General features: G+C 39.6%; 1 protein-coding gene across 4 annotated transcripts; it reads left to right on the top strand.

Moving 5' to 3' along the window:
* The first annotated feature begins 4,806 nt into the window (after positions 1–4,806).
* STAU2 (staufen double-stranded RNA binding protein 2) lies at positions 4,807–181,503 on the top strand. Of its 4 annotated transcripts, XM_052787584.1 has the most exons (15): positions 4,807–4,922; positions 24,552–24,759; positions 25,853–25,983; positions 31,012–31,171; positions 33,508–33,643; positions 61,744–61,903; positions 66,943–67,050; positions 73,029–73,241; positions 77,973–78,110; positions 81,363–81,494; positions 85,092–85,152; positions 99,283–99,590; positions 119,324–119,437; positions 179,458–179,546; positions 180,395–181,503. In XM_052787584.1, the coding sequence occupies exons 2-15, from the start codon at positions 24,561–24,563 to the stop codon at positions 180,486–180,488; spliced, it is 2,043 nt and encodes a 680-aa protein (XP_052643544.1). In that variant the 5' UTR covers positions 4,807–4,922; positions 24,552–24,560; the 3' UTR covers positions 180,489–181,503. The 4 variants fall into 4 exon arrangements, with proteins under 4 accessions (XP_052643544.1, XP_052643546.1, XP_052643548.1 ...); XM_052787586.1 differs by lacking the exon at positions 119,324–119,437; XM_052787588.1 differs by lacking the exons at positions 179,458–179,546; positions 180,395–181,503 and adding an exon at positions 166,652–166,726.
* The last annotated feature ends 39,205 nt before the right edge of the window (positions 181,504–220,708 follow it).

The following is a 220,708-nucleotide window of genomic DNA, read 5'->3' as shown; positions in this document are numbered from 1 at the left end:
CTATGATCTATGTTTTACAGGTATAATCCAAACCTAGTTTTTTCTGTATATGGAAAACACAGGAAATACAAGAAGTTTCTTGCATTCAACATAGATGATGAATTTGCGTGTATTAACTAACTATGCATATACGCGCACACACAAGTTTATACAGTTGCTATGCATACTAATTAGGCATAAATAAGCATAATCACATTTTCTGTAGTTGTGAGAAGGCGGGATGACTGTATAGAAAGGTCTTGCAGTTCCTTGTGTTGAAAATAAATGGAAAATAATGGAAATAGCTGACACAAAGCCAGTCATGTCATTATAACCCTAAACAAATTAAATGTGCAAATTAAAACTAGAGACTTAGGGCTAGCTTTTGTGCAGTTTTGGATACATGAACTAGGATAATGAATAATGTGGAGTTTTCTGAATGTGTAATACAACTGCTAATACTTACTATAAAATAATTTACCAGTATAATTTTTAAATTTCACTACCATTATTAAAAGGGTAAAGCTTTTATTTAGACAAGGCTTTACTATTTCCAGCACTGATGTATGAGAGCAATGGGAGCAAATAATTACAGGGAGATGCAATTCTACCTGCAAAGTGATCTGAATTTGGGTCAGTGGGCCAACAAATGAAGAAATGGCTTTGATACCTTGATCATAAGAGACCTAGATGTAAGCTGGTAGTTGAAAAATCAGCACATCGTTTTGGTTGGATTCACTTTGGTGTGTTCTGAAAAAATGATACTTGCTAAAGGAGATGAGGGCCTAAGGTTGCACAATGTCCTTACACTAACAGTAATTTGAAGTGGTGGAAAAAGTTGAAAATACATTGACAAGTGCAAGTTCTAGTTCATTTAGATTCTTGAAGTGATTGTGTGATTCATCTGATTTAGGGAACTCACATTTTAGACGTGAATCGTGGAAGATGATGTGTTACATGAGTTGTTAAAGTTTGGTGCTTGTGAGTCTTCACTGGAGCATAAAGAATAAATGGTTTCCATTACCTGAGAAAACTCTGTATAGTATTTACTCATAAGTTTGTTGTATCTTGGTTTGTTCATGTCTCTCATTCTATGTACTACAGAAGGTGATAAATTGTTTTAGTCACTTGTATGACATGCATTGTAGTCAACAACCTACTTTCATAGTCACAGTTCTGCACCTGTAACTGTAGAGAGCAGTGGTCTGATTAGACAGGTCTATTAATAATACTGGGGTTTAATCAAATATAATCCCAAAGTCCTGGCTTTTGCTTTTGTAATAGTTTTTAGTTAATTTTTTAATAATATTTTTCCAATAAGTGACCCATTCTTCTTGTATTAAGCTATTAGAGGCTTTCATTCAGTTGAATGACTATGACTAATATAAATAATGAATTATCCACTTCCTATTGGTATATTATGAGCACTCTGTATTAGTTTAATTACTCTTTCAACTTTAGTATCCAAATATCATCTAAGTTCTTTAATATACGTTTTAAAAGTACAGCTAAAAAGAAACTTTACCAAACCCTGGAATGGATTGCTGGAAGAGGTTGTAAAATCTCCATTGTTGGAGACTTTCAAAAGTAAACTGAGCAACCTGCTAACTCCAAAGTCAGATCTAGCATTAAAGTTGGTCATACTTTGAGGGGGTGGGGAGGGTGGTGGAGCAGATGACCTTCAGAGGTCTTTTCCAACCATTTTTTCTGTTTCTAATGTATTGATTTAAAAGCAGGCTTCAGCTTCTGTGGTTGTCAGTCTCCTTGTTAAATACATCCCTGTGCATTTTCTTTGGCGATTTTTGTTTGTTTGTTTGTTTGTTTGTTTTCTGTTGCACCAGTGTGTATTGAGGGGTGGAAACTCATTTCTTGATGACTTTTTAGAACAAAATTACAATTCTAATAATAAAATTTATCAGTAAAAATTAAAGTATTTTGATTTTTGCAAGTCAGCTTGAAAGTGCTTGAAAGTTTGTTTGTTTGTTTTTCCTGAATCTGAGGTTAAAAATGACAAGGCCAAGTGTCTTCAAGTGTCCTGCATTCATTTATACAGACCAAATGGAATTACTCTGTGTCCTTTTCCCCAGTTAGGCATTTGTGCAGGCCTTTAGGCATTAATGTGGCTTTTTTTTTTCCTTCCTCTTGTTTTCAAACTGCATACTGAATTAATCACTCCTATTAATAACTTACCTACTGAAACTAGATTGTTGGGCAAGTCATGACACTCCCATTGTGTACTAATGGAGTAGAGTGGATGAGTATATACAAACTCTGTGTCTCTTATTTTCAAAAGTCAAGAAGTTTTTAGGTTCTATTAAGCTGCTCTTATTGGAGGTACTGACTAGCCTTTATCCCATATCTCAACAGTGGGAGGAAAAAAAACACCTGAAGGTACAGTAAATCTAAAGAGTTGCTAGTAATGCAACTTACTTGTTCATGTATGTAAAGCTCCAGCCATATAGGAAACCTATTAAAAAGCAAAACACTATCATGGACTTAAAATGATAATAAAATATTTGATCCTTTGTTTTATGCCTGGACAAGATTAGATTCAGAAGTCATCAGTGTGTTTAAAATATATATGTATATGGTAAGTTTTTGGATAAAACTTGCTTTTTTTGTATTCAGTTTTCTTTCAGCTATATGCCATTTGCAGTACAGAATGTATATTAAGATATCAGACTCTTCTGAGTTGATACATCTATTTCAAGATATGTTTTTAAACCAAGCTTTTAGCTGTATAGTAATAGCAATATTATAAAAATGTTAGGTATTGAAATAATAGCACAGACTGGAGATTTTAGAGGCTGGTTGGGATTATATCTATCTATTGCAGAAAGTTCAGAAAACCCCCCTTGTAACCTGATACTGACGTTCATTGAATGCCTTTTTCTGCTGGGTATGCCGATACTAAGTATATGCTATACTATAGGGTTGTTCTTCAAACTACTAACAGTAAGTAAAGTAAAAAGTAAAATTTGATGTAAATAAAACCAAAACAACTAACAAAAAAAAAAAACCTCACAAACTTTTATAGATGACATCATCATGATTCAGCATCTGAGTGAACTTCACTTATGTAAAAACTTGTAGTAGCCTTATGAAAAGTACTTGCGTTATTTTCCATCGCTAAATTATATCAGAAGAATACATAAGATATTGTATTATACTGTGTACTTCTGAGCTCAGTTCTTGAATGAAGTGAAATAAGGGGTAAGGAATCTCAGAAAACTACACAACGGAGGAATGAGAAGGGGAGGATGACAAGCTACCACGGCTGCATACAGGGTATGTATAAAACTGTCTTAGCAAATGCTGAGTTCCCAAGGTGTGTTTAAACAAGTTGTAAATGTCATATTAGTGTTGTGTTAGTATGAATAAAACCTTGCTATCACTTAGATACTCATAATACAGCCCTGCCACTAAGCGTCATCACAAGTATTTGGTGTGTAAATTATTGTCTACAACATACAAGCTTACTACCAAAATCCATCTGGGCTGTGTGCTATTAGAGTGTGTCTATACCATGAGTACTTGGGAATCCTGTCAGGCTACATCTTTTTCTTTTTTACTCAGTTTTCATACTGATCCACCACTGGTTTCAAGTCATGATTTAAAACAAACAAAAAAATAATCTCATGAAATAACAGATACTGGAGGAAATATGAACTCTGGATTCATTCTGATCCTGACTTAAATATCTGTTGTTTTTTAAATTACATTTGCTATATCTATTGCTCTAACTCTCATAGCTGTCATTAAAATCTAATTGCCTAGTAAAGAGATATAGGCATCTTCCCCCCCCCCCCCCCCCCAAATCAATCTGGTGGTGTTTCTAAGCCTGAAGAGTTCTGTTACTGCAGTAAATCAGGTAGGAAATTGATTGCTTCCAGTTCCGATGCTTCTACTTGACTTTGTCATGGATTTAAAAATTCCTGGTTTGTTCTGGCAAATAATTACTTGAGCCAATCAAGAAAGCAGATTTTTACAAACTAACCTAGGTGGATTGTGGATTAAATTTGGAAGCCTTCTTTTTTTTTTTTTAACGAACAATAAAATTTGAATGTTATCTTTTTTGTGCTAATGAGAGTCAGAAATTAATTTCTTTGATTCCCCCCACCCCTCTTTTTATTCTTCTATAAATGTCTAATTTAAAGGAAGACTGCAACAAACTATTTGGCCTTTCATCTCAACTTTGCGCATCCCCAAATCCGACTGCTCTGTGCTTCGCTTTTAATTTTTTTTTTTATTTCTTATTTTTTCTGTCCAGCTCTGCCTTCTGTAGGGGACATGCAAAAAAAAAAAACCCCACAAACAAAAAAACCCCCAAAAAACCCTAATCTGAAAGATGGCAGGCAACGAGGTAATTTTTTTACGATGGGCAGTGCCCGGCGACTCCATCGCTTATCCTCCCCTTCCTCATCCTGCTAAAAAACCGTGCTTTGACCATCATTTCGCACGGGAGAAAATGGTGGGTTGTTTTGGGTTTTTTTTGGCTAGGGGAGCGGGGCCGGGTGGGGAAGCCGCGACCCCGGCCCCGCGGGGGAAGAGGAACGGCGGGCCCCGCCGGGGCTGAGCGGGAGCGGGGCCCCGCGTCGCCCCTAGGGGCGCTGCGCGCCGCCTCGCCGGGCCTGGAAAGGGAGGCGGACGGGGCCATTCGTCCGGGGGGGCGGGGGGGGGGGGGGGGGAAGCGAGGCCCGGGCTCGGCGCCGGGAATACTCCGTGGGCGGAGAAGGCCGGCGGTGGGAGGGAGGGTGGGGGAGGTGGCGGGCGGCGCTGAGGCGGGGCGGCGGCGGCGGGAGGGCGAAGGGAAGGGAAGGGGAGGGAAGGGGGGGGGGGGGGCGGAGTGGTTGGGGCCGGCGGCGGCCGCCGCGGCGGCGGGGTCAGTTCTCTTTAGTGTTTGCCGATGTTGGAGGCGCCTCCAAAGTGTCCCCGGGAAACAGGTAACCGGGCCCGCGGGGGGCGGCCCCGCGCACCCCCCCGCCGCCGGGCGGGGAGGCCGTGGGACGGGACGGGACGGGGTGGCGGCGCGGGGGGGGGGGGGGATCCGCGCCGGGCCAGGCCAGAGGGGAGGGAGCTGCTTCAGCCGCGATGTCCGAGTTCCCGTCCCGTCTCTTCCCCCCTCCTCCCCCCGGGGCGAGGGTTCCGCCGGCCCCTCGGCGCCCCCCGCCTCCCCGGGGCCGGGCTGGCGCTTCTGCGCCACGGCGCTGCCGGCCCGCTTCCCTCCGCTCCCCTCCGGCGGGGGAGGAAGCACCGACCCCACCATCCGGCCCGGGGCCCCCGCCCGCCCCCAGCCACCCGCGGAGGAGGCGGGCGGGGGCACAGGTGGGCCGCCCCAGCGCCGCCGTCTCCGGGGGCGGCGGAGGAGCCCCCCTCCGCAGCTCTCCCCCCGCCTTACCACCACCGCCCGAGTCCGGCCGCGGCCGTTGCGCCAAGGCCGGGCCGCGGCCGGCCGGGCCGGGCCGGGCCGTGCGGTGGGGCCGGGCTCGGCGGGGACCGCGCCGGGCCTGCCCCGCCTCAGACCTCGGGAAGTAGTTGGGTGCGACCTGAACTTGCCCCTCGTCCTTTGGCCCGCTCCGGCCCGGCGTGCCCTGGCGGGCCTGGCGGCGCCGGGTTGAGGTGCGCGGCCTCGGGGGGCGCCGGGTGGCAGCTGGCCGCCGGCGGGGCGAGGGGCGTCGGGCGTTCGTCGGCCGGTCAGCGGCGCCGGCCTCGCAGCCCTGTCGTTTTTTTTTTGTTTTTTTTTTTTTTCCTGCGCCGTGTTCGTCACCCTCGCTTTGCGCATCGCGCGCTGCCCCCAAACTTCGGACACGGCCCGAAACTTTGCCAGCAGGACCGGGCTCTCCCGCTCCCAAAATGGATGTCGGCGTCTCTTCCACGAAGCGACGGGCAGTGGAGCGGTTTGCCGGCCTTCGCCCGGGCCGAGGGCTGCGGGGCTGCTGTGGAGGTGGGGGTGGGACCCGGGGAGACGCTGCTGTTCAACGGCCTAGCTCAGGCGGTGGGCAACGTTTTCCCGCTGTTCAGGTCTCTCTAGTCGGCGAAAGTTCATCTCGATCGCAGCCAGGCCTGGAAGTCACAACCATGCTCTCCTGGGAAAACGTGGGCTGCTTGAGGTGCGCTGGGAGGGCGAATCCCACAGCGAAGCTGTTTGCCTTGTAGTGCTCGGGGTCCCACCCGCCAAGCCAGTGATACCCAAGCGAAAAATTTCCCCACAGTGCATCTGCCTGGTATTGCCTTACGGCCAGCAAGCTGTTTCTGTGGATACCAAGACGTAAGCTTCTCGGGCCGTGCATGGAATGCTCCCTGTGCAAGTACCATGGTACTAAAAAAAAAAGTTTGTGTTATACAGAAGAGTAGATGAAGTGTTGCTGTTGTAGCCTCTCTCTTTGCCTGAAATACCGTCTTGAACAGTACTGAGGAACATGCATGAATAACTACGGCATTGCAAGGCACAAGTAAGACTATTTGCTCCACTGTAACTGGGTGTAGTTGCATTGCACTGCTGTAAGCAAGCATACGTTGCTGTATCTCGCTTACGTTACTAGTGGCATCAAGCTGCGCAGGAATAAGGTCTTCCTGAGCGGTGTGGTAATTCCAGGTTAGCAGTGTACACCAGTGTAGTAATATTAATATATTTAAGCCATTTACTAAATACAGGGAGGTTCTGTAGAGGCTTTGTTGTGACCTGGCTGCCTATATAAACAGTGCTAGGCTGACAGATTTCTGAATGAAATCTTTTTTCTAGAAAGCCAGCAGCAGTGTAAGATTTCCAGTACTGATTTCCAGCCACTGAACCTTAGCTTTGCCCTAGAAAACTCCTGGAGAGAGAGATTTCTGCTCATGCCTGTGTTTGCAAAGATTCCTGTTGCTGACAACAAGGAACAGGATTGAGAATGCCTGCTTGTTCACAGTTTTTGAGGGGAAGGGACAGTTCAGGTTTTCTTTGCTTTGCAGAAGAATTTCAGCAAAGTTGCTCAGCTTTAGCAGAAGTCATTCAGCTTTGGTTCAGTTCAGGCTGTAGTCTGGAGGCCAAAGTCTTTATATATCTTGTTGCCAGCTTAAGCTACCTTGTCCCACAAGAATTATGTCAAAATAATAAATTTGAATAAACTTACATCCTGAACTATGAAAGTAAATTGTAAAGGAACTTCCTAATTTTACTTTCAGGAAAACCTGATCAGAGGTGTTTTAATGGCTTGACCGAGTTTAAATAAGCACTTAACTCGATCAGCCCCTTCCTTGGGGGCGAATATCAGGCTTGATTTTCCTACACAGGCTTATAAACATAACTCCACCGTAACCCTGGTTTACATTGGTGTGAATGTGGGAAGTGAATCAAATACTATGTGTTTTATTTGTAAAGTGTCATGAAAAATGACCTTGGGAAGGTTAGGCAACAGGCCGTAGTGAAGCAGATCCTCTGATTCCAAGACTGCTTCTCCAACTATTAGGAAAGCTGCACCTGTCATGCTCTATCTAGACAGTTTGTTTTGACCTGCCTGAAATACGTGTCTATTGATTTGTCAGTCTTCGAAAAGGCTGAAAAAATTCTCATCAGTTATGTCCAGTCCTTCAGCCCAAAATACATCTTCTTATACTATCATACCATTGGAGGGCAGGCCTTACAAAGTGTGCAGTTTTTAGTGCCAGGTTTTTTGGTGTATACTTCATACATACATGTATGCACATGCACAGATTTCTCCCATTGGAGAGTCAGGTGTCTGCTTCCTCACATGGGTCGAACTGATGTGGTGGGGAAGGACCTAGCTCTGCATCTTTTCAGGGTAACTGTAACAACATAACTTCTGTTAATAAGCCACCAAAGCTTCGCTTTTCCTTCCCCTGCTTACATTGATTTCCTATCAGCAACAGCAAAATCTGTAAGATAAGAGTTAGGCCTATCTTTTGCCAGAACCAATTATTTTGCATTTCTAATCTTCGGGTCATGCACAGCCTGTGTTTTTCACAATAGTTCTTGAATTTTCTCTCTCTTCCAAAAAGAGGAAGAGAAACAAAGGCAGAGAATGGCTCTCTTAAAGCTGCTGTGGATACTGATGTCAAAATCTGCGTGGGAAACCAGGAATCCCTGCTACCCCTTTCTGCCTTCACAGTTCTTGGCCATTCCTGTTGCTGGTTTCACTGTGTTAACACTTGCGATGCACCCATGTAAGGGTCTGAGCTGCTGGAGGCCCTGCCTAGGTCTCTCACCCTGCCACCCCTCTTTCGTCAGCTTGCTCTTTGCTGATGGGTACGCTATACGCGGTCTCTGAAACCAGCAGGTCAGAAGTATAAGGCAGGGGTTTCCATTTGGTGGAGGGGCATTTAAAGCACAAGGCTGGGGTCCTGCAAAGGCCGGTCAGGGAATGGGGCTGGCAGTTTTGCTCAGGGAGAGAGGCTATATGGTGCAAGGGGGGGAACAGAGTTGGTGGGAGCACATGACAAACTCTGGGAAGAGAGGAAATGGAACCTGTGTATAACATCGTTAATATATATACATTAAAAGTCAAGGGCTCTGTGTTTAGGGGGTCTGCTCATTGTCAGCAAACAGTCATGATCAGCGTTATCCAAAGTATGTTTGCACTAAAAGATCAGGAGTTCAGTAAAAATCTGAGAGATGTCTTGTCAGGCGTTGTTCTGGAAACTATTTAGAATAAAAAAATTGCTTGTCACAACTCCTAATCTAAAAATGAATTTTGAAAAACCATCTGTGGTAGTGTAATACTAAAGTCACATGCGTGTCTGTAGCTGCTAAAGTTTGTTCATACTTCATCTCAACAGCAACTGGTTTGTAGGTTGGTTTTGTGTTGGGTTTTTTTTTGTTTGGTTGGTTGTTTTTTTAAGCTGGTAGTATTTGGAAAGTTTCCCAGTAGTGAAATCTGTACTCCAGGGTCACAGTGTGCTCACCTGTGTCATACCGCATCTTTTCTTTTGCTTTAGTCAAGTACACTTCTGTATAGTACATTATTAGTATGTTACAAATTTATTGATACTTAACCAAATAAAATCAAACTGTGATATTTAAATTTTTTTCCTGGTAAATAACACTTTTTGCATATTAAATTATTTAATTTTGTGACTCCAGTATATTTCTGTATCCCCATTATATTCTAATTTAGTCACCATTAAAATGATGGGGGGTATGTGTCCTTTTAGACTAATTAGAAATCAGTATTTAAGCCCAGACTTCCACTGGTGTTTGGGGAGGACCCCGGTGATAGCCAGCGGCTAAGTATTATGGTAAGTATGGGTTAACGTGCTATCCTTAGTTTCTGAGAAAAGACAGCTTGCTAAGATGTTTACCATAGTATCACAGGCTGGAAGGATATGTTTACAGTCTCCTCCTGAAAACTTCCACAGGATCATACTGGCAGTGGTCACGCTTCCAGTTTTGCCGCTTGCCAGCTTTGAAGAGGCAAGCCTCCAGGCTGAAGCAAACATTTTTGAGCATAGGAGACCAGATTTTCTGGGGAATTTTCTTGCAGTAGAAATAGTTACCTGTTGGAACAAGAAGAGTTCTTTAAGAGACGAGGAACCTAATTTTTATTGCTATTGCTATTTTTCATTTCTTATTTTTGACAGCTGTTAATGTATTTGTAGCTTCCAGTTTCTCATACAATAACCCCAGTTAAAAAAAGTAGTGTTATACAAATATAAGGAAATTTCAATATAGTAAATGTGCAGATTGATGTCAGTAACTGCAGTTGTGCGGTTAAGTAACTGGCTGTAAGTGACAGAGAACTTCTTCGGTGTCACCCAGAGGACACATCCCTACAACCGATACATTTTGAAGGGAAGAAATCAGGATACACTGTTCCCAAGGTGAAAGTGCAGAGCAATGTTGGGTCAATTTGTAGCATATCCAGTTGTGCTGATACAAATAATGAAATAACAAAGTCTGTAGGAGCTTTGGCTTGTTAGACAAGATGTGAATAAGACATAATCTAAAATTTCTTGTTAAAAAGTCATGTGTTCTTTTTTTATTTATTTATTTTTTTCCCCCCTTCTGGTCCTTCTTCAGTCCTGGATAGTAGGTTGCAGGGCTTTTTCCTTTCCAGACTGTGGAAAATGTTTGCTCTGCTTTTTGTTCCAAAAAAGTAGATACACAGTCTTGTGTATCTGAGAGTACTTAAACCTGCCTGCTTTGAACTGTGTTCCATCTGTGGTGGCAATGTGCCTCAGGTGGACATTGCCAGTGGGTGTTTTGCTTAAGAGTATACACCCAAGAGACATTCCTTTTGTACCTGTTTAAGGCCTGGGAATCTTAATGGATGACTCCAGAGGGGTTTTCTTGAAAACCCTTCTGACCCTCTTATAATTCAGTGCAACACACTTACTGGTCTTGTATGAAATAGGTGTCATCTGCATGGCAACTAAGGCTGTCTGTCCTTCATGAAAGGGGATGAGAAGCTTGTCCCGGATCAGGAGGCAGGTAAAGCTCACCCTGGTTTCTCAGAGACCTCTCTCAACATTCTCTCTTAGCTGAATCGACAGGGTTAGATATGGGATTTGACCTCTTCAGAAGGGAGAATGATCTGCATCATCTTTTCTTCACCCTTCAACTGGCCAGTCTTTATCACTTAAAGCCTTAAACAAGTGAAAAGTCATTGAAGATGCCAGGACTGGATCCCATTTCCATGGACTTGATGGAGTTGTCATTCATGAGGACATTCTGGATGTGGACTTGCAGGGAACCATAGGTATTTGCCAGGTCCCAGGAGAAGAATTAATAAAGCACTTTTCTTCAGCTGTTATATTGCGAGGCTGTTCTGAAACTGGCCATTCCACAAATTACTGTCAGTGGCAACTCACCAGAGGAGGTGGCTTTGGAGGCCCTTTTTCATGTGACCGTTAAACTATAAATAAAACTTTGACTCTCTTTTTTCTGGTTCTCTTCAAATCTCACCGCAGTCAGAGCCTCTTGATACTTTGTAACGTTCACCTTCATTACAGGTAGGCATGAGAGCAAACTGCTGCTGCAGCTGGTGAAACGTGTCTTCAATACCGTAGCTTTAATACCAGACTTCAAGTATTTTAAAAGAGATGCAAGCAGCAACTTACCCATTCTGGCTTTGAATTTTTTTTTTGGTCACAGTAGTACTTTGAACCTTTTCAAGGCTTTTAAGCCAGCTCTGTACTCACTAGGAATTTTGACATCTAGCACCAAAAAAAAAGCAGGTTTTTTTGCTATCATTGTGAATACTGCCTGGTACTGTTTACCTTTGCTCAGGCACCTCATAGCTGACAGGAGCAAGGAAGACATAGTTACTATCAAGCTAATATACCTAATATATCCTCAAGATAGGGCAGGACAGAGTACTGCAGGTGAACAGGGTTAGCTGAGGCAGTTCTAGTTCCAGGGCCTACTCTGCTTTTCAAATGTGGGTGTCTTTGCTATAGTGTTGGATTGCAGACCTCTGCTCCACAGCTCTGGGGTCTGCACTTCTACTAAACTTCTGCCGCATGTCATCGCAACCTAGACGTTGGATGGTCTTTGGGCTAAGAGCATTCCTTCCCTTTGTTAACAAGGAACATCCTTTTTTTGCAGGAGGTGAGACTGTATTATGCATATGTATGTAGCCAAATAACATGTGTTCTGTTGGAGATCCTAGAAAATGGGGTCCTTCTTCCCTTTTGAAATGCTTTTTTTTTTTTTTTTAATTTTGGTTTTGAAGGTAAGGAACAGGAGTCTTAGCTCAGTAGTGAACAGAAGCAATACCTCCCTGCAAGTTCAAAAGCAAGTTTGTTCTTTCACTCTGGTTTAGGGTGGTTCCAGAGTCACAAAAGCTAACTTTACTCTGCTGAAGCTACTGGCCGTGGAGTCCTGAAAGTACAGTAAGTGGTGAGAAAGACAGTCCTTTAAAGGGCAGGTCAGAGCATCATCCATCCATCCATCCATCCATTCTGTCTCCAGTTAGTCATGAGCCTATGCTGTTGCGAACAGTGTTGTCATTCCTCATATATGCAAATTTCTTTTTCACTTTCACTCATTTCTAGGTGCTGTTTCCTTTTATTTTTAATCATTTCGTGCTACCACTGAATCAGGTTGCACTTTTAGCGAGAGCTGTCCTTTGTTTTATTTCTAAGTCTGTGTATTTCTGTATTTCTGACTCTGTATTTATCTGTATAAAAATACTTGAAAGAATTCCAAATTTTAATTCACAGTTTGTTTACATTTTTTCCAGTAGTAGTTATGCTTATAACTTCCTTTGGTCTGGGGAAACAAGTTATTCTGAATTGTCAACTATATGGATAAAGATCTCTTATTTCTATCTTATGATATAGCCTACTTGGTACTCCTAAACCACTAGTACATAAGGAATTGGAGGAAAAAGTCTGGTTTTGTCATGCTGGTTCTGTGCTCTCACAGTGTGCTCAGTTTGAACCAAATCTCTGTTTACCAGCACTCTTCCTTTCTGTTGTTGGTTGTTAGTTTAGTATCAGCCTCTCCGATTCAACTCCAGAAATTAACCTCTTGCCATCCTGCCAGATGTGCGTAGTCTCCGTGCTGCAGCAGAATGTGTGCTCAATGTGCAGCAAGTTTATAATGTTTAGATAATGTTTAGCACTGATCGTATATCCAACAGTTTTTCTTCAGTGTTTTCTGCCTTTGTGAACTCTGAAAGGATCTGTAAGTATGCCACTAGAATTTTTTCCCCTTCCTGGATTGTCAAAATCTTCTATAATCTGTAGTTTCTTCCAAAGATAAATAATTTATTTGACTATGTTTCATCGCACAACTTCATAATTTCTGTCCAAAGCATGGGTTTGCTACAAGGAATCAATAGATGATTACTGTCCTTGTGTGCTTTGCTGAGTTGTTGATGATTCTTTTCATTCTCAGGATGCTTGAGGAGTCTGCATTGATAGCTGCTTGCTGCATGTGGCTGGATCGGTTAGCTCTCTTCCCTTTGGCTTTCTCTTAAACTCTTCGAGGCGCCTGTCTCTTCCCATCTTGTTTGTTGGAGTCCAATGTTAGTGGCCCCAGGTCACCACTGGCTACATATGATCTGTCCACTTCCTTAATTTTTGGACTCTTGTTTTCATTGTTGTAGAGCTGGGCTTGTGTCATCAATTTTGCAACAGTTTGTGACCTTGCCCCCAAACATAGCATCTCTAAACTGTTAATTTTCTCCAGTTGAAAACTTAGATTTTGTGCTTTTCTTCAGTCAGAGGACTTGGTACGCCCAATCCAGTATTCAGTAATTATTTTACCTTTATTCATCGACTGAGGAGAGCTGCACTTAAAATAGGGAGGAGGCTCTTTGAACTCATTGCAGCACTCCTGATCTGACAAGGTGCTCTATGCCTATGAGCAGAGGTCCTGTTCTGTGCTCCAGTGAGCAGGGAGCTAGTGTCATGAGCTGTATGTCAAAATTATCTTACATCCAAGGATCACAAAATGTGTCTTTGGGAGAGCTGAGAGAAGGGGGAACTCCAGGAGTGATTCATGAACAGGAGATGGCAATTTGACCCCAGCTGTGTCTGGGAGCTGCAACTTCTTGGAAGCTGTATGAGACTTCAAGGAGGGCATTCATCAGTCTAGCTGTGAAATACTGTTTTTGTTTAAATACACTCGTGGGGAACAAAAAAAGGCACACAAACCAGAATTTTATCTACTTCTAACAATAGAGCGCAACACCTGCCTCTTTGTCCACTGAAACCACCTTCTCTGACGATCTTGTAGCTGTTCATGATAGGGGAGTGATTATACTGTGAGGAGGGCTGGGAGCAGGAGCTGTAACTTTTTGCAAAGAAAAAGGCATGTTTCTGCTACTTCACCAAGCTTTGTTACTTGAAATTATATGGGTAGTAGTTTGTCACAGGCAGTCAAGGAAAACCGAGATGATTTTCTGAATTCCATTAACAATATGCAATTTCTAGTTAGGGAATAAACTTTTAGTCAAGAAGTAATTTTTGCCTGCTTCAGAACAAAATAACAGTTGAGGGGTTGTTTTACTTAGAATAAGTATTTTGTAATTTAAAATCAGTCAAGACTTACTTGAAATCTTAGTAATATAACTACTAGTTGCTAGCACAAATTGAAAAAAAATACAGCTTTTAGGAATATATATGAGTGAAATTTAAAAATACTAATTAAATAAGAAGCTGGACTCTTGGAAAGAGTTCTGATTAGACTTCACGATCACAAATAAGGAACCAGTTACAGCTTTGATGCAAAGGAGTCTGTAGCAGCAGCATGTCAAGTCTGAGTCATGATTTTTCATTTACTTACTTAATCCCCTTCTGCACTTTTAAGCTGATGATTGATTGTTAAAACTAGTGACTTAAGCTTCCCTTCTTTTCAGCTATTTTTCGTCACGAAAAAGCTTAGTAACTCATTTTTGTTTAACCTAAGGCGAATGTGGTTTACCTGCCCATCATCTGCACTAAGAGGTATGATGACCACTGTATACAATGGCAACCAATAACCATTTCAGTATAACACTTTGAGTCTCAGTGGAATATTTAAATGGTTGCACTTGAATGACTTATCCCAGAAAGTAAAAAAAAAAAAAAAAATTCCAATAATGTGTTCCACATTTTTCTAATCTCAACTTCTGTGTTCACAATTTCTGGAGTCACTAAATTAATTAGTTGTCTCCTTGAAACTTTTCTGATATGTTTTGTGTGGGCAAATTTTGAGGTAGCCCTGAAAATTCAGCTTACTTTGTGTCGGTGTTGCCTAGAGTCTCTCTTGATTGTCCTACTCGCCCTTCTCCAAGGAATGTAGGACCAGGTGAGGTAATCTTTTCAAAAACGTTACAGGTATGACTGTATCACAGAGTGTCTGGGGAGATACATGTTTTCAGTTTTCAAGAAGTCATAAGTAGTTTACAGTCACAGTAAGGAAGAGATCTAAAGAGTTACAATACTGGACAGCCAGCTTTTGTCCTTTGGATTAGTGGTTGCTCCCAGTTGCAGTAGACAAATAGAAAGAAGGATATTACCCTCTAGTGTTGGGGAGTGTGTGTGATGTCCTGCCTATGATCTGTAAGACTGTATAGGCATCTATAAGCTAGTTTTTTAGATATACCTCAAACAATGATGGGTTTTGGATGTAGAAGGCCTTCCACAAAGAAGGCTCTGATGATCACCTTGCTGTTTCGTGGAGGAGTTTCACATTTTCTTCTCTGTAATAATTCAGGGTATCCTGGCTGGGTCAAACTGATGGCTGTGTCTGAACCAATGTTCTGGCTTGATGGGTCGGAATCTTTTCTAGGCATAAAATTTGTGGCAGCAAGAGAACTGGGTTAGCTCTTATTGGCTGTTGGAGATTTCCATGGCTTTTTTACCATCTCTGTTTTCTGGACAGCAACAATAAATTGAGACAAACTTTCTGATGGGTTTATCTTGTAAACATTTGTATAAACTAGCCTAATTTTTCCCCGTTGGGCTTTGGGTTATAAACAGCTTGAAAAGCATTGAGATGCACAACTGGCTCAGCTTCTGATGCAACAGATTAGCTTTCCTTATCTTTTAGTTTTCTTCTGGCATTGAAATCTTCGAGTTGATAATCTGATTGATCTCCCTTGTCATTTCAAATGGGAGTTTTGTAATTAAGCTTCCTGAACTGTCCTGGTGCCAAGCAGCTGTCCCCATAAAATGTTTGCTCTCGTTGCAGACTGTCTTCTCTAAGGGATTTCCAGATGTTTGGGTTTTTTGTTGTGTTTCAGTCTTTGCTTCAGTGATCTTTGGTATTGGTGAGGTTGTTCTGTGAGAATAGCAGTCCTTTTTTCTATCATGGTTCAAGATGAATATTAATAAAGTTTCTCTACTTATGAGCTCTGTTTCATGTCTGCCTGTGAAGTCTCCACTTGAGACTTCAAGTGGCTGTCCAGTATACACAGGACCTGACTATAATTTCTCTGTTAGAAGAGAAAATTAGCCATGTGTACAGGCTGGGGTTGTTCAGTTTTGCTGTACACAGTAAGATATACCGTGCCCCCAGTTGCTCCTTTCTCAGCTTTTTCATGTCAGCCTTGCTGTTGCCAGGGAAGCAAGGGAACAGTTGCATTCCTGCCTGTCAATATGCTCCGCTTTCTGTTAAGTTTCTCTTGTTACAAGTTTTTAGGCTCTTGCACATGCAAATGTGCACAATTACAGTCAGTGCCCTAACCCCTGTGTTTTCCATCATTCCTTATAAAAAGATCCGTCTTAGGCAAATATGTTAGGTGGGGAACCTCTCTGCGAGGGAGTTTATTTGCTTCTGTAATTGTGTCTGTTAGTTTTAATAAGATCCATGATCGCTTATTTGTCAAAGACAGGTTTGTCAGTAGACTTTGGGTAGGCTTCAGTTGCCTGTATTTTGGCATCTGGTGCAGTTTGAGACACTAAGTTATCCTGTCTAGTCTTCAGCTGCCACTCAGCTGCCTGGTTTAGCTAACCCTAAATTAGAAGCCTACTTGTTGATCACCTCAATAACTCCCTGGGTCTGCTGGCTGTATTGAATAGTGGTGTAACATTTGTTTCAACACATACATTATTGCCGTTTCATTGCCTTTTCATGCCAGGGTTTATCTGAACCATCTGCCACATGCAGTCAGATGTGGCATGGGTCTTCTGAGAGAGGACTTCTGCTCGTTGAAGCAGCAGCTGATGGAATATGCAGGTATCCAGATGTGATATCTTAGGACATCTCAAATGGCACTGGTAAACCATGGGTAGACTACTGAGTTCCATACTGTATTTCCTTTGTCTCCAGTGGGAGTTTAGACACCTTGCTTATATTTGGAGACCTAAATTATAGATGTCTTTAATCCTTGCCTGAATCATCATATCTCACTCTACAGCAGTGCCATATACGGCATGGGTAACTGTTCTGGTGTGAGATACACTGTGCATGTAGATGGCCTTGTAGATCACACTTTTTCATATTAGTTACTTGTCTTTTGCTGTAGTGGCTTAAGCAATTTACTCCATCCAAAATGTTTGCTTATTAGAATCATAGAATAGAATCATAGAATGGTTTGGGTTGGAAGGGACGTTAAAGATCATCTAGTTCCAACACCCCTACCATGGGCAAGGATACCTTCCACTAGATCAGGTTGTATTTGCTCTGTGACATATCCTATGTATTTCAAGTTGTATGAACCTTATCTTGATTGCAGGGTAAGCCTTTTCTGTTCTAGCCCCCTTGCTAACACATCATAATTAAATGGCAACAAAAATCCCCACCTTTGGCCATTTTGTTGATTGAGAAAATCTTAGGTTTCTGTCTTTGATTCCATAATTAGTTACCTTATTTGTCTGGTTTGGTTTTGTTTGGAAATATTCCGTTCTTTTCAAAATTACACAAAGCTATTGTAGAGTTGTTAGAGAAGGATTGAATCGGTGACAGATGTAAATAATAGGTATTCCCAAGTAACAGTAATCTGGTCATTGATTTAGAGACTCATATGCTTCATGTAGCATCTTGGATCAACATAGTATTGGAAATTAGGGAACCGATACAGTTTCATGATGAAAGAAGTCTGTGAGATGAAGCAGTTTCTAGCTCAGTCTTCTAAGTCCTTTTTTTTGTTTTAATGTGCTTGTCCTGTGTAATAATTCAAAAGGGAAGTTGAGCTGACTGCTGTTTGAAGAAGTGGCCGAAAAGTATTATGAGTGCAGATTTTTAATCTGTCCAATTTCCTACTTGATTTTTTTTTTTTTTTTCCCCAAAATACCTTCCTGCTTCTCCTCAGAAAGCTTCTTACTGATTGGATATAGGATTTTGCAAAGGATATTCCTCCGTGGGTGATAATATCCTTGCAAAAACAACTTCTGTGTTTCCTGAAAGTGTGATGGGATTTAATGTTCTGACCGGGCATTCACTGCAGCCGCCTGGCCCTGCTTTGCCTTCCTGGGGTTTATCTGCAACTCTGCTGCTCCAGTCCAAGAGCGGAGGGAGCCGCCTGTAAGGAACTGTAGTGTTTGGTCAGTCCTCAGGGGCTGGGTTTAGCGCTGAGCAAGTAGGGGAACTTTTTTGTAAGCCTTGCAGCTCCTTGGGTTTGAGTATTAGTCCCTAATATTCTGTGTCAATTCACCTTCCTTTTTGTGTGTGTTTTGTGTTTGGTTGTAAATTATTTTATCAAAATAAGCAAAATAAGAGTTAGTGATTTCCCCTCCTCCCCCTGTACTTCAGGAAAGTAAAATGCTTTTAAGGCCTAACTTCACTTGCTGTCATGTATTACTCTAGTTGTTAATTAGCTGGTAGCTATGTCCAGATTTCCACTGAAATTAAGATTCTCTAGTGTAAGACACTGCAAAAACAACAACAACAACAAATAGGGCACAGGTTTCTGAAGATGAAATCGTCGGGGATGAGATCGTGGGTTTTGTGTGGAACAGTGTGAAGGAGCTGAACTTCAGTGTATGGTTTGACAGCAAAGCTAAGCTGATTAGCGGGAGCTGAAAGGGCTAATTCCTTGCATCCAGTCCGGGTCAGGAGTTTATGGCCCTCCCTTTACAGACACAGGCACTCCTGATCTTCCTCGTCACCTGCATGTGAACTGGTTCCATGAGGTAAATGGACAGAAAAGTATTAGCTTTTTGCTGCAGGGGAGAGAGGACACGGGATTGTCCCCTGCTATGGCAGCAAGCCATTAGATCAGTTTGGCTGTTGGCAAACCACCCCTACTAAGGCAAAAAGCAACAAATTGGTGGAGGGGCAAATGGGGATGACAGTGGGGACCAGCAGTAATATAGGATATATATAGAGAGAGACCATGTGCCATTTCATGTGTTGTTTGTCAATTTTGCCTATTTAAAATGTAGAAATAAGATAAGTTTTGTTAGTAATTCTAGATAACCATCTGCTGACTGTTACTTTAAGTCATGCTCTTGCTAAACTGCTACTGTGTGGCTATCTTGTTATTTGATTTTATAGAACAGAAAAGATTGAATTAATAGCTGCTCTGAAGGTAATGCAGAGCTGTGTGTTTTCTGTCATCTCCAGATAAGCTCCTAGATATAACACAGTAAAAAGAAATTACATAAAGCTTAGGACTTCTCTAGTACTTTTTATATTAAGTACATATATGTATAAATATTTACCGTAAATGTGAGAAACAGCACACAGGAAATATATTTTACCTTTTGGCAGTTTTGTATGCTTTTGTGTAACTGAGTGAAGTAGTATCAGGAGAATAGAAGGAGAATGGAGAGTTTAATGGAATTTTAAGGCTAAAACTAAAACCAAACCCTCCTTAGTTAGGAAGCTGTTAACTCTAACAGGGTTCTGTGACTCGAGACTTTTACAGAAGGATCACATTAACAAGCTGCTAATCAAAGCAGGGGTTGGTCTGGAAAAAAACCTTGAGATGCTGCCTGCTTAGACACTGCCCCTAGTCTATTGTAATGCTGTTCCTGTACCTTTCAATATTTCCATTAATGATATGGATGAAACAGTACACTTATTAAATTTGTAGATGCTATAAAGCAGGCTTAGAGGAGACTGCAAACATTTTAGAACTAGAATTAGAATTCAATGTGATCTTCAAAAATTGAAACTGTTTTCTTTTTGCTTGCTTTTTTTTTTAAAGGGAATTCAAGGAAGACAAGAACAAAGTCTCATTAGCTGCAGAATAATGAGATTCACAGAGCACAGGCTAGAACTTACTGGGTAGCAGTTCTGCAGGAAAGGACCTGGGATCATTAATGTGATACTGTTGTGAAAAGTAGGCACCAATTAGAATGTATAAGCAGAAGTATTGGGTATATGAGAGACAAGATATATCAAGTAATTTTTCTTACTCAGCAGTGGCTGGACCTCAGTTGTTACCTTTCTAAAGCACTTCACAAATACGTAGCACGTGCCATGTGTTACGTACTTGTACACAGATTAGATTTGGTACATTGGGTTGTATGACGCAGCAGTGCGAAAGTGTAGCAACACCCTACTGCATATATGCATTTTCACTTTTGGCACAGATGGAAGTCCAGTCTTCCATTTTGGCTGTTCAGGTCATTAGTTTATTCAACTGTCGGTTTTTCATACAACAACTTGTGTTTCAAGTAAAGTATTGCTTTTTCAATTTTTCCATGTTGTGAAAGTGTGTTTAACTTGAAAACTCATTGTTCATGTTTTCCACCTTCTCTGCTGTCGTACCTACTTTATCTGTCTTTATTTATTCAATTAGTATGACATATTCTAAGAATCATTTCATCTGAGCATTTAATTCATATCTTATGTCATAAGATCTAAGGATATAAAATGATTTGTGTTCCAGAAAAGTACAAGAAATTATAATAATCAGAAAAAATATAAGTAATTTTTTATGTTGTGTGGTGCTTTTTAGCATGACACAAGTGTATTCACAGTTGTTAAAAATAGTCTGCATCTGTGAATATAACTAAATTAATGTTGTGTTTCCTAACTTACAAGAAAAATGAACAGAATATTTGACAGTAATATTTTAACTTTAAAATGTGAGGCGGTTTTGTTTTGTTGTTTTAATGCAAGTTTGTTTTGTTTTGGTTATTTTTAGTGTGAGAGGTGTTGTGATTTAACCCCAGCCAGCAACTAAACACCATGCAGCTGCTCACTCACTTCGCCTCACCCAGTGGGATGGGGGAGAGAATTGGGGAAAAAAAAGTAAAACTTGTGGCTTGAGATAAGAACAGTTTAATAGAACAGAAGTGAAGAAACTAATAATGATAATAATAACAATAATAAAATGACAATAATAATAATAATAATAATAAAAGAATTGGAATATACAAAACAAGTGATGCACAATGCAATTGCTCGCCACTCACCAACTGATGCCCAGTTAGTTCCTGAGCAGAGATCCCGCCTCCAGGCCAACTCCCCCCAGTTTATATACTGGGCATGGCATCACATGGTGTGGAATATTCCTTTGGCCATTTTGGGTCAGCTGCCCTGGCTGTGTCCCCTCCCAACTCCTTGTGCCCCTCCAGCCTTCTTGCTGGCTGGACATGAGAAGCTGAAAAATCCTTGACTTAGTCTAAACACTACTCAGCAACAACTGAAAACATCAGTGTGTTATCAGCATTCTTCTCATACTGAATCCAAAACTATACCAGCTAGCAGAAAGAAAATTAACTCTATCCCAGCTGAAACCAGGACAGAGGAAAATTCACAGTTTATGCATAGTTTAACAAGAAAGTTAATACCAACTGTTTAATGAAACCTGTGTAACTGCCTATGTAAAAAGTGCTTTCAAAAGCAGAAGTGAAATAAAATGCAATCATAGTATGTTTACATCCCTTTAAATGCCTGCTATAGCATTTCTAATACAGCCGTGCAGGTTAGAGTGAGAGAGGAAAAAACACTGCAGAGTTTCAGAAGGCACCATAAGCTCTGGAATACAACTTACAAAAATAGCAGCACTGCGACTTGTGGACTTCAAGTGGGTAGACTTTTATGTGATTAAGACTGCAAGAAATATCATTGCTGTGGTGTCTCAGCATGGCAGCTGGTGGCTCAAAAAAGACACAGAGCTGGCAGTCACAGCTGCGCAGTCCAGCTTTCTCAGAGAGATACAAGCATCTGTAACCACTGCCTAACATCAAGGGAAACTCCTCTGGAGACATTTGGGTGTAGCGGTTTTCTAGATGTGAGTTGTGTTAGCCACCTAAAATGAGGTGTGGGGGCTTTTCTACTTGTATTCATAATATCCTAAATAAACTATCCTTTTTGTATATGACAGATTTTTCAAAAGTGTCCATGTAGAAGATTTAAAAATATTTTAATTATGTAACTGCATTTCATCTCTGGCGAGTTTAGTGAAATCTCTGTCTCCCAAGTCCTACCTTTTGTTGTGTAATAGCAAACTGGTCTGTGCTCGTGGCTGGAAGGCCCCAAAATGTTTTTACTTCACTGTTTATAAAATAGTACAGCAGTGGTGTATATGTAAAAAATGTAAAGAAAAGATGGAGCATATAGATTTTGTCCCCTTTTTGTCACGACATCAAAAGTTATTTGCGTGGTAGTGTGAAAATGACATGACAGCACTATATTAACTATATTCTCTCTGTTGTCTCTCTCTACTAGTGGATTTGTAGAACTGATTGCAAACTTACTATCTCCATAACTCATGTATATAAGTTAGTCCCTACAATTATATTTACCTCCTGGGCATGTTTGTTTATACAGATTAATTTACAAAATAGTTAGTTTCTTGTATGAGTTCTGCAGCTTTAGATACATAAGAAAACTCCAGCACCTAATGTGTTATGATTTTATTCTGATTTCACAGTTTAACTTCCTACATACTTTACTGTAGGGCAAAGAGTGTCTTTTTTCTCCTAAACTTTATCTGTTCACTTTTACAGTTCCTTGATACTATTGTCAAACTGACATTTTTATCCTTAATAGAAAGGGATCAATCCTACAATTTCTCCCTTTAGAACAGCAGTACTATAGAACACATTATTTTATTTGGTTATTATTAAGTTCTACTTTCTTGAAAAGAAAAAAAGACTTTCAAAATACTGGAAGCTGAAAGGATAATTCACAACTGGCAGGGCCGAAGAATAGGTGTTCAGTAGCATCTCATACAGTACTATATGAGTGACAGCTTTCTTGTGCTCATGTTTATAAACTAAAATGTTGTAAGTACTCGAAGGAGTTTCTTAAACTTTAATTATTGTGATGATATTTCATATTATGTTGGTTTCATTTTAAAGCTGTTTAATAAATATGGCCTGATTCTGCCATCATTGACTTTGATACTTTTACAATTACGATACAATTAAGAAACTTTTTGAATTCATTCATTCATTCTGATCTATACTAATATATTTAAAATCATAATTAAAAATGTAGTATACTAAAGAATTCTATAGTTATACACATTGTCAGTCTTTAAGTTAGGCCCTTGTAACAATGCTGCTGTATTGTATGACATTTGCTGTTAAGTGACAGTAGGATTTTTACAGTCTGAATTTAGTCCATATTTTTGAACACGTGAAGTATTTGAATATATCTCAGCTGACTGCATATGTATTTTTCAATCTGTCACTATTAGCATTTTACTTACAATATTTATGAAATGGGAAGTGATTGCATCTCAGCTTCATTTTTAATTTTTTTACTTTTGCCTTTCCAGAGATTTAAAGTAGTCGTCTGTCTTTCCTCAGTAATAAAAGTGGCATTCCAGTCTGAACCTCTTCTCCAAAGCACAAAGTCACAGTAATAGGATTTATTATTTTCATTATGCTAGTGCAACTGTGCTAAAGCAGTTGCACGCTATGGTGCATAGAGTGATTTGGGATCTTAATCCAACAATACTGTCCCCCTGAGTAGAGATACTTGGATATTTTTTAGCAGATTTAGGGGGGCGCAAAATAGTGATGTAATAAAAATTTTTTAATACAGTTGTACTTGTTTCAGTAAGACCTTAGTGAGAAAGTTTTTCAGGTGTTAGATGGGATTTTTGCTTAGGAAGAGACAATTACCCCAACAGAAGTAGCAAAGAGCTTAGTGGTAAGCGTGCTGCCCGTGACAGAGGAGAGCTGGGCTCCTGTCCTCCTCTGCCTTAGCCAGAGGGACCAGAGCTGCTGCCCAGGCTGTTTGTTGGCTGTTACGGGTTTCATCTCTCTATCAGCTCTGTCCAGATCCTATCATGTGTATGGACCCTAAAAAATACAGTCTTATGTCCATGCTACTGAATAAAATAAATCATCCTGTTTGCTTCTGATGCCAAAAGGAGAACCCCAGGACTTTTCCCTGGAGGACTGAGGGGCCTCCTCGCTTATTTGAGTGGATTGCCTGGGGTGCCTGCTGGCCTCTGAACTGCTCCTATGTGGTTTGTGCAAGAGTTTTTTGTCAGTAGCCAAAATTTTGCCAAGGAACATACTCTCAGTGAATAGTATGAAGGAGCTGTGCCCTGACCCTGGTTTGTTTACAAGTGTAGACTTAGTGAGAGAACAGGTATTGGTAATAAACTCATTTGGGCAGATGGAGAGGGATAATTAGTACCTGGCATATTCTAGGTAAATGCTTTAGGCCCTGGATTAAAGACTAGTTTAGGAAATCCTAGTACCTGTGCTAGTAATGTAGACAAGGATTGAAGTGCTCCACCTGTTGACTGGATAAGCAGTGATTTTTTCAGAACTTGCTTCTTTGGTGGTTTTTTTTGGTTGGTTGGTTGTTTTCTCTTCTTATTTTTTCTCTTTTCTAGTTTGGTAACAGGCAAAAAATAGGGATTTTTCTCTTGTGTCCTTATTTGGTATATTGTGTGCACTTTACTGGAAAAACTATGGCAAAAGATTGCTATGGCAGTTTGTTGCAAAGACATCCTCTCTTGAAGAAATTGGCAGGTGCTAATCTCATCCACAGAATAATTATATGGAATTTTATTCTAGAATAATCATTCTTCCTGCTGTCTTTCAGGAACGATCACCCCATAGTTGAGCAACAGAACCTGGAGTCAGGGCGTGTGGTGATTTTCTTTGGCTGTGAGCTCTGTTTCTCTGTGCATCAGTTTGGAAGTAAAACGTGTACAGAGGCATGGCTTTTGTGGATGTTTTTGTGACCCAGATCCAGGAGCAAAAAAGAAGTGTTGTTAATATCACTACCATCATTTGACATGCAAAGTGCCCTGCTCATAATAATTTGTTTATTGCAGTGATAGGCAATGGCACAAGTTAAGATGCAGACTACAGCAAACCTGTCCGGACCTACTATGTCCCCTATGGTGCTACCCCTACCAGTTACAACTACAAATACATTGGGTCTGCCGTCCTCAATGAACGGATCCATTTCAGAATCTGCTGCCAGCTGTAGCAGTCCTACTGCCGGCCTTGTGGATCCTGCGCCTTCTAGCAACTCACCAGGTAAGTTGGTCCAGGTATATTTTCTTTGGTGTTCAAATGAATCTTTCTGATGAATTGTTAATTCAAAAAAAAAAAAAAAAGGTAGGTCTTAAAGAGGATTAAAATAAAGAAAAAAAACCCCAAACCCTAGAACAATATTTTGGCTAAATAGACTGTTTACTAAGTTAAGTTTCTTTAACTGAGCTCAGACCTGCAGTGAAGTGTTGATCAATGATATAAAAGCTCAGAAAAGAACATGTCTATTTTGTCAAATTCTGAGTGTATCTTTTACAGAGAAGTTTTAGTGGTGCAGGAAGGTCTCCAAGTGTATTTCTCTTCCCTAGAACAGAATGTCTTCAGACTGCTTGGCAGTATTCGGTGTTTCCTTTGTAGCCTAATAAATGCTGTAGTTCCTATGCTGAACTGGGTATAAAATACAGAAATGTTATCCTAAAAAATAAAGCAAGAAATGACAGTGTATGCTAGGGATAAATACAAATAAGTTGAAAAAGAAATAGCAGAAAGTTAAAAAATAGTAAGGCGGTATACATGAAGTAAGTAGTCTAAGAAAAGCAGAACAAAATCCTTAAAGGGGGAGGAAAGGTGTTCTTTGGGAGTACTCTGAGGTTGACTTCATTATTGTGAGAAAATTCTAAAACACTGGGAAGAAGCAGGGAGAAGCAAGTGAGGACCACAGGGTTTCATCTGCTATATTTATCTGGCAACTCTCATGCTATCCACTTCTACTTCAAAGTGTCAAGAAACCTTTCTGAAAGAGTAGTCAATTCCTGGAACCAGTATACTCCTGACAGTAAACTTTGGTGACGTGGAAAATGTAGCATATGTATATGTCCTCCTACACTGTCATCTATTTTGGAAAGAAGTAGTTGTATTTTTTTTACATTGCATGTAATCAAAATGGTTATTGTAAAATGCGTATTCTCATATGATTAATATATAAATGGTATTTAAACATTGTATTTAGCATATGTGCAAGAATTATTTTTTAGCCAAAGTATTTTCTTTTCTAAGCATGCTGCTGCTTTTGCAAAGCTTTGCGAAGTTGTGAAGAATACATTTCTCCACAAAAACTTTACAGACTCTTTATTTACAGCTCCTCTCCAAGATAACATGGCAAACCCCAAAGAGAAAACTCCAATGTGTCTGGTAAATGAGTTAGCCCGTTTCAATAGAATTCAACCCCAGTATAAGCTTCTGAATGAAAGAGGGCCTGCTCATGCCAAGGTAAGGTCACAGTTCCAGGTGATGAGCCGTACCTTAAATGCTGAACAGATAATGTCATGGTCTGGACGAGTGTGCTTGTCAAACACAGCCACATTTCTAGTGTAAGGGGTTTCTTACTGTTCTGTATTTTGTTTTTTTTTTTTTTTACACTTTCAGAAAGTGTGTCTGTATTTCTGTTGAAGCCCTGTAGATCATTTTGTACCTTACTTTGACTTCCACCTTTGAGTTTATATTTGTTGGTCTCTATAAAGACCTTGTGAAGGTCTTTCCAGGGTATCACCACCCTTTCTTAATCATTATGGAGCGTTTGCTTTTTAAGCTGCATGAATCCTGCTCCCCAGTCGGCGTGTCCCTGATAACTACCTCTGCATTTGTTTCATGGTAGTGCCGATGACGACAAAGCTATTTTGTGTCATTTTTTGAAGTTCTTATTGATACGATTCTATGTCCATAAAGTTGATTGCATTGATACCCTATCTTTGGACCTTGCATTATAGGGCACATATTACTGTTCTTTCCTTTAAATGCTGTGCGACTTTAAGATTTATGGTGATACTAAGACTCCTAGTATGATTATAGCATTAAAGTTTCTAATGAACTGACAGTTAATTCTGGTCAGTTCTCATTAATTTGGATATCCAACTCCATTTCATAAGCACAAATTAGGATGCTTTCTTATGATGGGGAACACAGAGGGATATTCTCATGATAATAATTTTCAGGTGTAATTTTGAATTTCCTCTCTAGTTAGGAGCAATCTGGGGGAAGAGAAAAAAGCCTGAAAAACTGAGAGAGACAATGTCATAATTAATAGCTGCTTTGTACTCAGTATTTCTAGAGTGGCAAAACTGTGTAAGACAGTGGGATCACAGTGCAGATTAGTAACAGTTTCAGCTAGTCATGGGCTGTCTCTATGCCATTGCCCCTTGTTTCTCAGTTGTGTGTTTTGTTGTCAGCTAGCGCAGAGTTGATGCAAATCACTGACCTTCTGGTTTGGCTGGTGTTCATGCATCCTTTATGCTGGTGGAAATGTCAGCAGGTGCAGGGCTGCTGAGAATCAGCAAGCTTTTAGAATCCCTTATTGCAAATGGAAATGGAAGTGCCCTTCCCCTTCCTGGCGACATTTGGCACCACAGGATACACTGGTTGGTTGGTTTTAGGTTGCAGCACGTTAAATCTGTTGCGCTTTCTGTAACTTTTCACTGTTGTATTGTATATTTATTTTGTTATCTTTTTTCCATTAATGTGAAATAGGAAGTGCTTTGGTTGTACCGAAAGGTGCGGTTTTGGCAGTTTGTATTCCTCAGTGGTAAAGAGATTTGGTTTACATTACGTTCATACTATACTTTAAATTTTAGCAGGATAAGAAATAGTTCACATATATTTGTTATTACTTTTAAAGGAACTAATATAATTGAAAGTACTTGAGCCTGCGTTAGCTGCACTTTTGAAAGCCAGATTTTCAATGGATTTCTTAATTTTTCAGTTTTTCAATTTACCTCTTATTATTTTTAATTACACTCATAGTCGTCAAAAAAAAAAAAAAAAAGATATGTGCTCTGTAGACTCAAAAGAATATTAAGTCTGATTTTGACCTGTGCAGCAAATGAGAAAAACAAGGGAGGGAAGGGGATGAAGAACAAGGATGATACTAATAAGTTTATGCAGACTTGTGTACCTTTGACCTACAAAAAGCAGAGACATAGAAATTATTATGACTGTGTTAGCAGTTTAGTATAGTGTCTGGCTAGTAATATGATGATATACCTGATAGAATATGTGAAACAGAGCTGAGTTTGTCCTAGAAAGCATGACCTGAAGGATGTAATACTGCTGATGCCGTTTGCCATTTAAGGAGCGTCTCACATTGCCTTCCTCCTACACATACTCTGTTCCTGTCCACTAGTGGTTTTCATGATTTTCAGAGACATGCTCTACAAGACAGCTGTCTGCATTGAGATCACAAATGCTAGCAAATTCTTATATACTTTTTTTCTAGTTGTCTCTGGAGAGTAAGTTTTGACAATTGGGGTGAAATGGGAAACTAGAACCAGGGGAGCTGGGAGAGGAGTGACGCTTCTTGACAGTGCAGTTAGGGTTTCTAGGAGTCTGCCCTCCATGTGGATTCTTCATCATAAGAAAAATCAGAAAGTCTTTGTTAGCATAAACAATGCTTTCGAATCCATTAGTCAGATTGATCATTTCTTTTGTGCTTCTATGTCAATGGTGTTTTCAGGAGACAAAAGGTACAGTGGCAAAAGAAAGTGAATGGTGGTACAGAGAAGAGGGAAAGAGGTAAGGGACACTGGGCTTCAAAAGGCTGGGAAGAAGGAGAGAAGGTTCTACATTCAGAAAAAGTGAGGAGGAAAGGATTACTAGAGCTAAGGGAGACTGACCTTACGGACACGGCGGAGTGAAAGGCACAAAGCGCGGTGGCCTTTGCATTTCTGCTCCCTAGCCATCAGGTAAATTAGGTTGGATGTAAGTAATACAAACTTCCTCAGAAAATTGGTGAGAAATGCCTCTCAATCTGTAGCAGAACTGTCAACTCCAGTCTTGCAGAACTTGACTACTTCATTGGCTGCTCCAGATTTTGGTTTTAGGCAGTTTTATTCCTTTAATTAAATTCCCACTTAGTACTGTGTGTGGTTTTTTGCAGGAGTTTTTTTGTCAGATGGACTAAGTGAGAAGGTTAGAGCTCTGGCTATAGAAATTTACTGAGCAAACCCTTTATTATCTTGAATTCCTGTTTATTGCTCTAAGCACTAAGACAACAGCTATAGGTAGATAAGTAGCCATTATTCATCATATTTTAATTGAAATTCAAGTTTATTCTCCTCCAATAAAAATACTACACTGATACTTTCTTGCAAAATATATAAACTCCAGATCCAGAAATCAAATTTCAGTTCTTTTAGTAATAAGATGCATGTTTATAGATAATTTATATAATTATGGTTATTTAGCTCTTAATACCCAGCTTAGCTTTCAGGAGGGGGTAGGGTTTGACAGACTGCAAAATTAAGAGACTATTTCTCTCTTCAACCTTGTCTGTAAGGAAATTGCCATGACTGCTGTGGAAAAAACAACATGGTGATAGGAAGTGTGATATAGGGACTAGCACTGTGCTTGTGAAAATTACAGTAGGCCAAAACTCGAGGCTGTAATTAAGACACAAGTATTTATTTATAGCATTCAGTTCATATCACTGCGCATGTGTATAGGGCTGAGTTGGGAGGCACATATATACCTGCGTTCAAATGTTTGTTTGCAAGTACATGCTAAATGAAAATATATGTTAAGGCAAATTTAAAGGTTGCTCATCATGCCCATCTCTAGATATCTGGTCCTGGATCTAGCAAGTTTACATAATTTTAAAAATCATAGAGCAAATAACTATTGAAATGAAAATTTTACTTTATAGACTGCTCACAGTAATATGTAGATTTCTTTATGTTGCCTTAAGTAGTTAACCTGTTTTCTGAGGTAGGTATATCTTAGTTTACTGTGTGTATCTGACTATTAAATCCTGCCTTATCTGTATGGAATTGATATGGAAAAGACATTGAGTTCTTACCCTTTCTCCTCTCGTTCTTAGATGCTCAAATTTAAACAGAACATGTATGTATCATACAGAAGATAGACTCTATCTAATATCTTAAATATATATTGAGTTTTATTTTCACAACTTGCACAGCATAGATACTGCTTGAAATAATCCTTTATTGCAGGTTTTGAAATATACGTGGTTTTTATCAGTAGTCCGTTTCTGAATTCTGAATTTTTACAGTTCCTGTCTTCACTATAGAGTCCACATTAAAGAACTGCAGTTTCATTCAAAAAGATAGTTCTTCTTTTCTTTCTTACTTTATTTTTGAACATACTTGAGTTGTGGCTCTGCCCTAACAATACACATTATTTTCAGAAATCAGGTCGTGTGAGAAATTCTTTCACTGGGTAGAACTCTTTGGGCCAAATTCTCAGGTGCCTTGAAGAGTGTGCAGTCATTTATATCCATTCAGAATTATTACAAAATTACTTTTTTTTTAAGTAGCATTCTTTACCTTTTTTCTACAGGTAAAGTCACTAAACGCATTCAAATGTGTGAAGAAATGTGGTCTTAACTGACCTGTATATAGTCTTCCAAAAGCAGAGGATAAGTTTGCAGTTTTTACTTGGTTTAAATATTATTCTGTTCTTTGATAGTTGACATTAACATTACTGTTGTGGTTTAACCCCAGCCAGCAACTAAGCACCACGTAGCTGCTCAGTCACTTCCCCCCCACCCCAGGGGGATGGGGGACAGAATCAAAAAAAAAAGGTAAAACTTGTGGATTGAGATAAGAACATTTTAACAGAACAGAAATGAAGAAATTAATAATGATAATAATAACAATAATAAAATGACAATAATAATAATAATAAAAGAATTGGAATATACAAAACAAGTGATGCACAATGCAATTGCTCGCCACTCACCAACTGATGCCCAGTTAGTTCCTGAGCAGAGATCCCGCCTCCAGGCCAACTCCCCCCAGTTTATATACTGGGCATGGCATCACATGGTGTGGAATATTCCTTTGGCCATTTTGGGTCAGCTGCCCTGGCTGTGTCCCCTCCCAACTCCTTGTGCCCCTCCAGCCTTCTTGCTGGCTGGACATGAGAAGCTGAAAAATCCTTGACTTAGTCTAAACACTACTCAGCAACAACTGAAAACATCAGTGTGTTATCAACATTCTTCTCATACTAAATCCAAAACATAACACTATACCAGCTAGCAGAAAGAAAATTAACTCTATCCCAGCTGACACCAGGACAATTAGGCTATTTTACTTTGTGATTTGAAAGGCCAAATGTTGCCCACTGATAAGGACTCACTTATCTCTGTAAGAATCAGATGTGTTATCTGGGAGTTGAATATAATGAAAAGAGAGCACTGTTTCTCTTGAGCCCTGGAAGTTTTTATACAGATTGGTCTAATCCACAGTGATACTCTTGCCAGTGTTTACCTGTTCTTTGTCTTTGAAGATGTTCACAGTGCAGCTGACTCTCGGAGAGCAGACATGGGAAGCTGAAGGAAGCAGTATTAAAAAGGCCCAACATGCTGCTGCTAGCAAAGCATTGAATGAAACTACCCTTCCCAAACCAACGCCTAGACCACCCAAAAATAATGTTAATAATAATCCAGGTATGACATTTTCCTCTGTGTGTTAAATCTTGTTGAAGTGTTAGAATATTATACCACTAATAAATAAATTTAACAAGATATAAGTTAAGTTGGAGGATGAGAATCAACATAGCCGTCTTATACGTATGATAGTATAATGAAGAACCTCTAGTGAGTTTGCACAGGAGAATTTTTAATGCGCATACCTGAAATGGTTGAACTGTAAGCGAATATATTATTTAGATAAGGCTTGGTTGTATACAAAGTGATTGTATGTGATCAACAGTAGTCAGGACAAAACCAGACTGAACTGACCATTATTACCATAGTAAAACATTTTTCCCAAAGAGTTATTTTAGCTGATTTTCCAATGAAATTGGAAATTTTATCCAGTCCAATCCTGTGAAATTGCATATGTAGTGTAAATAAAAGGTCAGGATTTGGCATGAGAACTATGACAGGTAATTTTCCTGCATTGTGAGTTTTCCTTCATAGCAACCTGTGCTTTTATATGTCTTTAGAAACTGTTGTTTGAATAATAGAAAGACTGTATATTGGTGTCTGGCATCCTTCATTTTGAGGTGTTACCTGTGAGTTACCTTCTATGCGTGCAACACCTTTTGAGGTACACATCTCAGCCATGTGCTCAGTGATCTGTTCTGTCTTGTTCGATAAAATAAATAAGAAATATATTCCTAACTTTATTTCGAACTAATATAAAAAAAAGCAAACTGCAAGGAAAAAAAGTAATCTTTTCTTTTTTTTTTTCTTTTTTACACTCCCTTTTTTTCACCTCTTGCCCTTTTCCCTTCTTCACTTTTTATTTCCCTCTGCCCCTCTCTCCCTTTAAAAAAAGTTGTCTTCAGCCATTTTTTTTAAATGGAGTAATTTTGCAGTTAATCTCTGTGTTGGAAAAAAAGCAGGAGTAAGTTTCCTTTAGAGCTTGTGAGTATTATCCTGAGCATTAGCTGTTAAGGACTTTTTTGAGAGCAGTGCGATAGTATTCTCTTGCTCCTTTGGAGATCAATACATTGCTTCTCCAGACCCAGGACAGTGGTTTTGCCCTGTGTCCTTCACAGTCACTGTGACTTTGGCTGTTTAGAAAGCAGGAGGCTCAGACCCCTATAAAAAGGGACCCTGAGTTCAATCTTGACATTGCAGAGTATTACTCAGCTTCTATTTTTTTTTTGCTTTAAGCATATTCTTAAAGGAAAAAGCTGATAACAAAAGAAATAGGCTTTAAGAGAATTCATTAAAAAATTGTATCACTTAACACTGTAATTTTGCTCTTAAGAAGGATGTATTGTATATGCACAGGTATCTTCTCATCAAAATGACGTTTTGCATTTTTATTATTTAGTTGAATTCATAGTCATTCCTTGCTCTGGAAAATATAAAAATTGTTGTTGGTAGAAGTTTTTTAATAAGTATTGCATAAAAATTTTCATAATTTGGCATATACAGCCTCAATGGCAGACTGGCAAGTTCATCATAGCTGTTTTAAGGCTAGATTCATTTGAACCTCTTCTGAAAATATTTTGAGAAAATGTTAACACCTTTTTATTGGAATGTACGTTTAGCTCACTTAGGATTTTCTTACAACAGTGCAAGTGGGGAATACTGTAGCTGAACATTTTATTTAAAAAAAAAAAAAAAAAGAGAAGTCACAGTGTAGCTTTTTATTTGGCATTTTGGAGACCATGCAAGTGGGCAAGTGCTGGCTGCTTTCTGGTTTTGTATTATGTCACCAGTAGATGGCTGTAGTGACACTGATTTCCAGTAGCTGTATTATCAATTTGTTAGATCATTCCTGTTAGATCATTAGTTTTTAGTCCTAGTCTTAGGTTTTCAAGTCTTGCAAATAAAACACTTTTTTCTGACATTGTAAGATTACCAAATGACTGCAGTAATGGCTATTACTGCTTGCTTGTTTCAATGCCTCTTTGCTCTATTTGTGGTTTTTTTCATGGTATTCAGTGGGAAGAGACAATATTCTTTTACCATTGTAGTTTCAGAAAGTGTCATAATGTATTATAAACACGTTGGAAAGATGAATAACCAGCTTGATGTTAGCACTGACTTTCTCATTCATATGTGAAGATTAACCTACTGAAACTGCTTAGAGAATGCACTGAGATAAATGTTTAAGTGTTCTTTTTCATTGCTTGTGATTAAGTGGGCATCTATATTCCTGTCTTTTAGAGAAACTGAAATGTCATTGTAGTTGCTGCTTTTTTAATTTAAGGGAAAAAAAAATATCATGCAGCTCTCTCTTTTCTGCTCATCTCAGTCCTGCTTTTGTGTTTTGCAGTATTTGTGGTTTAAGTGCCTTACATGTATTCTTTGGTTTTTTGCAGGCAGTATAACTCCAACAGTGGAGCTGAATGGTCTGGCTATGAAAAGAGGAGAGCCTGCCATCTACAGGCCATTAGATCCAAAACCGATTCCCAATTACAGAGCAAATTATAATTTCCGGGGCATGTACAATCAGAGGTTTGTACTTTTTCTATTATTTGGTGGGTTTTGTCCTTTCCTTATCCATGTGTTCTAAATCTTTATGAACTTCCTAGGTTATTTTCAGAGTAAAATAAAACTAAGATTTTTACTAAGGAGAGTCTCTGCAGCCTTATTTAGAAACACACATAATCTCCTTCTAAAAGAAAACAGGTGCCCTAAGCATGTCACAAGGAATAAAGACATGTAAACCAACTGTTTCTATTTTTTTAATGTGCATACTGGAGTTACAGTCTACAGCCATGGCAGTGAGGAGGCAGAGCATTAACTTCAGAGAGAGGTTTTGCTTTTCTTTGCTGTTGTGTCATGTGGTTAGAATCTGTACCATTAAAAATGAAGCACTCTTTTTTTAGAAATTGGATATAAAATTAGGAGGGCTGCATTTTGAAAATTGGCTTGAAACCATTCTCAGGTTTCCATTTCTTTTAACCATTCTGCCTGGTCAACTATCTCAGTTCCTTAATCCTCAGTGTTTGGTTAGGAAAAATCCTTTATTTCACAGTTTAGAAACCTATATTCAGAGCCCTTCATCAATGCTGTCATCACTGTAGTAAGTTGGTCTAATTATTGAGAAGGCAGTGCTCAAAATTTTGTCTTTAACTATGAAATTCTTAAAGATTAAAAAGTTTAAAAATTTATGTGGGTGGATCAGTTTTCTTAACTGACCATCCAGATATTTCATTCTTCAATGTGTTCTAAATTTTTGAAACATCTTCATCTTTGGTATTTGTACATTTTTAGTACACATAGAAAAACTGTTCTAGCTCATCCTGAACTAAATGTAGTTTGTATCTAATTCAACAGTCTGAGACAACCTTAAGGTACTACATGTATTAATTTTCAATCCCAAGAACGTCTTTCTCTGAGATAGGTTGTTTTTTTGGTTTTTTTTTCCCCTCATTTTTCTGCAGAAGGACTATATTAGATCAGGTCTTTTGGAGCTCCAAAAGTGATGCCAGGTGTAATCTGTAAAATAAGAAAAAAACCAAAACAAAACAGGTCAGGAATTTCTAATAGCATGTTTTATCAGTGAAAAATGTTGCCTTTCTTATAAAGGATTGCTTAATGGATTTCCTATTAATTTTTATGCATCTCATAACTATCAAAAAGAATGAGTTTATGAACTCTGAAGAAGTGTTTTAGTTAAAAATTACTCTTTTATTAGAAATTGAATTTACAGCAATGTTTAAAAATTAAGGAGTTTGAAATGAAAATGCAGCATTTAAGGAAAGTATTTCAGTTGATTTAATCTTATTTTACTTTCCCCCTGATTTTTAAATCGTGACAACTTCAGGGCTTTAACATTTCATTCTGATTTTTTTTTTAATAGCAACAATACCTTGAACTGTAAAAGACAAACAAACAAAAATAACCTGAAAGAAAACTCTTTCATTACTCTACAGAACAGTGCCTGATTGTTGTATTACTTGTGTTACATTTCTAGTTGCTGCTGACCTGAGTCTCTGCTTACATATGTCACGGTTTGAAAAGCTAACTATGGTGCCTGAAATGAGTTTTGTTAATATTTAGAAATCCTACATTTATTTGAATTGCTTTTATAATGAGATTAGTTTGACGAACAGATATAAAGGCTAGGCTGGGAAAAATGCAAACTAGTAAAAAACATAAGATGGGAATTCTGGAATCTGAACTTAGTTACTGAAACATATTTGTGGAGGCAGAACCCCAAAACACTTAGCAGTTGGTAACTTTTAAGATTTTATTTCTTTTCATAGAAAATGATTAGTACGTCTAGTGGAATCTTTAAGTTTGCTTCTTTGGGAACTTTCTTTCATGGGAACCGTGTTCCCATGGTAGGGTAAAATGGTACCTGAACTTTATTTCTCTGGTTGCATTAGGTAGCCAAGGGCATTTGATTTTTCTGATCACGAAACAAACATGCAGGGTGGGACAGAAGGCCAGAATCTGTGCTTGCCTGCTTCGTTGTGCTTATTTGAGTACAGTTGCCCATGCAGGATGGCTAATAATACTGTGGCTAGTAAATTGATAAATAACTAAAACTAAGTAGTAATTAGCTAGATATGCCTGCCTGTCTGCATAAACACATACCCCCTGTGCATACACCGGCTCACACATGAATACCAGAGTAAAGAGGAAACAGAAGAGTGATGCCATATAGTACTGTTTTGGGACTACTCCTGTGTTGGAAATAATAGTCCATCACCTCGTTTTGCATTGGGAGGTGCTGGTCCGTTATGATCCCAGTAATAAAGGCACTTAGACTCTGTAAAGTATCATTTAAAATGCTATTTATTAGAGCTATGGTATAAGAAGAGAATAGCGTGGATAATCTTCCACCTCTTCAGATGCTGGGAGCCCTGAGCGGTGTAGCATCGAACAGGACTGCAACTCATGTGCAGCCTGCCATGCAGACCTTGGCCGCAGCAGACATTCTCCCCTTCTCGGTCATTCACACTCTTACAGGATTTTCTTACAAGGAGACAACTCTGTCATTGCTATAGTCAAAACAGGAACAATGTTCACGTGAGAACTTCTTGCTGCACTGTTAGATAAAGGCAAGGCCATGCGGGTGGTACCAAGGGGGTGCTGACCACAGGCCCTTCTTGCAGCAAGTCTGTCCTGCGGCTGAGCGATTTGTCCAGCACAGCCCCGTCCTGTGAGCCATGCTGGGCACCGGCCCCGCAGCACAGCACAGCCCATGCCGGCTCAGGCTGGCTGCAGCGTGGGTTGCTGGCTCCTCGATGCGCAGGATCCTGCTCCTCTGCCAGTCAGGATCGCTGTGCATCTCCTACCCACCCTCACCAGAGGGAAGTCTGGAGACAGATTCTGGATCCGTTATAATGAGCAAAGTCCCAAATATGAAGCATATGCTGTAGTACTGTATTATGTTCCCATGATGTGGTATGATATGTTACATTTATTATCTTGTACTGCCATGTTGTATGTAGCATTTGTTTGCTGATTTTTAGCAGTTGGGTAGTAGAATATGTGTTGTTGGATTTCCCAGGTAAATGCAGACCATGTAAACTATTTAAAAATAAGATTTGAAAAATAACACAGGTAATATGCTGTAATCAGTATTTTTCATTTTCATCAGTTTCTGACTGTAGATTATTACCTGTTATTAAAATATACAAAATATGTTAAATAATTTGGAAGCTGGTTTTGACTGTTATACTGTGACTAAATTCCCTTTACTGATGTCTGTTTAAAAAAATGTGCTTTTCAAATAGGTGAAGATACAGATTAAGATTAGGAGATTGTGTTAGGGAACTTTGATTCTGGCAAGATGAATAGCTTGAGGAAAAAATAAAGCATTAAGTTCATCCCAGGGCATATCTTTAGACCAGTTAAATCTAGTGTTTCAAGTGACACAAAAGATCCTTTTCAGTAACTCATGGAAATATGGTCTAAGAGCTGCTATTTGTATGCAAAGTTGAGGGCTAGCTTCCATGTCAGGCTAAGATGATTTATGTTGAGGTGGCAGTGATTCCTCCTCTGTCCTTTGTCCCGAGCTTTGTGTCCTTGCAAGTTTCCTGGCTCCAGCACTGGGAGTTGAGCTGCTCGGAAATGAATCAATCTGGGGGGAGAAAGGAAGGGAGAAGTTAATCCTAGACTTACAACTATACTTAAACACCTCCTCACCTAGTCACACAAGAGCTTGTGCCCTCACCAGAGAGGGGACAGGAATGTATGTTTGGAAGTTAAGGGCAGCTCAGGTTGATTTAAGCATGTGAAAAACTACACTCTCACATGCAGTAGAACATATTTTTATGGGCAGTGTGTTGCACAGAAGATGTTGAAACAGGTTTACATGCAAGGTGCAAAGATCCATTTGCAAGGTCTGTAGCTGATGGTGTAAATTGATACTGAAGGTGAAAGTTACTTTCATGGAACAAAGGAAAACAAACAAGTGAGAGGAAAAAATAGGGAAAGGGGAAAGTTTTCACAGTGGCCAGCTTGGAAGGGAAGTGGTGGGATCTCCCAGATAAGCATCGTCCTCTGTGTGTCGTTTCCCATGCAGCAAGTCTTCCCCATAACACTTTCCCATAGTAATTCTGTGGTTTTCATCAGGACCTGCTCAAGCTCCCTGTTCCTTGTTCCTGCTTATGATGCTGGTAGTGCTGCATCAGGGCAAGTGTTGAGTGCTGCTTACTGAGCTTTGTACATGCGTGTTATTGGGCTCTGTAATGTATACCAAAAGCTACTGCCAAGAGATAGGAAAAGGGCAGAGGAGAGAAGGGCTACGGTACAGTATAGATACAACACTGTCAACATATTGGTATTTGAAGGTGAAGGACCTTGAGAATAAAAGCACAGGGAGAACAGCAAGGGAAAAATACAGCTAGAGAAACTCTGGAAGACACTGGCCAGGTGGCTTATCTGAAGGGTTACAGACCTGCAAGTGGAAGGCAGGCTACAGAATTGCAAATGCAAAACTCTTAGCATGGTAGAAAGTAGGGCATTTAAGGCCGTGTGTAACACCAGCGTAAGGTGTTAGCCTTGAAAGTCTCTTCCTGTGCTAAGTTAGGAAGTGCAGGGCAAGTCTGCTCCCCTCTTAAGGGGTAGTTAAGTAGATAAAATACAGTCCAGCTTGGGAGTGGATGAGGTATGGAGGTATTAGCACGGCTCTTCACTCAAGCTAGTGAATGCAATATGTGCTACATTGTTAACAGCATTGGGTCATTGCCATTACACTGCATCTCAACCCAAGCTGATAAAGTCTGTGATGTTGAGCTGAATCATGTGAATTTATCGGCTTAGGTCTCTGGTAGTTTCAGTATCTGTATACTGCAGTTCATTTCACAGTATAGATAGGAACTTGAAACTTTTTTCATCTCACACTGATTAGACAGCTTGGGAGTCCTCTCTGGATTTTCTTTATTCAAGTAAAATCCGTGCAAGTTTGGTACTAGGAAGCTTGATGGCCTCTGATAAGGCAGAGCTTTTAAAAAAGCTGTGAACCCTGAATCCAGGCATGTTGGACGACTTTTTATTTAACAAAGATTTCTATATTACTAACAGAGATTATGATAAAGGAAAAAACCATTTTTGGCGCTCAAAATTTACCAGTTGTATACTACCTATTTAAAGCCTCACAAGTAGGAGTTTTGAGCAATTTTGCAACAAAGGCACGTGAGGACCTTTCAGCTCAAACAATATACATTACAGAAAAGCTAAAAATGGTGAACATTGCATTTTGTATGGCTTCTTTTACCTAAGAGCTTTACAAACTGACTCTGGGGAAGGAGGTGCTGATGCTTTCAAGGACTGTTTGCTAACGGATTTAGGTTGCGCATTTGTCAGCACACCATTTGGCACAGTTCAGAAGAACTGGCACGCTACTCGGAAGGGGCCAAGCCTTGAAACGGTGGGTCAGGTTTGAGAAATACTGGCAGAGCTGAGGATGAAACATGTGCATACTACTCATATCTGTAGCCAATGCTAGAACCCATACTCCCTTGCATCCCTGAGTAAGCAGGAGGCTTAAACCATGTAGAGCAGTTAAACAATAAAATATCAATTCTGACTACAGGGTCATCCAGCTTGCCTTGTCGCCATTGAATGCTGGTTTGTTTTATTATAAGTTATTTTTTCTTCAACTAGAATTGAAGAGAGTCATTCCTGAAGTTTAATTGTCCTGCAGTATTTTCAATTATAGAATGTCTGTAAGTGACAAAACAGAAATGATGTCTTACAGACTTAACTAAACTAAGTGTTTTCAGCCAAGAAATAAAACCACTGGAGACTGAACAGCACCTTTTGATGTTTTAGTATGGAAAGTAGTGTTAAACAGATCACAAAACTCAACCCTTGTTTTTGGGGAGATATCAGAAGTTATTTGCTTGTTATATAAAATTCCTTAAAATGTGTCTCACCACATTCTAGAAAGCTTGAAAAACCTTTTTTAAAAAAAAAAAAAAGCAGCTTTCAAAATTAAAAACACTTGTGAAGTATAGGAGCAAAGAAAAAACAATGACAAGTTAAGGAATGGAAATAAAGTCATAAAAGCAGTTTCTTGCTTGGTTTTGAGGAATTTGGATGGTGTGATAGTTCTATAAGCATGTCATGCAAAGTGGTAGTATCCCTGGGATAAACTACAGCTTCTGTGCACTTTGACAGTTTCTGCTGCACTGAGCCTTCATGTTAATTTTGTATATGGTTGCTTCTTCCTGCATATATATATTGTATATTACAGACTAAGGAGAAGACTATCACCTTTCTCCCTAGTGCATGGGGGAGAGTGCACAGACCATTCCTCCTTTTCTTTTTCTTCACAGCCATGTCATTCTGAGCACATATTTCTTTGATGTCAGTGAATGCTTCTTTACAGTGCTGTTTGCAAGACCAAACTCAGAGAAATAGACAAGCAGCATATTCTTGCCTCTTCTGGAGCCAGCCAAGCTGCCTGGCCACAAAGCGCAGGGCATCACCTGTGGGCATGTAATTCCTACCTACCGGGTAGGTAGCTCCCCTGCTGGGTACTGAGTTGCTGCATGGGACTGTTTGCTTTTGGGCTTAATTGCTCCTGAAATTATGTATATCAGCCCCGTGGACCAGTGCCCTAAATACTGAATCAGCACTTCAAAAATGAGGTATAGTAAAAGGAAGTTTGAGGACCAGTCTTAGGCCAACTACATCTGCAACTGCTAGCTTCATAGTGGACTAACATGTTCTTGAATCTAATGATTGAAAAGGGAGTAGGCTGTGTGATTATTGGATAAATTACTAAAATCGTCACATCAGATTAATAAAAGATTGTATGGTGAAAGAATGGAATAAAATTAAAAGTTTGTTTATTCTACAAATGCTGAGTTAAAGATTAAATACATACATCAAAGGGAACAGATTTGAGGCTAGTGTTACTTGACATGAGTGCTTAGCAATGCAATCTACATCCTGACCCAACTTCATCAGTTTCACAAAATTTACATAGTCCTATGGGGGAAAAAAACCCAAAAATCTAGCCAAAAGAACAGCTGTGGCAGCCAAATTTTGATGTGAGTGGGTTGCACTGCAGGAGACAACGTAAAATCTGTTGAGACTATGTCCAGAAGTACACCTACAATTATACAACCCAGTTATCTAATTTACAGAAAGAGAATGAAGTCTGAAATTCTCCTGGCCTTTAGAAGTCCTTCTGTGCTGTCTGAGCACCCTGTTTACCTTCTAGCAGGAGACCCCTCTCTGCGTGGAAAGCCTCATCCATTTAAGGCACAAATAGTCCAGTGCATAATGTAAAGGGTTGTTGGATCTGAAAGACTTTGATCTAGTATTGATTAGATCAGCCAGTAGCCTGGAAAAGGTAAAGTTCAGATTATTCCGTGGAATCTTTTCATGACTCTAGACACATAGTTAGCCTATTATCTGTTGCTGCATTCCAGTTACTGAGGCTTTCTGTTGAGGCTTTCTGCAACAGAGGAGGATTTTAGGCACAGCTGTGTACAAAGCAGATTTTTTTTTTCCCAAGCATATGTACTGTGGCAGATGTGAGGACACTATGTTGCCTAAACATAGGCCTCTAGTGCCACTTGAGACATTGTAGGGTGTTTGAGACATCCACATGGGGCCAGTGGCTTTGGCAGAAGACCTAGAGGAGACCTTTACTAGAGTGGCAGCTGAAGGCCAAGCAAGATACCCTAGAGCATTTCAAATGGCCCTGTGTAGCTAAGTTTAGGCAATTGAAGGAATCCCTAAAAGGGGGTTCAGTCATCAAACCATTTCATATAATCCACCAGGACTCCAGCTATTCATGGGAAACTTGTGCTTTTCATGGGTCAGTCCTGTGTCACGTCATGCGGATGTCTTAGGTACACAACTGCATCTCAAATGGTACTGTGTGCTTGTGTTTAGGCAGCTAGATGCTATTCTTTACAGTGCTGGTGGGATTGAGATCTAAGCTCAGTTGCCTCTCTAATAGTCTCTGCCTGTGCACTAGAAACCCAGTCTCCCATTATAACCAGTGGAAGGTCTAGTCAGAGCAGTCACTGGTCTAGAATGCTGTTTGTCATGCCATAAACTAGGATGTCTAAATTTCATAGGGATCTCTCCAGACCTTCACTGTAATAGCAACTTAGGTATTTAGTTAATGTGTAGAAACTAAATGTAGGCATCTGAATCCAGAGCTGAAACCTACTCTGAGAAATAATCCTAAGAATGTTGATTTGTAATAATTTTATGAGTGCTATAGTGGGAGTCATCTGACTCTCAGTGAAAAGACTGGAAGATCTCTCCCCAGAGAGAAGAGGGAGAGAAAAGTATAAGAAGAACAAACTCTTTAGGGACATATCTCGGTAATAACAGTTCTAAGGAGAGGCAGGCATGCAAGTACTGAAATGCTTTTGATTGAACAAAGTAGTATTTTGCTGCAAAAAGCTGTTAGGCTGTGGACACCAGTGCCCTCGCTCCCCAGGTGAAGTGAACCCTTGGTTCTGAAGCCTGTTGTGTTAAGCTGAGTTAGTCACAGGAGAATAAACCCCTTGGTCAGGAGCAGTGTGAGTTGGCACTGGGATTTTTACCTTGTTACAGTCGTGGGCTTCAGACTTCAGCCATAGGGTACAACATCCCTCCCCTAAAAAGGCCAGAAAGAGTCAGAGGTGCTTTGCCTGAATTTCCAGTCAGTGTTGCAAAGTTTTGTCCTTAGAATTCGCATTTTATGGATTAAGAGGTGTAATGATAAAGATGTTTACTGACTGACTTTGCGAAAACTCCTTTCTGCATTCCTTGCCCTCCTCCAAACCTTTTGGACAAATGGGCAAAAACCCTTGTGGAAGAAATACTAAAAACTACTTGGAAATAGGAATTAAGAGTTTGATTAGAATAGGTTATATCTCCTTAAATACACTGTAATTTCATTCTGAACAACAGATACGGATTTCAGAGAGTTAAAATTTAGGGAAAGAAAGAATAGTCCTAAAAGTAATGCAAGTGATTGTTCAGATTAGCAATTTAATTGTTCAGCTGGAAATGGCTGATTTAGACCATTAGATGGCAGCATGAATTTGTGTTTTGATGCAAGAATTTCACAGCAGAAGCACTCTTTCAAAAGTTGCCTTTTTCTATTCTGAAGCTTTTCATGACTTTAAAATGTTGTAATTCCAGCATAAATCAATTAAACCCAGGTTGGCTGCAATGTTTTGTTTCATCATTTTCTTCAAGTTTTCTTCTCCTATAATGACTAAAGCTGTAATGCAATAACTTCAATGGCATTTTCCCTTTTTTATATAAATCTAGTGTGAGTAAAAGGTACCAGTTTGTCAGCAGTGAAAATTGAAATATTTGGTGTATCCATACAAAGACAGCAAGAATTCTGCATTTCATGATACTATCTTATTTCTCAGGCTTGACCCGAAGACATTTCCTTAAAGATCAGGCTGCACCTTGGCCACCAAACCTGCACTCTGTTCATACTGATAAAGCTTTCTGATGATTTGAACATCTATTCACTTGGAAGGGATTGAGATTGCCAACTGATAATTGATTCAGTTTTGTACATTACCAGTTGAGATAGGATTCAGATCATATCTTAAAGCAAAGTCTTGTACATCACACTGTTATTACCCTGTTAGTGTATCAACATTATGGTGTAATAATCCACTCACAGACTTTTAAATGAATTCTTTGTGTTCATCTTCTGCATGCTACATTTCACTTCCCCTGGCCTGTTTGTTCCCACTCATTGCCTGCCTCCCACACAGACATATTGTTATAAGGAAAGTGTTGAGTACAGCTGTGCTAGGATTTTTCTTTGCTAGTATTTGTTTCTAAGAAAGGAAAAGGGAGAAAGTCAGTCCATTTCCTGTTAGTCTAAAACAGCAGAAACATCTGTTTGTCTTAAGATAGTTTTCCCAAAAGAACAGTGGCGAGGGAGCTTGCAGGTGATGAGCTTTGCCATTGCCAGTAGCTATCAGTTTAGACAATAGTGATTAGTATGGTTGGCTTAAAAAAATATAAAAATTCCTGAAATGACAGAGGATATTTATTCCTGCAATAAAATTTTTGACAGCTAATGTTTAATTTCTACAGTGTTCTAAATCATAAAAATACATAGAGTATCTGGGATCAGAAAACCCAGATTCTGCTGTGGAATCCATAGATGCCATTAAATTCTGTCCAAAAGCGATTTTTCTGCAGTCTCCTCACCCTGTTATGGTGAATTTCCACAGTGCTCACAAAATGGTGCGAGGTGACATGTCCTGGCACAGCATGCATGTAATCTTTCTGTCAAATGCATCCTATCGCTACCATCCACTGCATTAATGGGTGCATTTAACCTATCAGGGATCAATAAAATATACACTCTTAAGTGTATTTACAATATTACATTGACAGCTGTTAAAATAATGTTACGTAGACTAAAAATCAAGCTGACAAAATAGAGAGCAAGCTTTGTGGGTAGTATTCCCAGTACAGCGTCTCTTTATTCAAGTCAATGCCCTTATCTGGTACCATTAAAATCTTTTTAACCTTAGCTTTAGAGCATCTAGATGCTTTATCACTCTTCATGCCTAAAATGTGATACATAAGGCATGACATTTTACACTATTGTGGTATTCTAAACTGTCTTCACTCAAGATTAAGTAGTTTTGTCAATGACCTCTTGGCCCTATTTACAGAGGAGCTCCTAAACCCTAATACTTTATTCTTCTCTTAATTAATGTTTTTCTTCATTGTCTTTCAGTATATAACGACCTCCCCAGACCACTTGCTTTCTTGCTCTATCTGTTAAGAGGACTGCCCTTTCCTTTTGTGGTCCTTGGCGCACATTTTGGCTTTCTCCTGAAGCTTCCTTCAGTGGACAGGGTTCTTTTCTTTGGGTTTTCAACTTCCTCACATCTTTATCTGCTCTGGAGAAGGTACATTTGACTCCAGATCTGTGTCTCCAAGTGTCAGCCATGACTTGTCTCGTTCTCACTTAGGCTGAAAGCATAAAGAGGTGAAATACAGATCCTCCTCATCTTTCGTTTCTTAATGTCTGTCTTTCAACACTGTTTTTCCACTTGGGAGAGTTTCTGTAAACCTTCTGATAGAAAGATTTTCAGAGCCAATGGCCTGCGCCAGCACCTTGTGAATCTCTTCAGTCTGTTGGCTTTGAACTCACTGGGTGCCCTTTCTCTAGACCTGATTGTTTTAAGGCAGCTTTACTTTCAGGATACGGACAGAAGACTAGCGTTGTTGGTGTGCATAAAAATAAGCACTGATTCAGAATGCTCATCCAGAAGCAGGAACATTTTTGGTGTGTTTCTTTCTTTCCACAGTTAGCTTTTTATTCACCCTTATCTTTTTCCTGTACCTCTGCTAAACTGTGGATATTTCAGTTGAGAGACCTGTGAGATAGTGGGTTCAATGGAAGCAAGCCTAGGTGGCCTCCTTTCTTGTTACGGCCTTTCAGCTGTGTCCGGAACCTGAACATTCGTTACCAGTAAATATGTTCTTCCAGAACCTGAACATTAGTTACCAGTAAATACATTCTCTTTCCTTTGCATGCTTTTTTGGTAATGACACAGATGAACTCCTGTTAGAGCTCAAATGTTAGTTTGAGAGGCTGTCATAATTTTCCTGAGGGAAGCAAGCAGAAAGGTTAGTGGCTGATTTTTGACAGATTATAACTCAGTAAGGTCTGACTGGAATTGTACTCTCTCCTAGTCCAAGGTCTTTGTCCCTTTTGAACTGAAAGTTCTGCCACAGATTGAGGAAGTATTAAATTTTCTCAAGAAAGGTTTTCAAGATTCTTTCATGACAGAATATATGGAGTCTGAACACAGAATTTCTCACCAGCAACCACTGTGTTATAGCTTCTCTTCAGGTCTTCTCTACAGTAGTGATTTTCATGGCAGCTTGTGTTCTGTGAAAGAAAGTACAGTTACCACCTCTTTCGAAATGCTAATTCCCAGGTTCTTCTGAAGATGCTTGTCTTTTTAGGATATTTTAAAGAGGAATGCCAGTTTAAGTTGGTTATCGTCACAGAAAGGATAGCTGCGTTCACAGCATCATGTATTTTGGCACCATGATTTGTTTGGATGATTTGTTTCACTGAAATGGGGCTGAATCCCCCAGTGTTGTGATCAAAAGGGAAATCATCTTTAGAAAAAAAACAGCTCAAAACTCTCTTAGCTTTGAGGCTCTTTTCCATGACAAAAGAGGAGAAAGTGGAGTCTAATCATCTTACTGATTTAGATTCAAGTCTGACATTAGTGTCAGTGAAACAGAAATGGGAATTCTTAAGGAGGTGGACATCAGCAGCTGAGCCTTAGTTCCATTCAGTAAAGGTAATCTCTATACTGACCTTGTTTACTAAGTCAAAGGTCATCATAACCATTTCGGATACACATATGATCAACAGAAGGAGATTAAACTCTTCAGAAGGGATAGGCAAGGAAGGAGAGGCGGTGGGGTAGCCCTGTATGTTAGGGAGTGTTTGACTGTCTAGAGCTTGATGATGGTGACGGTAGTGTTGAGTGTTTATGGGTAGGAATCAAGGAAAGCCAACAAGGCAGATATCATGGTGGGAGTCTGTTACAGACCACCCAACCAGGATGAAGATGCAGATGAAATATTCTATAAGCAGCTGGGAGAAGTCTCACAATCACTAGCCCTTGTTCTCATGGGGGATTTCAACTTACCAGATGTCTGCTGGAAATACAATACAGTGGAGAGGAAACAGTCTCGGAGTTCCTGGAGCATGTGGAAGATAACTTCCTGACACAGTTGATGAGAGAGCCAACTAGAGAAGGCACCCCACTGGACCTGTTGTTTGCAAACAGAAGGACTTGTGGGTGATGGTTGGAGGCTGTCTTGGGCATAGTGATCATGAAATGATAGGGTTTTCGGTTCTTGGAGAAGTAAGGCAGGGGAGTCAGCAGAACTGCCACCTTGGACTTCTGGAGGGTAGACTTTGGCCTGTTTAGGAGACTGGTTGACAGAGTCCGTTGGGAGGCAGTCCTGAAGGGCAAAGGAGTCCAGGAAGGCTGGACATTCTTCAAGAAGGAAATTTTAAAGGCTCAGGAGCAGGCTGTCCCCATGTGCCGAAACACAAGCTGGTGGGGAAGACCTGTGTGGCTGAACAGAGAGCTTTGGCTGGAACTCAGGAAAAAAAAAAGGATAATTTATGACCTTTGGAAAAAGGGGCAGGCAACTCAGGAGGACTACAAGGATGTTGTGAGGTTATCTGGGGAGAAAATTAGAATGGCCAAAGCCCAACCAAAACTTAATCTGGCTACTGCCATAAAAGACAATAAAAAATGTTTCTGTAGATACATAAGCAACAAAAGGAGGGCTAAGGAGAATCTCCATCTTTTATTGGATGTGGGTGGAAACATAGTGATAAAAGATGAGGAAAAGGCTGAGGTACTTAATGCCCTCTTTGCCTCAGTCTTTAATAGTAAGACCAGTTGTTCTTGGGGTACCCAGACCCCTGAGCTGGAAAACAGGGAGCAGAATGAAGCCCCCATAATCCGAGGGGAAATGGTTAGCGACCTGCTACACCACTTAGACGCACACAAGTCTATGGAGCCAGATGAGATCCACCCTAGGGTACTGAGGGAGCTGGCAGAAGTGCTCACTGAACCACTTTCCATCATTTATCAGCAGTCCTGGCTAACTGGGGAGGTCGCAGTTGACTGGAAGTTAGCAAAAGTGATGCCCATTGACAAGAAGGGCTGGAGGGAGGATCAGGGCAACTACAGGCCTCTCAGTCTGACCTCGGTGCCAGGGAAGGTTATGGAGCAGATCATCTTGAGTGCCATTACACAGCACGTACAGGAGAACCAGGTGATCAGGCCCAGTCAGCGTGAGTTTATGAAAGGCAGATCCTGCTTGACCAACCTGATCTCCTTCTATGACAAGGTGACCCACTGAGTGGATGAGGGAAAGGCTGTGGATGTTGTCTACCTAGACTTTACTAAAGTCTTTGACACCGTTTCCCACAGCATTCTTCTGGAGAAACTGGCTGCTCATGGCTTAGATGTGCATACTGTTCACTGGGTAAAAAAACTGGCTGGATGGCCAGGCCCAAAGAGTAGTGGTGAGTGGAGTTAAATCCAGTTGGCGGCCGGTCACAAGCGGTGTTCCCCAGGGGTCAGTATTGGGGCCAGTTCTGCTTAATATCTTTATCAATGATCTGGACAAGGGCATTGAGTGCACCCTCAGTAAGTTTGTAGATGATACCAAGTTGGGTGGGAGTGTTGATCTGCTTGAGGGTAGGAAGGCTCTACAGAGGGATCTGGACAGGCTGGATCGATGGGCTGAGGCCACTTGTATGAGGTTCAACAAGGCCAAGTGCCGGGTCCTGCACTTCAGTCACAGCAACCCCATGCAGCACTACAGGCTTGGGGAAGAGTGGCTGGAAAGCTGCCTGGCAGAGAAAGACCTGGGCATGCTGGTTGACAGCCGGCTGAATATGAGCCAGCAGTGTGCCCAGGTGGCCAAGAAGGCCAACGGCATCCTGGCTTGTATCAGAAACAGTGTGGCCAGCAGGAGCAGGGAGGTGATCATCCCTCTGTACTGGGCACTGGTGAGGCCGCACCTCGAGTACTGTGTTCAGTTTTGGGCCCCTCACTACAAGAAAGACATTGAGGTGCTGGAGCGTGTCCAGAGAAGGGCAACGAAGCTGGTGAGGGGCCTGGAGCACAAGTCTTATGAGGAGCGGCTGAGGGAACTGGGGTTGTTTAGCCTGGAGAAAAGGAGGCTGAGGGGAGACCTTATCGCTCTCTACAACTACCTGAAAGGGGGTTGTAGTGAGGTGGGTGTTGGTCTCTTCTCCCAAGTAGCAAGTGATAGGATGAGAGCAAATGGCCTCAAGTTGCACCAGGGGAGGTTTAGATTGGGTATTAGGAAAAATTTCTCTGCTGAAAGGTTTGTCAGGTATTGGAACAGGCTGCCCAGGGAAGTGGTGGAGTCACCATCCCTGGAGGTATTTAAAAGATGTGTAGATGTGGTGCTTAGGGACATGATTTAGTGGTGGACTTGGCAGTGAGGTTTATGATTGGACCTGATGATCTTAAAGGTCTTTTCCAACCTAAATGATTCTATGATTGTATTCTAACAGTGCTTGGTATCTCTATCCTCCAAGTCTTTTTGGAGTCCCTGCTTTCTAGAGTACAATTCCACACCATCTTATAAACATTTCCTACATTTCCTACCTTTTAGCAAGTCTGCAACCTTATATTTTAGTATATTGATCTAACATCATCTAACTTTTTTTCTGTATTAATATTTGGTACTAAATTGTATTCAGTGGACCAAATGAGGCAAGGCACTGTGCATTGATGACTGCTACTATTGCACTCTCATTGCATCAATTATACATTTTTATTAGAAATTAATTTATATTTATTTGTAAGTCATTGGTGTAAATCCATTATGCCCATTAAAGTTTGAAAATTGAAGGGGTATTATGTCTGCTATTCATGAATAAGCTTCCCTAGCAAATCTGCTCTTTTTATGCTTTTAAGTAGAAAGGAATCAAAGCACTGAAAGGCTTCACCACTCATCTTTTTGCTTTCCGACCTTTTTGCCTCTTCCAAACTTCACTATGATTAACAGACCCCTTCCCCTCTCAAGTGTAGATAAAGCTTCCTTCGTAAGGCCATTCACGTTTTTTTTCAGCACCCTGATAGGATCAGTGCAGGGCAACACAAAATGCCCTCCCTTTCCAGTTGACCAAGATCTCTATGTCACATTTCATTTCTTTGCAAGTCTGATGGAACAGATGAAAGATTTCTGGACAGAAGTTGTAGCTGGCCATGATAGTACATTTTCAGAGGATGCGGAGATGATAACTAGCGAGGCAGGAGAGCGTGCATCATCAGTTAACTGCACTCAGCTGCTGAGAGGTGGCTGGTTAAGACAGGATTAAGTGTGGTTTTTTGGTTTGTTCTTACTTTCAATCCTTTAATTGCCAAGTTTAAAATGATAGGTTAATTTTTTTACTCAGGATAATGCAATTTAATGTCCATATGTTTACATTCCTCCAAGTGGGAACAGAATATAGCCCAATAGACACTAGTTATTTCAATGTACATTAATTTGGATGCTGCAAATCACTCTGTGAACTTTCTTGGGCCTTCTTCCTCTGTTGACTTTTAGATTAATTAATTTCTATGAAGCCCTAGGCCTGAGATGATTTTGTTAGTAACATTTTTATTAGCATTATATTACCAGTATAAATATATAATAAAATTAAATGAGTGAGGTACTTCATTCTCTCATTTGCTTAGTCTCTAGGCTGGCAAGTGACATGATTTTTTTTGACATGAGTTTCTTATGTAGAAAGAAAATGATATTGGAGTCAGATATGCAACATTGTTTATGTTCTTTTACTGTAACGAGTATTTGGACAGCATTCTTAGTAACCACTCTGCATGCTTGTAAGGATTAGTGAGTAATACAGTTCATGGGAAATTTTATGAGCTGAAGTAGATAAGAGCTTGAGATGTTTGTCTTCTGGATGTCTGCTTTAACCTCTAAGTATACAGTGTACATCACAGCTTCATTATGTTTTCCCTTTTATTCTTATTGTACTTGTTTTTATGTCACGGAAAAGAACATTTTCTTTTTACTTGTATTTCTTTTCCTCCCCCCAGTCCCCATCTCCATGTCAGCGTTGTCCACTTGACATTTTCCAATGCCTTAAACTCTGGAGGCAGTATTCTTGTTATGTTCTTATATTATTTATGCTATTTTTGTAGTCAAGATTAAGTTGAAGTTGTGTTGACCATTTTCATTACTTAGTTATCCAGTTGATAGATAAAAATACTTCTTCAGAGGCACATAACATTTTGTTCTGTGCTCCCTTCTTGATTTTGATTGTTGTTTTTCACTTGTATTTTCTATCTTAGTTTCCAATGTACAGTACTTTGGAAGGTTCATCTCATGATCCCTTTTTCCCTAGGTTTTTTCTTTTTACTTCTTCTTAGCCTTTTTCTTTTTTTTCCTCTCATATCTCTTGCACTAGTTTTTTGTTGTTGTTTCAGAAAAAAATGTATTCAGGCTGGTTTTGAGACCTTTCTGGCACTTTGAAAAGTGCTTCTTCTAGACTTTTAGGCTTTGGACTGAGGGAGAGAGAGCAATAAGAGTGGAAGCAGAGATCTGAACTTACTGTGCTTGGAAGCATCTCTGTAACTAGTGCTACATAGGTGGCTCAATGTTTGCTGTATTTCTTGTTAGCTTAATCCGTGATGGTTAAAGTACTTATAATGTCTGTAGCTTTCTGTTGGTTTCTTCTAATTACTTTTGATGAGCAACTGTTTTTTACTTGTTGATATATCTATTTACTGCAAATGGTAAACAAAGTAGTGGTACATGAAGAGAGTAAGTATTGCAATATTTATTTCAGTCAAATGTCTGTATTGAGCAACTTGGAATTCAGTGATAGAGTGATGTGGCAATGTTACCGTCTCGTCATCACAAATTCTTCTGGGAAGATTCCACATTAGATAATGTTATGTTACACTGAATCTGCTTCCCTTTTGTTTTTTACTCAGGAATGTTTTGATACTGTGATCGTGAAAACATGAGTCAATTTTTTGTATTAAGTTAGTCATACTGCTTGAAGGAACTGCATAGTGTCTAGCCTAGGAAAAGAATTAAAAAAAAAAAAGAAAGGGCAATCATCATGAACTTCACGAAATATTCACAGACTTAGCACAAAGTTTAAAAGAAAGTATAAATAAAGACATGGAAGTAAAAAAGGATAAAACTCAACACGAAGTTTCTGTGTACTAAAGGTACATTGTGTCTGACTAATGTGTTAACCTTGCATGTTATGTGTTAACTCGTTTTTTAGGTAAAGAGAGTAAAGCAAGTTTTATACTTGTGGGATTCAGTTAAGCATTTTATAGCATTAGATAAGGATAATTTTTTCATTAAACTGAAGTAGATGGGGATTTGTGTAAGAAAATGCAAGGTGGGAAAGGAAAAGAAAAATAATCAGCAGTATTAAAAATCAAACTTTGAGGAAGATTATTAAGTGCAGTTCTTCCAGTTTTAGAATCAACCTTTTAAATTATTTTTGTAATGGTGTTTGCACAAAAAGTAGGAAAACATTCATGGGGTGTAGAAGGCATCATCATTACACAGGAAGATCAGGATATGCAGGAAGAGTTGGATATCGTGAGGACTGACACATTAGAAATGGGATGAGACTAGACTTTCCAGTATAAAATGTAAGATTAAGACCATAGGCACAAGCAGTACTAACTCTGTTGTCACTTGAGGGTTATTCAGTTGGAAATCACAGAACAGGAGTGTTATCTGATATTATTAATTATTTGCAAGATAAACTAAGAATAACTGATGAGATTGAACCAGAGGAGAGGCAAATGTGATTTTTAAGATGTGTTGAGCAAGATATTTCTGGTAAAGATACACAAATATTGCTGTTACACAGAACACTGTTAGCCTTTGATATGATATATTGTCTACCATTCTTGACTCTTACATTTAAGAACAGGAGCAAGTATAGGGAAGGGCTGTGAAGGATTATCAGGATAGTGGGTAGCCTTTTATACAGAAGACTTCTAAAATACCTTGACTTGTTCCCTTGCAAAACAAAGGCTGAGAGGGAATGGGAAAGCTTGCCTTGGAGGGTAAACATAACAAAAAAGTAAATAAGCTATAGAAGTTAAGGGATAGTATTGAGAGAAAACAAAATGTAAAAGTATAGCCAAGCTGAACATTAGGAAATTCCTAAGTATCAACTCAGCTTCTAGATCATCCTCCCAACAGAAGCACTGGAAGCAAGTAATCTAATTTTTTTTCTAATAGACCTTAACAGCTAAAGAGGACTACATTATGCAGTTGCCTGCAACTCATAGATCTTGACTGTTTATGGATTTGCTTACATTCTTACGTTTGAAGTAGAGAAGGTTTGGAGTTTCTATGTCTTAAAATGGGAAGCATCTTTGTCATGTTTTCTCATTATTTTAAAAAAAATTCAACAGATGCTTTTGAATCTCTTTCTGTTAATATGTTTCCATCACATGGTTATTCTTTACAATTCTTACATAGTCAATTAAACATTCTATTGCTTAGGGGTTTTCTACAACTAGGTCAAAATTGGTTTCATAAACTGATCATAGCAAATATTATATAGAGAAAAAATATTGAATCATTCAGAATTGATTAAATTAATTTTGAAGTTTTAAAGATTTGGATTATAGTTTAAAACCATCTTTCGAATGAAGGATTATCTGGGACAAGTATACATGATTTTTCTTTTTTTAAATCTTCTCTATGTAGCTGAGGGGAGGTCAACATTAGAAAGGTGAAAACAGTAATAGGCTGTATAAATAAATCAGCTGAATAGAAATTTCAGAAAATTACCTTTCCATCTAATAAGGGATGTCTGTGGCTAAAAGTGATACATAGTGCCTTGTCATGCTCGCTTTACATTAAGAACGTTTTTGGAGGATGTGGAGGTAATCTAGAAGAGGACAGCCAGACTGATTCAGGGATAGTGGACTGTCGTTCTCAAAAGGAGTACTTGGAAAAGAGAGCCTCTTTGTTCCCAGGTGTTGTTGTGGACCTGCTGAAAGAACCAGGAGGTGGACTGTATGAAGACAAAAGTGGCTGTACTGGATGTTTCCTTCTTCAAAACATAGAACTCACATCTGTAAGAAATGCACATGGTTAATGGACTGCTTAGAAAAATAGGGCATGGCCAGGGAACAGCTGCACTAAGCAACTTGCTCCCCTAGAGAATTTCAAATGTTGCAGAGAAAAAGTTGTTCACAGCAAATGCTGTTTCCTACTCCCCTGCACGGTCTGTGGCTCTCTATCCCTCCACTCGCAAAGCTCACAGCATTTTCCTGGTTAAGCAGTGTCAGCAGGGCTGCCAGCTTGATTGAGTTGGTATGGAAAAGGAGCCAGAGAGAAAAAGTGCAGAGAATGTCCCTTTCAGCATGGAGCTGGCATCTGAAGAATGATTTTCCCATACCATGTCATCTCATATTTTAGTGGCCCTCATCTTGGCCAAAATAGTCCCTGTTCCTCTTCACTTTGCATTATGAAATGGGAATAGTGTAATACTTCCTACAACGCTTGTGTGGTGGGGAAGTAACTGGGTTTATCTGTTCTTTTTTACATAGGTGAAGAATACATTGGCCATTAGAATCTAGACAAAACCTCACTGGAGTTTTTAACAGTGAAAAGGAGGCTAAATCTAAATAAACTTCCTGTTTTCCGTGAGCTGCAGCTTGCACTTGGTTTGGTTTTTTTTTCCCATCTAAGAATAAAGTAACAATATTTATCAGAAACATTTATGCCATTGAGGAATTCAGAGAAATGCAGGAAATGCAGTATGAACACATAACGTATGTACTAATACTTTATTTGTCTTTGTGTGTGTGGATTTGATGGCCAAAAAGGAAGAGGCCCCAAGGGCTCCTTAGTATGCAATTAATATTTTGGCTAGAAAAGCAGCAGATTGTTTCAGTATGCTTACATGTTATGACATCATATTCCAGTAAAATTATAATGAACAGAATTTTTGTTTGTCTCTGTGGCAAACCAAAATGAGTTTTCTAATTGTCAACAGACCTTGGTGATTTATTTAATTATAGTGGCGCCCGCTCACACCAACTTAGTTAAGGTCTGTCAGCATTTCTGTTATGAACCCCTATTTTTAGGGGTTTATAACTAGTTGTAAATATTTATTCATTGCTGAAACTTGGCATTCAAGGTCACAGTCATAGAGCAAATAACCCTTTTTCAGGTTGACTATTCTAAAGTGATACCAATGGCATTAGCTAAAAAGTAGATTTCTGATGCTATGAAACTTGGAATAAAGAGAACCTGCTTTCAGTCCTCTTATTTGAGGGATCTTAAGAATCTCAAATGTCCAGAAGAGCCACATAAAAATTAACTTGTTTTAATAGGTTATATGTGACTGGTTGTTAAAGTATTAACCTTTATCACTTTTTTTTTTCCTTCCAATTGAATGTATCATTTCACATGTCCTTTTGTTGTCTTCTAGTCTTGTAATCTTCTGTCATTTGGCTGTGTCTGTCAGCTTACATTCTGGAGGAGTATGTTCTGAGGAGTGTGCCAGTATCACCTGAGAATCTTTTTTACATAAGAATTTTCTCCAAAGGAAAATCCTAACCTTTGTAGCTGCCATATAGAATGCAGGGAGACGCATATTCTTTAAATGTAGGTAGTTTTAAAATTTTCAGAAACCTAATGAGTCCGTACATGAAGCGTTGCTGTTGGAAATCCTGACTGTTTCAGTTCTGTGGCTGAACAGAGCGACAGAGGGCTAAGGAGTGTAGGACTGATGTGTAGGTGTTCTTGTGATGGAAAATATTGTGCTGATATGTTATTGCATAATAATCCACAAACTCTATATAAATATTCCCAAGATTGTTAATGTTTTCAGTCATTTTTAGTAACTCAAATGTAACATATTGAGAAGGTTTATTAATGACCAGTGGCAGATATCTTAACTTTGCATGGGGTTGTTCCTTACATGAGTGTGCATCTTCAGGATGCAGAATCACTCTGTATTAAAACTCAGTTTAATCATTGCACTGTACTTTCAGACTGTAATATTATGATTACTTTTAAGGTTTTTGTTAATACAGTCTCTGTCCTCACCACTGAAAAGAGGAGGATGTTTTGTTTCTATTTGACATGCTCCATGTTGTAGAGAAGCCAATATCCTCCCAGATTTAGTCCAATTTCTGATGATTTCAGGTGCTCCTTTGCACTTTCCTGGCAATGTTCATATTATCAGTGCTCTGTTAACTCTGCCTGAGGCCAAGCAGAGCAAGAAAAGTTTAATCAAAACCATGTAAAAGCCTAATCATTCTGCCAATGCCAAAGAGCTGCATGAGGCTCTAGAGCCACAGGCTGAATATCATTTTTCCATATTATCACATAAATAGCTCCCTAACCACTCTTTAAAAGAAAAGGTGGGGAGGGAGGAGGAGAAAGAGAGGGCCTGTTGTGGGATCTGAGTTTATGAAGTGGATTAAGGTTCATGTGCTTTCTTCCTTTGCATGTAATGGAGAGAAAGGTAGGTCTAGTAACTCAACAAGAAACAGGACCTTATGATGAATGTTGTATTTTCCTTAAATCTAGGTAGTTGCTAACAGCACTACCACATTTCTTTTTATTTAAAGAGGATTGTGAAGTAATGAGGAAGGATGTGCTATCAAGGTGCCTACTGCTTTTGTGTGACAGAGCTTGTCCTATGCTAAGCTGCAGCTAGCAGAGGCAGCCAACAGATGCAGCAGTTTCCAGGCTCTAGTTCTAGATCTTCTGAGAACAACTTCTGGGACGGTGGGAGGATTCCTGGGAACTCTTTGAGGAACTTGAGCATGCCTATCGCTGCAGGGAAAGGATAGCTACAGGAGGCTGTGGCTTCTAGCAAGCTCTAGCAGCTGCCCCTGATCAAAAGGTGCATCGAGGTTTTCTTCCAGCTGTGTCCTGATTAGAGAGGGTCCAGCACCCTTTCAGCCGGTACTAGGGAGAAGCACCTAAAAGTGCAGGCCCTAGATCACCATTCCCAGAGACAGGCAGCAGATGCATCACAGTAATTCACACAAAAGGGAGCCAGAAACTCTGCCGAGGACAGTGTGTGTGCGCTCAGCGATGGTGGTGATGTGCCACATGGCACCATTCCTAGCACCACCTGGAGCAGCTATTGTGGTACATCAGAGACTTTAAGTCAGATCTAGCTCCAGAGCTCTAGCTGGGATGGGGAGACAGTGGCCTTGTCTGCAGGAGGTGTGCACTGTCAGGGGATCTGTATTACCAAGTAAAAGAGTTGCAGGAAGATGTCAGCAAACTGTGCTGACATCATTAGAGCTGATGAGCAAGAGATCAATTGGATCTTCTCTGAGACCCTGCAGGTGCAAGAGCCTGAATCCCCAACCGTACCAAAGGAGGAGCAGAGAGAGTCAGTGCTTATTGGGCTGGGAAATGGGGAGTCCTGTGGTGGCAAAGGCTGGAAGCTTGTAATTTTTGGCACTGGGAGGAAGGCTTCTGCTCCATCTGCAGGTCTGCAACTACAATTTCAGTGCCGTGGCATCAGATGAGGGCCTAGGAGCTCTCAAAGCATCCAATCCAGTCAAGTCTGAGCCCTCCAGCAGCACCAGAAGGAAGCAGCAAGTGATAATAGTGGGCAACTTTCTACTGCAGGGGATGGACACCACCATCTGTGAACCTGCCCTGCTGTGCAGGGAGGTTTGCTTTTCACCGAGGGCTTTGATTGGGACATTGGGGATAGGCTGCCAAGGGTTGTCTGTTCCTTAGGCTATTACCTACCTCTGCTTTTCATAGTGGTCACCAGTGATACTTTAAGCAGACGCATGGACCATAACAAGCATGACTACAGAGATTTGATTTTTTCAACTGTGGCACCCTCTTTGAGGATCAATGCTTGGAAGAGATGGGATCCACCTGACCAAGTGGAGCAAGCATCTTTATCAACAGATCAGCCAATCTGGTCAAGAGAACTTTAAAGTGACGGAGAGTGGAGTTGACCTATAACCAAGTGAGGAAGTGATGGACCAAGTTAGTAGGCAAAAACTTAAGGGTGATGTTGACGAGAGACCCTAAAACCAACAAAACAGGGCTGAAGGGGTCCCACTCCAAGTGTATGCACACAAGTAAGGAAGAGCCTACAGGACAGCATGATGGGGGAAGTCCTTATACCCTTTCTGGGAAATCAGTACACTTGGGTTGCTATCTGAAGTGCCAGTGCATAAACACACTTAGCATGGAGAGTGGACAGGAGGAATGAGTGGTCTGTGTGCAGCTACTGCAGAGCCACAACCACACTGGAATCATAGAGGCATGGTGGTATAGCTCAGATAAATGGAGTGCTGCAGTCGATGCATACAGGTTCTTTAGGAAGGACAGGCCAGGATGGCAAGGACGGAGTGTTGTCCTTTATGTGAGAGAGCAGTGGGAATGCATGGAGCTCTGTCTGGGGATGAGTGATGAGACAGCTGATAGTTTATGGGTCAGGACAGGAGGGCATACCAATGTGAGTGATATTGTGGTGGGTGTCTCTTACAGACTGAATGATCAAGAAGTAGATGAGGTCTTTTTCAGGTAACTGGAAGAATGTTCATGGCCACAGTCCTGGTCCTCATGGGGGACTTTAACCACCCCAGTATGTGCTGGAGGGACATCACAGCAGGGCACAAGCAATCCAGGAGGTTTCTGGAGTGCATCAATGACAATTTTCTGACATAGGCAAATGAGGAATTGGTGAGGATGGGCACTCCTGCCGGAGCTCACACATTCAAACAAAGAAGAACTGGTCAGAGATGTGAAGGTTGGAGTCAGTGCAGTGACCATGAGATAGTGGCAGGATCTTGAGAGGAGAGAACAAGGTAGGTATCACAGATCACAAACTGGCCTTCAGGCTAGCAGACTTGGGTCTCTTCAGAGATGTGCTTGGAAGAATCCCAGGGGATATAGTCCTGAAGAGAGAAGTCCAGGAGAGCTTGTCAAGGTTCACCTCCTCCGAGCTTAAGAATGGTTTAACCGTCCATCTCAACATGCAGGTGGTCAAGCAAAGGCAGCAGGAAGCCTGCATGGATGAACAAGGAACTTTGGACTAAACTCAAACAGGGTTTGTGACCCAGGTGAGGTGACCCAGGATGAATGTAGAGACACTGTACGAGTGTGCAGGTATGGGGTTAGAAAAAACTGAAGTCCATCTGGAGTTGAATCTGGAAAGGGATGTGAAGGGCAACAAGATGGGTTTCTGCAGCGGCAAAAGGAAGACTAGGGACCCACTGTTGAGTGGGGCAGGGAACCTGATGGTCCTGGAAAAGATAGAGGTACTCAAAATGCCTTCATCTCAGTCTACTGATAAGACTGGCCTTCAGGAGTCCCAGGTCCCTGAGATCAGCAGGAAAGTCTGGAGCAGGTAGGACTTACCCTCGATGGAGGAGGATCAGGTTGAGGAACATTTAAACAGACAGGACAGGTCTATGAGGCCTGATGGAATGCACCCATGAGTGCTGAGGGAGCTAAATGATGAGCATCTCTCATCTGATGAAAGAGTGAGAGAGCTGGGACTGGTTAGCTAGGAGAAGAGAAGGCTCGGGGTGATCTTATCAATGTGTATAAAATACATGAAGGGGATGAGTAAAAAAGGGGAGCCAGGGTCTTTTAGTGGTATCCAGTGAAGAAGAGGCACAAACTGAAATACAAGTAATTCCATTTAATCATAAGAAAAGAAAAGCCTTTTTTACTCAAACACCAGAGCAGATTGCCAGACAGGTTGTTGAATCAACCACCCTTGGAGATACTCAAAACCCAAAGGAAAGCGGCCCTGAGCAGTCTGCTCTAACTGACCTGCTTTGAGGAGGGGGCCTGGACTAGGGGATCTCCAGAGGTTACTTCCCATCTCAACTATTCTGTGTTTCTGTGATAAACTAAGGAAAGACTTTCAGAGGAATCACATTAGTGGTGTATAGGAGCCAGGGACAGACAGCTCTAAGCCAGCTGTGGAAGAAGTGGAGTTGATGCTGATTATACTGATGAAGCTTTTGATTATTTTTCCCTTGATTTTAAATAAATGTAGTATTTTTCACTCTGGAAGTATAGTTTGACCTGTGTTTGGTGTCAAAGGCCTGTTCCTGATTCTTAGATTTAAATTCTTGCAAGGTATTATTTACATCTATTGCCTGCATATTCCCTAAATTTATTTTTAAAATTCCCTAAAACAATATTGCAAACCAAATAAAACTAATAAATCAAAGGAAAATGTTGATATAGGAAGCATTTTATGTAAGCTCATTAAGTGAAGGGAAGGGGTGAAATTCTGCCTTTCACTTGAAAAACTACCATTCTTTTTGAGGTAAATCTCAGCCTGAAACCACTACTTTTTTATTGTAGATTTTGTCACATTGCTAGCGTCTTGGTATTGTGTTTGTACCTTTTAGAAGCAGAGGGAGGCAGAAGGTGAATGCTGTATGTCTGAAGCAATGAAAGACACAGTGGAGTGGGATAGAAATTAACATTCTTGGAACTATCCGTTTCTTTGGTTTGACAGCTGCTTTGTGAACGAATGGCACCGTGGTGTTTGAATTCCATTACGCGTGTAGGAGCTTTGTAGTGTTCTTCCAGAAGGAGTGGTCAAACACTGGAATGGGGTGCCCAGAGATGTTGTGGAATCTTCATCCTTGGAGATATCCACAATACCCTGGACAATGCCTGAACAAGACAGTGTAACTTCAGAGCTTGACCCTGCTTTGGGTGCTGCATTGGACCAGATAACCTCCAGGAGTCTTTCCAACCTGACTTATTCTATAATTTTATGAAAATGCTACATAAGCAAATGCATTTCCAGGCCTTAATAATTCCCTATAACTGTATTAAACTGTAAACAGGAAAGCAAAGTAAATACCCGCTTTTTGCATGTCGTAAAGGCAACTTTGCTCACCCCTCCAAGGCCCTATAGCCAGAGGCATGTTGGAGCCAGTGTTATGGTTTTGCTCTTTCCATATAAACGTATTTTTAGAATTAGGCACAAAGTTCAGGGACACTGAGACTGGAGTGCTTATTTGCACTTGTTTGGGTTTGAAGTGTACTGCTATCTGAAAAACTTTGTTTTATAGTTGAAACGAATTGGTTACAATTATTAATGAAAAGTCAGAAAGTCTTCATACAAAAAAATCAACATCCATGTCAACAGATGAAAATGGAGAGAGCATGCTTTAATAAGGATTCTGTAAGAGGAAGAAGGAAAACATAGTACTTTGTTGTGTTTTTGAGTGATTCTAGTTTTGTTACAATGGACCTAGCTTTTGGCCACACTTTTGGAATCCTGGGCTTTTTTACATTGCCGTAAAATATGTACAAGTTATTTGTCATAAATGAGAAACCGTTTCTGGTAGGTATATATTTTTCCAAGGACTAAATCTCCAGTGTGTTAGAAAAGCCTTTGAGGAAGGAGCACAGGCTGACTAGACACAGAGTGAAGAGTATGAAGTGAATTCCCTCACCTGTGTAGAATATAATTAGAGAAATTTTCGGAAATGTTCTCTTAAGAGATTATAATTTTAACAGTGATTAGAACTAATTATCTGTGCTGAATTGCTTTTTCTGAGTCTGAGGTGGTGGTGGAATACTTATTTTCTGTAGAAATTGCTTATGTGGACAAGCTCTTATGTTTGTAGTTGTCACAGTGCTGTGACAGGACCTCCCAAACCCAAGAATGGCATTACCTCTCTTTCTTCATTCACTGCTAGTGAGAGACAGGTTTCAGGGTAGGGAGTATGGGTTGGGTTAGCTATTTTTATTACTGAAAGTAGACACGTGGAGTTGATGATATGAATAAAGATACTGCTTTCTTTGAGGAATAATAGCTGTGCCTGTTCATAGGAAAACGTGCAATTTCTTGCTTTATCTTTCTTTCGGTGCCTTTCAGACATACTCAGAAAAACAAACCCTGCCATTATATTTAGAAATTTTCTGTGGGAAGGAAAAAAAAGGAAAACAATGTGGTGGTGACTGCTGCTTTTCTTTCCATGCCCGGAAAATGTTTGGCTGTTACAGTGTTGGAGGAGACATTCTCCCTACCCTCTGTTACGCTTTTGGAAGAGAACTCCTTATTCTCTACAACAATTTCAATACTTGAGCTTTAAAAAGAGGCTAGAAGTACATTGTCCAGGTCCCTCACTCTTCTGCCATCTGACTTCTTGTTGTCCCCAAGAGCTGAGCTATGCCAGCAGGTTTCAGATGAGAGACCTCTCAATCCTTCTTCCTCTGTGCTGCTTTCCTGTGGGACAGGAGTTGTATCCCAGGCATGGCTTCCACTGGAGCTTTTGGTTCTCCTTAGGTTTAATCTTCTCAAGGCTCAAACCAAGAAGAAACAGAGCTGGGCTGTTGGGCTGAAGTATAGTAAAGCTTGTTGCAGACCCGTGCAAATGTGGGTGAAGAGCTGGTTTGCATGTAGGAGCTGCTGTCACAGTTACTGACGGCCTTGCTGAGCAGCAGTCCATGTATTTAAGTGTTAGGTCTTACTCTGTGAGAAAAGATATGTTTTATCCCTAACTACTGCTCTATATTATGTAAAATTGATGGTTAAAATTCATAAATTTTATTGTTTTCTTTTCATGACTTATTTCCAGGTATCACTGCCCAGTGCCTAAAATTTTCTATGTCCAGTTAACTGTTGGCAACAGTGAGTTTTTTGGTGAAGGAAAGACTCGTCAAGCTGCTAGACATAATGCTGCAATGAAGGCCCTTCAAGCTCTCCAGAATGAGCCTATTCCAGAAAAATTACCTCAGGTTTGTGTTTCAGAAAACTAATCTTCACGTTAAGATACCAAATCAAACAATTTAATTGCCAGTTTTTCAATGTTCAATTTTTAGTGTTCTTTTCATGTTAGCCTCCATAATTAGAGAAGTAATACTAACAAATTGTTAGTGTTATTTCTTTATAATAGCACACCTAAAATGGAACTAGACTTAAATAACAAAAATAAGTAGGCATTTTAAAGATGGGATTGTCAACAGTCATTAAGTTAAAAATAAAGTAAAAATAAAATATTTGAGATTATACCAAAAGTGGAGAAAATGTCCATTTAATCAGTGGCTTCATGGAGAACAAATTATTAATCTTAAATATGTGTTGTGCCATGAATGCAATCTTTACAGCTGACATGACTTGTCCCCAATGTACCTAAGAACCTGACAGAGGTCACTGACAGCTGATGATCACTTGTCTGATGGTTCTAGGCTTTTAGCCACTTAGTAGCTTTTTAAATAGCTAGCTTTCTCACTGCTATGTTTGTAAGTGGTATATATTGCTACTTGAAAATGTTGTGTTATATTTTAAGAAATATTTAACAGAAAAATTATTCTCAGAATAATCTTTGCAAATTGAAAGGACGAATATAATAAAATTGCCCCGTCAAGCCAAAATAAATGCATGAGGAGACAATCCTTTTATTTTGTACACTCTTTCTGATGATGCCTGTTGAACTCCTGTGCACAGTACAAAACATTACTAATATTACCTTCAGTGTCTTGTGTGGTAGTTTTGACCTGCTTTTTAAGAATGGAAATAATTTTCTGTATTAAAAAAGTCTTTGTTCTTTCTGCCTCACCCTGTGTCTACGTCCTCCTCTTGATCCAAAGAGAGTTTGACTCACCCTTCTGTTTTGCTATGTTATTTTTCTGGATCAGGAAATCTCTTCAAAATCACTTACTATAGTTAATATTGATTTTTTTTTAAAACAGTAAAACTATTAAAAAAGAATATGTAAAGTCAGGAGGAATCCCTGTTTCCTTTCTTATTATTAATTCCCTTCCTTTCTCTGGCTTCCAGTCAAATGTATTAGTTGATAATGAATCCTTAGCACAAACCTTATATTACTAAAACATATTTTTAGCTCAGCATATTCTTAGTTTTTGAAAATTATATGTTTAATATTATCAAAAGAATCTTTGAATTCAAGATATCCTTTAATCAGAATGGAAATTAAACCACTAAGTGCATAGGATAATAAGTAGTAGACAAAAGTAAATAATAGATATAAGTAACATCAATATGTACCTGGTTTATATACTGAGTTTTCATAGCCCATGTACATATGTAATTTACCTAGCAAAAGTAATAAAATCTTTATAAGCATTCTTGCCTAAATGGGTCTATTTAGTGTCTATTTACATCAGTGTTTGTTAGGATGTGCAGGCTTTTGGAAGATGTGGTCATGGCAAATTGAGTTTCCTAAATTCTTGTAGCATGCTGTAGCCTTGCCTCTCTCATGAGCTAATGAAATAATTTCATTTTTCTCTTCACCACCATAAGTTACATATGTAAACTGAATCAAATCCACAGTTAGCTATGAGAAAAATGGGAAGACTTGTCAGGAGACAATACCGTAGAGTAACTGAGACATTTACATAGTACTTGCAAGATCTGTGGGAGCACTGTGAGTTTCTGGTGCAGCAGTTGAAGACCACTTGGGATACTGTAGGATCTCAATAGCAGGTGTCTGTGGGTAGGAGGCTAGATCGAGTCCTTAGTCAGGAAAACATCTGTGGCTTGGTTATGCTGAGGGTAAAGGGAGCTTGTTGTAAGGTAGTCATGAAGAAACATCTCTGTCACTTCATGGGTTAGAGTTGTAGGTCACTGGAGAAGGCTGGAGATAACACTATGCCTAGGTCATGATGGAGTACCAAGAACTGCATAGTGTGGAGCTGAGCGTAGCTCTCCAGAGAACTGGAGGTTGGTTGAAGTAGAGTTTAAGGGCTTCATAGTGCTAAGGTTGAGGCTCCTCCCTGCTGCTGGTCATGTGAAGTGCACGCAGGGCTGCTACGCAGTGGTGGGATATGCCCTCACCATGGGACATTGTCCAGCTCAGTAAAACTCTCCTTCCTTCAGCAGAACTGAGCTGCTTGGGTCAGCCATGGAACATGATTGATTCACCGTTCCTCAAACATCATGCGTGGATCAGAGCCAGGACACATTAGAGTCTGGCTGGCCTCAATTACATGACTAGATTGAGCTTCTTTCTTCCCCAATCACTGCCACTGTGCTTCCAAGAAGAGGAGAGAGGGGAGCAAGGACAGACCTGCTGGTACCGATCTAGCCCTGCATCCCATTAGTAACTCAGTGAATTTCACTGGAATGGGATCCATGGAATATAGCACAGTAAATACATGGGCTTACCTTTTCACCTTCATAACCATGTTTGCTTAATGCAGCCTTCTATATATTCTTCTTTCATTTCAAGATACCCTTTTTTTCCTTTTTTTAAAAAACTTAGTTAAGGATAAAATCTTTTTTCCATATTAAACCACTGAGGAGTATTGCCATCTTAATACTTCATTGTGCAAATGTGTAGAAGAGCGTAAGGTGGGCAGAAACAAGAAGCAATCAGCAAACAGGGCAGAGTTACAGGTGAATATGAGCCTGCTTTCATAAAAGAGCTATTGTGTGTCTGCCAAAGCACCTCTGCTGTCTCATAGATGTGAGGCTAAGAAAGGCCTTACAATTAAAGTGTCAGTTGTGGAATGAGGATCAAATTTAAATCCAAAGTACTTGAGACACTCCTGAACATATTTTATTTTCTTTAGGGAAGTCATATGACTAAGGCTTGAAACTTTATTGCTCAGTACTAAGGTCTAAGCCTTAAAGTCTATGATCCTCCCTATTCTCCACTCATGGTTAGGCTCTCTACTGTGTTTGATGGAAAAATATGCAAGGAGTTAAATTGTAAGGGCAGAAGGGACAATCAGGGGTTTTCTGGACCAATGTGTTTTTATTAATCATGAAATTTTAAACAGTAATTTCTACATTAGACTCTACATATCTGGTTAAGCTAGAGTATAGCTAGAAAACCTAAACATTCTTGACTTAAAGGCTTGGTGACAGTCCAATGGGCTTTATGTTTCATGTAAATTATGCCAGTGATTGATTATTCCCCATTTCAAAGATAATTTGCAAGATATTTCTTCTAAATTCACTTAGCTTCATTTTCTATCTAATTGGTATTTTCTTATATTTGCTAATCAAAAATCTCTATCCCATATATATTTACAGATTCTGCTTAGGTAATTTTGAATCTTTTTATAGAACTGGTTGTTTCCATAGTGTCTCTGTAAAGTTGTTTTTTTTCTAATCACTAGTTCATCTTTGTGGCTTTTGTTGTCAGCTTTTCAGATTATCAGTGTCCTTTATAAAACACAAACTTAGTTCAATACAGTACTGAGTAAGATTCTCACTAAGGTTTTTTAGAGAATAGTAGTACCGCACTCTTTGTTTGATACTCTTTATATCCCAACAATATATTTTTATTTTTAAGTATTGTCCTTTTAACTCTGTTCAGTTGATCTTTCTCAGTGAACCTAATCAATGCTTTGCCTGTCCTATAATGACCTACATTCTTGATTTCAGTGGTGCTTTACATTTCATTATATGAAATGAGCTAGAGGTCCTACATAATTTCATTCTAACTACCCTTGCTACTGCTTTGCTCTGCATGCTTTTTTTTCAGCAGGTTCTATAAACTTTATAAATTTTTGTTTTGTATTTAGCACTAGATAAATGTCAGGGATGTAAATTGCTTTTTCAGACTCAAAATTTTACAAGCTTTTAATGAGACAAAAAGTGCTCCAAGTCTGCATGCTATAGCTGACTGCTGGATTTTTGGTCCTGTGTTATCTTAAACATTAATATATTACGAGTTAACAAATTGTAGATAAAAGATTGGTAAATTTCATTGTGAATGTGAAGAACCTAATGCTTTTTCAATGTTATTTTATAACTTCTATATCTGCATTTTGTAGCTATGTTAATGGCTGAAGATTTAGATCAGACTTTGTTATGTAAGATGGGAACTCTGCAGGAATCCACCTAATTCAGCCCAAGTTTCTTTGCTGTTTACCTCCACTAATAAAAAATTAGGAGCCTGACCAAGGTTACATGGTTGTTGAGAGATCCCAGTTTGAAACATTCAGAGCTTTGCAGTTTGAAAGTACCTGAAAGTGAAACCTCCGAGAACTAAGGAAGATGTGGCCTGGGGGACAAACACCAAAAGGTAGCGGTTGTAAAAGGTGATAACTCTTTGACTGATCCCCATGCTGGTGGTCGTCTGAGAAAAATAAGACTTACCTAAAGTATAAAGCAAAGCTGAATGTTAGGCAGGATAACGTTTGCATGTGCCTTTTGTTGTTTTATCTCTTAGCCTCTCTGTTTGCTATGTTCCTATGGATAAGTAAATACTGTTCTGTGTTGAGCAAGCTGTTCTCTGTCACTACCTTTTCATACTGGTCATAACTCCCAGAGGGAAGTCGATGGAGGGGCCATTAACCAGCTGGACCTGCTGAGGACACCTGTAACCTGTGACCCAGTCAAAGTGTGGGGGTGATTCACTGAATTTCTTCTGAGAGAAGTACAGTCTTCTGTACTTTCCAAGAAGTACAGAAAACTTCTTCCTACCCCTTGGAAGGGGTACCCACAGAGAGACTGAGAAACAGGTCAAAGGATCTGTTTGATCCTCATGTTCTACACAAGAAGTGTGTATTCAGATGATTATTATCCATGTCATTAATAAGACTAAAATGCATCGAAGTTATTTTGCCATCCATCATTAATTTATAAATTAATGTGTATGTATTCCTTTATTATGAAGCATAAGTGCATTATATATGGCTTCACGATCAGTGGGTGTCTGATAATGGGGTGCTGAGACGGATGTGCAAATGCTGATTTACAGCGTGACAGGAGAACTCAAAAGTCTTTGAGAAATCGAGGGAGAAGTATATTATTTTTTTATCTTCTAAAAATTGTAATATGATTATGCATTCTTCATTTTCAGAATGGAGAAACAGGAAAAGAATCAGAAGAAGATAAAGATGCAAACAAGTCTGAGATCAGTGTAGTGTTTGAAATTGCTTTGAAGCGCAATATACCTGTCAGTTTTGAGGTATGTGTTACATATTTGTTTGCTAAGGAAGTATTAAAAACCCCTGCCACTAAAACTCAATGCAGTTAAAAATATTAATACATTATGAATATGACATTCAAATTCATGGAAATTATAACAAAAAATATTGGTAGTATATCAGAGTCTAAGACACTGAGTTTTTACTATTAAACTAGATGCTCTTTCAGAAGTATTAGAGACCTAATATTCGGTTGCAAACAAGTGGATGGCAGAAAGACAGTTCAAGAATCTTCTGTATGGTGCTGTTGTATTAGAATAAGTAGCAACACTCAATCTGATCTGAAATAATCTTCAAAACAGTCAGCCAAAGTCTTTGCTTTAACTGTAGGCATTCATACACTACAAAAGTTCCCATTGAGACATTTTGCATCCGATGTGCTGTTTTCAGAAAGTCATGAGTATCTTTTTATCTTCCACACTGTTTGACTCCTTATCTATGTCTACTTAAGCCTTCATGACTTTTTTTCCTCATTTCATACGATTTTATCTATGAACCTGCTTCTGCCACCTTTGTTTACCTTAAGTAATAAAGAATATTTGGAATAGCTCCAATGCTATCAATGAACTAACTACGGGAGAATGACTGATAGTAACAGGAAAATTTTTCCGATGAGAAAGTTCTTATACAAACTGGTTGTAAAAATCTAATGTTGTTGTGGTAGGAACCACCAGACTTTCAAGCTGGTGGGTTTTTTTTTCTTTTTTTTTTTTTTTAAATGGAGAAAATGCTAGTGTAAGTGGCTCTTTAAAGTTTTATTTTTCTGCTTTTGTTTTGCATTTAAGGTGAGTATATATGAAGGAGGTGGGTAGTGCCTATACTGGTGATGATTATTTTCTCCGGTGCTTTTTCCTTTTGAAGTATAGGCACATGTTTGCATGCAGAAAAAGAAAATTATGCTGTGGCACGCCTTGCAGTGTGCTGTATGCAGGTTTACCGACATGTTCGGCCCATATCTGTGAATTGGCCAATGTCAAATGGGCTATTTGGACCTCCTTAGAAATCTGAGAAATCTCTCAGAAGGCAGGTAAGAGGGCCAAAGGCAAAGAATACTGGTTTTGACTAAGGAATTCCTCAGTATAACAAACGTGTATGTACTTCATACATATGATCTGTGTAATATAGACTAATTAGAAAGTTAAGAGAATGTGAAATCTCAAGGTTAAAACTGGGGTGTCCGGGGGTGTTGATGTATCAATTTGCAACTACATGGAAAGAACATAACTCTTATATAAGATCAGACATAATGGAAACACATGCCTGTGTTTCAAAAAGGAAGCTCATAATTAACGTTTCAGTTTTCACCCATCATTTTTCTACCTTAAGTATTTAAAACTATTTGGAATAGTTCCATACAAATCAATACACTAAAATACAAGGAGATAAATGGTCACAGGTCACAGAATAGCTTGGAGGTTGGAAAGAAAAGAGGGAGGGATAGTGCTTTGAATGTCGTCTTAACTTCATTCCTGTATTTCAGCTTATTTAAGGGAGAGCATTTGGTAAGGAGAGAATGAAGGCAGAGATACTTAGTACAGGAAAAGTCTGATGTGTCACTTGCCAAAGAATGTTAACAACATTGAAAAAAGACAGTTTCTTGCCCTCCTGACAGGTTTTGTGTTATTTCCTGCCTTTAAATCTAAGTATAGGTGACATTCTTAAATAGAGCTTTGATTGAACTTGGTACTGGCTTATATTTCAATAAAACTGCTAAGCAATTATGGGTGATCCCCAGGATCTGATGTTTCTAATAGGATTTTATTTGCAAATGGTTTTGTGTTATTCCAGGCAGGCATCAAAGCTTTCTCTAGCTATTTTTGTGTGCGAGAGCTATAAAATGATCTGCCTTTTCTTCACTGACGAAGCTTCAGCCAATGTTCCAACAGTGCTATGTTATGCAACAAAGTAATGGTCATAAAGATATGTAAAGTTCTATGTAAATGTGTCCTTAGAAGTGCACAAGGGGTGGCAAATAGGAAGAGCACGCAGAACCCTGTGGGTTTCTTCCGTCTATCCTGTTTTTGAGTAATATGGCTAGTTTTAATTGCCTAGGAACTTTAGGACAAGTTTTAAGGAATTTCTATCTATTAAATTGTTAACTAAAATAAAAGCATTCTGTTCTAACAAAGAACAAGCTTTATTCCATACTTATCACTGGTGCATCCTTAGCTAACCTTTATTCATCGACTTTTAAGTCAAAATTCAACTCCTCTAGGGCGTTTGTGGGACTCTCAATGAACAATTTTTAAGGAGGGATACAAACGGATTGCTGTAGGAATTGTTAGAATAGCTGTAAAATGGTCATTTTGCTGTTTATTCCCTCCTTGACAGTAGGCTAAAATCTTGCTTTTTTTGGTTCTTTTGCAACATACATGTTTTTTATTTCCAACTCGTCAGTAAGGAGTTGGGTGAGCCTAGAAGATGTAACTGAGGTCGACAGCTTCAGGTTGTAGAACATGCTGGGGTATTTCAGATTGTCATTCTATCAGTATTTTTCTTTGGATTGGAGTGTTCTTTCTTTAGAATAGCAAATACAATAATATTTTTTTTTCATTCTCAGTATCAGGAGTGAGGGAATAGAGTGCCTGAACACGCAAATTTTCTGCCTCTCCATCCCTTTCCAGTGTTCTGCTGGGAAAAAGAGTGCAGTTTCTAAGTCCCAGTCTTATCTCAGTAAGACAGAGATTCTGTATTTGACTAGGAACAGACCAAATTGCTGACTCTGGGAGACTGAGCAAGTTCTCAGCAGGAAGTTTCACACCCGTCTGGCTCCTGCTCTCCTGGGGATTGAGGCTTTCAGATTGGATGATTGACATACTGACTAGCTCTCGTTCGGGTTTGGCATGATGCTCACCCTTCCTCGCTCCAGTTTTAATAAAACATCCAGACTTTTTTTTCTTTTTTTAAACTGGAAAAATCTGGTATGTGTGCCCACACAAGCACATGGAAATATATTGGTATTTTAAAACTTCTAAATAATCATGGATGTAGGTGACATGTTTTTGTTGACCTGCTTTTTGTCTCCTCTTTTTTTTTTTTTTTTTAATATCCATTTAATCTTGTCATAATATTTTGGATTTTTTTACCTGGAGCCTCATTAATAATTGAAGCAGCGTTGCTCTTTCATTGTAATCATACTGCTGTTTTTCATTTGTCAGCATGATTCATTAAGTTGAGCCAAATTCACTCTTGATGTAACTTGACCTTAGATGTGTTTTGGCCCCATGTGTTTTCTCTTGCTGGAGTTATTCTTTAAATCAGTGAAACAGAAAAAGAAAAGTGTATTGAACTGTCACCTTTAATCAAATTCTCAGCTTTAAATTAGGCATGATTTGGTCCACGGGTCGTATCTTTCAACTGAGGAAACAGTTTAATGTACTAATGCATATAGTGTTCTTGGATAGCAAAGGCTGAATTTCTTTTTAGTGTTTTCTGTCCCTAGGCTTATAGCACAACTGTTTGAAATCATGTGGAGTAAAAAAGATCTAAAATCTGGGGTTAACCAAAAACGTTGTTAGGTAAATATTCTTTTTGCTAAATTACCAAATTTGGATGTTTAGCTTGATCCAGATCCCATCTGAATCCTATGGGGTTCATTCCATTGACAACACAGACTTTTTTTCATTTACACACTAACAAAGAAACAGTTTTGAACATTTTCCAGGCAATTATTTACTTTGTGTCACATACTTAAAAGTTTAAAAGATGAAAAACACACCGGAATACATTAGTTTTATATTAAGAAATATATTATCTTGTATATGAAAATATAATCTGGTTTTGTATTAACATTCTTTTTCATATATATATATAAATTTGTGTGCATTTATATATGTATGAGAGAACTTATATAAAACTAATATTTTAGGAACTCAGCAATTATATTTCTTAAGCAAGTTATTTTCTCCTTTTTCATCTGGTCAGTATAGTTATTCTTGTATATTTTATTAATACATTATATTGCATGTAAGTAGAAACACCTATATAATGGTATTAGTAAGACCACAAAAAGATTAAGGACCTTAGTGAGGTTAATTTAGCCATGTTTTACAGCCAACGTGTTGTAATACTTGGATAGCAATGTACAGGGATGGATTAAGATATGACTTTAAAGCAGAGTGGGAAACACTGCAGTGCGATGAAGGTGTTCAGCATTGATACGAAGCCCAACTGTACCTGAGAGCAGGAGATCCCAGCGCTGGGCTTGTTCCAGCTCTGGCGCAGGCTGTGCAGCTTCCCATAGCTCAGCATGGGTCAGTGCCTCGAAAGCATCACTGCCTTCTCACGTGGTGAAGCGCTAGTGGGCAACTTTCAAGTGAGGCAATCTTGAAAACACTTCTGAAATTATTACCTGGAATCTTAGAGTGGGAACACTCCTGGACTACAACAGAAAAATTCCATGCTGGCACAGATGTCGTCTTATTCTGGGAAAATGCGGACAAAGTTGTCTGTTAATTTTCATTTTGTGTCTTTTTATTGATATATGCTGTGATAATTGCATTTACTGGGTGAAGTTGCCACAAAAGAGAGCTTAAAAAAGAAATACAAGCCTAAGGAGACCTCATTACAGTGTAACAGCAAAACTAAATAATGCAAGGGACATGACCTTGATAAAAAGAACTTTAATACAAAACATGTTGTAATAATATTAAGGTTGAAGGTTTCAGCCCATTAAAAATATAGTTATTACACCAAGAAGGCCCTAGCACCTTTACCTCAGTTCCCTTGCATTCAGGCATTATACTTCTTCAACAAATGGTTTGATGTAATTGCACCTACTGAAAAAATATGTATTTGTATTGATTTTGAAGATAATACAAAGAGATGCCTGTCAGATGCTCTAATGTCTCCTTATACAAATTACGTGTAACAAAGATTAAATTAGGTAGCTGCTTCCGCCCATCAAACAAAATAACTGAACCTTTTCCCAAATGAGGTCTCTAATCCCTGATAGACATTGTCCAGACCAGTAAATGGTGCATACATGAAGAGATGGCTATCTTAGCACTTGCAGTGCTGTGATTTGTTGGTGAATGCATCCTAACAGTATAGCCTCCTAAAAGTAGATGTGTGTGTGTAAAAATGAAGACAGAAAAAGAGCTAAAGGAAGGTACGGTGCTCAGAACTTCATTTTTCTTCATTTTTTTCCATATTATTGTAACTTTTAATAGTGGAGAAGTACTTCAAATGGGTTTTCTTATTGTCATACTGAATATATTTGGAAGGGAATGAATAAATGAAACTTTTCAGAACTTACTGGCTTTTGTGTGAGTTATGGTGGCTCTTCTGATAATTCCTTTTGGTACTGTTGGGAGGGACAGCTGAAAGTCATGGAGGCAAGGCTATGGCAGCCTTTCAAATGTACAGGATATCACTCTGAGTTGTGTACGCTGGCAAGGTAAGAGTTGAGAGCAGGTATGCTGCCTGCAGCTAGGACAGTGTAAAAATACGGATTTAAGACTGAAGTTTGGGACCATGCGCGAACATCCTATGTTTTAATGATAATAGAAAAAAATTACGAACGGGTTGAAGTGATGCCATATAAATAGAGTTTTGAATATGTTTTATGTGAAGAAATAGCCAAAGCCTGGTGGACCTTCATGAATTGAATTTCTTTAGTACGTGAAGCACCTTGCAAGAATAGAAACAGCAGCCTTGGTTTAAATATGCATTATTGGTGTGTATTGTGTTATTGTATAAATCTTTTTGAAAATATAGGCCTACTGTATTTTATGTGAAACACTGAATATGGTGGTTAGATTTGCTTTATCTAATTAACCTTAATTTTCTGTCCTCAAACCTGGTACTGGCATTAATACTTGTCAAGATTTTATGAAATCCCATCTAATGCCTTTGATTAGCAGGAAAACTGCATTAGTAGTAAATACATTGCAGAGATACAAATATTAAGTTATATTCTTGTAGGGTGATTTGACTCAATGTTACTTTCACTTAAAAGGTGATTAAAGAAAGTGGACCTCCTCACATGAAGAGCTTTGTTACACGCGTTACAGTAGGAGAATTCACTGCAGAAGGAGAAGGCAACAGTAAGAAACTCTCAAAGAAACGTGCTGCAATGGCTGTCCTACAAGAACTTAAGAAACTTCCTCCTCTTCCTGTGATTGAAAAGCCAAAACTTTACTTTAAAAAACGTCCAAAAACAATACTGAAGGTATGTGTCCTTTGACAGAATTAAGGATGTTTGTTCAGAAAGTAACAGTTACTCAGATTTAAAATCAGTAAAGGCTTATTTGTAATTTTCTGTCAATATTGTTACTTGTTTGACTGTGCTAATATGCCTGTGCTTTTTTAAATTCTGAGAATGCTGTGAAATTCAAAACATAATGGCTTGTAAGGTGCTCAGCTTAAGAACCGAGCTCACATCACTGAAGTCTTCAGGGGTTTGGTTCAAGTCTAGTGGAGGATCAAACCCTCCAAGCAGCTCTGTACAGCCATGTGAATTTTTAGCATCATCTCTGGGAGGCCCTCCTAGCATATGTGGTGGTTCTCTCCCTGGTCTTTCCCCCCTCCCCAGTTTGAAGAGGGAGAGATACATGAAAGAGTAGACATATGGGGAAATGGTGCACAGTCCAGCTTCCTCCCTTTATGGAGCTAGATTTGGGAGTTTTGTGGCTTCAGCTTCAATTTTTTTGAAAGATTTGAAAGAAGGCCAAGAGTATGTTGACATCTCAACCTAGTGTGTCACTTGTCAAGTGCCAAAGGACAATACTTCTTTTATTTCATGTGCCTGTGTTAACGTTAGCATGTGTTTGGTAATGCTCTTTAGCTCTCAAAAAGAGATACAAAATTGACTGGAGACCAGCCCATGGACGACTTGCAGACTTTGAACCATCCCTCCATTAAAACATGCCCTGTCTCAGAGGATATTAATATGCTTCTTGCTGCACTGATGAGGCTTCCTTTAGAGGCTCTGGATTCTTGTGCGCTCCAGCTTCTTAAATGGTGCTTTTATTCTTGGTGGCAGTAGATTCGTTGCTACTTCTATAATTCAGTCGGTCTACAGTGATTAGCCCTAGTTTGTCTACTCATCCTAAATACATACAAAACCAGAGAGTCATCTGGAGTAATTAGTCTTCGAAATGATCTAACAAAAGCAGTGACATAGTGTCCATATATTTATGAAGCATCACTACCTAGTCTCAGCACTGAACAATTAATCACATTAACTTGTGTCGTGGTTTAACCCCAGCCGGCAACTAAGCACTGCACAACGGCTCACTCACTCCCCCCACATCAGGATGGGGGAGAGAACCAGAAGGGTAAAAGTGAGAAAACTCATGGGCTGAGATAAAGACAGTTTAATAGGTAAAGCAAAAGCTGCGCACGCAAGTAAAGCAAAACAAGGAATTGATTCACCACTTCTCATCAGCAGGCAGGTGTTCAGCCATCTCCAGGAAAGCAGGGCTCCGTCACGCGTAACGGTGACTTGGGAAGAAAAATGCCATCACTCCGATCGTCCCCCCCTTCCTCCTTTGTCCTGGTTTCAGCTGGGATAGAGTTAACTGTCTTCCTAGTAGCTGGTACAGTGCTATGTTTTGAGTTCAGTATGCGAAGAATGTTGATAACACCGATGTTTTCAGTTGTTGCTCAGTAGTGTTTAGACTAAAGTCAAGGATTTTTCAGCTTCTCATGCCCAGCCAGCGAGAAAGCTGGAGGGGCACAAGAAGTTGGCACAGGACACAGCCAGGGCAGCTGACCCAAAATGGCCAACGGGGTATTCCATACCATGTGACGTCCCATCTAGTATAGGAACTGGGAAGTGGGGGTGGGGAATCGCTGCTCGGGGGACTGGCTGGGTGTCGGTCGGCGGGTGGTGAGCAATTGCACTGCGCATCATTTGTACATTCCAATCCTTTCATTATTACTGTTGTCATTTTATTAGTGTTATCATTATCATTATTAGTTTCTTCTTTCCTGTTCTATTAAACCGTTCTTATCTCAACCCACGGGTTTTGCTTCTTTTCCCGATTTTCTCCCCCATCCCACTGGGTGGGGGGGAGTGAGTGAGCGGCTGCGTGGTGTTTAGTTGCTGGCTGGGGTTAAACCACGACATCCTTCTTCCCCCAGCTTTATATGCTGAGCATGACGTCATATGGTCTGGCATATCCCTGTGGTCAGTTGGGGTCAGCTGTCCCAGCTGTGTCCCCTCCCAACTTCTTGTGCCCCCCCAGCCTCCTCGCTGGTGAGGTGGGGTGAGGAGCAGAAAAGGCCTTGCTGCTGTGTAAGCACAGCTCAGCAGTAATGAAAACAACCCTGTGTTATCAACACTCTTTTCAGCACAAATACAAAACACAGTCCCATACTAGCTACTATGAAGAAAATTAACTTTAGCCCAGCCAAAACCAGCACAACTTGTCATCTGTTCAGTGCAGAAGGCGAGGCTTTGGAAGTAGCCAAAATCATTTTATTTTAGGAAGTATTATTTTGTGAGGAAGTAGTTAAACTCTTTGTACATGATCTTCTATGGTCTGGCATGTTGGATAGTCATTTAGGTATATGTAAGGGCACATTAATAGCCTTTCATACTCATTTTAGGTTGGTGTAAATAATGGTGGAGAGTTGCTCACTTTCTGGTGTTACAGAGTCACTTTTGCCCCATGCTCTGCAGATCAGGAACCTCGAGACTAGAATTGCAGGAAAAAACAGGAAACCTTCATGTCTAAAACCTGTGCTTCAGAATATAGTTTTAGGACCTGAATTTCATCTCCTTTTCTGTATTTGCCTCTTGTTAGTTTAAAAAAAAAAAATCTTCAGTTTTTCTGAATTATGTTATGTCCACAGCGTGCATTGTGTTAGGCTGGGCAGCATTATACCAGTATGGCTTGAACTTAGTCCACATTGAGTGTTACATTGATAGACTGTAAAAATAAGTAAAGCAGTACTTACTTTACTAAAAGTATGACGATTAGAAATCTGTATATTCAGTACACTGAGTGCAGAGTTCTGTAGGATCAGCCAACAGAAAATCCATTTAAAATGAGCAAATAATTTGGAGAGTGCAAATCTGGGTTTGGAAAATGTACAAAGGACTTACTTCATCATCTTTCTCTTTTCATTTGCCTTCAACACAGAATGAGTGATTTTAAAAAAAACCCTAGTTTAATTAGATACCTGTCTCCTACTGAAATTCTGGGGATCTAATTCTCAAAAACTTGTAGGAAAAAATGAGCATAAGAAGTTATTTAAAGGAAATCCATCAGCATTAATGCAGCTTTAAAGCTGCAAGATCTGAAAAGGCTATTGGCTCTGGCTGTCTCATTTTGGAAAGTTTTTCTCAAGAAAGATGCTAAGGGTATAATAATGTAAATATCTCTTATATTACCATATACCATTTACCATTACAATCTTAAATTGAATTATCCAAAGTTGGCCATGTTAGAAAGAGATGTTAATAGTGAAATAACCTGGATGTGTAGAAGGTTTTTACTTTTTGAATATCCAAACTTCTGAAATGCTTTCTTTTAATTTAACCTGCACATGTTTTGAGCACCAAAAAAAGTGACAACAATAACTTATTTTTATTTGTATATATGTTTATGAGGCTATATCTTATGGCCTGTACTTTATTTAGCCTGCTCTACATTTTGTCTCTGCCTGGCTTCTTGCCCACAAAACTGCTCTTGTGCATGACATTGTCTTAATTCTTTCACCTACATCTTCTCTAACAACTTCAGAAGTTACACTATGTAGGATTCACTGCACAGCTTTCTTAATACAATATCCCCTTCTGGTCTTTGCCTTCAGTTGCTGATCATCTCTTTAGCTTCTGGACCACTTGTTTGTTGTTTGAGGAGCTCAAACAAGCATGAATGCTGATCTTCTCTTATCCTGCAAATGGCTTCATGAAAAAGAAATAGCTCAATAACATAAAAACAAGTCTACATTCAAATGCCATTTACATTTGCAAGTTCATTCTTTGTGTTATGGTATATCAATCAGTTAATATGACTTCAGATGAATTTTGGGGGGTCTTAATTTCTTCTCCTTAAGACCTACAAACAAGTATTTTCATAGCTATTCGCTTTGAGAGAGCATTTGCCATGTGAGTAATAACATATTAAAAGGATACCAGAACTAGATAGTTTGTAAGGACTGTAGTTTTTCACCTGTCTGTGTAATCTTGGACAGATCAGTCTTTCAGTCCTTTTGTTTTCCCCCCATCAGATCAATTCCCCCACCAACCGTACATTTTGACATGTTATTGTGAGGATTATTGTATGTTAAGCATTTTCAATACTTTGTGGGTGGCTCACAATATGCAACATTTCTAGCCATTGGAGATACTCCTCTCTAGCTTCTCTACATAAAAGTATTTTGATGGTGAATTCCTATCACATGCAGAGTAAACCTTCTACACCTTTATTTGCATTGCAGGATGGAAGGCAGGAGTGCTGAGAGGGAAGGCAGGAAGGCTGAGAGAGGCAGCTTCCTTGTTATGTGGCAAATCTTTTTTGTTCCCATGTAAATCCCACCTCTTAATGTACTGCATGTTCCAGCATTGTAGCAACCTCTTTTAAGGGGTTAGGGGGAAGGGTCATAGAAATAGGGCAATGAGATATAATTGACTGATGAATCTGCTAATTTTCATCCATCCCCATAGGACCTCCATAGATAGATGAGGGTATTAGTAGCTTACAGATGCTAGGTATGTACGCTACCTGCAACAGTGGCAGACAATAGGTGTATATTTTTTGTCACAGTTTTGAGCTTGAGGATTCTTATCTTCTATCTCATGATCAGAAGATGGGAAGAAATTTACTTCTTATTCTCTCAAAAGGAGTATTAAAGAAGAGGTAACCCTAGTAAATGATTTATTGAAGCAGCATAATAGTTGTATGGATATATGCTGAAATAATGGTTTTTTTTTTTTAAACCTGTTTAGACTGGACCAGAATATGGTCAAGGAATGAATCCCATCAGTCGTCTGGCTCAGATCCAACAGGCCAAAAAGGAGAAGGAGCCAGAGTATGTTCTTCTTTCGGAGAGAGGAATGCCTCGCCGTCGAGAGTTTGTTATGCAGGTATCATCTTCTGTCACATTCGAGATAATGCCCTTGCTATGTTATGTTCAAACTCAAGCAAAATGGTGGCATAATATGAAGCGGATCCCTCTGTGTTTAGCTCTTTGCTTTACGGTCAGTTATACAAGAAGAGTATGAAATACACTATCAGAAAGCCTGTTTGAACTTCCTTCTTTCTCTTGGTGAAACAAATGGCAATTAGGTTATGTGCCTTCTAGATGCTTTTCTTGTAGTGGTTTTGCGTTTTTGATACTCTTCTTATTTTTATTTCACCTGATGGTTTCTGTCCTTATCCTTGATGGTTCTTGACTGACTTATTTTTACTTGTCTTTCAAAAAGACTTTTTTTTTGCTATTGTTGATTGGAGGATTGCAATACAAACAAGTGTTCTGAAATATGGATATGAGTATCTCCATATTACCAAGCATTTTGGTTTAAAAAAATAGTGTTGTAAATCTTTTCAGATTTTGAGTTTCTTTGTGGCTTCGCTCATATCTGAAATACCACAAAAAAAGCCTTCCATCATGTGTTTTAGCCTGTCCAGTTAAAGGCTCTGGACCTAATACAGAAACAGTAGATCATTAATGTTTCTTTAATTTTTAAATTAAGAACATTTACAAAGATTTGATATAACCATGGTATTTTGTTAGATAGCACAACAGCAGATTGAGAAAGATAGGAACAGGGAAGAATTCTTTTCTCTTGTGTTTTCACTCGGGGTAATTTTGTGCTGGAACAATTCAGAACAGCATACCTCAACATGTTTTGACTTGTTATCTATAAACCACACCAAAATGTCACTTCTGATCACAAGCAGAATTTATGACATTCCAGCACCTCCTTCTCCAGAAAATCAGTTATGTTTTCACTTAAATCTTTAAGTGCCTCCTTCATGTCTATCAAGATAGGCTAGCACTCTTAATTTCCTTGGACCTCAGTGGTCTTTCTTGATGATTTATTATTTTTCTCTCTGAAGCAAAAGAACATACTGGGTTCCTTTTGTTGCAGAATCTGATTTATGAATATAAAATTGGATTTCCAACTTTTTATGCTACCTAAAAGTATTTGAAGAAGAGTGATCCTATCACAGACAATCCCTTTTCCCATGCTCGGACCCCCGTGGGAGTGTCCACAGTTGGAGATGGTTGTGTGCGGCATCAGAAGGGGACTGTGTAACGCAATGCAGTATTAGAAAGATGGGCTGAGAATTTGGTTTTCCTTTGGAGGACTCTCAATAATGGCAAAATCTTTGGTTTGAATAAAAAAAGAACCTTAAAAACAGTGAATACGTAGAAAATTCCCTTATCTAAGAAGACTTGTGAAAGAGTCAAAGAAATTCCATAGAACAGTTGCTTTGTTACGAATACTTTTAAACACTGTAGCTCCATTTTTCTCCTTTTTTAATATTTTCATGCTGAAATCATACTGCTGTTTCTCCCGCCTTCAGGAAGTCTGAGTGGATTCATTATGACATGCAAAAAGTCTTATCAGAATAAAAAGCCTTTGTATAAACTACTTAAACAATGTTTTCATTTAATTTAATTGAATGTGGAAGTAAAATATCCAGAGATAATATGTTCATTTTTATCTGTCACACAAAAAGCAAGTTTAGATGTGATGAAATGGATCCAATTACTTGTCCTGACTACTAGATAAACAGAAGAAAACCTCTGATGACATTAGCTGGTGTTCTGTTCCCAAAGTTAATTTCAGAAAGCTCTTTCTCTTTGTAGTCAGACCTTTAATCCTTGATAGAGGTTATAATAATAGCTAAACCAGTTTTACAGGTCTGAGAAATAGCAGTGCATTGATTTATTGTGAGCTATGTTATAAATTATCATTTTGTCTTGTCCCAGTAAAGTCCCTCAATTTTATTGCATATAAACTTGTAGCAGATTGGCTATTTACTAATTGTGATTGTGGAACTGCATAGAAGATAAGGTTTCTATTTCAAGATTATTAATATTTCTGGTTTAGGTAGCTGAATCTTTTTGTTTAATTATATATATACTTTGAAGGGATATTCACGATCATTATTATTTATTTACATCCTCTTCTTTGTATTTAGAATTAATAGGTATTTGAGTAAAGAAAAATTAAAACTTTTAGGAAAATATATATGTGATAATTTTAGGAGAGTGAATAATTATTGAATAACATAAATTACTAAATGACATTTATTATTTATTTAACAATTGTATGCCTGTTTTTACAATTTTTTTAAAGCTCCTTCCAGACTGTTTCAGGTCTTTGACCTCTAAGGTTTTTTTTATTCAGATCACCTTGGCTATTTTGTTATTTTCATTTTAATTTGGTTTCCTTTTTTTAAGACACTTTTGAAATTATACACTCTTTTAAGAGAAAATTTGGCAAATAAAATGGCTTAATGGACAGAGTGAAAGATACCTACCAAAGAGCTATGAGTATTGCATAGGTGATAGCAATGACAGTACTAATATCACAAACCAGACACATACAGCTTCAGAAAGAAGCTTTAAGAAAGGTACCAAAGCCGAGGAATAAGTTAGAGCCTCACTCTTTGTGGATAACCATTGTCCATAATTTGTCTTTATTTTAGGTTTTAATTTCTCCTAGTTTTATGAAAGGCATCTTGCTTGTCAGAAACCCTTTGTGCAGTACAGACCATAGGTCTAACAAGGAGCCTTCTTTCCAAAGGCTGTTTTGATAAAAGCTTGCCAGGTATAAGTGCAGAAGAAGAAAGCAGCCCCAGCCCCCATGTTCCTTGCAGTGCGACAAAGTGGGAGGAATGCAAACATGGTTTTCATCTTTCTTTAGAAACCAGTCTCATTTAAATCTCTGGATCATTGTTTGTCTCCGTTGTTCTGGATACTGTCCCGATGATGCTGGGGAGCTGCTGCAGGCAATGCTCCTACAAGAAAGAGGAAGTACAGATCCTGTAGCACTTCCCGCATTGAGAAAGAGTGGGGGAGATGTTCAGCAGAGAGAATGGGGTTGACACAGATGCTGGTGGAAGAGGGAGACAGCTGTGTGTGCATTGAGATACAGAAAAATTTAGCTCTTTGGTACAAGTTTGGGGACCTTCCGAAAAATCCAAACAAGCTCCTATGTGTGAAGCAGTATTGTAGTCCCCTTTTGCACTATTCTTACTTTTTCAGGACTGCATCTTCATCAAAAGAGCTGACAGTTGTTGGTAGGTCAGCAAGATTATTACATGGTGATATTAAGCAGTCTTGCATTTATCGTGATTGCGATCAATGTTTTGTTTTTAAGGTAAAAGTAGGCAATGAGATTACTACTGGAACAGGCCCAAACAAGAAAATAGCTAAAAGAAATGCAGCAGAAGCAATGTTGCTACAGCTGGGTTACAAAGCCTCTACTCCTCTTCAAGACCAGCCAGAAAAGGTGAGAACCAATTGTTATGATGGCCACATTTTACTCTTCTCTAGATTTTTAGCTGTATCAGCTAATCGCTTAGTAAGAATGGAAGCTTAAACTTGTGCATCCCATGTTTTAGGGGGTTGCATGTCAGAGATCAGCCTTCGTTTAGCCACAGCTCTAGAGCTGCACTTAGTAGTAGTTGCAGCCTCTCCTCCTGCAAGAGTAATTAAGAAAAGAAATGTAGTTCCATATGATAGCATGTGTGCAAAAGTGTACATATGATGTGTGCGCCTATTTCTACTTAAAAATCAGGGTGAACGTGCCTCTTGCTTTTATTCCATTTTGGGCATCCATGAGAGCACTGAGAAGAATGATGTTAGTAATTTTCATACATGAAGTAGCCATGGTAGTCAATGTTTGTCTTCCCATTGCATGTGCACTAAAAGCATTCCAGAAAAATAATGGCCTTTTCAGGTTTGATGACTGAGAAAGAAAATGTGTGGTTTTTTTTTTTATTTTGTGGAGAAGGAATTACATTTTAAATTCATACGTGTTGCAGGTATGTATTTCCATGTTAGTGATGTGCAACTTAGCACTCCTCTCCTGTCTTGAGTTTATTGATGGGAGGTTTTGTAACCAAAATTGGGTGTTAAGGTTTTTACTTTTGTATCCTGAAAGGACGTTTGGTAAGGTATTTGGCTAAGCTGTGGACTCTGAACAGCTTCTTTCATATGCAGAGTCACTGCATGTATATATTTTGGTCATGGCTTAAATGTTTGCTTTGGCTGCACCAGCTAGCTCAGGTCAACAGAATGTTCTGCTGGGCTTTTCTAGGGACCACATGATAAATCTGAATATAGTATATGTCTCTCTCTATGTCTTCTGAAACACCCTTTCTTTTCTGTTAAAAAAAAAAGAATTACATATATAGGAAGATACTCTGTTCTATACATTCTGTATTTCTAGCCAGGAAAAGATAAATGCCATACTGGTTACTTGGCTCCATCTCCTTCTGTTTCCCTCTCCTTTGAGTGGAGCAGCTCTGTGTATGCTGTTCACACTGACCTTCACTACGTTCTCCACTATGTATCTTAGTCATATACAAGTGTGCAATACTCTAAACAGAGTACTTGGAAGCTAGATGGTGTTCCTAGTGAGAACACACTGTGCAGTCATAGCCATTTTTAAAAAGGCTTATGAGAGAGTCAAATGATAATTCTTTTTCACCAGGATGCTGAGACTTTTCTGCTGTAGAACATACTTTCTACCAATTTCAACTTTTTCTTCACTGCCAATTTGGCCAAAGGGCTTTTTGATAAACAAAGCAAAACAGAGAAGTCAACTTTTTTTTTCTAAGGGGAAAACATAGGTTTTCATTCTTGAATTTCAAATTGGCTGAACTATTTTTACTCAGTAATTTTCAGAGATAAAGCCTAAAAAAATTCAACCCACAACATAGTTGCTTTGGAGAGCTCTACACAGTGGAAACTTGTGGTTACATTGAAATCCTTAAAAAAAACTGAGTGGCTAAAAAGGGGCACTGCTGCTTTGTTTCCCTACATTTATTAAATTATTGCTTATAAGTGTATTGTCTTTAAAAAACCAGGTTTAATTACATACTTGCAGATGTAGGTATCTTTGAATTGATAGAATAGCATACAATGGCCTAATATTATTCTGAACACAATGAGCAAACATGATACTGCATGCAAAAAATGTGAACTACTCCAATTTTATGTAGCGGCAGTATTCAAGATCATAGAACAAATTTTTATAGCTTTGTTGGGGTTAAGGACATAAAATATCTAGAACATCTGGCTTTATCTTCTGTATATAGCAGACTGAACATATTTGCAGATACACAAGTTAGTTTGTGTAGATGAAAGCATTTGAAATCTCAAACTAAACTGTGCTGGAGAAGAGGGAAAATAGCCCTTAGATCTCTACCAATTTGAGCATTGTGAAATGCCTTCCATATAAATTGCATAGTAAAGATGTACCATGAGAAGACACTTGTTTCTCTCTTTGAATCCAAAATGGGCCCCAATATAGATTAGCTGATGTATCAGGTTGGCATCTAAATGTACAATTTTCACTTGTGTTGTTTTTGATGCTTTTAAAAAAGGCAACTTCTCTTTCCCCTGACCCCCTTCCCCGAGTCCTTTCATCCCCTTCCTCCTCCCTTAAAAAAAGTGCAAAACCAAATTCAGTGTTTTTTCCTTAACCCCGGTGCATAAAATGTGCCTGTATTCATTGTTTTAATGAAGACCTAAGAGTGTTACAAGAGCCATGCATGGTGTTGATGGCAGCACAGGTAAACAGGTAATCCAGGTAATGTAAAAAAGTAAAGGCTGTGCTCTTTTCTGAGGTAATCCTGTTCCTGGAAGAAATCAGTCATGGTTGTGCAGAGCCCTGAGGAGAGCAATTTGAAAGTGCCCTGGGAGACTTTTTGCAGCTATCAGAATTTTAGCTCTATGGATGAGAAAGGAGAGTTGTAATGTCTTCATTTTTTCATGTTTTCATCTTTTCGTTTCTTCTTGCCACTTTCATTCTCTTAGAGAGAAGAAAACCAGAGTAGATGGCATTCACGTGAGACAGCAGCACTAGGGATAACTTACTGATAGATGAGTTCTTGTTAAATTCTCCATCATGATCAAGTTAATAAACAGTAAAAAAAGAGGAACGAGAGTTGGAAATGTTCTTCTCATACTCTAGCAGCATGCTTGTGCTGATTTTCCTATCATGTTATGTATCTGCAGTATGGATTCATGGCAAAACCATGCTGTTGTAACAGACAGTAGTAAATTGTAATGGCATATAGACTGCTTTGCTGTGAGGTTTTCTGTTTGTGCACAAAATCCCAGTGAAATCTGAAAAGGATCATTTGTTTCACATTCATAGAGCTGGTTGTCGATGGCTCCTAGTTCATGAGGAAGCTTGGCCATGTTTATCCACATTTACATGTAAATCTAGAACACTGCCATCTTATTTACTGTGTAGACTTCAGTAATGGCCTCATTTTGAACTTCTGTGTTAATTGCTCCCCTTTTCTGTGTCAGAATAATACCCAGTGTTAAACATAATAAAATTAATTTGAGGACAATTAGCTTCCTTGAAAAAGTCGATATATTAAAATAATGGAAAATTGCAGTCTTTTTTTGCTTCCATTTCAGTAACTAAATGGATTCCTAGCAAGTAAATATTTTAAAATTACACCCAAAGTACTTTGCAGTGTTTACGCATTCTTTCATAGGCAGATATTAGGATCTTCTTGGTTTAGAATGTAATTTCTCTGGTGTCTGTGTATGTTTTCAGTGGAGAGCTGCTTAAAACATTTGATTTTAAGTCTGATTTGGTAACATATTGAGTTGAGCCTAATCCTTGGGGAAACATTTATATTTCAGTGTTAGGCAATAGTTGTTAATGTTTATTCATGAAGGGTACATTCCTCGAATAACCTATTTTAGACAAAAATTAGGATGTGTTAGCAAAGTTTTGTGAGCAGATGTGGCAATCCCAAGTCATCCTCTTTAGAATCTTTCATCTAAATTTATAAACATGAATGTTCTGTTTAAGGAGTAGTTTGCTCTTTACTTATTTGTCTTTTTCTACCTGTTTCAGCTTGGAGAAAACAAGAGTTGGAACGGCCAGAATGTTGGGTTTCCTGAGCCAACAAGTAACAGTAAGTATTGCTTTCTAATTTTATATTTATACTAACTTCTCTTTGTCTCGGTAGAATTTGGATTTTTTGAGACAATTGAAATGCTGTTTGTAAATATTTTAGGGTTTTTATTGCAATTAGATGAGTTAACTCTTGAGTGTCCTCTGTGTGAGTGTAGGTATGAATGAATGCAGGAACAAGGAGATTTTAATTTACTCATTGAATTATTGAATCCTTCAGGTTGTAAGGGATTTTAGGAGGTCATCTAAACTGCCTGCTCAAAGCAGGGTCAGGACAGAGTTCAGACAAGGTTGCTTATGTCTTTTTTCCAGTTCTCCAAGGATGGAGATTCCATAGCTTCTCTGGGCAGTCTGTTCCAATGCTTAATTATCCTCACATTGAATTTTTTTCCTTTTATTGAAGTCAGAACATCTCCTGTTTGTTTATGAATATCATCTCCTGTTCTTCTGCCACATTCCTCAGTAATGTGCCTGGCTCCATCTTTTTGGCAACCTCTTCTTAGGTATTGGAAGTCTGCTATTGGGTCCCCCAAAGCATACCACTGTCCTCTAAGCCTGATCATCCAAACAGATTTTCATCATATAGTAATTCATCTACCTAGACTCTTAACATCACAGCTTGGATACAAGGATACTGTGGGAGACATGATGTCAAAAGCCTTGCTAAAGCCAAGGTAAATGACATCCACTGCTCTCCCATCATTCATAAATTCAGTCATTTTATCAAAAAAGGCAATCAGGTTGTTGAAGCTGTTTTTTGTCCTTGGTAAATTCATGCTTATTGTTCCAAATGGCTTTTTTCTGCTTTGTGTGTTTCTCCTTTATGTGCCCACAAATGGCTTTAAGAGGACTTACTGCATGATTTTCCCAGGGACTAAAGTGAGGCTGACCGGTGTGCCTTTTTTGATGATGATGATGATGATGATGATGCCTTTCTCCAGGCATTGAAGACCTCTCCTGATCTCTGACTTTTTGAAGATAGTAGGGAATGGCCTCACAATGACATAAGCCGGTTGACTTGGCATTCTAAGATATATCCCATTTGGTCCAATGGACTTGTAGGGGCTGAAAATTTCACAAGAGATCCCCAACTGTGATCAGGTTCCATTACTGGTAGTTTGTCTCTTCCTTGAGCTGTGTCTATAGACACAAAGGCCTGAGAGACCTTGTTGGTGAAGACCAACTTCAGTTTCACTGCAACAGGTAATGAATAGGACAGACATTTGTGACTTTACAACTACATTTTTGCAGTTTAGAGTGGTAAAGATAATATACATAGTACTTCCTTCACATTTCCATGAGCTTTGGATTCTTCTCTAGAACTGTGTTGAGTTTTGAACTTAAGAGTCCCAAACATTATCTCCCTCAACTAAGGATTGTACTAGAGACGGACATGCACATGAGCTGCCTTCTATTTTTTGCCTATATACGTCTGAAGGACATGGTCTTAAAAGCAGTTTTTAAGAGGGTTCAGTAGTGTTCCAGTATATATGTGGTCTTCCCAGCCACTAGACCTGGGGAATAATTTGTGCTTCAACTTACACAGAAGTCTGCTAGCATTTAAAGTGATCTTGGATTCAGCATGTGCCATTGTGTTTCCCTGAAAGGAGGGATACTACAGGATCTAAGACTTATTAATTGCTTCCTTCCAGCCCTATCATCAGTCCTCATCAATACTCCTAGATGATTTCTGTTTGCATTGTCAAAATCTCTAAGGACATGGCCTGTGAAATATCTTCAAATGTTAACATATTGGAGTTTGGGACAGCAGATAAGACCTCTAGCTTTTCTCTCCTATCTTTGCAGTGTCTTGTAGCAAAGATATTTATAGATGACATCACAACTGTCTACTACACCAATAAGAAAAACAATCTCTTTCCCAGTCTTCATCTGGCAAGAAAACTTTAGCAGTTATACATGTAAATCCAAATCTAGAAGGAGAACACAAAGGCAAACTCACTTAACAGGAGACAAGATCAATAAAAGTTATAGTTTAAACCTGTGCTGACCAAAGAACTTATTTTTCACAGATTGACCTGCTCACAGACCTTTTTGCAGCCACCACAGGCCATGATACAGAAACAGGTTTTCATTCTGGAATGCTTTTCTAATGCACAAAAGATATTGCTAGATGCCTTCATTTCCATTCTTCTGATCTCCAAGTAAATTGGAAATCAAAGGAGATGTAGATATCATGTCAATAGACATAGAGCATTTATTTCTGACAGTGCTGTTCAGAGACCACTGTGCTTAATCCCTTAACTCCTTTTTTGAGGCTTCCAATCTAGAGGCAACATTAATAATAATCAGCTCATTAAAGTGTATCATTTTTTATTTCAGAGGGACTGTGCTATCCTTTTGCAAAATGGGAAGGGTTTGAACCCAAAATGTTATCAACAGGCATATATATTTTACTGATTTTTTTAACCCTTCACCTCATAAAGGCCTTTCTCTTCTACGGTATTTTCTTTAAAATTTACAGCTTAACTGTGATTTCCATATAAAGGCATAAAAGGAGAATGAATATGTTAACAGTTATGTAGAGGACAGACCAGTCTTTCTTCACCTTACAGTCTCATCCAGGATTCATGAAAGACGTAGAAATGCATTTTTCTTCTCTAAATATGTTAATTTGATATCACCCATGGCTGAATGAATTGCTAATAGGTCTTCTTTTTGAGTTTCTCATTGAAACTTCTCTTGGTATTTGTAAACTAAAGTGGCCTTTCTGATAGAATTATGAATCTGCTGTATCGATTGGCACTCTATTAAAGTATATTTTTATATAGAAATCCACTGTAGTAGTTTCTATACTGTAGACCTTTCAACATATAAATATCACACCATTTATTTGTAATGTATAGGAAGGAACCACAGATTCCTGGATAGAAAAGTAAGTAAGTAAGTTCAGTTACTAAGATAGTAAGCAAGTAAAATAGTAATTAAGTAAGATAGTAAGTTCATTTGATAACTTCCTACTGAATGGCTCTATGAAAAGGCCTGTTTTTCAGGACATGACTGGGGTCAGGGGATTGCCACATCTGGAGATCTACGCAGTATCACTTGGTATTTCTCACCAGTTTTTCATAGACATGATTACTTGTTGAAATGCTGTGCTAATATTTAGTAGGGGGATGGTCTGCCAGTACATGTTTACCTATGAGCACTTTGCCTGCTCTGCTTCTGGTAGAATATTATGTGTTAGTTTCCCACACAGGGAATGCATAAAAAATCCTGAAGAAGAACTAGTATTATTAAGAGTTTTCCCTGCGCACACCCATTGATCTTCCCCTAAGCCCCAGAGTCCCAGGTAACTTCAGAGCTTTGTAGTCAAGGAGAACTGAGGAAATTTGAAGTGTCTTCTCCTTTTGAATAAGAGAAATCACATGCATGCATGATCTCTCATGCCCCTGTGAAGTCTAGGGTTTTTTTTAAAGCAGTTCTGAACAAGTTCCACTGTTTGCGATCAAAAATGTCACATCCTTTCAGGTACGAATATGCTAGTTTATATTTAAGAACAACAGTTGTTGGTAGGTGAATCTACTCTTGCAGTGTCATCATTATTGTTGGAAGTTTTAAAGAGGGCAAATGGAGCAGCTTCCTCCCTTCTATATCCTTGCTTATAAAAGAAATGTACAGTTTGCATTTGTTGTTACCCTAAAACCTAACTTTCAGTGGTCTTGAAAATCTGAGGCTCTGGGATTGCTACATCTACAATTTGGCAGCTCTTATTCAGAATTCCAATAATTTTATTCCAGGAAAAAAATTGGCCCCTGCTAGGACAACATATTGTGCATCAGTTTCCTTCTGCAGGCAGATACTCTTTTTTGTATGCATAATGCACTGTTTCCATCTGAAACTGTAAAATAAAACTGGAATAGTAAAGTAAAGTTGTATACTTTAGTACAACAAAAACAAAAATTGTAACAGTTATATATTTTAGTACAGTTGAAGAACAGATTTCGTTGTACTCTTATTATGTAGTTTGTTTTGCTGAGAAATACCCTACAGTCCATCTCCTCCTACATACTCGCTCAATGCATTTTTAGTATTCCCTATTAAATAACCTTGAAAATTAACTTCTCCTGTTCCCCTCTATCAAGTTATTTTGCAGCTATCCTTGCGGCAAACTTCACTTCTGTTCCTCCTACTCGCTGGCAAAGCTTCCTCCCGCAGGTTTACTTCTTTACCTTTCCTCTTCATTTCACAATCTTAAAGATGAAACAAGAAACTATTTGTTTCTTGTTTTGGGATATCTTAGACATTTTTCACATGTGAAATAACAAGAATGTTGAGTGCGTTTTTCTCCCCGATGCTTCTGGAAGAGACTTTGAGACATTGTGGGCAGACCACTAGCATTTGCAGCCCATACAGGAGATGTTTACTGTCAACAGAATGCTCATTTATCTCTCTGGATTTGACTTAAGCAGTTATCAACAAAACCAAAACATTAAACAAATAAACAATCCTAATGCAAAGTGCATTTTCTTGGGAACATATTTTGATTTTATATTTCTGGATGGCGTAATCACAAACATCATACAGTATGCGTTCTAGGAGAAGCTGTAGATGAGCTATGAAGAATAAAAATATATAAAGATAAAAGGAAAAAGTTACAGTGTTTTTATGTATTATAATTCTAACAAGGAAAAAATGACCCTAACTGTTTTTATATGTTCCCCACCCTCAATTTTCCATAGTATAGTTTTCCTTTATCTATTTCCAGCAATTTAGGGAGTCACAAAGTAAGTATTGAAAAACTAATAATAATGATAATGATAATGAAAATAATAATAATAATAATAATACACTCAGAGCAATCCTACCTCTCTGTAAAGGACAGGCTCTTTGTTTTTCTTGCCTAACATTTTATTACTAGGGATTCATGCATGACTTTACAGTCTTTGTTCTTCAGAGTACATCTGCTCCCGCTGTTTGTTCACCACCTGAAATCATAATCATTTGTTTGTGACATCACAATTAGTTACTGTGAAGATGATTAGATTGTCACCAACAGATGATTATGATTTCAGATGGTAAATGAGCAGCAGGAGCAGATGAACTCCCAAGGAACAAAGATACTTGATCTCATGCAATTTTCTCAGTAAAAAAAAAAAAGCAGTGAGAAAAGAGCAAATAGATATTCAGAAGTTTCTTAAATCTGTGATGAGAAAATTTGAACATTTTTCCATAAATAACATGTATTTTAGTATTTTTAAAAATTACCTAAATAATAAGAGATTAAGAATATAAGAAATATACAAAATAGGAAAATATATGCGTGTTATTGTAAGCCCTAACTGAATGGTTATGTCAAATTCTTACTTAGATGTTTCTTTACTGGTTTTGGGGGAGAAAATAAGTGCAAAATAAATCACGTATTTATGAAATTTTGCACAGTAATACAATTTCACTTTGGAAGAAACAAAATTTATGTGAACTTTATAGTTCTGGCCCTCACTAGTTTTATAAAGACTTCTTTTTATAGTCCTCTACATGTTTATTTTTCAACTGGGGATTTTGGTGAAGACTTGCAGTAGATAATTTAATACCCCTGTATTTCCATGAACAGTAACTGAAGTCTACAGTTTGCGAATAAAGTTTTTGTTTTGTATTTCAGACATTTTTAATTGGAGTTTATAAGTGTTACATTTTGCTGAAATATGTAATTCTTTTGGGTGTATTTCAAAGGTGATTTGCAGTGGATTGTATGCATTTTTGCTCACTAAGTACTGCTGTTTCCTTGGACATCACTTTTGAATTGCTTCCAAACTTACTAAACTTCGTCAATTATAATACACTCTTGCTAAGAGTTAGATTGATACATTGCTAAACATTTGTTGAATTATTTGTCATTCTGAATAGAAACCACAGTAAGAGGGGTTGACAACACCACTTATTTGATGAAGCACAGGCCACAGAACAGTAGTTTTCCATCTGTTTGGTCTGGGGTTTTTTGTTTTGTTTTGTGGGGTTTTTTAGCAAACATACTGTCAGGTGAACATTATACCATTACTGTGTGTTTCAGGGAGCAGTTCCATCAGCTAAGCCACTTGTCTATACTCTCTGTATGTCTCACGACTTTGGCTAGAGTCTCTTACAGCAGTTGGTTGTGTTTAAATAACACCTTGCCTCTGTAGCTGCTGAGTTGATGTGCTAATTTTTTTTTTGTTAAAAAAAAAGGATTCATCCCATCTTCTAGCAAGGGTCTTTCTTAGATAACTATATTTTCTTTCTAACTGAAGACATAGGAAAATTAAATTTAGAAGCAGAGGAGATTTGTTCAATTTTGTTTTTCCCTGAGTTATTGAAGCTAGGAAGCCTATGCTGTATTTTCCATTATTAATGTGTCATTTAACGTGTTCTTTTTCAGTTTAATCTAGCAATGAGAATGAGATAATGTATCCAGAATAATAGTAATTAAATACTTCTTGCATATATTTTTTGAAACAGTTGAAAAAAACTTCTGAAACACCTAACATTAAAAAACACCTTGTATTAACAAAACAGGGAAGGGAGTGTGGTTATTTTTTCCTTGCTGTTTTGAGAACTAGTGGCAAGATCCAAATCAGCATTTTTGTGTGTAAGTGGGATTTGGGCACAACTCAGGTGTGTAAGATGACACCTGCAATTGGTCCTCCTCCTTTTCCTATGTTTCCCCTTTTGAGATGCTCAGTTAGGTGCTTAAAGTACTGCAAGTTTTGCATCTTCAGATGTAATGCTTTCTTTGCTGAGTTTAGAGTACAGGGTGTATTTCTAAAGTACCTAGTGTTTTAAACACATGCCCAGAAAGTTGGGAGACTTAGATTTAGTTTTCCTTCTTCACCAGAAGGAGAGTACTCATGGGGTGCAGAGTAATCTAGATAATAGCAGCTGCCTTTTGGAGATGTGTATCTAATATCATTATGACTTGCAGACAGAAAATAAAAAATCAGATGCTGTCAAAATGCAAGAAAACCACAGAGAAGGAGTGATCTAAAGGAATCATGACTTTGTAGTCTGTCTGTTGATTAAAGCACTTGTGAGTGAAGGTGCAGATATGTATTCTGGTGTTCCCTGGCTGGCTTACAGATATTATATTCTACATATTTTAGACACAGGTTAAAAAAAAAAAAGTGTTGCAAGCAACCTGCTGCCTGGTTCTTGAGTAGCATGGATTGTGCATATGCAAGAAACATACACTTGGGCTGTGAGGCTTGTGGTTTGGATGCCCTCAGGCTGAGAAGGAACTCCAGTCAGCTTTCTAGGAGACTGCTTAACCGTTACACTCTTGATGTAGAAAATGTATAAAGAGGGAACAGCCACCATGACAGTAGATAGCCAGCTCTGTGGGTAGAGATAATTTCAGAGAAATTATCCTTTTGCTTTTCCTGGTCCCCTAAAATTCCTATATGAATTAAATTTGTTCAAGGTTGCTAATCTATTCTTTTGGAAAAAACTGCATGTGAAATAGCAACGCAGAGCTCTTTTTTGATGTTAGCTCTCAAATTCAGATTTAATAATGTAATTCTGCAAACTATCTGCATTTGGATTTCTGTCTTCAGCCAAGCAAATGGAGCAGTATCACACAATTAACCTCAATACTGTGTTTCTCCAAATGCTTTCACTTTTCTGAAGTCTTTTTGCCTTTTCCTACTCCCTTCCTCCCAACCTGGAACCCACCATGTACCTCACCCTTAGTCTAGGATAATAAAGTTCTTGAAGAATTGAATCACTTGAACTGAGGCTTTACTGCTGTCAGAACCAAGACTTAATTCTCCACTGTCTCCTCCATCCCCTTTCGTTTACATCAAACATCTTATCCATATGACTTCCACTCCCCCACCGCTTTCTCCTCCTCAGATTTGATCTTCACTCGTACCTATGCTGTGCTTGTTGATGTCCCCCTTGACCTTCTTAGCTTCAGCAACCTCTCTATCCTTGTCCAGTAGACTCACTCATTCTTTCTTCTCTTCTGCATGTGGGTCATGCCTTTGTTTTCATCATCACAATTCTTATTCCCCTCTTAATCTGTTAATGAATAGTCTTGCCTGCATAGGTCACCTCCAGTTGCACTTACACACTCTCCTAATTGCTTTACCCCTTCAAAAATCACTTTCTTCTAGCTTTTACAAGCAGCTTCATGTGCCAGCTCACTAGCTTGATTTGCTCCTGCTCCAAATTTGCTGATCATCTTTACTGATAAGAATACTGTCCTTTCTTCTGCATTTAGATTGGTTGTTTTCAGAACCTGCTTTATCTTAATCTTAGGTTATCTGGTACACTGATATATTGTTGGAAACTTACAATGCAGAAATTATAATGTAAAAATAATGCTGTAGGTGTTTTGTCTGTCTATTTCATAGAATATCTTGTAGAAATTTCCCACTGCCAACACTAAGTCTTTTTTTTACCAAAATCTTATGTTCCCAAGCAGGAGTAAAGCTGTGGGGAGGTTTCAAAGGACTTCCTCACGAGTTAAGCACCAAATGTTACAGAAATTTATACAATTTAAGTATTCTGCGATACTGCAATTTCCTTTTTGGCTGTACAGAAAATGTTCCATAGAAATTAAGGATATCAAGAAAAGACTTCGTGAAGCACTAAATAGTATTTACTTCAGTGTCATGGTTATTTTAAGGTTAAATAAACTAGTATTTTAATGAGTGGCTTTATATAACATCAGTTTGTTTAAGGTCATGTAGATGAGATCTTTTGATTGAAGGACATCGTGTAATGACAAAACATTTTTTCATGTCTGAATATTGCAGTAGCTGGTGACTTAGAAATACCACAGATAGCTGTATTAAGTAGGTAATGATTGCATCTTGGTATTTCAAGCCAAGATTGTGTGTAGAGGATTACTGAGAACGCAGTGGCCATACTATTTGCCTATTCAATTGTTTGACTGACGTTTTCTGAGTTCCTACTGAGGTAATAAAACAAAATTTGAAAATATTCTAGTATATAAATAGGCTTTTACAGTGAGTGGAGTATAAAATGATAATTTCTTTTTATGATAATATCTACATTTTTCAGTCTTGTTATTGAAATAGTTATTTGGTTTTGTAAATTCTCTTTTTTGCTCTCAGTGGATTTCTAATGGGCCATATTCTAGGGCATGTTGAGAACCTGCCAGTTCTATGGAGGAATTATTGCTTGTGAAAGTCCTCCATGTCTCTTAAGGTTTTGTCATTTTAACTTAGATAATAGTGAAGTCAGGATTAGACCTGGGTCTAACTTTTCCTGCTTAACGCCTTACTACAAGATTTTGCCACGTACTTTAAGCAGCATAATATAAGGTGGCTTTACTCAATGTGAATACAGGTAGCATAATCTGAAAGAAAGCTTTTTGTTGATTATCTATCAAGTATTTCATTCAGTTCCAAAAATAGTGATTCTCTCTTTGTGATAGGTCATTTCAAATATCAGGGTGTTAAACTTTATGAGCATGTCATATACAGAATTATATCATGGTTAACCTTGCATCATTACACAAGCCATGAAAGCACTCCTTCATGCTGGTGCCCCATATCACTGGTTGTAGTGCAGGGAAGAGCATGTGCTCTTCAGGGGTGTCAGGGGAAGTCATACACCAGCTGACACTGCTTCTGACACACCAAGTATAGCTTTCCTGTAGGACAGGTGAGAGCCTAGGGAGAAAATTGTAGTTCTCTGAGAAAGAATAAAGTTGTGGTTTAGACCAAGTATATTGAGTCCATAAACACGAAAAGTCAATGAGTGACCTCGAACTAGGAGAAGTCATTGAGTGAAGGCAGAGGAAGAGTATCACTACAGTGTTGATCAAGTAGAAAAGAGAGAAAATTAGCACTGATATATATATCTATATGCAGATTGACAATACAAGCCTGATTCTGTAGGTCATCTTTTGGAGTTGAATGATAAAATAAAAATTTCAGCTTTTCGTGTTTTCTGATATTCCTGACAGAAACGGAAAACTGAAAATGGGAAACCAGTGGTACCAGTGTAGACACTAATACCTGTGAGTGTGTAGGCAACACTGTCATCACTCTGAACTTTTCTTAACTTAGTAGCCCGCTGCTGTGGGGTAACTTGTCACTGTCCTGTATCAGCAAATTCAATTTTTGCAGAGTCTTATTACATTGAGGCTCATTTGGTGATATTGTCAGTCGTTCTCCTTCCTCATCCCATTCTCCATGCAGAAAGTGCCTCCGATGGTTAGTTTTGTTTTCCATGAACTCCAGAAGGAATGAAGGTCCAGACAGTGGAGGACCCTTTTGTAGAAAGGTCCCCTTGCCTTCCCAGCCAAGGGCACCCTGTCTTCCCAGCCAAGGGGACCCTAAAGAGAAAGGGTTAGGGATAAAAATAACACCACTCCAACAGATCTTTTGGAGACTGCCTCTGTTACTGCTGCTATGAAAAGAAGTGGAATCAAAGCACCAAGATTAGACTTCAAGGGGAAGACTTGTGAAGGATAGTTGGGCCATTTTGTATCTTAATTGTACACTTGCCATGGAGTCTAAACTGTTTTGCAGTTGTCTGGTATGTGACAGCAAAAGTAGACAATGGAAGATCAAGAAATTTACTCTTAGGTAAGAGAGTTCTTTGGTGTGGAGTTTTCGGAGACTTCAGAAGATTATGAGAGACTGCTAACAATTACCGCCAAGGATGAATAAGACATGTTTTTCAAATGTTAGTGATTACGTTGCATAGCTAGCCTGCATGTTTTCGTAGCACATTTGCCCACAGGTTTAAATAATATAAATGGAAATCATTTTAACATGTTTCATGAATGTACCTCTAAGTTAATGTCCAGCAGAAGGTGCAATGGTCTAAATGGTAGTATTATAGATCCTGTGACTCCAAATAATTACAGTGCTACCTTTGGAGTATGGTAAAGTTAGTATGGGATAAATATTTAGTAGACATAAAAATCCAAATTTTTTTTTAGCTGAAAAACTAACAAAAATATGAAAATATTCACCTAGAGGTGTTCTCCTGCAATGCATAAAGGTGTTAGAGCACAGTATTTTTCTCCCATGTTTTTTTATTGAAGTGCTTGTTTCAAGACTAATTACAATAATTTCTGAAGAGTTCTTTTGTTCTTACACTTATTCCTCTGTTGATGTCACACTCCTTGTGTTGTGATAACAGCTTTACTACTGTAACTAAACTATTATATATATACACACTCTTCTACAATTCAACAGAGTTGAAGTAAGCAGACAAGAGTGAGGAATGATATTAAAAAAATCCTCATTAATATATTAAAAATGGATAATGAATTACACTTAATATATGCTTGCTAGAAGTTTTCAGAGAGACTGAGTTTTTATTGGCTTTTTAAAACAAGTTTGTAAGAAGCTTCATGAAACATAGGCCCTGAATATAAAAAGTTAATAGCTTGCAACTATATTAATGCAATGTCTGGAATATTACATTACTTTGTTTCCAGAGATAATCAATGATGGTAATATAATATCTGCCTCTCAGAGCCAATGTATGATTTAAATTAATTATTGCTTATAAAGCACTTTGAAGTCTTTAGCAGAAAGGTGTTGCATAAGTGTAAAAGTACTATTATTAATTTAACATCACCATTAGAGTAAAGTTAGTACTTTAGGAGCATTTGCTATACTCTGCTCAATATCTTTATATTCATCATATGCTGCATATTAGTTATTTTAACATTTAGAAAGCTTAGTAATCTGGAAGTATTCCAAACCATTGTTCCAGACAGCAGTTAGATATTTGGGTGGATCATGTAAAAACAGTGAAATGGCTGAGAAAGCATGTCAAATGTTTGTTTTAAGTAATATTACATCAATGGAACAGACATCTGCAGCACTGGACTTGATTTTAAACTTCTTTAAACTTTTTTTAAGTTAATGTTGTACTATGTTTTTCTAAAATTGAGCTGGGGGGCTAATATATTATTTCTAAACAAGTATACTGTTTTACCTTTTGTTCAGTTTTCATTTCTGTTTCTCAAATATTTATAGGAAATCAGCTTTACAGTGGGCAGATCTTAGGAGGTGGTGAGCACCTGCCACTCAATATTATTGTTGCTGTTCGGTTTTGTAACCTAATGTCAACTATCAATATCTGTATTATCTATTTTAATTTTCATTCATGTTTTCTCTTGTATAAGACTATTTAAAAATATGAGCAGTGATAGGCCTTGGAAGTTATAGCCTCAGAAAAAGGGTGTAAAATCACTCTTATCATATAGTCATTATGTGCTATAAAATAATGCTGCTTGTTTACACAGTTGTTGTTATCTATAAGGTTATATTCTAAATTGTCCCAAATGGAGAAAGAGAAATTTTAGGGACCCTGTCCTCCATCTTTCCCGGTAGCATTGTCTTGAATTTGTGCTTAGCTCTAGAGTTCAGCGCGGGGTCCACTGGCTTTGGAGCCAGTTGTAAGACTGGTTAAAACGCCTTTAGAGTCCAACCAGGCTCCCCAGCCCCACGAAGGTAGGTGGGGAGAGCAATCAGGTGAATAACAGATATTTCTTTGTGAATGGTATATGCTGATGTTCCAGTTTTCTGAAAGCAATATTAATTTAAAAGCCAAATGTGTGAGTAAATCAATTAAAAGATTCACCTGTAAGCACTTTGCTGAGTCAGCAGTGAGGAAGTTCGATTTTCACCATGTAGTTGAAAATGAGGATATTAATTACTGGTAATATTTTTTGAGTGTTCTCCTTGTGGTAGACATTTTATTTAAAAATACTATTAGGATTAGAGGAATCCTTTCTAGGTAACTGGAAATTAATTTTCTTCTCTTCTTCGAATTTATTCTATATTTTGAGATGAATTTAATGTGTACTGTGAATGAATTAAGCATTGAACCCTTTGATTTCTCTTGGGATTACTAAATCAGTTAACAAATAGGGTTATCAATCCTAGAATGAAATGCCGTATGGCTCATGTTATTTTCAGATATATGCTAGAAGATTAAAATATGCTATTAATATGAAATTACATATTTCAACCTCATTTTTCAATTTATTAATAATAAGAAAGAGCTTTTCCTCTTATATCAGCAAACTGGGTACTCATGTTTCCAACAAATGCTTCATTGTATATGAAAACTAGCAAACTTCAGCCTTAATTCTGCACATTTCCACGCACAGGAATATCAGCAAAACTGATCAAGTATGTACTCCTGGTTTTAAGCAGGTTTAGGGCTGAGATGTTTTCTAAAAATATATTAAAAAATTTGAAATGTAAACAAATTATCCCTAATTTACATGTCACTGGAAATATTTAAAATTAATTCACATGAATAAATTTAGATCTTTTTAATGTTTACCCTAACTCCTATTGATATTAATGATGACACATGCTTTCCTTGTTCAGTATAAATGTTGTCCAAGGCAAGTAGCTATTTGCAAACTATAGGATGCCATATAGGCAGCTAAATAAATAAATAATAAATTCCTCTTCATTGAAGAGCCGTCAGTCACATAAGAGTCATTATCACAGTAACGATGTGGCTGCAGGGCAATTTAAGGTTATTTAAACACAGGCTGCCGTTGTAATTCAGTGAACACTTTAAGCCAGCACTTGAGGCGGTGCCGCTACCACAAGAAGCCATCCTGCCCTTCTTTTGCCTCCAACAGCTCATTCTCATGAGCATCACTGCATGGTCCTACAGGTGCTGGTGCTGGGACAAGCAATAGTGCAGCTGGAGAGCACAAACAGCAGCTGTAGGTAGGAGAGAAAAGAACTACTTCTAGTGGCAACAAGTGCTGACATAGGCTCATTTAAGTTATTTGTGAAATAACAGCCTAAATTATTGTACCAGGTAGGAGGCAGAAGATTGTAGTGAAATAATGATTGTGCTACTATTTTGAAGTAGCAGCTGTTCCTTGTGGTTTGTAGATCTCCAAACCTTATTTGTTCATGTTGTGTATTCTGTGCTAGCCGCAAGTCCAGGTTTGTGCCTTCTTAAAAAGAGTAGGGGAAGAGGAAGAAGAGGGACACTTCAGATCTGCTTTGTTTCTAAATAAATTATGCAATTTCATTTACAGTTACTGTGGAAAAAAGATGCGGCTTCTAAATGCTTACTTTGCTTTCCACTGCAAAATACGTTAATTAAAATTGTCTACACGTCAAACCCATTCTTGAGTGATGAGAATGATCTTTGTTTTTATTTTCAGCACCAAAGGGAATACTCCATCTCTCTCCTGATGTTTATCAAGAGATGGAAGCAAGCCGCAACAAATCAGCCCCTGGTACCACTGTAAGCTATTTGTCGTCCAAAGAAATGAGCCAGACTTCTAGCTCTTTCTTCAGCATATCTCCTACAACAAATAGCACAGCTACGATTGCCAGGGAACTTCTCATGAATGGAACGTCCCCAACTGCCGAAGCCATAGGTCTAAAAGGAATATCTCCTGCTTCCCCCTGTTCTGCAGTGCAGCCTTCAAAACAGCTGGAGTATTTGGCAAGGATTCAAGGCTTTCAGGTATGGGAGGGGGAAAATGAAGCTCTTCAGCCAGAATCATAGCATTGCTATCAAGGTTTCACTCTTGCCCTCTTGAATGTGGGCATGCATGTAACTTATCTTGTAAAATTAGCTGGTGTCCAAGGCAGTTTCTGGGTCCAGGAGATACAACCCTGCACCAATATACATGTCCCTCCTTCTCTTTTTTGTTCCTTCCTTCCATTCACCTTACTGCAGGCCATCTTTCTCTTCTTTGTTTATTCTCCTTAAATAATTACAGGCTTAAATTATGCTTTTTACTTGCACTTCTTTGAGAGTCTTCACCTCTTGGCATTAGAAGCTTTACATACTGCTCTGGTGTTGGTTTCTCTCTTCAACTGATCCAGAAGGTACTGACGCACCACCTTAACTTTGCATTTGTCTTCTGGGCTGGGTCGTTAAAGCCAGCTTCCCCTCCTGCACCTCTTAGTTGTAACCTGTAGAACAACGTTTTGATCAGAAGGTGCAGCCTAGGAGCCGACCTGGTGCCAGAGCAATGCAGAATGTTTTTGACATCACAGTCAATACTAGAGAATGTAAGATGAACCATGCTGGGTCAGTGCATGAGTCCTTTGGCACTGATAACCTGTATCCAGCAATGGCAAGTACCCTACATTTCATGGGACAGTAGCAGCCTCTGTAGTACATCCAGTCTTTTCTGCAGTGTGGAAGAAGGGAAAAGGAAGCCTCTTCCCAATCACCATTACACGCAAAATTACACGTGTATATGGGTAGTAGCTCATTTTACTCTGTTGCACCATTGGGGAATAGGACCAGCTATGTAGAAATATTCTTTTTCCTGTCATAGGTTTTTGTTTTGGTTTGGTTTTTTCCTTTTCAGAGTTGTGAATTTGTTTCATTTGAAAAGTTGGTTTCGTATGTTCTAGCATATGTAATTTGATCATGTAACCAAATTCTGGAAATGGGAGGTTTCTTTTAGAACTGTTGCATGCCTGATAATGATTTTTTTCATCGCAGCCCATGTAATTTACCAAGTATGCAGTTGTTGGAAGTGAAGGAGGCTGCTAGCATTCGAGAAACAGTGTCAGATGTTCTGTTGGCATAAGCAGCATAGTTTAATTACATTTGCATACATCAGATATCACCAGTTGTGGATTTGACCTAACGCTATTTCTGTCTAAAGTGTACGTTCAGCTTTCTTTTGGTCTTTATTTTTAAAATGTCATTTTTGATTCATTAGTTTGAACGTCTCTTAATGCAAGAAACGGTAAAAGCCTAAGTCTCACTGTAGTAGAGTTAAGCTGCTAATAGGAATTCAGTTTTCCTGAGTTCCATTTCTTACCTGCCTGCAGTAGAAACAGATGAATTCTGATGAAAAGAAATTCAATCCATGAAGTTTTCACTGCTCACTTTCACATCTTGTCAGATTGCTTGTGTCTACTAGTAACACTTTATTTTCATAGAACCGATGCACAATTTATGTTACTGTTTTGATTCCTACTTGCCCTACAGTATGTGGTTACTGTAAAATGATTAGTTGTGTTTTTCCTGTTTTTTTCATGTTTTGATTCTAGATGCTTATGTAGAAATTGTTTTTAAAGGGTCTTACCTTGAGCCAAAAAATATAATCCGTTTCATCCGTAAACTAGACTACTACTTTTTACTTGGCCCTGATACAAACCAAGCAGTTTGGTAGAGAATCTCGATTATTAACATCAATCTGCTGTGTATGTCACTGATGGTTTTACATCATCTTAGCATGCTTTTTAACACCTTGCTTGAATAAACCTGGTATTGATGTGAAACTCTGCCACTGCTGGGTGGCTGATCTGAGGTGGAGCAGTGAACAGAATCTCTGTGGGAAATGGCTCAGTGGCCTGTCAGGTGCATATCACAGGTCTCTTCACCATTTCAGCCTAGAAAGCTCTTTGTGTTTAAGAGTTTAAAAGCCGATTTCTTTACAGGTTAACTTTCTCAGGCATATTTACTAAGCAGAAAACTACTGCATTTGCAAACAGCTAGCTTGTTTCATGTTTCCTGAATGACCCAAAATGATTTTAAATTGTAGCATGTATTTGTATTCTGGTCCAGATGATAACCATAGTTTTGTCTTTCATTGAAGAACGTATACATTCTGTTCTGTTACAATGTATTTTTGAATTTTTAAAAAAATCAATAAATACTCATATGATGTTTCATTTGTAAATGTAAAAAAATGTTATTTTCTTATTTGAATGGGGTTTTTTAACTTCTTTAGCTGCAGGGGACGTCTTTAAAATGTGGTTACTTAATTTAAATTCTTCTGAACTGTTTGTATATGATCTCAGCCATGTTCTATTGTAAGCCTTTAATATTAAGAGTTATTGGGACCAATCTATGGAAAAGTACTACAAAATTACATTTTTATGGTTTATGGCTTATTGTTCTAAAGATACTTGTAATTGATAAACAGCAGCTCATTGTCACTGAAAAACAGGTGTTTAGCTTGGATACTTTCAAGGCTCAGGCTTCAAATTACCAGCAATAATTAAACACAAATACTTAAAGCAAGCCTTTACAAACTCTGAATAAAGCATTTTTAGTGCTTGCTTCATATTTATGAATACGATCTACCGGTTAATTCTTTTGCAGACTTTGCCCAGAGATTGTTTAAAGGAAAATTCAGCTTTGGTAAAATTGTTATTTTTAAGTGACTGTGGTATTTTGGTCATTGTTTTGTAACTAGATTAGGAAAGTTACAGTTATTTCTGCTGACCGTTTAAGTGCAGTAAATTATTCAGAGAGTTTGTTTAAATGGAAACATTTAGAGAAGCTGTTTACATGTGAATAACTTGAGCCTCCAGTTTTTGCTGAGGCAAAACACAAGTTGCAGGTAGTCCAGTAGGAAATTCCCCTGGGAGTTTCCATGAAGCAAAGATCATAAAACTTAAAAAAGCCATGACTGAGTGCCCACAGTCAGTCCCAGTGCGCGGCTGCAGCCATACTTGGCTTGCTACATTGGCAGGACTTAGCAATCTTAACTTTTTCTCTGTAGTGACTACATAATAAAACCTCGCACAGGATATAGTTTCTATGTGATGTATTCCTTTGATTGCAATGGTTACACAATTTATATCTTTTTTTCCCTTCCTCTACATTTGTTCAGTGCTTAACTGTTCCATTTTATACATTGATGGATTTAAATGTTTTGGGGCATTTCCAAATGTTTCTCATTTCCCCAACCAGTAGCAAAGGCATACGTTTCTGAGTGACTGCACGCACAGGAGAAGTTCTGCTGCACACTCTCGAGTCAGGTTTACTTGTGGCACATACATTTTAGCTTATAGTTTTGAGTTGTCGGCAGAGGTGGGCCTAAACTAAATTTCCACACTTTGTACAAGGATTGACACTGAGCTCAAACCCTTCCCTACAGTGGCTTTAAGCAAAACAAACACTCATTTTGCTTTGTTGGAGGTTGGATTTGGAAATCAGTCTAGGAGTGCTTGGATCTCACTACTGAGATACATATGTGAGGAAAATTTCAGGGAAATTCAACCCTCAGTGAATTTCAAGGAAAGAATGTAATTGCAAATTTCTTGGAGCAGGTCAAACTTCAAAAAGCACTTAAAAACCATTTTCAAATTTGCCACATGCACTATGGATGCTAATAGCAAGTCATTTAGAGGTGTAAAATCATCTAAAAAGGTGGATGCTTCTTGGGATTTTCATAAACACCTGTGCAGATTAGGTACCTGACTTTCAGTTCACTTTTAAGCCTGGGCACCCTACACAGTGTTTTGCAAATTTGGGCTGTTGCCCCACACTGTGAACTCATTGCCTGAAGTCAGTCATACCTCTGAGACTTCTGCCCTGTACTGTGTTGTCTGATGCAGACATGTCCTCACATGCTATGGGTTGTCATTCTGGTGTGAGTGATAATTGTACTTTCCTCGGTGTCTTCTCACCACTTTTGCTGAAGGATGTAGTCGCTGACAGGAAGAGCAAAAAGGGGCAAGTTTGGCTTCTTCAGACTTGGCATAGTATGTGAAACAGCCGTCAGTCGTAGCTTAGGCCATGCTGTGACCGTTTCCTGGTCTCTCTCAGATTTAGCTGTGGCTGCTAACGAGTGCAGCACCACAGAACTGGTGCCTGGCTTCCCAAGTGAAGGACAGTGGATGACCTTCGCATCTGTCCTGCCTGAATTTGCGAAGGTTTGTGAATCCCGATCCTGTTTTTACCCAAGATCTCTTTCTCTTTGACTAATAATTGCCCATGTGAACCTCATGAAGATCAACAAGGTCAAGTGCAAGGTCCTGCACATAGGTTGGGGCAATCCCAAGCACAAATACAGGCTGGGCAATGAGTGGATTAAGAACAGCCCTGCGGAGAAGGACTTGGGGGTATTAGTGGGTGAAAAACTGAGTATGAGCCAGCAATGTGCGCTCGCAGCCCAGAAAGTCAACCGTATCCTGGGCTGCATCAAAAGAAGAGTGACCAGCAGGTCGAGGGAGGTGGTTCTCCTCCTCTGTTCTGCTCTCATGAGACCCTACCCGGAGTACTGCGTTCAGCTCTGGGGTCCCCAACATAAGAAGGACATGGACTTGTTCAAGCAGGTCCAGAGGAGAGCCACAAAGATAATCAGGAGGCTGGAACACGTCTCCTATGAAGACAGGCTGAGACAGTTGGGGTTGTTCAGCCTGGAGAAGAGAAGGCTCCAGGGAGACTGTATAGCAGCTTTCCTGTACCTAAAAGGGGCCTATGAGAAAGCCAGAGAGGGACTTTTTACAAAGGCATGTAGTGATAGGACAAGGGGTAATGGCTTTAAACTGAAAGAGGGTAGATTTAGATTAAATGTAAGGAAGTTCTCTACTGTGAGGGTGGTGAGGCACTGGAACAGGTTGCCCAGAGAGGTTGTGTCTGGCCCATCCCTGGAAGTGTTCAAGGCCAGGTTGGATGGGGCTTTGAGCAACCTGGTCTAGTGGAAGTTGTCCTTGCCCATGGCAGGGGCTTGGAACTAGATGATCTTTAAGGTCTCTTCCAACCCACACCATTCTAAGATTGTATGATTCTATAATATCAAATTCACTGTCAGAACTTGTTGACAGTGTTCATGACAGTTAAATAGTTCCTGGTCTTTTTAATAATGAAGAGTTTGGGCCTGAAACTCTTTCTCAAGCAAATCTAGACACAGTCATGAAAATCAGATTTGAATTCAGTGGGAATTTTTAATACAAAAGGAATGAACAAGGGATTCAGGGTTAAGCCTGAAGGAAATAATTGAGATATAAATTATTATCACATCACAACTTTCGTATCTTGAAATTTGATGCAGTTGCCTTTATGTTCCTTCATTAACCTTTTGTGTCCAAGTATTATGACTCATTGATGATGGCTGAAATAACCATTTCAATTCAAAAGTTCTTTTCCAAAGCAGGTCACAATTAAGAAATGTTGCTTACTTAGTTAAATTAAAATTCATTAGACTTAACTAGATGGAAGCAGCTTTTCTTTTGTTAGTTCTTGTTCATTACATGACCCAGCAAAATATGCATACTTAATTTGCAAGAGCTCCCTGGGATTCTTGACATTAGCTATTTCCCTCCTTCTTTCTTACCTCTGAAGCTGTTTTTTACCTCAGTAAAGGCAACATCTTATCCCTTTTCAGTCTATCTTTTTCTCTTCCCACAGCAATCGGATTTTCTTCAATTGAAGTTTCATTGGTCTTTGCCAGCACATCAGGATATTTCTTTTTTATGATTTTCAGTATAACTTAGGCCTGGAAAACTAAGGCCAGATTGTTTACTTGTACAGGTTGTATCTCTGAAGGCAACAGATTGACACACCAGTTGTGGATTTGGGCAACAGGACTGCGCTTCGAAATTTTCCATAAACTTGTCACGTTCACAAAAAAAAGCCATGATAAATAAGAAGGCTACAGCAAGACATTTACCAGTATCTTGAGCTCTTGAAGAGCACATATCTCTGAACTAGCTTTGAAAATTGAAAGAATTCATTGGTACAGATTGCAAGGTTAGGGAAAAAAAAAGAAGGGAAAAAACCCCAAGCATTCCCCATTGACTCCAGATTCAAATAGCTACAGTAAAGGAAATTATGAGACTTTCTTTATTGTTCCGGTGAGTAGAAATAAGGTGAAAGCATTCTGAGAAAAGCTTGGTATCGCATCTCATTCTAAGCAGAATCTTCCTGCTGAGGAGGCCAATGGGCAGAAATGAAAACACACTAACCAAGAATGCTGTGATGGAGGTGAAAGCTTCAATAAAGGCCTTTGAAGCAGCACGTTAAAGTGAAGCTTCCATGGCTTCCCAGAAAATCAGTGGGCATTTCCTGTTTCTGGGTCTCTGATGGGCTATGGACTACCTTCCCATCCCAAATGTCCTGTCTCAGTTTTTACAACAGTCGAGCTTTTTGTTGTTGTTTTCACTTCCATTCCTCTTTCAGGATAGAAAGCAGCAACTTCCCTTTGCTTCTTTCAGCCTTTCTCATGGCTCACTGCTTTGCATAAAGTGGCCCTCCACTATGTCATTCACCTTCACTCTTCCTCCGTAGTTATCTACTGAGCCTACGCTACAAAAGTTTTAGTTAGAAGTTTAATTGTTTTGTGGTGATTTTGTTCAAGTGATCATTTATTTAGGGGTGAAATGGAGCTGAGCCGTGGTAAACTGAACAAAAACCAAACCATCTCATATGAGTCATGAATGGCTTATGTGATTTTCCTCAGATTCCCCCAAATCACTTTTGAGAAAAAAAAAAAAGTAAAGTTTTACTGTGTTTTGTGGGGAAGGGTTCTATGTACTGAATCTATTATAATGAATATAGTTGTAATTATAGTATTAGTTGTCAGAGAGAGTCTATTTTCAAAGTTCCCTGCAGAGGAATGAATCAAAAGGTATGTTTTAGCAAGTCTCCAGCAAAAGCCAATGACGGAGAGTGTAGCAAGTGCTAAAAAGTAGAATGTAAACCCAGATGATACTGTTCTGTGCTTGACCGTGTCAGCTGCAGAAAGGTTTGTGGCCACTGTCGCCTTGGGACTGGAACTAATGGGCTAGTTCTGGGGAGTACAAAAGTCTCATCACTCATTCAAATTAGAAAAACCAAACAATAATTAAAGGAAGCTTTTGAAATTATAGCATCAGGCTTCCTGGCATCATTAATGTAAAACGGATTTGAAGGCTATGTCAACAAACTGTTTTTATATAAATGCTTTCTTGAAGAAGATCTTATCTCCAAAAATCAGGAAAAATTAGGATATTAAAAAATGAAGATGTTTGTAGAATAATGTTAGTGAATACTTTTGAAATAAGGCTGTTAAAACAAATATTGCTTCATCCACATTTGGGGTCACCCCCCCCTATAATTCTATGTATATAACTGCATCTAGCCCCACCCCACCCCCCCGGCCAAGGCATCGGAGACTTCTTTCCCAGCAGAATTGACCAGACTGCAAATATTAGTGAAATTTTTCTAAAATAGTAGTGTACAGTCAGGCCCAGAGGTAACTGTGATCAGCTGATTTGCCTTAATTTTAACACTCAAAGGGTGGTGGGAATTAATGACATTTATATTTAAAAATAAGTACTCATGAAACCCCTTGAAGTAGCTTGAGAGTGACTGTGCTGCTGTGTATTATCAATACCAGCTTCTGCAAAACAAGCAGTGGAATCGGTCTTTTGGTTCCTGTCCCAGTGCCTTGGGTCTTAGTCAAGTTTACTAGCACTCTACCTGCTTATTGGTCAGATCGGTTTCTGTAAAATGATGTGTGGAATGATGTTGTGCTCTGTCATCACTGAAAGTATTGAAATCTGAGCTTTTGCAGAAGGGTATTTATTATCTTCCAGTGTGTTTGTACTATGCCATGCTCAATGACCAGTACAATAATCTCAACAGCAATGTTTGTCTCTTACCCACAGGGAGTTTAAACACCTTTAGAAATGGTTGACAAAGTCCTCATTATCTCAGTTTCTGTCTCTTCCGGATGCTTTTTTTTTTCTAATGTGAAGTTTGCACTTTCACCAATTACCAAACTATTGCCTGATGTTCAAACTCCTATAGACTTTGTTGTGGGTTAACCCTGGTGGGCAGCTTAAGCCCCACACAGCTGCTTGCTGACTCCCCTGCAGTGGAATGAGGGAAAGAATCAGAAAGGCATGAGTGAGAAAACTCATGGGTTGAGATCTGTGTGTGCAAGCAAAGCAAAACAAGGAGTTAATTCACTGCTTCCCATTGGCAGGCAGGTGTTCAGCCATATCCAGGAAAGCAGGGCTCCGTCACGTGTAATGGTTACTTGGGAACACAGATGTCATAACGCCGAGTGTACCCCCTTCCTCTTTCTTTGCCTAGCTTTTATTGCCAAGCAGGATGTCATAGGTGTGGGATATCCCTTGGGTCAGTTGGGGTCAGCTGTTCCGGCTGTGTCCCCTCCCAACTTCTTGCCCATCCCCAGCCTGCTTGCTGGCAGGGCAGTGTGAGAAGCAGAAAAGGCCTTGATGCTGTGCAAGCACTGCTGAGCAATAGCTAAAACATCGGTGTGTTATCAGTGCTGTTTTGGTCACAAAGCCAAAACTTAGCACTATACAAGCTTCTGTGAAGAAAATCAGCTCCATCCCAGCCAAAACTAGTATAATCTCCACCCCTTCTTCCATACCATTTACGTCATGCTCAGGACCCACACTATTCAATAGATCCTCATTACCCCCTACCCCCCGCGCTTCCCATCCTTTGATATATACACAGATATCATTCCCTTAGTCTATGGGTCACCGCTTTAAAAAGTCCACAAAATGTCCATTGAGTCCATTCAGTCCATGTTTACTCCATCTGTTATGGTGGACACTCAGGACAGGAGAAGTGGTGTATTGTGTGACGTTATTGGGCACCGAAGTCAGCTCAGGTTGCATCACTGCTGCACTTTCACGTCTTCTTGTGAGGCTTGTCTTCTGTTGGTTCAGATGGTACCTGCTATAGTAATTCCTATAACATGCAACTCAAACCCTGGGTTACAACAATTTAAAACTACATCCATTACAGTCTTCACCCCTTGTCCTGTTGGACTAGGCCGTAGGGTTTAACATTGCAACAAACTCCTCCCCCAGCCCCTTCTCCAGCATGGGCTTATCCACGGGCCCCTGGTGCCTTTGGGGTGTATATGCTCCGGTGTGGGCTTGTCCATGGGCCCCCATCCCTTAGGGATGTACCTGCTCCAGCATGACTTTAGCCATAGGCCACAGTCCCTTCTGGGGAGTACCTGCTCTGGCATGGACTACTCACTCCAGGGCCCCATACGCTTCTGGATGTGCCTGCTCCAGCATGCACTTACCCACAGTCACAGTCCCCTGGACTTGAGTTCCAGCCTGTCCAGTACAGCAGCACAGCAGCACAGGAACAGCAGTTCCCTGGCCATCTGCCAGCCCATTACTGTTATCAGTAAGTTCCCAGGCAGAGCAGAATAGGATGGTAAGGAGAATAGGAAACAGCAGAAGCAAAAAACAGCCACTAACAAGCACTAGACTCTAATCTACAGTGAAGCACGCAAGCCCCATGGCAAGCACAGGAGCCTGCCAATTAGTAGCTAAACAGCTATAAATTTGGTCTAGCATACTCTCATCAAATCTGTTTTTATCTCAAACCCCTCATGCCCCAGATTGGGTGCCAGAAGGGACTGTTAATGGGTTAAACCTGGTGGGCAGCTCAGCCCCATGCAGCCGCTCACTCACTGCCCTCCAGTGGGATGGGGGAGAGAATCAGGAGGGTAAAAGTGAGAAAACTCGTGGGTTGAGATAAAGACAGTTTAATAGGTAAAGCAAAAGCCACGCACGCAAGCAAAGCAAACCAAGGAATTCATTCACCACTTCGCATCAGCAGGCAGGTGTTCAGCCATCTCCAGGAAAGCAGGGCTCCATCACGCGTAACAGTTACTGGGGAAGAGAAACGCCATCACTCCGAACGACCCCCACCCTCCTTCTTCTTCCTCCATCTGTGTATGCTGAGCATGACGTCATATGGTCTGGAATATCCCTTTGGTCAGTTGGGGTCAGCTCTCCCAGCTGTGTCCCCTCCCAACTTCTTGTGCCCCCCCCAGCTACTCGCTGGTGGGGTAGGGTGAGAAGCAGAAAAGACCTTGACTCTGTGGAAGCACTGCTCAGCTATAGCTAAAACAGTGTGTTATCCACACTGGTTTGGTCACGAAGCCAAAACATAGTACTATACAAGCTACTACGAAGAAAATTATCTCCACCCCAGTCAAAACTAGTACAGCTTTTTATGATTCACTGGCATCTTTACAGTTGTGTGCCACTGGGCAGAAGTCAGGAAATAGGAGATCTTTTATCCATGTGAACTTACAGTCATTGTGCTCTGAAGAAAACTTACACCCTTTTATCAGGTTATTTGCTACAAAACTTCCCCATTTATTCAAGAAAACTACTATTTTTGTTGTATTAACAGGGAAAGAAGTTTCCTCCAAGGAAAGGCAGCAGGTCAGTCAGGATTCTATTGATAATTTTAGTGGCATCTCTGATTTGCACAACAGCAGGCTACCTGTTAATTGAGTCCTTGCTTGGCGCTTAGAAACTTGCAGGTGTCCTGCTACACTGAAAATCCACTTGACATTGAATGGCTATATTCTGTAGGAAAGGGCTTCAACATCTCCAAACCCTAATTTATACATGACTAGCCAAAAGTAAGAAAACATGTTGGGAATGTGAAATAGAGGGAGATAAAACAGAACAAGCTGATAGCAAGAATTGTTCTTGAAAGAGCAAGCTTCATGTAAAAATCAGAGTACCTGAACTTCATTGCATTCTGGTTTATAGGGTTTTTTTTTTAATCAACTAACTTCACAGGGAAGGTAGACATTGCCACAGCTGATGGCAGTGACCCAGGGTAGAGCTACAAGAAGTGGTTTTATCAGTTTCCATTTATTTCAGATATACTTCTGTGGACTGTAGACCATCTAGTCCATATTATCCTATTTTTGACCTCAAAGGAAGTTGAAATAGTGGTAGTCATTCTTCAGAAAAATGACTGTAACAATCATTCTAATATCAGTTTCCATAAGAAAAGGTATGCAGGTCTGGAAACCTAGCATATTCATTCACAAAGCATACTGCAGGAGGTAATATTTGCTGCAGGAAGAATGTTTCTGAATTAACTAAAAAGTATACAGAATTAGGAAAACAAATGCAAATCTAGCTACAAGGGGCAGTAAATTTTCTAACACGAGGTCTCCAACTACCTGGCTTCTGGCCAGAAATCTGTCTAAACTAGCTTTCTTCTATTCTGGCCATCGTTACCTCTCTTCCTCTTACAAGGAAGAAAGCCCTTTATTCAAGTGCTGCTGAAGTTTTGCTCTTCTTGCTTCCAAAATCAGCCAGGTGCTTCTTTTTTGTTTCAGTTTTTAAAAGGAAAGAAGGTAAATGGAGAATAACTGGCTAATGGCATTGTGTGGCTCCCCAGGTGTGGTGTGGATGTCACCTTGGTAACATTTTAGCTTTTCTCCTCAGTGTCTTGCAAATAACCATTAAAATCCTCTCACATATCCCTGCACATAACTTGGTCCATGGAAAAAATGTGAATTATATTTTCATAACCAATTTTAGGATTTAGGGGGGTTACGTATGAGAAAGTTTAAAAGCTGTCAGGATCTCTCAAAATACTGCAGCCAGCACTAAACGCACCGGGCCATATTCCCTGCCAAAATCTTTCTAAGTAAATCCTAACGTGACTTGATAACTTAGCTACGGACCTTGGCTTGGAATACAGCCAAAACTTTGAAAGACTGGAAGTTTCAGCTGGCAAAAATGTGAAGGTGCCATGGTGAATTCATAGTAGACTGGGGTTTAGCTTTAATTATAATAAGGGAACTCGGCTCTCAAGCAAAAACCCTTAAAAAGAGAAGCAACAAGAAAAGGTGAAGATGGAGAAAAGAGACAAGTTACAGTTTATTCCTCTCACTATGACCTGAGGCCAAGGTTTTCAGAGGTTTTTTTGGCTGTCGTCTCCTTCAGTCTCATTCAGAATTGGGAGCACAATGAAGCAGGGTAATTTTCAGAAGTGAAATGATTGTTTCTTGTTTTAATTAAAGAAGGGTGGTTCTTTCCACATACTGCCCTATATCTAGGTTAGTGCACAAAACCAGTGCCTGTATCAGCATCAGACTTTTCAGCAAACTCAGGCAGCTGGTTTTGTACTCGCGGTTTCACAGCGATCCTGTTCCCTCTTCATTCATGCAGCGTTTGGGGCTTTCACATGCAGTTTGTAAACAGAGAATGGTTAATGCTTGCTTCACTCTTCACTCCAGTGACAACCTTTGTAATGAAAGAGTGTACAGGAAAACATATTTCCATTGATGCTTTTGCTACAAAGTGATTTTAAACCCGAACTATTTTCTCTTTCAAAACTAACCAAGTTCCTCTCTCCCTTTAGTCAGTTGTTCAGGATGATACCTGAGACACAGGCTCCTCCACAAATGCTCCATACCATGGTCGTCCTCTGTGTACTTTACTAGCAGAACACAAACTCCCTCACCTCCCTTCTTTTTTTAGGCCATGTGATGAAAACAGGAGATCCCAGGGTTGCCAGTTTTTCATATTTCCTTTGCTTGTGAATTATAAAATTAATTTCAACTCCTCTTCTTGAAAATACAGTATTGACGTGAATGGATGAGAGGCAGACAAGTTGTTTCCACAAAAACCATGTCAGCTATAGCTTACATTATTTTGTAGTGCTTTGCAGTATTTTAATTTCTGAATAATTAATTTATTATTTTTTTATCATGGTTTTCTTACTCATTTTGGGGGGTGAAGATTGTATTCAGTGTTTTAACTCACTGAAGGTAAACTACTCTCTACTATGTCTACAAAAAAATACATATCTTAGTTATACAATAGAGGACGTGAACAGGGTAGCAAGGTGCTCTTCAATGTAAGTGTGATTTTTTACAGAAAGCCATGTCCAGTCTCCTGCTTTCAGCTTCCCTATCAGACAAACAGGTCTCTTTGCACTCTTGAATGCCAGCCATTGAAAATATGGTTACTTGCTTTGCATGTGCTCCACAGGAGCACTGTCTTTATAAATACATAGCTGGGTTAAGGTTTAACAGATAGAGGGTAAACAGTAAGCACCCTACTGTACCAATAAACCTGTACGCTCCTGCGACAGCAGCAGAGTTAGCTAATTTTCTCTTAATTAGAACCAAACATCACATCCAGAGGTAGGATAGACCCGGGTCTCCCTTGCTTGACTGAGCCAAACTTTCCAGATCTCCTGCATCACTGAAACAGGAGCTCTGAATTCAGAGAATATCTAAATAGCATGAAAAAAAGGACGTACAAGCTTCTTTGGCTCAGTTGATAAACTTGTTTTGCATTTAGCAAATATTTCATATATTCTCTCTGGGAACTGTATCAAGTAAGTTTTTTCACTCTTATTTGTACTTCACTTGTTTTTATAGATGTCAAGTGTCTGCCTTACTATAGTCAGGAACTTAAAATACTACGGCAGTAACCTGTGACAATGCCTTTGGTTTCCTTGTTGTTACCTATTTGTGGTACAGTAATGGTTATTTCTTAGTCTAAACCCTAGGACTGTATTTTAATGAAGATTTAAGGCAGTGATACAGCTGCTATTCAAACTCTGTAAAAGAGGGGAGCATGTTGGAATAGCTCAAGATTTACTGCTGAACTGTCAGTCTTTAAGCTACTGAGTGTCTATACCCTTCTGTGCAGTAGCTACGGTGGAAACTTTGCCCACTGCTGTGAAGCAGACACAGCGATTAATGAACCTGAGGCGCGCTAATCAAACATATGTTTTCTTGACACAATGATTGTGTTATATATCACATCCGAATGTACAGGCCTTTATCTTTCCTTAATGATCTAGCAAGGGGGCTTTTTTAAATGTGGGTGTTTTTCATGTACTCCTTAGATTTGTTCCACAGGGGGTGACCATTAAAAACATCTGACGGGCATGCAGTTAGCCAGCTCCCTGCTGAGATTAGTAAAATACTATATTTAGTAATCGCACTACATCAAGGAACTCCAGCATTGCAGGAAACAGTTTGATTCAATGCTTTTTTTCTGATTTTTTGAAATTATTTTTATTGTATGTCATATTTTTTCATCCAGGACAATTTTTTCCATGTCGGTCTTGGTTTTTTTGTTTATGCTTCAACTTTTTGTAAAAGACTTTGTTCATACAATGGGATTTTTTCCCAAATTTTATTTTTTTGTTTTTACTGTACTCCTGTTCTACTCTCGCAAATAATATATATGGAATTGTAAAGCGGGTAGTAAGAATGGAAAGTGGTATTCAGAATCTCTCTCGTGTTGTTCCATGTCTTAAAAGACTAATCTATTATTTGTTAGGAAAGCTCTATGGGTAATACAAGGTTTCATGCTTTTAAGAACTAGAATACTTAAAATACTGTGAAAGCTCCTAATATTGGCTTTGAGAAAATGGTTGAAATGAGCAAGTATACTTAATTTATTTTCGTGCCAGGAGTATTTCTTCACCAATAAATATGCATGAAACAGAGTCTGAGCTCAAACAAACAGGATTGTTGAAATTTTTTTTTAGTATATGACATGACTAAGAGTAGATGAGCAACAGGAAGAGGAAGATACAAGACCAATATGGAAAAGACAATCATTTCACCAGAAAGCTAAAGGAAAAAAAAAGTTTCATGACACTTGTCCAAGTCATAATTCCTACCTTAACATTGGATTTTTGAGCCCGTTCTGGTTTGCTTGTCACTGTAAATCCGGAGCAACCTATGTAAAATCTTGGAAATTATTCTGTAAATTCAGGTCTAAATTGGGTGCTTTCACTTTAAGGGGCAGATTTAAAGGAATACCATCCTTTGTTCTAACAAAATAGTCCAGGCTTGTCAATCCAGAAGATTTGTGTGTTGCTGAACATAATGGCATTTTATTACCTAGTTTATTTCTGTCTAGCATTCTAAGACTCCTGCTGATGCTTTGACTCAGAGTAGTTTTTGGTTTGGTAACATGAACTCCAGTGTCACAGATTACTTCTTTCTTTCAGTAATTCATATTATTTTTTTTTTAAGTTATTAAATGTTCAAGAAAGAACGTGTTTGGCCAGACAGAAGTTGTGTTTCAAACTGTGAACATCTAAGCAGTAGTGTGTGAAAATAGTAGCCTTTATTTTTGCTCCCCTCAGTCTCTTGTTAATGCACAGTTAGCTCGTTTCTAACAGTAGTTTAGTATATTATAGTTAAGCTTAAGTACTATGTAGTAATATAACAGGTCTCACCTTCCTCAGTTGTGAATCAGTAAACCATAGCCCTTGTTCGTGCAAAAGGGTGGATGTTCAAATTCAGAAGTGCCCACTGAAGACCAGCAGACTATCCTGTTCCTGAAGTTAGGGACATTGTATTTACAGGATAATTTCTGAAGATTAACTATGGCCATTTTCTGAAATTGCATATTGATCCACTGTGTTAAAGTAGCTTATTGCAAGACAAATCCTGCAATATTTTTACAGTTTCTGTCAGAACACTTGCACATAGCGAAGGGTATTATAATATAGATTCAAGAGACATCTTTGTATAAATATGAAAGAAATGGGAAATTTCCTGCTTTTGGAGCAGCATTATGGTAGAAGTTACCTTAGGCGTAATTTCTTATGCAGTTTTGTGCAGTGTAATTTAGTTTTTCCTTTGTAAAATAACGTATAAGGTTGAGAATTTGGGCTATGCTATTCCACATTCAGTTGTAACATTGTAAACATTCATCTTACATCTTCCTTTATGTGAAGCTATAAATGTCCAGCAAAATATTTGCACCTCTTCAGTAATTTAAAATATTAAAAACAAGGGCCAAACTTCAACATAGTTGTCAAATGGTTTCAGACCTTTGCATACATTTCTATATACATACACCAGTGAGTAGCACCCCTCCATACATACTCATACCATGCAGCTTGTTCCTGACTGAAGCAATCTGTGAAAAGGATATACAGTTGCATCTCGTGCGAATATCGAACATGAAAGCATACGTGCATGAGTAAATCCATGGCACGTACTTGTGGAAGAAAATACTTCTAGAATTTATTTCATTATTTTGATGCCCAGGATGCACTTTTTGTTTTACACATGGAGGTTTCATGCCCAGCCCACACAGCACAATGGAGGGCTGTGTTTGGGATTCCTGAGCTGGTTATACATGATTTATCTCAAGTACTTCACATATGCAGTTACCCAGGAGAAAAGCTAGCAGTGCTGTAAGGTTTTTCCAGTAAATGAACAGGCTCATTTAGAGTTATTGCCAGGATCTTCTTGTTGCACTGCTTTGTGCTGTGTAGACATACCTTGGAGGAGAATTACATGTAAATCACTCATAATAGTCGGAGGCTGGAGTCTTGCATTTTACTCAGAAACTTGCACAACCCTTACTACAGACATCTGTATCCTTGCCATTATTTTCTAACCAGATCCTAATGCTGTTGTATAAAATCTCTGCTTATATGTTATCCAAATAAAACATTCTGAATTTTAATAAGTGAAATTTCATTGCTGTTTAATCCTTAAAATTCACTGAGCTAATTTGTGAGTGTCCCTTAATTACAAAAAAATTGAAGCCTGAAAATTAGGTCCTGGACATAGATAGTAATTATTTTCATAACTCTCTTATTTTTACCTCCATAATAGGAAAGGGAAAATGACCAGCTGTGGTTAGGCCAGAGGCCTTAATGATGGGTTATAGTCACAGCACTGCCATTCACTCCTGCCAGTGCCGAGTGAATTTGGATGAGTCATTTAAAATCTGTCCACAAAGTGTCCTTACCTGCCTAACAGAGTTATTGTGGAGATGAACTGTAGTTAAGCACTCTTGACTCTTACAGCACTGAGGAACTTAGAAAAGTATTATTGTCATCGTGAATCTCAGTAATGGCCATGTCATCACCATTGGAGCACTTGTCCAGCCTTCAGTCACCACTCCTTGATCACAGATACTGAATCAAGTGTTTGCTGTGCCTTCACGTTCCCCTGCCTTAGATGATGTGACATTCTTAAACCAGTTCTATAGACATTCAAGTTCCTCCCATACTTAGTCATAATAGCATGGACATATAAACTGAAATATTTGCAACATACTGCTGGCTGAAAACCTAGAAGCATCTGCTGCTATTCGGACTATTTCATAACTATTCGACTACTACCATTTCTTTCTGAGTGCCTATTTTGGACATTCTGCTCAAATAGGTAAATACCTAGAACTCTTGGTTGACAAAAAAACCTAGACTTTGGATCATAGATCAAATTCGAAGAATAAAGAAATAAAACAGAGAGTTTGAGAATGTAGCAGCTGGATTGATAAATAACAAAACAGGATTATCAGGAAATTGTACATATGCATGCCAAATATAGAAGAAATCTGAATGTTTCTGCTGACTGCACAAATCTGTAGACTAGAGAGTTTTGATGAAAGGACAAAGTTTTATTCTGTCCCCCATTCAAAGTCCGGTCTTTTGGGTTTTATATCACTATTCATATCAGTAACATAGAAAGTGGGGGTTTGGGTTCAACTGAAGAGCTTCAACAGGGCAAGAGATAATTAGAGGACTGTTGCCCAAGAAATTACAAAGTAATGGCCTTGATATATTCAGATGTGGCCAAAAGTGCATCATGAAATTCCTTCAGGAAAGTTAAGCCTAGAAAGATACCAAAATTATGAATTTATTGCAATTTCAGTGTGGGACTCTAAATGGGGTATGGATCAAATCTGCTGGTGCAGATAATAGTGTCATGTAATACTAATCATAATTTTCCCTCTGGTTATCTCCTGTTCTTTCAGCTGGTTAGCCTTGCTTCATTAGTGAAGTGTAGCCTTATTCATATTATTCTCATTAAAAATAAGCCTACAAACATGCTATGCAGTTCAGAAAGTGCCATTTTTCCATTTCTCCATATGTGCTCTAAGACATGTACTTTTCTCAGTCACCAGATTTTGCCCCTTTTGCTATGTCATATTTGCAGTACAGAATCATCCTCTTGAGCTTTTCTGCCCTGTTTCTCCACATCTCATTCCCACAACACATACTCAGCAGAATATCTAGCTTGCAACCAGATACCACAGTTGTGGAAGCTTGATAAGTCCTTGTCATAACAGTAGTCTGTGACATTTGAAGAACTTCAGTTTATATTTGCAAGCCAAATTTCATACCTTTGTACCTCTTTCGATTAATCAAAGTTAACCCATTGTATATGTGAAGGGGCCTCTTGTGATTTCTAAGTAAGTAGTATGGCTTTTCTGGCAGAGAGCCACAAGCAATTTAGTAGGCACATATTGTGGGGGTTGAGAGGAAGAGAGACAGGGATAATCCAGAAAGCTTCAAGAAGGGCTGAGTGAAAACAATGTTTCTCTACACGGTACAAGAATTTTGCATTCTGTATCTTACTTTTGGCCACAGCAAAACTGTTTTGATGTGTTGTCAGTAAAGTAATTCTGAAATATAGCATTGACTTGGTTTTCCTCTCACTCAGCCAGTTTTGCACTGGTTTTGCTTCAGCTGTCATATTCCCTATTTGCACCTGTGGCAAGAAGAGTTAGGCACAGGGGATTTAATATGCACGGTGTACAATTAAGTATCATACATCACTAAATCATTTCCACAGGAATAACTCTAATATGGTTCCTAGTTGTCTTCAGAAATTAATTTAATTAACTAATTAATTAATTGGTTTAATATTGTAGCCTAAATGTCAAGATGAGGCTTTATCATGTAACTTTTGCCTGAGAGCTATACAGCTGTAAATAGATACTAACATAAAAGGTCTGTCTCCAGCAGAGCTGATCTCTCTTTCCATTTCTGACAGGGGTCACATAGCCAATGTAAATTACCACTATAAACTAAATTCCACCTCTCCTGTAGAACAAAGTGCTCAATCTGCCTGTCTAGAAGCCGGGAGCTATGCAGAGAACTGTAATATTTCAACAATTCAGCATGAGTGGCAACCTGTTCTTAATAATGAAACACTGGCAACATTTAATTTCATTTTATCTCAACATATCAAAATCCATCCTTTCTTTAGGGGATTTAAGAATTGTTTGAAAGGAACCTGAAGACAAGGAGAATAATTCAAGTAGAAACACTATCTTCTTCTGTATTTCATGCAAGATTCAGGTTCAACATTCACATCTTGACATCAGTAGGGAATTGGTTACTCTTAGAAAAGGATATCCTAGACATCTCAAGAAGAATGTGAATTCTTCTCCATTTTATCTGTCATTTTGATTTAATTACAAAATCAAATTCAAATATACAACATTAGCCATGTCAAAAAAGTTAGTGGAGTGTAGTAAAAATGGAATTACAATTAAAAAATTTAAAATACTGTTGCCAAGTTTTTGGAGGTATAATGATTTACATGGATGTTTTATAACTAAGCTACAAAATGCTGTTAAAAATGACATCTAGGCTGGAAACTATAACTTGAAACTGGATTCTTATAATTGTATAGATGCAGCATCTTGAATTCAGTCTCAAAGGTCTCAGAAACTGAAGAACACAGCACTTTAAAAACTATCTAACAGACATATCACAGAAAATTTGGCCCTAGTTCAGTATATGACTACCTAGAATATTTTACACACTCCTTGTTTTATATTAAAGATGAATTCAATGTAAATGTTTGGAATTCTTCTTACAAACTTGTTGAAAAGGGACAGTATTTTAGCATGACTCCCTTGTACAAACCTGGTGTTTAGCAGATTACGTATGTTATTCTGTTATAGGTACACTACAGTGATAGACAAAATGGCAAAGAGTGTATGACCTGTTTGACACTGTCTCCTGTGCAGATGACTTTCCAAGGTATCGGAAGCTCCATTGAAGCCAGCCATGACCAGGTATAATACCTTCACCCCACACTCTTGTAATTATATTAATATCTAGTAAGGCCAGAATGTCAGTATTAGTAAATTTTAAATTTCAACACAACTTGTGCTTTTCATATGGCATGTTCTTGTCACTGGGATTTGCCTATCTTGCCATAGTAAAATCCTGATTAGATCTTAAGAGTGACCTGAAAAGGAGACAAAACTATATTGCCTTTTACATATTTTTAAGACATATTAGGAAAGCCTGAAGAGCTTGCTTTGGTTTTAAAGTGAGGTTTCTGCAAAGATTTTGTTTGATTTTATGTATGTATCAGGTCTTGTCTATCCTATTTTTACTAGAAGATTACGGGTAGCTGGGAAAGCAGGGAGATGAAGCCATCATCTCTAGCCATCATCTGTCACAAGAAACTGGCATCTGAGAGGGGAAAGGGATTTTTAATCAGACTGTGTAAAACTTCCATTTTGTTTGGCTGTTCTTAAAATGTTTAATTCAAGCCTCTGGCGAAAAGCCAGGAGGAAAAAAAATCTCAATGTTAATCACTCATCACCCTGCTGCTTCAGATGGGAACTGAGGGGGATTTCAATTCTGGTCGTCTTGTCCTCCAACACTCTTATGTATAAAAGCAAAACAAGACTTTGATACTCCAAAAGTTTTAAAAGCAAAAAGGAAACAAGTAGAAGAAAACTTTAAACCAAACCTTGCACCTTTCAGATCTTCAGTAGACTGGAAAAAGTACCATTTTTATTTGCCTTTGCAGGCCATCTTTAAATTGTACTGTGTTCACATTTACCGTACATTTTATCAGACTCTATGAAAGATTCTCTAAGGAAAAAGGAAAAGTCATGTTAAGAATTATCAGAATTAGTTACTTTTGGGGAAAAGTTTCAGACACTCTTAGCCACATTTTCGATTGGTGGGTTTTTTTCATTGGAAGTTTCTGAGTTAGTTGTTAACATAAACTAAGCCCATTAGTTATTTACATAGTAACATGAGGATACTTCCTGTCCTTAAGTGTTTGGTGTTTTACAGTAATGGAGAGCTGTGGTAAGTCAGACCATACTTCAACATTCAATTCTCATCTCATCCAGCAACTTGTTTATGCTGTTCTAAAGTTGCTCTGTTTTTCTTTCAGTAAAGATCGCCTTTAGTTATAACTCAAATACAATATTTAGACATTTCAATGAATTTAAGGTGGTCCCTGTCAATTTGGTAACAACTACATTCTGGGCTACCAGCCAGCTTGGCCTTTGTCTTAGCATTTATTTAGGCTACAGTATGATATGTAAACAGAAAAAAGACTTTGTAAGCAAAAAGCACATTTAAGCAACCTGAATAATTATATATTTAAGACATCTAAATGAAAAAGTGTTATTGAGCCTGCAAAGTCAAGCACCTAGAAATTAGGAAATTGCAGATTATGTGCAGCATTAGTTTGATCCCAAGTGTACCCGTCCAGTGCTTCAAACAGGACATTCTAATGGGAGGAAAAAAAATAATGCATAAAATCACATAGATAAAGGTTGTATCCTAGCATATGCACAAATAGGTAGAATTACATTTGCTTGGGTCATTGTGTAGCTAGAATTTCCTAATCTTGCTTCAATTTGAAGTTTAAAAAATGTTCATCATTGCTTTTAGTTATGTAATTTTCCACAGGGTTCTTAAAAAGGAAAGAAAAATGTTTTGTCATTGCATGATGGCATGGTTGTTGCGTTACTGAACCCACATCAGTTGTGCAAATATTTCATCTGAGCTGAGAGCAAAAGAAAATAATCATCTAAAAGCCAAGTGCCAACCGGTGGGTCACAAAATAGATCCACATAGTGGACAGGCTTCACAAATTTCTGCTCGTCCCCTTCCTAAATATCAAAGGAATTCCACTTTCTAGGGAAGAAGGATGCTATTGACTGATTGTGTTTCATAAGGGGGGTGGCAGGACTGGATTGAAGCATTATTTGCCATCACCTGAAAAAAACAGAGAAAAATGAATCATTAGCAAACAAACAGAAAGCACATCAAGTGTTTGTCAGGCACTGGAATTAATTAATTAATGACAAAATTAGAGCTCTTAATGGACTAACTGAAAAAAAAAATCCCCTTTTCTTTCTTGTTCCTGTGTGATTGGTATGATTTTGCTTGTTTTTCTACAATTTTCCTCACAGCAGGTTTATTTGATACCGTTATTCTTCTTATAAAAGTAGGAGACAGAACTGCTGTACCTTTGTTAAGCTGAATTATCCACAGTTTAACGTTTCAAATGAAATAAGTGCAACATAGCCATATGCTATAAAACTTAAATTCTAGAAACTCTTCTTTAACTTATGCAATCTGTTACTTTTAAATCATCTCTTTTGTATTGTATGGTAGTTAGGGTGGACTAGTCAACTGCAAGCCTGTGATTTCAATGGAGGCATGTTGATTTGTCAGTTATGAGGCCTGACATAGTTTGACTTCAAGATCTGTCCACTTCTGTGCTTATGAAGATAATTTTTCTCAGGTTCATTCTAAAATATAGATTCTATAATTTCTAGGGTTTTTTAATGGAAAAGTGTCTGAATGAGACTCTGGAATAGTTCGTGGGAAAGTGGTGGAATCAGTTGTGTGAGAATATCTAATAAAAAAGCTGTATAACAGATTTGTCACTATATTGTGGCAGAAGAACCACAGCTGACCACACACCTGGATCAAAAAAAGAAAGAGAAATGACAAAAAAAAAAAAAAAGAAAGAAAAAAAAAGAAAAACAGGTTCCCTATGGGATCTCCAGCAATATAGTCTACCTTTTAGATTGGGCTTGCCTTGTCATATATCTCTCCACACACATCCACTGGGGAATTTGTTACCCAGCAGATACCAGTGTGGTTACAATCCTATATAAGTATATTATCTTGCTTTTTCAAATATGCCAAGACTTGACACAGCAGTTTTTCATGTCACTTACTCTTTTCCTATGCTCTGTAGGGAGTTTTCATTCTTTAGATTGGTTTAGCTTGTGATTTTAATGAGTTTAATTTTTTTCCCCACATACTTCATTTGAGCAATTTCAGATTAAAATAAACATTTCATTCTGGTACACTAATTAGTGTGTATTTCAAATGTCTGATTGACAAGGCATATCTCATTTGGTCATGAAGCAGTATTTTGGAAGCAATTGCTGGTCTTTCATTTTTCTTTTGGCAAACAGTAAAAAAGGGAAACATTCCTAAAGTACCACTGCAGTCTAGCCTGCCACAGGTTTTGTTGGGTTTTGCATTCAGGTATGCTAACCTCTTTAGTAGAAATTTAATGGGTTTTAGAATATTTTTTTCCTGAATGATTTATTTTTCTATTTTCTGTTTCCCAGTGTCTGACTATAACTGTAAATTTCTCTTTCCTTAATGGCTACTATTCGTAGTTTTTTTCAGTAGAATTTAGCTACAAGCAGCTTTTAGTTAAAATGGTCACCACTTTCTAGGGGCTTTCTCAAGCAAACTTGAGTTTGTCCTTAATGGTAATGAATCCTGGTATTTTTTACCTTGTTGTGGTACTGGAGACAACCTATTCTCAGAGCTTATGATGGACGTTAGGCGTACAGCGTGAAGCTGAGGAATGAATTAAATGTGGGTGATATAAAGTAACAGAAAGGAAGTCCAGGTAGTTGTTCTATTTGTATCACTAAGAAAATTCAAGGTACGAGGAGTGGGAGACAGAAAAGGGAGAAATTCAAAGATAGGAGGATATATAAGCAAAACTTGGTGGAATGGAGCAGAAAACTAAGAAGGTGCAGGGAAAAGGGGGACTGGATGTCTAAAGGCCCAGAAGTGGGGTAAAGAGAGGAAGTTAGAGCTAAGTGGAAGAGGGTGCTCAAAAACCCCACCAAAATGAATAAAGACGTCTTTTCTACTGCTTAGTCTGAAAGTCTTAGAGTTCTCCCTGCTTAGCTTCTCAAAGTATTGAATACTGAATTGCTTGTTACCGATACAAATAAATATCTTTCAGCTTTAGCGAACTGAGTTATATGAAGAGCTCCTTGAAGTCTTGAGCACAGACATACCAAGAACTTTTAGTTAGAAGATGTAATGCTATCAGAGCAAACTATTGAAGGAAATAGAGATTTCTGTTTCCCCTAAAGAACTCTAGTCAATACCATAAAGTTGTTGGAGATGTACTTCGCTCAACACAAATTATTGGACTCACCGTAATGGTAGCTAGGTTAAATTTGACAGCCTGTGTCATAGAAGGTGGCCTGTCACATAGTTTCAATCTAAGAAGTGACACTTCCTCTACGTCTTGAACAAGCCAGTGTCAAACTCAGCTTCCATGTTTGCACGTATATTTTGGAAGCTTGCAATGTTACCATCTTTAGTGGCTTTGTAATAATCACTGTTTTTCTGAATGCTTCAGCTCTAAGTGACTGTAGAGCTCTGCTTCAGGGGTAGCATACCCCAGTGGTTGTCATAGCTGTGAAGAAAACCCTGGAAAAAACATCTTGAGTGCATTCTTAAGGCTTGCTGATCAGCAGGCAAATTGAAAGTATCAACATTCATTTTTTAATAAAATTACTTTAAAGTCAGTCCTGGTGATGAGGAAGAACAGATTGGGGCATTTTGAGATTTTTGAATGCTTGCCATGGAGTACTCTGCCTGTACAACTGAGTTTTTAACCCCCAGTAACTTGATGTTCATTAAGGCATGATCAGTTCTCTGCTTAAATTTCAGGAGACAGATCAAAGACCAGTGCATTTTCTTAAAGTCTCATTACTTTAATAGTTTTTGATGACTTTGGAGGTTTTAACGTATGTGTGGTTTTTGGAGCTGGTAATACTGCCCATTTTATTTATTGCTGTCTTCTGCTGTTTACTTCACTCAATAGTCCCAATAAGATGTGCTGTTAAAGTGCTGACAATGAATGTCTTACACGTATTTTTAGTCCATGCTTTCTTAATCCCATCCATTATATTGGTGATGTATATTAGACCATGTTTTTAGAATTCTCCTACACTTTACAATGCATAAAATAGAATACTTTTATTTTCTAGGACACATATCAATTGTGTAATGTTATATATTATCACTTTTATTTTCAAGTATATAAATAGCTGGAAAGAGAATAAGCAGGGGCAGAAATTGTAGAAGTGGAAGAGCTACTGATGAGATAGACTTGATAAGAGAGTGCAAGAGGGAGGGACTGTACTGAAAGCAAGATGGCATGCTCAGCAGTTTCAGAAATTGCTGCTGGAAAGCTTGACAGACAGCAGTGACAGGCAAACTGAAATGTGGTATGTAGCAAACCATCACTGTCGGCCTGCAAACAGGCATTTCTGGGCAGGCTTAATGGGTTGTGGTGATGCCCAGAGCAGCTCCTGATGTCACTTGAATACAGCAAAGGTGGAAGTAGTTCTCTAGGGACAAAAGACCTTGGAGATGGGTGACAGGCTTGAGGGAAGGTGCTTGGAGCATTGAAACTTAAGGTTTAAGAAGAACTTTACCTTGTAACAGCAAACACATAATACATGTGAAGGTCCAAATCTCTGTATTTGTTATGGTCTGAGACTGTTTGTAGAGCATGCTTGGGAGGCAGCATCTAGGGAATTTATGCCAGCCAGCATCACTGACTGACTTACCTGTAAGAAAAACAAAGCCCAAACAACTAATGGTGTAGTCAGTGAGTATGCAGAGGCTGAAAATTTGTCCAATGCCGTAACCAAAAAAGTTGAATGGGATTGGGTTTTTTGTTAAGATACCTTTCCACATCAGAAAAAAAAGATTATTTACTGGACACTGGATTAATTCCTGCTTAAAACTAATTTTGTTCTAGGGAAAAATTAGTATTTTCTAGATATTCAGATTTACTTCACAGTGAGTGTTTGTGTCCTGGACATAGCCAAAAAATGATAAAATGTTAAGATTTTCTTTAAAAAATACATGTATTCCTTTTTTTGGCTGGTGTTATGTGCTTCACTTGTCAGCTCATTTCTACCTGATGTACCGTAAATGCAGTTCTCATTTCTTTGGGGCGGCTTCTTCAATAAAATGAGAAAAGTTTAGTTTGACTGAGTAAGAATCTTCTAGCAGTTTTCCCAAAGCTTTTCAATTCCATCACAGCCCCTTCAGCATCAGGACTCCTACCTAATCTTGTAAAAACATCTCACGCAGCTAGGTCTCCTTCTCCTGCTGGTGTGATCTGGCTGGCTGTTGCCTTCTTGACGACTCCGTAACCTTCAGGGTGGGTCAGGCATGGGCTCAGCTGAGTGCCTGGTGCTCCAAAAGGGACAGTTCATGTGGGACAGAAATATAAACTGCTTTTGATATATAGCACCATGCTTCACTCTTCTCTTGTCATGTCGGGAAAGTTCCACCTCTTAGATTGACATTGCAGTCAGGAGTCATCCCATCAGGTTTCAGTTAGGCTCACTAGGTTGTTGTCTGCTATCTGGTACTTTTCCCTCATCTGCTGTGCTCCCCACAACTGTGTGTGGAAGCATTGGTACATTCTCTCCGTATTCTTCATCTTCTGTTTCGCATTATCTCAGTCTGGATGTACGTGACAGAACATTTGCTCTTCCCTGGCAGCTGCTGAAGTTTTCCTTGATGAGCCCGAGATCAAACGTTTGTATTTGTTCAGGATGTGTAATCTTTCATTTTCAAAAAGTGAGTTACTAATTAACTGCCAAATGGGAACAGAATGTAAACCAGGGCACAGCTATCTCCCTGCCAGACCCTTTCAGTGCTCTCATTCAGAGCTTCCTGAGTAGCTTCCCAATGCAACTGCCTCTCGCTGAAGATGCAGAATAGGATTTTTCAGTTCTCTGTGTAGGCATGTTTGTTTACACAGTAATCTCAGCAGGGTGTGAAATACTACTGTTGCAGTCTCTGGGTATCTTACAAGCTTGGCATGTAAGTGATGACGAACAAGGACCATGTATGTTTTGGGGACTGTTTCCTCCTCTGTTGGAAAAAAAAATGGTGAAATGGAAAAAAAAAAATGGTGAGGTTTCACAAGAGTGGTGAGGTTCACAGAATCCCAGAATGGTTGGGGTGAGAAGGTACCTCCGGAGGTCATCTGGTCCAACCCCCCCGTTCAAGCAGGGCTACCCAGAGCAGGCTGCCCAGGCCTGTGTCCAGGCAGCTTTTGAGTATTTTCAAGGTGGGAGACTCTACCTTCATTGTTCCTTCCCATTGACTCGTCCCATTAGATGAGTACCAGAGCTGAAACAAGGGAGACATCAGGACTGCCAGCCAAGAGTAGAGGAGGGGGAGCCATCCCCTTCCACAGCAGCAAGCTATTAGATCAGCTTACCCACCTTGTAAAATGTTACTTGAAGAGGATAAGGCAAAAATTAACTGTACAGAAAAGTGATTTGCTCATAGAAGTGATTTTGTTGTAGAAAAGTTTGTCTTGTTTAGTACCCTTAAACCTGTTCACTGTGTAGTAGCATGATCTGGCATAAAGAAGAGAACAGAAATGCACACGGGAGGAGGGAGGAAGAGCAGGATCGTAGCAGCCCTGGCCTAGAGAAGTTTAGCTGTTTTGGAATGGCACCCTTAGTAGCTGTTTGCATTAAAATACCTTAGCAGGCTTTCACTGCAGTGTAGCATGTGGAAGTGAAAAGAAAGGCATTAACAACACACAATGAGCCAACCTTCCATGGACCACAGGCCAGCTATTCGCTATCCTTAGTTTGCAATCTGTTTCTGGTTTGTTTTGTTTTGCTGTTACTTTAGGCTCAGCTGGCCAACAGTGAAATGTAAAAATCTTGAATTTTCTTGCTGCTGTGGCTGTTAGGGAAGGGAAGAAGCTTAAAAGGGAAAGGTATTGGAGAAGTTTGAAAAAGCTAAAAGTGTCAGTTTTCTGCCTTGTCACACTGCAGCAAGAGATTCAGCCCACTTGCAGTATCAAGAAATCTAACAGCTTTTTCCCTAGCAGGAAAAAACCAGAGGGAAGACAACAGAGGTAGGTTCTTCTCCTACTCAACAGTTAAAAATGGATAGACATACACCTACTAATGACAGAGATAGAGGCAAAAATGAAGTGGAAGGAGAACCCCCTAGTAGCTTGTCTTGCAGTTGGGATCGACAAGGATTTGGATTTTTCATCTTGACCCCTGACAGGCAGCATTTTCATTTTAATAGCTACACTCATTTTAATTTCTAGGACTGGTAAAGCCTTTCAAACCTTATGAATTAAAACGAACACTTGGTCAAAACCCAGTTGCCTATTTTGCAGGCGCCTCCATTTTAGACAAGGAAAGGTATTAGCAAAACGTACACTCAACTTTGTTGCCCACCCTGTACTTGCCAGAGTTATTCTGTGGCATTTTCCACACACTAATCAAAGTAATGCTATGTCTGTTTGTTGATATGTGTTTAATCACTTGTCATTCAATGAAGTTGCTTAACACACTAATTATATAATTGCCATTTCAAAATACATTTCCTTAACCTTTCTACAAGACAAAATAATGATTTGCACATGTTGCATCTGAAGAACTGTGCTTTTGCCAAAATTGTGTTTGCCACCTAATTTTTCCACTTCTCTTGAAATAATATCACATGGCTGGCATTATGCATTCACCTAGTACAAAGTTTCATAGTTTTTTGTTTACATAATCATCACACAACCCGTGGATCTACATAGTGCAAGTAGAAACTAAATTTGACATCCTACATGCCTTCATTTCAAGGATTCATTTCAAGAAGCCAGGATCTCATAATAAATGTTCCGACAATAGACTTAAAGGGAAATGAAGGAGGTCGGGTTTTGTAAGTAATTGCAGGGGAATAGCCAAGCTTATGTACTGTGAAATACAGTGGGATAACAAAACTGAGCACTCCTCTCTGTCACCACTTTAGTTTCATCAAATTGGTACAATTTTCCCCTGACTATCTGCTCAGAGTTTAAATGACTTTTCCTTCTTCTTTTTGAGATAGGTCTACACAACATAACCAGCCCTGGTGGTGGGCTAGTCTAAGCACTTCTGTAAACTTGGACTGTCTTCCAGCACCACGTTCCCACAGCAAACTCCTGTCATGTGTTGTGTCTACATAACGCACTCATCTGTATGTAGTTTGGCCCATGTTTTTAGTGCTGAAGCAGTTTTCTCAGTCTGTTGTAGGCAAACTCACGTCTATTCTGGGCAGAGGTAGGATTACTGGAGGAACAAAGGGATAGTTTTGTCAAGTAATGGGAAGAGTATGAAAGTAGTCATGCATGCATGCTCAGTGCAGATTGTGGCAAGTTCCTCTCCAATTTAAAGTTCAGTTCTAGAGTTACTCTCTTAACTGTGCTACCTGTAACACAGATTGGTACGTTAAAGGTCTGGATCTCTGCTGATCATGAGGAAGTTGTGGAGCTATGTTTAGGACCACTAAGATGAAACTCAGTTCCTAGACTTCCATGGTGCAACAACATCCTGCTTTCTTCCTCGGATGTTTTTTTAAATACCCCATCAAGAAAGAGCTGAAGACTTACCCTAGCTTGATCACTAATTGTGTACCTGAGAAAATTATTTCACTCTCCTTTTTCACATGATTGCCATTGATGCCCTGATGGAAAGTGTCAGGCATCTTCAGGGAAAAAGGTGTTTATATTCTTTGCTATAACTCATTTAACATAGCATCCAAGTTTCTCTCTTGTCTCCCAAACTCATTTCACATACAGGTTTTTGTAGTCACACTGGGTTTCTCAGATCATCGAGTCAAAACATCCCACTGTTTGAGACAGGAAGGAATCACCAACAAACCTTCTCTTCAAAGCATCAAATGTGTAATATTGTCACTTGATACAGGAGTTCCTGCATCCCCAGAAGCTCCATATGTACTTGTGTCCTCCATTTCATAGCGCTTACAGACCGTCTGTGTTCCAATACTAATGCTTCATTCCAGCAAGATCCTTCACATATGCTAAATGTAAGACTGCTTCCAAGTAGTTCACTCTCTCAAGGATCCAGGACTTGAGATAATAAACACTAAAACGGAGGTATCAAGCAAAACCAAAACAGTGAACTCTTAAGTTAAACTTTAAATTTTATACGTATTTCTTCATATTCATTCTTTCTCTTTCCCATCATTAGAGAGACTGTGAGACCTAGTTTTCCACAGATCCTTATGGCTGTACAAATAATTGATTTTACAGTCCAAAATCTTCTCTCTCATCCTTCATCCCCTCAAAAAAACAGTTCAAATTGGTCCAAAATAAAGAAAAAAATGCTTCTAGCCAAAAAAAATAATTCGTTTTCTACTTGGACATTTGTAGCAAAACTAGCAAAATGGCTGAGATTCACAAAACTGGTGGGAAAGATGATGAATTATTTTACCTACAAGCTCACTGGTTCACGTACTCATGCAAAGTGCAGAAGATGTAAATTTTATTCTATGCCTATCCTCACAGGAGCATGAAACCTCTGTAGGAACCCTCCTCATGCTACAGAGCAGCACAGCTGGGCAGCCACAGGAACACAAAGTGATAACCACAGAGCAGTCGTCATCTTTGACTCACTAAACGGTGTGCTCAGTAGACCTGCATGAGCAGAAGAGTTTGGGAGAGTTCTTGATTTGTAATATCCTACAAGATGGCAGTTAGGGCGCTGTTCTGAAAGGTGAAAAGAAGGATTTGGATCCTCCTGGCAGTCAAAGATTTTCCACAGTCCAGTATCGACCATCAAGTGAATCTTGCCCTTTGGTTTTCACTACAAATGGCCAAAGCTAAGCAAACTATAACAGATAACTTCAAAGTTTCTAAAGTTATTTACAGTTGAAATTATAGAATACCTGTCCCAAGCCTGGGAGCAGATTTAGCCAATACAAAACTGCTTTTTTCAATGTATATGTATTTTTTCAGGAAGAATATGCTTACCTTGGTCTACAGCCAGCCCCGTCCCTGCCACTGATACATATCCAGCTGGTGGCGGCATTGTTCAAACCTCCTGGCCATGTACTCCTCATGGTTGGAAGTTGCCACATGGACCCCAAGCAGGGACTGTTAGATCAGGCTACAAAGGCCATTTAAGGTAGTAAGACATGTTCAGCTGGAGTCACTGTGTTCCCCAGCAGTACCCAGAAATTCTTCTTCTTCCTCCCTTGTGTATTTTTCTAAGCATTATCTGCAGACAAAATGAGAGCTTCCCTTCCTCAGCATTCAGGTCTTCAGCTGTCTATAAAAAAGCTTTATATTTGCTTCAGGGTTTTTAAAACTTGGTTACATGGCATGGATTCATAAAGGACATCTTGGCATATGTTTATACCTCTAATGTTGCTGAACGTCTTATACTGGCAGCTTGATAAAGTAAGACAAGTGTCTAAGGCTCAATTCTCTGTATGCTGATAGCAGTGGGGCTCTGAGCAGTCCCTGTACCCGTCATGCCTCAGCCATTTACACAAAGAGCACACCTTTTGCTGATACTGGCTACAAGGCTCATCCCAGTAACATAAAGATTTTAGCTGGTTTGTGAGATCATTTAAAGCCTGTTTAGCCATTACTTCAGTATGTCGGGCTGTTTAGCAAGTCAGTCCTATTTCAGACTACTCCCTAAATATTTCATACTTTAACAGTGTTTTGAATAATTGGGGTAATTTTTTCTAGCACAGCATGCTGTATGAAATTATGAATTGAGGAGATTTTTATGTTGTCGTATTTGATTCAATACCCCATTGTCATTTATGAGAAGTGGTACAATAATACACTCTCAGTCATTTAGGGGACACCTGGGCGTACATGAAGCTTTGTTCATGTGAGTGGGACTTCCCAGGGTGCCTCAGTTCATCAATGCAGATAATACTGCAGGACCTGGGGCTTGATTTTGGAGTGTGCCAGAAAACAGGATCATTCTTTCAAATTAAATAAAAAATAAACAGGGATCAGCGTGTAGAACCTTTTTTGTCACCATGTATCTGTCCCTGCTTGTGGGGAAAATAATAGAAAAGAAAAAAAAAATGGAAAGGAATGTTTGCTATAATTTTCTAAGCTGTGAAATAATTAAGAAAGAAGATATGGGTTTGAGAGGGATTTAAGGAAATTAAAAGGTGGCATCAAACATTGGCTTGACCCAAAAATGCTTAAAGACCCATTTGCCCTTACAAAACAAAAATATTAGCACAGAAGAAGTCTGACATACTGGCAAATACACAATTTAGACATGTCAAACTACTTTGAGAAAATTTGCAAAACTTTGAAAGTTTTTTGGCCCTCATTTAAATAAACTGGATCTTGTGGAGTTTTTTGGAACTCTCCTGATAAGTAACACTTAAAACCCTTTCGATCAAATACCCTTTCTCAGGCAATTACATGTTCTTAATTTAGAGGCCAGTTCAAAAGATTGCTTGTTACCTTCATTTAGCAAAGGTTCAACTGCTGCAGTTTTCTGATCCTTTTAAAAAAGGCAAACAAGGAGAGTTTACACAATAAAAGTTCTTCTTTTATTCTCAAATTAATTATTTTGAAATATCTCACAGATTACATCAGTTTCTTACTTGCATTCATGTTGCAAGATGGCGACTATTGTATATTGCTAGTGATGCATTAAATTAGTTGTTTACATTATAAAATCTAAACATATTAGAATCTTTTGTGTTTGTCTTCAAAGATTCCTATTCTAATAAAGCTTTCTGAAACAAGTAAGGTTGTCTTTTTTGTTTAGTTTATGCATCAGTGGAGAACCTAAAGATTTGTAGCCTCTAGCCATCCCTGTCTGTGTTTAGTAGAGTGTAAGGAAATTGTGTTTGGGACAATATATATTTTCATTTAAAAGGGAAAGTTATACTTTTAAATTAATCATTTTGCTTTTAGAAAAGGTAACACCTGAGACATATGTAGATGGAAAGAGTCAAAATTAATCATCTTCACTCAAAGACTCTGTTTTGCTGTGACTTTTAACTGGATTAAAAGAAGTATGTATAGTGTACTGAAAAAATAAAAATTTTGGCTGCATCCTTCCTATTTCTGATGGCTTTGTGTCTCTCTTCAGGTCAAAGTGTTTCTGAGGGTTAAGTGATACAAGACCAACATTCAGTAAAGAACAGTATTTGGGATTTTAAAGCAACTTTGCAATTTGGACTCTCAGTTTTCCGCTTTAACAAATGTTGTAACAGAGTCATGATGAAATATGAAAAATAAAAGCAAAAGCTGACAGCTTTAATATGGCTGGAGCTGCTCTGTGAAAGTAACTTTCACTCTTGAGGGAAGGTAATTAATACATTTTTAGCAGCAAAGGAGCTTCTTGAAGAAGCCAGCTGAGCAGCGTGGCAATGAATGTCCACACTTTCCCCTCAACAAGCTCCTTTTAAGTGCAATGTATCTTAGTTCTGCAGCTAGAGGAATGACTGCTTTAATACACTTTTTAGGTCATATTGCATCTGCCTTATGAATCTGTGTTTTAGTATGTTTAGACATACATCTTCCTGTCTTAACAGTGTTGGCAAGTCATGAGAAAACAGCAGGATTTTATTTATGTGTCAAAACCCAAAATAACTTGCATTAAGCCAATGACCAAATAAAATTGTCACAGTTATACTTTATATCAATGACTGTCACTGAAAGGAAAAGTAGCAAGCTGAGTGTTAACTTCAGAAGCAGATTATTTTCTGTGTACAAGATACGCCTTTTAGGATAACAAGCCAAGAGCCCTTCATATCTAAATAGCCTCTAGAACATACAGCAATATAACAAGCACAGAGTTATAGTAAGACTTGGGAAATGTGACAAAATAAGCAGTGGAATGAAGGGAACAGTACTGAAACCAGTTGGAAAAACAGGAAGTATAGAATTTTATGAAATTATGAAATATCTTAAGGAACATCTTGTTTCTGATCATGACTGAACAATGAGAAAAGCGATAAGGAGTAAACTGGCTATTTTCAATAAACCTTCAACTTTAGACAAAAAAGCTAAGTAATTAAAAGGTACTGAAGACTTTTGATTAAATAAAAAAGTGTAGCATTTTAAAGTAAAGTAAGATTAAAAAAAAAAGGAATATATTCTTATTTGCTTGAAGACTTTTTTAATGAAATAAAGCATGAGAAGCTATGAAACAGTTTGATATAACAGCCTGCCAGAAGTTGTTTCAAAGGTTATCACTTGCTGAGATATTTAGGCAAGGTGTGTTCCATCAGCAGCCTAAGGACAGTGCCATGTGTAACAGGATAGTAACACTCACGATAGCTGAAGAGTTTTAGTAAAGTTAAAGGTTAATCATGAAGCTTCAAAAATAATATAGACTGTAATCCAAAGTCTAAAGTACAAATTAAAGCCTCGAGAGAAAAATTAAAGCTACATTTCAAATATACCCTCTAATTCTGGACTTCTGGTTTGAGATACCTTAAACTACGGTATTCAGAAACAAAGAGCACCCACAGCTTTTAAACGGATGCATGCTTTATCTTTTGCAGGAGCTTTACCCATTCAGTTTATAATGATATCAGATGAGTATCCACACCACTAGTTCATTAAGAAATTCTGACCAAATGTCCTGCTCCTGTAAACATTTTCATACTCATGTAGGTCTGCATATGAGTCGTCCCATTAGATTGCCTGATGATTGGTCTGTGCAAATGTACAGACAGTCAGAAATGCAAGTTCAACTGATGTGAATGGAGGTTGATCTGAGGTGAAATACCAAATGTAGCTAATTGCCTGTGTTTAGTATCCCATCTTTGTTTTGGCTGGGATCTTGTGTAAGTGCATGAGAGTAAACTATAGCATCTCTGAACACAGTCATATCAAGAACTGATGTTCCTACAGTCAGTTTTTAGTGTCCAAACTGCACGAAAGCTGCAGTTTCCAGCCACATCACAATTTTTATAGTAGAATGAACTTTGTATTTTGAACCCCCTTTTGCTCTTTCTATTTTCTTTTACAAGTCATTGAAGGTGGTACTTGCATGCACATTGCCTCCTGCTGGCCAAAAGCAACTGAGGGGCAAAATTTTGTTCATGGTTTTAGAAAAAGAAGTGGAGAGGATTATAGAAAAGTAAAGGTTTGTTGTTGGAATCACAGGAATTCACGCCCCTTGTCCTGAGAACAGATTTGTATGCTGGATTGTATCTTGAAGAGCCACAGTGTCTCATAGGTCTCCTTTTGGGTAATGCCTCTAACTTCTCTCCTAGACCTCCCTTCTAAAACCTTGTTCCAGATCACAAATCATTTCACAATTGAGAGAGTAGCAGCCCAGAGTATCAAAGACTGGTATTTGACTAATGGTTTGAGCAGGAGTGCAATTTTGACAGGGATGGTCTTTATCAGATGGAACAAGACTCTAGGGTGTACCTCTGCCTTCCCGATCACATTCTCCATTTCAAGTGGAAGGTAAGCAAGCCAAGTTGCCAGCTAAGAGTGGTATAACCAGGTGACATACTTTGGTTTCTATTATATGAAGAAGTCAGAAAAGTCCTTTCAGGTCTTGAAATGGACAGTGCAAGTACGCCGGTGTAGTGCATTGGCACTGGAAACTTGCTAAAGACAATGTTTCAGACCTTGCAGCCAAAGTTTCCATTACGTTCCTTGTCTGGCAGAAGAAAGAAAAGGCTCAATATCACTCTTACCCTGTTGTAGTCTGAGAGAAGTTGTGCGCCTTTCTTGTCTGATCTTCCTCTACCTTTTAGAAGATCTTGGTTTTGTCTTTGTTACTTTTGAGACGTCTCCCTGCAAATCTCTCTCATTGTAGGTACTGCAGATCCACTGTTAGGTTACCCAAACCTTCTCTCATAAGCAGAATAATAACTTAAGTGTCTTTAGTCTTGAAATACAGGGAAGATTTTACATACTCACCTTATTCTTCTAACTCTTTTTCAGAACCATCTAATCTGTCAATACACCTTTGAAACTTTAGAGCTTAGAGCTAAGCATGGTCAAGTTCTAGAATATCAATGCTATCTCTACTGGTAATAACACTTTGCTGTTTCTTGATATCATTCCAACTATGTGTCTAAGGGTTTGCTGTTGTAGCCTTTGCATTACTTTTGCTAGTGTAGTTTGTTCCATTTTTTAATTTTCTCCTTTTTCTGGAATAAATGAACTGCATCTGAATGAGATGGAATTCACATCATTGCAGATTACCCATTGCAAGTTCCATTTTTACAATGATTACATGTCAACATTAGGAGTTTGCTCCAAAATAGCTGCTTTTTTATCAGTTCTCACTCTTTGCTGGGGAGAAAGCAGAGAACGCAACAAGATTGCATTATCTGTGTTAAAAGTACATTTTTACACATAGAAAACAAGATTCAATTTCCCCTAAATTTCATTATTTCATGAGTTGCATTCCTTGAGTACTGGCAGTAAAGTTCAAGATGTTAATATGCTGGTATGATTAGGATGCTTTTGATGAATGTCATCTGTATGAGGCTGGGTTCCCATTCAGAATCAATCAATCAGTGCCTGGCAAGTTTCATAAGTAAATGTCATTAAAGGTTGCATTTGCTCAGGATGTATTTGTGTTCTCTAAATAATCATCTGGCATATTCTCTGTGTAGTATCCTTACACAGTGTCAAAAATTACAGAGAAAATAAATCTTAAAAAATGCAAGTGTTCTGTCTACAAATGCACAGGAAGCAGCGTACATCTGAGCAGTCCTGCTGAAACCAATTGATTAATCCAGTCATACATCAAAATACTTATACAATATTGAATAAAATAAAATTAAGGCTATGAATAGGAACAAAATTCTTAGAAATTATCTCAGAGAAAAAAAAAAATACTGACATGCTATCTGTACAACATAGGAAGTAATGTATATATTTTATGCTCATTCTTACAGAAATGACAAAAATTTATATGTCAAATTACAAAGCACTTATGCAAGTAGTTAAAATTAATTCATAGGGATTATTTGTACATAAAGTCACTCAGTTACATAGCATTTTCAAGATCTGGCCCAGACCGTATGCATCTATCAACACAGTTAAAACAACTTGTCACTATGATGTATCCTGTATAAATTAATAATCTGTGTGTGCATCAGATACACAATCAAATTATATTTCACATTTGAAATATATTTAAAATATTTTCTTTTGATATAAATTTCTTCAGTACAATGTTTTTTCTGCTGAAATCTGAGATGATCTCTTTAATTGTGTAGTGTTGTGTTTCAGTAATTCAAGTCACGGTGCAGGTGGTACATGCAGTTTACTGATGTTAGAGATAGTATTTAAACAACTCCATGCTTAGAGGTAGTATATCAAAAGTTTTTAAATTGAGGGTGACAGGAACTGGTGCTGCACTTTCATGTTATCCAACAATGTGGAAGAATTTTGACATACAGCTGGAACGATCAAACTGTACCAGTTTTACTCTCTAACTTCATTTGACGTGAATTTCAAAGGTATTTGGAAATTATTAAATCGTATGCTACATTTGGAGAGTTTACCTTCCTTAGGGAACTTTTTTATGAAGTCTGATATGAAGGAGTTTATGAACTCAAAACATTGCATAAAGCTGATATATTTTTTGGTAAATCTCCTTTTATGTTTAATTTGCTAGTCATGCAGAAGCTGTAGTTTCTACAGGAGCTGTTACTATAAAAGTGAAGCACGCTGCTACTAACCTGCCCACATTATTTTACAAACGTACTTCTTCCACTGATACATGGGACTTAATTTACTTTTCTAGTTACATGTATGTATGAGTGATATAAAAGAAATGAGGATTTCAAAACTAACAAAATTAATTTAATTACAAAAAAATGCTGTAAAAACTCATGATTGAAAGTTAGTTATAAAAAAAAAATCTTTTTGAAAATGGCTTCCTGGGTTTTTAATTTAAACTTTTTTATTTAGTTAATATGAAACATTTCCCTACATGTTTATTTACAGTAAGATCTTTTATGTCAGTGATGCCTTTTTCTGTCCGAGTACCAAGTGATTACTGCATAGTGATTCACAAAGGGTACCTCAATATAAGAGCATTTCATAATTATATCTGACAAAAGAGTGGATGATCGTTTGGTGTTTGCCACGCTTATCTGCAGCAATAACAAAGGATTAAATGCTTCCTCGCTCCCATGTTGCAGTTCTCGTACTTTCCCTGCTAGCTTACATAGGTGAGAGATATGTGTTTATACCAAGCATAAAGTTCAGTAGAGACTGTAGGAGGGAGTTGGTTATTAAGAAAGCGATATATGTCTCATATGAGCAAAACCAGTGTCCTGTGTGATAGGGATTTGTGTTAAACAGAAGCCTCTGGGGGGAAGGCTTATGGCGTGTGATTGAGACACCTGTTGAGAAAATAGGCAACTATTGACAAGTCTGATTCATGACTGACTGCTCTGCTAGTCTTCACATGATCCCCACCGAGAGCAAGCCTCGACCGCCTGCTAAACAAGGGCTGTTTGAAGTTTCTTTTTAACATTTCCAAGACGTTAATTCAGCAGGACATCTCCACTGGGGTTCTCGATGTCACCAAATCAGCAGCTGTTGAAATCCATTCACTTCAGCATGAAATGTTTGCATAAGTTTTTTTCTTTTTTTCTTTTATTTGTGACAACAGCAAAGTAAATAAAACCCTAAAAATCCTGCACTACTCAACTCATATATGTGTGAGAACAGCTTCTGGTCACAATTGTAGCTGCTGAGGCAAAATGTTTATTTGTAGAGGGCAATGACAATTGGAGTAGTTAATTATGATACACAGAAAATACTGATTTTAATAGACATTTCTGTGACATTTTTCCAGTGTAAACATTCAGTTAATTTTTGTGCCAGCTGTTGAACTTGTGTGAAAAGCCTTTTGAAAAGGAATTGTCTTTGTTTTTCAATTCCAAAAAAATCTTAAAAAGTCTAAAAGCAAATGTTTCCTATTTTTTTTCCAGTTAGTAAATGAAACACTGTTTCTCGGGTAGGAAAACATTTTTATCTGACTCACATTTCCCTGAGAAAACAGCTTGTATCATAGAATTAGTTTAGTTTGAAGGGGAAACAGAACAAGGCAAGACATGTAAACATATTACAAAGCTTACTTTGATATTTAAATGCTTTTTTTTCTTTTCCTGGCCATCTGAAAAAAGGTGTGGTGAATGTAGTCAATTGTAAATAGAAACTCTGTATTTTCAGTCAGCTTCATTGTTAAACCCGAGAACTGCTGACCACATATGAAGACTCCCGGCTTGAGCCATCCCTCCTCTGTTTATTAAATCTGTTAAGACTTAAGTGTATTTTTACAAGTTCATTAATGTATTCCATTCTCTCTGATGTATTTTTTCCCACTATTATCAGATTTCATTATATGGGAGGAATTATCAGATCAACCCATTATACAGCCGAGCAGCGTTAAGTCTGATTGGAATTTGGGCTTCCCTCCGTTTACAGGGGGAATATTGTGTAAATCAGACTCTCAGGTTTCAGTGGGAGGCACAGGGCTGCACAGCATCCATTTGTCAAGTTGATTGCACCTCAGCGAGGTTGCATTAGCTTGTCTTTGAACAGAAGTGAAATCCTATGCGAAGCTCCCCTTTCTGTCATTTACACTAACATCCATCCTCTTAAACCAAGGCCTCAGAGAAAAAACAAAGTGATGGCACAATATAATCAGTCACTCAGGTTGTCTGTCATCTGTTTTCTTAAGGAAATGACTTTTAAGTTAGTGGAGCAGAAAATTGAAGAAAATTAGCAGAAGGTTGTTGTAGAAGCAGGAGGAATTTTTAAAAATTACAGATGTACATAGAGAAGCTCAACTGCATACAGCAAATAGAAATGCAGTTGATTCTGGGTTTTAGTTTAGTGTTGATATAATGCCAGCATACCCGATATGCAATCATTCAACTTTTAATGAAACTTTATTCATAAACTTGAATTGGGCTGTAAACGCACAATAAAAAGCTGGTATGCACATTTTCAGCTTTTATATCAGTGGCTGTGTTTTATGATGCTGAATACTCAAGTAATTTGCACTCTTTTCCATGTGTCAGGAAACCTGCCTACGTATCTCAGAAATGTTAAGCTGGAAAGGCTATTGTAAACAGCTCTGTGAGAAGGCTTGTAAGTTTTTGAAAATCAGAGACCTGATTTTTTTACTCTGATGCAAATGGCAGCAGTAAATAACATTACTTGTTTAAACTGATGCACAATAAAACTGCTACAGTACAGTTGCAACAGTTGCTCCAGGGTTAATGGTGTAAATGAAGAGAAGCTAAAGATGTACGTTTTGCACAAGGTAAAAAGCACCACATTTTAATATAGTTCTTCTTCTCCCATCTTTCTAAACTCTTCTTTTATCCACTCTGGAAGTAAGTTTTTAATTAGAGATACTTTGGTTTAACTTCAATCAGTAAGAGAATCAGTTCTGTCTTGTGTATCTTAAGGGAACATTTTTCAGTGAGGTATTTTTTTAAATGAGGGTTGTGCATGGCTATTTTAAGTTAGAGTAAAATAGCACATTCCTGGTTTAAAATAAAAACTGTGAGCTCTTGCAACAAACTGGTGTGAATTTTGAATTTATTTAGTTATTTTGGAATAGGTACATCCTCTAAGGGCTTTCCAAACATACAGTAAGTGATGTGACTAGCATCTGTCAAATGTGCTTCTTTCTTTTCTCCTTTTTTCATGCTGCCCAAGAGAAAATTGCATGTGGTCTTTATTTGTTTATATGATGCAGATATAGTAGTCTAAATCTTACAGCGCAGTAATAGAAATATTATTGATCTTGGGTGAAAAACCTCTTTTCTTATATTCCTTTTTCCCCATTTTTTTCTGCTAGAAATAGAGGCACAAAACCTCACAAAACAAATCAGGTTATTAAATTGCTGGATCTTAACATGCCTTGGAAACTTTGGATAGAATATGATATGACGATGCAAAATTCTGATATTTATGCCAATGTACTAGCACACTGTCACTTGGAAAGAGAAAGGAAATGTAGAAAAAAGGTTACTATTTTAAATACTATGCAAAGCATGTTTTTATAATTTTCATGCACAACTGTATTTTGCAGCTAGTTTAATTTTTCAGTCAGTGAGTATTAGATTTTTCATGTGCCTCTTGAAGAAAATTTAAATTGGCTTCACAATCTTGAATACACTTAAATTTGAATAGCTTTACTCAATAGAGACATTATGTAAACTAAAGTCAGTCAGATACGTAAGGGTCTGCAGGATCAGAGCATAGGTGAATTCATCTTTCTCCTCAGAAATAAATCTTAAAAGACTTCGGAAGGGAAGTATTTTTAAACACAGCATGTAAAATTATATAAAAAGTTACAGATTATAGAAAAACCAAGTACACTGCTCATACTCACATTTCATTAAGGTATGTATTACTCGAGGCTGTGATATGAAGATGAAAATGGCCACATTTTATACTTCTTTTCCTTTTTATAACCTAATGTTAACATTTAGGAATTTGGGAACTTGAGAGCCCTAGTAGATCAATCTTGATTAGTTTATTTTTCTTTGTAAAGATTTTGATAGCCTCATAATGCTTTTGTTTGAAAGAGTATTCTTTACTTCCTCTTGTGGGGGATGAAATATTGTTACACCCAGGTCTTCCTCTGAAATAGTGAAAAACAATTTAGGTAACTGAATCTTTGATGAGGAGACCTTAGATTGAAAAGTCTGGCATTTAATTGCCCTTTTACTCGTAATTCTTCTATGTTTAACCTCAAAGGTGATTTAAAAAGTTACATCTTAATTGCATAGGCTCATTCAATCATTAGTACTTTGCATTGCGGCAATTTATTACAACTTTATTTCCCTGAACCATCAATGAAGATGATGCTGAATTTTATATTAGCCAAATGTCCTTTTGAGATTAATGTGGTAATATAGATTTTATGCACACTTTTTCCACTTTAATGTTTGTGTTATAGATCGGGGTTATAGGTATAGCACAACTGTTTAAGTAGTTTAGAGAATGCTGCATATATTGCCTCAAGAATTGATGCTGGAGATTTACTTGAAAATGTGCATCTGCAAGAGGAAATAATAGCAGGGCATTCTCTGATGTGCTTCTCTCTAGCTATTTTTACAGCTTACTCACACAGGGTTTTCCCCTTTGAAGATAATAGTTGGACTCCTGTTGTGAGGAAAGCACTGTGATCAGATGGGCTAAGAGATGGGGATGTGGGCACAAGGGTGCTGTGCCACAAATGCCACCATTAACGTTGGGCAAGTCACTCCGTAAGTTGTACTTCTCTTTCACAGCGGCCTTTTGGAGGTTCCTACATTCTTAAAATTTTTAAGGGTTCCAGCTGCTAAGGCTATGAAATACCGACCCCACCTTGTGTCAGTGCAGGAACAAGGTAGAATTCATCATGAGCATGGTTTCTGTTATGCTCTCTAATTCATTTAGGTAGATATTTAAATATGGCAGGTAGAAAGTATTGAGATCCTTTATGCTACTCTATGTAACTGCCATAATTTAAAAATTCATAGCTTTTCCATACCATTCCTATCCAAATTCTCAGATTAGAACTGGCAGCTACTGGCATCTAATATACAAGCATTTCTGCTTGCACAAAGCTCAGGGAGATTTCAATGGACAAGGCTACTCTGATGAATACTTCAAGCCAGGTGTGTTGACACCAATGCCAAAAGTGCCATTCTGCCTTTCCCCCACTCCCGGCTTCTCATTCCTGACCCTCTACCACACTTTCCTTTGAGCTGCTGCAGCTGCTTATCCTGCAAGCAGTGAGGGAGAGGAGGCTGGGGGTGAACAGGACTGCTTCCTTCACTCACACCACTGTCACAACCAGCAGAAGTGTTGGTTTGGCTGCAAACTCTGGAGCCAGCCAAATGGGTCATGTAGGCAAACCAGAAGGGTCTCCACAGCATTCCAAAAATGTGAACTTGTGGCATGCATCTTTGGGTGAAATACCATGGAACTTGGTGAATGTTACATCCTTCCTTCCTTTAAGGAACAGGTAAGCTCATGCTAGCAACAGTTCAAACAATAGCAGCTTCCACCCTAATCTCAGGTACATTTCACCTCCCAAAACAAAAGCATGCATTGGGACACTCAGGCATTTTAACTAGGTGGAAGAAGGGTATGACTGGATATTAAATTAATCCCTGTGGAAATTTGGTATATCTGGAAGAGAAGGACAAAAGCAAAAGAAACAACAACAAAGCAGGAAAAAAAGCATAGCAGAAGACTCAAAGGAGGAAAAGAAAGTGAAATTAAGAATAAAAGAATTAGATAAGCATTATGACAGTCCCACAAAGGTCTGAGCTCTGTCTGAAAAGGCTTCAAGAAGGGATGGCAGAGATTTTTTTGTTTTTGTGTATGTATCTCCTGTATTCAAGGAAACAGGAGTAAAATTGCGGGGGGGGGGGGGGGTGACTTTGGAGGTGTTTTTTTAACTAGATATGCCTAAAAGATGCTTGACTTCACAATTTTCTCCTCCTAATAGAAACAGCCCTCAGGGCCTCAAACTTTGGCTAATCATTTAGGTCAAAAGGGTAATAATAATGTAGAAGACCATGAATTACGAGTGTACCCTGGGGAAAGCTTGACCCAATGCAGAAGTAGAAAATAACCATACAAAACTCTGTAATGGGATCCTCTGAAGCTGAATGGGAAAATGAGGGCTCATACAAATATGCTCACCATCTAATATGAAACATAACTCCAGAAGTATGTATTTTTATTCCCTGTTACAAGAGTGAAACCACAGTGGAGTTACTGTAACACTGAGGCTGAACTAATCCCATCACAGGATCAGATCTTGGTAATAAATAGTTCCAGGTGCGATCCAAGGATTAGGAATGTTTAGATTTGTTTAAACAGAAAGGTGCAGAGTTTTTTTCAGTCTTTCCACTGACAAGGGAGGGTTGTATTAGGTGTGTAACTCCCATCTCTCAAAAGAGAGACCTGCTTGTTATATATCCCTTTTTACTGGTATATCTATCTCAAATACTTTACCAAGAAAGCTGATATCATTCTGCTTATGTTACAGATAGGGAAATGAGGAATGAGGATGCTCAGCATCTTGCTAAAAGTCAGCCGCCATGCCAGTGGCAAACCTGGAAGTATAAACACTGGTACAGTGCTCTACTTAGTGGGCTCTGCTGCTTTCTAGGGCATCCTTACAATTTGCCATTTTGTTTTCCATGAAACTTTGGGTTTGTGGTGGGACAAGTTTGGAAAAGAGCTACTCTTTTGAATATGCTTGTCTTGTGAGTGGCATTAGACAGGAATGGAATGAGCATGTGCTCATTAAAGATTGTACCATACTGCACATACATACAGGACCACACTAAGGTTGCGTAAGTAATCTCATAGCCAGTGCCTCCATGTTTTTCAGTCTTCGGTTTTACAGTTTCATGGACTATGTCTAATCAAGTCCTTGAAGCTCTACGAAATAGGCTATACTTGTATATTAGGTTGCTAGCCTCAGTTCTTTTCCACAGGCTGTGGCAGTATTGGCAGCAGATAGATGGCATAGCAGCAGATAGAATTAGTTATCTCATCTCAGACACGTAATTCGGGTAAGTTTGTAGCTGAAAAAGGAGCTGGCTCCAAGGACACACAAAGCATTTATATCTGTTTCTGTACCATAGTCCCAGTTCAGAATTTATACAATGGTATCAGAGCAACAGGTAGGTGGTGACTTCCACTCATAATCCAGAATTTCCATGTGTGCATCCCATTTATGGACAGGAACAAAACAGTTTGTGGCCTGGAGTGTTTGCCTTTTCTACCTAATCCATGTGTCCAGAGAAATCAGAATGGGAAGAGAGAGCATGGTGAAGGAGAAGGAGTGCAGGGAAGACTGCTTTTCTGCACCTACACCGGCACTTATGGGAAGACAGTGAGTGGGTGCTGGAGATCTGTGCAAAGAAAATAATCACCAGTAGGCACCAACTATAAGGCCTCGGACTATGATTTCCTTTAGTCTGTGCTGCTGAGCAGGGGCTCTGAGCCAGGGACAAAGTGTTCTGGGACACATCCTCTGTAATACTTCTAGATTTCTTGAATAATTCACAAAGCTTTTGGACCCCTTTTTCCCAAACACACACAAAGCCAATTGTGCTGTAGAAGAGAGTTTGAGAAACTCCGTAAGGAAAGCCACTTACTGCTTTAGCCTTCATGTAGGCAGTTTTTATTATTCTCTATTTTCAGGGGATGATGAAGATGACCACTTAATTTTTGCAGAGTTAATACACTGTGGTGATTTACTTTTTATCTCTTTATTAGGGTTTTACTGCCTTATTTACATTGTAATAGCAATAGTGATGTTTTGCATATAGTCATATTGTCTTTGATTGGGAACAATACCAAGAAAACCGAGTGCTTCATGATTTAATTATTTGTGCTCTTTGCAAGAATAATTAAAGGATCATGCCAAAATCTTATCAGAGCATGAAAATTTAGCATGCCAAGAGTGAAGCTATTTAAGTGGCATACCAATTATTTATTTGCTGACAAGATTCACTTTTAGAAACTCTTTGCTGTTTCACTATTGGTAGTTAGAAGTGTAAAACGTGTAGTTATCAAAAAGCATTGGTAGGAAGAGAGAACACATTTTCAAGTGACCTGTGATTGCAGATGCTTCTGTTTAAAAAAAAGTCATCAAACTGATTTGTCAGAACTAAGCAAATATTTTCTGAAAAATCAAGACATGGGCAGGTATTTGAAAGTCCACCAGCACTGACACAGCTACGCATGCTAATCCTTTTCTAAATCTTCACCATAAAGTTTTTGGATTCTAGTTACTCATCTGGAACACTGCTTTAATCTGTAAGTATTAGCTTGTTTCAGAAGTATTGAAGCTGAATAGGAAAAACTGGTGATTAAGTTGTTCTGAATAATTAAACAAACTAAGACATTGTAAAATGACTGTAGTCCATACATGCCTTATGAAATAGATCCTTTATTTACCATTAGATCTTCTTAAGGCACAAACATCTACCTGGTTATTTTTTCATAAGTATTTTCTCTATAAAAGTAATTAATCCATTCCCAAACAATAGATTTAACTGTCTCCAGTAAAACGCAGTTTTGCATGGTGCATATACCTTGACCTACAAAGTTAATCCACAGCTTTTCTTGAAGAATTTTTGTATACTTACAAACACTAGTCTGTTGCAGGAGGGATGTAAAAGGATTTATCTGTAGATGCTTGAAGGAACAATCATTTACTAAAGTAGTATTCAGATCTGCAGATCGTGTTTAACATTTGAAATACATCAATAGCACTGAGTCAGTTTGGGTGTCTCGGCAACTAACTGGTCCGAGAAAGAGTATCGGCAGTATCCTGCAAAATGCTGATCTTCAACATTTTTAGTGCTTTGCAGAATTGATTTCTCAGTCCCAAGGCAATTGTCCATATCATGCAAGTACTGCATACTATTATAGTCAGAAGCCTCTGTTTGAGAGTAATCCAAGAAAGAATACCAGTATTTTGTTTCCAAGTTCTTTTTGTGAAATATTTGGCTCCAATGCACAGCTAATTTTCATAAGGCTCTTTAAAAGTCTCTCTTTAGAAAAAGATGTATTTTTTTCTATGTACATAGTTAATTTTTAAACCAAATCTAGCTAAACATTGCCACATAAGCTGTTTTTTCAACAGAGGACCAATAGCCATAGTTTTGTTTCCCCACAGAAGGAATACATTTATGTTTTTAAAATATATGTATTTATTTGAGTAGTCATATAAAATAAGCAACATAAAGGTACCATATTGAATTCATTAAGATTTCTCTCTCATATGTAATCCCAAGTATCTAAATCCTTATAATTTTATTGGCAGAGGGAGCAAGTACATGGCTTGACATATCAGCTGGGCTATGAATATCTAAACACACTTCCAAGCTCACATTTTGGTTTGGGTTTCTGCCTTCAGTATTGGTTAAGAAGTCCCCAGGGATGATGCCATCTCCAGACCATATTTAGGAGACAGATTTTGCCTGTCCTGTTATCACCCCTGCAAAGCCAGGAGATGGAGTGTCCTTTGGTCCTCGGTCCCCTTGGCAGTTCAATGCTTGGCTTTCTTGCTGCTCTTTGTTCACTAGACCATAACCGCAGGCAAAGTGAGACAGCACATTTTCCAGGCTGTGGAGCTGCAGGGCCCTAGAGAGCTGTGATTCCCCTCCTATTGCTGTCCCAAGGAACAGAGGGCTCAAAGAAAACTAAAGGCAAAGGACGGGTCACTGATTTGGTCTTCTTCTTTGATATAAATAATTATTAGGAAACAAAATTTAACTTTCACCTCATAACCAGAAATTAGTATCATTTTTGTTTGACGTAGTGACATCTTACATTGTTAAAGAGAGCCCTCAATGGCTACTAGGGATTAGTAGGGGAAAATATTTCACTTGCAGGTCACCTGCACGAAGCTGGCCCGGGGCATGGGTGATTGACAGCTGTTCAAACGTGATGTCTGTAGGAGGCCCCTGTGAAGGAAGTTGCAAGTTTCACTCTGGGTAGGCAGGTGTCAGCGCTACAGACCCACACTGCCATAATTAGTAGTCTCTGCCGGCAGTGCCGTGCTGGCTGCCGGAGCGGGGACCCCATGGAAACCCAGCCTCAGGTTGGCGGCTGAGGACGTCGATGGGACGTGGGGGCTTTCTGCTGCTGGTGCTGTGCTTGCATGGGCAGTGGTGTGAAATCCGGACTCCGTGCAAGCTCTCTCCCAGGGTAAGGTCGTGCAGGTGAAGCAGAAGCCTGTCCCAAAACACTTTGTGCAGGCTATTCTCTTTAAGCCTGAGCATTACTGTGTGGTGTAGCCCTGGAGAAAGCAAATGCCAAAGGAAAGGGTTTAATGCCCTTCACTATTTCTGTCCCAGATTCCTTCCTGCAAACCTGCATTTCACCAGTCTTTTCTCTTACCACTTCAGCTCCTTGCTACACTTTCCCATGAAAGCTTTTTTTCCCTTGTAAATGATGTGAAGCAAATACCTAATGTTATCTTCAGTGCTGACGCAAGAAAATTAGAGGAGGTATATTACAGTTCTGTTCGGTATTCTTTCCAGAGAAAACTGCTGGTTAGGTCAATTTACTTGGCACTGTGCACCTCTTTAATCTTAACTTGAGGCCTGCTGTAGATGTACAGCAGCTGGGTCTAATGTCTTCATGCATGGTTGCAAGCAAGCCAGTTAATTTCTGTTTGTTGAGAGGTAGGAATCAAGCAAATTTTTCTCTGTTGAATGAAAACATTGTGGGGCTGGTAACAGGTGAATAAGCAATACTGGATAAGAAAACAACCTGGAATTACCACCTAAACTTTGAAGGGCTGGATTCCACAACAGAGAAGTCAGTTTCATCCCGTTTATAATGGCAGTAGTTTAGCCCCAAATCTTTGATAAGAAGAAATAAAAAGAAAAACTGGCTCTGACAGACCTTGCTTGGGAGAAAACATGTCAGCACTGAAGAAGCACTTAGCTTTGAGTGCACTTGCAGTGATGTAAACTGCTAACTGGAGAGGTCAGTGTACTGCTAAACCTATATGCAGGCTACAAAAGCTAAACAAATTGCTCCCTCTATCACACTGAGGTGTGCTCAGGCTCTCGATGACCTCTCAGGTTATATCCATCAAGCTTGTTGCTCTATGTCCATAGAGGTAGCACTGGCTATGCAGAGTGTTACCCATGGATGGCCCAAGTTCCTGCCACATTCTGTGGAGTCCTCAAAGATTGGAACTAAATTCACTAGATCTTTTGACTTCAAACAGGTCTTTAGAGTATAGCCAGTGAAAGAGTTAACTACTTAAAAATAGGTGCTAATAAAACCTCCAATGTTCTGATTAAATGTAAAATGCAAGAGCTATGGGTCTGTACCTCACCCTATAAACAATTAGGCTCCTATCATATTAATGGTAGCTTAATTCGAAATACACCTTACTGTTATACCTTAAAATTACCTAAAACTGTTCATATATTTAGAAAATAAAACTTTAGATAAAATAGACAACAAATCTTAAGAGCAGAAAATGAAATCCAGGTCTTTCTTCTCCCAGAGGGCCACCTACAGAGTCAGGCAACTGCCTCCTCTCATGCCGGGAACCTTAAGCTGTTGCCTGCACAGTGCGGCTGCCTCACTGGGAGGAGCAGAGCACGCCCCCAGCTGAGGCAGTGGCGTGGGCAAAGTGAGAGAGAGAGAGAAATATTCTGAGGGGATAAAATCTTTTTTTTTTCCCCTCGATTTACTCTTTCTTTTTTGTTGTTGTTGTTCCTGTGTCTATATTCACAGAATCATAGAATCATCATAGAATCATAGAATGGTTTGGGTTGGAAGGGACCTTAAAGATCATCTAGTTCCAGCCCCCCTGCCATGGGCAGGGAGACCTTCCACTAGATCTAGGTATTCAGAGTAGAAGAGCATGCTTCCAAGCACCATAGTATTTTATTACAAGACTTTCTTCATCTGTACAGCTTAGCTTCTCTCATATAGTGCATAGGCACTTATAAGAAGTGGGAAATTTCAGGCTAAGAGGGATGACAGATCAGCCTTTCTTACTCTATAGTTGGTATTACTACTGAAGTTCCTGTATTATCAAACCACCAAGTGGGAGAAGTTGCATCTCAGAAACCTTTTACCAAAGAATTGATAAAAGGCTATAAAAAATGACAACCTGCACAGGACAGAGACTAAACAGAATTAATCCTATATGTGAAATTTCCACAGAAGATATCTCCACTATTAGTTAAAAAGACAGCTAAGATGCAAACTTTAGTCTGATATTTGCTCTCAAGCTCGACTGCTTAAAGCACTTTCCTGCAAAATTCTGTGTTTACCTAAGCCCCTAGGTGAAAAGCCACCTTCCCCTCCCCTACACCTAGTGGAGCTAATGAGCCATGCCTGTTATCATCCCAAAACTCTCAGCTCAGCAGAAATTGATCTACTTTCTTTGCCCAGTTCTAACATGCCACTATGTTAAGCCAGGAGAATGAACCTTCCTATCCTTGTATACTCACTGGAGGATTGACTGACAGACAGGTAGTACTTCTTTGTGTTTCATTAGTCATTATGTAGTTCGACACTAAAGCTAAACCAACTTAATTGCTAGCTGCTACCGAAAGAGGCGGTCTCATCCCTTTCCTGCCATCTTGCTCCCAACTGCATGGTCGCCCTGGCTCCTTTGCACAGGCACCTTGGCCCGTGGGGTCTCGGAAAATACATGAATAGATTTGCGGCCCCCCTTGGGGATTGATCAGGTGCCCATGGCGGTGGAAGACTGGGGGCAGGAGGCTGTTCCTGGAGTGAGCGGGGAGAGATTGGACAGCTAATTTTAGCAGTGACACGGTGTTAGATCAGCTTAGCTGTCTTGCCAAACTAGCCTTGGTATTCTGTAGAGAATAGCATAATCACACTATTCCACAACAAACCTGTGGCTCCTGTTGTGAGTCAGCCTGTATAACTGAATTAACTTTCCCAATGAATCATGTTTCTAATGTAGTTCATTGGGCATAGTTGCACAGACCATCTGTTAGTGATGACACTAATGTGTACGCCTGACATGCCACCCCTCGTCTTGGTGCAACTCTTCAGGCCTGTAGGATGAATGAGATGGGAAAACGGACTGACATTAAATATAACTTCTCTTTTTTTCTGGCAAATTAGTTCTAGGCCGGTCACTGGTATGCCCTGATAGACAGTTGTAACAGCGTAATTAATGGAGCAACACAAGGGCTGGAGTGGTGATGGGGGAGTGGAGAGAAAAGGAGTGGAGAAGAACTGCTTAAGCAGATATTGGCACCAAAAAAAATACCTGTAAAGCCATTGCTGTAGTAAGAGTTTAGCAAAGGCTTTCCTTTATCTAAAGTGTAAGGGATATTTGCTTTTGGAGCAGAAGATCTGAGTTTAACCATATTGCCAACATGCCACACTGTGAATTGTTGTGACAATCTCAAAGATTAACAGGGTAATGCAATTCACTTCTTGTTGTCAGTCAAAGTGGGTGCAACTCTGAGCCCTGAGTATAGGGTAAGATAAAGCAGCTGTCTGACCAAAACTGGCAGTAAGTTAGTTCTAGAAGGAGCTTCTAGGATTAGAGAGCATATTCAGGGCTGGTTGTTCACGCAGAATGAATGGGGGAGGAAGGGGCTGGGGACAAGAGGGGGATTTCACAGGTGTCACATCACCCGGTTGGGAGCATGCTCACCTTACTGAAACTACTAAGCTGGAGCAGACAGACTGGGTAGACGATAGGGCAAATTTGAACCTGCAAAATATTGTAGTTGTATACATATACCTTCATTAGCATCTGAAGGAGTTATACTTACATCAGCATCTTCTAACTACAGCTCTGTTTTCTCTGCTAGTATTTTTCAATACATGACATCACATGAAGTACTGCGGGGCCAATGCACTCTCAGATTCTCAGCAGGGGGGTTACTGAAGCGGAAAGAGAATGACAGCAGGATCAGTCCCACAGCATGATAATGATATTTTGCAAACAGCTTTAAAGTATTTGGATATGTAATATTTTGCAGTTGCATGTAAAGTTCTCTGATGTCTTTTGGAGCAATTAAAAATCTTGCCATATGCTCCAACCTTCTTTTTGTGTGGCCATGGGTTATGTGCAAATCTTTGGGATGACTGCTAGAACTTTTCTGAGCATATTGGATGTTTGCATGATTTGGGGCACAACTTGAAATGTGCTCAGCATCCCATGCTGACTGCAGCCCATTGAACTGGAGTGCTCTCAACACCTCGCCACAGCAGGCTCTTAACAAGTGGACTGCATTATGTTAGCTTCCTTGGAAAGAAATCAAGTATTCCTCTCTCAAAATTGTTTGTGCCTTTCTGCCCAAATTTGTAGGGATTGACAAACTTTCTGTCAAGTAATTCCTAGTGCTACTTTGCTCTGCACTGTGTGAAGGAGGAAGTTTGTCACGCAGAGCAGCCTGTGAGTCAGGCCTGTAGGGCATGTCACTGGCACGTCAGGTTCTTACGTGGAGGCTAAAAACAGTTTGTGTCAATGCTCCCCATTAGCTGCCCTAATTTTCAGACGGAAACTTGACTGTCACTTCAACTTAACTGCATCATTTCCTAACATACAATGATATGCAGGTTTTGTTTTCCTAACTGTACGGTGTATAAAGGCTTTATAACAAGACCTAAAAGTTTGGTTGGTTTGTAAATGAAAGCTGGTATTTCACATTCATCCTCTTTCTTATGACCCTTCAAAACAAAGGCAGAGCTACCTATATACAATTTTGTTGTTCTCCCTAGTAAAAAAAACCCATTCATTTCACGCTAACTGTGGGTAATCTTTTAGTCAGAACAGGATCATTTGAAGAACAGGATCATACTTTTAAAGTATGTCTATGGAGTATAGCTGCATACTGCATAACATGTTAAAATCTTTGAATATTTCACATATGTAAGTATGTTTTATTACTAAAAGTTTACTTTATGGACTGTGAGCTCTGATCTTTATTTTAGGACTTTGTTTTACTTCTACCTGTCTCTATTACTAAATCTGAGGTATATCGCTCCAATTCGCAGCTCAGTCACCTTCTGTCTAAAAAAAATGTTTCACTTGTTTCCCCTGAAAAATTTGGAACTTCTAATTATGAAAGGGAGCTGTTTATCATTGTTTGAGGTGTTTGTTTGACAAGCAGTCATGCAGAAATAGTGCAATGTGTAGGCTTCCAGTATAAATAGAAGCAATCATGATCCAAACTGCGGATAAGTAATTAGAATAAGTAGAAATAAAGAAGCTTTGTCAGTTTGCATTCCTTTTTCTGAAGCAGCTAAGGGCAAGTGTAGAAACTGATCCTTATCTTTAGTTTTTCCCCCAAAATAAGGATAAAATTGGATTTAAGAATAAGAGCTTACCATATGAATTTAGGTTTATGGAGGATGTACTCTAGACTGTCAAAAATAGTATGCCTAAGGCAGATTTGCTTCTAAAGAGAAGAATGCAATAAAGCTTAGGGTTATACTGAAACTGAACTGCAATATATTATGAAATACTTTGGTTCAGTAATTCCTGAATTGTTACATTCAGATTTTTAGCCACTATGGTTCTTTGCTGATTAAAAAAAATCCTCTGATAAATGCCAAGAACTAGTGAAGTTAAGGGTCTAACTTTTCTTTTCTTTCTATCTGAACCTTTCAAAGCAAGGAGATAATAATTTACACTTACCAAAAACTGAATAGTGGCCTGAAGCTATTAAATGTTTTTCAAAAAGGTGATTGAGACTAGTGACAATGAAACTAGCTTCAGCAAAAAGTGATCATCACGCCTATGTAATAGACCATATCTGCCTAAGAAACCTCTGAAAAGTTGGTCTCCTTTCAGATGTTTTTCATCCTCTGAACTAGGATCTAGAGGATGGGGTCAAAGAAGACTGCACATCATGTATGGTCTGTACAGTCTCTAGCATGACTTAATCAGCCTCAATGCTGCTCTAAATTATAGCAGAACAAACCAGTCTTCTGATTCTTCATTGTATAATCTACTGAGCACGACGGTCTTTTTGGATTATTCTTTGCTACAGGTTTGTAAATGTTCTGGAACTGAAAAATGAGCAGATGAAAGCCATTTTTTTCTGGTACTGACAGTTCTTGTTTGTAGACTAGTTGTATAAATAACTCCAGGACATCTGACATCTTATTCATATAAAATGTGTTGGCAAAATTTGGCATGAATTGGTTCCACTTCATCAACTTTCTTTTTGGTTCTCTTTTTTTTAGTTTTCTATGGGAGTATTTCTATTTTTTTAATCATTTTGGAATTTGGAAGTTTATTCATATCTCCTTAAGTGTGTAATAGTTCAAGGAACACATAATCCCTTTTAGGCAGCAGCTTTTACAACATGTGGTGGGTGCCTCTGAATCAGCGTCAAATGTTGGCATCTCCACTTCCTCCTTCATCAGAAGTGGTGAAGTTTCATCTGAACCAGTGAGAAAAAAATATTTCAAGAGAATGTAAAGAAGTGGTGCTTCTTTCCTCAGAGAAAAAAAAAAAAGGAAAACTAGATTTAATATTAAATGGAAGAACACAAAGCTACTTTTCAAAACCTTCAAACTTAACAAGGAATTAAAAATTTCTCATTGAGGATGGACACTGTTGATAAATAATAATGAGAATTGAATATGACTTGTCATAAGACAGACCTCCTTTGCCTGAATATTTGTAATGTGATTTGATGTTTTTTCATGTGTGGAGACCTTGGACTCAGGATATCCTGTTTCTGGCAGGTCTAGAAAAGAGCAAAATTCAGAATAATGTAATTTTCAATCTGTGCGGTCAGATTAATAAGGTGCCCTACCACCTACTTTCTCCGCTTTCTGATCTATTTGATATAACTACCGGCAAAAATATTTGAGCTCACTATTTAGAAAATCACTTCTGAGCTTTAGAGCTCCTGAGGCTGGTGTACACTCTGGCTATCTCCCAGACTCACATAGGGACAAGAAGCAAGGGCCCATCAGCCCTTCTTCCTGCCTTCTTTCCATCCTGACTTTCCCTGGACATAATCCAAGTGCATGGGTTGGGAGAGGCATTGCAGTGAGGCCCCCGGAGCAGGCAGCGGGTACCTGCTGCTGTGGCGTTCACTGTATGCACCCCGGGAACTGCTCCAGTGCAGACCCTGGGAGCAGTCACCAAGGTGAGTGAAATATGCTGGGTCTGGCCCTGAAGAGTGCTGAAAGCCTGTGGACCATGGTCATTCTCCCGCCTGGTGTTAACGTCTCAAATAATTCTGGTGTATCCAAATCTTCCTTCTCCAAACTTCAGATCTCATTGTTCAACACGCTGAACTCTGCAAGAAATAATTCAAGGAAATGCTTCAGGCAATGGAATGCAAAACTTAGAAAGGTCCAAAGGTTTCTGCTCATAATGGGATCCCAATATCACTTAAATTCATGGATTACCTGATCCTTTTTTCTTCTTAAATTGGATATTTATAAGATAGATAGAAAATCCACAGTGTTTCAGCTTTCAGGAGCTTAGTGGGAAGAGCCTATTATACTATAGGTAGGTATAACCCTCATCTCTCTTACCAGCCTCCCTGGTTGGATAACAGCCTGAGAACAGGTCACTTTTTATGTAAAATAATAACTTTGGGGGATTCATGGCTTTGCTCTTCTCAGATTATGAGCCCAGACACAAAAGTCTGACCAAAGCAATGGAGCCTTTAGAAAACCTTTCCAGAGGAAGGGCTGGATGTCTAAACTGTTTTCCCATCCCAACTCAGAGAATGACTTTTCTGGGATCATATATCAACAAATAAACTTTTAGCTAAGCTATGGGAACAAAACCAAGTGGTTTTGGCCAGTAATAACATCACAGTTGAGTGAGGATGAGGCAGAAACCTGAATTTTCAGAACTTAATTTTGTCTCATACTTCTAATACTTTATTTGAAATTAATAGATGACATTCTATCTTATTTTTATTTTAACTTTATTTCACAATTACATTTTTCATCAAAGCCACAACATTTCTCAATGTTGAAATCCATATTCTCTGATAACTTAATTCCATTTCTGGATGCAACAGACCGAGATTCCTTTCTACACTAAATGGAAACAGAGTGCAGGGTATTTAATATCCTGTCATTGAGACAATGCAGGCTGCTACTATACAGTGAGTAATATATAAGTATGTGAGTTTTGAGAATTAAAATGAGCTGGCTAATAAAAGAATAAGATGTAAGAATAGTCATTGGTTTTGCATCTAAGTAAGGCCACCCTAAATAATTTCAAGCAGTTTGAATGTTTTGAACAATCTTTTTTAGGGTAATCTGTGCAACTAACTCTTCATAACATTAATACTTTGAAATAATTGATTTTCGAATACTAAAGCAAGCAGAGCATGAAGTTTAAGACTGCAAAGCAATAAAGACAAATCAGTTTCATATAAAAAACTCTTTTTAAAAAAAGCAGTACAAGTTCAGTGAAGCACAACTCATGTTTTAAGAAAGACTTTGTCTCGTGTGGAAAGAGTCCAATTGTTTATTATAGAGATATCTTTCATTTTCTTGAAAGAAACACAGTATTATTTAGAGGAGGTGGGCATCCATAGCTCTAACAATCTACAGTCTTAGGCTGTTGAATTCGGGATATACAGCTGTTTACGACTTTATATACTCTATGGCCAAATAAGGTAAACACCCACTTGGGCTAGAGCAGAGCTGTTAGCAATCTGACCACTTGCTTTCATAATCTGAATTCGGTACCTGTTATCGCTCCATTGTTGCCCAGTAGTATACTGGGTCTGGCTGGGATGGAGTTAATTTTCTTCATAGCAGTCTATGTGATGCTACAATTTAGATTTATGACAAAATCAGTGTTGCTAACACACCACTGTTTTAGCTGTTGCTGAATAGTGCTTGCACAGGGTCAAGGCCTTCTCTGTTTCTCACTCTGTCCCAATGCAAGCAAGCTGTGGTGGGCAAGAGGTTGGGAGGGGACACAGCTGGGACAGCTGAGCCTAACTGGCCAAGGAGATATTCCATGCCATATAACATCATGTTCAGCAATAAAGCTGGGGTTGGAGTTTTTCCAAGGTAACCATCACTTGGAGAGTGGCTGAGCATCAGTCTGCTGGTGGGAGGTGGTGAGTGATTGCCTTTGCATCACTTGGTTTTATCTCCTTTTTCTTCACTTATTAAACTGTCTTTATTAACCCGTGAGTTTTTCTGACTTTGCCATTCCAATTCTCTCCCCCATCCGGCTGAGGGGGAGTGAGGGAGCAGCTGGGTGGGGGCTTAGCCGCCAGGCAAAGTCAACCCACCACAAGTAGGCATGATCTCTTGGGACACTTTGAAACACTTCAGTTCAGCAGAATATGGTATTCTGTGTTAACAAGGTGTATAGTGCTGAAAGTTCCCAGTTTGATAGTTTACATTGCTAGCAATATTTAACTTTATTCTCACATTATAACAAAGGTGTGGGCTAGGTATCCCTTTTTTTTCTTTTCTCTTTTGTTAACCCTGTTGAGAATGCAGCAGACTAATGCACACAGTTCAAGACTTTGATCTCATATGTATTCCTTAAGCCTAATCTGCCAAAGAAGTGTGAGAGGGCCATGGATTTTGAGCATGTCATGTATTAGGCTCAATAAGGAGGGTCCACTTACCTAATCTGCACAGAAATCAGGTAGCTTGGCCTGCAGTGTCTTCCTGGCACATATAAATATCTCCATTTCAATTCTATCATTAGTTTACACAAAACTGGAGACTAGGGCAGAAAATGTGACCTGACTTTTTATTTTTATTATATATAGAACATTTCCTGAGTTATCCTGAGAAATCTGTTCCAGTACACAATAGTCTATTGCTCTTTGTCTACACTATACAGAAATAAACACTTCAAAATTCAGTTTTAATTTTCAGTCTTGAGTTACATGCAGTATGTTCATCAGTGGTCTGGAAGTAAGCATAAAATCATCTCTCGGTAATGTTTGCTGATAGCACAAAGACCAGCAGAGTGTTAAATGGTGGTTAAGTTGTAGAATACAATGCGGTAAGCCTAGCTGATTCAACAAAGTTCATCCTGACACAGCTAACTGCACAATTATTCATCAAGCAACTAGGGATCAAAGCCATACTAACTGAACAGAGAATTTTAGCCTAAAAGTAACTGATCAGGGGTCATACAAGATGGGCAACTGCATGAGAGTTCCCATTACAGTACTTGACCATTAATGTCACAGGTAATAGTGAGTTACAAGGTATATCCTTGTATATGGCATTGGTCAAGCTGATGCTGGAAGAATTCATCTAGTCCTGATGTCAGCATTTTTAAAGGGATATGGAAACACTGAGGTAAGTTCAGAAAACAGCCACAAAAAAGTATTTGCTGGAGGAAGTGGGGGCAAATGCCTTCTGGTGAGAGACTTGAAAGCTTGTTTGGTATAATGTCTAAAGGAAAAAACTGGAAGCTGACTTGACTCTGTCAAAGTACTCATGAAGAAAAAATTGTTGGTTCCTAAGCGACTCTTCAATCTAGCTGAGAAGGACATAATAAGAACCAATAGCAAAAATCTGAAGGTATGCAAATTCAGATGACAAAGAATGAGTTCTGAGCAGAAAAATGCTTACCCATGGAACGAAGCTGCTAAATGTCTCTAACATTCTGTGGAGCAGGACAGGATTTCTCTGGTCAACACACAAGGACAGCACTATCATAGTAGGACATACAGGAGGACAGACTAGACCAACTCAGATTCCCTTCTGGCTTTATAAATTGATGAATCTATGATGTGGTGTATAACTGTGGAACAGAAATCTCACTAACCTGTAACTTTCATCACTGGTTCAAGTAGCACAGACCAGGAAAATCAACGCATATTTTCAGAGAGGGAGAGGAGCTAAATTGAAGGAAATGTACTGGGCTGTGATGCCAACTTGCTTTCATAATGAGGTCTCAGATGAAATCTGAGGAATGAATTCTGCTATCTGAGGGTGCTTCTTTGTGAAACTGCTGATTCTGTCAGGTGTCTTTTTCACTTCTTCTTGGGGTTTTGAGTAGTGAATTAATTATGTTTGCATTGCGTTTTAGGCCTGTCTCTCCATCTCCTGTAGAAGTAATTTCTGCTATGATGAATTTCTCAAAATAGGAAAGGAAGCCTGGCATCCAGTCTCTGGTTAATACAAGCACAACTCAGAACTGCAGTTTTGCAAATGGTTTAAATCAACATAACTAGGCTCATTATTTGGTGTGTTTGCTGTTGTTTTCTGAGGGGAAGGCAGGAAGGGTTGCTTTTTAAATTCTTATATGTAACTTAGTCTCTATTCTTACCTCTGTTATTCAGTGCTGGGATTGAAGAATGGTCCTCCGAATGCCAAACACTGTGGGTCACTCTGGAGTTCTTTATCCATCTAACAAGTTACTTTTACACTGCTACTACTTTTTCAGCATTGGGTAGTTTTTCCTCTTCTCACTAAAAAAAAAATTATTAATACTTTCCTGCAGATACTGCGCCTTACCACAGCGTATGTTTCCTTCCACAATATTTTTCTGTTTGTGGAGTTAGCCTATTTTTGCCCATGTTTTATAACTGTATGAAAACTTGAGAACTACAGAGAAAAAGTTAAATAAAAGCTCTCAAAAACATTTGGTGACTTAACCTCGGCTCCGAAGCTGTGGGTTCAAAGCCCATCTTGGATCTTGAACTGGCAGACAGTAACACTCAGTTTGAATATTCCCTATTGGATGCATCATTCAAATGCAAACACAGCCATGGTCTGGTTTTTTATCTACTGGAGGAGTTCTCTCTTTCTAAAGATCTCCTTGTTCTCTACAAAAAGATACATTATTTCCTACTGCAATCTTAAAGAGATGGATTTAGGGTAGGGGGTTTCCCTGCCTTTTCCTTAAGCCACAGAGTAGTGCAGTGTTTTTCAGTGGCCCCAGTGCAGGCTTTTATTTTCTTCCCCACTTAATAATCAGAACCCATTAGCAAGGCTTAGCATATCCAGATTGATCTTGCTCCAGTTGTTATGTCTGTCTAGTTCCATTAGTGCGAAACGGGGTTCTGCAGCATACAGGGGACATCCCACTCTCCTCCAGCATGACCTGCCCCCACCCCCTGGCCCTGATTCTGCTTTTTTGTTCCATATGCACTAAAGAGCCCCACAAGCTGATTTTAAGACATCTCAGGCCATTCTGCAGAAATGGGCAGAAATTTTCACAACATGGACAGGTAATATCATTCCATGATTTATAACTACTATGATTTATAACTACTATGCTGGAGTTCTAATACCCAAAGCTTCCTCATAAACTATATAGTCACTTAAACATCTGGCATACCTTTCAGACACCTAAAATGCTTCTAGGTTGGGCTAGTTTTATGAGTTTCTCTATAGTGAAAGTACAGAGAGAAGCATTTCCAGAGACTGATTCCTCCCACCTATCTATTTAGGGTAGGATAAATCATGCTCCAGAGATACCTGTCTCCTTCTGCTCACAATAGACAATGAACTTTGACTATGTCCTTGGCAAGTTCAGGGTTAAGTGAGAATGGATCCATCCATGATTTAGTAGCCTGCTATTTTTTCTCCAATCAACAATTTATTGGGGATTTTATTAAAATAAAAGATACTACTGGTTATGAAACAATTAGCTTTATAAATAGGGATAGTTCAAAGTTTTGCAAGAGCATCACTCTGGTGGTGCACTCTGGCATTTGCAGACATTTTGCAAAAAAAGTTTATGGGAGAAAACACCTTTGCAGATCAGATAGATCTAGACGCTGGTAAGTGGTACATGGTATTAGGATCTTGCAGGATCAATTTTAGGAGTAGAGATCTTGTTCCGAGCAGTCCAGTTCCCAGTAATTATTCCTCTCTGAAGAAAGTCAGAGTTTTGTTAGCTCGAGACTGGGCACAGAAATCTAGCCATATGTAGCTCTGAAAGAATATGTATTTCACTGGTAGAGGAGACAGTTATGAGAGGATGGCTTTAAACCAGAGAAAAAATGTTTCAAAGTGGAGGGACAATTTAAATTCTTTAACCTCTGCTTGTATTAGCTACTTCTTGGCTTCTAGTGTATGAAAGCTTCTTGGCATGTGCCCTGCCTGGGGTCGAGTAGGACGTGGGAGAGATTGTGCTTGAATGTCTGGAGTACTACCACTTGGGGGGAAAATGTGTAGCATTCCAACAGATATAATTAATGACAAGTGTTGTTGTCTTTCTCCTGTGCCATCCACCCACTGGCTGCCTGGTGCTGACCCCTTGCTGTCCTGCTGACCTCTCCAAAGTTTATTTTAAAAAGGCATCCTTGCTTTCCCAAACTTTTCAGCTAGGCTTCCCTTGGGCTTCTTGTTCAGTGCATGCCCAAGACTATGCCTGTGTCCACTGCTCAGTGATCAGACGCAAGTGTTTCCTTTAGAGAGATGATTAATGGAACCTTCCTTGGGAATGGGAAAGGGAGAAGTGGGTAATACAAGTCAAGAAACGTGTTAAAACTGAACAAAGGAACTTTGTTTCTTTGTTTGAAAAATAACTTATTTTTCAAGTGTGCCGCAAATTGCCCTTACTCACTTGGGTCCTGCCCACATCAGTAAAACACTACGGTTGTTTCCGCAGTGGTGGGCTTGAGAGAATTTTGTGCTTTCAACCCACTCTGTAGTGAGCGACCACATCAAATAATTCCACCGGCTGAACTGGCTTCTGTGTTGGCACATTTAGTAGATATAGGGTTTAATGCTGTGTAGTGCAGGTGCATGGAGTTTTCTACATCTAAACGCAAAGAAATACAACAATGTACAGGACTGAAGAGTACACAGGAATCCAAACTGGCTATTATAAGAGCACAGCTGTCAAGTTACTCCTGCCTGGTAGCATTCTCCAGAGAGAAAACTGCACGACTGAAAGTCCCTCATTTACATGATGAGGATCACAGATCAGTTTCTGTCTGATCTCAAGCCTCACCTCATCCTCCGCTTACCCTTTTCTTTTTATGGGATGTTAGAGGCAAAAACCTGTTTCTTCCATTTCCATTAGAACCTGTGCTTAGCCCTTTGGATGCCCAGGGATAGCATCCACCCTGTCAGCCAAAACAACCTGCAGACCGAAACAGCGCAACAGTGAAATGGGCATGATGACTGATTTTTTGCTGCTGAGGAGAACTGGTGAAAAACATGAATGAGGGACAGAGAGAGTAACAGTCTTGGGAGGAGGCTGGGAGCTCTGTGCTGCCACTTCCCTGGGAAAGCGGAGGGCTGGAGTTTCTAGTACTACCAGGTAGGACCTTCCACAATGCCTTACAAGGAGGAAGCTTCACTGTTTTCCAGCAGAAATCAGTGCTTTTGTTGCTTGCTTTTTTTAGTCTAACAGTGTATTAAGAGCTTTGTAGAGACAACAATAGAAAAGGTTATCTTCCCACAAGCCAAACAGTGCGGGCAGGTCCTCTGCCTGCCAAACTTTGCTATTCATCAGAAACTATCAACTGACTACTTGGTAAATTGTTAGTCAGCATGTGCACATCCTATTCTTTATGGAGTCAATTTTTCAAGGCTAGAGCTTGATCCTGTTGTCAAATCAGAAAAACTGGGCAGTTGCACTGTGGTGCAACAGGGAGACTGATGCACGGGGCTGGAGCTGCTGTTTTCCGCTCAGCAAACCAGGTCTGAAACTCCTTTGCCATCGGTACAGCAACAAATAAATTCATTCCATGTTTTATTCATTAAACCAGTTCTGCACATGCTCCTGCCCTCTCCCATGGCCAAACCCCATTCATCAGGCACGATGTGCTTTGCGAAAGGCTGGTGCTGGCTGGGACCTCCACGTGCCTGCACGAAGGGAAGGCCTGCCCCTCCCCTGCATAGCAAAGGCATTCTGCTTTTGTGACATCTGGGCCACTGCAGCTGTTATAAGGAGGGGTTTGCCCTTTTTAGAAATTATTAGCAAAGTAAGCATGTTGTTTGTTAAAATATGTAGTGTACACTGTGAACTTGTAACTGCGATACAAAAAATATCAGCATACGATTCTGACAATTTATTGGAAACTCCTTCCTGCTCCTACCCCAGTGAAGGGTGGGAATTACATTGTGATTGAACATGCAGCTTAAAAATATTTCTTTTACTTTTGTGGTTTTCCTTTAGAATTCATAATAATTTATATTAAATTATAAACACTGTAAGTTAAAATCGCATATTGAAAATCATATCAAAATGTTGGGGAAATTATTTGATTTTAGCTCTTCATATATGACCAGCTTTGATGAAATCACCACAGTAGTTAAAACACAGGAGAGCTAGTGATCACGAAAAGCAGCTAGAAACTTTTTTCTTATGTTTCCTGAAAAGCACTGTTCGTGTACATGTGCGTTGTTAACTCAACATGCAACTGCTAGTAACACTGATGCTGGTAGCACAGCTTTTAGCCAGGTGCGATATTGTAAAGAAGACCTAGAAAAGATTGAATGTTATCAATATAGCAATATAAGAAGTATATATGACTATAAGAGGGAAGAAATTTTGTATAAATACTGCAGAAGATACTTTCTTAAGAATGACAATTTATTCATTTTAGTACAATTTTTTTTTGCCATCTTCTTAATAAAGGGTTCTTTCACAGTCTGTTAAGTGTAATAATGATTAGATTTTTTTTCTCCAAGATAGTTGAGTTTGTCAGCTACCATTCTTCATTTCTTTTATTTATATAGAGAGGGGTTTTTTACTGCGTTTGAATGATTGATATTCATTCACTGTATTGTTAATTGTTGCACCCTTACTGGAGAAGACTAACAAGCTTTGTCAGTTCATTACTGCTTCTTTTGTTTTCTTTTGTATGATTAATACCCATTGTTGATACCAAGTTACAGTTCAGACAATTGTGACTTAAAGACAAGAATGAGATTAATGTCAGGGAAATACAAATTATTAACCAATTTGCAGGGGGAGTTGATTTTAATGAAGTGAGTTTCTTTACTAAATACATGTTTGAACGATCAAATTCCTCTATGGCTAGCTAGAAAGAAATGCCACTGCATTTCACAGCATTTGCAAAAGGGAAGGTGCTTGTATCATATCATTAACTTCTTCAAGTAAAACATTTTTCAGCCTTATAGGATCTTAAATTGAGTAGAGACAGGCCAAAAGATGGATAGATCATAGACCCCTCCTTCAGGGCAACTGGGTTACTCCACTGCTTTAGCATCCTTAGTATTGTTTGTCTTGCACCTCGTGAAGCCTCACCCAAGAAGTACACAGATGTTTACACTTTCCAGGCGGTATCTGTAGACAGAGAACTGGCCATACTCTTTCACGTCTCTTCTAGGCAAGCACACATTTTTTCAGATCTAGAATAATTTGCTTCTGGCTGCCAGACAAGAAGAACTACAGTTCTGAGGTAGAAATATGGTCTACAGAAACACTGTTTTTCTGAAAGAACGGAAAGGTTTTCAGCATTTCATCTTCTCTGTGTGTATGTAGTCCAGAGGAGAAAGAGATATCCTGTTTGGCATACATATTTCTAAAAATGAGGGTGAATATTCCCATGTAACAAATAATGAGGACAAAATGGGTTTCATAGAGAGGCAGGCTGAAATGCAATGGGCACTGGGGTGCATTAGGAAACCTTCTCTTTTACTGTTGGTCCCAGGCTCATTTTTGTTTAGCTGGATGTGTGTTGCAGTTTGGTAGAGACACACAGGAGAGTTATTATCCTCAGTATGGGGCTAATAAGTTGTCTTCTTTCTCTAAGTTTTAAAAAAAGTATTCCTCATTTATGGGGAAAATGGTTAGATAGATAAACATGAAAGTATTCCTTACTGATAGCTGTTCCAAGGACTTGCTTTATGTTTTGTTAGAACCATTGTGGTACTATCATTTGCAGACTGACATTGGTTTACATCGCAGTTTGGATGATCTTCTCCAGTTGTATAATCACAGACCAGCATGCAGAGTCTGTGGGTGGTTTTAAGAGATTTTCTAGGTTTCTTTGTTTCAGGAGTTTGGTGTCCAAACATTATATGATTTGTTTATACTGATTTCATTGTGAAGGTAAGAATAAGTCTGATCTCCTCTTCTCTTTATTGTAACTTGATAGCATGACAGCTATCATCTCAAGCATGGTTTCAGTTAGGTCTTATTTGTGCTTGAAGAATATTACTGTATAATATGCATTGTTATGAGTGTATTTTCTCCGCTTTTGGTAGCAGCCTTAAAAAGCTAGTGTTTCCTTCATGCTATGATTGTATTGTTTATGTGGCAGCTAAAAGTATTAAATTCTTAGAGCTAACTGAGACTGGGCATAATGTTTTAGTCTCTACTGCCATTTAAGTTACATTAGTATTCCTGCTTTTATTGTGAGTGTGTTGATTTTAAGTAACTTAATTTTACTCTATAATGGCAGAGTAAAACTGCTTTTAGTCTGATCCTGGAAAACCTCTCATAGGGTTTCCATACATGAGCAGGCTTATGGGAATCATTTAGATAAAGAGAGTTTGAGTAGTGAAGGATTATTATTATTTATCTTAATAAAATCTTTTATTAAGATAGAGCTGTATATTAATTAACATGCCTCATACAGAAAAATATTAGATAAAACAGCATCCTGAAGGCTTTTCTTCTTAGCTGTGGTTGGAACAGTTGCTAGTGGTTTCTGTGCTTTACACAGTAACATAGACTTACTCAGGAAATGTGAACTCAGACCCTGTTCCTTCTACAGCCTAAAGGTATTCATAATGACATGTCACAGGAGACTGTCTAAATGCAAGTACAGCTATTTATCTACCTTCCCAGATAACCAGAGCCGCTGTATAACAAAAACTTAAAATACTCAGGATTGCACAAAGCATGAGAAGGAATATTATTGCATCCTACCCATTAAAGAAGCCACTGAAAAGCAGAAGTACTGGATTGCAGTTCCTGCTTTCATCACTTCTGAACTTAGTGTTATAGAATCAATTAGATAAAGAGCGGAAATTATCTAGGGAGCATGGGATGATCCTCAGCATAGCTCAGTAACTGCTGTGATCATTAGCCTGTGGAGTCAGACTCTTCCTTGCACTATTGTTTCTTTGAACCATGAATGTTGACTTATTTTTTCTGCAACAGCTGAATCTTCCCTGTCACTGATCTTGGAGGTTAGACTGTCACCTAGGAGGTGGAATGTGTGGTTTGTTGACCTAAAGCTAGGTCAAACCTAAAATCTGTGTCTCTCATACTCTGGACAAGTGTTCTCACAACCATGCCATTGACAAAAAGGGGAGCCTTACTTCCACCCGCTTCTCCGGTGGTCATATTAGTGAAAACAGTGAGCTCTGGTCAGACCGGTCAAAGAGCTGGAAGAGCCAGCTGTCTTGAGGAGAGGACTGTGCATCTGTAGACATTAGGTGACCAAGCTGCCAGGTCCTCTGCCTGTGGTCCTGGCTTTGCAGCTGAACTCCAGAGAGGAGCAGGCATTCACCTCTGGGCTTGGAAACCTCATTGCCTGCAGGTAGCTCCATAGCATGTAGCTTTCTTGGGTTGTTCTTCAGAGAAACCTGGCTCTCCTTGTAACACCAAATAAAGAAACTGAGTACTTAAGTTAACTTAAGACCTTTGATTTTATTCCAGGGATGTGCTATTTAAAACTTTGCTCTTACAGTGCCTAATTTGTAAGCACCTGAATTCTTTATTGAATCTAACCCTGACAGGTTATTTTGTAACTAGCAGGGGTTTGAATAAGCTCTTTTTGACAGCTGTGGTTAATGGGTTTTAATAATAGATGCTAGGATGAAATGATAAAATAGCCGTTAGGAGATCTTCCAGACTAAAAGCCAGCTGTTCAGTAAAGTTGTTGGACATATATCTATATTTTTGACTGTAACTGTAAACGGAGGAAAAGCAGGTCCATAGTTGCAGAGCTCAGTTAATCAGAGTCAAGGAGTGTCTAATCTGCATTGCTGAGCTGCCAGTTGGAAAGGTTCCTGAATTTAGAAGTCAGAGTTCTTGAGGAAATCTTGTTCCTGCTTCTTAACGTCTCTCTTGAAGCACTTTTTGAGCTACACAGTATGTGATGTATACCATTCTTACCAGAGAAGCACATAGGACAGCATTCATGGAAATGGCTGAAAGTGCCTGATCCATCCCCCATGGTTAGTCTGATTTTTATCTTTCTACCTGTGTTGCAGTAGCAGCCAGAAGTAGGAGATAATGACCGTAGAGCAAATCCAGGTGTGCACAGCCAGTTTCTACTTAAATCAACATACAAACAGCAGTAGAAGCTGAATCTGAGGGTAGATTTGGCCTTTCCATTAAAAAGGGGAGCTGCAAGCAGTAGAAAATATAAAATAATCCAATAAAAAGTACACCTGCCACTTCACAAAATAAAAAGAAAGGTAGCTGGTACCAATCTTAAGACTAATGCTTCACCTCAAGATGCATTTGCTAAAGAAATGGTTGAATTTGCATGTAAAATAGCACTGGACTAGGCAGGGAAAAAATGTATTGCAAGAGTTTTCTGCAATGCTGTCATTTAACTTGATCACTGGAGTGATGAGTTGCTGAAGGCAGATTAGTTTTTTATTTCATCTTTAGGAAATACCCAAATACCCTCACAGAATTTTGAGGTAAAAGGAGAAGCAATGAAGTCATGGTACTGCTTCTGTATTGCAAAAAGGTTAAAATATTTTACTTAAAAAAAAAACTAAAATAAATAAAAATGAAAATATTTTACTTAAAAAAATATTAAAAATATGAATATAAGCTTGAAAAGGGATAGGGGGGACAGAAATAGTACAGCTTTGTTTTGTTGCTAGAAAAACCAGGGTTTTTTCTCTCCTGCTTGCTATATAATAAAGGCAAACTTTAGGGCACTTGACAGGTATTCTCATACCTGAGATAGAAAGCTGAGTCCAAGCATAAGGCTCAACCTCACCTCTCCTGTACTAAGGGGCTAGACAAAGTACAGCTTGCATTTTTTTCCACCAGATTCAGCAGCATCTTCCAGGTTTTCCAGATATTGTCAGAATCCTCAGATCCAAATGGTAAGTTGGAATTTATACATCTAATCTAAAATTTAAAAAAAACCTGTGGAAGTACTCTATTTAAAAATTAACCTTTTCAGCCACCACCTTCTGTCAGAGTATGTGGCAATCACCATACACTAGCTCTCCCCCAAAAATGGTGTTATTTTGCAGTTCATGTCTAATTCCAAACACTGAGAGCTGAAATTGCTGGATGCTATGGGCTAGTAAGGAATGTATAGGAGCTTAACAGCAGGAGCAACAGACCCAGGTTAAAAATTCAGTGACCAGGAACAAATGTGCCCTTTATTTCATCTCCCAGCTAAAATCCTAGATAGAGTTTATTGGCTTTAAACTTTTCTCATTTAGTAGAAAAAACTAAGCTTAGTGTTTCTTCTTAATCACAGCCACTTTAAAGGGGACATATATGGCTCTATAAATTAAGCTGGCACAGAAGTATTCTTTGTTTAAAGGACTTGGAAATTGTTTGACAGTTAACTATTAAATGGTATCTAAAATAGCTGGAATTTCCTCTGAAGAAGTGTATGCCTCTACTGAAAATGACAAAATCAAATTTACACCACAAGTGATGGAAATGTACTGCTTGATGATCTCAAAGTCAGGAGCTAAGTATATGTCTGAAAAATACTAAGGTAAAGTGGCTCTCCAAGGTCACACAGCAGATTAGTGGAAGAGTCACTGTCTTTTGAATGAAACAAATTTTTTTATCCCACAAAACACATCAAGAGTTCAAGTATTTTCATTCACATTGAAATGAACCAGAGACCTCTTGAAATTTTTTCACACAGAAGAAACAACATGTGCCACACCAAGCATATTCATTAGCCCAGTGGTTATGTATGGTTCTTGTTTGTGATATTTTGACTGGAGAGTCTATCCTAGACCTAGAAAACCTTTTCTCAAAACTGTCATATTCTCATAAAAAAGGTTTGGTTCTTGATTTAGTGTTTTTCTGAGAAAGAATTTTGACCAGCTCTCCTCCTGACTCCTAGTTCAGTGTCCTATCCAGCTGGTCACATGTGCCCCCCAGCAAATATGTACGAGTTCCCTCTTTGAGGAGCAGCACGATCTGCAGCATCTTTGTAATAGTTCTGATGTACTTTTCTTCTCAAATTTTGGGTCTTGACATAAAAAGGCTGCAGTGAAGGATAGGGTGTTGTGCATAACCAAGTGAAGGCAGGGAGCCAAGAAAATGCTGTTGTAATTACAAGTGAACATTCTTGTATCATAAAACTGCAAAGAAAAAGCTATAAATCAGAGCTGTCCTGGTGGTCCCTGGCAGCAAAGCACAGGAGATTTGAGCTCATTCCCTGAGCTAGCCAAGAGTGGGATCCTCGCGGAGGCAGTGGCTCATTCCAAGGGAAGGGCATTCCTCGTGTCTCCTGAGTGATGGTCATGAAGCAGTGATTTTGGTGGGAGTCAGATCCAGCCTTCAGCCCTGCAGGAGTGATAGTATGAAAAGTGCTGGCCACTGTGGAAAATAAAGCAAGTTGAGAACTGGAGGAATTTTATCTTCAAGAGCTCTTGTTCTTGTGTTTAAGAGCCTACCGCTTTCAGTGTTAGGTCTGTGCTATTGTCCAGATCCCATATTTGATCACTTATTGTTGTACTTCAGTATGTAAGATTGTCCTTTAATTCAGGTATCTAGTTTCATGTTTCCATACACTCACTCATGACACCAAACTGTGCTAAAACCTTTCTATGGGCATTAGGAAAATGCTATGAAATTAAGTAATACGATCCAAAATATCTGTACTTAAGTTCCTGTCACTAATGAATATGGACTCAAACTTAATCTTGACTTAGAAATGGGTTTTTCTTCTACCCTGGAACATTTTTCCTTTTTTTCTTTCAGGTGTCTCATGAGGATGTAGCTCTCTCAAAATCATTGATCTGTCTGGATAATTTACCAATTTCAAAAATAAGTTAGTAAGTAGCAGGAAGGTAGGGAAGTATTAAAGCTGTCAGCATTGGGCAGTTTTCTAGAGACTTTCTTTAATATAAGCTAGGGGGGTGGTTATTTCCTCTCCCTCTGAAAGATGTGGCTTGAGCTGAGTCCACATTTACAGTTCAGGAGGGGCAAAAGAAGATGATCTACTGTTTTTAAAATAAAAAATAAAAAAATCCTGAGTGCGTACAAGTGATTACAGCAAAACAAACCCTGAATTGACAGCTGCACAAACAGCACTTGCCCAGCAGTGGTAGTCAGCTACTAGGAATGCCCAGTTTCCCATCAGATTGGTAAGAATTTATAATTAATAGCACATTTGGGGACTCTTCTGTAATGAAACCACAATTTAATCTGCTAACCTGATTATGGAGGAGGTAAAGGAGAGAGAGCAGAAATTCAGAGTCTCGCCGAGTACATTATCTCCCTGTTGATCGCAGTACGAAACCAAGACAGGCAGCATTTTCCAGAATCAGCCCCTACACTGGTTTAAGAGCTGCAATCCTGAAAGGTGAAGGGCTCTTTCCCAAACAGATGTGACCCCCTTCAACTCTGATAAACTTCCCCAAAAGATGAGGGAAATCTGTACCGCACAGGATGTGCTCAGCATATTGAGGGATTGAGTTAGTAATGTCCCTGATAATTGTGGATACCTCATTGTAGGAGTCAGTTTTTATTTAAATTTTTTTAATAGGAGTATACACATCTGTCTTTATACCCAGCAGCTTTTCTGGCCCACAAGAAGTCCTCTGTGAGTTTCCCCAACTGAGCTCAGTGGGATCTCTGTCAGCTGCAAGATTTATGTCATCTTTTTCAGTCCTGAGAACTGTTCCTTAAGCTTTTCACATCTGGATTTAATTGGAAAGACATTAAAAGACATTAAGTGTGCTGGAAAAGCATATTTTAGAGAAGATCTTTATAGACACTTCCATTAAAGGAACTGATGGTTGTAGGTTAAAATGGGATGAGGACAAACCATCAACAGTTAGCAAGGACAAAATTACATTAGAAACTACTTCAAATGAGAAGTTCAGCCTGTAGCTCTTGGGCCTCACTCTGATCTCACTTAAATCAACTTCAATTAGGACAAAAATACCAGTTAATGCAGTGTAAAAATGATCTGAGATCAGAATCAAAAACTTTTGCCTTTTGGAAACACTCAAATTTCTAATTACATGCCATATATGCTAAATATAATGGTTTTAGCTGTCAATCTAGATTTGGTAATTTGTTGGATGTACATGCATGCCTGTAAAATGAGACTTGGAGAATGAAGAGGGGGATTGGTTCTTAGGGCTCCAAGGGTGGAAGTATCCTTCTCTGAATGCTGATATGCAGGCCACAGGAGTAGAGTTACACAGAAGCAGAGATACAATACAATTTAGTACGTGGGCTTCATTACAGATGTTGTAATGCAAGAATCTACAGCCCTAAACTCCCCCATTGTTCCAGCTATAATGTGCTGCTTGAAGAAACCAATGATCAGTCCTTTGGATTAAGTGTAATCTATTGCTTTTGTCTTCAAACCAAACTTTCTAGTCATATTTAGACTGACAAGCACTTAAAATCTAAGGTAATGGTCTTAGGATGAGAGAACAAACATACTTTCATTTTAAAATTGCTAAAAACGAGGAATCTGATATTTAGGAAACTGCTCCCATGTCTAAAGCAAAGTGTATGGTCTTCAGAAAGAGAAACATGTCAAACTTCAAAGAAAAATAAAATGTATTTTTGTAAAACATTGGGGGGGGGAAGTACTCTTTAGAATATTTCAGCAAAATAAATTTGTTAGAGGATCTCACCTGTCCTCTTCTCCTAAAAGGGAGTCTTTTTCTCCACTATGTCATGGGAAGTGTTTAACATTAATGGGAAGATTATAGTTTGCTGGGTGATAGTGAAAGGAATGAGGCATTTGAATTAAAATTGTGGCTGCTGTGTAGACTGTTCTTTTATTTTCTATCATTAAATACCTTTTTTTTTTCAGAATCTGTTTATTTTGGGCTATGATAAAATGCATGTAAACTGGTAAAACTGATTCTTACTTTTATCGCCTGACCTTGGGCCAGCCTTTTATATGCTCATGCACTTTCTCTTCACTTCAGTTTCCTTCTCTTTAAAAACAGGAATAATAAAACTACCTCTAGTCCTTAATGCCATTTTGTCTCATGAAGAAGAGGATATTTGCAAGGAGAGGTAAAAAGTATTTAAACACTAGCAAGTGTGTTTTACAAGTTCAGTTTACTAAGTGAAAGAGTAACCATGTTGAAATAAGCATTGAGTAATACTTGATAGTTTGAACTTTGTTGTATACTAATTTGATTTGGATCTTTAAGAATTCATAAAAATCTTTTAATATATAATTTTTTGATCACTCTGCACAAGCAGTTGCCTAAGATAACCACTTAAATAACAGAATAAATGCTTATATCTTATTTAAATACAGCTCAGTTTGGAGCTCATTCATTTTGTTAAAACAGTTCCAGCTACATCTACACTATTAATATGGGTCAGGGCCCATTCCCTGGTGGGGCATGACATGGTCTTCACCTCATTTATGTACTGCTAGCTATGTAGTGAAGGCTGTGGTAGTGATATTAAAAACAGGATGGAACTGTGGAGGTCAGACAGATGAAGAGGGTTGTCTATTGCAGCATATTTTAGAAGTTACCATGAACTCTTACACAGCTGAGAACCTCAATACACTTATTTAAAATCAAGAGGTCAAAATCTCCTGCAATATAGATAGGGTTAATGACAGTGGACTTGCAAATCTATGGCAGTGATGTGGAGAAATGCCTATAAATAAATAATTAAATAAACCAAATTTTTCTGAGAACACAGCTGACAAGGATATTTTCCAGCCATCAGTGATGAAAGAGACAGTGATTCATGGCCTTTCTTCCCTGCTGGTGCAGGATTTTGCCTGAGGATATACATTCTGCTCTTTTAAGTTTTAGGTTTAAAGCTATGTTTCTTAAAATCTCCTATAATTTTTGTCTGGAGCTTCTCAACCGTGCTTGAATGTTGTCTCAATTGCATGATTTAAACCTCTACCTAGCCATACAATAATTGGCCATCTAAATGCTCTCATTTGGAAGTCTGTAATTATTGAAAGTATCTATATTACTTAGACGTCTACCTCCTTCTGAAAGTTAGTGTTTAAGTAGCTTTTGTCTGAGGATACAAAATTAGAAGCAAGATTAATTTAAGATTAATTGCTGTCTGGTGAAATTCTGTTGTATATATGTAATGTAAACACTTGGAAATCTAATTTTAAAATACTTTTCTTCATGTTCATAAGTAAGCTGTGATGATGCATAAGTCTTTCTGTCTTTGTTCTTTCAATTGTAACAATTGAAGAAAAAATATGAAGTTTTGAATTTAGAAATAAATTTACTTTAAAAGAACTTCCAGATTTCTAGACCAGAACTGAAGAATATACACTGAAAGGTACTGAAATTATCTGACAAGAGAGGCTTGATCAGGATTTATTTTAACTGCTGATACTGGGGCCGAACTTTCACACCACACTTCACCGTCAGAGGATGTAGACACACCTCAGTAGATACTGGCATCGAACCCGAAAGCTCTTTCGAGATGTTCATGAAGTGCCAACTTACTGGTTTCCAGTCTAGATTGCCACGGGGGAAAAAGTTAGCATTTTGGTAGTACTTGAAAGTGTTACTCCTCGCAGTTGAGAATACGTGAAGAGGGAGGAGTCTGAGAAGATACAGATTTAAGAACAGTCCTGTACAGTCTGAGTCCCATACAGATCTTTTAGCAATCCTTTCCTCTCTTATTCCTACCTACAATTAAGAATGCAACCTAAACTTGGCAATTAGACTACCCTCTCCATGCTGGGTTAATCTCTTACATTAGTGTTAAATTTGTTAAGTTTGGCTTTCAGTATTATTTATCAAATACTCTTCGTACAAAAGCATACCTTTTAATTATTTTAAAAATTAGGTGCTTTTCAGCATGTTTTTCTCTCTTTGTGACTAGAAGATCTGGTATCACCATTAAAGCAACAGAACTGTCTCACCCCAGATGATCATGCAGCTCTTTCTTGGGCTTTGAAAGAATGCTTTGCCATTCATTACTTCTGGAATTATTGCATAGTCCCAAGAATGGCGGTCGGATTTCTAGTGTGGTGGTTCACATGCAAAAATAAGCAATGCCTAATTGACTCTCTCTACTGTTAACTCAAGCAGTCCCTTTATTTAAGTAGATTGTTGAAGACGAAAACCTATGGAAATATAATTCCTTGTTGAATAGTGTCTTTCACTCCATCCACTTCTTGGAATATTAAAAGGTATGGAGGAATGAGTACACGTGTCCGATAAAACTAGGTGGAAGAACGTGACATGCATGCCGTTGTTGCTGGAAGCTCTGCCTAATATATTGGAAAAATTGTTCGAGAACAGTTAATCCTTACTTTAGGATTACCCCCAGAAAGCTGGCAAGGTCAGGCTGTACGTGGATTGTGTGTCATTTAAATTCTGGCTGCATGAGTTGCCTGGGGGTAGCATTAACTACTATGTGGGACTTGTTCTAAGCTACATCTGTGAATCATCATTTTTTGTTTGAAGATAGTGGACTCCTCCTATCCTCCAAGCTCCTTCTCTTGACAGGTGCAATCAGTAGACTTAATTGTAGTGCCTATCAGGTGACTATGCCTTTATGCAGAGATTAATCAGTTTGGAAAATGCTATTTCCATGTAAACTACATCAGTTAATCAGATTATAACCCTGTGTTTTTCATGCATATCATAAACCGTGTGAGGAAAGGGCTTAAAGTCATTTAATTAAGGTTTACATTGTGCAGTGTGAAAAGCCTTTCTGAATTTAATTTTTAAACAGATGTTAACATTGGTTCACATGAAATCTAATCAACTGGGGAGAACAGCACATTGTGAGGAAAGTGCTGAAAACCCCTAGCAGAAGTTATTGCTTGGGATATAGTAAATTCATTTACAACAGAAGCTGTGGGGAAAAGGAATTTGTTTGCAATACCCATCACCTAGTTTTTGTTTAGCTTGTAGGTAGCCAACCTGGTAAATCCAAGAGAATTAAATGTATATGTTAAGGAGTCAAATTTTAGCTACTTTGTGTGTATGTATGTAAGATTACACAAGCAAATATATCTTCCCTTTGTGCATTTCTGTATGCATTTTGGGTGTGCACAAGTTGAAGCCAGGTGGAAGCTTGGTCAAAAATTTCTTCATCAAGAGAAAGCAAAAACAATCACTAAGAACAATAATTTTGAATACATACAAATTTAAGTAGTTGCTCAGCTTTGGGACACTTAAGTCCTCAAACTCACCTCTAGAGCTGTGATAATTGTTGGGGTTTTTTCAATAGCCTTTACATGTGAAATTTAAATCAACATGTTAAGAAGTCATGAAGTTCATCTCATCACTGATGCAGACAGCTTTGTTGCAATGTTGTTCTACAGATGATACTGCCTTTTGAGGCCTCAATTCTCAGGGAGAGGGGAAGAACTTCCCTGATTTGGGGGGCATTTTTTCTCTTGGCATAGAAAACAAATGAACATTGATTGTTTGTAAATAAACTTGCTACCAGTTTTGTTCATGCATTAACTCTGCTATTGTCTAGGCTTCTGGCTTGCAAGTGAAATTGAGGACTAGAGTTAGATCTGTCTATCATTTTAACCTGGCATGCAAGCATTTTCTCAAGCCTCAACTCAGTCACAGCCTGAGACTTGTTCATGCATATGGCATGTGGCTACAGGCAGTGTGACCGTATGAATCATTTGACTCTGCAAACTTAACCTTGAACTAAGACCCAGCTACTAAAGACGGTAAAATCTTGTCCTTCATGATCTACTCTGGACCCTGACTTAATTCAGTTTTGCACCATAACTATTTCTGCCCATAATTTTATGTCTTCAGAAAACACTGATTAAGGCCAAGCTGAATATGATTTTTTATGTACTTAGAAAACTGATGTTAGGGGACATATCACCAATAAACTAACAGTATCAAGCAGTGTGTTTATTAGGATTGTCTCAGACCTCCTTGGTAAAGTCAACTGCAAGGGCCACAGAGAACAACAAACTTTTACAATTTTCAGTTTCATGGAATAATCTGAAATGCAATATAGGTTTAAGAGGAAAAACACAAACCACATACTGTGCTAAAACAAACATGTGAAAATTTTATCGTGAGGATGTGGTCTTAAATGCACATGGGCTAGTGTAGTGCCTGTCTTCTATTCTTGCTAAAAGAATGATCTAATGTTACTAGATTGTCATTACAAGACGCTTAATCCCCAGAGTGAGAAACAGGAAGAATATTCAAAAGTTTCAATGCTATTTACTAATTGCCAATTGACTTGAGGAAAGCTAAAAAATGACTGGAAACATCCATCCCCATCCTGATACACACACATACTAATAATGGAAATGGAAGCCAAGACAAACAGCTAGCAGTGCAGTGCATCCTGTTGGCATCGTATTTTTGGCACTGTTGTAGCTACACAGAAAACAAGTGATACAAGAAATGTGTAAGGACATCTGTTCTGTAACCTATGGGGCTTCACTCACAACACAGTTGTAAAATCTTCTGGGGGAGAGAAAAATTTCTCTATATCTGTGCAGATGCTCTATTGTAAGAAAAATATCAATGGAAGGAAGCGTTGAGCTTTTAAAAGAGGAAATTGTTCACCAGATTCACTGTCAAATGTTCCATTCTTTTCTTTCCTTTTCATTTAACCTAAGTTATCTGCCATTCACAAGTTATATTTAAGCCAAATGGTGTAAATCTGTTGGGACTAATAGAATTGAATCATGGATTAAATTAGCCCGGTGTCTGCTTGTAACTCTTCTTCGCTGCAGATTACTTGGGCTCTGTGTCACTCTGCTGACTATTCAGGTCACAGCCTCTCAGCTACCAGCTTCCTTCCTGAATCCAGCATCTTCATGTCTGTCTAGGGGCTCTCTCTACCATTCATCTACTGCCCTTCAGCCGCATCCCATGAATGGATACTTTAAAAAGGAAAGAAACTTTCACAAAATTCAAATGTTGTTGCAAAAGTTGGGATATAAGTAGTTAGGCTTCCCCCACAGGTATCTTATGAAGAGAGAGACATGGTTCCATGAAAAAGAAATCAGATCTCATATAAACCTGGAACATGTTAGAAAACTGGAAGATAAAGAGGGACTGTGAGGTATAGGAGGTTTGGAGGACTTGGGGAAGGAAATTTTAGCTCTGGGAGCTGAGAGCAGCTGGGGGTCCTGGGTGGGAGAGCATTTAGGAGCAGGAAAAAGTAGGGGCCTAGGTAGGGGGAGATTTGTGAAGAAGTAGAGGTGATCGCCTCTGCTGTAAAAGAGGTCAGAGCTCTGGGGTGGATAGTAGGGAGGGGAAGACCAAGGGCACTGGAGTGGCTTGGGAAAGATGTGGGACTGAGGCAGAAGACGTGGGCAGTGGGGACTCGGTAGTGAGAAGCATGAACTTTTGAAGACATCGTTGGCTTCCAGAGCAGCAAAGGCGAGAAACCTAGCAATGAGAGGTGGTGTAAAGGGCTGGCTCTTCAACAGTGCTCACACAAATACCCTGACATCTCTACTTGGAACATCGAGGATACAGGTACAGGACTGCTTTCCCGGTGCTTCCTTCCTCTAACATTTGGTTTCAGAAGTACAATACATCTAAGATCTGACCTTTTATATCACATTTCAGTTTGGGAAGGGCATGGCTTAAAGAAGGGTGAGATGCAGAAATGAGACTGCGCCACATTACAAGCATTAGGATTTGGATGTTGTGTTGATATTAAACTTAAACACCTTGAATCATACCTTCATTTTATATGTTTCCTCTAATTGTTCCATATTTACTTCCTTGACACCCATATAGTAATGATCCATGCTTACGGGCAAAGAGTTCATCATTTTATATTGTAGTACTTCTTCCCTTGCTGTTAGAAGAGAAGAGATGCCCTCATGATCTGTTTCTATTGAGACGGTGGCTAATATTCCTCCAGGAAGTTCCAAAGCAGTTTTTTCTGGAAAGCAACCCTGAAAGCTGCTCTGTAATTTATGTGGTATGCCTTGCAATAGCCAGATCTGTGAGTAAAACATTAGTAAGCAACAAATGTACTCATATTCAGAGCAATTCTAGAAAGGAATTAGGAAGTTTGGGTTGGTCTAATTAATCTCTTGATGATTTGGGGATTTCAGTGACCACTGATCAAGACTGTTATGCATATCATATGATCAACCCATGGTCTAATCTTGAATGAAACATTACTTGGCTCTACCTCTTACCAACAATGATCAGGGCCTTTTTGTCCAAGACACTGTACAAACAAATAACGTGAACAAATAGTTCTTCCACAACAAGTTTACAATTCACACATCAGACCTGGAAGCCAAGAATGGATATAAGAAAGTAAAGAAGGTGGCTTCTAAAACAGAGGATGTAGCAGTTAAACTGTGTAGGAGGAGCAGAGGTCTCAGCTTCCTTCTCTCCTTGCAGTGCTACCTGGTAATGGGTTTTGAATTACCAAACTTAAGAAGAAAGGACATCTTGATTGTTTTGCTAATCTGCATCAGGAAAAGTGGATATGAGAAGACAGGAGATGCTTATGTGCCAACCCATTGAATTGTTTGGTTCTCATAGTTGCTAACCCATGACCAACTAAAGTACAACAGAGGAGCAGTCCTGTGCAAGGAAGCACAGGGGCCCAAATCGCTCACCTTCCTCACATGATGAGTAGTGCTTGCATTGTGATGAAAAGGACCGCAGGGAGAGGAGGAGAAGAGAGAAACTGGGATGAAGAAATGTGTCAGGTTACTGGAACAAACAGAGAAGCTGAGAGGAGAAAACCCTTGTTGCCACTGGGAGAAATTATCTGGGTTGAACAAACAGTGATTTTGCTGTGCAGTCAAGATCGAGGATGGAAAGGCAGGTGGTGATTAGAGGTTATAGATGTTGAGAATGCATGCCTAAAACTACAAGGGACACTATGAGGTGGTAGAGAAAGAGCTGTCTTATAAAAAATGCAAATACGTAAAAATGTCGAGAAAACCAGAAGAAATGAGGAAAGGGAGAACTCATTCACTGGGGAACTCAATAAGTGGTAAAAGTGAAAGATCCTGTAATGGGAGAAGTTGTTATTAAGGTGAAGCTGAGGCTCAGCCCTTAGCCATAGCATGGAAAAAGGATAAAAAGAAAGATGTGGGCAGCAGAGATTTTAAGATGAAGGGGAAAATTATGTCAATGGATGGGAAGAAGGAGCAAGTAGAGAGCAGATTAGCTGTCAGATACAGGGGGCCTAGAACACATGGTAAAGGTGGAGTGGATGGATAAGTAACAGTGATAATCTGACGTTTACCAAGACACTTTATAAAATGTTTAGCTTTTTATTTGTTTGCTGGGGCATACAACATAAAATTTCACAGACTAGAAAGATTCCACCTTCATGCGTAGTGGGTGGAAGTACCTTGTACAGCCTTCTGAAGCTTTAGCAGCTAGTTTAGCATTACTATAGACAAATCTGGGATACATGGTCTTTTACTTTAGGGCAGCCTGGCAGTTTTTGTGCTGTTATTCATTTCACCAAAATACACATTGTCTAATAATATTTGAGTTGTATAAACATACCTTTCAAGGGAAGGAGCTGTTGAGAGAATCCAGGCAAAGAATTACGAAAGCAAATCTAGTACTTCATTACAATGGCAGCTCCTGATCCAGACAGAGTTCCTGCTCTCCGAGAGGACTGGGAAATGAAGATAGAGACATGGATTCTTTCTGTCTCAACAATTATGAAGAGAGCAACTTCCAATTTTCAAAACAGCAGTTGTTGCCTCACTGTGAAGAACAGTGCCATAGGGCCTGCAGTTAGTTCTAATGTTTGAGGTGTTACCTTAGGTGACAGTGTCTGTGAAAGATTACCTTTTTTTTTTTTCCTGTGATTAGTTCTGAATGTATCTTAGGTGGGAGTGATTGAAGAGAAAAATCCATTTTTCAGTTCTGCTTTACATTTCACCTTCAAGACAGAACTGACTTCAACTGTTTTATTGTGCTGGGTGTGTTTTCAAAAAGTCAGCCACGTGGTGTCTGAGAGTTTCATAATCAACCTTTGTAATTAATCACAAAAGATCATTTGTCTTTTACTAAAGCAGTTAGGGGGGAGGGAAGAACAATTCTGAGTCCTAAAGCAGGATTCATGAAGATGAGAGAGAAGCTCGTCAATAAAGGATGCACTTGCGCAGAAAAATGTCAGCTGAAAATTGATCATTCTTCTACTGCTGATGCTTCATAATCATCCCATATTGGCTCACCCTGTTTAGCACTCTTCACTACTTATGTATAAGATATCAGTCTGCTGCGTTGTTCAAGGTCCAGCCTTGGAGTGTCAGTAGTGTCCTGCTGACCCTCTTCCCATTGCTCACACCTTCTGCAATCATCTAAAAGACAAGAGTTTGTCCATAGGAGCTCCGGAAAATGTGGGCTCTAGGAAAGCACATGGGGAAGCTGGAGAGACCTTACAGGCCAGAGAGGCAAGAATCCTAAAAGTATATCATGTTCTTCATGTTCTTCCATGAACATAAATGGAAGTCACTCATATACCCAGGAAAAAGAAGATATCCTCAAACCTGTGCACAAGCACAGCTGTTTATCATGGAGCTGTTATGTACCCATTCTATTAGCTCTGTAGCCTAAATGGCTTCAATATACAGGAAATTATTTAAATCTAGAATATCAAAATACACACCTTCCTTCATTTGGTGTTAATACTGTTGTGTCAATGGGGTTTTTGACAACTCATTTTTTCTTTAGGCAGCGTTAAGTGCCTTGAAACAGTTTTCAGAACAAGGACTGGATCCAGTGGAAGGGGCTATGAAAGTTGAAAACGGATCACATGAAAAGTAAGTACCATTTAAATCCTCTGCATTTTAATGCCTGTGTGGTGTGGTAGATAAGAAATGTTAATTAAGAGCTTAGTTGCCCTTTTAAACCTATGCAAAACTATTTCCTCTGGAATTTATGTACAGTCTGTGACAATTTGAGAGGATAAACAAGATTTCAGGTTTAGCGTTACTGATAATGTTTACTAATGAGCTATGAGACGGTCAGTCCTCCTATGGAAATCCTAAAGAAAAGGATTTTCTTTTCATTGTATGGATTCTGTGTAAGCAGCATAACATGATTTTTGTCAAATGTGTTGTAACACATGATATTGCCTGTAAATAAGGAGAGCTATCTGCCAGTAATTCCTTATGTCTGCAAGATGTATTTTACCCTAGAAAATTTAAAAGCTAAAATTTATTTCAGGTCTTAAAAAACTCTTATATGGAATATTAGCTTTAAGTAGTAGACAATAGAACCAGGTTTCATACTGGATTTTCAATTATTTCAGAAAGTGGGATTGTCTGTTCAGTATGGATTTTTTTTTCCCAGCTGCTAGTCTGTTTATGTAAGGTAGTCTTGTGTTGCTAAATAAATTAGGAAGTAATAGAATAAAAGAAAGAAGACTAAAAGTGGCATTTGGAATTTTCAATAGATATATTGTGGCTATTTATAAACTAATTTAATCAGAAACATTTTTCCATATGATCTCATCAGCATAGTATTTGAACATAAATATTGTTGTTTCACTTTAAACTGTTACCTTCCACAGTGACCTTTGAATCTCATGTGCCATCTGGTAATAAACATGTCTTAAAGATGTGCAACCCTGGACCTTACCACTCTTGTTAATGTATTAATCTTTCAGACAAGTCAAGCATCTGGGAGAGAAAGCAGACAATAAACAGACTAACTCAGGCACCATTGCTCAGGACTGCAAGGATTCAAAGGCTGTCGTCTAGGAGCTTCCCAGCACCCACGGCTGCCACTGCATCCTTATAAACCTGTCAACACGCAATAGGGTGTATGTGTACAAGGAAATGAATGACTAATACCATTATTTGAGTCTTATGTGAAGACAACACTATTCTAACACAAGAGATAGTATACATGGTACTGTTTATTCAACTGCGGAAAAAAAAAAATTGAACATTTCCCTTAGAACTCAAGATCAGAGCATAAGTCAATTGCCCAGAGGCAGAAGAAGTCTGATCATGTTACTGGAGGTAAATAACAACTAATGAAAAAAAAGTGTTAGAAAAAAAAGGGAAACTTTAAAATTGATTAATATTGAGGAAAACAAGTCAGCATTGGTTCAGTTATACAATTTTTTCATAGTGTAGTTTTAAGTTCAGCTTACTGTTTTTTAAATAATGCTTGAATATTTTAAATTAACCGATGACAGTGCTGTGAGAATTGTAGTTGTTGTCTTCATATATAGTCATACAGCTTATCTTTTTATGCAGACATTATGCATTCTTCATTCTATATGAATATGTATGACTTTAAGATGCACTACTCAGAGTTGTATGCAAACAGACGTTTAAATCATGACAAGTATTTGCTTAACATGAACAGATGTTAGTTATGATCAGTCTCGATATACTCCAGGAAAAAAGCAGATATGGTATTTGATTTTCCTTGCCATAATCAATTAAAGAGGCGTCTTGCCTCCAAGCAACATTTTCCCCTTCAATTCTGCTCTCTGTTGTGTGAAGCACATCTACACCCCATTCTGTGTGTTGTATCAATCCACCATTTGCATCAACTGAGTGTTTTTAATCTCTGCATTCGGACCAAGAGCAAAAGGTAGGACTGCAACATTATCAAGCCAAGGATGGAAAACTGTTGATGTAAAGATCATTCTTTTGTGAAAGGAGTGGCAGCAGAGATAAGACCTGTGGCTGCTCTGTACCAGCATATTTCTTTTAAGTGTGTGGCCAAATGCAGTAAAACCACATCAGTTCATGTGTACAATGACAGTGTCGTCTCTTTCTTTATCATTCGCAGGTAGACAACTAAGAGAATGAAGTGAAAAAAAAACAATTACAAACTAACAAATGACTGGATACCACGCCAAAGCCAGGGTTCAACCTACCTTTCCCCATGCCACCACCTTCTACAAACTTACTGTGTTAGACCAGTCATCCTGGCATTTAAGTCATTTATTTATCCAAAATACAGATATTTTATTTTATGTAAACCTAATGCAATAAACACATAAAGCTTCTACCGACTGCATAACAGTCACGACAACATTGCACAAGATTTTAGAAGCATGTAAACCAGGGATCACAACCCAAGTGACTCATGCAGGAAAGCAGACAAACAGCAATGTAAGGAAATGGTGCAAGGTACGGTAGCATTGATTCACCTTGGGGACAGACTTTCAGGGTAGCATGCATCATGCTCTTACAGAATCAGCGGTCACTGGAAATTTGGAGTCCTTTATTCTACTTCATGTTTCTCATGGGTATGATTCACTCTCCCCCCAGCAGATGAGGTGCCTTTGTGCTGAAAGTTTGCAGTTTTCTAGGGTCCGACTCCATAAAAGAGTCAGGAACAAGCTGAACCTTTCAGTTCTCACAGAACTGGGAGAGTTCCAGAGGCATTTGGCACCTGGCAGACTCAAGTTATTCAGGCAGCAGCATACAAAATAATTAGCTCTTGCACACCATCTTTCTCAGGCATATGTTACCTGCCTAACTGGCAAACAGAGCAGAAATTCTACTGCTCCTTCACCTCAGCAGCCAGCTCAGAGAGCTCAGAAACAGGCTCAGTCTGTGCTTTAGCAGTACCTGCCAGTATGCAGAATACAAATAGCAATACTGTCCCCTCCCATGGAGAACAAGAACAAAAGGAAGAGGCAAAGCCATTCCTTGACAACTCTGTCCTAAGGGCAAGAGGCTGAGCTTGCTGGGGAGAATGTGACAAGGACACTGGCAGTATGGTCTCACTGGCATTAACAGAACCTCTGTGGTGTGTTCCCTGTCCCATCACTACAGAGAAACCCTTTGTACCGGTTTGCTCAGTTCAAGGTGCAGCTTGATACTTGGTGCCATTCTCTAGGTACAGCCACAAAAATGTGCCCAGTAAACTTCAGATTGGTTGCCTTGTTGCAGGTGGCCTCTGCACTGAGCACCAGGCTTGCTCCAGTGCATGTGGAGAACAGCAAAGTGATGCTCGCATCACTCTCAATGAGCAAATTCAAACCAAATGCATGCAACCAGCTGTCTAGGCCCAAGATGGCTCATTCAGGCCCTCCAGTCGAGACAGCAGTAAAGAAAGATCATCTCTATGAAACTGTTATCATCTCAGGTCCTCTTGCTGGTTCAGAAGCATGCTTGATTCTGACTCTGACAAAAACCAAGGCAAGTAACTGCGTTGGGGGGCTCACTCTTTTTTCTCAAAACCAAATAAACATGGAGCAGATTTGGGGAGGAGGGTCATATAGTAGCAGGATTTCTAACTATTTTCCAAATGCAGGGTTGACTAATAATTGTTGTAATCACAAGTCAGAAAGTTCTGTGCAGCCTGAGGTAAAGTGCACAGAGATGACAGTTTTAAAGTACCTCCCAAGCCACAGGTTAAAAGCCTCACCGAAGAGGCTCCAATGAAGGCTAAGACAGAGCTTTTCCTGGCATAAATCTGAAGAAAGAGTTCCTGCTCCCTTCAGGTATGGATGGGATCACAGAGACCTCGCTATGGAGCTCAGCAAGATACCGCAGCTGAACTCCATGATGTCATTTTGGTGTCACTAAGGCACTCCAAGGCTCCTGTCTCAATGAAGAGGTTTCAGTCTGTCCACCTGCATATCACACATGAGAAGTTTCTCAAAGAAAATCCTGCAGTATTCACACACACATATACAGAAATGCACTTTAAATGTAGTTTGGTATTATCCCTAGCAACCTCCCAAGAGCCCAAGGAAATTTTTTGTACCAGAGATGTTGCAGCAGCCAGTGGACTTGTCTCCGATCTTCAGTCTTGTTAGTTCACAGCTGTTCCTCTTAGCTCCTGAGCTGGCCGCATCTGAAAGCTGTTGGGGAGGGCTTAAGTCCAATGATCTAAAACCCACTTTATTTTCCTTCCATAACCTGATTTTCTTTCTGATTTTGCTTCCTAAAATTAGATAAGGGTTTGTAAATAGGGGCACGTGGAACAGACCAAACTTTATATTTAGTTTTGTTTAATAATTAGCTAATAATGGACACTGGAAGAGTATCAATATTTTTGAAAGTTATTATTAGTTCTATAAGGGTTGAGTTTACTTTTCTGATAGCAGTTAATATTTTTTTTATTTTTTAGACTATACATTCTTTGAGGTAGAGACTTTGTCAAAATTCTGTTTGCAAAGTACTGAGAATAGTTTAGTTCCCTGTTTAGCACACATCCCACACCTCTCATCCTGGATCTCAGAGCATTTTCAAAGATGAACAAATGCCATATTTTACAGATGTGGATGTGAGGTGCAAACTGGTGCTTAAGAATAAGGAACAAGGCTTAGCATAGGCAGTCTGCCTATCTAGCAGACAACTGAGCGCACTGTGGTGTACACTGTGTTCAACTCGTTAAGGACTCAGAACCCAAATTGTCGTCAGTTCTGGACTTATAACACTCATTAATCCAGAGGAATTATACTAAAGAGAAAATAGGACCCTCGGGTATCCTCTCAGAAAATCTCCTCAACGCCTTCTGGGGGTCAGTGCACTTGCACAGGAAAAAGCTCATCACTGAGTGAATGGGGTATCTGATACAACTCGAAGGACGAGAATTCACATGGTTAATTTTATATCTGAGTTATTATCTGCAATTGCACACTGGCCTGTCAACAACTCAATACGCTCTGGAAGTTTCTGTTCTCACATTGATACATAGAGCACTGATTTCCAAAGGGACAGATGTACTGCTTCCAACAAATGCAAAACACAGCATCAGGGCCATAGAGCTAGAAGAGAGGGTGCAGGTTTCTGTCCCCAGCCATCCTAGCATTCACCTTCCATTTACAGTGGAGCTGAATTTACCCCACAGGTAGAGTCCCCACCGAATTCAAGAGAGAATTATGCTGGCATATAATTTCCCCTGACTGAAGTCATAGTCATAGGATTTAAAAGATTTAGCACTCATCAGCAGCATTTTTAAAGGCTCTTTGGATAACAAGTAGAGAGGAACCTCAGGAGCACTTGTTCCCTCTCCCATCTCTCCCCTCTGAAGCATGAGGAAAGGGCTGAGGCACAACAGATTTTAAAAATCAGTAGGGAAGTAGTCAGGATGAATGACTGCAGGAATATGGAATCTCCTCCTCCTTGGCCTGAAGTGACAATGAAATTGAATCCTTCCTAAAGTGTATGCAAAGCCCTTGATCTCTCTGACAGCACTTTACTACATGCATTTTACTGGTGGGTGGCTGCTTGTTGTTGTTCTCGTCTCTCTGGCCTGCTCCAATTCCCCACGAAACAGCAGAAAGTTTCCCATTTCCTGCAGCGAGAGTTGAGCAAAAATTTTAAGCTGGCTTTGTTTTCCAGTTAGTGGGCAGAGGGTTGGGTTTTTATTTGTTTGTTTCAAAACACTATGTAACAAAAATACGCTTGGTAAAATCTTTTTATCCTCTCCCAGAAACATCCAGCATTTTCCCACTCTCAGTTGCACCCCATAAGCAGGTAAGATTTTCTTTGCTCAAATAAGAATGGCCTTTGCAACCCCTGAGAAAAGTCAGTGGAGGGCAAAAGGTTCTTTTTAATGATGGTGAAGACAAGACTATGTCAGATCCCTGAACACAGCATTGCATGATGATTTTGTGTGCTTTGGGGGGACATTGTTCTGTGACCGGTGGGAATGGATAGTGACAGTCCTTCACCAGCCTTCCAGCTCAAACATGGCAAGTTACCTGCACTGAGCAACAGTGTTCAGCATGTGTTTGGCTATGCCAAATATATCTCCAGAAGAAGAATTTATCTCCACGTATAACTCCAGAAGAGCTGGAAGGAGAGAAGCATGACCTGAGTAACAGCTTGCTCTGCCTTTCCCTCCCCACGGCCGATGAACCTCAAGCTGAAGGGGTAAGGTACCATCAGGACTAGGCACAGGGAAATGTGGCTTCCCCTCTGGGTATTTACCTCTCGTGCAGGTCCCTTTCTGTTTGTAATTGCATTCCTGAGGCGTGATATGAGCTGAGCAAGTGTGTACGTTGGTAGATGAGAAGTGTATGAAGTGTTTTGGTGGTACGATTTCTATTATTCCACATGAATGGCACTGGCTTTCGTTTTTGATCATACAGCTTGTTATTTGCTTTATGCAGTTAGTCATGGTTGGCTGTGCACTTTTGTGCTTGGTGTTTTAACTCCGTAGCACTTCAGTACAAAGGAAATTTAAAAAACAACAATGAAAATGTTTCTAATCTGTTCTTAATTAAATAGACCTCAATAACTGATTTATGAGAAGAGAGAAAGCAAAACAGAGTGGTTGCTAACCTGCAAATATAACTTATTTAAGGGCCAAACTTTCCTTAATTTACCATAACCAGGATCTAGGGGAGCCTGAATACCCATGAAGTTTTATCGGACAGCACACAATAAATGAGAGGAAAATTAACCTGGATAAAACAGTTTATGCCTCTCACTACAATAAATTAAAAATATCTTTGTGCATTCAAAGAGATCACCTAAGCCTGCTTACTTACTTTTGTTTGTGATTATATCTGCAGCATAGATTTTCATAAGTCACTGGTACCTGTTAAAAATGTTCAAGGGCAATAATAATAAAGTCAATATAGTCTAATTCCCTTTTTTAAAATGGCCTGTTTCCACCCCCCACCCCACCCCCAATTCACTGTAGTTGAACTGGGCTGGAGATAGATTTGGGTTTTTTTAATTTATTTAGATTTAAAGACAGGAGGTCTTCACATGTGGTTCAAAGCAAAGACGACATATTTAAATAGGGTAGGGAAAAAGAAATCAAAATGTGACATCTGTCTGTGGTGCAAAAATTGAATTACTTATTGCCTAAAATATACCTGATTTTTTTGAAACTGAAAGACTAAGCTCCATCCAGGCTCTGCTGAAGACAGTAGACGTTTGTCCATTAACTTCAATAGAACCTGAATTTAATCCAATATTGTACCCCCAAGCCATGTAGCTAGCTAAATCAAATACAAGTGTGATAACCCAAGTACTTAAACTGAACTTTCTTGCCTTGTATTGTCATAAAATGACAATTTATTGCAAACCAAACTTGACTTCCTCCTATACGGAAACAAAATATAAAGTAAAAGAGGTGCAGAAATTTTTTTCTTATCAGGTAAGCTGTACCAGTCCAGAGTGCAGCACAGTAACTATACTCCGACCAGCTTTTACACACAGCCTTTTTAACCAAGTCCCCAGCTGTTATATCACCAGGGTTATTGGTGATTGAAAGTTCAGCCCCAATGATAACTTGTAAAGTTGAGAATTGTTTACAGGTGCACTAGAAATAGCGTAGGTAGGCACCTGGTAAGCAGAGACTACAGTTCTGGTGTACAATACATGGTAGGAGTAAACAATTAAATGAGCACAAAAAGAAATAGTTCCTTACAAAAGAAAAGTCACCAGGCCTAAGGCTGTGCAGTCAATTTATGCAGCTCACTTCAACAAAGCTACTCTTATTATTGTGAAATATTTGTTGTGTGTGATCAACACAGCGCAGAGAAAGATGTTGCTACTATTTCAATGTTTCTTCTAACTCATAGACAAAATAACCCAGGGCCAGAATGTTAACAGCACTGACCTAGTTAAAATATACCAGAAAGGATGAGATTTTCTGATGTCTTCTGAAAATCCGATCTCAACTGGGCACAATTATCTTGAATATCACCTTTTGAGTAATTTTGAAACTGCTGTTGAACTACCAGCAGATCTATCAGCCTATTGTGAAGACCTACAAACATAAGTGGCTCGTTAAGGAGGAAGGACACTGTCAAGGCCTTGGCACCCCTATGTACAAAATTTTGTGGCAGATTTTGCAGGCATCTGAAGGTAAGTGCAGGAGACTTCTGTCCCTTCCCTCTGCATCAGTTGTACTCCTAACTGCTGCATTTGCTCAAGAGCTGATGCAAAAGTTTTCACACAAATTTCAAAAGATTATGAAAAAGTTTTTATGAAACAAAAGTTTGTGAGAAATCAGAGACTTAACAACTTCCATGATTTCTTTTTGCTATTTTCTTTTAAATTTTGGTTTACTAAAAAGCCCTAACAAATCCTTCCCAAATAAATCATGGTTTTCTTTCCTTCTACAAACAGAAGTCCTTCACATTTTGTTTCAGTTGAAGAATAAACACAAAAAAGCTCTGTAAAATCTGGGAAAGGGGACAGTACTGACTTTTTTGAATGGAGTTAAAAAAAAAATATATATATAAAATATATTTTATATATTATATCATTATATATGCATACTATGCTTAAATATTGTATATATACTTGTGTGTTTCCGTGTGCGTGAATGGATTCAAACTACATATATTTGTGTCTGTGTGTATTTAAATATATGTATACAAATGATCTATCATCTGCCAATTTGAAAACAGAATGCTATTTTAAGAAGCACCTACATTCTAGATACACAAATGTTTAAGTGCCTTATTTGGGGGCAAATTAAGTATGGAAAAATCTCTGTGCACCCCAGATCTAACACAAAATATCTTAAAGTCCACAGACAGCCAGTTTCTCAAAGCAGAAGATTGCCCATGTAAATCTCCATTTCTGGGCATGTTCAGAAGCACTTTGATCTTAGCCATGTGAACTATTTCCCACTCCAGACGCTTTGGGAATCTGAAGCCGGATGCTCCCTTTCACCCAAGGACAGGATACCCTATCCTGTAGACATTCAGGGATTCTTACCAGTTTGGGCAAGATACAAAGTACTGGTGAAGGAGGAACTCCTGCTGACAAAAATCTGCTTTTCAGCTAAGATGGGAGATTAACTTCTTCCTCTGCACCTTGCTTTGGAGAATGCGCTGAGCCACCAGGCTGTGGTCTCTGCTGAAGCAAGGTGTCATCTATGTCTCCAGCTGGTCCTCTTCACTTTGGACAGATCTATTCAGCATTCACTAAATCAGTGAGAAAGGAAAAGTATTCCTATTACCTGGTGCTTATGGTACTTGCAGAGTAGGATAGAAGGAGCCTGGTGTTCCAAGTTCTTCCCTTAAAATAGTGAAATATCAATATTAGCTAATCAAGAGGCAGGTATTCATGTTCACTTTTGTACTCTCTGAACTACTGAATATTAAATTATTCTGTACAAAATGGAATGGTTTCCATGGAGATGGAAAGTAGCCCAGTGAATTCCATGTTTTGGTGGCTAAAGCACTCTTTGAAGATAGAAAAGTATATTCTACGTTCTAATCAAAGGCATTGTCCGTGCAACAAAAAATCATAGTAATCTCACCCTGTGCATCTGGTCTGCAATTCAGTCTGGTCTGCAAAAGCATGTGGAAAGTACAGCAGTTGAATGTGATGCACATATGTCACCCTGTCCATAAGGAAACAGAAGTCTTCTTACTGAGAAGGAAACTACCTTCCTTCATGACTGCTGCACTTGAGTGATGAACTTCCCTCTGAGCAACAGGTGATGCAAGCCCAAGAAATATATGACCATGACATACACAGTATCTTCATAGAAAGGCTCATTCTCATGGATTCTTGGAATCAGAAACCATCTATTGCATCTGAAGTCCAGAGGGAATTATGTTCTTAATCATATTAAAAAAAAAGGGAGTCTTTTGCTTTTCTCTTTAATCCAGAAGTTGTATTATAACATCACATAGAGCTCCAAGCTTCTGTGGCCTCTCAGCTCTGTTTTTGCTTACACACTTGCTTTCCCTGGTTTAATCTTTTATTTTTGTTTGATAACTTGGATCCGTTCAGATTCATTGTGTCATATTTCGGAGAGAAAAGGGTACAACAAAATTTAAGAACAAAAAGGGTGAGTGCATTGGAAATAAAATTAGCAGTTTTATTTTATTGCTTACGGCCTTCACCAAGGAACAATTTGTGCAACATTGCTGAAAGCCAAAGAATTCTTAACAAAAAAAAGAGTCAACAGTTTGATAAAACCCAGACCTCCTGTGTTATGCAATTAAAGGTTAGGCAGGGTGATAAGAGCTTTAATTTACCTTTGGGAGATATTCATCAGATATTGGATTAACTTAAAATATGCTTCCTGTGCATTTCTTGCCAGGTGAAGGTCCTTCACTGTTTCCTCTGGTGCAGAGGAAGAGAAAACACTTTCCCAAAGTGAGGTGAACTCCACAAACCCAGATATGCTATCAGGAGGTTTTCTCCAAACTCCATAATTCTGTGATTTTTCTTCAACTGGCCAGGAAAGCCAGTGGTATGAATTCCCATACGTGCTAGTTTGATGTGAGTTCTGTTATTATTAATTATTTATACAGCACCGCGCGTGTGCATGGTTCTTTATAGACAAAAGATAATATCCCCCAAGAGCTTGCAAACCAAATGGCTCAGCGGTACAAACACTTCTTTAGCTTTCCGAGGACGTACTACCTGGAATAATCCACCGATGTCAGCGGGCTACTTTGGCACTGGTAAGTGCTCTGCTGGGTAGGAAGTGTTTGCAGGATTAGGCTGTAGTTAAACCATGAAGTGATCATGGGTGATGAGGGAAGGGAGGGCAAGCATTCCAGCAATAAGTTCATGCTGTTGCTTTGGTTATAACGAAGGTGTCAAGGGGTTAGGACATTTTTAATGTTTTATGTTATTTGTGATCCTGTTACTGAGAAGGAAAAGCTCAGCTTTATAGGCCACACGGAAGAAGTGAGCTGCTGAGGAGGAAGACTCACTTCGAGTGAGGGGAGAGGCATAGCCCATTACATGAGGAAGAGGACTCCAGAGGTAAGGAGGAATGCGCAAGAAGAGACACTGACCATATGCTCGGAGAGTCTCCATCCTCTGCTGCAGCTAGCACGTGTCCACTACATCCTTGAGAGCTTTTTTTTTTTTTTTTAAATGAGGGCATTTTCAGAAGTTTCCCAGTACATTTCCAGCTCTTGGCAAGACCCAGACACATCTGTGACATTTAGCTGATAGCCTCCTTAGTGAAGGGAAGGTTGCCAATGAATCCTTGTGCAACTGTTTATGCTACAAACCAAAGCGTACAACTGCCAGTTTCACTCTTACAACACAGAGAGCATTTTTCCTCCTTAATTGAAAGTGTGGAACACAACAGAGCCTTTAAATACCGAGAAAACAACCAGCTGAAACAAGTAGTAAGAGAGACATCAAGGATGACAGGCAGTAGGCCCTCTGCCCAGTGAGACACGCAGCCAGGGCATGTTCTATTTTTAAAAGCAACCTACAGACTTTGGGAAGCATATAGGATTTGAGGGGCAGGGGAGGGTTTTTTCCAGGATTGCAATGCACTTCAGAGAAATACATCCATGGGGAATGGATGCTGCCTTTGGAGTAAAGGCACAGACTAGCTATGGGTTGGGATGAGGTGCCAGAGAAAGGCAACGGTAACAGAAAGGGCCGAGTCCATTGCCTGGTCTCAGTGGAAATCCTTCCTGGGAGGCTTTTTCAGGTGAAGACTTTTGCACAGAAGTGTGGGACTGTTGCTCTACGAGCACAAGCCTGCAGCAGAAATGGGGCGAGCAGCAGACTGAAGCATCAGCACCTCCACCCCACCAAGGGCTGTACAAATGGACCAAGTGGCTGGAGAAAAACCCTGCATTTGTGGGGGTAGTGTAGGAGCCTGTAAACTTACTGCTGTTTTGCTTTTCTGACAGCTCCAAGAGTTAAAAATGGGAGAAAATTATTTTAATTATGGAAGTAACAAAATGATGGAAATTAGCAGGGAAACTCAAACTGGAGTTTAGCTTTCTGCAGCATGAATATTTTGAGTTTTCAGCATTTTGTGGGAACTGAATGGGTGCCACAATGGTTAAATGAACTGAGACACCTCGCCCCTACACTTGGAGGGTGAGGATGGCACTTGCACAGAAGCAGACATCACCAACCCTCACTTTGCTGAATCCCCCCCCCAACTTAATACCTCTGTGATTTGTGAGACTCTTCTCTTTCCTGAGCTAGTCTGTGATACGTGACTAAATTAGTTTCCATACATTTTTTAAAGTTTTTAAATAATTCTGACAGATCACAAAGAGCACTTGGAGCAAACAGATATGTGTAGGCAGATCCATAGATTATGAAACTCGGATACTCTAAATTTTCCCTGACCTTTTTGGTGTTTAACCTGTTCCAGACAGTATTACAGTTTTCTCTTACAGGTTTCACATTTTTTAACCTGAATCTTTATACTTTATTAGTAATATGCTTTGAATTCTACATAAAAACAACTGGTGATGTAAACAGCCAGATCTTCCTGACTGACAAATCTTTTACATATGACAAATATAAAACTAACCAAGAGATGGTCTGGTTTGAGCTTGTTTTCCTTACTGTACAGACAGCTTTTGATGTAAGAACCCCAGATATATATTTACTCAGTGCATCTGACACTTGAGATCAGGTTTTTATTGCTACAAGGTACTCCAGCATGTCAGTCACAGTGAAATGAGCCATTGTCCTCACAGATAATTAGCATGCCTCTCCCCTCGCAAAGGCATATTTTCAAAGTTGCTTCTGACCTCCATCGTGAATGGCGTCACACATACTTTAGCTGTAACGCATGCAAAATAACATTAGATGCACCACCAAGAAGCACTCAGGCTCTCTCCTGCTTGCAGTCAAAGATGGGGCTAATGCTTCACAGGTCTAAGTGGTGGCTCCTAGTACTCGCTGACCCCCAACAGGCAGCTCTCAGTAGTATGTAGGTGCTTGACATGCTTGAATCAATGCTGATCTGGTCTAGTATTTCATCAGTTGTGACCAGGTCCTCTGTAGTAGAGTGGAGTGGGGGAGGGTCCAGAAAGATTAAAAGAGATGCAGTAGCTCTGGGTGAGGGAGGGAACAGTCCTTCCAACTCAGCAGATGGCTGTGGTGATCCTGCCAACAGCCCTGGGAGCATCACGGCCCCATGACACAGCCAGCAGCCAAGGGGAAAATTCACAGGTCCTCACCTTCTTCCTTCTGACCCTTGAGAATAAACGTGACATGGGACATCACCTTAGACCAGAAAAATGCAGCCTCTGAGTGTGTTTCAGCTTCTCTTAACATCACTGCCAGACTGCGGCTACAGAATTTTACATTAGCTTTTGTACTGAATTGCCAATAGGAATCCCAAGAGATTCGGTCTCAAAAGTGTACTTAAAGAGGGAATATTGTCTGGACGTAATTTAGCTGCCATTGCCCAGCAATTCCATAGATCCCTTTGACTTGTGACATTAAATATATGGAGCAAACACATGAATGGATTGATATACACGGTCCTATAATTAGCTATGTTATTAAATTTGCTAAGTAGTTGGGGGGAAAGGGGCTTGTTTGCCATCTGTTTAAAAAGTATCTCTCTTTCCACTGAAATCTGGATATAAAAAACCCCAGACATGTGGGCATGACTGCCTTACATACATTACTGGGATTATTTCCCTTGAGTTAACCAAAGACAAGCATGATTCATATATCAGTAGAATGTTGTGCAAAAATGTGCATAGCATTTTTTCACATAACGTTCCTTTTCCTTCCCATTGTAAATTATGAATCACGTAAACATCATGAATTACAGATTTTTGTTGGTCTGGGGTTTTTATTTTTTCACCATGACCCTAAAAACTACGTAGTGGAACAGTAATTATACCAGGCAGTATGGTAAATTCTTCCATGAAAATTATTTTTTAATCCTACTCTTGTTGCTATGTAACCACATAGTCATTTTCTTCAATTTCCCTAAAAAACTTGCAATAACCAAACTATGATTTTAGAAGCCGGACACACGCACACACATGTACACGTTCCCACTGACTTTGAATAGAATGCACGTTTGTATAGGAAGAAGGAAAAATTGGCACTGGTTAGAAAAGACATCCATATTAAATATTTAAACATTAGCCTCAGTTATGTGGAAATTGTCTTAAAAATGTGAAAACAAGCTGCGTTCTAAATAGCTTAGAATAAGAACCTAATTCACAAACTCCTCAGCAGAGCTCTGTCACTCACTCAGGAGTCCCATGAAAGCTTGTGCTGTGAGAGCCCAAGAAAAAGACAGCATAAAAGAATAAAACCACCCCAAACTGAAAGATTCCAGAGTATGGGAAGCCCTCCAATATGGTAACTGAGCAGTACCATAAGTTTATATTTCTACATAGAGCCTTACTTTGAATGCCACATTTCTTTAGAGCGATGAGCAAGCATTTTTGATTTCCAATCAACCATTTAGCAACAGTTCCTGCAACATGCAGACCAAGTGTTTTAACACATTTTTCAAAAAGTGCGTCTGATAGCAGTACAAAAGCATAGTTGAAAACAAGGAAACCTGGATCTGAGTGGCTTTCCCATTTGCCTCAGCCTACCTGAAAGGATGTTCAATTAAGTCAGAGGCAGAGACACCCACTCCAATATTAAAATTATGAGTTTGGGGTTCATTCTCACATCCACGAGGATTAAATTTAAAAGTTGCAATAAAGCAATGGAGAAGGCACAGCATAAACCAACAGGAGAACGTAAAGGGAAGGGAGCTGTTAGGTACATTGACATGTACAGTCTAACTTCAGGCTACAGTCATTGGAGAGGGTTAAGTGTTCAGCGTGGGTGCTCTGAGTCACTGCCCGGAGGAGCTCAAGGGGTGATTATTTATACAGCACATTAACCGCACAGGAGTATATAGGAGGTCTAAAGTTCAGGAGCTGAACATGAATACTCCCCAGAAGGTGTGGAGTTTGCATTTCTTTCTATTTGCCGCTATCCCCATGGCCCCCATGAGCTCCTCCAGGCCACGTTATAGAAGACCAAGAAACTTTCTAATTTACACCAGCCAGAAACAGCTGCTATCAGTGATCCAGACTAAAGTTTCTCTGCCTATGACCTCCTCTCTGGCAGTGGTAAAAAATAAGTTATATGTTGGCGGTTTGTCCCTGCACAGAACAAAGTGGCCAAGATAAACTAGCTGGGTATTCTTTGCATGCAAAAAAGAAAAGAAAATGAAAACCAAAAAAGAAACTCCCTACTAAGGACCCTCATCCATCTGTTTTTCTTTAGGGATGCTTTAACATTAGCTAAATATCACTTATTTACACCTGAAGAAGTTAAATGATCTTGTTCCCATGAACTCTTTTACAAATGCTGTCCTGGCCTGTGATTTATATAAAAGTAGCTGTTCCCTTAATTTTATTCACAATAGCTTCATTCTTACCGTATGAACCTGCTTTGTCAGTATTCGCTTTGATTTATGGAAGATTTCAAACTACCAAAATAACTATCCCTTTTCTTTTCATTAAAGCTAATCCCCACAAAGACACTTTCATCTGCTGATTAGTCATGCTTCAACGATCCTTGCTAACCAAAGGCTAAGTTATTGATGTGTTAAAGATGTAATCGCAGAGATTCAAGACCACTGAAGAAAATTCAACATGTTGTTTGACAGTGTCAGAATTTAACAGTGTCTTGCCTTATTGAACCAGCCTGGGTAGCACATGCTCAGCAGCATGGTCAAATCTGTTCAGTTAGGCTACAGGCAAGAAAGGCTGTGTTAGAAAGCGTTTCAAGTCTACACAGGCACGCTGCATTACAGACCATGAAAAGAAGGGGTATATTTCCAAAATACTTCAGGGAAGTGGGACTCCCACCTCACTCAGAAGGAACAAACCAAACTCCGGCATTTCTCTAAATTGCACCCAGGTTTCTGAGCCAAAAGAGCAATACATTTTCCATTATAACCTGTACATGTAATTCTGAAAAATTTAGCGTCATGGCTTATATTTCCCAGGCCTTGTCTCATTTCAATGTTTGTTTAAAAACTATCTAAGCAAACTCTTCTTGCACCTTTTCATACTTGGACAATTCTGATCACTGTGAAACAAAACTTTCTTCCTGGCCATCGCTGTATCCAAGTGGTTTTACATTTAGATGATGACAAGCTTATATACTAGCAGCAGTTTCCCATGAATTTGCAAGGATGATCATCCCAAATGTTTCACTTGAAAGATGTGCTAAGGAGAATAAGCACTCGTGGGGCTCGACACCCTGGCATAGAGCTAACAGAAGTCTTCAAGACTAATCCACCACCCAGCAAGGCAGCTTGTATTATGCTTCAGAAAAGGGAACATGACAAGCCTGAACCTCCACTTCCAGCATTCAGCACCTCTCTGACACAGCTGTGATTAGCATGATGCACATTTAAGTTCATCAGAATACATTCTTGTTGCAGGTACATCACAACTTCCTCAGTTACATGTGTATTCATGGCTGATGCTATCTTGACCGTAATAGCTTTGTGCCGTTCAAGAAATTAAATGCGAGTGAGACCTGCTCTAAATCGCAACTGGCTTTATAACTGGCATGTAGAGGTCTCCAAGTAATAACCAGCTTGAATCTTGTATCATCACTTTTTGGGGCATAAACATATATTCAGCTTCCATTACCCATAATTACCTAGCTGTAATAAGACCCGCTTCACTCAAGTCTGAGTCTCCATCATCGGTGGATAATTGTAGATTAGTGACAGCAGCAAGCCGCCGTGGTTGCCACAGTCAGCCTGGGCCTGAAAATGGGTTAGCTGCTTTTTGCGTAGTATGGAGCCTGAACAGACATGTCCTGCTGAGCCTGAGCTGGCTGCCTTCAGGGCTAGGCCAGGTGTCACTGCATCGTATCCCTAGACTGAAGGAGATGACAGCATGAAGATGCCTACACAGAGGCTCAAGAGGGTCCCAACCCAGCTGACACCATTGTACCAGGACGGGAGCTGGGCTGGCTCTGTGCACCCACCAAAGCATCTCTGTAGGCGTCCTTTGGAACCCACCTTGTGCTGCTCCTTCTCCCACAGCCCTGTTACACAAATAGCCAGGCACCGACTGCACTGACTCAGACACCCACTGTGTCCCATTTTCAAAACTTCTGTGTGGATGAGCCCACAGTCCCTCATCACTCTCTCTGTTAGATGAGCTACGGGTTGCTCCAGGTTTGGACCCTCTGTTCCATAATCTTAACATTACTTACATTGGCCTGGATCAGTATAGCCATATGCCTTTCCTGTCTTCTGTCATTCAGTCTCAAGTGCTGTTCATTGACAGACTTGATCCTCATTTCCAGGCTTTACCCCTTCCTGTCCTGTGCTAGAAGACACTGATGAAGCTCCTTCTGCCATGTCCAGCCTTGTACTCATAGCACTCTTTTGTATCACTGATTTTTTTCCACACGGTTGACATTTCACCCATATTATGTCAGTGTCCCTTATTTTGCAGCATAAACTCACCATCTGTCCTTACTGTTTAGTAAATCCGTGAGCCAGATCTGAATCCCCCTTTCCTCATGGATATTAGACACAGAGCAGTATGTACAGGGTTCATGGCAGCCAGCTTTCTGCCTCCTTTCTAGCATCTGCTTCTTCATCTGGTGTATTTCTGGACGGACGGCGTCCAGTTCCAGGGCAAATATTGCTTGTCTAGGAATGTGCTTGGAATCCTCTGGCTGAGCTGGGTCTGTGAGCCCAAATCCACTGAGCACATATAAACTGGTCCATTGCTAATTTGTGTTGGAAAGCCCCCTGAATATAGGAATATGCCAGGAACATAAATCTCTGAGATCCTCTTTTCAACTGAAATGGCTTTTTCTCACTCACTTCATTTACCTTTCAGCTTTGTCCTGGCCAGCTAAGACTGATGACTGCTCCACACACCATATCAAAGATTTGCTCCATCTAGGCATAAATCATGCTTGGGAGGGGAGGGGAGTTGGATTCTGTACCGCAATTGGAGCTGGTCCTGCAGATTGCCTGCTGGATGATGCCCCCTGAATCCTGTGTCTGCCATTTGTTTGGTATTGTTATTATAGCAAAATAAGCCAAATGAGCCTATCAGAGTTTTACCCCTCATATATAGTAGGGGTTTGTATTATCTGCAGCTGGGACAGTCTGACCTTAGGCTGCATGGCAAATGAAAAAAAATTTCTTTCAATGCCCAAACTAGATCAAATCTGTTCTGATTTGCGTCAGGTCCATCACTTGTATTTGTTCTGTAATTGCACGTTTAAGGCAAGGGTTTAGTTCCTATATTTTGTGCAGCCTAAACAGAAGACTTAAGAATTGGACTTCCATTTTGAAATACCTTTATTTCTTCACTTTTGGAAAAAGATAAATTACTGTGAGCAATTGATCAGATTAAAATGTACAAAATCACTCATAACCTGTATATGTCAAATTCCACGGCAATTAGGCTATTACTAATGAAGATAGACAGCGCAGAGGAAAAACATGTTTTTACTGTGACCTGGCAGTTCACTGACTCAGAGGCAGCCTATCTGTACCAGATCTGTGAAGCAATCCAGAATATTTCAACCAGCTGGGATGGATAACACTGACACACGTGAGACAGAGCCAATAGTTGTATCTCACAGAGGCAGTAACAGCACTCAGTGTAACTAACAGGTGTCATGTTGTTCCAGAGGCTTTGAATGATCCCACCTTACTTTTATTCTAATGAAAAACAGTTTAGTTTGCATCCACATTGACTGTCCATAGACCTCTGATTGCTGCGAGTAGGTAAGTACTGATTACACAGGTAATCAGTTTGTACGGCTCTTTGAGTGACTTTTCATCGCCACTGCAGTGCCTGGACAATCACACACAGATACGGTAAGGAGTGTGCCTTGTTCCTTTAGCCCAAGCAGCGTTGTTCACTGATACTGAGGCAAGCACCCAACTTCTCCGCTGCTGCTTTGCACATCTCCTTGAGGATGAACAACTGCTTCTTTCTCAAAGGACATCCCATTAATCAGTTTGTGAATGCTGATGTATCTCCCTTGCCAATGGCTTATCAACCCTTTCTCTTATTGTTACTCAAGATGATTTTACAGACGTCCTGATAAGATCCCATTTCTTCATGACAGTATGACCAGAAAGGTACCAGTTAGGTGGCCTTCTGAGTCCTCCTCTCCTTCTCTCAGGTAGCTTCTCTTTATGGAGCAGTACCTTGGAGCAGGAGAAGCCCTATCCTGTGGCACAGGTGTCACTAGTAATAGTAAAACCTCTTCCAAGTGGTACGCAAATACAGCCCAAACAGCTGAATGCTTCTGCCTTCACGTGGCCTGGCACACAGCTGGCAGTTTCTCCACGGTGGCACCTGAGAAAGCACAGCTGGGCACCCTCAGGCTCAGAGTAACCTTTGCCCATCCCAGGCAGGCTACTTTCTCTGTTGAGTGCTTGGGCATGCTTTTTGTCCCCATTCCTTGGTTTTTTTCCCCAGAAAATATGGAGTTTGTCTCCAGTAGTTTTCTGGTATGTCTCCTGTAGTTTTCCAAAACATGTTGGTTGTATGACTAATGAAGTGGGAGTGGGATTAGCAAAAATCATTTCACTTTTTCTGTCACCAGTAACTATATCTATGCTAGTAACTCAAACTCTGCCACCCCAAGACCTAGAGGCATGCTCTGGATATATGCATACTACTGAACTTTCTTGCCCACCAAAGCATGGTATAGGTATAGGCACATGCACCCTACCTAACGGATCTGGCCTGTGGCCTGTGCCATCTCCTGACACATGCTGGGAGAATTTTAGGAGAATGCTACTTGGCATTAGCCAGAACTGTGCCAGGGACCCCAACAATGATTTAACAACATAAACATGTTTTGGTGCCTGGGAATGTTCTTTGGTACTATTTAATTTACTAACTAAGGATTAGCCAGTGTGTCCTGAACAGGTCTTATTTTATTCTTTCCATTGTATTACTCAAAGAAACTTGAGCACTTTTTAACCCCTTTCCAGTCTAAGAACTCCTAAATTCAGGATTAATTACTCAAGGGCAGTAATTCCTAGCTGGTAAAAAAAATGCTTCTGAACAGCACTTCTGTGGGCATTTGTGTTAGCAACACTTGGTCTCAGGCACACGCACATGAAGCGACCATATGCGAGAAAGAATTTGCAGAGAATCTGAGTGACAGCATAGAGATTTTTGTTTGTTTTTCAGGGCACATCCAGCACTTGGTGATATGGCTGGAAGCCCTGACATTCTGCTCATGTTTGGAAGCCAACGGGACAGGAATTGCTGGTCTCACCTCTTGCTTGTACTCTTTGGCTATTCACAGCATAGAAATTGTGACTGGCTGTTGTACAGACTTATAGGGAAGGTAGGGTGAATCATAACTCTAGTGTGAATGTGTCTTTTATTCCAGGATGTTCTTTCACCAGAGAAGTTCATAGCAACTGGTTGGGTCCGGGGAACCTGAATCTGATGTCATGCCAACTATATAGTTTCTGCTGTAACCTATGAGTTCACTGGCAAATTTATCTCTTTCACATGTCTTGAAAGAGAAAAACTTCTTAACTGATTTCAAGTGGGCATTTTGAAGCCTTGCTGGTGTAAGCGCTACAGGGTAGTATAAGCCATCTCATTCTTTGGCAATGGCAGAAGATCCTTAATGCTAATAGGAATCCATGAGTGGTGGAAGACGTTTTGCCTAGTGCCTCTTCTTTATTAAAGTTAGTAGGATAGCTAAAATCTATGGTGTTTCTACCTCCTCCACTCTGATTATTGCTTAGAATCAAGTGCCAGAATAATTAGTGCATTGCTGAAGAACTTTACATTGTGTTTCTTAGCAGATCTCATATCCCATACAAGGCAACAATTCACAGCTCTGAGTCCAAGTACAAGAGGGTATTCCAGCTGGGACTGGGAAAGAAAAGAGCATTAACATTAGATTACTTCAAGCCAGTTCATGTAGTGAACTTCCTCCACTAGCACTCCACCACCCACCACCCCAGCTGGCTTCAGATTAATCCGATGAACACCCAGTTGAATGTACAGGACACGCAACACTCAGAGTATACATAAATGTGATAAAATTTAGTTCTTATCTCCATGTCAAAGGGCCCCAGGCTGTGGATGACAAATGTAAATGAGTGCAGCTGAATGCTTTTCCATTTTCGCTTTTGTTTTTACCATGGGGTTTGAAGTGTCACATTCTGTAATATAACTTCCCTTTTCTAGTCACAAACAAATGACATCTGGCCACTTTCAATAATAAACTTGAAGAGAGGGGACATTTCCTTTCAGCTTGTTGGGCCCCTTCTTAACCTTCAAATTCCTATGAGAGCTGGGGAGAAGGAAAACTTTAAAAAAAATAATCCCCTAATGATTAAACTCACCGATGGAAAAAGACTTTCCTTCAAGCCTCTGAGTACCATTTGCTTCACACAATCTCAAACATCCCAACACAGTTAATGTTTGAGGAGCTGTTTGCTGCTCCCAGTCTCATTCTTACATCATACAGGAAACCCTTGCAGGAAATGAACGTTCAGTCAGCCTTCTTCTCCCTCAACACCTTCGGCTTACAAGTCTAAGACAGAAAGCATACAAGGAAGAATTAAGGTGGGGTAAGAGCACCGGAGAGGCAGGCCAGACCCTGATAAATCATACATCTTGATTTTTCTGCCTGGCACAACGTTCAATTTTCCTTAAGGAGACAATTCTGTCAAATAATCTGGGTTTCACTGAGCAGGAAGGTTTCACTGAGCAGGAAGGTTTCAATACCTGTCCCACACAGGGTCTTGTCACTCAGGGTTGTGTAGGCTGAGTCTGCTATGTGTCTGTGTCATCTCAGTGGGCATTGTCAAAGGAATACAAAGAAATGAAATACCTCTCTTCCATTTCATGTGAAAGAATGGGCTCCTGGCCCTTGATGTATCCCCCGCCTGAATATTCTTGTCACCATAACAATGTGGTGCACCTCTTTGTTCAGGCGGAAGGAGTGCAGTTTCGACCAGACTCGCCTAAATCTTTTTCACCCAGGAGCAGAGAATGGCTGAGGTTATCAAGATGAATAAAAGTTGGGGAAGGCATTGTGAGCAGGGGTAATGAAAAGCTCTTTTCTTCTTCAATTCTTAGTCACCAGAAATACCAGACACATCATTTTAAAGATTAGATTGTTCAGGCCAAACCACTGCCAATGGTGCAACATGTAGTAAGTCCAGAAGAGGCAATTTAGTGACTGTGTAAGGAACCACATGGCCTCCTCCTGGTGATCTACAAGAGCTTCTTTTAGAGCTGCTTCAGGACAAGGAGATTTCCTGTGGTTCCTATGGCCTGGAGAGTGGCACCATCCCTGCCACCACAGATAGTTAAAGGTTTTCTAGATAAATGGTTTCTTCTTTCCGCTGAAAGCACGAATATACTGAAACTGAAAAAAAAGCACCTTTCAGTTTCAAAACACTAGAAAGTGCCACAGCAAGGATCATCTGTTTTTGTCAAAGCAAATGAGCAGCTATTGCCAAAGTAAAGCTAGTGGGGACTGTGGGAGCCAGACAGAGATTCAAGCTTCTGGACTGTCATCATCACAATTTGAAACAAGAAAATTTATTTTAAAAAAACAGTATTACACTTTCCCATGAACCCACAGAACAGCAGAAGGCCCTCAAAGTTCCTGTGGAATAAGAGGCTGGTTTGTGATTTTCCTACTACAGGGCACTGGGCAGGCCACACCAGCCCAGGTGAGTTCACCAACATGCTTCTGCTTCCTCCTCAGGCTGTAATGGGCACAGTGGCTTTGCCGCGCCATTGTGGGGTGCAGCATCTTCCAGATCTACTTAAATGCAGCCCTCTCCTTTGGAGGTAAGTTGCATTACCCCCAGGACTCACTGGGAGCATGTTTCTGTTTGGGAAAATACAAGTGAACCTCTTGTGGCGCACAAAGGAAATTCTCTGCATTGACATCCTGTTGTCTCCAACAGAGATGGCCAGCTTTTACCTTTTTGCCAGCGTGTGTTCCCTGGGGCTGTACTAAGCTTGAAGGCCTTTACGGGCTCTCCTGTGATTAGCCGTATGGCTATGCTGGTTTGGGAAGTCCTTAAATAATCTGAAACACCCATTGTAGAAGGCAGTGAGCTGGCAGGTCTGCTGATGCTAATATCACCAGGTCATATTTCAGGCCTCTTCCACACCCATCCTTATCTTGCAGTGGTCCACTAGGAAAGGAAACTCACCCTTTAAAAAAAAAAAAGGCAACAAAACCAAATAGCAAGAGTAACAGAGTCATGTGCTGCAGCAGCTGGGGTGTTTAAGGAACAAAACAGCTATTGCATGAATCACAGCAGTATTGCCGGGATCCTAACACCGGGGACAAGTTTATACACAGCTCAGCACAGAACTCTCCAAACTGGTGGTGAATTGTCAGTGCCATTGTGCAGTCTGCAAGATTTTTGAATATTACCTGGTAATAGGTGAGAGGAAAAATCTAACATTGGGGGTTGTTGCTCCCTGGCTGCCCTTGCTTACAAGGTTTGTCTCTTAGCTTGTAACCAGCCACCTGACACTCTGCCAAAGAGTGGCCAGACTGCCTCAGCACCAGCCCTCCAAATGCCATTGCCGTACTGTGGGGGCACGCACATGGCATTTGGAAATGAGAAAATAAGCTCTTTGTAAACATCCATGTCCATCTACAGAAAGGTCCACCACGGAAACAAGCAACAGGGCTGGCAAGCCTACTGCCATTGCAAGGCTCACAAAATCACAGTTTGAACCCTCCCCCCGAGATTTAAACTACTGTTATAATGGACTGGTCTTTTCCTGTGTTGCCTTCTGAGGTCGTGATCCTCCAAGGCTTGTGCTTCTCACAGCTTCTCTCTGCTGCAAGGGCTTCTAGGAAAAATAGTATGGGATCTCCCAGGACGATTCACAGCACGTGGCCATGCTGACTTCTATGGTGAGATGAAGGAAAACACAGCAGCACTGGTTAGAGACAGTTAACTCTAACCCCCTGCCTCTGCCTGGGGACACAGGAGCTCAGGCCAATCACTTGAATGTGGGTCGCTGACTTCAGAGCCTGTGGTTGCATACTGTTCCCATCTCCAGTTCAGAGGGGATGCTCTAGGAGTCAGCTTAGCTTTCTAGTCCATGAGAAGTTCACCCGTAGTTTACATTTTCCAATATTTTCATGGTGACTAACAGTGTTACTGAACTCCGAGGAGGACAGTCTTTCTGGCTGTGGGTGCCCAGCTTGTTTTACAGGTCCCAGCCTTGTCTCTGGCTCTCCCTGCTTGCAGCCTGTTGTCCAAACACTTCCTTTGTCTCTGAAACCCTGTGGTCCAGTGCTCTACAGCCTGTCTCACATCTCCCTGACCTGCTACAAAATCTCTTTCCAAAAGCTATCATTCATCAATTTGTTCCTGATGAGAGTAGTTGATCAAGGCAAAAATGTGGCTTGTTGTACTTGCCAGTATCAGAGAACCCCACAGTGTATCTGATGTGAGCACCCATCTTCATGGCAGCTGAGCTAATTGGAATCATAATTATCTGCACGCTGCCTCCAAAAAAAGAGCTTGGCTGGAGCTAGCAAGTTAGCTGGGGTCCCTGTGGGGGGAACAGACTGACCTTGTGTGGAGAGCGAATGAACACAGAGCTGACCCCAGCACTTCTGAAGGCTCTGAGAAGAGCCCAGAGCAGAGAGAGCACGCCGGCATGCACGCGGTGCTCATTCCGATGCGCTTACAGTACGCCGGTGGCAGAAATGTTGCCTGGCTTGGAAAGTCACGGTGCTAGTACCTTGCCTGACTGGCACAGAAAAGTTTCAGTGTTTATGGTAAAACGACCAAAAACAAGGCCTGAGAGGGTTCATTATAATCTAGATAATTTTCTATCCTGCAAGCAGGAAAGCAGAGGGGCATTGCAAGAGAGGGAGATTTTGTTAAGCGGATTAACATATTAACTAAAAATAAAGATTGGACATATTTGGAATTCTAGGATAATCTTGCTTTTCTGGTCACAATGGAAACCACTCAAGCCTCTCTCCTCTGCTTTCCGTAGCGCTCAAATTTGTACTAGAGTTAATTCATGAGTTTATCTATACTGTACATAAAAAAGATATGTCTATGCCTAGAGCACATGCTGTCATTTGGGTCCAGATGATCTTCTAATGATTGGCATGTTTTGATTCAGCAACTACATGCTGAATAGTTTACCGGAAGATTTATTTTTAAATACAAAATTGGTCTTTTTTGACTTAATTTCTTCACATTTTTTTCCGATACAGCATCTCCCTTTCATTTTGTCCATTCAAACTCACAAACCTGATCTGGGAGGAGATTTTTTTAAAACCTCCTATAGTCTCTGCTTAGGCTGAAATATCAAAGCTCCCTGCCCTCCCGACAGCAGTCCTCGTGCTGTGCCTGAGCCTGGTCAGAGCCCGGAGCAGTCTGAGCAGTGGAGACATCTCTTGGGGATAACGGTGTCGACCCTGAGCTTGGCCAGTTCCAGTCCTGGAGGAAACTCATTTCAGCTGCCTTGGGTACCTACCTACTGGTGTGCTGTGACTTGCATGGTGTTCACCTCACAGTGTGCCGGCACACGCTGGCTTTTGCCTTTCCTCATGATCATGGCTCCAATTTGGCTTTTCTTGCTGCAAATACGTTTGGCTAAGGAAGCTGATACATGGACCTCCAGTTGCTCTGGGCTCCTTAGCGTGGCCCCCTCTCTTGCATTGAAGCAGAAGGGTCTCACAGGTGGCCAGAGGATCACCTCAGGACCTTGGCCCAGGGGATCATCTATGGTGTCCTCTTAGGAGAACATCCAGAAAGCCAACAGCTCCGCAGGGGTACAGGGACTCGGTGCCTCTGCTGCCTGCGTTATCTCCAAGTTCTGTTAATGAAGGTAACTGATTTGTTTTCCCATCTGTCAGCCCCAAGGGCAGCCTCTTGGTGCACACACTCAATGAGGACTTGGTGACCAGTTTTACCACTGCAGCTCAAAGCCATGAGGGTTTCCCCTCCCCTGATCCATTAGCAAGCACAAGGAGCCCCATGGAGGATTATTTTGGCTACCCAACAGTGGCACAGCCTGGGTGCAGTTTGTCTGCTAGCCAGTGAGCGGCCATTTACCTTCGTATTGGGGCAGACCTATCCCATGACTCCTATCTACCCTACTCTCTTGCAGCTTAAAATTATTTCTTCTTTCGAGCTGCAAAAACAGCTTAAATCTCTCAAGAATTAATGAAAAATAAATGCCATAGCATTCTTCTGTAGGAACCTTCCAGTGGGTTTATATGCATATGTGTGTGTGTTTATGTACGTACACATGCACACACAGACTGCACCATTTCAGCAGGGGACTTTCTACTTTACATTCTACTCGGGCTAACACTTGCACTTTAATACCAGATATCACTGCGAGACATAATGAGGGTCATTAAATGTATTTATTAGCTTATTAAACTGAACTGCCTTCACTGTTGCAGCTGGCCTGTGTTTTATAGAAACCCCAGCAAATCCCCAAAGTCACACAACAGGAGCCCAACACACTTTAGCTGATGACAGTGTAAATATCAAATTTACTAGGGCTAGCAAGTGGCAAACACAGTTCTGGTATGTTATTTAAAAACCTGCCATGAGGCATAGTACGTAATTCTCAACTCATAAGGGTAGAGTTGCTTTGGAAGGAAATATGAGAAGAATTTGGTAGGATTTAGTGATATTTTCAGGGATACGGTTTAATTATAAGCAGTCAGGAAGCTCTTAGATACTAGCTGCAGGTCTGAACCAATGACCATTGAAGTGGGAGGAAAGACTTAAGCTAGTTATATGGGTTGATCTAACATGGGTTTTAATCACAATACATGAGATAGATATTCTTGAAGTGCCCACGTCTTTATCAAAGTCTATATGGAAAAAAAGTTTATATTTTTGTTAAGTTCAGGCAGGAAAAGGGAGAGCCCAGTGGGTGCTGGTTGTCTAAGTGGGGTGTATCTGTGTGTGCCCAGGTAAATGCATTTATGGTTTTTCACTAGGCAACATGCCTTTCTCACAGGCTGTTGTCTGCAATGCAGCTTTTTCTCTGATTTTTAAGACATGAATGTTTCTTCTTCTGCACAGGGGTTCCTCATCCCTCATTTCAAACATTTGGGGGACTGCAATAGCGGGGTCTTCTCAGTGCCCTAAGCACAGGTGGAGGCAAGCATGGTACCAACACGGGATGGGGTTCCACTGCTCACCGCTTCCTTCCAGGGCCTTGGCTGGGGGGAACATTGCTAAGGAGCCCGGCTGCAGCAAAGCCTCACGACTGTGGGGATGGGCAGACCGAGCAGGGAGCTCTGCCCCCAGCAAAACCCAGGAGGGCTGGGCTCAGCCTCCCAGCCCCATGGATGTCACAAAGGTTGGGATCCTGGAATTGCGCCAGGGTTGCGCAGTCCTTTAACCCTCATGTTAACCACATGTGCGAGGATGACGGGAAAGGCTCCAACCCTCTCAGGCATTTCTTGAGCTGTTTCTCCAGGGCAAAGACGAACGGGCAAGTCCCTGGAGCCATCGGTAGATGCAGTATCAGCCACACTTTTGGCCGGAGATGGCTCTCCATCACTAAAAAGAAATCAGAAAGGGATTAGTCACAAGGAAGTACACTTTGTTTTTAAAAGTTCCTCTCATCCAAACAGTGCTCTCAAACCTGGTCGGGAGGAGAGTCTCCCAGGGCGCTGGATGAGCAATGCAGCCTTGTGAAGATAGAAAACTGCTGAGCCGCCCTGAGATAGCTGTGACTAAGAATGATGACCTTGCAAAACCACTGTCTGCCTTAATAAAAAAAAAAATAAATCCTGTGTGCCTTTTCACTCCCATTACAAGGAACTCACAAATGGTTTTGCATCATTTTCCATAAAGCAGAAGGAAAACCCCTGCTGAGGTATTTTTACTCTCGCTCTATCTCACTGTCCTGCTCTAACACCCACAGTTCTCCTGAAGATACAGTCACTGCTTATTCAAAGTTCAAGTGTAGGGGGACCTTGAACTGTTCTTCCAAAAGCTTTCCCCTTCCCCCACCACCCCCGCCTGAATCACTGGCAGCAAACATAATGGCAAAGGGTGTCACATTCTTCTTACTGTAATTCTGTAAAGCAGCCTGGGTTATTTGCCGAGATTTCTTGTAAAGCTGGATGCAAGCAACTATGTGTGTGTGTACATGTGTGCACACCCAATTGCCAGTAAATCATCTTAAACTTGCATGTTTGGAAAATTAATGGCCTGTTTGGCTGTTTTCTCATAATTAAGAGTGTGTATTCATATTATAATTGAAGATTTATTTCTTCAAGCTTTGTTCTTCCAAGCTCTTTGTTAAATTTCATACACAAACAACACACAAGTGTATCCCAGATAGATGAAAGGCATGAATTATAAGTACCCACACCCCTATATGCACATTTTTATAATGGCTTAGACTGACACGGGCCAGGAAATTCAGATTTTGGACTCACATGGCCTTAATTCATACCTTTGAACACACAAATTCTTCTCTCTATAGGGCTATATTTTAAAAATAGCCAGTAGGACTTAACCCCAGATTTCTGCACAGCCCTGATTATATTGGCTCTTCCGTTTTTAGCTTTATCTTTTACAGCCTTTCTTGCTCATTTTTCAAAAGATGACACTTAGAAAGAGGGATTGGGAAAGGATTAATTAGTTTTCTATAAGACCAGTGTTATTTTGGAAGCACTGGGGTATTTTTTTCATTTTAATAAATCTTAAGCATGTGTATGTTTTATATGTTCTTATCAACACAGTGAAAAATACTGTAATTAAGTGATCCGAGGACTCAACAGTTAAGAAATGCCAGAATAAATCGCTTGCACAAGCCCGTTCACTTCTCTTACGCTTATGTACAGGGAGATGGCTTCCGCTTAGGGTCAATCCCTGTTCACTCTGGCGCTTGCCCTTATCAGCTCCCTCTGCCCTGCCTGTCCTCCTGGGTCCCTGTCACCTTGGCCAGCCAAGCCCAGTCCTCCAAAGCCCTCATCAGATCATGGCCTCTCACCCCTCTTACCCTGTTTTTCCACCCTGCTCCTAAGCTCCTGGCCCACAAAAGCCAGAGCCATCTCCCAGCTCTCCTGTCAAAGTGTGGCTCTCGCTGAAGACTGGCACGTCACGGTGGAGGGAAATTGGCTGTAGATCATGCAATTATTTTGCATGAACACCAATACACCTTCTATCAGCAGGTCTCCCTGACACTTCACCTGCTGTCTGCCCAGGTCAGTAGAGGATACAAATAGTCCCAGTTTGCAGATGAAGGCAAAGGAAGGACAAAGGGGCTAAAGGCAAGAGATGAGAGAGAGTTTAAAGCCAACCTGGCAGTACAGGACGTTTGCTTGAGCTGAGCAGCCTGGACACATAGGACACCGTATGCCTGCACAGACCTGATTGTTCATGTGCAGCAAGTGGGGCTGATGTGCTGCAGGGAGCTGTGGACACCTGGTAGCCTGAGCTGCTCAACATTTGGAAATGGGAAGATCTCTGGTTGCATGGAGGAAAATGCGGGTCCGACTTAGGCAAAAAGCAAGAAATCGAAACTGCAAGCCGCTCTCCCCAGGCACTTTTTTCCTTGGTCATAAAGATGCACTTGTCCCCCTCCCAGCTTGCTCTGAATGTTCATTTGGCCCTTAGGCCCAGAAAAGAAAGAAGACAACTGGGTCCCTGACAAAGAGTGGGTCTTTCTTCTAGGAAACAAACCTGAAATGTTTTGACTGAAGAAGGAAGCAGTAGTCAAAGCTATGCCACCCCTGCATGCGAAAGGGCCTTTCTCACCACGCAGCTTCCCAGAGCCTTCCTTAGCTGAAGCTGGGCCAGAAGCGAGCAAGGCAGCATGGACAAGACCATGGCTCCATAGCTGAACGTGGTGGGACTTGTCTGGAAAGCAGCTTAATTCTGGTCTCTTCTTCTGTATTTTCTTTTTTAACTCAGTGACCAGCCAGTTTAAAAAATGCATTACCAAGGCTCACCAAAAATGGGCTGCAGTGTCATGCCCCTCCCTATGCTGCCTGGGCAGATCCTGCATTGCTAAATTTGTCCAGAAATGTGATTCTGAGAAAAGCCTGGGGAGAAGCAGCATCCCGAGCAGAGCGCTGGCTGACAGCGATGTGAAACAGGGAGCAAAAGGACTGTCACCTGCAGCTTGAGACCTCCAGGGAAAGCATAGTTTCTGAATTGTTTTGTAAGTAAACAGGATTGCCTCAGAGAGACAGCTGACTCCATCTTCGGTTTCCCGTGCAACACCTGCAGCTCCACACATTTGGTTAAAGTTTGGGTCAAAAAAAGGGTAACATTAATATAATCAAAAATAATGTAATGAATTTAACTGTGTGAATGGTTTCTAAACAGCCCCAGGTCTTTTGGGCTGTGGACTGCTGGGATTCTGGACCTGAAACTTGTCAGTCTTTTCCAGAAATGCCAGCAAGCATTAGAAAGGATATTGAGTATATCCTCACCGACACCTTGATTGACCCTGTGTTCCCAGGGAGCCTAGAAAGCCTTTCACCCACATGGAGACATTTCCAGTGCCCTCAAAAGATGTGCTTTAGGGCTTCGGCTGCGGTTCCCTCCCTCTCCCCTGTTTCCCATTGAGGAGAATGAGACCCGTGCTGAAGACCACAGTCCTGGCATTGCCCACTGTACAGCTGAACATAAAGAGCATGCAGGATTCACACCCTGAAAAGAAACATCTCCGAATCATATCCTGAATATTCCCTTAACTCTGTATCATCTTACTTACTTTGTCCAGTTCCTTAAGATACATTTTTATTCCCAGCTTTGCTCACGCCATCTCCCAGAGCTCTGTTGGTTCCTCTCCATCGATCTGTTCCTTAGTTTACATCTCTCAGTACAGATCTTCTCTGTGGCTGAAAGAATGACCCCTCCCCCCTAACCCCATACCTTCTCATAAATGTTTGAAAAACCCCTGATGATCAAGAGCAGCTTGTTAGTTATTCTCACCGCATCAGCAGGTAAATCAGCCTGGATGAACGAGCAGCTTTCTGCCCTCACGTTGATGGAGGCACACAGCCTCTCCTCCACTGCCGCCAGCAGTCTCCAAGAGTACAGAATAACAAAACAAGTGCCTCTAAAAAGCCTAGGAAATGAGACACTCTGTGTAAATTCAGGTAAAAGGTTTCTTTACACTAGTTGCTTTGTGTGGTCAGAAACACCAGTGGGGTAGAGAAGCTGTGGAAGCAGTTTTCTTGCCTTTCGGCAGAGGCCTCATCAATTGGCTGGGTTTAATATAGTACCACTTATGACAAATATATGCAAAACTGCTGCGAGCAGTAGAAAATTGCTTGCCGCATGGACAGATTTTACACAGAATAAGCCATGTGGTTTGGATGCTGATTCAGGGTACTGGATGAGAGGAGGAGAGGCTGAGAGTTTTGTAGCGTGCATGCGTGCATGTGTGTGTCCACACCCAGTACCTCTCTCTACAAAGCCCACACTATAAGCTGTATCATTTCAAACTGAAGAAACTCAAGAAAATATTGTCAGAAGCAACTGGTGTATGCAGGAAATAACAGATTTAAACCCCCAAATCTCTTTTTTATTCTTTACTTCTAGTCCACTCAAGTTTCAGTTGTTTCAAAGGACTTTCTTAAAAGAAAGAAAGAAAAAAAAAACTAAAAAAAGCCTGAGCAGCAATTTGAGCTTATGCTTTGTGTAGAAGTCTCAAGCTTGAGCTTGTGAAAGTATTTTGCTTTATCTTTAATTTAAGACACAAGCTGCTCAGTTCACTAACACGGCTCAGAGCCTGCAAGTTATCACACGGTTTGCTCCTGTAACCCAGTTAGCTGAAGGATCCATCCCACTGAGCTATTTTTATTATCCTGGGGTTTTGTTTATCTACCAGTAGATAAGCTTTTTTAAACTCATTGATACACTTTTGGGGTATTAGCCATTGGGATGCTGAGTGCACAGGTACTCTGAAAGATGTGCAGTATTAGGTTACACAATAGCTCTGACATGATTTTGACTTTTGGGTCTGATTGTTAAAAAAAAAAAGAAGAAGAAGAAGAAAAAGCAGCAATTGACTACATTTCATTAGAGCTTTCCATCCAGCAAACAGGCCAGAAGAATTTCTTAATCCTGTATGTTTCGTTTTGGGACGTTATGTGTAATATCAAACAGATTAAATGAATTGCATCACTCCCTGATTCAGCATATGCAGACCCTTGCTGTTGAAGTTTCCCAGTCAATCCATCCTCTTCCCCCCAGACATAAATAAAGTCAGGAGTGGAAGATTCCCTTCAAGGAAATTTATCTCTTTGACAGTCAAACAGGTGGCGAAGTTAATGTGAAGTCTCAAGAGAACTTGGTTGGTAAGAATGGCCCTGCAATAACTAACCGCAATGATTTACAAGGGACTAAATTGCCAGATTAGGCCTTGATAATTTTTCAACTCTTGACTTCATTATTACCTTGTGGATCTGGATCTTACATCACCTCTAGGAATGCCTGGGATCAAATTAAAGTGGAAACACCTGGTTGAAAGTCAGTTCAAAATACAGATTTAAGAACTAGGGGGCTATTTTTGTGTGCTGGATCTGCTTTTCATGCATCGTAGACAGCTATAAAATTCTGTTTCTCTGTGTTTGAGCTTTGTTTTCAAATGCCAGTTTGCCTTGCGTGTGCGCTTGTTAATAACCACTGCTCTTTGCAAGCACGCTCACTGCTTAGACATCTACAGATCTGACACGTGAAGCAGATTTAGTAGTTAAATGAAGTGTCCAAGTGAGGTAAACTGCAAACGCAAAGACTTAGACCAGGATGAAAATCTGTGGTTTGATCTAAACCAGCATGACTATCTAGGGAAGAAGGCAGAGGTACTCATGCAGCAAGGCTTTGCAAAGAAGTGAGATGATCCAGTAGTTAAAATGACATGCAAACCATTTTTTTTTAGTAACGTATAAGATCCAAATAAAAATTTGTACCAGGAATTTGTAGCCTGAACAATCCAGTGGAATGCTCAGAGGCACAGTGGGCAGTGATTTAATGACTGGAGACACAGTACTGCTACCCAGCGCTGTTTGAGGAGGGTCTCCTGCAAGTCTTTATGCCTTCCTCCCCTTTGCATCTCAGTTGTCCTTCTTCAGCTCTTCTGCTTGGCTGGGGAGCTGCAGCCTGAACTCATGGCTGGTTTACCATGAGCCAGGGACTTCAGCACTGGCACAGGACAGGCAAAACTGTACAACAGAATGGCAGCAGGACCCTATCACAGGACACCAGGTGGAAAGTCAATGATTTGTCTAGTCCAGACTGCTGCCAGGCCACCTACTGAGAACACAGCTATTTATAGAGTAAAAGAGAAATCGTTTGGGTTTGTTCTGCTGCTGCTGGCACACAAGTAGTGGCTGTGTCAACAGAGAAAGCCTCCACCTCCCAGTGAGTCCCACTAATTTTAAGGGGAGCCTGCCTGGATGGCTTCAAGTGACAGATCTGGCCTAACAACCTTGATCCTTGAAAAGTAAGCAGTTCAACCACGGTTGCCACGTGGAATGGCTTAACTTGATCTGGAGCCATTCCTTGAGGATACTGCTGCGCATGGCTGATAGCACCGGTGGGCACGACATGCCATTCAGAGACCAGAGTACTGGTGAGGCCGGGAAGGGCTTGTCTCTATGTTTCAGCAATCGATGCATTGCTTTGTCCTTTTTAAGGGAAGAGGTTCTCCCATATGTGGTGCCTTTCTGTTTGAAAAACCTGCACTTGTAATTGGCTCCTACCTGGGGAGAAGTCAAAGGTGCTTGACAGAAAACAGCTGCCCACGGGGGCAATGGAGCTACCTGCAGCCACTGCTCTCCCTGAGGGGTCAGAGTTCCTAACCATCTATGTACACTCCTGTTCACGCACACATATTCTCACACCCTCTTTTTCTGCCAGGTGAAATGGGTGTTAGGATAGGTGCTCTCTGCCTATGGTCTTGTGTTGTATTTTTCCGGGGCTAGAGATGCTTTCATAGGGCTGTAGGTGGACAATGCAGCACAACAGCTCAAGGGGCAACTTCTCCAGCCCAGAAGGCTGGGCTAGAAAAAAACACCCCCATGCATGGGCCAGCCTCTCCCATTTCGCTGCGGGCACTTGAAACTTCCTGGTGTAGGCTGGGAGAGAAGAAAAAGCATAGAGATGATGGTAAATAACTTCCCTTTTCCCCTTGTGAAAATGACGTGACTGATGGGGAGCTCTCTCATTGCTCATGCGGTGCGGTTCCTGGCCCTGCTGGGGCCAGACCCGTCACCCCCGGCAGGGAGAGGAGGTGAGGATGCAGCACCTCGGCAGGTGAGAAACCTCAGGGTCCTGACCATGACACTGGAATTGTCTTCAGGGAGTGGGACTCGAGGAAAAACTCCAGACAGTGACAGAACAGGAAGTTACAGCAGCTGTAGGAGCTGCGGTTAATGAATTTCCCAGTGGGGCTTTAGCTTTTGCTCTGCCTTGCTCCCTCTGGCCCAGAGTGCCGTATTAGTTTCTCTGCTTCCCAGCCATCCCGGTCCCACAAGCTGTTTCGTGTAAGAATTTTCAAGGCAGCAGATTGTGTTATGAGTCCCCAGCGAGAGAATAATTTTAGGTCCACTTCCAAATATTTAGTAACAAAGCTCGGCTTCCCAAGGTGAATCCCAGGAACACTGACAGCAGCTCCACATCTGATCACTCAAGCATCAGGAGGAAGGCAAAAATGAAAATATGCATTTTTTGAGAAAACAAGAAACTTGGATCCCACGAGCTCAAGGGTTGTGGAATTTCACATGCAGTTTTGCCCCTTCAATAAAAAGGGGCTACCTTGGCTGACCTGACCGCTCTTATTAGATGCTCTGTGTCTTCAGAGGAGAACCTTCACAGGGGACTTCAAATATTTATAATACCAAAAAGCCAGAGAAAGTTAAAAGCTGCTTGTTGGAGACTCTGGGAACACTTACCTCCAAGTCTATTGTACTTGTTAATTTCAGCTAAAATCTTGCATCTCTTCCAGGAATGGAGAACTTGGGCACAACATTTCTTGCAGTCCCTGTCCCAGTCCCAGCCCCAACCTGAGTTGGACAGTGGCTTGGTGAAAGTTACTACTGTTCTCTTTCAGTAAAGGAGAAATTACTTATTTCCTTGAGAAAACACCATCTCACCAGCAGCTGTGGCTCAGAAATGCTCTGCCTATAAATAAGGATTCCATATTAAAATATAGTTCAAATTCTTTTTAAAAACTTACTTCCAAAGCTTATAACCTCTCCATAGACCTGGCATTACTGCAGAGAACTTAGATTATTCCCCCATCTAGTAAGGACAATTACACATCTTCTAATTGCGTCATTTCTTCTAGTTTGCTACACAAAATAAAGATGTGAAAGAATGCTAGACCAGACTGAACTATTGCTTGAACAACCTGCATTTTCAGAACCACCCTAGCATTCCTCAGAAATTCCCAGTTTAGCCCTGGGACTAACAAAGTGCCTTATTTTGCACGTGCTAACAGATGATGTATTATGTGAGTCACATGTCAGTTTTAAATGTCAAAATTCTTAGTTAAACAACCAGAGAAGTGGTCACTTCTGTAAGTTCAGAAATAAAATATAGAGAATAATTGTTTAAATGATTTTTATTTTGAGTCACTGCAACAGAGAAAAGCTGGCATTTCTTATCAGGTTGTTTGGATTGTGGATACAAGTGAGAGAAGAGAAAAATCCATGTATCAGTGTTTTTGCTGGACTGTTCTAGTTTATGATCCCTCCACTGGAAGCATTGGTCTCATCTGCCTCGCACTTATTTCCCACCACTCTGAGCACTTGCTGGACAAGGAGCTGGCAATCCTCAGCATTTCAAGCATCGCAGTTCACAGGCAAGCCCTGGGAAAGCGGAGGCCTTGAGGAAACACTGGTCCCTTGGAGCCATATCTGCATTAGGGCTCCCACTGTTGCTACCAGAAGCAAGGTTGAACTAGTAGGAGTAAAAAGACAAGAACTGGTGATGAAACCTCTGTGCAGACACTCATAAAACAAAGAGCACTGATGCTAGCGTGATTTGGGGATATTTGGGAGACCTTAATTCCACCCTCTCCTCCGATCCTGCTGTTGACATGAAGCTCCTCACCGTATATGCCAGAGGTTTAACTAGCCAGGATGTCCTTTCTAAAACAGTTAGAAAGGTCAATATTCCTGGTTCTCAGAGTGGCAAGAAAACCTAACATCTTAATCACCTTGGCACACTTCCGCCTGCCCATTAACTACTGACCTACGTAAAGACCTAAATTGTATTGCGTAAGGTTTGTTCACAACAGTGGATCAAAACGTTCTTGCCTGTTAAGAAAATAGAGCAAATTTCAGCTAACTTCGCTTATCTGTAGCTTAAGTGGATGCATCCCAATGAAAGTTTGTAATTATGTTCTAAGGGCTTGTTTAGACATGACAGTCAACGTAGATGAGAGCATGACAGGCATTCAAAACGCGCTGGCTAGTCATGAATAAGTCCCAGAGCAAGTAAGAACTTCTTACTCCAGAGCATTGTTCTTGTTTAAGTTAGGCTGAATTGGTTTATGCTTATTGCGAAATACAAGGGTACACACACACGTGCAAAAACACAGGCACACACTTACACATAGTTATTCCAAAATAACTTCCGAGCAGGGATGTGTGTAGATGAGCCCTAGTAGATTTGCTCAAGAGTATGGCTGCCTGCAGCTGCAATGAGAAGGGAGGGCTGGATGTCAGCACACGAGCAGGATGCTGTGCACGCACACACTCTGCAACAGAAGCTGCTAGTGCAGGGTATGGAGGGGAGATCCCTAGAGCCATCGTAGAACCCCATTCTTCCTCTCCCACTAAAAATCTGACCCTGGATACAGCTACTAGCTTTCCTAATGGCTCAGCTCTAGCTGTTCCCTACGTCTTACTGCCACAGCAGCTTTTACTAATAATTGGATTAGGAAAGAAAGGCTCCAGTTATCCCAGTGCCATAGACACAGGCCCAGGCACATTGTTTGCCAGATTGCTTTCAATCAAAACAGGATAACATTTTGAAGGCAGTTTGGTCAGCCTGTATGGACAGGGATGTGTTTAAAGTTTCATTTTTTCAAAATACATTGCAACTCCTTGGCTAAGAGCTACAATTGCCCTGCTTAGGAAGAGGGAAACAAACATCCCGCCAATTTAACTTATGCACAAACACATACACACACAAACACTTGATCCTGACTTCTGCACATCTATCATTTAGCTCAAAAGCTTTTTTTTGTGGAAGAAATGAATTGTTTGTGTATTGTCAGCATTAAGCAGATAGATAAGTATGTAAGCTGGAATGTTATTTCTAAAGTTACTTTAAATATTTGGGTTGTCCACTTAAAACTATGTTTAAATAAAGTTAGTATGAATTTCTTCATTTCTTTGATGGCACGATAGAGCCATACCTTCTGTCATTAAGTACATCACAATTTATTGGCCAGGCTGAAACATGACAGGTTAATTAGGATATCAAGTTTTGGGTTTTATGTAACTACATTTCTAACTTTGTCAGGGACCATCCCTAGACTTCCCAGCTTTTTTTGCAAGGGAGGGGAGCAGCTGTGTGACTAAACACCTGTAATTTAGGGTTAGAAGCTTCCTGACAAAGTAAGCCTTAAATCAGGTGCCCTCATCAACCAGTTCTGCCTATACCACTGTTTTGGGGGCTGTTAGAAGACCTTATCTCTGTGATAGACAGTTTTATTTCCTGTTTGTGGGGTATGAACTTGGCAGCAATGGAGCAGAGCCCCAAAGCTTCTGTACTTGGAAAACTTGGGTTTAAAGCATTAATGGACAGAAACAGACTCTGAGGCTATGTACTAACCAGATTACCATTTGTGTTACGACTGTCTGGTTTTGTTGAACAGATGCTTAGGACTTGTCTACTCAGAGACACGGAGAAAAATTAGGAATCAAACTCAGAGGGCAATTTAATGCTCCTATATGCATTAAACTCGTGCAGATGCACACTTTTAGAACCATAGTGGTCTGTAACTTAATCCTTTAATTTGTGTGCGTTTGCTACACAGCTTTGATTCCTCTGAATTTTCCCAAGTTGCTCCTGAAGACAAGGCTCATCAAAGTTTTTCTACACACAAAAGTTGCAACAGGCTATGATGGTGTTTGAATGTAAAGAATAACACTTGCTCCTGAATTATTTAATCATTACAAAGCAAAAGGGTATTGTTCCTGATTAGCTTACCTCACTTAGAGGTCTTCTGTACAAGTCATTATGATGTAAGCTAAAGCATGCACTTATTGTGTGTTAACAACTCTACATACACCACCCGAACAGGCCTAACGGGGTGTGGGGGAAAGAACAATTTATACTCTATCAGACAGGTAGCATAGGTTCACCAAGCTGCAACTACATTAATACATAAAATAACCCAACAAGTACACGGTACAGGAAACCACTAACACCAAAAGCAAAGATACTTTAAGCACAAACTTGTCTTATCGCACTCCAATTACTCGATGGGTGCACCCAGTTTAGAAACCTGGCAACCTCAGATTCCTTTTAACAACTAGGGAATGGAAGAGAAGGAGGACTCACTTTGAGAACAGCTTAGATTTTACAGAGATAAGTTTGTTCCCCCAGACATCTCTGTTACGTGGGACAGAGGGAAAATCTAGGTTTACAGGCTCCTATTTAGCTATATAAAGTTAATGAGATTAATCCAGACTCTACTACCCATTGAGACTGTCCATATAGGAGGTTGGTATTAGGAGATATGAATTCGGATTACTCTACATTTCCTTCCTACGCAGTCGAGCTTTTAAGAGACGCTAATTCACCTTCATAGCATGCCTACTAACCAGAAATCAGGCTCCCCTTTTTATTAAAGAATCACACAATCACAGAATGGCTGAGGTTGGAAGGGACCTCTGGAGGTCATCTGGTCCAACCCCCCTGCTCAAGCAGGGACACCTACAGCTGGTTGCCCAGGACCGTGTCCAGATGGCTTTTGAGTATCTCCAAGGATGGAGACTCCACAGCCTCCCTGGGCAACCTGTGCCAGTGCTCTGTCACCCTCACAGTGAAAAGTGTTTCCCGATGTTCAGAGGGAACCTCCTGTGTTTCAGTTTGCGCCTATTGTGACCATTGTCTCTGGTCCTGTCACTGGGCACCACTGGGAAGAGCCTGGCTCTGAAAAACTGTGTAGACATTTACTTGGGAACTACAGACAGACTCTCAAGGTGTAAGGCCAGGAGTAAGCTACCACAAGGTAAGCCTGATTGTGAACACACTTCTGATATACCAGTTATATTGCAGCAACTGCCTGCACACATATACTTACCACGGGGTAAACATGAGGAATTTTATTCCTCAGAGAGGAAAAAGTTCTCACACCTTCTGAGCTTTGGTTTAAACAGAACACATGTAAACCCTTAAGGTACCATTCCTCTGACCAAGCACAGATTATGTCTGAACTAGTCATCCAGACATCTTCTGTAGCGAGGAAGCAGGCAGCTCCTGTGTTGTGAAAGTATCTACTCATCAGATAGGAACACAACTAAAACTCGCCAAAAAAACCCAAGTCTGTAAATCAGGAAGCGCCTATTTCTCTCCAGTGACTGTTAACCCTAGAGCACCACTGTAGATGCATCAAGGGTGCAATTTGTTCTACTTACTGGGAAGTACAGTGCTACAGAATGCTCTTCAAACACTTTGTTTACATGACTCTAAGCTTAGCACCATTAAGATAGGAGCTTTCTGAGAAAACTTTCATCAGCTGCTTATCCCATCTGGTTGTTACAGCAAGACAAAGACAGGAACATACCAAGAGGTGCACCCACATTGGCTCATCTGGGTTTAACAGTAAACTTTTGTGGCATCGTCCTACAGAATGAAAGAAAACATTCCTACACCAAGTTCCTAGTTTAAAGTATGAATTTAAAGCTTACCTGAGCTATTTAAGCTACACTGGCTTTGTGCTGAAATAATGCAGTCTATCAGTTAGCCACAACTCTGAAGAGACACAGTAATTCTCATAGTTTCTGATCACAGTATTAAAGGAAACTCTCAGCATCACATGGTATTTGCAGCGGTTTAAGGTAACCTAAACAGGGGAAACCCCAGTTCCCATTCCATCCTCAGTCACAAAAGTCTTCTCTTCCTGCTTCGTAGGAATCACCCATGCAACTGGGAAGCCATCAAGTCAACAGAAAACCATCTTGGGCAGGTGACCAACTTCACATGCTTTTTTTTTTTTTTTTTTTTTTTTTTAAGGTGTGACTAGAGGTGACAGAAGTTTCAGGATTGTTTCTAAACCTGCTCCTCTGTATCAAGAAAAACTAACACTTGGAATTTGTTTCTCTGGAGCCTTGAACTGAATTTAAGCTCAGTCTCCCACTCTGCAAGACAAGCACTATCCATTTTGCTAAGTTTGGAGCCATGGCTGTCTCCAGGGATGTTGTGTGCAATAACTTTTGTATTACTTGACAAACTAGAATAATATAAAATTAGCCTCAAAGATCCTCCCCACAAGCACTTAAGCAATTCTCACCAGATCTACAAGGTATCTGGTATCCCCTTTCTCTATATGTATCTAACTGACTTTTGAATAGGAGATTAAAAGTTAAGGGTCTGTGAGCATGTTTCTAAAATTTGTTGAGAGTGCACCAGTCACAAGCCACCCCTCAGCCACACAGTTCAAGAACTGAGATGGACCATGATATTTCTGGAATGGTAGTAAATTCAGAGAAACCAGGATGACAACATATTCAATAATTAAAGTAGAACTCTACAAGCCCCAAAACTTTCTTTTCAAAGTAAGCCTGTAACCATTGTAAATTGGCACGATGCTTTATGGAAACTTGGTATTACTGGTCAGCTTATTTTTCCTTTTCTGTCAGGGTAGTAAGTGTCTTGAATATCAATATATCAAACTTTCAAAGTTGCTTCTTAGTCCAAGACAGCAATACAGATTGAGACATCTTAGAAAAACAAATGTGCATTAAAATGATGCTATGTAATAGAATGAAATTTGCTGTATTGCTCTTAGTGACTTTGCTGTAAGAACATGGGAACTAATGACTTCCCCAGAGCCAAATTAAGAGGCTTTTTCAAAAGAGCATGGAATTTGGAGTAAGGGGTAAACAGTTTCTTCTACTTTGGATTAATTTCTAAACAGGCTTAGTTAACAACACTGTTCTCGATACAGACACCGATTTTTATTTTATATGTATGCGCTATATATATATGCAGTAATAACTACAGCTGTACTGAAACTACATTTACTTTTTAATTCACTAAAACTGTGTCCACACCAGGTCATTTTTAGGTAGATCAAAATGAAACTCCATAGAAA

The sequence above is a fragment of the Harpia harpyja genome, chromosome 5, assembly GCF_026419915.1.
Source record: "Harpia harpyja isolate bHarHar1 chromosome 5, bHarHar1 primary haplotype, whole genome shotgun sequence".
Classification (NCBI taxonomy): domain Eukaryota; kingdom Metazoa; phylum Chordata; class Aves; order Accipitriformes; family Accipitridae; genus Harpia; species Harpia harpyja.
This window is presented reverse-complemented; position numbering and strand designations above follow the sequence as displayed.

Coding starts and splice junctions, on each gene's coding strand:
- STAU2 (XM_052787584.1), top strand. CDS start 24,561: ATGGCACAAGTTAAGATGCAGACTACAGCAAACCTGTCCGGACCTACT. Junction 78,111..81,362: donor GTCGAGAGTTTGTTATGCAG/GTATCATCTTCT, acceptor TTTGTTTTTAAG/GTAAAAGTAGGCAATGAGAT. Junction 99,591..119,323: donor CAAGGATTCAAGGCTTTCAG/GTATGGGAGGGG, acceptor ATTCTGTTATAG/GTACACTACAGTGATAGACA.